Below are 288,358 nucleotides of genomic sequence, written 5' to 3'. Positions count from 1 at the left end.
TAACCATCTGAAAGCGGAGCTAGGGCATACTAATGGGATTAAAAGTGGCTTTTATTAAATCACCGGGCTACCTCCGGTTGGTGATGATTAAGGAGAAACTCACATTTAGGAAAATTAAATTGTGCATCATTTCTCATATAACTTTCTAAGCCAATTAAGAGGCGTTTGTTGAATGATGAGTAGGGTTGTAGGTTTATCTTCCATGCAGGCATTTTGTGCTGCTGCATTAACTATAACATATTGTGAAAAATGCTCATACATACGTACTATACATACTGTATTACATAAATATAATCTACCTGCTATGAGCAAACCTTTCAAAAACTTTACCCAGTGTGAAAGTAATCTGTGACCCTGAACAGTGTGAATAATACTATGGCTTACTGTACATAGATCATGATGACTTTTCCTTTATGTTTGGCACACCAGTGAATTCAGCCCTGCTGTAACACTCAGCCCAGCCAGAGCAGCAACAGGTGCCCCCTGTTGACCAGAATGAGAAGGACAACACAAAGGTGTGTAGCATGGCCTCCTATTCAGTATTCAATTACTTAGTGTTGTTGTATTTTTTTAATCAGAGTTAAGGCTTTTCAGAATCAGCCTTCAGGTTCAGACAGACTGTAAATGAGCATCTCTGGTGAAGCGAGCTGCCTTTAGTCCAAGGACAATATGTTAATAGTCATTATTAGGTGTGTAGGGACAATACACCGTATTTAAGTGCTATGTATCGTTACCTTACACGATATTTAAAATGCACACTAGTTGGTCCTATCAGCCAAAATAGCTAACGTTGCCTAGCAACAGTTAGCTACTGGGACTATTGTTAGCAGTTAGCTAGCTGAGAGAAACCTCCATAAAACATCCCTCTTGGACCATAAGCAAATTATAAATTAAACAAATACTGATTAAAGCCAGCTCATATTACACTATACATTACTGTGTGCAAGCACAATTTTCCTGGTGACCTTTCCTCTCTTGGTGTTAGCTAGAGTCGTTAACCCATTGACACGATTATGAAGCATCAGTCACTAGTTAGGGTAAAACTTCTGTGTTAGATCTGTACTGGCGTTTCAACTCTTACAATAGTTAATGCAAATAATTATACTTGAGATAACGAATAAATTTGCACGCCACTTATCTCAATTACACTTATCTGTCATATTGAGCAAACATTAAAAGTGCTCCATGTACCAGGTCTCTGAGGGCCTCCCAGGCTTTTCTTGGCCAAATCAAACACATGAGGAAATAACAAGAGGCAATGTCGACAGGATTTTATTTACACGTGTACATTTTAGTTGCTTTACCAATAAAAAGACTGTATTGCCACATTCTACCATGAACCGGGACAAACTGTTTATTCTTGATGCGCTAATCTGTAGCATGAAAATCTCTCATTTCTTGAATTCATTAAGTGACACATGAAGAACTTGAGTGTTAAAATAGGCCACAATAGTGTAAAGGAAAAAAAAATACATTTAAACCTAAACCAAAGAATGTTGAACTGCCATTTACTTAAAACAAGCAATATCAAAAAGTAAAATACTTACCTTGAAAACACAAAAAGAAAAAAATATAGATTTATCAAGGAACTAAAACAAATGGGCCAAAATTCATTGCTACATCTCTGGTATTCTATTGGTGCTTAAGTACTTGACCTTTTATTTAAAAATTTAAGGATGTATTTATTTAAAAAAAAAAAAAAAAGAAAAACACACTATCAAGTTTCCTGGGGCAAAAAAAAAAAAGCAATTTCTTCAAATGCGAGTAGAGTAAACTGTACTGCCACCAAGAATGAGTTTAAATGGGATACAGCCTCTTCACAGTATATCTGATTTTCTTACAGGACCAAACATTTATGTTTATTGGACACCTGTAGTTACAGACTTGTCACAGATTGGGGTGTACGTGGTTTCAAAAAGGGAGCATGTAATGTTTGGCAGAGGGATGGTGCCGTTGTCTTTTTTGAGGGAAATAAGACTTTTCTATGAAAATGAACAGCATACTGAAAGGATGTGGTTGTTTTCCTTGCAACACAACATGCACTTGTACTAAGGTTCCTTTTCTTGTTTTAAAGGCTGTAATAAAGTTATTTCTTTTTTGAACTGGAGCCAGAATGGGATGATCCAGAGGACTGGTCGCGGCCCCTGAAATCACACAAAGACCATGGGAAGAAGAACAAGGTCAGCAGGCTTGGCTGTTATCACTCAGTTATGTATACATGAAACAAGTACAAGGTCACAAGATTAATTTATATATTAAAAAAACAAAATCACAAGACAAAATGTGGCCATATTTCAGCAAATCTAAACTCCCATAAGCGAGGCGACAGTTGGCTAATAATAAATCAGTGCCGTGTGGTATTCCACAGAAACCCAAACCTTTCGGACGAACGTGATCTAGAACGCCTCCGCTTTCTCCCTCCAGATGAGGACCTGGAGCGACTGCGCTTCTGTCTCCTCTCAGGTGAGGAGGAGGGTGAGCGGGACCTCTTCTGGGGAGAGGAGCCCTTTCCAGACCTGGAGCTGGATCTTTCGGGGGAATAAACCAAGCACGGAGGTCAGTAAGGTCAAGAGAGTCTCACCAGCATGGGTATTTATCAAGCTTCTCTGATTAAGAGAACTTAACTATGGATTTGTGGCACTGGAGCAATTTTACCCAAGAAGTTACAAAGGCTAACTGAAAAGTGTCCTTGAAATGGTTTCAGATTAAAGAAACTGTTTAGCTTCCTGTGAAGTGAATGTTAACTGAATGGGCACAGCCAGCACCACTCCTGAGATGCTTGATAAAGACCCTAGATGTCTACTCAGACTTTTGAACCTTGGCAACATTAAAACTCAATTCAGGTGGTCAAACTGTGTACTTTTTGTTTTAATGGGTGTAATAGAAACTTGAAATAACCCCTCATCAAGTGACTGAAAACTGTTATAGAAGTTTGAGCTTGCCAAAATTACAATCTGCAGACTGAGAAAATGGACTGTAGTGGAGTAAGCACTGACCAGTCTTTGTTAAACCTAAAGCTAGGGAATAGGACTGTTCTGGAGCTTTCAGCCCCATACATACACTCTCTAAGGGAGAGAGTGCATGTCACCTCATTCACCTGGAGTGGGACCTCGAGCGAGATCCAGACCTGGAACTGGATGAGCTTCTAGAGCGGGACCTGAAAGACAAAAAAACAGAACCTTTCCAATATTTTCTGAACAAAAAACAAACTAGAGTTCACATGGCAATGCGGACATAATATTTACCTGAAATTATTCTGTCCTTGCTATATAAGTGATGAGCAAATACTCAGACTAATAAAATATGCATATGGGGGTTTGGAGAAATAATCCACACAGTAGAAAGACCATTAAAACCTATGTAGAAATACTCCTTCAGAATGAAACAGGTGAACTAGAAGAAAACAAATGCAAAAGGAGAACCGGAGTGCATTTCAAGACTACAATATGAATAATGCATTCCTTTCATCTGGAGTCATAAGCACTTCAAAACGAAACCACAAACGCTACTCTCAAAAGAGATCATTCAGTCTGCACATGGAGTCTCTTAACACCACAGGAGGGGAAGGGGTTAAGAAAAGGGAAAACAACAAATCAGCAGAGCAGGACATGTAATTGATGTTGACCAGTAAATCAGAAGGAAGATTGAGCTGATACTGACATTTTGCCCGGAGTTACCCTTGACCTGTACCCTTTTACCTGGACCTCGACCGTGAACTGGAGCTGGAGGAGCGCGAGGACGAGCGGGAGCGGGACGAACCCGAGCGGCTGCCCTTTTTCTTAGAGGGCTGGTCATCTTCATCACTGGCATCCAGGTCGTACTTTGATAGGTCTCCATCGTCATCGTCTTCATCATCCTGAAAAGAAATTGTTTTTAATATGAGTTTGTTATTGGCCTGTATTGCAGCACATGTTCTTTCGAATTTAAAGCTGCAGCCACCAATCTTACATCCAGTTTGTATTTGGAAAGGTCACCATCTTCATCATCGTCCTCTTCCTCTTCCTCATCTTCGTCTTTTGCTACTTCTTTCTTGTCAGTTTCTTTTGAGGAAGAAGTGCTGTTGGTCTTCCCACGGTACTTTTTCTTTTTCCTACCAAACTGTGACAGTAAAAAGAGACATTCCTCATCAATAAGAATTTCCCTCAATTTCCTCAGGACACACCAAGCTTCTACCAGCCCAACATATTCATGCTTAAAGTATGTCAGCTGAAATGTTTTAGTTATACAAACATGACACTTTCAGGTGGGACTTACCTCATCGTATTCACCGTCAGATTCCTCCCGTTCAATGTATTCCACATTCTCTCTTTCATTGAAGCCTCCACCATAACCTGAACGGCAAAGACGGGAAAAAAAAAAAAAGGCAATCAGTAACCTGTATGCAAAAGCACACCAGACAGTGGCAAACTGTGCATATGATGGGCTACCTGTTCTCTCCTCAAGCTTGGCATATTTTGGTGTGTTACACATGTTGCACTCTGATCTCCTAGCCCAGTTCACATTGCCGCATCTGTATGAGAACAAGAGGGAAGGAAAATAAACAGCTGTAAAATCTCAGCTTATTAAAAAACTGCATGGTTTACCTCTGTATTTCACTCATTAGGAAGATCTTTTTTTTCCTGTAGTCTCTGGTTAATCAAACATTAAACACGTACGTTTTGCATTGCCAATCATTTGCGCTGAAGAGGCCTCTACTCTTCTCTGCCAGAGTTTTCCCAATCTCTGTTCCTCCTGCTTTCATCATCTTTGCCTCTGTGGTTTTCTCTGAGGAAACAAAACAATGACCTTTAGTACGGCAGTTATTTCTCTTAAAGGGTGCATTAAGGATCTGCAAGATATATTGATTTGCAGAGAGGGAGACTCACCCCTGCCACATCTGTTACAACTAGTTCTTCTGGCAAAGTTCACATTTCCACACCTGCAAATGCATAAAAAAATACATTTATGATAGATACAGATAAGACTTGAGCTTGTTACTTAATCATTCAAGCATACGCTGAGTGTAGTATGACCAAGATGAGTAGTGTAGGTTAATTTATTTTACATGTGCTGCACCATTAGCTTGTAGTCTTTGGTTGGACACCCTGTGTCAAAGGCCAGTGCACTGACTGCAGCTGGCTTGTCTGTCACTCTGAGACGTTTTAATGCAGTCCATTTGCAACATGATATTGCTGACTACCCAAGTTACACTTTAGACTCATGAGGACTTGGCTTCTACAACATTGTTAACACCACCCACAATAGTCAGTGAGGACAGCCAACCCACAGGAGCTAACGACTGCTAGCTTGCTAGCTTACAAGTCTACGCAGGCTCATCAATGTATATAAAGACTCCCCGATACGCCAATTCAAAACGTGTCAACACCATTAAAACACGATTGATACAGCGAGTTTATTGTGCTCACGGTGTAGATAACGAGTCGGAAATAAAGCGAAAGTTTACTTAGCCAGTCAACGTCAGCGTCAACCACATCTTCCAAGGCCTAAGCTAGCTAACGCTTGCCTTGTTAGCACGACCACCAAATTAACATATGCTGCCACATTTAACCAGCTAGTCTGCAAGACGTGATTTTTTTTTACTAAGCGTGAGGTGCACTTACTTTTTATCCGGGCAAATCCAGTCCCCGTCGCTGACTCGAAAGCTCTTCCCCGACATTTTGGTGCCTGTTAACACTAGCTAGCTCTCAGGCAGGGTGTGCTCAGGGTGTTCATGCAGCCGTAGTTAGCTCGTTACTGCTGCCTTCGGGTGCTTCTCGGTATCTCTTAAAACTCACATTCCCCTGCTCGCAGTTTGGAGACATATATCATGGCATAAACTGTGCACGACGAAACCGGCCCAACCGTGTGTCAGGTATGTTTTCGGATCCTAAAACCACATTGTGCAGCATTATACGAATACATGTAGCCAATTAAACTGTATGTAACGTTTACAAACAAGATTCACACTCATCCTTTGATTTCCGTGTATTAAATGCGACAAATCTATGCAAATAGCAAATGTTAAAAAATGCTTTAGCATTAGTTACCAAATTCATTCATTCACCAAACTATTGACACCATAATATGCTTTTTTAAAGGAAGTTCGAAATTTCAGAAAACACGTGAACGCCACATTGACAAAGGACTGTTTATAGTATTTTTTTTTTAAACATCCAATTAAAGTACTATAAAAACAACATTTTTGCTGAAAATGTAAGGGTTTTCAGCTGTTTTACTCAGCCAGTGTCAGTAGTAAGTTACATGTAATGCAAAAATCACATTGAGCATTCAAGTTCTTAAGAATACCAAGATATTATACAGTACAATGTGGCCGTAACCTTGCAATTGAATAACAGGCACACGTTATATCCCTTTAAGTACAGCCTGTCATATTCTTCTTGGGTTAACCCTCCTATTTGCACGCTTGAAAAGCGGGGGGTTTATTTGAAAAGAGGGAATGGGGCTTTATGAATAGAGAGGTAAACGATTATGGGTCTAAAAGCTGAAAATCAGCATTTATTTTGATGATTTACAATGATCAGCATTTACCTCTGACTACAAAGACATGAAAGAAAGAAGAGACTGAGGGAGTGGATGCGCAGGTGACAGTAATCCATTTTAAATCATCATTCTTGCCGACTCTATTCTCAATGTCGAGTTTTTAGAAGCCCAAAATCCAGTTTTTGGAGTTCAAAATCCCGATCTTGCCAACTGTGTTTTCTTGCAAAGCCAGTCCTACCCACTAGATGGCAGTTAATGCAAACATTTACCGCTACACATGTACACAGACCCCTCTGTTTTGATGTATGTCATCTGGTCATTTTGCTTGGTCATGTAGATCAGTACAAGGTATTAAAAAAAAAATAAAAAAAAGTAACTTCAGGAGGGATTCAAGAGCTTGTATCTGCTTCTCTGAATTCCATTTACTATCTGGTACTGCATACCATAGCAGTCTACTGAATAATATCTACCCAGAGCAGATGCAAATATGATTCAAATTCATTTTGTGAGCTGTGCAGAATATGCTCTAATTTTTACTGTTGCTGTCACAATGAAACATTTATGAGATCATTACTTTATACTTGCCACGTGTAGTGATTTTTACAGATTAATCAAACGTACTAGACACACATTGTGAAGCTTTCAGGACAGTTGTTTCAGTAGAGTATCGGTGAGTTATGTTGTTGCTTTATATGTGAGTCACTGCGGTTGGGTGTGCATAAGCCAAACCTGCACTTGAACTGTTTCAGAATAACAATATTAGTTCGATTGTATGTGGCAGGTGGTAGTAAAATGAAACAAGTTGTGACATATGCAATTTTTGACAATGATTTTTCCAGCTGTATAACACTTGAATATATTGACGTAGTTGTGTGCAATTTGAAGGGTTGGTGAAGTATCCACTTATTGGAAGTGTCTGCCAGGAGCAGAGATATTAGTGGAAGTTTGTAATGCACTGATCTCTCACAGAAAAGTTCAAAACGGAGAACAGGGAGAAAGCCCTCTCATTGTGTTTCAGTGGTCTGTGCTGGAATGAAATGAGTAGTTATATAAGCAGTTTTAGTTTGTGGAGATCTGAGGACTGTGTTTCATGGTTGTGATATTCACCTGTGAAGCATTGTGATTTGTGCTACGTAATTCTACACCCATGTGAATACAGTGTATTTACAAACTAATACGACTTGTGGGACTAAAACCCCCTATCCCCTGAAGTTTAATAATAAAAACAGATAACTTTTTTTTTTACAAACCAGAACTATCAATCATATTTGACCTTGCAAGAGCAGGTCAGTCCAGTGGCAGTGACACAAAAGATTTCATGATGCCTTGTGAGATGATTTTACTGCTCTTCATTTGAGCTTAGTTGAGATGCAGGAAGTGGCTCACCATATGTTGTTGAGATGTAAATTGTATTAATGAGGACGAAGGAAAGGCTTTAAGTTGCAATCTGCAGTTATTTATGTGATAGTACTTAACTGCTACAGTTTAAGTACACACTAGAGCTTAGGCTGATCTAGAACCGTCCTTGTCCACCCAATCTGCTGTCGGTCAAAGTCAAAGACCCTTGGAGGTCGCTGTCACAGCTGGTCCGTGACCCTGAGGCCACACCAGCAGCCATTTCACTGTTTCAACTGGAGTCTATTACTTTCTTCTCTTTGCCCTCCTCCTATTTTTGCCAGGGGTGAAATGACATTCTTGAGGCATGTCCCTTATGTCTCGGACAAGATGGGTTTTTTATAATTGAGTACACTCAAGATTAAGTGAACAAGATTTTTTAATCATACATTGTTTTAATCATTATGTATCTGTTAAGGAGACATGCACTTGATTTATGAGCCCCACACAAGGGTTTTCAGGGCTAAGGGCCAGTGAAAATAAAGTATCAGAGGTGAGAGAGGCACATTTTATAATTCTGCCTCCGTCTTTGAAGGAAATGGACCTTTATCAGTATAATTCATAATCTCATACACAGAGGCCAGAAGTTTGATTTTGCATAAAAACCACAGCCTCTAGACACACCGCTTGTTATTTATTTATGGTTAGGCATCCTCTCTGTTCTGTTCTGAGCTTTCTTTATTTCATCGAAGTCATTTTTCACGAAGGAAGCCTGATATCACATGAGCCGTCTCTGCTAACAGGTTTCAGCCGAGAATATACTTTCTGCTAGCTTTCAGCATTGCAAAGAATGAGGGGAGATACGAAGCAAATGAAGCCATGAATAACTAATAAGGAGGCATTTCTTGTGCCATGGTGTGGTTGTTTGCAGTGCAGAGTTGCATGAAAGGTTCAGAGAGGAGTGAGGCAATTAAACAGCACTTAAGTAAACATCATCCAGACACATTAAAATAGCTTCATTGGTGGTAAATGCTTTCTTAACTTTACTGTGTCCTTTTCTGGTCAATGTATGGCCCACCTTTTGATTATGTCCTGGGTCAATAACACTACTAAGAGAGATTTTTCATGGGTGTCAATGAGGCTTTGGCTAGGCTGACACCGTTTTCTAGCCCAGTGGCTGGTTACGGCTGAAGGTTTATGCACAGCAGAGTCTCTGACAGGGAAAGGCAGCCATGTATGTAGGTTTGGAAAAACCTGCTGCAAGCCACCAGGGCTTTCCAATACTGGCAGATGGCAGGGAGCTGTTCCCGAGAAAAGGGGTGGGGTGAGGGTGAAGAGTTGGAGGCTGGTGAACGTTGGCACACTCCACCCACCGCTCTTATCTCAATAACATGATTCAGCATTAATCAGGGGGGTGACATGTATTTCTCACATGCCAATGCAAAAGACAACTGTGGGGCTGTTTGTTACCTGGATGTAATGTGATACTCTGCCCTTATGAGGCATGTCTGCATGTCTATTTGTTTCTGCACATTTGTCAGAGGACAGTCTAACACAGCCAGAGAGGTGGCCCTGTGTTCACACTTTAGCTGTGGTGGGTGAACTGTTAGATGCCAGCGAACCTCATCAGAATTATATAACGCAGACTACTGCACAGTGAAACAGCTCCTGCCGAGAGATGTGCCGCTGCATTGTGCCGTATCTCCTGTCCTCTCAGCCGGCCCTTATCAGTAAAGCACATTCATTTTGGGAGCCAGAGAGCATGCATTTTACAATCCAGACTCACCACTTCTTGTAAAAGCAATCTACAAAGCATGATATGATGTGTAAAATTCGGAAGTCATAAATCCACTGTTTAGCTGCAATAAAATGCAAGATGGAGCAAATTTCACCAGATCATCAGTTTTGATTGTGTGAAGCACTTTATGTTAAGCATTCATCTACTGGTGCTGATCGTTTGAAGCCATTAATGTTGGTACTAATTACTCGCCACTTCTTTTGAAATTCACTATAGATAAGGTGATGTTCGGTAAAAATTCCACATGAAGAAGAACTTTTCTAAAATCATGCTCTTTTAAAAGAAGCATGTTATGAGCAGAGACAACCCTAATGCTTTGAGCTTGCAGGTGATCTTGAGCATTCCTCACTGACAATATCAATGTGTCAAGTCAAGCAGATCTTGACAGAGCAGAGAAGTGGAGGAGTGATGTTGGCACAAAGTCTGAAACAAGACTTTGTTCTTCAAATGGAATCAGAGAATCTCACACATAGAGTGTTTACTGGGCAAGAGGTGATATCACTTGATTCCTGTGCGTCGGTATAAAATGCAATGTATAAAACGCTTCTGCTAAAGCAAGCAGGGCAGAAGCTACCATCGAGGATACTGAGGTCATGTCCGTTATAATTGTTTCTGGGACTTTGGGTGTTTTAGGAACCCCTAGGGAGTTACAAAGATGAGTATGTTATCAGCTAATTCCAGTATTTTTCTAGCTTTTAGCCCAATATATAAACAAGTTAAGGATTCATTATTACTGTATCATGATATCAAGAATAATATAATGATGGTGAAATAATGAGTTTGCTGTGTCCAATGTGTTTATTTATGGGTTGAGAAAATTGGCTTATGCCTTTGGCTGAATAATCAATTGAAAAACCGACTGGATTATCTGACCCTCATGCTGGGGAATAAAACATACAGTGGATAAAAACGTTAATGACATTTATATTGACATTTACATTGAAAATGTTCAAGAAAATCTAACAAATAAAACAATTGAGACTGTATTTATGGTTTCTGATCATTTAGTGGACTACATCCTGGCTACAGCCCTGAATGCAACACCAGCGGGACATTCTCGAATGCCATTTTTCAAATGTTTTTTTTTTTTTTTTTTCAGATCTGTTGTGCAGACTCTTGTTTAATTGCACCACAACACTTTTGGGGACCACTTGAAAAGGAGAGGAATCAATGTCCCTCCTGCTCCTGCTCCAGGCAGAATAAAATGAGCATCTCTCACGTGCATCCCTTTGCGTCTCTGTGTGACTAAAACATGAAATTGGAAATCTGTGAAATGCTGAAATCAACCGAATACTAGTTCAAACGTGGATTGTCTTTTGTTAAAGCTTAATTGAGTGTAATCAGAGATATTGTAACATGCATATTTTTGTGCCAAAGCTGGTTGCATTCATTTGATAACAATAGAACAGTGAAGATCCTTTAGACTAAATCGCGATTTTATATTTGATAGTATTTTACCATCCACAATCAATATTCTGTTTTTTGGATGTTGTATGTTCTCGTCTTAGAGGAGAGAAATTAATATGAGATGGGTAGAGTAAGGGGAAATTGACAGATGGACAGAGAGAACGGAAGAGGAGATGAGTTCACAGTAAACAATAGTCCGACTGTAATTAAGTGACCTGACTTCAATTAGAAGCATTATGTGGGGAAAATTGTTTTTGTGGTTTCACTCACTCAACCGTGCATTTGATCCCACAATTCTTCTCCTGTTATCTTTAACCCTCCTTATTCACTGCTCTTTATTCACATCAAGTTTCACGTCACCACCTCACTGCTGAGCTGACAGTTACTGAGGAGGTAATCTGATTGCCATATAACAATGGCTAATGCAGGAAAATGGGAAGCAGCTTCAGAGCAGCCTTGGCCTATGCGTCATTTGGCTCTGCTGTTGGCAGTGACATAGTCCTGGCAGTGGGGTGATTAATGTGATAGGTGGAATTTGTCTCGTTATGTTGACACCGGCTAATAAATGCCTTGTAAACAGCCAGTCACAGCTGTTAATGCATCATCATAATCCAGGATTAGGAGGTGCCAGGCATGGCCAATAAATGCAATTAGGCAGTGACAAAATTAATTCGCCCGTACTCTGACTTTCCTGCACCCTGTTCATTCTGTGGGAAACTCAAGTGTGTCGTGTGACTCCTCACAGGGTCGCAAGGGGATAAGCGCCGAAAATCTCCCTTTTAGATAAAGAATATCTAACTCAATTTGTGTTCACTAAAATGCATAATATGTGGAATATCAACTCCAAGTTAGATTGAAATGGAAACAAATATCCCTGCTTTGCTCCCCTAATCTATTTGGAATTATGGAATTATCAACAAGGGAGTCGGCTTGGAAGAGAAAAATCGAAGGAGAAAATGGTACCCCAAGTGAATATATGTGTGAAAATGTTATCAAACTAAAACTCATCATGCAAATGCTGTATTTTATTCTTACATCCAGATATCTCTCAGAGGAAAGACAAGACAGGTGACTTTTAAATGTGGCTGGTCGTCAGAGAGGTCACAGAGACAGCCATTAACTTCCTGTCACTCATCTCCGTCATGCCTCATTGGTGAAAGTTGTGACGCATTTCTTCATGTTTTTACTCAGCACGCTTAGTTTTAGCACCTGGGACTATGGGTCTGATGCTTTTCTAAAGATTTTAAAGGACACCCTCCAACCCCCCACCGCTCCACACCCAGTCAGCCCGTCCTATTACTGGAATGATGGTCAATTGAGATGATCAATTTGCATAATGGAGCATTAAATTGAGCCCATCACACCCACCTCTCAGCAGCTTGCTCCCATGGAGGGCTCACTGAGAGTGGCAATTGCTCTTGAAGGGGTGACATGTATCCTCCTTGCTGGAGTAGCCTATCACCATGCAGGCTGAAGCTGGCTGAATTTGGCTGGTGAAAATGGCAACAGTCACTGAATAGGCTCTTATTCATGAGTAATCTGTTGCTAAATTGAAAAGTCCATGGTAAAGGAATACCTGAATCCAAGAGTGTGAAAGAATACTTAAGTTAGAATTTTAAAGTTGAACCAAAACTCACTTTTTCCTTTGCCTTAGTGTCAAACCTACTTTGCTAGACAAGAAAAATATGGGGCTCTCATGAATTATTCCCCTCAGAAGAACAACTTAAATGACCCTTTTTAAAAAGGGAGCATTTTCCTCTAAGTGTCAAAAATCTTTCCACCCTCCTCATCCTACTCATCTATTTCCATTAGCTTAACTATCTGCTTAATTGCAGCACCCATTCTCATGGTGACCAGTGGTCATTTCTTGGACACAGAGCAGATCATTTTGATTAACACCCACAGAGGAAACCTAAGACTGTTATCTTAGGCAGATTAGTTGAGCTTTGTAGAAGCATGTCAGCACCTAAGGACCTGTGACAAATTGCATCCAAGGAGCTGCTTGGATCTGAGGCCGGCGGGCTGTGATTGATGTGTGTGCCGCTTGAGTGGCAAGGAGGAATGAGATAGAGCCGTCATGGCCTTCCTCTCCACCATGTTGCCTTTGTTTGGGGGGTTTTCTCTGGGGAGAGTGCTGTCCAGTGAATAATATGGCAGAAGCTCCTTGGTGTGCAGGTTTTGTTAACTGGCCATTTGTAAGTGCCCATTTGGCATGGTAAGAACTGGTGGCTGGCGGCTAAAGCAGTTTTCATGAAATTGAGTGCACCACTAAGATGGACTCAGATGTTTATACAGCCTCATACAATTTTAGATAATGTTTACATCTATTTGATGTAAAGAAAATCCTTTTACTACATTATTTTTTAACTACAATCACTCCCTGTGGTGAGGGCACTGGGCATACAAGTGATTTGCTCATGTTATGAATAGTAACTGGAAAACTTTAGTTCCCATGAGTAGGTGCTACCTTTTCCTGCCACAGGCAGCCTGCTGGGCTGCTGGCAGCCTATCAGCCGTGGTCTGACAGTTGATTGACATTAAAGAACTAAGGGATTCTGAAGTAGTTGTGAGACAGTGGTCTGATGCGTTTTTATGAGGATTTTGTCAGATATTTGTCTGACATTGCAAGCAGGCAAGTCTGTCTGGGACTCACACAGCCTGGTTGGTGGGGGGATTAATTGGCAAGGCTCTGCATGCATGAGTGCGATCTAATTTACCTCCATCAGTTGATACACGATAGTAAAGGTCCCTAAACAGGCAGTGGGGAAATACATCTGAAGGTCTCGTTCTCGTGCAGCGTCTGGTCTGCTTAGTACAAGTGCAACCTGGTGCCTCTTTTCAAGACTGTCGCTGAGGCCAGAGCAAAAACATCCCGCTATCTGACTAGAATGTAACACTTTCTTCGTTCCATTTTAAATGTCAAGCCCGAAAGACAACATGGCTGAGTATTTGCTCCTCTAGGCTCCAGATCCATACCATTAGCATAAATGGAGAATCAATTATTTCAGCACTGATGGAGCTGATTATGCAGATATAATAAAGGCAGAAGGAAGGAGTCATAATTACAAGATGACCTATGTCGCTTTTCCACCATCACCAGTGTACCAACACCATGTTGGTATTTCAAGGGTGAGCTGGTAATTACCTGATAAGAACTGCTGGAAGTGTTGGAAAGCAGACTGCCCCCTTTTGCACATCGCTTTGAATGCAGCACACTTGCACTGCAACAAGGACAAACTCAGAAACTGCTGCAACCACCACAACCACTACTACTCCATCACCACATACAAACAAGCACAACAGTCATCATATGCATCCACAGCAAAAATGTTGACTCCTCAATTCACTTTAGACGTCAAATTTAACCGATGTGTGAGACTCTTCATAGCGCTGGCCATTTGATGATAATATCCAGTTTAGCGCTCTGAAGGCTGAGGAATACAATTCAAATGGCTCTATCTCCCGAGGCAGAGGTGCTGTGATGTGCCAGCCCCTCTGCAGCAAAGCCCACAGCCAGCTAGCGCACAGAAGTGGGGTTTACCACTTCCATGTCATGTCCTGTCATAATTAGAGAGGTGGTAACAGAGAGGCAGATAGGACGAGCGGGGGCAATATGTGTGAAAGAGAAGGAATGGAGGGGGGTAAGGGTTTATGGGTCCCAGCTATAAGGTCTATCTCCAGCGTAGCTGCTGAATTAAAACCCCCCAGCTCATGAAATCATCTCTGCTGGATGCCGGGGGAAATGTCACAGAGGTAATATTAAAGAGCCACAAATGACTATTCGAGAATTGTCCCCATATCTTTTACACCGATTAGGACCAGAAGCACCCTCTGAGCCATTAACCCTTTTGCTGAAACCAGCCCACATTCGAATCCCCTGTCTATGAATCAGTGCTTCCCAACAGACCTCCAAGTACGTAAAGGAGAATTATGCTTTGACTTTAAGAGACCCACAGCCTGCTGGAGTCATAGTGGGAAAAACATGGGGTAGCCCACTGAATTAGGACTGAGTGATATTAGCAGATGCGTTGCAAGATGTTATGAATTATTTACATTGCTGGAAACACAGCAACCCCGTTTGAGGACGACTTTAAAGGCTCTCCTCTTCCTACCCTAGTAATAATGTTGACTATATTAGCGCGAGCAAGCACCATGCATGTATGTATCAATCAGAACAGGAATCAGTGTGAGATCAGACACTTCGTCATTTCTACTCTGCCGTCCCACAGCTTGCTTTGAAGGGCTTGGCTGCAAAGAATAATGAGGATGCAAGGTCATTTGAGATGACTTGGGCACCAGCCCACACACACACACACACATACACACACACACACACACACACACACTCACACACACAGAGAGAGACCTCTGATATCACCACAGAGATCTAGAGAAATAGTTAGAGGGGAGCGGCGGAGAAGAAAGTCTAAGGAGGAAGTCACACAGAGAAGTGTGTGTGTGTGTGTGTGTGTGTGTGTGTGTGTGTTGCGGAGGTAGAGAAAAAGATAGATATTATATAGAGACAAGGATGCAGAGAGCAAGCAGAGTCAAATAAAATGTGCTATATTATGACTGGTATTTGACATAGTTACTATCGCAGGCCAGATACTTGAAATTTATGAAAACATGGTGATCTGACAGCTTAGCAACTGCTTATCACTCTTAAAACAAAAGTCGAATCCAAAAGTATGAATAAAGTTACGGATTAACTGGGCATTTTGATGGTCGTCGCTGAATAAAAGACACACTGTACGAGGGAGACATAGTTGGTAATACACTATTAGATTCTTTTACAATCCAACTGATGGAGTGTGCGCAAAATGAGGGTGGCATGCTTGTTTGCTTGACGGACATAAGAATAAATATGACCTAATGGTGTACCATCCAATTGTTGGGAACTGAATTCTCTTCTTGCAAGCTCCAAATTCCTTTCAAATCGTGCCACATTGCTGCCACCTTTTGAGACAGCTGGGCACAATTGTGTCTGGCAGATGTCAAGGCATCCTGGCAAAGCAACACAAATCTGGGACAGTTGGACTCAGGCAACAAACAGACGGGACATCTTCTAAATCCATGCCACCACAAGAGGACACTGTTGACGTATCAGCCCAGAGGCTTGTTTATTAATATTGATGTCCCCACCTTTTTTATAATTTCAAACTACTTGAGTTTAACATAACACGTTTTAGATGAAAAGGTAAGTGGGAATATGTTTTCATCATCATCGGTAAATTGGGTTATTAAATAGTTGAGAGGCCTCTTATTTCATACTCTATCTGAGAGCGGGTGTGTGCGTGGAATATAGTGAGGGCTATATGGCTAGCTATTTCACTCTCTAATAACCTCTGTTGAAATGAGAGTTTTGGGGATTGAGATAACAGCCGATTATCACTCTGTGTTATTGTGATAAGCATGCACAGAAAACTAGACACAGAGACACAGGGCATAGCCAATTATGAATATGAAAACCTATTCATTGAGTCAAGCCCTATTCTTTTCAAACTGTAACAGCCTGACACAATAGATATCCTCTGCTGATTCCCAAATGACTTCCTGTCATGTTGATACAGATACAGGTTTAGTTAAGTCCATGGGTGTGTTGAATCATAAATATGGATGCCTAGTCACTGAGCAAACACAATTAGGCTACAGTGCATTATTTTCTCATTCCCATAAACATCCAGTCATATTCAAACTCATTCATGCTGCATGAAAGTCCATGAGGGTGTATAATTATCATTGAGGACACCTAGTCAATGGAAAAACAAAGTGCGGACAGAAATTTCTCCGTCAAACCTTTCTTATATATACTGACAACTTGTCTCCCTGTATTCCAGTCAAACAGATACAGATGTCAGTTTAATGTACTTCATCTGTGTCATTACTGGCATGTGATGAGTGAAAATAATGAGCAACAGCACTTTAGTCCCAACATTTCCACAAATATCCCATCAAACTGATACAAAGTAAGGTTTAGTTGATGTCTGTGGTTTTGGTGAGTTATGAGTGTGGACACTAAAATACAGTGCAGCCTCCCAACTATCCCATTACCTTACATTTATGTTAATGCAGACACGGGTTTATTGGATGATTGTGTGTAAGATGAATTGTCAGTATGGACAGTTAAATGCAGCTCTTTCTTCCTGTTTTTCTCACTTGTATTAAAACAGAAACAGCCTTGTGCAAGTGTTTTTGATTGTGGGATATCATAGCTGTTGATGCAAATCAAAAACCCCAAGTCCATACAAGATACTACCATGTATCTATAGACAGTAAACGCACTGTTACTGGTCCAAGCAGTAACTAAAGAATGCCACTAACCACTGAGTCTCAGCTGGTCGCCTGCCTTTTCTTCTTTGTACATTTGTTTTTGTGCTAATTTTATAGTATTCTCAATGATAATGAACATTGTCAAAACGACTTGTGCAAGCCTCCAAACCACTGAGCACATGTTCATTCTTTTAAACAAATTGCAAATGTTGTCGCACATCTATGCAAATGAGTAAGTGCAAATGTCTACAGTTTGCACAATTGCCAATTAAATATATCTTGCTGATCAAAACTGATTATGTTGCTTCACAGTTGAATAGTTGCACTCTTCAAAAATGTATGAATTCTTTCATTTTGTATGTCATTAAATCACAGTAGTCCACTTAATTATCATAGTCTGTCAGGCATATATATCATAAATATCATTACAGTAGTGTGGATCTTCTTTTAACGTCCACTAAATTGGTAAATTGCCTGTCAGGTCAAAGTTTACTAACAAATGGGACTTTCTCACATCTTACATCAATCTTACAAATGAGCTGATGGGTGCGATTCATGAGTATGGATTTTGATAAACACATTTATAGAGCTTGACTGCAACAGAATCACAACAATTTCTGAACATAGAACCTCGAGCCTGTCCAGGGAAATACTGAACAGGGGCAACTGCCTGCCTGAAGAGGCAGAGGAGGAAGAGTAAGTATTCGTGGTGCTGTAATGAGGGGAAGACAGCAGAAAAGAGGAAGAGGCAAAAGTGAACAAAGACAAAAAGCTGTCCCAGGTGAAAAACAGGCCACAATTGTGGACCATGTTATTAACCATGGCCGTACAATGGCAGTCGCTGCTCGCTAACAGCAGATTTCCAAATATCCTGTTTGGAAAACAGATGTGCACTCAGTCAATACTGGAATTATACATGTTACAGTATTCCTACTACAGTATAGTTATAGCATTACAGTAGAACTATAGCAAAAAATGCAGTAAAATTATGCAAAGTTAATGAAAGTCAGAATAAAGATCAGTGTGCTGTAAGAATAAGGCACACAGTACAGCAGAGGACAGCGTATTACATATAGTACAAATACATATACAATAACTTCTATTTATGAATTGCACTGTGGAGGACCGGAGGACTACCCTACTGGCGGCAGAACAGCAGTTTTTACACCTCAACAAGAGCAAAAGATTTGCAACACGATGGCAGCAAATCATGCTATTACACTGGAGAGATCCAGAATGCAACCCTAGAGGACAACAATATCGGACAATATCAACTCTGTCAGCATCAATACAATACAATAGATAGAGGGTTGAAAAGACATCAGATGACCATGAAATAACTCTACAAGGTACAATTTGACAGAATCAATGACAGGAGTGAGGCAGCGGGGTTACCGCTATGTACAGGCATTGTACACTGTTATGGGTTTTCCTTCATAATAGCCTGTGTATACTTTTAGTTTATAGGTCTGTATGTACTTACTGAAGTTGCATAGAAGAACACAAAACATTTTTTGTTTGGTGCAACTGTATGATTCTACTATGAGACTGATTTGATATTTTGTTTATTGTGTCAGAAAATAATGGAGCTGGAAGGAAGTGAAATCGCTGACACCCTTTTGTTTGTGGATGAGGTTGGTTTCAAATGACAAAAGGTGGGGAGACGTGTTATGACCCAGAGAGCCACAGTAGACTATATCGCTATGTGTGCTACAAAATCTGAAGTACGCATATTCCCAATATCGGCCCATACGACACCCAGAAACTCCTGATATTCTTGGAAAAGAATATAGAATAAGATCTTATTCTTGAGAGCGAGCGACATGACTTACCAATTTTTGTAACTGTGTGGGATAATGTAACCTTCCACCATGAAACTGTCAACAGGGAATGGTTTGCTGTCCACCGGAGGATGATGATGATATTATCTGTTCCCGAATCCAACTGAGGAATTCTCCTGTGCTCGGAGGTGGAAGGTGTATGATCATCCCTCTCAAGACCATATGTATGTCTCTGCTTGCTGCAATGGATGCTGCTTACGATGATATCACAGCAGAACATTGCAGGGGATGATTGCAGCTCGCAGGGAGATTTTTCTCCTGTTGCATCGTAAGGCAAAATATCCGGTGTGATGTCGATGAAAATCTGTGGCAGGACAGACAGGTGCGACAGGACATCCAAGATGGAAATTGTTACTGTAATAATAAAATACAGTAACAATTTCCATGGAAATGTGCGTGCAACGTGTGATGTAAAATCTTGGACTGTTGAAATCGGCATCTGAATAGGATTCAGTTTGATACAAACATTGTAGTGCAGTAAACAGTCGGTGTTGATGGAAAAAGGACAAGACTGGATGGAAGAAACATTTCCAGGGTTCACTGCCTCACTGACAGAACATCTCAACGTTTTGATCACATTTTTTTACACAATGACAAAGGACCTTTCCATTTTGAGGGCATTAGCTTCTTATATCAGACAAAAACGTTGTTTTGAAGCATGACTTAAACGTTTTAGATGAGTTATGACCTTTTAGAGGTGAGCTGTGGTGTGTGCCGCTCCAACTAGAGCTTGGAGAATGTTAACACAGTTTCAAGAGATGAGTCAAAACTATCTTTTTTTCAGTTTTATGTTAATCACATCAGCCCACGAACTGGTCCAATTTAAAGTGGAGCAGTTTATGACTGTTAATTTTGGAGCTGCTTGTGAGTAAACCAAGACTATAAGTGTAATTTGAGAATTTCACTACAAATTGAATTGTTTTTTATACAGAGTAAAACAAAGGAACTGACATACTTTGGGAGTCCCTGTATTGCTTACTGCTACACCAGAGAGTTCATTTTCAGTTGGTGTGGCCTATTTAATAACAACAAATCATACCTCTTAATAAAAAAAGATGTGTGGATAAACAGTATTAAAAGCAGAGCTAAAATCAACAAAAAGCAGTGTGGGATATGCAACAGAACTCTGTAGGTGCTTCAAAACAAGTAAAAATGGTATCATTTGTGCTGCAACAGCTTATGTAAGCAAATTGGTACTGATGTAGGGGAGGCTCCATCTCTCCACACAGTTCCTCTGCCATGGATTGCATGACACTGGAAGTTAAAGCCACTAGTCATGGGCTTACCCAATTAACCCAATCGATGCACTGTGCTTTCTCCCAGCATTACCATCAACTTCCACTGGCATTAATGCCAGTCCGGACATGAAATGCCAGGATTCACCAGGTATCTAATGCTCCTTCTACTGAGGTAGTAGTAGGTAGTAACTAGTGGAATGTGTTGCTCTCTAATCTCTGTACTCCATATGCCTCCAATCCACTTCCCGCTTGTGCTCCCAGCTTGTTTTGTTCTTTCACAGAGCAGGTTCCCATGAATGCATGCTTCTTTGGTATGCAGGAGAGTGTGTGTGTGTGTGTGTGTGTGTGTGTGTGTGTGTGTAGGAGTGTTAGGCACGGAGGTTAGGCACATAACATGTTACATATCTATCTCGCTGGTTTGTGGTTTATCAAAGACTTTCCAAAAGCTGACTCATTACAGTGATACTTTTATGCTAAAGTTGCTGATAGCTGATAGTTGTACTTGTGTTATGCTCATCTAAATTTGACATTTCACTCTTTATTTTCTTTTATCAGTCCATTTGCAAGAAAAAAATTAAATTACAATGTCACTTGAAGTGGTGGCAAACAGAATGAACACTGATGTTCTCTTCTGAGAGAGTATAACTCATGTCCCTTGTTAGTCTTTCTCTGGAGACTATAGCAATTAAAGATTATAAGTGCTTCCTCCAGACTTCTATTCTCTGGAGCAGCATTGACAGTAGACCATGATAGGACACAAGAGCTATGTCCCAAATTAGTCCCAAACGCCGATTCACTATGCCATATATCATTGGGGTCGGGACTCACTCAAGGGGTCCCAAGATAAATCTGAGAGGTCACAAGACCACTCAGTCTGTCTGTTTTTTCTTGTAAAATACTGAATTCTTTAACCTCCTCAGGCCTGTAAAAAGTCTGAGAAGGAATATTTACTTTTTGGTTGAATTTCTTACAACTTATGTCCACATTTATGCAGTAACCTATGGTGACAGAAGTGGGCTCACTAGCAAAAAAGGTTGGGAACGGCTGTCCTATATTCAGTATAGACACAGATTTAACTGATGGATGAAGTGTCACAACTGTAATCTTGCTTCTATCAATTTTCATTTATTGCTCATTGTTAAGTTGTTTGCAAAAAAAACCTACTTTTTTCATTTCACTGTCGAGATTGTGAAGGTCAGTAGGTAATGCATACATTTCATACAAAAATAAAAAAGGCTGTAAGGCCATTAAACACGTTTTTTTTTCAAGTAGCTTTTTCATCTGAGCAATAAAGATTCTCAGGGTTCAGAGTTCTCAGAGTTATAATCTCAGATTTGTGAGAGTCTCTAAAATAATGAATGTTAAGGCTGGAGAACGAGTGAGTGAGAGAGAGGGAGAATCCACTGCTCATTACGTCTGACACTTTCACAGACATGCAGCAGCCCATTACTTGCAACAATTGTAAGCTTTCCTTATTGGTGAAGTGCAGCCCTACTGTCATTCATGAGTGAATATGGTACGTAAGTGCCGATTTATCTCATTAACGTAAGAAATACTCGTTTTTAACCACAAGTCATGCATTTTTCATTGTTAATGGCTGCTGATCATGTATTCACAGCCCCACAGATTTATGATTTTATTGCTTTCATGGGAGCTCAGACCTCCTTATGGCTCTCACATAACTCAAACTCTGGGGATTCTAAATGAATATACTGTTTTCAGCCAAAGTTTTCAACTGTTTTGATCATTTCAGATAAGAGATTTCTGTATTAGTGGTTTTGTCTGTTGTCATTTTACTGGTCTGAGGTGGGCAGCCTCAGTTGGGAAAAACTTCATGAACTGCCATGCACCAGTCAGGATTTTATTTTGAATTAATATGTGATGACAGTTGTGAGGCTGTTTGCTTACGTATGCTGCCACTGCCTATCAAATCTGATCAAATCACTCTGCACAGTCCTGATGAAGCAGATTAGCTGAGTTTCTGTGTGCTAAATTCTTGATAAAAGATAACTAGGGATGTTTTTTGGATTCACATCTAATTTTTCGCAGACTCTAAAGTAAATATTGGGCAGTGTATATAGCTTTATATGAAATTATTCATGTTCTGCAGGGTGAGTTGTTGCAGCATTTATCAACCTCTGAAGCTGATGAGTAAACTCCCTTAATCGCATCCCAACCACAATCAATATTTCCCGATTTTTCATGCAGGCTAAAAGTAATGCTATCTAATGCAACAGTCCTATAATAAATCCTATCGTCATGACAGTTTTTGTTGAAACTGGTTTAGAGAGGTGTAGATGCAACTGTATAGTCATTTGGATGTGACTTGTGGTGCTGCTGAACAGTACTGTGTTATACTGGCAGGTGTATCTATTATTTTTCCACCCAATCTATATCAACGAGGGTAGACTAAATGACAGAAACACCTGTCTGTGTAGTGCAATACAGTATAACAAACTCCATCCTCTAAAATAACTAGTTGAATCTACACCTCTCAAAGACATTTTCAACAAAAACTGAACATTTCAACCTTCATGAAGGAGGATTTATTGCTGAACTGTTGTATTAGACTGCATTAGTTTTAGCTTGGTGTACCTAAACTGGCAGGTGTACGTGTGTGTGTGTGTGTGTGTGTGTGTGTGTGTGTGTGTGTGTGTGTGTGTGTGTGCTGAGCAGAGCAACTGACATGGCTGTCAACTTGGCCCCGGCCCAGGAAGCCACATCCAAACATTCACAGCTGTTGCGACTGTCCTCTGCGGCAATGCTGACACACTTTCATTCTGAAATACACACTCACAATTAATTCAGATTCCATTATGGGCTAACTCCATATTATGGTGGTTATTGGGGGAAGAGCAGGGAAACGTTAGAGAGCTGGTTCCTCACATCTCTGTCTCATTACAATGCCTTTGATGAGTTCATCACGTCAGGGTTGGCTAATGAGTTTGAAAGGCGAGTGTCTGCTTTGCTCAGGGCTTGCTGACAGCAATAAAAGCCTGTGAGCCCTCTGCAGTGATGCCTTAGATGTGGAGTGGCCTTGTCAGGGGTTGACAGCTTTGCACAATAGAGAGGCCACATCGAATACACTCTTTGTTATGAGCTAATCAATCTGAAACTAATCAATAATTTAGTTACAGTCATTTCTGCTGGTCTGATGGCTCTTTTTAACCCCTCTTCTTCTTTGTCCAGCCCAGCGAGTCTGGGGACAATAGTTATATAGACAGGCCTCTTTACTCCTGCCACTTGTATCACTTTTTCTTTCTGTTGCTTCTGTTTGGCTTTGTCATGTCTTTCTGCTTGTTGCTGTTCTCCACGAACGTCCTCCATATCCTACGTTATTATATGTACCATATTTACCATTCTGACCACACTCTCATTTGACCACAGATGGGCGATTCTCATTGCTAATCTGAAATATGTAATGGACATCAGTCTTGAATGAGAGGCTGCTTTTAGTCCAGAGAAGTGGTGATGTCACTTTTGACACATTTCAATCTGGGGCACTTGATTGCAGTATACCAAGCAATCCCTGTGGATATAATCTAGGATTATCCTGCTGCAATGCTTATCCCCCACATCTCTGAAATGGATTTCCCCAAGAAATCAACAAGCACATGGCCACAGACTGCATAGGCTGCAGTGTCTGTCATCTGTGATGCCATTTTTGCCCATATGTGAGCGTAAGATCTCAGAGGATTGGTTTATGCCAATATGGCCACCATTGATTTTCCCTGTCTTTCATGACCAGAGGCAATGGGCAGCGGCCCTGCGCCATTCACCATGGCATATCATTATGTCCATGTGTGAGACCTCAGAGGGCCGTCTGCCAAAGGGCACACACTGTGGGTAGTGGGTGTCTTAATCACAAAGCTTAAACATGAATCCATCTTCAGCCAGCTTCTCTCAGACTCTGGACCACGCCAGACTTTGCTAGTCAGTGCCAATCAGTGCCCCTGTTGCTAGGCAGGCATCTCGAGGAGTACAACACTTTCCCTTTGTGTTTTGTTGACACTGGCTTTTCATCCTCATTGTTTGGGATCCCACAGACCCCACGCCTGTATGTGTTGTAATAATAAACCTTCTTGCACATTTGATAAAGGTAACAAGCTATATGTTCTATGCATGACTACTGTTTGTCAAAAATCCAAAGCTTGCTATCCCACATAATGATAGTTCTTATCTTTGGGGTCAGTAAGACTTCAGAGAGGTCTAACTCTTAAAGTCTTTCACAATCAAACTGCTGGAAAACGTCAGTAACAGGTACAACAGGTCCATTATATCCAATCCATTATATTTAATCACGTTTTACAGCTGGGGTCTTTGAGACCCTGAGCAGAAATAATGCATTATTTTCTGTATATTTCGATGATATCTGATTGCAATACAATGTTTTACAATACAATGTTTCTTGGATCTATCAATGGACTGACAACGTCTCCAGAACCCCGAACAGAACATCTAATTTAGTAGACTGTACCTGCATGTGTATTTCTGGATAATATCCCAATAATGTTTTTGTCTTATCAACAAAGAATTACAGTGGAACAATAAAATGGAATTAAAGTAGAGAAGTTAGTGATAAATGCATATAAAGAATGTGAAAATTTGATAAAGCATAGTGCAGCGGTATGTTAAGTGTGACGTTGCTGCTGCTTGAGGGATCGTGTACCTCACACAGTGTGATTTACATGAAAAAACTCTGTGACTCTGAGCTCTGTGAAAATCACATTCAATTTATACTAGTTAAACTCCAAAGAGAATCGAAGAGTTTAAATAAGTCCTGGAAATATTTGCAGTTTTCTATTGGGCCAGTTCTTAAGAGAGGGGAACAAAACCTTTGTTCAGCAAACACAATGGCAAGAGAATTTATCTATCTATCTAGAAAATTGTCAACTTAAATCTCAAATAGAGAGTCTTAGCCTTTCTATGTGGCAGTGAAACAGACGATATTACCGTTTGTGCTGCCTCTTGAATGACAAGTCAGAGTCAAGTGACCAGTGGGAACAGATGGATCGGGTTTAGAGGGGGCCCTGATGAACTCTGGCAGTGTCTCCATCCCTCACAGTGTTATGTTGTCCTGGCAGTCATGTGGGGTTTGTTCAATGTGCGTCATTGGATCCATGCGGAGCAAAGGGGTGTCGATGTGGATCCAAGCCCACCTGATTCCCTACAGTACTAAGTGTCTGACCTGTATTGGTTCTGTCAGAGTGATTGGTGTTGTCTGCTACCTCTCACAAACCCCTTTTTCGACGGGCCTTTTACAATCATGCTGAGAGTATCAGGCCTCTCTGCCTGACATAGATGAGCTCTGGAGCCCAGCCCAGGTACAGGATGATGTAGGCTAGCCACAGGCCATCGATGAGCAGCTCTTGCTCCCAGTTCCCTCCTTCCATGCTTTCCATTTTTCCCTCCCTCCCTCTCTTGCACACTCCAAGTCTCCTAGGCATGCTGCACCTGTCCCTGCACCAAAAATACCCAGGGATGCCAGCAACCCTGCAATCTGTCACCTTCAGGGCCTCACTGACATTTTTAATCAGAAAGTGATAGGATCACTGGTATAGACGATATTTACCCCCTTAGCAAACACACTCCCTATACTCAAGGCTTACCTAGGAGTGTGATTTGTGCGGATTATTGTTGTGAGAGTAGTACATACTGGTTTTGGAGAGGAGCTGTGTTTCCTTCTGAAGGCTTTTTGTCTCTGCACAGTCGGTGGAGTAGACGCAGCTTTGTGGCTACCAAGACAGAAATACATCAAAGGATGCATGTGATGGAGTCCAATTATTGGAGTGTCAGGATTAAAAGCCAATATGTAAAACACACTTTACACTTTCCCACCCTTTCATGGTTTCTTAGTCTCACACCAAGGGGGATAATGATTTCTCCACAGCAAAGAGAAGCTGTTTATGGGTAATGCTGTGAAAGGGACACAACAAACACTGCATATTAGTGCATTTAAAAAAGATGGTAGAGTTTATACTTAATAAGGCTCCACCATTGTTCGTGCAAGTACCAAAGAGTGCCTTAGGAAGTCTGATGAGAAATGTTTTGGTCACACCTAACATACTGTATCTACCTCTGCCAAGAGTTTGTTACATCCCATTGGCAGTTTTTAAAAATGTGTGATGAAGGCAAATTTCCCTGGCCCTCACCATAAAACATTTCTTTTGCATCATGGGATGCTGCAGCCCCGGGAAAAATAACAAAGAATCTCACGAGCAAGGTATTCTAAATAAATCCCAAATGGAAAATATGTTTTGTTTTTTACCTCAGCGATTCTAATGGATAATTAATGCAAGAGTGAACAGGAGAAAAGTCCTATTGTCAAGACCCTGCTGAGGAAAAGACTCGCACAGGCAGATGTTTCCCTTAGGCGACTGATCTACAATAGGATTTCTCCCCCCTCACACATCTTACCGTGGACAATAGGAGGCAAAATTATAAAATCATCTCTGGATCTTTGAGAGGAACAGTGTGCACATTCATTAGTGCAGCTGTGGGCTGTTGAGGCAGACAGGTGAACAGGGCAAGTAATCAAATAAGAAGTTCAAAAATCCACCGACCCCACCAGAGAGATAAGCTGCGCTCCTCAGTCAAACTTAGCTGCTGTATAATTAAGGGTTATGGAGTGTCTCTCATCTTACTATTTTCTATTGCTCTTTGTCAGAGGAAGCCTATAGAGTCTGCTGTGGCTGTGTCCCATTTCCCAGATAAAAAATGCCTGGGTAAGGGAATGGCTGCCATCCCCTCTATGGTTGAATAATGGTGTGATGCCCTTGCTGTGCAGCCCCTTGGGGATTATGTTTCAACAGTAACCTGCCAGAGTAAAGGTTGTGGCAGTAATTAAAACCAAATATTTAAGAGTTGGCCAGGAGTCCAACACTGAATTTTCAGATCAATGTGGACCAAGCCCTAGGACCTTGTTGCATGCCCATGGCTCCATGTGCCCCACAGAGAAAGTCAAACAGATTGAGTCAGCTCAACTGCTGGCTAACTCACTGAGCTGTAAGGCTGCATGCCTTCTGGGACCTCTTGTTACAGAGCTGGATTCTTTTTCTCAATGTTTACTAAGGAGAAGAATGGGATGCACTGCTGACAGCTCTGCGCACTGGGAATGTTCAATGTGCTGAGTTAAAAAAACATTTTTAACATCAGCATAAGGGGCATTGTGCTTCAAACACATTCATCCCAGCAACAGCAGGAGAATTTTCTCGTAAATCTCTTGATATCCTGGCAAAAAGCACTTCTCATGTTTCACTTATCCTAGGGCTAAAGGCTAAATGCGTGCTAAAACATTTAACACTGTCCCCACATAAACCAAACACTGCAGAACTGACATTTCACATATCACATTGTGATATCAATGCATGTATGATGTAATGCAATATTTATGTTCTTCCCATATTCATGATTCATTCACACTAGACAAAACACAGTTCAGACCCAATATCCAGGTCTTTATCTGTGTATACACTTAACAACACAGCAGACAGTGCAGAGGTTAAAGTCAGTTTTATCAGACATGTCACATCATGGAAAGTTAATGCAGAAATCCACACGTTCCTAATGCAGGTTTATCTCATGTAACTGCATTGGTCTGACAGAGATGTAAAAGGCGATTTCTCAGTCCTGTGATATTATTAAGCTAAATAGTTCCAATTATCAATAGACTCATAGAGCTTAGTACCCATCAAAGCCAACATGAAAGCGCTTAATTGTCTTGTGTAATGATGAATTTAGTTAAAAACATCCCAGGGGAGCACCCCCATAGTTCAATGGTTACAGATTATGCCACATCACTGGTTTGATTCCAGCATGTGGCTTGTGTTGCATGTAAAGCTCCTATAAAGGCCCTTCACTGTTGACTGTTTAATAAAGGCAAACATGGCAAAATAATTATTAAATAAAGCAACATTCATCTTCTAACTTCAATAGCTTTAGGGACACACTAGTCCAAGTCTTGCAGTCCCTTTTGAACTGAATTGGTCTTTTGATTCACTCACCTCACAGTTAAAAATAATTCAGAATCCAAAATCAGAGGGCGACTGCCAACTCAACTCCCTGGCAGCCATCTCCTGGAGGCAGTTAGTGGGCTGGCAGATAACATCCTTTGAGGATCATCACATCCTCTCTGCTTTTTCTTCAAGACGCTTCCCTTAGGCCAGAAAATTAGGACTGCAACAATTGAAAAAAAGGTTTCAATCATTTATACCCTCTGCATTCATACACCTGACCACCTACAAGTGAGGAATAGTGCAAGTTACAGAAAACCAGCATGAACACACTTTGTACAATGTTTGTTACATTTTCAGTATGCTTACTGTACTAATTCTGCATTGTTTGTCCGCTGGCTATAAGCTGAGGTTTTTTTATGTCAGTGAAACAAATGTTGAAAATGTGTTAACAAGATTCTTGGTGAAAAAGCGCTCATTCTCATTTTTAGAGGCACGTCTGCAGTTTGTGTATGGAGTGAGCATGGCAAGTGTTGTTAGAAGAACAAATACTGTTGGTTCGAATACCATAAAAATTATAATTTAAGGCTGATGTGAAGCGTGGTGTAGGGGTGGATTTGTGGACAAAATGTAAACAATTACAACTCCTTTGTGCACAGGCTTTTGAGCCCTGCATTCAAAGTCTCCCCAACACAAGAAATCCACACACAAAAGCAGGCAGAATTAATGTAAACAGCTGTGTTACAATTATAACCTTATGACTTTGTCAAACTAGTGTTTTGATTACTTTTTTTGTTAATACGCCACAGTTACAATTACCCTTTAGTAAAACACAGATTCATATCATTGCAATTGCTGACACACTTGTGTTAGCACTAATGAAAGGTGTTATTTACATTGTATATACATGTTTAGAAGATTTTCCTCTAGTAAAGAGGTCAGATTTTGCTTCAGCTAATGAATGGCTGGCCCTGGTGTTCAATGTAATCAGCTATATCTTGCATGATTGGCTTCCATTTTCACCACATATCAAATGCAACTTTCTTGTTTTTTTTCTTTTTTTTTTACCAGAGAAGCAGAGAAAGTGCCTTAGCCACTATCGTAACTCCTGCTACTTCTGTCATCTACATTTTACAGGAGCGAGCCTGTCTAGGAGAATTGGGTTCTTCAAAAAGGTTTTTATACATCCAGTCAAGGTCAGCTGTTTTCCACCTATGCTATAGAGCCCTTTCCATTGAGTCATCTTAGTGTTTGCCAAAACTGTTTTGAGGGCAACGAAAGGGCTCTCGCTTTGGCGCCCTCCCACACTACAGCTTTTGCTTCTCCGACCATGGAGGCTGCACTTCTGGGGACTGCATGACACTCATCCCATTTATAAACGTAAAAGTGGTCAAATGCATAAGAAGACAGGCGCGCTTCATCCAAACAGCCTTCATCAAATCTTCAGCCTGAGACGCTCATTCGGCTCCTGTTGAATGGAACACAGTGGACAATTCTTAAAAAACCATTTCTCTATTACATAATTATCAAAATGCAAATCAGTGCTGGCTAATGTTGAAAGTTTACAAGTGTACATTTCCTGTTTGATCAACTTGTGTTTTACTACACTGCTTGTCTGCCATTTCACAGTAACTCCTTCCTCTGAGAGACAGAAGCTCTTGTCTGGTGAGGGCTTGGTTGCCCTCCAAAGAGTCGATGACCGTTAGCTGTGATTGGTTGTTTACATGCAGGACTGACCTGATTTGATCTGATCTAATAGTAAATAGTGGTGTGCATAGATTCTCCAAGGGACAGTGGGTGAAAAGAAAAGGGAGCATTTTTTCCACAAGTCTATGGTTAGGCCTTATTTTTGTCTTAAGGTCATACGGCAGCAGCAATAAAGCTAAGCAGAGAGATCAGGAGGGCACCTGACTGACCAGAGGGGCACTTAGGGGGGCACTTAGTGGGAAATGTGGACTGTACACAGAGACATTCGAATTGACCTAAGGCAAAAGACACACATAGTTAAATAAATGCTTTTATTAAACAGGTCACACACACAACTTAATAACTACTTAATAACAACTTAGCAAATATAATAAAACTTGGGTTAAAACAACAACACCTCCAGCAGCTTTAATGTCACAACTTAAGCGTTGTTGGGGTTTAACAAGTGGTAAGTGTAGTGAAGACAGCGTGTTTTGAGAGCACTGTGTACTGTATAAGGCTAATTTTGTTACATGACATTGTTAACACAAAATCTGGGTCACTGTCATAAATATGGGGCAATTAATTGGTTTGATTTTAGGTCTCTGAAAGCAGACCCAGATCAGAAAAAAACAGGATGTATGGGTATTCCACTGGGGCGATGCCAAATAGAAATAAAATACCCACTGTGGTTTGAGATGCGACAGGCTGCACTTGAGTCTTGAAAGAACATTAGAAAGAACAAGTGTGCATTCAAGCAGCAAGCAAACTGATAAATCAGTTACTGGAGGTCTGTTATTTTCATTTCTCCTGTTTATAAGGGAAGCAACTCACAAAAATGTAATTTTAACCTTTGATAAAGATCACTGTAAACATGATAAACAACTTTATTATTCATCACAGTTAATATACCACTCATCATTCAGTGTTTGCATCAGTGATAGCAATGTATAGGACACATGCCTGCAACCTGTGGAAATCTGCTTAGCTCACATCTTGTGCAAGTCTTTACACAGACTGTGTAAAGCTAGTCCATGTGATAGTCAAGCACAATATAAGTGTTGGGGCGAGAAGCACACAAAGTCAATTTTTTTCTAGGATAAATTTGTGCACACCTCTCTCTCTTATTAATTGTTTGCTTGTTTCAGTGCTGAAAACTTTAGAGAAATGCTTTGGGCAACATCCAATTACAAACTGGTACTGCTAAATATCCTGCCCATTGCATGCAATTTAAAGTGTGTAATTAGCACTAAAGCTTGTAATTACAATATTGATCAGCCATTGGCCGGTTGCATGTCAATATTTCTGCTGGTGATGTGATTAAAAGTAGTAGTGCTAGATCACCTGCTCTAAATATTGGCGTGTAAAGGGGCTTAAAAATGACCCTTTTTTCCAATTTTATTTACATAATTTGTCTTATTCTTAATAAATCCTTTGCAAACTATTTTTTGGCAGATTTACAGATTGGCCCATAAAGTTGGAATAATTGTTCAATTTTGTTAAAGCCTGAATACACAGTTTGCCAAGGTTAATTGTGGTTTAAGTTTCACTGTGATGTGTTTGGAAGAGTTTGATCAATATACACTTTATTTATCAAGAATAAATCACATTGTCACAATCATTTCATAAGAAGAGGTAAAAAACATTTTATTCCAACTTTATGGGCAACAGTGTATTAGTATTTATATTTAAGGGATTAACCTGATGGGCTTATCTATACATTATAGTAAAAATGTGATTACTTTTTGTACATTGGTAGATGGTATGCAAGGTATTGGCCTCTTCATGTGATATTTTTGCATGATTTATGTTCCACTACAACATTGGATATTTGTGTCGTAATTTTGCTTTTGGCTCTCTTTAAATCATGTAGCCACAGTAGTTCCTGTTCCCCAGTAGAACTTACATTGTAACATTACTGCATGAAAATTAAGTGAAAGTTTTATTGCTAATTGCTAAGTCTAGTTTGTTGATTATTTCCTCTCTCAATGAACTGATAACAGCTATCTTCTATGAGAAAAATAATAAGGGCTGTGAGTTTTGGGGAGGGGGGGTTGGTGGGGGGCAAAGAAAAGGAAGATACAGTGGCAACTGTCTTGTGAATTCAAGGCCTGCATCAAATATAAATGACACATGGATATAAGTCTAGAGAGAGTTTATCGGCAGCTTATGTCACGCATGGACGGTAATATGAAAACAGCATAATTTGAAAACTGTCTGGGACAGGAGCACAGAGTGAACGCAACAGGCCAACAGCTTACATCGAAACGAAACTTCACCCTTTCAGACTTAAAAGCTTTATATAACATTGCATGGAGATTGCAGTATTTGTATAACACACAATGTACCTCATTTTCCATAACGCAAGAGAAAACCTTTGACTTGCTTTGAATGTTTTCTTTTCTCTGGTGTGGTAAAAGTGGTACTCTACCCTAAATCTATTGTTTTAGTATCAAATACTCACCCTCTGCAGACTTGAAATGTGGCTGTTACATTTGCTCTTTCACAGAGAACAGCAGAAGAAGATCAGATCAAAATGTAGAATCAGAAAAAAAAAGAAAATGATAATAATGCTATAAAGTATGGAGCATCATGGTGGTCTAGTGGTTAAGATGGATAAATTATAAATGTTCTCAACTCAGTTCCTGCTGAGTTCCAAGTCATTCATCTCTCTCACACACTGTTCCTATTTGAATCTTTAATTCTATCCATCTAATAAAGTAAAATATATCAAAATATGAAAGAAAATAGTCTTAAAAAAGCACCATAATCACCATAGAAACTCCTGTAACTCAAGCAGCAGAATTCTCACTTTGTTCAAAATGCTCATATCTTTTCATTTTTTCCTTAATGTGTTGTTGCCCACTGTACATTACATTTACAAGGACAAACTGTATGCCTTGAGATGTTGTTGTTACTATTAACACACAGTAAACACAGTAGAAAAGCAGTTGTTGTACACAGTGTTATCACTTACTGAAGGTTAAGGTTAAATTATGCTAGTTTTTCAACCTTTTTCAACCATTATGAGGTCTGAGAGTTTGAGGCTGTGGCCAGGTGATGGCTAATCTATATTTTTGACAGATTGGAGAAAATAATAAATTGTGCTTGTGCCTTTGGTTTATGGGCATCCAAGATCAGGAAGTTTGAAAAACTCACAACAGTATGTGCAACAGTATTTCCAAAATAAAATGATTTTAAATCAATACATTTTTATAGATAAAGATACCAAATGAGAAGTCTTTGAGTATTGAAATATTGAATGCTGTGGTCTTGATTTTCTCATTGCTACAAAAAGGGTGAGGTGAATGGTGAGACAGAGGGAAGTTAGTGCTAACACATCTATGAAACAAAACTATCATGAGGCTGTACTCGAGGCACAGACCAACCTCAAGTACTGCAGCCCTCTCGTAATCATCTGACCCTAAGAAATAAACAGAAATCAAAATGCTTTTCTATACAGTACATTTGATTGTCTTGGTAAGACCCACAATTACTATCAGCCCAGGGGATCAGCACTATAGTTGCTTTCTCAGTGTTTGCTGCAGTCAGGTCACTACATGCCAACTCTGGAGGAGTGAGGAAACAAGGGCAAATCAGCACCTCAGCTGATGACTCAACAGGAGGGGGCATCATGGTCTGATGAGACACGCTCCCTGGAAAAATCATCAATTTTCTGGGCTTTGTACCCTCCAGTACTTCCATTATCCCATACTAGCAGGAAAGCATTCGGAATCCTTTTCTTCTTATTTATCCTTTTTGTTTGTGCAGTTTTTTTTTTGTGTCTGCTCAACAACAAATTTGATGGTTGATAGATTACAGACTTGAAAGGAAGGGGCAGAGCTTTGAGGCCACATGGATTTTGAATAGAAAGTATGCCAGAAGTGTGTTGTGACTCATCCCAGGAAATCTTACCGGCTTTGTGCTGGAGCTTGGCAGACTGGTGCCCCGTTGATCTTTTTTGTCTGATAATATGCATGGGTACTGGGACTAGAGGTGGAGCACAGGAATGGTCAGCTGAAATGGCTCACTTCATATGTGTAGAGGTCATTAAGAACAGTGTGATGGTTGGGCTCACACAGTGGGTTACTCTGTGCTCCAGCCAAAGATAACCTCCTCGTATCTTTCCAGTTTTATCTCCAACTTGAGACCATACATGTACCATTTCCTGTTTAGTTCAGAAACAAGGCGCAAATACTGTTGAGGTGAGAATTATGACGTCCCCCACAGATACCGAAATTATACTTTTTTATGCCGCTGCGAGATTTTTTTGGTTCCATAATGGGCTTTGAGACTTTGGATAAATTTAGAAACAAAAAGACTTCTGTGTTTGCTACTTGAGGAACTAAAAATACTGGGATGAAGCAGATATTTAGCAACATGGCTGATGAGACAAACCTGCAGTAATGGCATAAGTATGCAGATCATTTACTTAATTAACTTGAAACCTGCATTCATTTATTTTTTGGCCTCATGGGGGCATCACAGTAAGCTGGACAGACAAAATTGTTGTATTCACTATATAAAGCTCATATAATGGATGCATTAGCAAGCAGTTCCTGATTTACTCATCCAGGACTTATGGAGCAACATCATCATTAATTCTGAGTTAGATATTTGTCCACTCTTCTTTTAGCTCTATTTTTGTTTTCACCAACTCCTGAAGGAAATATGGGGCTCCATAGCTGTTAAATGTTCCCCCATGTTAACCAGTTAAACACTATGTTTGAATGTCTGTCATTTGGTGTTGAGCAGATACTGTGCAGGTGGGCTTTTATTTGCTGAAAATGGCTTCCCAGTTGCAGCTTGAAAACTATGCTAATGAGAGCAGTGAGAATGAAACAAAACAGTAAGTAAAAAGATTCCATACTGCTCTGTAGAGCTGAGCAGAGCTACAGATTTGGATGAGCAGTTCTCTCTGGGTTCATCACTACAAGTGGCCAAGTTTTACATCATGCGGAGTCATTTGTCAGTCATATGTTGCAAATATGACAGCAGAAAGGCCACAGTGCAAAATACTCTGCTACATGTAAAAGTACAGAAGTATGATCAAGAAAATGTTGTCAAAAGTACAAGTTCTCACAATACAGAAGGGCCCCTATCAGCATGTTCTATTATTATATATATTATATGATTGGATTATAACAATTATTGTTTAATTAATGTGGAAGCAGCATTTAATGTTGTAACTGGTAGAAGTAAAGCTAATTCTACTTACCTCCTAAACTTCTGAGTAGTTTAATCTGCAGTAATGCCTTCTAAAAGTTTGTGATTTTATTATGTAGCATAAAATGGAAATAGATTAAAATGACCTAAAAATTGCATTGAAGCACAGCACTTGATTAAAAAATACTCGATGTAATATAATGTCTGTGTAAGTGAAGTTACGCCTCCTGAATCAGGCCCTTAACATTATGTAAAGTTATCTACATAAAAGTGGACCACAGTTGAATCTGACCAGTATGTGTGACACTGACAGGAGACAGTAGGGGTCCTATGCTCTCGCCCTCGCTCCCTGCCACTGACGTTAGAGATAGAGGTGGGGGGCGGGGGGGGAATACAGAGGATACTGTTGCTAGGATACAGAGCATGGCTCTTAAAAGGAAGCAAGTAGAAAACACTGAAGCGAATGACTCTCCCTGCAAACAAACCTGGCTTTTCAGGCATTGCAAATATGTCACTGATCAATGACACCATGCACTTTAAAAATGCATGTCATCAGTGTTGCTGGTGGCGACGGCATTACCGGGTTCATCTAAGACAAGAGGAGCAAATGATCCATAGAAATTAAGAAATTCATTTATAATTCAAAAGGCATCAGTGGTATTGACACATAGGGCCTATCAGAGGCACAATCATTAATTCTCCATTTTGTATTCTTTCATTGGATGCATTAAAAAAGCATTAAAGCTTTGTCTCGGCGCATCAAGCAACACCCTTTCTGCTGCAACCAGGTGGTTGAAGTTCACGGCACTTTGTTAAAGTGACTTTTTCTTCCCATCAATCAACAGCACTACTGACCCTAAAACCCCACGCCGTAATTGCCTGCAGGATTAAAATGGATTGGAGCCTCTGCTGAAATCCCGCATGCATTTTCCATTAGTTTTCACGAACAGGAAGTTTGCAGATGCAGGCTGAAACGCAAGGAAAATCTTGGATTAGTTTTTCCTCCTTTTCTTCTTTATGAATATTCAAAATACTTGTCAGGGAGTGTAAATGAAGGAGTACATAAGCTGTTTACCATGCAGAGTACATAGTGCGGTTTTTTGCTTAAGAAAAAAAAAAAAAAGGCTGTCAAAACCCTATGTGATATTTCACTTGTATTTAATATCGTAATAGGCCTCCACTAAGAGATACGATCGTTTTAGGCTTTGTCTAGAGCGAGCAATAGATGTAATTATATCAAACATTAGATTACATAACATTAGATTACAGCTTGGTCCTTATTATGAATACAGAGAAGGTCAAATGACTCACTAGACTGCCTGTAATATGATTACAGTTGAGTCAATGGAGGATAAGAATCCATGAAAGAAAAATTATGTTATCAAATGCATGTCATAGGAGCAGTGAGTTGTCGTTATGTATGCTGTGAAAGCCAATTTAAGAGATGCACTGTAAAAACAAGCAGTATCAAAAGACAGCTCATTTGCATATTTATGATACAAAGAACCCAATAGAATATTGTTCACACAGTAACTGGGGCTTAGCTTACTTGGCCATAAATAGAACACACAAATTACATGCAGCAACTAAACATGTTCCACCCTTTCGTTAATGAATGTTTACTCCCCCCCGCCAAGTGCATTGTTTATTTGTTTCCTCTCTCTCACACACAGTGTTAAAGCAAGTCCTCGTGCAGCACTGGGGAGGCAATGCAACCTGCTCCCATTAGCAGACAATGATGTGCTGAGCTGTGCTCTCCTCCAGTGAACGCTGCAGTTAACCTTGTGTGTGTGTGTGCGTGTGTGTGTGTGTGTGTGTGTGTGTGTGTGTGTGCATGCGTGTGTGCGCGTGCATGTGCGTGTGTGTGTATGTGTGCGTACTCATTACAGACAAGTTTTAGCATATGCCCTCAATCTATGGTTCACTGTGTATGGACCTGCCCTGAAGGAGGGCAGCAATGTGTCTACTTCTATGCTGTCCATCTCTTTCTCTCCTCTGTCCTCTCCTAGCATCTCTTTGACTTGTCCTTTAGGTCTATGCTCTCTGTTCTTGACATCTCCATCAGCCACATGGGATCGATAGATGTATGGGAGCAAAAGGCACTGCATTTCTACCGAGACAACAGCAAAGTGCATTTCAAAAACTGCTTGTTAGTCAAATGTTCCACTCTGCTGCCCTTTCTAGCTGATTCAGTCTTGTTTTCATGTCTCCCTCTCTGTCTTACTCTTCTGTCTTGCATTAATTTCAGCATGCCGAATCAATGTTTCTTTATTTCAGAACGAGCAAAGGGGGAAAAAAAATCTCTGATGCATCAACTGATAACTGTGTGGCAGAATATCTAAACTCCACAAAGGGATATCTTGATTTCAGTATTCTCAGTGGAGTTGCGACTGATATTGAATGATATTTGTTATTGAAATCAAACAATCACTTACCATGGCATGAGGCTTTCAAATACACTGCCCTTCATAGAAAAGTGTTTACTTTAATCCCTCTCACAGAGAAGGGAAGATGTTTGATGTGGCCACAGAAGTCATATCTGTAAAAGCCGCTTGATGAATAACGTTTATGTAAAGTCTGTCTGCGGGGCTTAAAACAGCCTGGTTTAGTGACCCGAGCACCCGTGCAAACTCTCTGCACACGCTGCTTCTCGTATAATTCCCCAGTCTGATGGGAAACATGAAAATACATTTTCAGCTTGTAATCACATAGCTTGGTCTGATTGCACTTTAGTGTTATGGTGTATTTTTCCTGTTGTTTGTGCATAGCAGATGGGTGTGGTAAGGTGAAAGGAACAATCTGAAAGAAGCAATTTGATGCCACTGTCAGCTGGCTTCATGCATATTGCTCCTGTGGGAAACAACTGAAGCAATTTGTTTTTGTGTTATTGAGCGGCGGCTGTAATGCCTCCATTTTTCTGCTTGTTTGACACTCAAATTTGTGTGTGGCAGTTCAACGGCGGATTGCTGATCTAAGTTGTTTTTTATCCATAGAGCAGCACACAGGACATTTTGAACCCAAAAATGTTTCATAATCAGCATTGTTTTGTCACACTATTGACCCCTAAGTTAGACTTGCTCAACCTTTGGGTTACGACCCCAGATGGAGTCAATTAATATGAAGGAGGAGTCCGGGGAGATTTCTAAGACATATTGGCATGTCATTGATGTATTTTTAGCCAGCGACATGGCTCTAGAGATGGCAGTGTTGGTCAGTTGGTCTGTCTGGCCACCACTTCGGCCCAGACTGAAATATCGCAGCAATTCTTGGACGGATGGCCATGAAATTTTTTTATGGACATTCATGGTTCCCAGAGGATGAATTATGATAACTTTGGTGATTCTCTGACTTTTCCTCTAGCACCACCATCAAGTCAAATGTAAATTTTGTCCAATAGTTCTGACCAAATACTTGATGAACCATATCAACTGCAACTGAAACGGCTATATTTTGTGTTAAACACTAATTAGGGCCACAGCCCAGTTAGTCCTGGTAAAATGATTTGTTTGAGGTCTAAGGGATTTAATTACTGCTGAGCCTTAATGGCTGCACCAGCAACTAACAGGCCACAACGTATCTGAAACCCTTGGTTGGCAACACAAGAAGGGATGCAGACCTTATTTGAAACCCAGGTGAGCTTGGCTATCTTTCTGTCGTCGCTCCACTGATTCCATGCAGGTCGCACACTCGACTGAGCGGTCGGGCCAGCCCATTCAGGTCTGCTCCAGTCTTCTACTTGTGTTGACAGCCGTGCACGGAGCTCAACAAACAGACAGAAACGTACAAAAATATGTCTGGAATAAGGGGATACATTCTTCGTCTCAATCTCAAAAAGTTACTCTGTGCATTCATCTGCAGCACGCCCGTCTCAAGTGTCCGTATCTCCACTCTCACCCCCCTGCTTGGCATCTGCCTTGTGGCCAGCTTATATTACATAAGACCCGCCCTGCTGAGAATGGCAAACAATCAAAAGCAACAAATGACAAGCTCTGACACTGGCATCGGCTAAGACAGGTGAACATGGCAAACATTACACACCTGCTAAACATTAGCATGTCAGTATTCTCACTGTGAGCGTGTTAGCATGCTGATGTCAGCATTTAGCTTAATGCACTGCTGTGCCAAAGCACAGCCTCACAGAGCCACAGCTCAACGATTTCGAATGTTATTCTTTCATTATAATATATGTGGAGCACATGTGTTTTTAGACCTTTTTTAATCATCAAAACATATTGTAGATAAATAGATAGAAGGCAAGACTGAAAGAAACACAAAACAAATGTCTTGAATTGTTCATGCTTTGCTGTCTACATTGTACTACATTGTATTTACATTGTGGTTTTAGGTTTTGAAAAAGCTTTTAGTATACAGCCGTTCATGGTTGACTTGTCTCGTAGAGTGTAAGCGAATGTCATTATCAAGCACCTGTACATGCCAAAGAATGTCCCCAAAGTAACTCGAAGTAATGGGTTTTCCTTTCACATTCTGTGCAAACTGCAACAACAACAATGGCTGTTCTCACACCAGTCAATATATCATACAATGACACGTAGGCCTACTGTATGGGACAGTGCACCTATTAGCGTATACCTAATGTGTCTAATCTATCATGGTGGACGTTCAGTCGGTTCCTTTACTGCTGTAGACAGAACATCACCTTAGTTAGCCATCTTTCTTTCCTTTTCTCTTCCTCCAGCTTCGACAATAGTGCGTCTCACTTTTAGTCGTATTTGATGACAGTGGAGTTAATGTGGCAGGTGCCAATTCCCGCTTTCCTAGAAAACAGAAAGGCAGGCAGCCAGGCAGGCCGCAGTGATTTAATTGGAATAATGTATGAAATGAGTCAGAGTCGCAGGCAGGGAGTGTTAACTCTCAGCTGTGCCAGCTTCGACAGAGATCAATGCACCTAACCTCAATTCAAGAAAACATTCTTTAATGGATCCCCCCGGGATCTACACAGAGCCTCTTCCCTTCTCCGTGCTTATTTATTTATTTTAATCTTTTTTCTTTCTTTTTGACTGTGGCACACACTTTTTAATTATCCGCCTGAGGATTACCAGGCCAGTGGGGGAGGATGATATTTTATCCTGTCACACCAAACAATCCTGTTTTTATCAAGTGTCTTTTCATTCAGGATGCATGCCCCTCTTTTCTAAAGGGTTGTATACTCATCGTGTTTAACCCGACAGCATGTTAAGGTTACGCTTTGATCCTCTGCTGCCTTTACCTTGACATCATGTTTAGCTTAAAAGTAGCTGAAATATAACTAGGTTTTTGTGGCCAAATTCGATAGCAACCCAGCATATTCTTATGTACCTTCATGGCTGTGTCTTGGTGCATGGTGATTTTTTAACAGTTTCATAATCATTGTCTTTTTCTTGCTTTATTGTCCATTTTCCTCTCTAACAATCACACACTCATGCAAAACTGAAGCAAAGTCAGACAAAAAAAAGGCCAAAATACGCACAGCTTTTACTGACATTTCAAAATCGACGTTTGCTTCATACCACTGCGGCGGCTGTCTTTGGAAAAGATGCTGTTGGTTTAGTGCTTTTCTCGCTAAACTTGCTGCTGTTTTTCCCCAAGTTGCTGGATGCATTGGAAGGCACATAGGAAAAGGAACATCAGAAAACCACAAGAGTTGAGCGACAAAATATTTGCAGATGTGACACAATCTGATGCGCTGCTCGCTCACAGAGAAACAAATATGGGGTATGAACTGTCTTATAGCTTATATCTCCACTTTTTGTCCTCTCTGGAGTTATTAAGTATTCATTTGAGTGATGTCTTTCCCACTCTGGGAAAAGATCCCAAACAATGCCTGGATTTGTCAGAGCTCCACTACTCAGTCACATTACGTCATTTTTTTTTTTTTTTAATCTCTGGCGTCTTTGACCATCAGCACATTTTAAATGAAAAGCCACAAGCGACTGTCTATTCAGGTGCTACATCTCTTTAATGCTTTCTTTCATTACCAAAGACATCACAATGCTTTAAGGAGAGAAAAACAATTACAACACGTTTGACATTTACAACAATTAGATGCCTGTGGCTGTCAGAGATTGAATGAAACTACACAATCGTCCATCACGTTTCACACATTTCTTTGCAGATACGCATATATTATGTTACTGTGTTTAATCCATGATACTTGAAACTTTGATGATATATTTTTCAGTTGAATGTTAGTTTCAGTGTTTCTCAACAAAACACATAGTGTGCATCCATGAGGCTTGACAAATATGTTGAATGTATTTCCTTCCTCATAAAAAAACAATTTTTGGGATGTTTTGAAACTTGCAATGTTTACATGCATGTTTGTTCGCTATCACTCTTCTTCTTCCCTGCCTTTTGCAGGTTGTGTTGCTGGGTTTTTTCTTATAGACTGTGCAGTAACAGCTTCCTAGAGACATGCCATCGACTCACAACATCCATCCGTGCATGTCTCATGTTTCAAAAGTGCAGAAAAACAATAAACAAGCTTTGACGACAGTGCATCGGAAAAGGAGGAGAAATGTTTGAAACTGGCTCCAGCCTGAATTACTTCAGGTGGAACTGTGAGTATGTTGGTAAACATGGGTCAAAGTAACAGTCACATTGTGAGAATTCAGTTGGTTCGTTGGTGTTGACGCAGCCCATCTTTGGCCCCTGCAGCTTTGATTGGGCACTGAAATTTCTGCACAATACTATCTGTCTGTTAGAGTTTAATATCCCACAGTGTAAAGGGACCAATGCATCCTCATTTACCTGCATTAGATACAACCGAAATGGGGACCTGCTCATGAACATGCTGCTCCATAGCCCCACTAGTGGTCAAAAATCCCTCAGGGTACCTTTAAATGGAGTCCATTTTTCATATGATTCACCTAACATGATTTTTCATACAAGTTTTTTCAAAGATATGAGTAAAATCCAACATAATTTCCCCAGCGCACAATCTTCGCGTTCGGATGTCGTGATTGGCAGTCGGGTTAGAAGGAGCGGGGTTCTCTTGTCAATCGACTCAGTGATTGCTTGTTGAGGTGACACTGTGTCCAGCCTTTCCTCAGGAACATGTGTTTGTGACAGTGAAGGTGTCCCCTTCACACTCAGAGGAAAGTTTGTTTGTGGAGTTGTTTGATGGTGTAGCAGGACCAGCAGCATGCCCGGGCAGGAAACAGGAGGAAAAGTTGGGACTTTTACAGCCTGACAGCTGGACTCCTGTGCATGAATACATTTAACAAGACACTTGAACAAGGTCCATCACGTCTCACATCCTTTAATTTGTGAAACTATGATATTACCATGATTTATTGTTGTAAACATCATCATTTGTAAGTCAAAATGTTCACCTCACTTTTATTGTTGCCACACAGCAAGTAGATAAATATATAAATAAACAAGCTGTGATGTTTTCAATGTATTCATGCACCAGTGTACAGCCAGTGTGCATCCTGACAGGAGGACTGTGAGTAACAGATATGACAAAGCCTTTCCTCCCTGTTCCTGTATGCATGGATCTCTTCCTGTCACTCCAGTCCCACATCATCCACTGGCCACAACATGCCACACAGAGACGCATTGATCAAAAGTGCAAGCTGTCACCATAACCTGACATTCTCATTCGTGTTTCCTCCTCTCGTAGTGCCTTGTGAGCCTCCAGTCATTCACTCCTACTGCTTCCTTCCAATAACGATGGCAATAATAATGATAGGAATATCAGAAAATAGAATTTTTCCTCAAATCTTCTGTGTGTTTAAGGTTTGACTTAAACCACAAACATGTGCACATATACAGTACTACATGTTGTACACAGCTGAGAGAAGGAAGGACGACAGCACAGCAGTCTTCCTACATTAGCTCAGCTCAACATAACTTAATCTGAACTACAATACCCATAATTCTATTCAGGTAACGTCTCATTGCTTAAGTCAGATTCAACCTCTGTGGAACAAAGCATAAATGACTGCTTTGTCCTCGAAAATTGAGGAGCTGAACTTCTCTCACATCTGCTGCTACACGTGACTGATTCTATTGTTGCTCAATTGTGATTTTCTGAATACCTTGATTACACCAATCTTGCCAGCAGAGGTATCTGCCCTCTGCGTATCCATATGGGACTTTTATTGTAGTGCGACTGCACTTTCAGCTCAAATTCTGTCTTCTTCTAACATTTTAAATCATACAGCCAGGATGGGTAGGGGAGAATGGAAGTGACATCACCGGGTGCAAAAGGTGCACAATTATTGCAACAATTTGGATCATTTAAGGAGAAACAATATTTAAATCTAAAAGTTTTCCCTTGTAGCACAGTCTAGAGTCCCTTTGAATCATGTTTATACCACCTCATGATTTATTTCCAATGCCAGTGTTTTTGCAGATGCAAGAAGTAGTGTGCCCTTTGTGTAGCAAGGTGAAACGTGAGGATGTGGAGGTAATGATGGTGGATGAGTGAAGAGCATATTCAGCTATCCTGTTGGAGACCAGAATTTGCATCCCACCACAGGTCTGCAGCTAAGATCCACTTTTATAAACCTTTCGATCCATTATCTATGATCCACGGTCTAATAAATCCCCAATTAGTGTCACCAACGCAGAATCTGACCGAATCGGAAATGTGGTCACAATCCCTCCTTCTGTTTCTGCAGACCATTATGATGTCACACTGAAGTTGACTTTTAACTTCACTTCATCATTTTATCCTATTAGACATTTTTGTGAAATATTGTCATAATCAGCTTATTAATTCTTGAGTTATGGCCAAAAGCGTTTTTTGTGAGGTCGCAGTGACTTTAGGCCTTTGAACGCTGAAATCTAATCAGTTCATCCTTGAGTCAAATTTGAAGAAATTCCCTCAAGGTGTTCCTGTGATCGCATTCACGAGAATGACACGACAGTTAACCCGTAGACATTATGCTTCCAGCCGCAGGTGCTGTCACCGCGGAGACGTAATAAAAATATTCGCTGAATGTTTTGCAAAATCATCCAATATTATGGTACTTGTCTGGGGAAAGAGTTGCTGTAGCAGGGCCAAATGTGGTAACTTATTCATCACCTACCATCCCGTCTATCCCATTTAAAAAGAGTCACTGAATGCGTTGTTTTTCTGTTTAAAAGTTGGACACAAGATGTCTCCTACTTTCCTGAAAAGTCGATTCTCAGCGTGTGTGCTCTGGAGGCTTCAAGTTTCCACACGACACTTAGGTTAGTTGCACGAGACCGTAATTGGCTTCCAAACAATGTGATGTAATTCAACGTGAGCACTGAGAAACTTCTTGTGAATGAAAAAGAGCCTTCTGGTGTCAAACTCTGCACATGCATCCCTCTGCAATATGAAGGTCAAACATCCACGCGAAGAAACGGAAAGCAAAACACATTTTTGAGTGGAGGGGGACTTTATGGTCAGGAGTAGGTCAGTCCACAAAATTCACAGTTTGCTATATATACTATACTTTAGGGTCACTGTTCATTGCACTTTTGGAAAAACAAACAAAGAAATGCAGACGATAACATTTTGTTGTTTATTTTGGAAAATGTTAAACATTTAACAGAAGCCTGTTGGCTATAATTCTAAGTGTAAAGGGTTTAGCATAGTTTTCATCCATTCCAGTGCCACAGTGACTCAGTGGGAAGCCACTATGTTTCCAACACCACACACCTACTCAGATCAATTTGTGTATTGCAAGTGTGTATTGCATGGCTTTATCCTTTATACCACTTTCCCACACATACAGAGGGTCTGGGTAGTTGGTAAAAAAAAAAAAAAAAGCAGATGCAGTGTCTGTGTGTCCAAATGACACATTGTTATATACTCTACACACGATGTATCATTTCAGGGATTTCAATACCTGACACACACACAAAAAACAGTGTTATGTATTCATGCATAGAGCAGAAAGATGGACAACAGTGTGTGCACTGATACATTTCTATTTCTGTCAAACATCTATTGTACTGTATGCCTCATTCATTAGGCAGCATTGTTTTGGCTTTCCACTTATATCAATATCCACAGAGCAAACCATTATGTATGACTCATTCTGATTATTTACTGTCTGAGGCCCCACGATGAACAAATGAGCAGAGGCTTAAGAAGCACCATGGGCCGGCAGATCATTTGTTGCTGTTCATTCTCCTCTAATTGAAAAGCAATGAGAAGCATGAGTAATATACACCCAGGACACCCAGGTACCTCCTGGAATAAATTCACTTTTCAGCGTTTCATAAGTGTAAATATAGTTTGTGCTCTGTAACTGAAGACAGAGAGCGTATCATAGACCGGCTCTTCGACTTGGACAATTAGGGAGAGACACTGCTGAAATAAATAACAAAGTCATTTATGTACAATAAAATGCTCAAAACAACCAAACAAATACATGAAAGCAATCTGTTAAGTCAGTAGTGTAACAGTGAAAATGTGGGAGTGGAAGAGCGAACATGTGCTGCATTGGATGTTGTGCTAAAAACAAACAAAAGAAAATCAAAAGCCACAACAGAGAGATGTGTGGGCAGAGGAGATGAGCCTAAGGTCTGGCTCTGTCTTTATTTGCATGGGACACACTAGGCCCAGCTGTGTCCCGTGCCGCTGATTTAGATCCCCATAGAGCTGAAACCCTGGAGAAAGAAAAGCAGGCAGCAGCAGAGTGAACCAAACAGAGTGGTCGTCATAAGGGGTTGTGAATATTTTGATCGTAGCACACGAGATAAGTAAGAAGGATGATGCTACTGCTAGAGTCGACCTAAATTAAGATTGAGCACAGTGCTTGCTCTGTTTATTGTAGTGTGAGCAAGGTGAATGCATGTGGGAGGTCTAATACGATGACATGCCAAACAAATGGTTGGGCATGAAAGCATTTTAAAAAAAACAAACAAATAGATAAAATACAGAGGTGTACATAACTGTGTAGACCTTTAAAGCACCGTTAGTGTGAAGCATTTTGCTTGTTAGCAGCAGCACGCCTTTATTGCCTCTCATGAAAACATCTGGGGAACTTGTCTAGACCGTCGTGCAAGATGATGGGGCAAAAAGCCAGAGCGTCTAGTCCATTTTGTATGTGCACTGTTATTGTTTTCAATCACGCCTACATTACCCATTGTCCTCTGTGCTTTACACTGGCCACAGCTAAACCAATTATTATGGGCAACTATGAATTATGCTGTCAGTCAGCAGCTTTCTGCCAGGTTCTCCAGGTCAGAAAGAGAGTGTTGAAGTGCGATTAACTGCTTATTATGTCAAGCCGCTGTGGAGGAGCCGAGGTGAGGCCGAGAGGTCATCATTTATTTTACACATCCGCCCTGAAATCATTAGCGAGACCCTGACTCTTCAGGCTGCAAAATAACAAACATGAAAATAACACAAAGCACGAAATGGGGAGCACAATAGCATGGTCAGTGTTAACTGTCCATTTAATTATCCTGCTATCAGAGGATTCATTATGACTCTATAAAACTAAAACCCTGTTTCTGCACTGGTTCTTGTTCCTCGTGCTAATTTTCAATTTATAGAAACCTTGTCATTATGTAAGATTTTTTTGATAGATGTTCCGATCAGAATTAAATGACCTGTAAACAGATACAGAAAGTAGTAGTCACGATACAAGCTGATCCAGCAGGGAATAAAGGTGATTCATTGCTTTTTCCATTTCCTTCAGCCGAACACAACATCCTTCACTATGAAAGAAATGCAGATGTTTCCATCCCACAGTTCCTTGCTTCATCTGCTCAGTTTGTCAGAATTGACGGGCAAGGCCTTATCATACTCAAGCACTCTGTTATGACTCAATGAGGACTCTGAATGAAAGGACAAGTGACTGTTCCTTGCAGGCCTTACTGCTGCCAAAAAAGCTGTGGCCTCACAATTTTACTGTAGCACCAGACAATGGCAGACATATTTTCATGACATTGTGCTACTTGAATAGTCTACCTCCCAGATAAAGCAAAATCCTTCGCTTAGGACATGTGGTGGTGCAAATAGGGAACAAGCTTTGTGGTTCACAAAGACAGGAACATAGTTTACTTATAAATTATGATGCATATGAGTCCAGAGGAGATCCCAGGGGACGTGGGTGCAGGTATACAGTATGGTAAAACCTTTGCGTGTCTTTTTAGTAAGTTTCACTTTTGCAAATTAAGATTTATTCACAAAAATGATGATTTGTTAATGAGTTAATCGTTAATAAAACATTTATATACATACAAACATAAATACATAGTTATATAAACACAACATTATCATATTGCTTACAGTGTTTATTTGCCATTGTGTGTAAGGATTAATAATAACCATTACAGCTTATATCCATAAGCAAAGACTGAAGATGCTTGAGGAGTGATAACAAATGACCCAGTTTAAGTGGTACCAAGCTTAAATTAACTGTTGCATATAATTGTTGGCATTTTATTGTATTAAAACCCAGAAATTTGAAAAAGATCAAAGATACATATGAAATATCTTTGAGGAGAAATGTCAAAACATGAAAATAAATAAATAAACAAAGAAACTCTACTAAAAGCTGCTGTAATGGCGAGCAAGACGACCGACTGACCCTCCATTTGTATAATGATCTCCTCTGACTCTGAGCTACAGCCACTCCTGAAGATGATTTTTTGGTTTCAAACACTCTGCTAGAAATTGATCCAGGTTTAGTTCCTGATGCAGTATCATGTCAACAGCTGGCAGGAAGTAAAACCTGATGCAAGCTGTTTCCTAGCAACAGAATTTCAATGAAATGACCACCAGCAACGTTTTGACCACTTAACGGTGATTCAAAGGTCCTTTCACTATAATAGATGTAAGGTATTTCATTACATTTTCACTCACATTAAATCACTTTAAACAAATGAGTATCATAATCATATTATCATCCCATCGCCTGTCAAAGAAGTTTCTTCATGGTTGTCTGAATTCTATACTGGAACTTTAATTTCTCGCTGTCCTTGCCCCATGTGAACACCTAACAAAGTAGTTTTAATTTGATCACCCCAGCAGAACCACTTTCACTCTTTAGCACTTTGCCATTTTCCATGTGTGTATCCTCAGGGAGCATTTGTCAAGACAGCCAATTTATCAGATAATAAAATAATGATAATTAGATTAATTCTCCTGATCATGACCCGTGCACTTTGAATGCCGATTACCATGTAAACACAATCTCTGTGTGATTTTCCAGGCTGATAGCTGTGTGCCCAAATCGGAGCACCACACATGTATCCCACGGTCTAATGAAATAATAACTTTAGCTGCTCAAGCATAGTCAAGTTTTACTTCTTCTTTTCATGCCACTGCACCACTAACAACAACTCTCCTGCCTGCTACGAAACATTAGCCATCAATTATGCTGTAATTAAGAAATATCTAAGCTTTGGCACCTACGACCACATTACAAATTCTCCACAGCTGACTGACTTCAGAGTATTGAAAAGTGAATGCAAATAGGTTTTCAGTTTGGAAAAAGGATGTAGGCTAATTGAGTTGACCTTAAAATTGTCTGTTATTTAAAATTAACACCAGAATCTGAAGCAGTGATTGTTTTTTTTAAAGAGTTACATTTGCTAAATATATTTAACCACAGCACTGACTTCTGCAATCGAGTTTTAGCATAAACATTTTTTTTTTCATTTCACGGCAAATAAACCACATGAGTAGACTACAACTGACAAAATATTTGTTGCTCTGTCAGTTTTTGTTTATGTCTTGCAGAGCTGTCCTAATACTGGAAAAAACCTGAACAATTTCTGCATGCAAATATACATTTGTACAACACAGATTTCAAGTGGAGTATGTGTTATAAAAGGTGACAGCAGGTTCCCGAATGCAAAGCTAGCTTGAGGAGTTGTTTTTTCTTTTTTTTTTCACCACTGGCTGCAGAAACGTCACACCCTTGATGCCAGAGAGAGCTCTTCATCTGAGGCAAGCAGGTGCACACACGCATGGTGTCACAATGAGTTGTGCTCCAGCGTAACCACTTTAGCTCAGCTGTTTATGCATTTAATGCCAGCAACAGCTATACATGCAGCAACCCATGAATCAAACAGAGGACTTTTGGGTGGCATAAATCATTTATATTGTTAAGCTTTCACTGGACACAGTCATTTATCCTCAGTTCAAGGAGACACAGGCAGCTTAAGACACTTGTCAATGACGTGTTTGGAGAGAGCTCATAACAGGCTGTCAAGCAGAGATGAGATGTACGCCATGTGCCAAAACAGTGCTAAAACCAACATCCTCTTGCTTATCTGTACCATAAAGGGATGCACGCACACACATGTAATGGATGGAGATTGTGCCAGTAGTCTGTCCTCCGCCCTGCAGCTGCCATTGTAAATTATCACCTGTCATATCTGTGACATTTCAGCAAAGACACTTGATGTGGAGATGCTGGAGATATCAACTTTGAGGGGCGTTCGGGGGATTTCTGAACCCGCAGACCCCATGCTGGAATCTTCCATTTCAGGCGTTTCTGGCTGTTATCAGTCCATCTTAAGAAGATAGATCAAAACATGCAAATAGTGGCAGTATGCTGCCTGAACTGAGATCAGAGTTAGGATAGGTTGATCTGTAATTCACCATGCCTAATCTGCACCAGGCAAGATGTGTTTGTTGAAAACAGCTCTTGGTGTTGTGAGACATGAGTGCTGTTAACACTACATGCCACCAGTACAGCTACCCATATGTCCAGGTGGGAAGATGAAACATGAGCATATCAGAATCAGAATCAGAATTCCTTTAATAATCCCCAGGGGGAAATTGCTTTTTGTTAGACACAGCTCCAAAAGAATAAGAATAAACTTCAAACACAAAAGTAATAATAATGATAATAATAATAATGATACAAATAATACTACTACTAATAATAATAATATATAACAACATGTACACTCAGAGTGAGGAGCTGTATTATATAATTATAATAATAATAACAATAATAATAATCAGGTGAGTCCAGAGTCCAGGGTCCTCTCCTCTCTGGTGGAACAGTTCCCGTACTGGATGAAGTTTGGCAGTGCCTTTGCCATGGTGACATGGTTGAAGACAGAGATAGCAGTGAGTGCACTCAGGTGTAGAGTCTGTACCCAGGTTATGGCAGAGTGGATGACGTCACACGCCGAAGTTGGGTTGGCAGAAGGAGGAATGTAAACAGTCACCATGACAACATGTGAAAACTCCCGTGGCAGGCAACGTGGACGAAGACCAACAGCAAACAGTTCAATGTTCGGGATGCAGATGCGCTCCTTGATTGTAATATGAGCAGGATTGCACCACCTGTTGTTCACCAGAACAGCCCCCCCCCCTCCTTTCTGCTTACCACTCCTGGTGCAGTCACTGTCGGCCTGAACAGTTTGGAAGCCACCAATGGAAACATTGTCGTCGATGCGTGGCCTCACATGAAAGTCGCAAAAGTAATTAAATGATGCTTTATCTTTAAACATATGCAAGTGTCAAGAGAAAATAGCCTCAATTCAGACGGCCAATAATGAGAAACACCTGTAATTACTTGGAAATGTCAAGTTCCGTGACAAAGCGAGCAGGCATCTGTGTTGGAGATGGCGGAGAATTGTAGCTGGTATAAAAATTCTTGTCTGGAGGTAAACTGCACGGTGAGTCATTTCATATTGCGGGTTGCTTCTCTAATCGCCTTGTTTTTCCGTTGAAGTTTCTCCTGAGGGAGATCTGGCCGAGTTCTGAGATGGAAACGACAGAAGGGGAGGACACACTATTCCCACGTGGGATTGTTCTGTCTCTGTAACGTAGCAGGCAACCTTTCAGCCCACCAGCTCCACGTTTCCATTGGATCAAACATTGCCCACAAAATTCCAGTTAGCATTCTGAGAGAGAGCATTTTGTTTTAACAAAGAGAAATACAACAGAGATCATGAGGGCTCTGAGTGTTTGAGAAACACTGCGTTTCATAATTCAATGGGTTTTTTAAGGAAAAACTTTCAGGAACCTTTAAAAAAACAAAAAAAAAACAACTCTCCATACTGCGCTAAAACACTGTTGTGTACTTTGAATTGTCTGTGAAACAAGTTCTTATACTACAGTGACAAAACAATCTGATTAAGATTAGGAAACTAAAATAACTGGGTTAATGTTAGGAAACCATAGTCGTCATGGTTACAAGAAACCAGTGTTCACTGTAAGCACGAGATAAGAACTGTTAAAACCAGGCTGTGTGGAGCCAATCACCCACTCTGACCACCAGACCTTTTTTGGAGAAAACTAAACGATCATTTTGACATTTTTGAAAATGTGTGTATTTGGTTTCTGGTGGAGAGTTAAATACACAGACCGATAGTACTCTCATGTTTGTAGCTTTGGACAAAGACTGGAAACAGAGGAAATCAGCCAGCCTGAGTGTGTCCAATGGTAAAAAAAAAAAAAAAATCTGCCCGCTAGCACCTCTGAAGCTCGCTAATTAACACATTATATCTCATCTCATTACATCTTTTATGGAAAGTGTTATGTGCCGGACTATTTGTTGGCAGAAAGCATTAACTTCCTGTGAAGTAGTCTTCCTGATTATTCAAAGAGATTTAGAGGTGATAGTCGGACGGTTTAAGATAAACAGGTGCTGGTTGTAGCTTCATTCTGATTATACAGACATGAAAGCTGTATCAATAGTTTCATGCACTCTACTATCTGCAATAAAGCAACTAAGTGCATTAACCAAAATGTCTTATCAGAAAGGCAATCAGAAATTTGCTTAAGGTAACATGAGAATGAAATCCCAATTCAACTAATAATCCCACAAGGCCTGCTGTAATGGGTGTACAAAAACTAACCAGCTTATTCAATACCACTTTGGACTAGTTGTGAAAAACATACTTACTGTGAGCAGCATGCTGAGAAGATGGCTAATTTCAATATCGCAAACCTTTATATGTCTCACTTTATTCCTTCCTTTGTTTTGCTACTTTGAGCCATTATTTCCTCTTTAATAGCATGCCATTCATCTCGGTGCCATTTCCTTGTATAGAGAGGTGCCTAGTTAATAAAGGGAGAGGGGAAAAAAAAAACATTAAAATGGATGGCTTTCTAATCAACAGGAAGCTACCCAGGCACAGAGGCACAAGTTGTTCTCTGAAACAAACACAATTATCGCTCGGCCCTTGTCGTTTGTCACGTTTTTACCAACTTTCATAAATTCATTTAAAGTAGAACAGCGAAAGATAAATATAAACAAAAAGCTTTCAAGATGTGGAACAGCTCAGTTTGATCAATGATAGGATTGTCTCATATGTTTACTTGTATTTGTCTGTCTGAAATACAGTCCTGTGGTTGTTTTGTTTTTGCCATTTCACTGCTATGAAAGGAGAAAAAAAATCATGACAGAGAAACTTGTGTTATCTCAGCAGGACATCATGCAGCATGCTCCCTCTCTGTCATATTTGTTCTCAGACCAATATGCTCAGTAGATTCCACTTAGTTCAGCTTCATTTGGGAATCTGGACACTTGCTGAAGATGTAATATGTCTCTAAGCCAGCGTGAGGGTGGTGTTTTATTATTTTTAATTCTTAGGTGTTTATGAGAGAGATTGGGCATCAGTGTCAAACCAGGAATCTACAGCAGCATATAGCTGGAAGCTGTTGCCAAATGAATGCCTCCGTTTTTTCAACGTCGTCTATAAGTGTGTGGGGGGTGCTATAAAGGTGCACAACAGACTTAACGTTATCATATAGTCAACACTTTTGAGATTAAATGAAGCTCGAGCGGTGCTTTTACAATTTATGATCGTATTATATGACACATAGAGGCTGTTGCATGCAGTGCCAGGATTTGTCTAATTACTCCCTCTCATGGGCTGCCAGTTCACGGAGATGTGTGACAGTGTCGACAGTTCTGAAGCTATTCAGTGAAGTCCAACTGCTAGCTGTTGAGGACCAAAACAAGACTTGATTAGCGATGCCTCTGCAGGGATGCTGCTCTGTACAGTACAGTTGTACTGACAGCAAGGTATCAGCCAGATTCAAGCCGTCGAGAAAAAACAAGAAACTTAAGAGAGGGACGGACATAACAAGTGAACCAGCTCAGCTGCACTCTTGTGCAGGCAACAGTCCTGCAGCTCCCTTGACGGCTATATTAGTGCTAATGACAGGCTGTGTTGCTCCGTGGCACAGATGCACCTGGGCTGCAGGACAGAATAACTGCTGGACCAGCGTAGATGTCCTTCCATAGGTAAATTATATGGTGAAAAAAAAATCAATCAGCAAGAATAATTAAAAATGAACAGATTGATCTTCAGCCATTTGAAAGACCTCTCGGAGTTTTAATTATAAAGCATCATCACTACCAATAGGGAAACTGTTTTAAAGCAACACAAAGTCTTTCAAGTCATAACCCTTTCATTTACATGTAAAGAAGTCTACTTCATGACATTTTTTATGGTCAGCAATTTTCCAGTAATAGCGATTCACTGTATTGACACTTATAATCACCTCTCTCCATACTAGTTTTCATTGTCAGTGGTGGAGGCCGCCATCCAGCTATAAATTGTATGGTTTTAACAAGTCCACTGACCTCCTCAAGAGCTAAAGTATAGCTAGGCTTCACCTCTAGGGCACTGGTGATCAAGTTATGCTTGTCTTTTTATTGATAAACGTAATTTCATGTTGTCCAGATACATTTTTTTACTGTTGCCGTTTTCTTTAGCAGGGATTTAACCATTTTAATGCAAAGGCTCGCAAATGCTTCAGTCCCACTCCGCCAAGGGCACTGTCACTCCATCCTCGGCTTTCTGCTGTCCAAAATGATTTTGATTGGTTTAAAGAGATGCAAACAAGCCAGTGTTTTCTTTCCCTATACCAGAACGATAATGGGATCAGCCAGACCTTTCCCAAGCGCTGGCACAGCACTAAAACAAAGTGTGGAGACTATGAAGCATGAAATCCCGCATTACTGTCAGTATCAGTCAGTCTGTCATTGATAACAGCCTCAGTGTTTACATTTCACTCTCTGCACACAGTATCAGAGCTGTATTTAAGGTTCCCTGTGGACTTTATGACCACTAGCAACACTATTGAGCTGTTTTTTTCTATTAGAGGGTCTCTGTTTTATTTATCTCATGCAAGAACAGGAGGACATACATGCATGCATGCAGTCCTGCTGCTGGTGTAACACTATTCCACTGATCAACAGGTAGTGATGACATGGCAAGATGTGCTGCAATGCACCAGTAAAAGCAGGAAGGAAGGGGACCACTAGCTAGTAATCATCGGCGTAAAACGTTCTCAATTTAAAATACTTAATAAAATCTGCTTTGTTAATATTTTATGAGGAAAGAAATGCAGTCAATATGTTTGCTAGAGCTCAAGGATACACACAATGTGTTTTGGTGAGTAACACTGACTGTAAACATAATTTTTATTTGTTTACAGGAAAACTCCACAGGGTTCCTTTAAATTACTACTGATGCAAACCCAACATTTCCTACTAGAGCTGCTTTACATGAACAGAATTGCAATTGGGAAACACTGGGTGGCTTTTATGGTGAAGCAATCACAGGAAAATAAATGTATTTGTCACAAGGTGAGAACATTCACTGTGTCTACAAATGATCATTTTGGGCATTTTGTTACAGTGGATAGTTTTAATTGTTGACTTACTTTTTTTTATTGGAACAACATGAGTTTGTCTGGCTGTGCTATAAACAGACACAGCAGTTGCTCTTCCGCTGTATTTCTGACAAAGTAGCTGTTAAAGGAGTTTTTGCTGTAGTATCAAATGTACTGTTAACACGGCTGTCGCCAAAAATCAACTTAAATCTTAACAATCAGGTCTTTGATTTTAGGAATTAGAAGCCCCTAGAACATGGAATTCGCCTGCTGGTGAAGTTCATGTGATGTGATCGAAGGCTCCAGAACTGCTATTTAACCACGTGGTGAGATTATTTTGTCAGCTTCTGTTTTCAAGGTCAAGAAAGTTTAAGCTCAACTCTCAATAACGATTCTGTTTTCTTCTTCTGTCAAATATTAATTTTAGGTGCTGCAGTTGAAATGAACATTTGATGCTAAAAAAGTGACATTTACACTTTTGGCACCTAGATGTTACCTGTAAATGTGTGTAATTAAACTCTAAATGTCACCAACCACAGATGCAGATTATAGTCGACTTTGAATGAACATTTGGGACTAAACGCAGGCTTTATTCCCTGGATAGATTCAAGAAACACTTCTGTTGAAATCCAAAGTGTGATTTTGTTGATACCATACACAGAATCTGCGTCATGCGTAGGCTGCATACGCATGACTCAGGACAGGAAATCCCTCTATTGACGTTTTTATAGAAATAAAACAAATCCATTTAAATCCATTTTGTTCGGGGCGCAGGTTATAGAGCATTCAGAACTCATCTTGTGGCTTAAAGTATACATTTTGTTAATAGCGGAGGGGAGCACAAAAGGAACAATTTTCGTCTGCTGGGAGGTTTGAAGGAGTCTCTGTAGTCTGTTTCCAGTTCTAAAGTACTGTTGGTTTGTAATGATGGCAGGAATTTACATAGCTTTTTATTCATTTAGGCCTACTGCCATGGTGCTCAAGCATCACTGACAAGAGACATTTGGAAAAAATGAAAACATTTCTATGAGTAACACAATTTATTCCACAAATGATAGGCTGTGAAATATGGTGCATACCACTTTGGAACCATCAAAAGGAAGCTTCAGGGAGAAACTGCATGAGGAGGCATTATCAGGCTTGTCAGCACGGCCTGTCTAAAATAAATACCATTTGCATCTTTCTTCTATTTATCATCTGTTGCATTATGCCTGCTGTCCTCTCTCGTTGCTGATTAAATTTCCATTAGCCATGCTTACTAGTTGTGCTGGGGCGAGAGCTCCTGAAAAATGCTCTTTGAATGTGATTGCTCTCAGAGAGTCGAGGTTGGGTAATGACATGGTGGCATGATTTTTTCTTTTTCTCTCTTTTTTTTTTTGGGAGATTTGCACCGTGTGACAGTGTGTCTTTTTCCAGTGCATTTCTGGCTCCTGTCTTGGAGACTGGCACGAGCAGAATGGAAATGCAAAGAAGAAGATTGAAGGGGTGGAATAGAGGGAAGATGGACGTTTCAATTGGAAGCAAAACATCTTTTTCGCGTGCACCATTCTTGTATGATGATGAAAACCACTGCTTGAGGGTGTTTGGGAAAAAAATAATCTCTCAGGAAGTGTCTAAGAACTAACGCTAAGCCCTGCATCTGCATTTAAACCTGAACATTAAAATGAACTCAAAAAGACTCCGTTTAAGTCATGTTTAAACTGGGAGAATTTGCAGCATTTTCATATAAATACTGTATATTCAGCTAATAGCAAGGTTATGGAAACTCTTTCCTCTGATCACGAGGAGTTCTGTGTTTTATGCTTTTGGCTCAAACAAGGTTTGTTTGGACTAAAAGGGAGAAGAAAAAGGAAGTTAATTTTAGCTATAATAGGCCGAAATTGTGGCAGAAACTCAATTCAATCAGCAGGAAATTACAAAGCCACAGATGTGGCCAGTGAGATGTGCTGTGTAAAAACATAAAACTAGTCAAATTACAGATGACCACTTTCAGATAGCAGACAAAGGTTTATGGAGGTGTGAAGCTGCAACTTTCTCAAACTAGCTGCAGTTCTCCTTGGTTCCCTTAATGGCTAGCTGGATTGATTAGTGTAGGGAGGATGGGCGGCCGTGCGGCCTGCTGCCTCATTACTCTCAGTTTGCAGGTGTTCTCGATGCTTCGGTGCCCCCGCTGCCTTGGCACAGAGAAGACAGAGGACAGAGACCAGACCCACCTCGTTCATCTTGCGCGCTGTGATGGAGGTCATGCAGGAAAGCACTCTTGCTCAGAATAAGTCGCAGGGAGTGACAGATGGAGTTGCAGAATGGGAGGGGAATCAGCTCAGCCTCAAAGTGTTTCATTTGTTTTTCATCTCAGGAAGGCGGCTGCAGGCGCACTTTTGATGACAGCACCCACCAGGCTTACTTTATGGTTATGTAAAGCATCCTCACTCTGTGTGTTTGAATGTTACTACATCTTGATGAAATTGTGAATGTGAGCACTGATAGCGTGTTTATTGTACAGTTACAACAGCGCAAAATGCCTACACCGTGGTATGTTCATTTTGCGCGGGTGTGGTAACAGAATAGAAATGTGGGAGCCAATGGACATAAAAATAATGCACCAGTGTCATTTTATCAAGATGTACTGAAATGTAGAGGAATGCAAAATAGACTATTGTCACATGCTGGAGTCTAGCATGTGACAAAGAGCAGAACAGGTAAAAAATTGACTATTTAAGCCGAACGAGCCCATTCTCATTCCCAGGCCATCAAATACAGTCTTCGGCATCTGATACAAATGCACACATTAAGATCAGGTTATCTATCTATTATTACCTGGGCATAGACTGTACGTTTTGTGCCCGTTTCTGACCCTGTTTTTGAGCCGTTGAACCGATTTTAGAGTCAGGCATCGTTTGCTGCGTAGCGTACAGGAGGGAGGGAGGACAGATCGACTGCTCCCGACCGGCCGTCTGACCTGTGGATGAATTACTGACATGTTAGAAAAGGTTGGTTTGCCATCATTAGGCTCTTGTACAGTCGAAGCAGAGCCACGAGTCGAGTGCTAACTGCGTCTGCAGTTAGTGGCAACAAAGCATCTAAGAATGCAGTGGTGACAGCTATATAGTAATCACAGTGTAGCTTTCAAGTTAACAGTGTAAAATCTATACAATAAAACAAAGCTATCTTACCTCTGATTCTCTCTGCAAAATGACGAGCAACACTTTTCCTGTCTTCCTAGCTGCCTGCGAGTCCATATGCTCTGGTGCCTCTGTTTTTTAGAAGTTGAGGTCACAGATGATCAAGGCAGCACGTTTCTGCCTTGTTGTCTTCTATTTTCCACACGCAGTGTAACAATCAGGCACAACGCGGCTCAATGTGAGCACATAAATCATGAGATGATTTGTTTGTACAATAGGAGTTGGAATTAAACAACAACATTTCTAAAATCGAAAGCGTAACCCCAGTTTTTGGGTGTATGAATCATTTCTTAGAATGAACATCTTTGTTACCACAATGAACATCAACTGCTTTCAATTTCAGCAAGTATGCCTCCCAAGTCCTTTTGCTAATTTTGGACAATTACAAAAGATGGTCACCAATTTACCCAGAGCCTTGCTAGCACAATGAGTTAGTGACTAATGTGAAGGCCACTTGTCACTGGAGTCATGAAGTATCTTGTTTTTCAAGCCATCTTTGTTGACAGATGACTCACACCACCACAGAGGGGCCACGCAGGAGAGTTTGGATTGAGGTTATTAACATTTTGGGACTTTGCAGATACATCCATTAGCAATGTTTCCTCATTATGTGATAAAAAACCTAATTCAGGCCGCATTACATTTCTAGCAAAATGTATTAGCTATTGCAAATTATAGTATATAGTATATGTCTCCTATATATTTCTAGGAGGCAGTTTTGTTAAAGTGCCTATTTTAATGTCATCAGAGGAGATATAAATGCAAAACAACATAGATTTGTTCTTGCAAGTTGCCTCATCAAGTAACAAAATCTGGGGGCATACTGTCCACCGAATGGGCATCTAGCTTGTCACAGACGTTCTAATTGCCGTGTTAGAGCAGGGATACGTCTGAAACACAGATCTCATTATTCTGCCTTTCATTTCACAAATACTTTACAAAATCTTTCTTCATGGCTTCATCTTCCATCACCTATTGTTCCATCCCTGAGCCGAGTAGTTCTGGATCATAAACTCCATCTCCTCACATTTGCATATTCTCTCCAGAGCCACAAAGTCTGCACTTGCCTCGGCTGTCTCCTCAGCTGATAGGATAGACCAGACCACCACATATAAAAAGGCTATGTCAATCGCAGGAACACTGCAATTAAGTAACGTAACCACACCTGTTGTTTAAGTCTCCTGAATTTATGCAGCTTGTTGTTGTGCGGTGCATTATCTTGACAATCTCCGTGGGCTTTAATTATTGGAACACTTAAAGTGTGTTGTAGAGTTCATCAGTGCTCTGTAACACTCAACACACTGCTGCCAAGAAAGAAACGAGTGGGTGGGCGGGGGGCAATTAGAGTGTAGAGTAGCTTCCACTCAACTCTCGTCCCAGAGGAATTCTGTCCTCACATTTTGGTTCCAGTCAATAATTCAGCCACTGAATTTAACCATTTGTCATCATGTCAAACTCCCTGTTGCCACTATGACTGGCTTTTAGAGGAGCTGCAAAAAAGGGCTGTCAATGTGGAACGGTCCATCCACGTCTGCTTATAACCAAAGAAACCACAGAATTTCATGGCTACAATTTTGCTGAGCAATAGATCACTTAGTTAAAGTGACAATACTGAAGCTGCTTTTTCAACATGTCCTTCAAACTAAACTTCCTTTTAAAATATCATCTACACTCGACCCCTACATATGACTCTTACAAAAATGATTCATATTACAGTTTGTGCTCTGAGAGGGCTGTAGTAATGATTTGATTAGGCTTGGGTACAAAATCATCAAGGGCTGCATTACAGAAATTTCCAACCTTAAAGACTTGCGGGCAGACACCTTAGGAAGCATTTTTGGAACTGTTTTTGACGTTCAGTTGCACATCTCACTCAGATATGCTTCCATTTCATCAAATGAATCAATCCACACTGATTCTACGAGGTGCTGAATGACCCTGGTCTCACGGGAGACCCCCTGAGTTTTTTATGCTTCGAGTCTATTTTTGCTGCGGTTAGTGCACATGCAGCTTTTCAATCAAATAAATCTCCCGCTGTTTTGAACTCATTAACCGTAACTACATTGATTGATCACATTGTATGTTTCACTAACCTAACAGGCAGATTCTCCACACTCACCAGGTGGGCGGGGGAAACAAAATCAATGAATCAAGAGGTTACATGCAAACTCTTGTGATTTCCTCCCATGGAGCTGACACAAAACTATTCTGGTTCAGTAACTTTCTGCGGTGACTCAGCCTGGTGAAGGCAGGTTAGCCAGCCGCTGTTCACTCTTTCAGGAGCTGCTGCTGACAGACGCAGGATGCTGTTTACAGAAGACGGATTCAGTGTGGATTGGATGGCTGAACGCTGGCACGGCGCTAACGTCCCGCTCCCTGTGTGGATTCCAAGTTAAGTCAAGATAGGATGAGTCCAACATGGTCCCAATTTGAGTCCCAATTTGGTATTACAGAGGCAACTCCTAACTTACTTATTTTATCTAAGGTTTGAGTATCCTAACCACTCAATCCAACACCACTTTTATTATTATAATCTCACCAGGCTAAACAACTTTGTTACCATTGGTTTCTCCCGCTCAAACACACTGATAGATTGAAAATTCTTGAATCCTTAATTTTGAATTCCTGAATCGTTGGGTCTCTCTCTTAATTAAAGAGTTTGGTCTTGACCTGCTCTTAATGGAAAGCGTCTTGAGATAACTCTGTTATGAATTGGCACTATATAAATAAAGATTGAATGATTGATTGAAAAAATTTGGCAAAAACAACATATTCAGCCTACATGTGAAATAAATATAAATTATTATTAATCCCCTATCCTTTATTTTCCCTTGACAATGCAGGTCAAAATACTGTGAAGCCGTGGTGTGATGCTATTTCACTGAAGAATTTCATATTTACTCATGTACAGTCCGCAGGATGGATAAAGGTGATAAGGTTAAAGTTAGGAAGTGAGATAGTGAGGAAGGCCCTGAAATAACTGCGGCTCTTCACAGGTTAAGGAAAGACTGTGGTCATGTATTAAAAAAAGAAAAAGAAAAAAAGAAAAAAACAGAATCAGAAAAATAATAGTGGTCTCCTGTATTTGTGGTACTACGAACCTCATAACTCACATGTAAAGGTACAAGTAAAGAGGTCGTTTTAGGCATTTGAGCAAACAACAATCTATTTTTTCTAGTAGTTTCTGCCTTTTCCAGATGAAGGAAGTCGGTGCAATAACGGATGCTTTGTTGTTTATCAAAGTCGACAAATGCTTTTAATTTTTACATGAAAGACCTAAAAAAAACAAACCCAAATCAAAAATTGATAAATTTCAAATCAAATGTATCTTAAAAAGTAATAAATCAACAGTGTTTTCATGCACAAGGAGCTATTTTGCTGCTAATCATGAGCCACTTGCAGGAAATCAAAAAAATCTGCTCATTAAATGAATGACTTGGATATTTTTAGTCTGTAACATGTTGTTATGAATAAATTACCCTATTCCAGTGTGGCTACAGAGTGAGTATGTTCAGTCAAACCCTTTCCTCTTGAACTCATATAAAAGCATGAGAGCATTGTTGAGAGCACAGAGCGTCGCTGTCGTAAAGGTCACATCAGTTCAACACAAACACAATCTACAATTCCATCATCAACTGCCATTTATTAGTATCAAACCACTGCTACAAAATTACATCAAACATGATGAAAATGGACTTGCATACGTGCTATACACAATGTAAGCTGTAAAGTAATTAAAGTACATGGATTTTCTTATTTCTGGACAAATATCAATATATATTATATATATTATATATAGATATATCAATGCCACTTAAAGCCATATATATCATTCCAGTGATCTAGAGCCTATAAATGTACAACTATATCCCTGGTGGCTAAAGGACCCTCATACACATTTGAGTAAACATTTCCATTCCACTTCTTCTCATCACATTATTTTTCAGCATGATGATTTGAAGACTTAAACAAACCAGACAAAAGAGAAATTAAACTCAATATCAAAAAGAAAAAAAAAAAAAAATTGTAACAAGAATGTTCCCATCAACATTATAACACTCATTCTTGTTTTTTTGTAAAAAGGAAAAAAATGGTATGTAAATATATTCAGTTTTCAGAAACAAACAGAAGAAATGCTGCACCTCGTACCTTGAACTCTACTAGAGGCCACTCCATTTAAACCAACACAACACTGAAGACACGTATGATGAACTGGTGCTACGGGGAACTGATTTGCTGTGTGATTCAGCGAATATAAAACAATGTGTAATCGGCCTTTTGAGGCATGAAAACAAATAAAATAGGATTACATTTTCTGTCAGTCAAATTATGACATTTTCTCTATGGCAACCCTGCTCAATCCTTCATGAAAACTGACAATTGCCTGGGAGCTTCACGTGAAAACACTTTGCAGTGTGTGATTCAGTCATTGGCGTCATGGAGAGACCTGGCTTAGATAGCTTGCTTTAAAACCCAGGCATTATCTCAGGCTCTGCATCATTGCCTGGCAACTTATTTTCCAGTTCAGTGGAAATAATGAGGGACAGGTTGACAAATAGTTGATGCAACCTCTTTTTAAAATAGCACGTTCCCTCCAACATTGGCAGCTGCCATGCCATCAGAGCGAGTTCAAAGAAAATGGAGTCACACCAGTCAGAAATTACTCAGTTTTTGTACCAATTGTAATGTATGAGAGAAAAGAAAGAGGCCTATTTCGATAAAACTGAATTTTTCTTTTTCCATTAGCCCAGAGACTGGTTATACAGAGAAAAAGTTTTTTTTTTTCTTCTCTTTCTGCCTGCGTTTGACAGGAGGAATAGCTTTTGCCTGCTGTGCAACAAACATGTACCAAACTGAATGCTAGCACTCAAGAAACAGAGGTTTTTTTGATACTGACAACTCAGTATGCCGCTCAGGGACGTGGACGGTGACTGCAGGAGCCCAGGCAGCAGCTCCAGTGTGTTGTATGACACAATCTCCCAGTTAAAACTGACAAAGGCACAGGAAGGGTTTCATTAACCGCAGGGTCATGAGGAATCCCTCTCTCACAACTCCTCCACACTCCTCTCAGTTCATGCTGGCCACAGGCGCCTTTGTGAAGAGCCTAACAACACTTTGACACTATGCTAATCAGTTCCATAACCTACAGTATATGCTGCCCTAATTTTGCTGCAGGATAATGCTCTTTTACATATATTCATTTGCAGAATAAAAACTGCAAACGTCCAGTATTGAGTGGTCAAATCACAATACAGTGTACAGCATTATGTGCTGGAAACATGCGCAGACAGGTTGAACATTTGGATTAGTTGCAGTACAAAAATACCCCTTGTCAGTATTTATTCATGTTTGTCTTTTAAGACCGTAAATGCCACTTCGCAATACGTTGCCTCACCTCCCGACAAAAGCTTTTATTGGCAACACCGTATCACAGTTTGTCATCATGTTTCTTACGCTGACAACCAGAATCACTCATCATATGCAAAACAATTCTTTCTGTTCATTTGAACTCACTTTTTCATTTTCTTTTTACTGCAGCAGGAACATTTAGATAGTGTCAATCAGTATGTCAATTGCAGAAAAAGATGAATACCTTTCAAATGTGTCCTTGCCCATGATAAAGAAGTAAAAATAAACAGCAAGGATACTCTGTTTATACAGTTTCATCTGACAATATCCAGGATGAAGATGATTTGAACCCTGCCTCTGTTTCCCTGGACGATAAATAGATGAATACACATGACCACATTAAACTCTGAATTAATCACAATTATTTTAATTATGAGTTTTCTTTGCTACCTGGGGGTTACATGTGTCAGCATAACTTAATTATGTTTCATGAGACTACTTGTCTTAATACAAACGTGTAATTATATGATACCTGTCACCTATGGGGAGTGCTGTAGTTTGCTTCAGTGTTGAGATATTAAATGTGTGGTTGATGTAGTGGGCTGCTCTTAGGAAAGCATTTCATATTTTTCACTGCTAAAATACTGCGTACGGGAACGTTAGCTTGTTGTGGCATCAATGCCCTACATAAGGGTTTATCATGATTGATGAAATACTTTAAAGGCACAGTCAGTACAGTACTTCTCCCCCTTCGAGACTCAGTTTAAACAGTTGTTGTTTCATAATGTAACAAATCCAAACTTGTAATAAGTTCACTCAAACAGAACAGTGTGATTCTGATACATTGGGGTGAGAGGAGGAGGAGGATGAGGAGGAGGAGGAGGAGGAGGATGCTTTGAAATGGGCAATTTAAAAATTCAGAGTGGTGATGGTGGGGCCGTAATAATACGCGCTAGCATGAATATTTTAAATCCCCTTATCTTATATTTAAAAGTGAGGAGATTTTTTTTTTCCTCCACTGTCAGCCAGGAGCGCGAGGTGAGGCAGTGATCTCGGCAGGTGGGAGGTATGGCCTCTTTTCAGCTTGTACATCAACGTGACTTTTTCAACTGAACTTTTACGAGGTGGGTCACACCACCGCGGATGTTTGAGTCAAGAGTGTATTGGGGTCAGAGGATACTCGAAAGCCTTGCGCTGTTGGGAAAAAGTGTATGATAAAAGCATTATGGGACAGAATGGGAGTGATTTATGTTGGTAAACATCTCCAGATCACATATACTGAGCAATACACTCCAGTCAATGATGATGATGCAGTGCAAACGGTGGTTAATCCTATGTACTGTGGCATCTGGCCATCTGGGCTCAGGAGGATTTATACCATGTTTGAGGGCAGAGGGAACGGGATCAAATATGCATGATATGGCACAATTAAGATGACTCAATAAGTCAAGTTACAGTGTGCGAACAGAGTTCAAACCCAGTGGTGTTTGAATCAGGCCTGGCCAGTAGGGATTGATTGGGGGGGGGGGGCAGTAATGCTTTTGTAGAGGGGTCGATGAACTAAACTGTGACGGATGTACATCTGATACTAAACATTATTTTAGACATATACTTGTCCCTTTGTTTCACCACGGTTTAACTGTGCCACTGTCTCAATCAGTGTTTTCATCACTTCATTCAATTTCAAAGAGCACAATTCATCTGTATCCAGAAAACCAGATTAATGTCATGCATCTTAATCAGCTTATGTCTGAGAATTTAACTAAAGTTATCAATTACCGTCTAAACTGGTCAACGTTAGCTAACGTTAGCTAACTTTACAGACTGACAGAAGAAGTAGCTGCTCAGTCCTGAATTTTCATAGATTTTGATTGTAGGGATCTAAATAATAATGTGTGATATTCTTAAAAGTATAACTTCAATATCAGGTAACTTTAGCTGCTGATCAGTAACTGACTAGAAAACGTAGTGTGCAGTCAGCCAACGTAAGCTGGTCTTTTTGAACTGCATAAAGTCATACAAATTTGGGTTTTTCCTCTCCAACAAACCATCTGTGGCTGAGCGAATAAGCACCAGTTTGCGATGTACGTTTAGCCAACAGTTCATTTTTACTAACTAACTCACAAAATAAATGTTGATACAGATACAGATGAAAGTTTTATGAGGGTGCAGGAAGAATATAATGACGTAGTATTTTAAGTTTTAAGGAGGACATTGCTGTAGTGGTGCCCTTTGGCTCAAACCCTGTACCAATGATAATCACAACCCCTTTGAGTGCTCATGAACTCAGATATGGGTTAATATTGTAACATGAAGACTTTTATTGCAAATAATAGTGATTCGATAAAAGGGACTTGTTAATACCATTATTCAAAATAATAAACATCCAGTACATTTCATATGGAATACTAGCATGGTCTTAACTGCTTCGACAAGCAACCAACATAACTCCAGACTGTCACCAATGTGCCACAATAATCATTATGAATCTGAGTAGCAGTTGTTTTAGTCTATCAGCAAAGTTGATTCAGATAAGTCACAAACAAACATAGCCTGGTGGTCTGCAGGAGGTATGTATCTTTAGACCAGGTTTAAGAACCAAAGGCTTGGAAAAAACTGGTTCCATTCATAAAAAGTATGAATATCTGTAAAATGGCCACCTCAAAAACACAGGTTAACTTTGACATGCAGCACAACCATACTCTCTGCACATCGTCAAACACGCAAGTGTGTGAAAACTATGACTACACACTGGCTCTAAAGATCAAAAGGTATCCTATTTTCTCCAAATATACACACATTGATTCTGTTCTATAATACTGTTATATTGGTTCACACCCTCTCTGTTTCAAAAAGTAGGTAATTTGATTGCAAACATTGTTCTTTTTAATGTACTCGTCTGACAAAAAATCAACAACAGTTATGGCATCTAAATGAACCCGACAACATTATAAACTATGCCATACTGTGCCTCATTCAAATAAATGTCACATATCCAGTTTTACATGTTTCAAATCTATTTTTTATACATTGTTTTCATAAAGGAAGAGAATAAATATACTTCTGACCCATTTTCATTATACCTTAACATTTAAACAAGATCATATGGTGCAGTATTTTCATAATTTGTAAAACAAGCTGATAACAATTTCAGTACAAACAATAAAAGAAAAAAAGACTTTAGCAGACCTTAAAACAACCCATCACAAAATGTAAAAGTAATAACAGTGTTTGTGCTTTAAGTCTTTTCACTGCGATGGCTATTTCTCTATAGGTTTGCAGTTACAAGTTCATGTGAAAATACTGTGTGAACTCGGGCACCGTTTGTCCCTCGATCACGGGGCAAAATATAACTCAATCCAAATCCAAAGAAGACCTGCAAACATGTTAACCTGCACGACTAATACTGCATTTTTATCAGATGCGACTGGCTTATTTGAAAATACCTGCGAGTCATTAGTTGAGAAATTTATTTTTTACTTAATATAATGCCTAATTTGAAAGATAAATCAACTATTGGTCAATGAACATTCAATCATCAGTAATATGTCAAACAAATGAGTTGTATCTTATTGAGAGCTTCTGGAAGTGTCCTTCTAAAGGAGGTTCATTGAATGTCTATGGACTATTAAGGCATTACAGTACAGTATCTCTGTTTACACCATGGATTGAAGATACTAGAGGATGAATATGTCGTGAGTCTTGTCAAAAAGTAAACCCTTACAATAATGTTGTTTTTGAGCCTTGATATGTGCCATTTCAGTGAACAAAAAGCCACATTTTCTCCTATTGCACGGCCTCATTGCTTAATTTATTCTCAACGCTGCTGGTTCACTGGCCCTGTGGACACTGATCAGCTGTTTGAATAAAATGGACACTCATCTTGGAAGAGCTGTTAGCACCTTAGGCCATGTTTGTAGTCATGAGCATATTCATGAGCTTTATTTTGTGTTCTGTTGCTCACAATCACCATGAGAAGGACTCAGGTTGGAGTCATAGCAGGTTTCATTACTGTACTTTTGTTGTACCTAACCACATATGATGGCGTATATGGCCGCAAACTTAAGTTACATGGCCTTTGGCTCTCTGGATTTAACGGGTACAATGAAGAAGATATATTTACCGTAAAAGAGACTGTATTATACTTAAGTATTGAATTATCTGTTAAGATAAACAGAGGAAGTAAATACTGTGCTGCAGAATGCTGCTGTCCCACAATCCATTATCTAAGTACCATGCCAAAAGTTGAAGCCAAAAACTTCAAGCGACCTACAGTGCACAGCTGTGGGCTTGCAGCCAGTAGATGATCAGTAAGTACACAGCAAATTCAGAGACAAATCTCTCTGCTCAGACGCCCACTGGAGGTGGCATGTTTCAAAGAACTGTGTCTTTAAGAGAGAAGCTTAAAACAGTTGAACATGGGCTCCGCTTGTTCTTCCCCACTGCAGCAGTTTGTTGCAACATTCACCTATTTTTGACCCATTAAAAAAAAAAAAAAAGTATGGAGTATATACTGTAGTATTTATATTTTAAAGAGAATGTAAACATAGGGCAGCGATGTTCCTCCCTTCATACTGTACAAAGTCATGAACTGTGTTAATGTTCTTGGTCGAATGAGAAAAGCTGGTCCCACTTTAAAACAAAAGCCTACACTATATTAAAATATAAAGATACAATACAGTATACTTTGCTACTTTGACGTCTGCCTGGTCAAATCTGCTTGGCAGGCATAGTAACTGAAGGACCCATTTCAGAATACAACAAAGCACACCTTCAACACTGTTCACCCATCTATTGAGTAATCATGACAATACAGGTCCTGAAAAAGCCCTGCCTTTTTTGTTCTTTTGTTTTTTTTTTTTGTCTTTTTTCTGTATTTTTTAAGCACACTCCATAATCAGAATTTGTATTGTTAGGAATCTAAATGTCTTTCCTTTGTTCAACAACCCATAATACATTCAATACAACATTGGTATGGTAATTCTGTGTACTGAGTGACTTGGCACAATTGTGTCTTTTTAGCCATGTACAAAAACGGATGAAAATCTCAATTTTGCGCCATTGCCTCCCGGAGAAAGAGGCCTGAAAGTAACTCATTTTGCGAAGTTTTGGGGCTTTTGATATGAGCGGAGGTGGAGTGGGGCTGGGAGTGAGCACTGATTCACAAGGTGGTCAATCAATCGGAAAAGAAAAGTGGAAATAATAATAATAGTAATAATAATAATAAAAAACATCATAGTATTTACATGACAGAAATTTCACCAAAAAAGCAAAGAAAAAAAAAAATTCCCCACACAAAGTAACGCTGATTATTTTCCCCCTCGCAGCTTTTCAACAAACTGTACCAGATTGGATTCCAGCCATCAGCAATGTCAAAAAGGATTCATAAATGCTCTCGACAGTCATTGTGTCTGGGCTGGCCTCTGCTAGTACACGCTGATGAAGGAGGAGAGAGCCAGGACCAGGTATCGGCAGGCCAGTGGGACGTACGCGCTTCCTGTGCTCCCATAGGGTGCAGTGTTGGGCGCTGTGGGCAGGAAACAAGAGACACTCTGATTAGTTGTGATTGCACTTTCACTCGGCAGCACCCACCATTTGAAAGCCCGCAGTCAGCTTGGCATGATGCTTCCAAATGAGACTGTAAAAACTCCAATTACAGCGCCACTGCTGCTGTTGTGAGTTGGTAGGAACTCATTCTTCAGAACACTGCTGCTACTTTATGTTTTGAAGTGGTGGAGCAGGTTCTCGGATCCTTTACTGAAATAAAAGTACCAACACCTCAATGTAAAACTGCACCATCACATAAAAGTACAGCATTTCATATGATATATTATCATATATCACAGACATAGATTGTTAATGTATCAAAGCATAAGAAGCATACTACTGTTGTAGCCGGTTAAGGTGGAGCTAGTTTTAGAAATGAGACTGGTCACTTTTTAGTACATTTAAAAACAACACACCAAAGTGCTTCACATGTTGATGACAAATACAGCCAGATAAAAATGCAAAATAATCATAGACTCAAATAATTATGGACAACTTGTTGTGAATATATTAGTTGGGGGGGTAGAAAAACAACATTTTGCAACATTAATTTACTTTTTTTTTTTTAATTACATAATATACTCTGATAATCACAGGTGATTTTTACCTAAAGGGTCATCAAACAGTTATTTAAATGAAACAATGGGAGAAATTTAGGGGGTGAAGTTAGTCTTTGACGGAACTGCTAACAACTCAAAGACATCTGAAAATACAATTTTTTTCGTAGTGAGTCACGAGCCAAAAAGGCTGGGAAGTGCTAGATACATTTTTAACAATGCATTGTATTTTATATATTTTTTTTTTCCAAACGTGGAATGTTAAAGGACATCACATCACTGCACTTGTGGTTAACCTGAACAGAGGTCTAATTGCCTCGGCAATTGAAAACACCTGTGTGGGTGTGCAGGGCCTTTAATCTGAACTATAGTAACAGCATGAAACTACAACTGCAAAATCAAATGGAGTAACAAGCACAGCACCTCCCTCTGAAATGAAGTGGAGCAGAAGTATAAAGTAGCAATAAAGGGAAACACTATGACTAAAGTAAAGGTACCTAAAAATTGTACCCTCCGCCACAGATTTTGAAATATTCTAAAATACTTTTTTACCATCTCATCATTTTCTACTTTGGTGTCAAAACTCTTGTTCGCCCTTTCCCCTCTTCCATATTAGTGCTACAAAAAAAAGCCATCAGTGGAGAGAGGAGAATAGATGAGGGCAACACAAGGTCTTTTCTTCACATCCGAATCTAAGGCTTTGTTTTGTGCTGTTTGTGTTTCTCTGACCAGCAGACAGCCACAGTAATATGAACAGGTCTCTCTGGAGAGCTGCGTCAGGCGGGCAGAGAGGGCAGCCTTTCATATGGAGGGGCTACTCTGCCTCCTCAACACAGACACACTCTTTTAGCTTGTAGCTCAATAAAGCACACCTCACAGGTTACAAAACATGCTCTCCCTCAGCACACACACACACACACACACACACACACACACACACACACACACACACACACACACACACACACACACACACACACACACACACACACACACACACACACACACACACATACCTGCATGGCAGTGCAAACAGGCTCTGCTGTACCAGGGGAAATCATGTGGTGCACAGCCCATATCAGCAGGGTGCCTCTATTTACACGGCCATGTAATTAGTTCACATTGTAACTCCTATGATGTGGACCTCATGTTGTACAAACACACAGAGCAAAGTGAAGAACTGCACAACCGCACACAAACGCTGTACACAAGGATGCAACGATGAACATATAAAGTTCTTTTCTCCGTGCACATTTCTGAAGTAGGATCGACTCGTACTTGCACAAGGATTGTTATCCCACTGTGCTGTTTTTATTGCGGACCGTGTATTTATTCAATGGGAACCCGTGCTGGCTGTCATTAGAGTGGCATATGGCTGTTGGTGTGTTAAAATAAATACAATGGTGCGGAGATTGATCTTTTCTACCAACATAATAGCTTGTTGGTGACAGTTTTCACAGGAGATGCTAGGGAGAGAGAAAAAAAGAAGACACACGTCCCATTATCACCTGACACAGCACTGCTTTTACTTTATATTTTCAGGCATTATTTGTCCGCACTGAAGTTGTTTACCTATTAGAATGGAAACTACAGCTCTGCTGACGGACAGAAAAGGAGAAAAAAAAGGGGGAGAAGTAGTTGAAAGAGAAACACAAATGGGTGTAAATTTTGATGATGTGTGTATTAGATGAGTGGCTGGTCTCTGTGAACAGCAGCGGTCTCCCTCTTTCTCTTTTTCTCTGCCTTTCTATCTTTGTTTTCCGTTTCTACCTCGTTCTCTCTCTTTGTATCCCTCCTCTCTCCCTTTCTCTCGCTCTCCCTCTCTCTCTCTCTCCTCCTATCCAAAGTACAGGATAATGACACAGTTTTCCTGGGCTGTGAGAGCGAGCCGAGAAATGGTAACCATAGCAACAGCTCCTGTCCTGCTCAGCCGGCCCACTGTTGCCGGAGCCTGAGTGTGCTGCATTGTGCTAGCCACGCTAGCACAATCATTTGGGGGTGGGTGTGTGTGTGTGTGTGTGTGTGTGTGTGTGTGTGTGTGTGTGTGTGCTTATGGTGGTGGGTGGGGAATAGGCAGATGTCACTATTTCCCTTCAGTTTCTCATCAGATCAGTGTCAGTGTAGTTTCTAGCTTAGTAAACACTGCAGTAATTACATTAATATCTTGTACACAACTACTTTTCATGCAGCAGTTCAGGGAGCTCACAAGGTAATTACTGGATCTCTGCTATGACTAATGTTGACTGGGCTGCAGAGTGTAACAATACTTCAGGAGGAGAAGTGTTAAGTGAGGTTGGAGGATAGTCAGTGTTACTGGGTTCTTGCCTCCTCACAGTGTTTGATTTTGGGCTTGTTTAATATCTCCCTGTGCCACTGCGAAAAGCAGGGGCCTCCATTGTTTTGACTGTGTGGGTTGTAACTTGCCATTTTAATTAACTCCCCAACCAGGAACTGCATGCAACACCATTACTCTGCTTATTAACATGAAGGGAATAGAGGGGGAAAGAGGCAGAGACAGACAGAAAGCGAGAGCAAAAGAAAGATAGATACGGGGGAGAAGAAGGGGGAATCAAAGGGAGAGAGAGCTGGGAAAAAAAGACAGTGATTGAAAGGGGTGCGAGAGCGAGGCTGCAGCAGCAGCAGACAGGAGAGAGAGGAAGGGGAGGGGGGGGTTTGACTGAGCTTTACCTCTTTGGGGTTTGAATTTAATTGCCATGTACATCAGCACCAAGCTACAATGAAGTACCAGAATCCCAGACAATATATCATAGAGAAACCAACAGTGTCAAGACGCGCAAACGCTGGCAAGACAAGCAGCGCTCCAAAGAAGGAGTGGAGGAGATAAGTGGAGATGAAAGCGATACGCTTCAATTACTGTTTTGCAACTGAATTGAAATGAAAAACTAGAGCCTCCCCAGTTTTAGCCAGAGTCATATGAAAATAACAATCCCTCGTGCTCTCCTCTCATTCTGGACTGGAGCCATGAGCTTTAAATAGTGTGCTCTCATCCTTCTTCCCTCCTCCTTTCCTCCCAAATCTCCATCGACAGCAGTTTTGTCACCCACATATCATATGCACAACAAATGCTAAAGCCCTGAACCTCAGTCACTATTGGCACAGATAATGAATCATACTGAAATATGAAACAGACACTCCATGCAGGGTTTTTGTTGAGTATCATCTCGAGTGTTATGCACTGCACTGTAATTCACTGGAACATCATCATTCATTAAGTAATAGCATGAGCTCCTTCCTCTTTTCAGCCCTTTAACCATCACACACGCTGGCTTTTTAAGGGTTGTGAAAACCTGTGCTCCATTCAGAAATCCTCAATCCCGTGTTTGCTCGCCTTAGCTTTCACACGTGTTCCACAATGCATATGTGAAAATGCAAGAAGCAAGAAGAACAGAGAAAAAAACATTCCTGTGTTTTTGTGTTGGATTAAGTCTCCAATTCATTCATTTGTCGTGTAGCGGATGAGTTGGTCGTATCCTCCAAGCAGGCTGTCACGAGCGGCGCACAGACGGCAGCCAGCCAGGCAGCATCCCAATACCCCTGAGGACACTGCTTCAGAGATGGGCTCTTCTGAGAAGGGGGTGGGGGAGGGGTTCAGTGTCCTTGACCATCAATCAGTGGCCTCTGGTCCTCCCCCCACAGCTCCCCTGAGAGAGCCCACATGAGACACTCCTGAGCCAGAACTGATCCTGTACACACCATGCTGTAAATCGGTCTAAATCCCTCTACATGCAAGGTTCACAGCAACCACCAAGGGTGTCTTTAACACAGTACAACACACACTAAAAGTATTTTTTCAGGGCACTGCGCTAGTGTCAGTAGCTGTCTAAATGGAATATCATGCAACGCTCATGACATTTGATGAGGGAATGCCGTGCCTTCAGAGATGTGCTGCGCTTCATTGTCTTTTAAGTGCTTGCACACCGAGTGTGTGCAAACACTTTATAGAAGGCGATCAAGACATTTTCCATGCTTTACCTCACTTCAATCCACTGACAGTGAAATACACTCATCCCCTCCATCATTCATCTCGCACCCTCTTGCCTGTAGCAACCTGCCATATTGAGTTGGTGCACAATTGACTTGCCGACCCATCAGCTCATTCATCCAGTTCTCTGTCTCGATTCCTCCTGTTCTTGTAAATGTTCGTCATGATTGACCAGATATGATGTTCAAAACTCATCACCTTCGTCTCCCGCTATGATCATCTCACACTTCTGCTCCACAGAGCCTTCATTCACGCGGACCTTCGAGCTCATTAGCCCCACCAATCATTTGCATTAGTGCTAGTAATGAAAAGCCTCCATTAATAAGATGGCCTTCAGAGATCATTTACCCTCCTCCGCCTCCCAGTGCTGCCATATCCTCACCCCACCCCTCCTCTCTACCTTCCCTGCTTCCACATCCTGGTACCTGCCGGTTATCAATGCCCTGCAGAATGCTTTTTGGGGCTGGAGCCCGGGCTCTAATAGCTCCTCTCACCATCAGTATCTAACTGGAGAGTGAATGAGCGAGAGAGACGGGTCACCTGATAGCTTACTGAGTGAGCTGGGGGCTCTCGATTGCAGGCAGGCTTTGGCCTTCAGCTTGACTTAATCAACGCCTCAGTGGGGTATCTGGACACATAAGAGAGCTCTCGGCACAGTGTGAGCTGAAGGGAGGAATCCCGACAGAGAAGACATTTCCGCCGTTCTCCACACAGACACTGCTCCTTTTCATTATTGATCGGCTTTTCACTTTTACTGTCTCCTCCTCCTCACACAGAGTGTATGTGTTTTCCTTTTATTTGAAATGAATGGTGGATTTACGAGTCTGGCATTCCAGAGAATCCAAAATTCAGAGTGACCTACACGTATGTTTATTGCACCTATCAATTCAAGGACATGCTTTATGCAGGAAATCAATGAGCTTGCAAATGAAGTACTTTATATGCATGCCTGATGGATAAATCTCCATTTTTAAAATGTTTTATGAATTTTCCCTTGTTGGCTGTTTTTTTTTTTTTTTGTTTTTTTTCCCCTAAATTTAGAGGGTAAATCCACATCAGCACATTCTGGGACTAAACAAAAAAAGGCTAAATGTACAGTATGGATTGATACTTTAAGCAAAGGTTTTTAATCACAGCATTTCCAAAAGCGTAATTACTCCATGACTTTGGCTGCTCCCGCTAAATCTGTTTAATGTTAGAGGCTTAATAAAATGCACAGGGACGCAAACAAATGGCGTCAGCATGTATCAAGTTCATGCAGCCCCACTTTTCCTTTCTCCCCCTCTCTCTTCCTCTTACTGTCTCTATAATAATCTCCCTCTCATATTTGGGTCTCTCACTCCCACTATCTCTAATAATTCCCCATGCCCCCTGTCTCTCCCTCACTTTTTAATGCTTATCAGAGTTTTATTTCTGTGCGAGTCTTGCTGCAGGCTGAAGGATTTCGCTGAGTCAGCCACTGCTTAGCTACTGCGCCCCCGTGATGACAGCGACAATATGGCCAGTTATGAGGAATGTTGACGACAAACTGGTGCTACTTGCATCTCCATGAGCTGCTTCATCAATACCGTCCGATAACATCTGATCTCCAACCAGGAGGCAACCCTCTCTTCCTGCCCTCTGCGTTATGCCCATCTCCTTTGCCTGTAGCCTCCTAAAATAGCAATTCCCTGCTGTTATGTATGTAGGATTATGATAAGGCAGCTCTCTTTTATCAATTTCCATTATGGTACTGATAACACAGAAGGCCTGAATGTGGAGGGTTAAGTGCATTTTCTTCTTGATGGATATAAGATAACTTTATCACTGCAGACTGCCTGGTTATCACAGTTCACCTGGGGCTAGTTGAACCTGACTGGAATTTGCTCACGCGGAGCATCCCTGCACAAGCACACAAGCTGCAGCTAGAATTTGCTCAGATGATCATACTGTATGCAGAGCAATCCATATTTTTTGTTCATGTTTACCTACCCTGAGCTGTTAATTGATTTCTCTCAGATCAATTCGTTGGTTTACAGAAATTGTTGGACCAAAAAGGGCCAAATCAATTGCCAAGTGATTAGCATGTGCAGTGGATTATTTCTAGCTGAGGCGCTGCATAAGACTTCAGTCTGCGCGGAGAAGAGACACAATTCAATGGAGGCACACGCCATATGTTTACGTTAATTATTGCTAGCTCAAAGTCTGCTTTAGATAGTGTACGCCCATAGGCTGTGTGAGTGTCACACATGAAATATTCCTTTATTACACCAAGACAGAACCTGAGGCAGTGAATGCACTCCAGTCTCTACTCCCCACCTTGTTGCTGACTGCCTGCGGGAGGTTCAGATAAAAGCTATAGTGTCCTGAAGTGAGCACCATTGATTCAAAGGGGTATTTTATACAGCAGTTTGAGACAGCACAAGATGCTGCCTCTGTCACTATCTGGTCTGTGTGTGTGTGTGTGTGTGTGTGTGTGAATACTGTTCTTTCTAATTCACACACTGATGGATTTGTTAAGTAGTTAATGTTTCAATGTCTCAGAACTGGATATAAACATTCGCAACCTTCCACCATCTACTTCCACAATGTCTGCTGCAGCTTCATGGACAACAAAGCAGAAAATAGTGTGCCAATGCTACATAAATGACCACCTTGACACATGTAGCTTTGGGAGTTTGCAGGCTGGAATGAGAATGGATCCTTTTTCATACTGAGACTAGAAAACTAATTGTGGTGCTGTTAATTAATTCTTAATAGACTCCGTCTGCCATCCTGGAGATGGGCTGCACTAAAAAGTTTAAAGCCACTGTCACTGATGTCAGATGCAGTTAATCTGGAAAGTGTATTTAAGGCAAAAATCGAGAGTGAACTTGATGTCTGTCACATTGATGCTCTTCGTCTGTGGGCTCACTGCAGATGAGAGGAATAAAACACAAAGGATCCAGCTGACTGAAGTTCAGATTAGAGTGAAGGAATGTAACATAAATGCTTGGGCAGTGGAGAGGATGAAGTTTTTTGAATTAAAAAACAGTCCTTGAATTTACGTGAAACATGTTTAAAATAGAATTTTAAATTGTTACGGTTATTATTACCATTATTTAGAAACAGTGAGATCCTACACTGATTTTAACAATTTAATCTCCAGAACTGTTGTTACTGGTAGTTTTATGTATAACAATCTTTTAAACTTTAGAAGATTATCACATGTTTTATACCTAAAATATTATTCCATGATGTATCTTGTGATAATGGCTTTCAGATAACACTCACGGATGCCTGAAACTGAACCAAGCAAACAAAAGGATTAAGCCAAAACGTCTTTAACTGTCATATAAATGTAGTGGAGTAGAAGTATTCAGTAGCATAAAATGGAAATTAAAACATGGAAAACTATAAATACCTAAAAGCTATACCTAACTAACTTACTTCCCACCACTGTGTACCCTTCTAAACTGGGACTATGCTTACCTGCATCGGTTTGGCATCAGAAACTCAAAACACTTTAAGTGTAGGCAGTTCAAGGTGGCTTGATGCACCACAAAATGCTGCCAAATAAAAACAATGGGTGCATTTGAAAGTTAAGTGTGACGCACATCTACTTTGAGTGTGTTCCAGGCTTCCACAGCATTTGGACGTGCTAAGTTGTGTGCAATCTGATCAATAACAATAACTGTGGTACGACTGGGTGTCATGGCCATATGAATAAAAAGCAGACAACATCACCTCACACTGAAACGTGTCAGATCCTACATAAAACCCTTAACTCTTATCTGCCTCTCCACATATACCCCCTCCACCCCAAATCCACTTTAGCCTCTTCATTGTAGGCTTATCCTCTCTGACACACTGACAATCGATATGCAACTTTCATGGTTGCATAAATACCAGAACTGATGATGGTGACACATGCTCTTTCCCTTTGATGTGTGACTACTTGGTGACTGCAGCTCCCAAGTATGTGAGTACCACTCTCTCTGCCTTTGTGTTCGTGTTTTTCACATGAGGTCAAACATTATTGACTGGAATCACTGAGGGGAATAAGTCTGCGTTTACCGACAAATTGGACTGGTGGATTGACCCCTGGTTCAACTCTGCTGGGTACGAGGAGCAGTAAATATCAATACATTTGGTAAAACACACACATCTCCCTTTGAAAACAGAGCAGATGGATTCACATCTACATACAGTATTCATCATCAAGTTGACTCACTGGTCTTGTGACAGTGAATGTGAGCACGGGAAATGTCAGTTCAGTTATATTGTATTCATACCATTAAAGGCAATTATAGCTGAATGTAAAGGGTCACTAAGTAGCAATACAGATGGGCCTAATGCCATCTGTCTAGAAAATAATGATCAAAGTTCTGCCAGCAATTTAAAAAAAAAGTGCTATTTTATTGGTTAATAAGACCCAGAATCCAATTACTGAGATCCTCTATCAAATTTGTCCTGTATAATGTGTGAGAAAAAGAGTGAAGGCAAAAAAAAAAAAAAAAACCCACTAGACTGATTTAATTCAACAGAACAACATTGATCAAGATCTTGGATGTTTCGATCTAACAGAGATCTTTGTCAGGCATTGTCATTTAATGCCTTACGAAGATGGACAAGATTAATAGAATCTGCACTCATAAGTTGACTCGTAATGTTGAAACACTATTTGCAAGTAGGTTATCTTATCCAAGCAATGCATCCACCATACAGAAAAAAAACTTCCACAAAAGCTAAAAATATGATGTCAAAACAAACCTAACCGCAGACTTGCCCACTGCGAGGGATCAACCACGGGTTACATAAGGTAACAAATAACAATCGATTTCAACACACTCTCCTTGTGTGATTCATGACAGCTGACTCGCTTCAAAGCATCAGTGTCCAGCTATATACAGACAGTAAGTGGATGACTTTTCACCTTGAAAACAGAATTAGTCAGTCTGGAGTCCAGCATACAGCATCTCCATAAGTCTTCATACATCATTTCCCTCTATTATAACATGTCCTGATATAAAGGATACTGCTAGTGATATTGTATGTTACTGTCACTCTCAGCAAAGTCCATGAACTGATCAAAACCAACAACCTGCTGGTCCGTCTCTCATTCCTGTGGCACTCAGCCCCAAGCCCACTGGTTCCAATCAAAGATGTAAGTATATAAAAACACAAATATATGGTTTCACTTTCTAAAAAAAATATTTCCTGAAACAGCTGGGAACTGTAGTGTTTAGTAAATGTTACTCACAAAGGACTTGATACATTTGGTGCATTAGTGAGTATTTATATCATATCTACACTTCTTCCGAAAGATATAATCTGAGAGAAGTGTTTTATGGAGGCGTGTTTGTTGTTTAATTCATTCGGTGAATATGGAAATAAGACCACCAAAGTAAATTCTTGGGGGGGTTTATCAATCCACTTTTGTCTGGTTCAGACTAAATCAAGACTTGGCTTGATATGGAACAAAGAAATGGGGTTGTTAGTCATCTCAAAACCCATATCAATCAGTCAAATGTCAACAAACAAAGCAAATTACAGACTAATAAAATCTAATTCAGGGACAGACATAAAAGAGCAAGGCAAATGAGCAGTCATGAAAGTAGGGAATATAACCCTCTGACACTGATATGTGCTAGGACTGCTCACTGCTCTGGTGAACGGTACTCCTTTCCAGTCATTTTTTGCTGTTTCATGTTGGGATGAAGCTCTGTGGCTAGAAGCCCATAGGGAGCCACCCACCATCACTAAGATCTCCCCGTGCTAGATGGCATTAGGAATAACAAATGTGAAGCAAAATGGTCTAATCCGCTCGTCTCCTTTCAAATGTGCTCAGACAAAAGCGCCTGGGATTCTTCACTGCTAATTAACAGCGTCAATGGTGACAGGACTCTGGCTTGTGAGTAGCTCAGCCCATTGATTGTTTCAAACACGTTACAGTAATTCAGCAGGAAGGGGGGGCTTAGATAGAAAAAGGGGCGTTTATCACTTCAGAGGCCAATTCAGCCTTGGTGTATTGAGTCCCGAGATTATTTTGCCAAAGGCATCTTAGCATGTTCATTGACCTTTCTCCATCATTAGTGAATGTAAAGAAGGTGGATCCTTGTCAAAAGCCTTGAAATAACTCATCAGCTGCACGGCCATGGGAATACTAAAGGGTTAATGGTTTCAGTTTGGGGCCTTCGAGGCTTTACCCTTAAGCACTTGCATTTCAATTCCTCCACTGCATGAGAAGAACTGCGGAGGGGAGCAGGGAACTGAGATAGCAGTGAGCCGTGCAGGATGCATAAAAGTGTTTGTGTGTGCGCATGAGTGTGTGAATGAAGAAGTGTATCATTAACTGACAGCAGAAACCCCCCAGCCATCAACCACTAATGCACACATCCATACACACACCACCAACACTAAATGGGAACATACTCCGCGTGTGAGTGCTTATACAGTATGTGTGTTGGCATGGGTGTGTGCGAGCCTGTTCTGCACTCTTTATTAGCCTCTAGGGGGGTGCAACACACACAGGGACACCACTCCAATTTGCAGCCTTTAGTATTAGCGGAGGAGCGGCCACTCTTGAGCAATGCCAAAGACGGCAAACAGCTCAGAAATCGAGCCAACAGAACTAACCTTATTTAACGGCCAGACATCCAAGCCATTTCCCCAAAGAGAATGCCATTTCTGAATGTCATGACCTTTTCTAACCGCGTTTAAAAACCTCCAAGGTCTTCAAGGTGTGGTTTGTCAATAAAAAGATTTTGAAGACTCGTGGTAAACAGAGAGAGAGGCGATGCATATGCTCAGCTTTTAATGGGTGGTTCATTGTAGATACTGTCATCTGTTCTTGGGCTGATTGAGAGGTTTTTCCTGAGGCCCGTGACAGTGATTGAAGCGGTGTGTTTGTGTGTATAAGTGTGGGTGTAAGATGTATAAGTGTGGGTGTAAGATGAACTTTAGTGAAAGTCCACACAATTTTAATAGCATGAATGCAGGAGAAATAAAACGAGAAAATGTGCTTTAGGGGTACCTGTGTCAGCTTGATTTAGTGTGTATTTGTGCATAGACCGGAGAGCGTGCCATTTAGTGGGTGATGGGCACAGTGGACTGATTTAAGGGTAAGGGGAAATTGTCGTGAAGAGCAGCTCTCTCTGTTCAGGCGTCTCAGAGATAATTGTCTGCCAGAGTAAAACAACACTGTGCAGCAGCACTGCTGCACTGAGCACAGAGTTCATCCTGAGAGGGCGGAGAGGCGACACTGAAGACATCAAACTTGACAAAAGAAGTAAAGAAGGAATTAAAGAAAAGACAAGGGTGGTGGTACTGGTTGGGTGGTGGTGTCTGGGGTGTGATCTGAGAAAACGGTGGAGTAACAATCTTTGCTGTGCCATAAAGACAGCTCATATAGACCCATATATTCAATAACACAATGTTTTTGAGGGTGAAACAAATGTAGGAAGTATCCAGTATTCATTTAAAATATCTCTCTGTGCACAGAGATAGGAAAGCGTGGAAAACCCTATTTAAGAATAGCACTAGTGATCCCTCCTATCACGTTTCCTCCTGTGTGACACCAAATGCGGTTCAAGTTGTGCTGTTTGTGTCTGGGCTGTTGTGATTAAGACCAGATTGAATTCTGTTTCAGCCAAACCTGGTTGAAATACAACTACACTAAGTAGTCAAAACAGTCACATCTCCGATGACTGACATTTTCATTCAAGCAGGAGTTCAAGTTTAATTGATGGAGTGTGCTGGGAACACAGCAACAGACCTGTCAAGCCCAAAAGACCATTTCTCAGGCTTTTTTCATAGTGAACCCTGCATGCTGCAATTCAGGGCACGTCACTGAGCTCACTGGGCTCTGTTTGACACATTTTCTTATTACATTTGTTTATATGCATTGCCTTTACGCATATAATAACTGATCCCAATTACATTTGGTTGGACAGGTCACACTTAACACTTGAAGTTCACTTATATAGCATTTATATGCAGTCTAGAAACACACTGTACATTTTCCAATGAAGAAATCTTTCATTTTATCACCATTTTACAACTATATTTTATTATATTGTGTTTCAGTATTTGTTGATATATAAGCCTCCACTCATGGGTGCCCACAAGAATGAATTGCGGTTGATGACAAATGCATTAATTAATGCTCATATCCGCTCACAGCTACATTATTATTGTATTATTACTGTGTTATGAACCCTTTAAAATGTACTGCTTACAAATGTGTATGAACTTAAAGTAAACTGTTGCCATTGTATGGTTTGATGGATAAATTGTATTTATCGCCAAGGTGGGCAATATGGAGAAGATTATCTATCACAATGTAATTTTATGTCACTATTGTTATTCATTGCAATACATTTTATGGAAATTCCTTCACGAAACTGATCGTGGATTAAATAACCAGATAGTTTACTAGTCAGTTTAATCAATCCAGGTACAATTTTGCATAATCCTATATTGCAAATAACTGCACAATGGTCCAATGCAATTCGAGAATACCCTCTGTATAAATGGTATAGTAAGATGATTGACACTGACGAATACTGTCGTACCATCACATCACCCTCCCTCAAAAAAGCTCACACAGCACATATTAGTGGTATGGATCAAAGATTAATAGGTAATACATTTGTACATTTACATAAATTATTAAAATATGGTTAATTTATTGCATCCTTTTATGCACTGTTAATTCTTACAGTACAACTGAAAAACTGCACAAACATATTCCACCTCTGAAGTGTCACTAATCTGGTTGCAGAATTAAAAATGGAAACAAATGAGCATCAGACTTAAACAATAGAACAGCAGCTTAAATACATCTCCATATCATTATGTGTGTATGTTTGATTTATACAAGTGAAACAAATCCTGGAATAATAATTTCTGTACAAATTTGGAAGGCAAGGGTTTAGCAGAGGTTGCCTTTGGAGGCAGTGGGCACAGTATCTTTACTCCTCAGGCGTCCTCCACTGTCAGTGTCAGCCAGGGTTTGTTTAGAATGGGCAAACTAATTACTGTGTAATTCCAAACACTTATCATGGAGTGACATATAGGCACCCCATCCCTCTAAGAGTCAAATACATGGGAAGGGGACATGTCATGGGTGGGTAGAATTCCTGCGGTTTTAGTATTATCAGGATAGTTGGCAACAAAGACTCAACCCCCCAGGCACAATCACATGAAAGACTAGTAATCTGCTGGCAGCCAGCTGTCACACATGAATATATATGAAACCTCACAACAAGCTGCCCAGGCCTGACACTTCAAGTCAAAAGTGACGCTCATAGGAAATGGGTGGAAATGCACGTTGTCTGACAGAAGTTGATTAATAAATGCTCAGTGTTTAGACACCATCTTTTCCCAGAAAAAAAATAAAAGTAATTAAAAAGTACTGGAAAATTACAAATTGTTTTTCAGTTTTCATCAACAAAAAACACTGAACTATAATCTGAAAAGGGATGACTGGGCAATGGTCAAATGAACTAACTACTGTTTTAATGCAAAGTATTGTTAACTAGTATTACCTGTTCTTGAGTACTAGACTAAATTATACAAAATCACAGAGATTCTTTCTTAAGAAATGTCATCTCATTAACAGCTGCAAGTGCAGCCTAAGAATTCTTAGAGGACATGAAAATTAAAAATTCATCTATCCTTTGTCTGCACTGCTTACCCTTCAAGGGTTGTGGGGGTCTGGAACCAATCCCAGATGACATAGTGCCAAAGGCAGGGTACACCCTAGACCAGTGTTGGGGTAACATTAACTGTAAGTAATGTGTTACTACCCAAAATTTCAGAGCAAAACCTGGAGTTGGTCATGGCGCACCGCCACGGAGGAAACGGGCCCTAAGAGGGTCAGCAAGTGCTAAGGAGAGGAGTTGAATCCCCTGGGCAGATTGCATGGACCCCATCCATTTGCCTCTAAAGGGTTTCATGCCCTCTTGAAGTCTCCCAGCAAAGTTCTTTTCAACTTTCTTTTAAGATACTTAATGACTATTGGTCTTGTATCTTAGGTGGTGTTTACAGTCTGCTCTGGGCTGAACTCCTAAACAACCCCAGCATGATGAGAGCCATTACAGGCCAAACATTGTCCATGGGCTGAGCCTAAAACAGAAGCACTCTTTAGTGACACAGAGCAAGCAGTATTACGAACATCACATTTCCACGGGTCGGACTGGGATTTGGTGCTAGGTAGTGTAATCTGTGAGTCACCAATTAACCTAACCTGCATGTCTCTGGACTGTGGAAAGAAGCCAGGGAGACCCATCCAAGCACAGGGAGAACAGGCAAACTCCACACAGAGAGGCCTCAGCTGGCCAGCAGGTTTGAACCCTAAATCTTCTTGCTCTGACTCAACAGTGTCAAGCATCGTCACGCATTGTACTATCGTGCTGCCCTGAAAATTAAAAATGCATGAACAAAATGAGTTTTACTGATAAAAACGTAACTAAAATAACACAGTTTTTCGGACTAAAACTACACAGAAACTGACGATAATTAAATGGCTAAAATGTGAGTTTTTGTTAAAACACCAAGATAAAAACTGAATTCAAATCCCAATAGCACTGTTGTGAGGCTTAGTTAGATATGGCAGGCCTAAGCACCTTGAACCTGCAGGTCTGTGAATATGCAGAGTCCAGCTAATGTCTTAATGAAAGCTACTGCAGCAGCTCCTCACACCTCATGAGTTGAATACAAAATCTGAGAGTGATGCAGAGAGGAGCCTCCTAACAACTGAGTGAGGCCTGAGGAGTGTATGTACTGTATTTCCAGGGGCAATGACAACATGTCCAGTGCCTTCTCTCCATTACTACTAAAAGTGTTCTCTCTTTTACCTCAAAATTACACCCATTTAACTCTGTTGAAGAGTGCTCTCACCAGGGATGAGAGAGAGGGAAGACCTAAAGCACTGCACAGTGTGAACCCGCTGCAATCTACAAGTTGGCCAAAAAGCCATCTTTTCTGATTTACCGCGGCCTCTACTGTAAGTGTGTGGCTTTCTTCAATCATCCTCCTTAATGCACTAACCATTAGAGTCTGTCCAGAAAGAGAATATACCCTGGTGTCTCAATTATAGACCAAGACTGAATCTCTACAGCAGCCTTTCGTGGCCATAAAAGGAAATGACTATCCATTTTCTGCTCCAGCTCTCACACAGCAACTGCAGAGTCCTGTCTGTTGTTGGGAGCACCAAAACTCATCTTTCCAACTGAATCGTCTTATTAATCACCCAGACTGCTGTGGCGAGGGGGCCAATTAAAGTTTGACAAAGATTTGAATTGACAAAAAACTCTTTTCTTGTCCCTTTTAACGGTGACTTCCTTTTTGTGGTCTTTTCTTCTTATTTGCCAAACTTTCAATTCAAAAGTGAGTCTGCAAGGTTTTGAAAAATAGTTGTAAATACAACATCAAAAATAGGGAAGGATGTCATAGCCTGAAAGCTCAACAATGCATAATGTGCTTTGATCATTTGGGTACAGTCGTAGATGTGTGAGATTTGGTGATCTGCAAACTCTCAAAAGTTATACTAGAAAAAAAAAAGTGACAGCGACAGAGATAAAAGCACCGCCTGCAACAAGAGCTCAAATAAGAGGTGGGTATAAACACATAAAAGAGAGAAAATTCTTTGGCACAATTTAAAAACTGGAAAGGCTCAGACAGGTCTCAGTTTTAATACACACCACCAATATTATTCATAAATACTGAGAAATATCCATGGACAATGAACAGAGAAAAAAGAAGTGAAAAGTGTGAAATAGTTTTCTTGTTCTTCTGAAGGCAGTTATTACGGTTTTGGTGTGTGTCGCTGTGTTTCTTGTGTGTGTGCGTGGGAGTGACAGCACGACGAGGTTTGCATTTAATGGCCGACACTCCTGAGGAGATTCAAAGTGGGAGAGATAATCAGAGGGAGAGAAGAGAGCGGTACATGTGGGAGCAAGGGAACGATAGAGCTGGAAACAGAGAGGTGGAGAGACTCAGTGAGAGAAGATGTGGGGTAAGTAGAATAATCTACTGATGGGAGGGGGGGGGGGCAGCATGGCCATTTATATCAGAGACTGACAAACAGGTGAAAAGCAGCCCTGAAAATGAGGCTTCACAGGGGGGCAGAGAAGAATAGTGGAGACTAAGGCCCATGAAATATGGATACTTCACTGTTTATACAGTTAAGATTGGAGGGAATAGATGTTCGTGGGCCTTTGTGGGGGAACAAAATGTTTTCTGAGCGCTCTGGAATCAGACAAATGTTGGGATATATACTGCATTACTGCAAAAGCACACGTCCTCAGGAGAGTGCTATACCACCAGTTAAAAGTTTATCACATTAGCACAGATGACATGATTTAAGTGCACCATCTGATACTGTAAGATGTGTCCCAACATTATGTCCTGATAAGAATATCAATATTGAATGGTTCTGCAAAATCTCAAAAAGTGTTCAATTTCAAAATGTTTAAAATTCTCTCCAAGTTCAGTTCATTGGGTTTAATGAGTAAATGAATCTGTAGTTATTTTACCCTTGATGATCAGTTATGGAGCTACACCATAAACATCCCAGATCTAAGGCAGGAAGTAAGCTAGTTAACCGTGGCAGAAGTAGTCGAAAAAATAGAACAAAACTGGGAAAATAAAACAATCCACATCAATCCTCTAATTTGAGCCCTCAGAGGGCTTTATGTGGATTTGATGTTTTATGGTTTATTCTTTATTAGTAGAAGATAATTTTTGCATCATTTGTTAAATCTAATAGTTGCGGAGTAGGTGTTATTATTGCAAAGTCTAACTAGCTTAACTATGTGATGTCTGATCTGTGTAGTAACATCAAATCTATCACCTGGAGGATTGTAAGCACATTGTAAGCAGATAATACTGTCCACTGAAGAAAATTTGGATTGGCAGCTGTCTAAAAGTATATAGATTTTTTTTGTTTTCAGTTTTACTCCTCTTTCATTAAAACATGGAGCTTGGATGCTACAGTATCTCCTGACTCTTGTGTCTTTCTAAGTGAAGTTAGTTGGGTTATCTACACCTTAGACAAGCAAGGACGACAGTACGCTGTGCATAACAACTACGATCTCCTGCATGAAAGTCTGACATGCTACTTGTACCCAACCTCCACACCCTTATAATCTGCTTAGCTACATATAGAGCACACTCCTTCCTGCTTTGGCACTAAATGTTGCCATTAGACGTAAACTGAGAGGTGTAAATCACCCAACATGGACCTAATTCCTAGCAATAGTGCTTTGTCCGTCCACGTAGGCATACCGTCTTTTGTTTTGTGTACAGCATCAACTGCTTAATATCAAATCAATATCAATGTCTGTGTTTCCTTGGATTTTAAAAAAAAGGTTCCTTTTTAAAGCATATCATTAGTGTTTCATAATTAATTAACCAAAGCAAAGAAGGGTAAAGAGAAATCACTTTGTTTTAGAGCACAGAATCAATTTCAATGTCGGTGTGTCCTGCATTTAACTAATCAGTATTAACACTGAGAATGCGTTGTAGGGTACTGTAATAAAAAGTCAAGGCAGTAAACTGAAACTAACCGATAATGATTAATATCACACAAACAACTGGGTACCAATCAGCCAAATAGCAGAAATAACACTTCCCCTGATTTATACTCATTAAAAGGAATTACAGAGAGAAAACATAATATCAGAAGGCAATCACATCATGTGCTATTATAATATCAAAAATAACAACGTCCATTTCCAGAGAACATATGCTTTGCAGTCTGGTAATGCAAATGTTGTTATAAGGCATGGAAACTGTTAAGCAATTAAATGAACTCTGGAAATATGGCACACTTAAATATTTCAGGATCATGCTGTGAAGCTCAGCATTGCTATAAAATGAGGTAACTGTGGTCTTGGTATGTATGTATTCTGTTAAATGTAGTGCATTATAAAGGGTTTTATAGACATAGTCACTGGAGACTTTTGTTTTCCAATTTATTTTTCATTAGATGTAAAATATACATTTGAGCAAAGGAGGAAATGCCAGTTTTACTTGGTGAACACAGCCTCTGTGCCTTCGTACCTGTTTACTGTAACAACAGGTTTTGCACTGGTGAAGCTCATAGGCTTCCAGCTCCATAGGACAAAACCTATCATCTATTTACATTGTCCAGAGGTCTAGGGGTCAAGCATGATAGATGACATGCCATCTGCTTATCAGGCCCTTCCAGAGATGATTGGGGGAGTTAGCACTCGGTTAAAATGAAGGTCAGCATATCACCTCACAGCAAACTGTACGGGACAGGAGTTAGGGTGGCGGTGCGGTGGCGAGACGAGGGTGCTGAAGGGGCAGGGCTCTTGATCTTGCCACCATATAACTGATAAGGCTGGTAGAAAATGCACTGCCAAAAAGGATTATCTGTGGGTAGCTCAGTGTGTCTTACGCCAGGCATGCTGAGTAAAATGAGACAGGGCTGTTTAAGGTAGAGGCTCCTCCAACAGTTTAATACTGTAGTCCAGTCCACTAGGACTTACAGCACTTGTCTACCAGGACAAGGCACAAACATGAGCTTATCAGTGGGAGATGTTCCATCCTACTGAATATTTCATAAGTGCAGTGTTTTTATACTGCCATTAGCTGGGGTGACTCACAAATCGGAGAAGTCAGTTGCCATACTGGCGAGTATATTGTAATTGTCACTTGACCACTCCTGGCTTGTGTTTCTGGCTAAAGAAGTGGAGAGGACCAGTAAATGTTAGCATTGTTAAAAATGAGGTCATTATTACAGTTTCAGGAGTATTCAGGAGTCCTGCCTTGTTCACCTCATGAAGATGTTTTCCATAACATCTGAGCAAAAATGGCAGAAAACGCCTACACCTCGTTGAATGTTTTTACTATACTACAAGTTCACAAACTCAGTCGTGGTTGATTAATAGGGTTTTGAGGGTAGCACTGGGAGAGGTGATGTGCTGTGTGTGAATTTAGAGCCAAAGAATGGGAAAAAAAAACACCCATTTAAAATCTGGTACTCGCTTCTATTTGACTCTTCTGGAGTGTCAGCCTGCTTATCTGCTAAGCTGGTAATAAAAAAAAAAGACTAAAAGACAACATATGGGATGGGAACCAAGCTTGTTTTGAATAACCGTGGAACAGATGAAGATAGTGTTATGTAACTGGTGATGTAAAGTGACTGACGGTGATGTTTGTGGTTGATTGTGCCTGAGGTGAAACAAAGGACAGCCGGATCTATTCAGCTCATTCAATGACATCCAAGGAAGCCAATATCAATCTCTGGGTATCAGTGTTCTCCTGCACAATGTCAGAAATAATCCTGGTGGAAATTAAGGACATGCTGTGGAAGCAAAAATGTATTACTGCGTCTTAAAGCCAAAGATACCTCTAATCTTAAAGCCAAAGATACCTTTAATAGTCTGTCAGTTTTTGCCTCTTTGACTTTTGTAGATATTTTAGCTTTTTCCTGAGTACACCAATACTCAGAATGACCCAGTATTTAGGTTATCAATAACAATCAGCTGTGATTGACTGGCGACCTGTCCAGGATGTACTCTGCCTCTTGCACGATGCCAGCTGGGATCCAGCCCCCCATGACCCTCTAAGGATAAGCGGTATAGATAATGGATGGATGGATGGATGGATAACAATCAGTATTCCTGTAGTCCATGTGGACATGTAGCATATGTTGGAGCATATGTTTCAGAATATATTGCAATGACTTAGTATGCACTGCTGCAGGGCCTGAGAGCAGGAATGCTGCAGGTTAACTGTCAGTATTTACAATTAAAAAAAAAAAAGATATATACATGATTTTCTATTTATAGAGCAATGACCTCTGAGTTCAATATGTAAAATAATTTGCAGAGAATTAGTTAATATGGGAGCCATTTTCTCTTTTCAGCGGCTCTGATGTGGCTTTCATGTTGAAACACGACTAGAAATAGAAGTTTTGTTTGATGTGACACCATATTGACAATAACACCACAGCCAAAGTAAAGATGCTGTTTCAAACAAAAAGACTAAAGAGAGTAGGAAACATTGCAATGAAATGAGAGAAAAAACAGAAGTAAGTGCAGCAAATCTCAAAGTCACTTTGCCTTCATTACAAGCCAATAGCTGATAGCAACCAATATTGAGGCACAGCAGAGAGGCTGTTCCTCTTCCACAATGGAATGCCTCAGTTGAACTGGGTAAACATCTGAAAACTTTAATTTAAAATGGTACTTCAAACTGTTACTCTTTTATCGCCATTAATTCCCACTGAGGCCAAACATAAAAAAAACTATGATAAAAAGTCCAAAATTTATTAAATTTTAATGAGCGCAGCTAAAGATGCATTATGTATTAGGGCTAAAGTTAGAAAATGTTGCAACAGTATTTTTAAAAACAGTCAGCTGCAGATTTAATCACCAAAGTAACGCATTGCATGGTTTCAAAGACAGCCTAAATGTGCTTATGAGCTTTTTCCAGTAATAGTTAGTCTAATATTTTCAAAGTGATGGCCAAGAGAGAATATTAATTTAGATCTTAAGAGAAAAATGCCAACTTGTTTATTTATTGAGAAGGCTTCTTGCAAAATGTGCCTTAGGGTCCAACTTGTACCAACATCAGATAAAGTAAAGAATTGAAAGTGGAAAAGCATAACCTGTGTTTAAAATCATCTTCATCCAAAGAAGACATTAGCCCGTTTTCAGACATTATCCAGCTATCCTTTGATTAAAGAAGCTTTACATGCTCACTAAAATAATTTGATTAACACAGCTCCCTGAGCCTTGGGGAGCTGAGTGAGTGACTTTTGAATTTCGGAGGACTTTGGAAGAATACTTAATGAGGTAGATTATCCCTTTGATGTTGTGCTCTGGACCTCGAATAAAGACAGATATATGACCTACCCTTGCTCTAAATCAATCAGAAAATGGTCACTATTAAGCTGGTGAGATTATCAGTTTCAAAATATCTGCAGGGTGTATAAACTCATTTGACTCTTTTGTCTACTAAAATGCATACAAGAAAAATGCGGAGCACCATTGTGGATTAAGAGAGTCCTTAAAGGTTTCTCCATCATGGATCTTCTTTTGACCTACTCCATGATATTACCAAGACACATCAACCTTCATGGATTCAATGCTTTTTTCTTATCTCCTAGATGACAGCAACAGAGTTACATCCTCTGCAACTCTGATTACACCAGATACAGGGAAAAATAAAAGCCTGCACAATAATGCAGTACAGTATGAAAAACAGGGGCTAAAAACATATGAATAGAGGAGTGATCATCTTCACTTAGCTACACTCACATGGCCTGAATTCTGTTTATTTGGGATTTAACATGACACATGGGAATCCTAGAGTCACACACATTATGTATAATGCATGTAATAGTCCTTGAACCAGTAACACTGTACACTGCGCCTCGCAAAGACAAGAAATGTGGCTCAGAACAGTGTTAAGAACATTGTTTTTCTACTGTCAAGTGATTTGCAGGAATAAACAGAAGTGAAAGCCTGTGGGAGCATATGCTATTATCACAGATCTACATTTCATTGGGATGACAGGGTGGCACTGAGCCAGCTGCTTTGGAGAATTGGAGCAGTGCTTTATGTTTAGGTAAATACATACAAATCCATATGCTAAAGATAAAACAAGCTTAAGACCTCTATTGTCAAGAAAAAGTGGTATATTACCATATTTTAAAAAAGGCAGTGCAAACTTTCACGTGCAGTTGATAAAAGAATCTGTCAAATAGCAACAACAGATGGTTTCTATTTCTGTGTGTGATTCCCAGACAAGTGTGAACACATTTGCGTGCCATTTATGAGATATGATAAGTTGGATAGTTGGAAAGATAATAAAAGATAGAAGAAGATATTCATTACACCCAAAGGTGAAATTAAAGTGTCAGAGATCAAAAGTATAAAAGGCCTGCTGGTATAGAAATACCATACAAACGCTATACACACACACAACGTCCTCACCCAGCTGTTTGAAGGTATTTCTGCAAAAATCAGTTTATGCCAGTCACTGATGTCATATGTGCAAATATATGACATCTTTATATATTGTATAACTGATATATGCTTTATCTAATAAGCATGGTTTTCTAAAATGTGATATGACATAATATAGTATTATATAATATAATATAATATTATATCATATACAATACTATAGAATGGCAAATATATTAAATTGTGCCTTAAAGAAACAGTTCAACATTTTCAGACACATGCTTACTCACTTTCTTGTTGAGAGAGAGAAGGAGAGAGAGAAAAAAAAGTGACAAAATCTGCCTACCAGCGCCACAACTTGTTGATTTTACACTTTGGTTTTTACATGGATTAAACAAATGTGAAAAGTGCTAACTACTTAACTTAAGAGGTGTTTTCTGACGTAGCCAGGCGAGCTCTTTCCCCCTGCTTCCAGTCTCTTTGCTAAGCGACGCTAACTGCTGGCTGTAGCTTGACACTTGTACATATATGCATACGTGTACATACACAAGAGTGGTATTGACCTTCTAATCTTGGCATTCTTGGCAAGAAAGCAAAGTGCATTTCCTAAAATGTCAAACTATTCCTTTAATAATAGTAATAACAACAGTAGGAGTAACTATGAAAACAGCAGGTATAGCCAAGGATGCATTACTGGCGAACAGATGTAGAAAAAGTTTTTATCAGTGACCACTGAGTCTGGATGTTGGAGCACTTAGAGATGAGTGCAGTTAGTGTGACAGGTCTCGCTGAGTGGGTTTGGTGTGGGGGCGGAGGGGGGGGGCACAGCTGGCTTAGGCTGTGGTCACAGTTGCTGTTATGGCGACTGATGGGAGTGGGCATAACTGAACGCCTGAAGCGTACCGTCTTGCTCTTGGGTGGGATGAGCTGGTGGCTGAATGTGCTGCCCATCTGTCACACTTCATCATTGAGCGGGTGGGAGGGGTTATTCAGGACGGTGCTCATCATGTCCATCATCACTGCTTCCAGACTGTGCAGTTCCAGTCGAACACAGAGCTGGACATCCTCACCAAATTTACTGGCATCACCAGCCTGTTGCACGCACTGATGGATCTCAGTTTCCTTATAGGAACTTTCAGCTATGGCCTCTGCTGAGAGCCATAGAGGAAGGGGGAGGTGTTGTCTGAACAGGCCAGGTTTTTGTTGATTTGGACCCCAGTGTGCCTGTATGAGTCCACTGTCTCTACTTCTTCTCCCTTAATGATAACCAGGGCAGGGGGCTTCCTGCGTCTAAGGGTGTCGACCACCATCTGTTTAGTTTTGATGTTAAGAGCTTCAAGAACCACTTGAGACATACAACTTATTGCACTGTGGCCAATATTGCAACGGGTGAAACTCGTGTTTCTATCTGGATACAGTACGTCATGTGACATGTGACGTCATGTGTTTTGTAACAAATGGGTCTTTGGAAAACTATCATTGTGGCACAAGGAGGTCCAGAGTTGCGTACTTGAAAGACCAGCATTTACAAGCTCTGAGTCAAAACAATATAATATCTAGTATGGAAATAGGATCTAATTATCTTGCACATTATTTGGGCCATCTGACAACCTTCTTATCGGAGTAGTACTGGCACAGCAAGGTTAGATATTAAAGCAAAACGGCTGATGTTGCCTGTTAGCATTGTTTTCTCTCTGTAATTTGAATTTTTTTGTCATTTGCCCTTGATGACTGGGCTGAAGCATAGTCCTAGAAGTGCTGTGGGGGATGAACAATTTTTCCCCTTCATATTTCCTGACTTGCTTACCTTACACTCATTTTAGCAAGACATCTTCCCAAACTTGTTCACGGGGGAAATAAAAGCAGATAATAACCTGTTAAAATGAATTATTAAACGTGATTAAACAACAGACAAAGAGGCATTTGCTGGGATCTAAAATAATTCCCTTTGCCAAGATGCTTAGTGAGGGCGCCATCAAAAAATTAACTTCAAATACAACTTGGAACAAAACAGGAACAGTGGGTTGCTGAGTGAGTTTATCTCCACGATTGAAACCACTGGTGTTCCTTTGGACCATGAAATTGTCATTTGTTCTGCAAGCGTTACATCAAATGAGAGTTCAGGGCCATGCCAGGACTGTTCGTTGCTGCTGAGCTTATTTTAACTTGTTATCTGACAGAATCTCCATGGATAATTATATTTGGCTGAGATAGACAGTTAGTGAATGTAGTGAATGCACGTGCTAATTCAAGCCTGTAACTCCATAAAATGCAAGAGGAAAATGATGGCGTCTATCTACAGAGCTGGATGAAAAGTCACAAAAACACTCTCATCATGCAATATGAATCCTCACATGTACTGTAGGTGCATTTCAGCATGTTTGAATATCTCTGCATCTTCTCATTTCAGTGTCTATTGTGTGCGCGTGCCAGTGACAGATTTCTAGTGTGAGTGCGTGTCTGTGTGCGCGTGAACAGTATTAAGCAAAAATAATGTAACCAGCATGAGAGATTACATTCAGTGACTTGCTTAAAACCATTAGAGAAGGAGAAAAGAAGACCAGGCAGAGGGGATTACTCTGGGCTGGAATGTGGAAGCGGCAGAATACTGGGATTGGGGGGTGGGGGCCGCTATTGACAGTGTAGCACCAACAACAGCTCTAGTCTAGCAGGAGATGGGGTTAAAGAGGGTGGCAGAGTGCCAACTGATTGTTTTAGAAAGAGGAAAGAATAGAGAGGGAAAGAAGAGAGAAGGACATAAGAAGATTGAGACACGGAAAAAGAGAGGGAGAAAATGGACTGATAAAAGTACAAAGACAGCAGAGATTCCATCTTTGCAAATAACAAACCAAGGGCCTTTGCCACCAACAGCTTCCTGTCTTTGATGTATACTGCATTTACGTAGCACTGAGGAGCAGGAGAGTGGTGGTGTTAGTGGTGAGAAAGCCAGAAAGAGAGGAAGAAGAAGAAGAAGCCATCAGCATTATGAAAAGCATCAGACCCAGAGGCCTATGTTAGAGTCACTTTGATGACACTACTGTTTGCTCCACATGGGGGTGGTGGTGGCGGAGGCGGGGTTGTAATGAAAGGAAGGGGGGCGGGCGTGATGACACAGGCTGCAGAAGGTACATGTAGCCAGGCTGTGGAAGCCAACCCAAAATTAACAAAAAAAAAAAAAAAAAAGGAATGCAAATCAAATAAATAAAGGACATACAATGAAGCTGTACACCCAGTAGGCATTCCAGCCAGCCAATTCAAATAAATCAAGATGGAGGAAAGGATTTCTGCTCAGGTTAGTATGAGGCAGCGGACCTCTTTGCTGATTTGGTGTACAGCATGGTGACATATACTGACCTGGGCTTGAGACAGCACTAGTGGTGGTGGGTTCAATAATTGCTACAGGGGAGGAGAGGGGGGAAGAGGGAGGGGGAGGGAAAGAGGACATTCATGTATTATTAACAGAATGGAGACGTAAAATAAAAAGAAAAATGCATGCAAGGACAAAAGGGCAGGGAATGGAGACAAATCCTCTCCATGCATTAAGGACTGGTGTCTCTGTGGCAAGATGCAACCTCCACATGCTCATAAACAACATGTTTTATTCCCCTAGTTGCCTCGGATTTGCACGGGCTACTGCTAAGACAAAAAAAAAATGAGGGGAAACTGGGAGCCTGGTCTGCTTAAAAAGCCCTGAAGGGGTTTGGGTGAAAAACCTTCACCACACTTCTGGTATGCTAAACAACTGTCCGTTTCTCCATTTCATGCCCTCCTTTCAGTTTGTGCGAATGAGCGAGGAAGAGCAAAAAAAAAAAAAAAGGGAAAGTTTTGGTCTGCCTTTGATCCCTGTGAGGAGGGAACTCAGAGTCCCAATCTGATTACCTTATGAACTCATTTCAGGTTGAGCCACTGGTGGCATTTGGGAGATGGAATAATTTGACATCCGGAAATGTTCAGTCCAGTGTGTCAAACTACTAGAGCTGAGTGTGGCCACGGAAGACTGGCAGCAAACACATCGTCTTTACTTTAAATCTTTTGAAGTGTATGTGTAAAATGTCACACCAAGTAGATCTTATTCTTGGTCACATTTGTGGTAAAGATGTTTCTGCAGATATTTTTTTTTATATAGAAGGAACTAAAAGTTTAGTTACAGATTTGTTCTGTAATAAGTAATTCATCAGAGCTGCAAAGGTGCAGGAAATAAAAGGAATACATTTGGTTTATGATACATATTATAGCCAAAAATAACCATAATACATTCAAGTGTTGATAAGGTTATTGATACCAACGACTCAATGTTCCCTTTGCCATTTTCCTTGATTTCTAACTTGAAAACTCACATCTAAACCAGTGCTCTGCTGTGCAGCATAAATTATTTAATGCCAGTTTGCTATATCACTGTAAAGTCAACATTACTTCCCATTTGATCTGAAGTTTGAGACAAATAAATAAATAACACAGCTTTCTGTTTGGTAAACAAGCACTTAATTCAAGATAAGCTGCGACCAGCTTTGTGCAGTGACTCACACAGGGAGCAGAATCTGGGGTGTGTGGCGAAGCAAAGCTGTTCTTTACCATGAGAGCTCGACTCAAAGTGATGCAGTGGCTGGACTCATAGTGTGTTTTCAGACTTGCGTTTTTGGCACACGGACAGTGTGACTTAGACTTGCAGCTAAAAAAGTATTCAAACTCCAAACAAAGGTATAAAGCACGGTCTTCCAGAAGGCTTCATGGCAGAGGAGGAGTTTATCTGTCACAGGGGAAACCATGGCAGCCATTATTACACCTCACACACACACATACAAAAAAAGAATACTACGTTCTTGTTCTGCAATGAGCTGCTGAATCTAGGCCATGGAATAGTGAAGAAGTCTACTTAGGCTCTCCATCTTAATCCATTTACATGGGAACTGATTATGGCTGTTTCAACTGAGGGGCAAGAAGGTGCAGCACTGTCGTCCACGCCATGCTCTACATCTTTGGTCTCTGTGTTGCTTTACTATAAGTGGCCTAACAACTGTGTAATGACTGCTGCTGTTAGCGGGCTACTGTATGCCAACAACAATAAAAAAACATTTGCTTTCATTTGATTTCATCATTCTTTTTGAGGCATTGTGTAGGAATCAGTATTCATGTGTGAAGTGATATGCCTTTTCCCTCGATATATTGGTGGGGAAATGGTCGAATTCATCTTTTCTTCCACAAATGTTTCCACTTTAAGTACTCCTGGGGGAGCCGATATGTGAAGACAGTTTCTTTTTAGTTCTTTCTTCAAACAGGCAGGCGGGCGCTATCTGATTAATACTTGAGTATGAATTCACCAGTGAATAATTTCATGAGCTCTCAGACACTCGTCCGTTACTGTGGAACATATCTTTTGACATGCAGTCTCTCCTTCATAGCTCCACACTGACTTGGGCTCTTTCCTTCATTCAGCAAAGCAACGGATCATTTCACGCACTGTATATGGCAGTCAACCTCTCGCACAGCCTGCTCACTTGCAAGATAAAACACATTAGTTTTCACAGCTATTTCATTTCATGGATTGCTATTCACTTTGTTCTCTGCAGACAGGATAATGCAAGAGATTTAAAGGACATGATTTGTAGGAACCAGTGCTCGTGTGGGGCCCTGCTCAGAGTTCAGCTCATCACAAGCATAATTAGGAGTTAATATTAAAGCAATATTAGCGCTCTAGACTCAGCCAGCTGCTTTACAGACCTGCTGGAGAACTCCTGAACATGAGATGCATTCACAGTTATATTTTCAGAAAAGTAGGCCCATGTGAGTGAGCTAAAAAAAAACCAAAGATCCAAAAGAGACGTGCAGCAAAGAGGCAAAATTCTGATTTGTTGAGTGTTTGTGCCAAAAACACCAGGTTCTTAAAGAAACTCTTCAAAGATAAAAAATTCAGCACCTCATGAATTACATGCTGAGTAAATAATATTGATAAAAATCCTATCAAATTCCCACAGTTAGAATGTGTCCATTTCTGTGCTGTGAGCCTTTACAAATCCTACCTAGCATCACATAAAGGAAAAGGTAGGAAGAGAATCTTCCAACAAAACTCTGTGGCCTCGGCTTTTGTAGCAGTCCAATTCTTCTTCACTGCTCAATTCGAGTGCATTAAAAGGAGCAGTTGGTAAGATTATGAAGAGAGTTGACTTTGCTTGGGAATGTGAAAGAATATTCTAAAAATGCCATAAGGAGAACTGGGTGGAGTCTCATTTACTACTGTCAGGACATAGTGACAGTTTGAGCAAATATGACAAAAAGCTATTTCTATAAAAGTTACCGACTGAACCTTCAAGTTATTGTTCATGCAGGAACACATTCTTTGTGTGAAGTGTGCTGCTCCTCCTCAACATTTTCCTCACTGATCCCTCCATGATGACGGTGTTAAAGAGTATTAATTTGTGAGACAGCTGATTGGTTATTATTCATCCTATGTCATCTTAATCCTTCCCAAAGAGTTTATCATCCTGTGGGCATCCACTGGATTCAGTCATCCAGGGATGAACGTTCCTAGCGGCGTATCGGGCCTCCTACTCGATGATGGTGGGTGGGCTGTGGGTGGGTATAAAGTCCATTGCCCGCTGGGCTGCACGATGAACACTGCCACAGCACCAAACATTTCCTCATCACAGTGCGACTGGAAAATGCTAATGGCTTTTCTGATTGCTTAAAAATGGAAATGCAGGCTTTCAAATGATAGGTAAATGGTGCAACACTGTAAGGGTGCTTTTGGGGAAAATAAAGAACAATGCTACGTAACCATGGTTATTTTTTCATCCTAATGTGATATGTGAGTATTTGTAAATTAAAACTACTAATAACTATGTTGAAGACATTCTTTAGAACATTTTCTTCACCTTAAACGTTGTAACACTGAAAAACAATCAGGAAGCAGCTGAATATTTCCAGGATCCTGCTTTTATGACCAATGTAGATGAACAAAGAGTAGAAGTAGTAATTGAATACAACATAAATACAACTTGCTAAAACATAATACATGGCCTTTCAATCCCAACAAGGTTGGGATTTCCCTGCATCTTAAACTGTTATCACACACCCACATTTCAGGTTTCACCTTTAGCTCCCATTCTCCTGCATCTGTGCTTCATGACTCAGGTACAATCACACGGTGTGGGAACAAACAACATCATCAACAACAATGGCAGATGAGGAGACATGTCGAAATGACACCTACACATGCGGTGATTGATAAGCGTGACAAACGAACACGACGTTCATTAACCAACTAGCCAGCAGTGTCTCTCTTGCCAGAGGGAGGCTGAGCAGTGAAGGAGAGAGAGAGAGAGAAAGAGAGAGTAACTCTTTTTCTCCCCCATCAGTCTCTTCCGATTACTGCTCGAGGGGGGGAGGAGGGGGTGGAGGTGTGGGAGGAGGAAATGAAGGCAGAGGTATAGGCGGTGAAAATCTCCTCCAGGACTAAGCCGAGGTGGGCTGGGGGATAAGAGCTTGACCAATTAAGCTGGAGGACTCCTCAGAAAATTGGAGTGAACAGTCTCAGTCTTTTCATCGAAGTTCACTTCCATCTACCACATGAAATGGGAAGTGGAAATAGGGATTGCCAGTTCGGTGATTGTTATAGCTCAGCTGAAATCATAAGTTGTGTTTGAGTGTGTGTGTGCGTGTGTGTGTGTGTGGTGTACGTATAATATATACAGTATATGTGTGTGCACGAGAAAAGACTGTCAGAAAACCTGCAATGATGCTTTGAACTTTCATTAATGAATAAATACAGTGTCTGTTTGGCCTGACAACAGTCTACCTGAACTTGGACGTATGACTTAAAGATGACTCAGCAGTATCCCCAGTCTGTGCCTCATGGATTACCATTACAGACAAGTGACAGAGTCAAGCATTCACTTCAGTGACAAATACATGTTTAAAAGCCCGAAAGGTTAAGTAACACAAACCTAACCGTTGTTATGAGGGAAATGAGATGTGTCCTTGCTCTTATTGTAAAACACAAACAAAATATTAAAGCATTACTCTGTATGAACCTGTAAAATATTTGATAGTTTGGGGACCTCAACACAAAGCAATATAGCAGATGATATACAAACATTTATATTATCAGTTATAAAGTGTACAAATTCAGCAAGACGATATGCCTTCTGGCTACCCTCCTTGTTTGGATTATGAAAAAGATGCACAACATCAAAAATAGTTAAAATCCTCTAAATTGTGCTGTGGATGGAGGATTTTTTTTTCATCTGAACAGGTTTGAGGAGCCTTTGAGGATTCTGGAAATACCTTCAGAGCAGCAGTTAGTGTTAAACGACCTTGAGAGGAGCAAACTGGGAGTACGAGTTTTTCAAAAGATTAATCATTAACTAAAGATTGTGCTGACGAACAATCAGCACAGACTGGAACACACACATTTGTGATTCTCTGTGTGTTTGTGTCGTCGTTCACTGGCAGTGAAAAGGCTATTTTCATTAATGACTAGATTATCAAACATTATCACCACATTTTGTCACGGTGTGTTGAATCTAAGCATCCATCTGTTTTTTATCTTCTCTGTTTCTTTAATTTTGACTTCCATGCTATATTTCCCCAAACTCCAAAACAAAAAAGCTCATGTTTTAATACTGTTGAGCCTGCTGTAGCAACCCCCACACAAACATTTGCAAGGCCAGCAATAATGGGGCATAACGTGGACGTACACCATATGAACAAACCGATATTGCACATAATAACAGACATCCTGACCACAAGTCAGCTCTGGCAAATTTATGGCAACAATAATAATATGCACGGGCCCTGTCAAATAAATTAAATTAGTAAATCAACAAACAAATCAGCACATAACTTAGAATAGTTGATAACAGCCATAGCCAACTCCTGCATCTATGTGAAACTGACATCTTTCTTAGTGTCAGAACAAATGCATTGATCCAGGTCCACACTCTGCAGGTTTTGTCTTAGTCTCACTGCTCTGATTTTCTACGACTGCTAATCCAAACTGACAAAAACCTATTTAGCTATAATTTTCTCTGAAAGCTGATGCCTGATTAATTGCAATTACTTTTCTGTCGTCACAGTGAAGCTATTGACAAAATGCGTGTCTTGTGATTAAGTCTAACTGAGTGAAAATAAATCAAAGCACAAACTACACCTGTGCAAGCTCTTGTTTAGTTGTATTCAATTCAAATTAAAATATCATATCTAAAAGCATACATAAAGGCACATAAAGCCTCCCAAGTAACTTCTATGCAATCATTCATGCCTGTTATCCACTTCAACTCATTACACCTTTGTAACTTAACAATTGTTTAGAAGTACAGACAATTGTGATAAGTGCTTTTCAGCTTTATTATTTGTTCATTCACTCGTGACACTGGTTATTGTGTTACTCAAAAAACAATCAAGTGTAAAAAAGCTTTGTACACGCACAAACACACGCACACAAACACACAGAGAGAGCACTCCAACAAGTAGTGACAAAGAGCATGTATGCCGCTTTCTTTCTGCACCAAAAAGCCCAGTTTGTGTTTTACCATTGCTTTAAACACACAGCTTAAAGTGGTACTTAGCTGGAAGAGATCACAATCCCTGACTAATGGTTTAACAGCACAAAAACCCACATGGTCTAACACAACTGGCAGAACTGAATGCCCACCACCACAATAGCATTCAACGATGGCTCGACTGTCCAACTCATTTCAAAAATGCAGAAATTAGTCAGGACCTACCATGTCAACATGAGTACAAAGCCAGGATGCTAATTCTATTTTTCATCCTTGTTTTATTTGAAACAGAAAACCAGACTCCCTGTCTATCAGTGGCTGTTTTGAATGGAAGGCAAATGTGTTTACTTTCCCTGGGAGAGGGCTTTCCAGAGTCACAGTTCATCTCATCAGCGATAATGGCAAGCCTTTTCCTGGACTGATTTAAAGTGACTTTGTTAGGTTGAGACAAAAAGGATTTACATTGCTGAAGGATAAGGACCTTTAAACTTCAGACTCTTGACAGGAGACTAATGAAACTGAACCCTGAATGCTTAGTGTTTATATTTAATCTTTTTCCCCACTGGCTGGGCTTCAAGAAGGTCTTTTGAATGGGGGTGACCGTTACTTGACTTTATCAATTCAAGCACAGTTACTGAACCTCCCAGTGCAATAACCAAAGAAACTACTGTATATAAATTCCTTCACCGCAAACCACCCACATTGTGTTGCCACTTAAAATTCACCTCAGTGTATGACGCACTATCAAATATGCATGCCCCTTTACCCCTTCCCATCTTGCTCATCAATAGCTATCGACTGATTCTAAAATAGCAATCCAAAGTCACCCGTGGTGAAATCTAACCTCTGGGTTTTGTTATTTGCGTCAATGTGCCGGTGAGAGTGCGATGCAGCGATTGCTTGCCGTTTCTCATTAGGAGCGACAGAAGAATTGGCCTCTCTTCCATTAGCGGAGATCATGAGAGAGAAAGAGGGGGAAAGAAGACTCTGTGTGCGTGCGAGAAAGAGTGATAGAGAGGAAGAATGAGAGACATGGAGGGGAGAGAGGACAAAAGAGGGAGAGAGTAAGAGAGTGAGATAAGAGAATCAGAGAGACAAAGCCACGATAGAAAGACAGACAAAGAGATAAAGCAAGGGAATGGAAGAGTTGGGGGTGGCAGCACAGGAAGCTCTGACTATTCTGAGGGTTTCTTTGCCGCTCTGCCTTTGAGGCCTCGCTAGTGTCACATTAAGATCATCCATTTGAGGATCTCAGACAAGCCTTTGATGTTCTTTGTGCATACACAAACAGGAGAGTGGAGTACTCCTTTGACAATTCCCAACTCTACAGAAATATCTTTTTGTATTCTGAGTCTCTGGCCTGCTAGGGACAATGCTATCATTAGAGAGTGCAGCGCAAACTGGTGAATAATTTAATTCACCTGTTCATATTTCATCACTGAATGCATTAATTCATTCATTTTTCACCCATACTTGCTCTAAAACGTTCAGGGATATATGTTCCCCAACTCCTTGCTGTCATTGCTTTTTTTTGCTGCTTGACAGGTACAGCAGGTGGACAAAATAACTGAAATGCCTCACGGTGCCAGAATATCAAACACCAGCCAAGAAGTAATGTATAAGGCTTATTAAAAGTCGAGTGCTCTTGAACAAGTTTGTGAATGCATCAAGATGAATATTGTAACATTCTTCAAGAAGAAAAAGTGTCTTGTTCTTTCAGGAATTAAAGTGGTTGAAAGCCACTTTCCCATAGAGATTCAAAGATGTGTATAGTGAGTGGAGCAGCTGCAGGCAACAACAGACTCATCAAACCACTCAGGAGAATGTTTAAAGGGAGTAGAAATGATTTCTTGTCTTGAAGGATCAGAAAACTGCATCACATCTCTTACAACTATGGTGTTACCTTATTTGTGCAACAGGATCCAAAGACGCCTCGTTTGTTAACTGACCAGCTGACAGATTCACAACAATCGGAATCTGCTTTGGAGCATTTTAATGCATTTTTATCTTCTTTGAAAATGTACTATTATATTTTAAGAGTTAATAATTATTAGCCCTTTAACGGACTGATGAGTTCTCCAAGCTGGTGCATACCCTGAATCTTACTGGGCTACATTAAGTGGACCTTATGATAACGATAAGGTGGCTGCCTACAGTACATGGTTCAAATCAGCAGTTGGCAACATGTGTTATTGTTTGAAGGCTTTTAAGACTCAAACCCATCGACAGGGTTGATAATTTCATTACACCAATAAAACCTTCCCAGTTTTCATGGGTTAATGTTCTGCTCTCCTCTTACAAAGACATGTGCTGTTGTGTGATGACTTGTCTTATCAAGCTTTTTCTGACTGATAGGTCCCATAATTATAAGCTTTGTTATTGTACAGTTATTGTTTGGGCTGTGTCACAAATGTCTTGTGTTTGTGCGTCTCCCCTTTTTCTCGACAATGGCCAATATCAAGTTTACTCTACTGTTGGCCTGCACAGAGAGCAGGCGGCCCTGTGCCTCCAAAAATACACATGGAGTCCACCAGCCCTAATCAGGGGGTATAATGTGACCAGAGATTCATACTATTTCCTGAATGTCTTCATCCCCTCTGTGCTGACACCCTAACCAACTAGAGGAAGTTGCTACTGCAGTGGTACAATGCCGGAGGTGCCACTACCCGGGGATTTCTGCCATGGCAGGCTAGTGTTTTGTCCCTTGACCTGTTTTTTTTGTAAAGTTTTGCTTTCTTGGAGTCTTCTGTGGGGTTTAGAAAATATTCTGAATTGTGTTTTTTTAGTACTTAAATGTATGCAGAATGTTTAGCTGACAATATTAAATAATTCTGCAGCCTGTCACTGATGCATCAGCAGTTTGGCCGTTGATTATTTGGCCTCTTTGGATCTCTGTTAGATACTTAATGGGCATTTTGAAAACTACGAAAAATCTGAATCTCAGACCTCTTTAAAATCTGAGTCATACAGGATAACTACTTGGGATTCATCTTAGCACGACTGACCTGTGCAGCTGCCTTTGTAATTGTGATGCTGTTGCCTCAACATTTGATTTCATTTCAGGTGGCTGTTTTTGTCCAGTACACATGCAGATGTAGACTTTAAAAGCAGTCACACACCAACACCCACCCGCCCACACAGATGCAGACGTTGCAACCACGACAGACAATCAACATTCACAAAACTGATGACAAGGAAATAGGAAACCACCTCTACTGGTGATATGTGGGCAACCAGTTGCAGCACTGGGCTTAATTTTAGCTTTTATCCTGCATCAAGAATTCTGCAGCAGAAATGAAAACTGCTCTGAGGGCACAGATCCCGACTGACAGCCACAACATTCTTTCAGGCCTCTCACTCTTCACCACTCCAGTTAGCCACAAGCTGGTAGAATGACAACTTACGAATGAGAGGCACACTGGCATTAGCCGTCCCTAGCTTGTTGGAGGCGACACATGTGTAGTTCCCGTAACGATCCTCTGTCATGTTGGTCACTGTGAGGACTGATCTGGAGCTTAGGCTCTTGATGTCGATGCCTTGACCCTTGATAATCCTGAAAACAGACCACAATCACAACAAATGAAGTCTTTATTTCTCACTCACACACAAAGTGTCAGGGGTAGAAGTGGCATGAGTCAAGGACGGAACAAATGTTTGTCATCCTTAAGTGGATCTTCAGATTGTACAGTGCTTCATCACCCTCTTCAACAGATCTATTTATCCCTTACTGTGCCGTGTCTGCCTTGGAAAGACGCTTTGAAGGACTGAGAGGAGAGAAAAATGACCCAGAGGTGAACCAGCTGGGTGCCACTTGACATGTTGTTCATCGTTTTGTTGCAGGTGCAGGTGGATTATAATAAATCCTATTCCAGTGGTGCCTGGCATCTGTGCTGCGAAATTGACAAATGTTCAATTGTTTACTTTGGTGGTCATGATGATCTTTAACAGCCTGTAGAGATTAAAATTCACTCTGTTACAACATATGCCATGCATCCTGATTGTGAGATTATCGTAGATATTACAGTTTGTTTGCATCCTCTTTGCATCCTCTTGTGACCTCTGGTACTAATACAGTTTCACATTTGGCATTACAAACAATAAGATTCATCAGAGAGGAGACATGTCTCTTTCTTGGCCTTGCTGCGGCACCCCATGATCTTTAGCTTGGGTCGAGTTGCTCGGAGAGGCACTCTGATTTGAAACACTGTGTGTGACCTTATGTCCAGTAAATATGTGCGAATCTGTTGTTCTCTCTCCCACAGCGACCTCCTCAATCGTTAGTTGAATTTCACTGATTCGCTGATAATCTCGGTGGGTGTCTTGCCTCTTTACGAGTTCAACATCAAACTAGACAATGCTCCCCTCCATCATAGTGAAAGCGCCCCACCCCCCATCCCCCTTCTCTGCATTGACACACATAAACAAGCACCCACTTCCATTCAAGAATGAAAGCAGTGACACATCAAGAGAAGGATTTGCTTGTCAAAACTGTCACCCTACTTCCGATAGAGACAAACTGGCAGCAGCATTGCACTGATGGTATGGCTGCATCAACACAGAGCCAAAATAAAAAGTGGCCCTCGTTTCCTAGTAAATGAGCAATGGAGTAGTCACAGCCAGTGTTAATGTTGTACAGATGCTACACGTGTTCTGGTTAAGTCCTTATAGTAATGTCCTTTTCATGATGAGGAGTAAATTAAGAAATCACAATTTAGCCATGTAAGAAGTCACAGAAAGAACAAGTCCTTGAATTAAGTAAAGACTAGAATCATGCCAACTTGCCTCCTTAGCAATTTGAATAAATTGAATCCACCCCATAATTACAATTAGCACAGTGTGAGCTGATGATTGAAATTGTGCTCACCAGGAGTGGGTAATGGGGGTAATTTGGTTTTTAAATTCAAGAACTGACACTTGAATCTAGACTGATTGATGTATGTGCCGCAAATGATTTAAGCCAGTTGCCAGCAAACATTTTATTAGGATGCAAGGTGAGGACAAGTCACAAATGACTCTTGCTGGAGCGTTTATGTGGGCTCTCCCCAGAGGCCGGACAAATGAGAGAACAAACAAATTTCCTGTCTCTGGGGAAAGGCAAACAAATACCACGCCCTTCCTATCACACATTCAAGCTTACGTGTCAACAAGGATGAACTAATAATTGTTTAATGTCAGCTTGGGACGATTTTACTTTAAACAGTCTAACTTTAAACCGCCCTGTGCACTTCAGTAAAAAAAGTAAGTAAAAATGTGTTGATTGTTTATACGCTTCCATGTTCGGTGGATTAAGTTGCATCATGGCAATTCAGATTCTGTCAACCTCAAACAAATTTTTCACTTTCCAAGCATTGTTTAAATTTCATGGCATTACTAAATGACCCACTATGGCAAGACGTATCCATCTCATAATTACATAAGCTACAACAAACTCTCTCAAACACTTTCTGCTTCACCCATACAACCAAATGTGTCCAGTCATATACATACTGGTGGACTAACTACTATTGTATCACAGCTGAGCCCTGGTGAGCCATGATGCCGTTATGCACCCAAAACACGACGCAGCTACAACTAGCGGACATCCAGGTTGATGCTGTCCATACATACAATGTATATACAGTGGGGCAAAAAAGTATTTAGTCAGCCACCAATTGAGCAAGTTCTCCCACTTAAAAAGATGAGAGAGGCCTGTAATTTTCATCACAGGTACACTTCAACTATGAGAGACAGAATGGGGGGAAAGAATCCAGGAAATCACATTGTAGGATTTTTAATGAATATATTGGTAAATTCCTCGGTAAAATAAGTATTTGGTCACCTACAAACAAGCAAGATTTCTGGCTCTCACAGACCTGTAACTTCTTCTTTAAGAGGCTCCTCTGTCCTCCACTCGTTACCTGTATTAATGGCACCTGTTTGAACTCGTTATCAGTATAAAAGACACCTGTCTACAACCTCAAACAGTCACACTCCAAACACTATGGCCAAGACCAAAGAGCTGTCAACAGACACCAGAAACAAAATTGTAAACCTGCACCAGGCTGGGAAGACTGAATCTGCAATAGGTAAGCAGCTTGGTGTGAAGAAATCAACTGTGGGAGCAATTATTAGAAAATGGAAGACATACAAGACCACTGATAATCTCCCTCGATCTGGGGCTCCACGCAAGATCTCACCCCGTGGGGTCAAAATGATCACAAGAACGGTGAGCAAAAATCCCAGAACCACACGGGGGGACCTAGTGAATGACCTGCAGAGAGCTGGGACCAAAGTAACAAAGGCTACCATCAGTAACACACTACGCCACCAGGGACTCAAATCTTGCAGTGCCAGACGTGTCCCCCTGCTTAAGCCAGTACATGTCCAGGCCTGTCTGAAGTTTGCTAGAGAGCATTTGGATGATCCAGAAGAGGATTGGGAGAATGTCATATGGTCAGATGAAACCAAAATAGAATTATTTGGTAAAAACTCAACTTGTCGTGTTTGGAGGAGAAAGAATGCTGAGTTGCATCCAAAGAACACCATACCTACTGTGAAGCATGGGGGTGGAAACATTATGATTTGGGGCTGTTTTCTGCAAAGGGACCAGGACGACTGATCCGTGTAAAGGAAAGAATGAATGGGGCCATGTATCGTGAGATTTTGAGTGAAAACCTCCTTCCATCAGCAAGGGCATTGAAGATGAAACGTGGCTGGGTCTTTCAGCATGACAATGAACCCAAACACACCGCCCGGGCAACGAAGGAGTGGCTTCATAAGAAGCATTTCAAGGTCCTGGAGTGGCCTAGCCAGTCTCCAGATCTCAACCCCATAGAAAATCTTTGGAGGGAGTTGAAAATCCGTGTTGCCCAGCGACAGCCCCAAAACATCACTGCTCTAGAGGAGATCTGCATGGAGGAATGGGCCAAAATACCAGCAACAGTGTGTGAAAACCTTGTGAAGACTTACAGAAAACGTTTGACCTCTGTCATTGCCAACAAAGGGTATATAACAAAGTATTGAGATGAACTTTTGTTATTGACCAAATACTTATTTTCCACCATAATTTGCAAATAAATTCTTTAAAAATCAGACAATGTGATTTTCTGGATTTTTTTTTCTCATTCTGTCTCTCATAGTTGAGGTATACCTATGATGAAAATTACAGGCCTCTTTCATCTTTTTAAGTGGGAGAACTTGCACAATTGGTGGCTGACTAAATACTTTTTTGCCCCACTGTACATACATTTTATCAATACAACTCATACAATCAGACTGGGCTCACCTTTTCTCACCCTTGTACCACTCGAATGTCGGAGAAGGCACAGCGGCTGCCTCGCACCTTAGCAGAGCTGTGCGTCCCAGACCAACTCCATGGCTTTTCATCTCATGGATAGCTGGGGCAACTGGAGGAAACAAAGAGATAAGTAATGTTAGCAGATCATACACACCAGTCAAAGTAAACATCTGTGTTATTACCAACATGAGGACAACCTAAAGGAAAATGTTTAAGTAATAACAAGAAATGGAGCGCTGGAGAAGGAGGGTTGTTGAACTTGAAAATGACTTCTGGTCGATTCCTGGTCAGTGCACACATCACATAGTGTAAACTCAACACTCAGAGCCTACAGAGGCGGAGTCGGGGAGGGGAGAGGGCATCCATCCCCAATGTTAGGAAAATGAAATGAAGTGCAGTGCATGGTGATAAATGGCTTAATGGAAGTTCAAAGACTTGCATTCACAGACAGGTTCTGTGAATGCAAAATGAGGCTCCTTTCATGTGCTGAAATGTGGTGTAAATCTCTTTGCCACTGTCACGAAGGCAGCTTTACGTATGGACAGTTTCTAAAGCAGCACAGTCCTTTTGTACTTCAAATATTTACCCTGCTTACAGTAACACAGCCTTGAGAGAAACAAAATTAATAAATTGAAGCTATATAGACATAAAAATGTCATTTTGTTAAAAACTGTGTGGTTGGGGAAAAAACGGCCAGACAAAAAATCTATCACTCTTACCGTATGCTCAGCTTGGAATAAAAATGCTTCATTTGTTACATTTGTAATTATTGTTCATTATCTGAGTAATATTGAACTCATAAACTAAATGAAATGACCCTCTTTACGAGAATGAGGACACGCAGCGCTTGCTGTTGAATACCACTATTCCTCACAGAGCTGAATGCATACAGGAGTTCATATTATCATGGCTGGCTTCCTGCTTCTCCATTAATCAACAGAGGCAAGGAAACAGGAGAACCAATCATTATAAGGCACAGGCCTCGATCTGACAATGTGCATTGTGTGTAAACTTGGCTTGACTCCCCAAAGCCTGACAAACTGCTCTAAACACACAATCAGACACACAGCCATCTGACATGCAATACAAGGAAAATTACTTTGTGCCATTCATACAGACTCTGATTAAAACACTATGAAAGATGGAGGAAGCCCACACTCTTAAGGTCAGTCCTGTGGCTAGCAGTAAATTGCCCAGCAATGTCTGAGGGAGAAATGTGGACTATTTATATTCCTGACAATGAACCTTTAAGAGTGAGCTGTCAGTCAGAGCTGTAGCCTGTAACCAGTGGAAGGGTTTGGCCAAGCGCCTGCAAGCCTTTACTTCCAATTGGATTTGGAGATGTTCCTAACAGATGACCCCATTGTGAACTGATGCAGCTTGGACAATACAACCCAAAGGCATCAAACTCCTCAATCTGCCAAGAGTGTCAAATTAATCAATGAATCGATTGAACAGTCAAAATAGTCTAGAATGTATAGAATAAATGTGATGTGTATTCCAGGTATATGGAAAAAGCAGCATGCATCACTACAGCGCATACAAGCATTTTTGTGAGATAGAAATATTGCTAATGTCTGGGCTTTATTTCAATTAGAGAAATGCAGTATGGGCCCACTGTGTGCATGGTCTCTTTGCCAACCTGTGAGAGCCCACATAGATAGATTAGGTGGGATGCACCAGATCTGTACAAGATGAAAAAGATACATGTGGTGTATGGTCATGTAGGAGAGGCATGCTGAGATGACAGTGCGCTCTGTGATGATGGATGCCCTTCTGCCAACCTTTTTCTGCATTATAATGAGCACATTCATAAGACGAGTGTACGTAGATTTTCTGTCCTTGCATATGTGTACCAATTATACTGATATTTTCCCTCTTCCGTGGCTGGACTGAATAATCCGAAGGACTTGAGAGAGTGAATCAAGTGATGGGTTATACCGGGGCTTTTCCTGTTCATATATCATTGTATGAAATGTTGGATGCCATGGTGGGGGGTATTAGTAGACCTTGACTGGATGTCAGTGCTGGCTGTGTGTGTGTGTGTGTGTGTGCATGCTGTGGGTGGATGTACTCCTGTGTTAATAAAATACCCAAACTCAAAGTATCAACTCTTTTCTGATACACTCCCACTTTAGAAACTTCCCAGATCGCTTCAGATCTGTATCTATTTAAAAAAAAAAAGATAAAGGCCCCATCAGCATCGTTGCAGATGGATTATAGCAACCTGCAGCAAAGAATAAGAGGGCAACTAAAGTTTGTGATAAAGCAACATCAGAGTCTTTAGCATTTAACCATGTACACCAGAGAAGACCTATACAATATTTAAAGAAAAGGAAAGAGACAAGGAGAGAGAATTGTATCAGTGCTGTACAGCACAGAAATATAAGCCAATAGCAAGTATGACAAAATCAATGCACTATGCTGACCGACAGAAGCTTTGTGAATCCTTGTAATCCTCCATTGGTGTCATTGTGCGAGGCCATTGATTATCTGAAGCCTCTGAAAGCACCAGGGTGACCTGGCTGTCATGCTGTACAGTTGCTAGGACAGTGGACGTGGTGGCCCAGGCGGGTGTGTCAATATCTGAAACCTCACACATAGAGCCACTGTCTTTTATGTTAAAACTGAGAACACAAAACCATTGTCAAACAGTCTGTCTAAATTTGCTTCTTCCATGTAGCTGCTGTATTTCCTTTTTGGAAGAGGGAGCATTTTGATGTGTTCCCTTTTATTCATTACCAACTGGATCAGCCCTTTGCCAAAAAGAACAGTGTGCTTTCTTTCTTAGACTCAAAGGATTTCCTATTTATGGTTAACTTGGATTACTGTCATCTTAGTTAGAAGCAAAATTAGATTAGAATAACAAAGGAATCGAGAAATAATTCTATATATATGTATATTATCAGCATACAGTATGAACCATCCCTCCCAGTGGTGGAACTAAGGAGTGAGAAGTATGAATGTAAAGTGAAAATAAACCCAGATTTGTCTTAAAATGATCCATTGTCTGACCACGCATATGAATCATCTATCATCATCTATCACCTCTCATGAGAAATCACAAGACCATAGTTTCTACCAAATGAGCACAATTCAAAGGAGGCCCAAGTAATTGCTCCTCTTACTACTCAACTCATACAAGTGTTGTAACATTTTGGAGGAGAGAAAAATACCCCCCATAATTTTGTAGGTGGTCCAAAATGCTCTGATTTTATATGCATAATATCAAGTCTTTCACATTTAGATCCTGGCACTGAGATCTGTTAAGACATATCACACCCATAAAACTCAGTCCAATTCAATAATTCCAATTTCAACTCGCTGGCATGTCCTATATCATCATATATTGTGCAATACACCATCACGACTTGGAGAGTAATGCAAAGCAGTGCACTAAAAATCATGAAGGCCCAATAATCCAGGTAATTTAGTGTCTAGAGAATGCTGTGGTGGTGCTGTAAATCATGCCTCCAGTCATGGTGACTCCTCCAGATGGGGGTGAGGGGTTGGGTCCAGGAATAGCACAGGCACAGCAGAAAAATGGGTGCTGTAAGGCCCTGCCGGGTGACAAATGGCCAGTTGTAGGTCGATCACAAACCAACCACTACATCTGCATTATGCAGAGCTTGTCATCAAAACAAAGATGATGTCTCAAATTGTATATCTCTACAAAGTGCATGAATAGAAGCATGTTAATGCCGAATAAAACGCCTGACCTTGTCACCATCTAATATTAATGGACAAGGCTTGTTCAGAAAGCATCGCACCTTAATGTACAGGGCTTCGCTGAGTCGCGTGCCTTAAGCAATCCTCGTGTGACTATTAATGATTAATTGGTGTGCTTCAAGACTGAATATGATTTATTTAGCTACAAACTATTGTTTGCCAAGAGAACTTAGAGAAGGCAAGCTTTTTAATTAAAAGATCAATTAATAACCCTACCTCTTCAGCCAGATTTGAAAATGAGTTTTCATTGCAATTAAGAAATGGAATCATCAGTGCATGACTTATCAGCTTACACACAGAGACACTGTTCCCCACTGCCATCTGTGGGCTTCATTGTCCTGTTTTTTTTGTCGTTCAGGAATGGTTCTGCTGCCAAGATTTATTAATTAATTAAGATTTCCATTCAGAACAGCTAGGGAACATTGTGTTCCTTCTTTTCATACAATGCAAGGCATATAAATAACTGGCTTAGTGTGCAGGACTGTGTGGCTCGACAGCACCAGGGATTCAGTCCATTGTCTGTGTTTAAAGCTAAATGGTTCAAGGTACACAAATCCCCACCTATCTTACTAAATGCTTGTATGAGATGGTGAGTTTGTTCTGAAATCGACCACGCCACATCCAGGAGACATGGACACGTCATCAATGCTACAAGAGAGCTCAATAATGTATGCACACAGCTATGAATACACCCAAAACATAAAAAATTTTGACTTTTGTCAAAGATAAAAAAGTTATTTTGATCGGCCCCAAATCATTACAGCCCAAGCTAAAAGTCGTTTTGTGTCAATCTGTTGCGAAGTGGTACTAGCATGAACATTGATTCTGCAGATCAAGATTCCGCTCACTTATTCATGCCCCACATGCAGCAAGGAATCCAAATAGCAATCAAGACGAGAGCTTTGGAGAGATGTAGAGAGATGGATTTACATCCAAACAGCTCGAGGGTACTGGCTTTAACTCTACTTAGGATTGGATCAGAATCCAATTCTAGGAAGCCTTCTCTTTTGAATTGTAAGCCACAGTATTTCAATGGATACTGCAAAGTGTCGACAAATGCTCAACTGAGACTCTGTGCCTGATGTTAAAATACTTCCAATAATAGATTTCATTGAACTGTGGAATGAACATTTACTAGTTTTGATCCACTGGTGCATTCCACCACAGCACTGAGGCAGATCTGGACAGACACACATGCACACTCAGTACAGGTACTGTAACCTTACATTTCATAAAATGTAAATGTGTACAGCAAAATATTTAAATTTCAGCATATGTAAATGTGTAAAGCTACGCATATGTGACAGTGTACAATGCCTCTTAAAAATACACTATAAACTAATACAGTGCAAACATGCTCACATTCGAATAATAACTGTTTACGTTTTTGTCGTAACTTGACATTGTAATGCTGCGTGGGCATGAAGATGTGTCTCCTGACCACAAGTAAACAAGTTTAGCCTCTTATTTATTGGACATGTTCATGATTCCCCTGAACAACTCTGTCAGGGGGGGTGAGAGGAGCATGTTGTGGGTGTATTTACCAGGGCAGGGCTTGAATCCCAAACAGGCCCAGATGACGGGGGCTTTAGAGGGTAGGGCGGGGTTGGAGCAAACAAAAGACAAGGCGATGTAGGGAATTTGAAGTATTCACTGTATGACCCTGCATTTCAATTATGCCCAGAAATGTATCAATACTATTGCCGTAATTGCTTACAGCAGTTCTAATATGCATGCTCGTAATTAATTAAAAATGATCACACTTTTGTCGTCCAATTACTGTAAGCAGGAGAGAAAGTGAGGTGCTCTTCTTTTTATAAACACGACCATGGTGAATATGTGAGCAGAATTCACAGCTGCAGGGTACTGGAGGAGGAAGGAGGCGTACAAATGGCTGGCAAACTCGGAAGCACACAGGGCACAGCTTCACTCTGCAAAGCAAGTGAAACCTCGCCATGAAGGAAAACAAGCGATGTTGAAGAGGGAGAGACGCCTGCGCTGGTTTGAACCTGAACTCCACATCAAAATGGGACGGGACGAGATTGTACAGACTCTCCTAGCAAACCATATGGGAAAAAAAAAACTAAACTAAAATTGACTCTAGTGTGTCAGCGGTACCCCATTAAACTTCCAGATGTGAGCCAAAGACCATGCTATTACAGTGCTTAAAGGAGAGGGGCTAGGAGTCTGAATATTCTGCTCTGACTTTCCAAGAAATGTGTCTGTTACATAACCAGTTGCTTCATATGTAAAAAAAAAAAAAATTAAATAAATATATACATATATATATATAGAGAGAGAGAGAGAGAGAGAAAAGAGAAACCGATATTTCAAAAAACTTCCTCACCACATAAATAATTCAAACATCTGTGGCGCTAACATGGATCTGCCTTTTTTGCATATTTTTTCCCTATAAATTGACTTGTGGCAGCTTCCTGATTATTACATGGACGGAAAGAGACGAGACGGTCAGAACATCTGGTGTGGTTACGAACAGCTTTGGTTGAGGCACCTGAAACAGTGATGAGCAAATAACATGTAGCACACAAAGACAGTTTATCGTCTGTGTACTTTCCACGTGTGACTAAAGTTTGTGCAAACTGTCAAATCCCATCTTGCAACATGACGGTGTTCAAACTCTGTAGTGTCACTCATGCAATAAGAGTGAGAGCCGTCAGCTGTCTCTAGAGGGGAACAGCTTTCTTAGCTACAGAGGAAGGTCAGACACCTTTGATTTTTTGAAAAACACTTTTTTCTGTTTCTGTTGTGGTTTTATCTGTATGTAGTTAGTAATTGTTCTACAACAAGGTGGCTTCATTAATTAATCAAACACTGTCTTTTTATCTCAGGCGGTGGTTTTCCACGGTTGTTTCCTTCTCATTCATCCCTCCGAGTCAGCCACCTAGATGTGATATTTATGCCTTTGAGTCACACTGTGCAGTGAGAATTTCAGCCAATAACGGCACCCACCTGCAGTGAAGATGAATATGTAAATTTGAAAAGTAGGTCAGAGATCAAATTTCATCAGGTAAAATCACTGCTGAAATATCCTTTTGCCAAGCACGGCTTTTCAACCAATCTGATTCTGGCATGACCTTCTGGATGGCTGCCATCATTCAGGTTTCGCCAATCATTGATCACCGGAGGTATAAAGACAAGAGACACAGTAATCTAATTAATGCTGTCCGATCAAGGTATGTTTTGAGCCTTGAAGAAATTCAAGCAGAGGTTACATAAACTGGACTTAACACTTGGATGGTTGCAAAATGAAAATGCCTCTAACCGTGTGCCTGTGACTCATCATATCATTGAAAGCCAAATGGTAGGCTTAGTGTTATGGATGGCCTGGCGTTATTAAAACTCCAAACATGCTAGAGCTTAATTTTGTTTTCATTACCTTGGTTTGCTTATTTTAATTAGTGGCCTTAATCTGCAATTAGCCCAGAGGTCAACTATACTCTCAGCTTAAAAAAAGAATTGTTTTGAAAGCAGAGAGAAATTGTTTGGACATGTATTTAATTAGACTGTTAACCCACGAAATATCAGTGTCACTCATTCCTATGCTGTCTTATTAGAACGATAAAAGAGAAATAGGGCAGACATGACTGATTCATGTTTACGCCTTAATGTAATTTAACTGCTATTAACAAGAAAGACACACTGAGAAGATCAATGCTGATGCTCTGATGGGGTCCACGCACACCGTCATACATTATTTAACAAGTTCCAATGAAACCTGAATATTTGCATGAAAAACTCTTATTTTCTGTCATCATACCGTGTGGAGACTTAAAAAGGCTGTTTACCTCAAAATCGTTTAAATGGCACATTTCACATTGTTGAGTGACAGAGTAAAACTGACACCTGCAGAATCTCCCAGGAGAACCTTTACAAAGTTGAGTGGCTGATTTTGTCAGCCGAGTAAAACAGCTGTATGAACATGTGCCCATACAGTGTAATTTTTTTAATAATGTTCATTTCCTGCTTCTTGGTATGTAATTATCCTCTCTTGTTTGACTCTCAGTGTCAGCTAACGTCTTTATCTTAATTCAGGATTTGGCATACGGAGCCCTCGTCGATACCCCGTGCTCCCGGGCGCTTGGTGAATATATGTGTGACAGTAGAGCATGAATGATACAGTACATCGGGGCATGGTCCAAATGCTTCTCTTTTTCCTTCACAGAGGGAGAACTGCACCGGGGTGGAAAGGAGGCAGTGAAGAGTGGCCACCAGCTGGCTCAGGTTCTGCCTGCTGTGGCCACATCAGTCGCTTCAAAGGACAACTTTAATTCATTTATTCTGCCCCCTTATCTTTGTAAATGAGCACATGTGACACCGGTCTCCTTGTAGGACAAGGCAAGTCTTATGAAAAAATACAAGCAAGGTATCGAAGTTGTTATTTTATATAAAAAGCTACCATTTGAAGGCGTCGACAACCAAAGTGGCGTTGTGCTCCTTTAATGTCAGGGACATGTTTTGTTTATGCAGGTCTCACAGTTGCGCAGCACCTCGAATGTAAAACAGTCGCAATAAAACACAGCACCTTTCATGTGGAAGGTGCTTGTGAGGCCAGAAACGTCTGACTATATTGAGCTACATGTTGGCCATAGCTCAAAAAGGGTGTCAGAAATTATGAAATATTTATGAATTAAGTGTGAGGGTGCTGTGAGATTTACACTGTGTGGAGAAACAGGCTGCTCCATCACCTCGGCTAAACTAATAACTGCACACAAATTCTGAACAAATACTTGTCGAGAAAGACATGACATATGTATCACAGAACTGCTATTGGAGCCACCTTCCGACGCAGTCTGATAAAACACGTACAGTGTCTTCATCTTTAATGATAATGGCGTCAGAGAAATTTAAGAACTTCATGCTACTTCATGGGTTGTGATATTTCTCCTAACCCTCAGGTTCATGAAATCCAAAGAAACCCATTGGATTATTTAAAAAACTTAAAACACTTTTTGAGACAATGGTTTTCAGTGGACTTTAACTCTTACAGTCTCACTTTAGTGGATTAACTCAGAACCCTGCTGCTTTTGATAAAACTATCCAACAAATTGTCTACATTTTATATATTGTAATCCATAGCATTTCCAAGAAAAGCCTGTTATGTGTTGCAAATTAGGCTGGGTGCAATATAAAACTTCAATTTTTCAGTCCAGAGGGCAGAAGTAATGTATGAGAGTTTAAAGTCTATACAGTTACCTCCTTTGTATTAGAGACATTTTTCTATTTCTGAAGTGAAGCAGCTGAATCTCTGCTATACCTAAAGGATTATGTAAAATAGCATATTAAACAGAAATCATAAACAGTTTTCATAAACCAATTTAGAAACCATTAAAAATTATTAAAGGAGGCTACAAAAGATATCTGGACAATTCTCCTCTGTGGCAGACGGTAATAATAAAGAATGAGTAAGTGGTCAATGACAGGAACGGCTCTGTAGCTCTGTCAGCTTCAGATAACTCTGGGCACCGGGTAAATACCGCCTTAACACTTGACGAACTACAACATACTCCCACCCAAAGTATTGCTCCAGTGCTCAAGTCGTGGTGACTTTGTCTGGCAGCAAAGCAAAGTCTTCTTAATCAATTCACTCAGTTTGGATACTGAAGTCATATACCCCTGCTGTCTCACTTTAAAGTTTGGCGTCTATGACATGCCTTATCAATCATTGTGAATATCTCCTTTGTTCTGCAACATAAAGACACTGCCGGTTGTCAGAGCACTTTTCATTCTTGAACCCATGTCTCAGTAGAGCTATAAATAACTGGCCTCTAAAACTCCACTCAGACCCAGCTCATTAGAGCCAGACATTACAGAAATAATGGCCACAAGACTTTGTCTTATAACGAAGCCAGAATGAAAGCTGTCTCATCACAGAGAAGGGGAAATACAGCACATGCATTATTGGACTCGAAGTTGTCGTAAAAAATAATTACATTTTCAAAATTGTATATGAAATCACAACTTTTCTTAAAATTCAAATTAGAAAACTTGCATGATTAGCTTTCAGGATATGCCTCACTAACTGGGGCAGGAGGAGGCTTTTTTCTTCCCCCCCCCGACTCCCCGTCTCTGTGGCCGACTGCCTGATAAGCTTTGCCAAAAGTGAGATTTAGCTCAGGGCATCTACGCAGAAACCTCCCTGAATAACAGTGAAATAAAGGAGCACTTCTAAAAAAGCAAGGGAATAGCAATAATTGTCAAGCACCCATTCTTGCTCATACTTACGAGTGGCGATTTCCACGTGACCACGACAGCTAAAGCCCAGTATCATTCATTAATGCCCTGGCTCCTCATTACTGTCTCCTTACACTTTTGAAAGACTCATTACCTGCATAATGGAATAGTGCTTAGAACAGTCAGACCTTTCCTTAGTGTGAATTAATCACCTACATGCACAGACAAAAAGGGAATTCTCACATTAAATATTAAGAAACTTAAAGCTCTGACTTCCTACTTTCTCAAACTTCTAGAAGGTATATACTTTCTTAAGGTGCACCATCGCTTGCATGACGCCAGTGTCATTGAAGACTGCCCCAGTATCTTTCATGGGTCTGTAAGGCCAGTGTGGAAAAAAACGGGGAAGAAAGCAAGAAGAAAGAGATATACTTACAGTTGACTGTGACTTTTACTGTTTTGGTGTCAGGAGAGGCGATGTCATTTAAAGCGCTGCATTCGTAGTCCCCAGCCTGGTCCCTTGTGATGCCGGTGATGTTAAGATATTCGCCGCTGTCATACTTCCTGGCTGGAAATAGAAAAATGGAGGCAAAGCACTTACACTGTGTCTACAAAGAATACAAACACAGCACACAAACACACACGCACACACACATTCAGTATGTATGTATATAGCTCTAGGCTCCCTGTAGCCTATAGTTAGTGTGTGGAAAGCCCTCATTTGTAATAAATAGCTTTGAAGTTTAAGCCCGTGTAGAAGATGCAATGCGATTAGGTATTGTGCTGAACTCCTGATTACCTTCCTCACATCCTAAAATAGCAGCGGATTAGCAGTGCATTGATCCGCTCATATTGATATGGTGGCAGCAAATGAAATAATGGTGTATTCCCAGCCATCCACCCATCATTTGCTCAACTCCAAATCACCATCCAGTTAGAGCTACTTCCTGGAAGACAGACAAATTCGATGGCTCAATGCACATGTCAGTGTTTTATAGTTAGCTAACGGTGCTAAAGGCAGTGGCAGCAAAGCACCATGACTGGCATATTAGCAGGGGCGTAGCGCAGCTAAAATGCTGGAGGAAGCGTAAATCCACACAAACACGTCCACTCCAATCAACAAAGAAACATTAAAATGTGTTGTAAATGTGATGTTCGTAAGAAGTGAAAGAATGATAACTGGTAAGAAGCAATAATGAGAAACAGTGCAGTGTCAAGTATGATTAAGAGAGAACAATCAGGACGAAATATATAAGTGATGGGAATTTGAATGAAGCATTCCCAATTACTCGGTATCTGATGTGTGTATGTTAGCTCGTTACAGTCTTGTATGTGCTAATGCAAAGCACGAGTGACACAGCAATCCTGTGGCTTTGACACAATTTTATCTTGAACAAAAAGAACAAATCAAGTTTGTCTCAATCAACAGTGCCAGGGCTCTTCGAATGAGTATGGCACTAATTATATTATTCAACATTAAAGCTGCAATGAATAGCTGATTAATTCATTAGTCAATGCACAGAGAAGTAATTGGCCTCTACCTCGATAATAATTATTGTTTTAGCCCCTTTTCAAATAAAAATGCAAACATACCCTGGGGAAGGTTTACATTTTTTTTTTGCCACATATAACAGTCAGCTAAATAATTTTAAATGAATGACGTAAACAATCGTAAACAATAAGCTACATGAATATTTCACCATGGACTGAGGGAAGTTATATAACAGGCAACAGGCATTTCTCACAATGTTACTGACATTTTATAGACAAAACAATTCGTCAGTATTGGAATAATCATTAGTTGCAGCCCTACTTTACATATGAACGCTTCACTCAGTCACCTCAGATTATGACAAATATTAGGCATCTGTAGGAATCAATGGTATGTTAATTATCATACATTATATTATGATAGATAGATAGATAGATAGATAGATAGATAGATAGATAGATAGATAGATAGATAGATAGATAGATAGATAGATAGATAGATAGATAGATAGATAGATAGATAGATAGATAGATAGGCAATGAAACCAATTTCACTGGTTGTGCTTGTATACCAAATGGTTATAGGATCTCAGCAGGCAGCACTGTATTAGAGTCTGTGGACTGTGTATTAAAGAGACTGTGGACTGTGTATTAGAGAGACTGTGGACTGTGTATTAAAGAGACTGTGGACTGTGTATTAAAGAGACTGTGGACTGTGTATTAGAGAGACTGTGGACTGTGTATTAGAGAGACTGTGGACTGTGTATTAGAGAGACTGTGGACTGATTCTCCCCTGACCAGAATTAATTTCCAACCCAGTGATGCTCAGTGTGAAATCTATTTATATACAACTTTTCAGGGTGGTAATAGTGGTTTGCGATGGAAGATGTGTGAACCTGTTTGGAAGGCATGGGGATCAAACAGAGTGCACAATCGAGCAAAACTGAGCTCAACATCCTGTTCAGAGAGCCACAGAGACCCGACACTGACTCAGCAATCTCTTATAAAAGAGGAACCAGAATGAAGACAATCCATGCTTCAGGAGTGGAAATACTGCCTTTCTTTGCTGCCAATCTCCTCCTGCAAGTGAGCTGAATACTTATATAATGCCACTTCCTTATTCTGCAACCCTGGTGGCTTTTATCTGCTAGCTGCTATGTCAAAAAACTTGAAACTGAAGGCATTGTCGATAATGAGCTTTCCTGTCTCTTCTCACGCTGTTGTGGCGGCAACAATGGAGTCCAAGAGTCTTGGCAAAGATATTGGTGGCTACACAAACAACGGCAAAGGAAAGAAAAATGTTTGAAAAACGGATTCATAAACAAGCACTGGATGTGTCTGAAAAACAGAACTGTTAATATGCCAAGAGAGCACAGGGACAGAGACATAACAAAAAGGGCTCTATTTTTGTGACGGTGCACGGCTCATGGCTGGGCTTTGCACCAGTGAGAAAGCATTTTTATCATTGGGTGCACACAGTTTTGTTTTTTTTTTCAAACTTAATCCCACTGATGTGGGAGGGAATGTGCAGTACAGAGTGTCAGTATAGCGATCAAATGCTGCAGTGCAAGTTTGATGTAAGAAATAACAGGCACTTGTGCAGACTAGGTTAACATGGGTGCAATGCACAGTCATTCTCTACTTTGTATCTGTGACTTTTCCTAAGTGATGTGTACACAGACCTACACATTTTATGAAAAATAAATTATGAAATTATGAAATTCATCTTTGGTATACTCACCGTGAAGCAGGAAATAAGTACAGTGAGAGAGATACATCATACTGCTTTCAAAACCAGTCACAGTGTCAGGGAGCTCTACACAACACAGCTATTGGACAACTTTTCAGCACTAAATTAAATCCAAAATAAATTAATACATATGAATTAGATTTGAATTAAACAGTTTGGTTCATGTGTGAATTGTTCTTAGCTTCAGTGCAAATCGCTTCCTGTGCAGCAGCCCTGCCAGGACCTAAAGCCTCAGTAATATATCTAGAATTACAGTTATGGCAGATGCAGAGGGATTGGATATTATCTGTTTCACTGAATAAGTAGGTCTCCTGCTATGCTAGGCTACAGCTGAAGCCAGCATCTCCACTCCTGATAAAAGACATCACATCTCTCTAAAAACTGTGCAAAAGAACAGTGAAATAAGAGTTTTAACAGAAGAATGGACAGAGAGAAATTTGTTTATCTTACCGGCCAGCTGTCTTTCTTGCAAGAATACTGCTTAGAAAATAACACTATTTGAAAAAGGATAACTCTCTCTGTTAAGTAATACTGTGTAGTTAAATGTTTGTTTGAAATAAAGAGATACAGCATTGTTTGATTAAAATGAAATTGTGGTATCATTTTTTATCTAAACCACCAGTGCAGAACTTTTGTCTCCTCCTTCTGACAGTGAGAAAGTAATAAGACAAACATGGTCTACGCAAGCTAATGACATCTGCCGATTTTTAAGTTTTATTTATTCAATATTATATTAGTCTTAGGTTTTTCCTCCATGCTCCTAGTTGTTGATGCCTTGTTTGTCACTATGGTTACTCCCCCCTTCAGCTCTGGCAATCATTGCTGTATGACGTTAAATGAATGACTGCCAGTGCACAGACACCAGATTTAAAAACTCCAGTAAACTAAATACAAAGATTAACCTGGTGGTGATGGGCTTAATCAGCATTGTGGGAACTTGTTTGGCAAGGGCTTGAAAGTATTGGACGTTCATTTATATGTAAACGTCCCGCTCTCCAGCTTTAACTATTGGTCAGTCCTAATTTCAACACCAAGCGCTGCCCATATAATGACCAATTATAAAGCCTTGAAAATGGCACAGGGCGAGGCGCGCCATCTGTTTGCTTTCCATGTGGTATTGATAATTAATGTAATATTTATCAACATTCAAAGTGGCCTTATTTTTATCTCTACAGCACATGTCTAAAACATACTTGAATGTTAAAAGGGGACAGAGTGAAATATAAAATGGGAGTAATGACTACAGCAAGGAGGAGAAGATATCTTAATATTGGTTCACTTTTTATCAACTGGTATTGTGTAGCATTTGTCTCTTCAATGAATTAAATATATTCCTACCAAGAATCCTTTTCCCATGTGTTCACAATGAACCAGCGATTCGTAGAAGTAGAGCAGAATGTGCACATGTACAGAAGCAGGTATGTTTGTCATGTGCACTGTTTCTCGCAAAGATAAAATCATATTTATTCATTTGAATGAATATCTATTTATTTCAAACACAGCTTTTATGGATTTTTGGGAACAATTAGTGGTTGCAGCTTGTCTAAAGTGTTTCCTGCATTGATGCTGCAAAACATATAGCCTACAAGTAGGGCACATCATTTTATTTTTATTGTTTATTGTATTTTATTTCTTGTGAAGCACTATTTTGTCAACTGTGCTAGATAAATTCACTTCATTTCCCAACTTATGGATTATAAAAGAACCACAGGCTTTCACATGACTGTCTCAGTGCCCTGTATATATTTTGCCCCCACACACCCAGCAGTTACCTACCATGGTTGACCTATACCGTGCCTTTCATAAAATAGCTCCATTGTATTTCACTGTAATGGGGAATTATGCTACGCAGTACTTGGAAATCCACTGTGTCTTTAACTGGGGCAACAAATTCAAAAGCACTGACCCATGAGGCCAAGTATGCTTGATGCATCCAATACCATTTACCAAATGGCTGAACCAAATGCAATGGTTTCCACAAGAAAGCACTGCTTTTTTGTCGTATCCACAGTGATGTTGGCTGCATATGGCACGTTAGAACAATCAAATGCTAAAAACAATAGATTTTGAATAAAAATGAAACTTCTGAGTGCCTCATGAGATGGTGGTGTGGCATGGTACACACACCACCATCTCCCTTATTTTCAGGGGCAACAGGAGCTTGGATGCAACATACCACAATTCTGAAAGGCACCAATATTATTTTTAAGCCTTTACTTTTGTGTTCTACTTCTGTACTCAGTTTGACCTAAAATCAGCATGGTGTTTCCACCTGCTCAGGAGAGATGCAAGTGCAGAGGCCAATTTCCCACACACAAACCCCTCTCATGTCGAGAGTGGTTTGTATGATTCTGTTGAGTTTTCCACTTTACTTTGATATAAATTCTTTATATAGTACACATTTAAATAAACCTTATTTACATTGCAGCTTTAAATGGAGTTGAGACCGAGTCTATACTGGGTTACTGCATCATTCCTACCAATAATGTCACCCACACCTGCCTGTAGGATGTAACTTAAGTGATGCTGCTACATATGCGTCCCGTCTCTGAAACATTAAAATCCAAAAAAGCTGTTAGCTGTTAGCACCCAGTGTGCAACAGAGTCTTGCAGTGTGTTTGGCTAAGAGAGCTAACAGCTAACAGAGCTAAACACACAGGGGGACTGAGAGTTTCTGTTCAGAGAATCATGAAGTTTTAAACAGAGAACAGCATTTTGTTGTGAAATCAATAGTTCACTTAAAGTTTGGAGTCACAGGCACTTAAAATTTTACCAAACATTTGTCAGAGATGAAAGTAAGCAGATACATCAGTTGTGGACTGGACTACACTGCTGGGGTACTCGTTCTTTAATAACAAAACCCTATTTACCCATTTGTTTTTTTTCTCATTCTATTTATTTTTACAGTTTACAGATAAGTCTTCAGTTTTGTTATTTCTTTGAATGGAACAAAATGAATAGAATTATTTATTTACTCAACAACTTAGTGCTGGTTTTATTATGCCTCTAACTACTAACAACTATAAATGAAAATTACCAAAAAAGAACATTTTGATTTTGGGATGGTTAAATTTTCTTTCAGAACAGTTCCAGGGTGGTGATGAAAAAAGTTAATCTCGAGCCCTGGGACCCACTCAGATGCTCACCTGTGGGTACTGGGGACTCACTACATTGCAAACCTGTCAGCATCACTGTATATGGTCCTTTGCTTTCAGTTAATTTAACACCTCTTGACAGACAGGGAGTAATTGCATATTAAGCTAAATCTTCTAACATAGCAGCAGAATCTATTCAGCCATGTGTCTGAACTTTCTTAAATGTCTAAAAACCCAAACCAGAAATGTTCCTTCTTGCCAGCAGAGTGTAACTTCACTCTACTGGCACATATCTGTTCCACCTGATACTACCTGATTCAATTTGGTCTAAAGTTGTTTTCTTCAAAGCAGCTGATGCTGCCCTGTCTTATGTCCTGTTGGATGGCACCAGACAGTGTTTTTCCTGTGGTCTTAAGCCTTTTAGTACGAGGAATCAAGCCATTTTGAATGAAGCCTGAGACCTATTATGAAAATCATAAATTTAATTACATTTCCTGTTGAAACACAAGACAACAAGACATAAAATATGTATACTGCTGACGTTGCAAAGTGAGAAAACAGAATGCCAACTAAGGCTAAAGAATCAATAGAGGAGAATTAAAGTGAGTCCACCATTGCTAACAAGTTAAGCTTTCATGACAGGAAAATGGATGCAAAAATTAGTCACCTATGCTTGGCTGACCATATTATATGAAACAGCATCTGTGGCTGACTTTTTGGTGCCTCCAGCTGACTGGTTTGAAAATAAAAACCATGAATTTCATTCAGAATAACTGACAAAGTGAGATCTACATCACTGAACATTGAGGACGCAGATAAAAGATGAACTTAAGACACAGGGTGATGAAAATGAATGGAGGCTCATAGTATCAGTCTATATTTCAGTATAAATCCAGTTGAAATGGCAGGACAATTTAACTCACTGTGCTTTTGATTATGGAAACTGACAACAAGGATTCAAACCATCCAAAATGTTAAGATACAGCTTCATTTTTTCCATTTCTAACATGGAAAACACACCCCTCGTGGAAACACACGAACTGTACTCAGTTCATCTACATGGGCTCCTTTCATGTGGGATATTTTGACTTATCATAGCAGTAGAAGGACAGGTGCAATTAATGAAATGAATCATGGCTCTGTTCTTTTGAGGTGTCCCAGTCAGTCGGACTGTGAGCCTGCCTGTCAGTAAGCCAATATACACAATAGCAATGCCTTATGCCCTTATTTCTAAATAGACAGTAGCCACTATAAACACAATCCTTCCCCTCCCCCCATGCCGTTTTCCTGCTAGTACATGTCAAAATGTCTGCTGTAAAAAGGCAACGCTGAATGTAACTGGAACAATCATGAGGAACAGGTGTGAGTAATAATGACTCCCACATTCAACAGTACTCTTTAGTGGTATCCACAGGTGGCATGCAGGCTTCCAATTAAACTGATGGATGAATATTACAGTTTGAAAATTCTCACATGTGTGAAGGGAGTTGTATAGTCTTATAATTCAGTGTGAAAATACCTTCCAATGACATATTTCAGTCAAATACTCGTCAAGCCTTTCTTCACTAATGATAGTTCAGGTAATGTACAGTCTCACTGGTAAGTACAGAGAGATTGAGGAGGTAATGATAAACCATCACACTGGGAGACTCTGTATAAGAGGCTCTGTATAACACATAAGAAGTAAATCAGAAAAAATAACTTAAGCTACTGACATCAATGCCTGGCATCAGTATCGAGCATAAGTAAATCACAAGTAAATGCATAAATCAAGCATTTGCAGGCAGGTACGATGAGAACTTGTCTTCCTGCTGAGAAATTTTGATTATGATTGGAGAGAAAATGAAAAAGTTGTGGTTTACTCCCTGTCTCTGTGCCTTTGCTGCCAAATTAATTTAGACAGCAGACAAATGCAGTTGCTAAGCTGTAATAGAGTCATGTAAAAGATGGTCCACGTTACACAAATGTTGTGATTGGATAAATGTTTTAAAATAAGAAGCAAAGAAAATCAGGGGGAAAACAAGTTGGCTGGCAAGTGAAGATTTTTCAGAGTTAAGACTAAATATGAGTTCCAGAGGGAAGTATTTATACATCATTACAACATCTGTATTTGTCAATTGATTTCACACAGGCTACTGTGGTAGGGACTAAGCCTTAACGCACTGTATGAGGTGAGCTACTGGGCTGCACCCTCACGTCACAATTGTTTATACCGCTTGACATTTATTGAAAGACAAAAAAAATGTATTTGTTCAAATTAATTTGTAGCTGGGAACTATGGCAGTACTGTAATCTCATTTGTTAAAATATTATGAAATACTGACATTTCAAAAATACAGAAGAACAGAACAGGAAATTATTTTGTGGCCACTTCATCCACATCTAAACTGAAGTATCAAACGTGGCTTAATTATGACAAATAATGCACATATTGAGTTGAAAGTTGTATACTGTAACATGTATCTCATGAGCTGATGAAGTCTTACATTTGAACAAATAATAAATAATGGTATACAACAAATAAATAATACAGATACTTCTGAAACAAATGGACACATTTCCATTTGGAAAAAAATCTAATTAGGTAAAATCTAATTATGCTGCAGTCTTCCTTGATAAATGGAAGCCAATACATTTTTTTTTCATGGAAGATCTAGTTGCATCATCCTGTCCGGGCTCCAAATGGTATTCTTATCGATTACAGCAGGAAGGGGGCTTTGCAAAGGTCATTGAAGCCATTAAACAAGAATCGCATCCTTGATACACTTTGAAGAACATTATATGCTGAGTGCTCAACCTTGACATTACAGTAAACAATAACACACATAGAATTATGTAGCCTGAAAAAAAATATGAAGAACAAAAGATGTCAGAAAATAACCTCCACTGTTGGTGTAAGTGATGTAAAATCACCAAAGGACTTAAAATGAGTTATGTGTAAGCACACGCTGGGAGATATTTGAGAAACTGACAAAGGTCTCTATCACCTGAGGGAGATGTCACTCCAAGCAAATTAAAGAAATCATAGCAAGGTTAATTTCGCATTCAGTGCCAATGCTGGTTAAGTCCCGTTGCAGTAAGCAATTTCCCACATTGTGTAGGGGAGCTGTGAGTACGCTTCCTTCAGGGCTGCAATACACAGATAGGGCAGGCATCGCTGAAGAATCCATTATAGCATAGAGCAGCATTTTCTACATCAATTTATCCTTTTAACTCCTGAAAATGGAGAACAACCCACGCTGCTACATTGTGTGCTGCTGCCTCCTGGCCCAAACTCAAGGTGTGGGCCAGAACTAGGGGTAGAATTACACTGTGCGGGGCCTGCCTGAAAAAGACAGGCCCTGCACAGGCTGTTAGTCTGCCTTGATACATAACCCCTACCCTGTTCCCTGGCTGTCAATCTGAGGCTGCTAAAATCCAGAGGGTGGAACTGGGCCAAAGGAGCCTTAAGTCATGTCTGATTGCATGTGTTGCCACCTCAGTGACCCGTAGAATTACCTCAGTGTTACTTTCTGTGCTGACATATTTAGCCAAATGCACTGTGGGCAGGAAACACAATTTCAGGTACTGGACCTGGGTGGGCTGAGAGACCTATGTGATCTATGTTGGTGATTACTGAAATAGCTTAGACAAGGGTAGCATCCTTCATATAGCAAATAAGCATACTGAATAACATGCTTAAGAAAAAATCAGAGTGATTAGTGTGAAAATGTTTGATCAATACATTTCATTTGGTTCATTTTACAATTCATTGGTTCCAGTTAAAATATACTAGATGTCATTATTGACATTTTATCTATTAACTTAAACATTATTTTAAGGATTGGCATATTTCCAAAATAAGTGATGGGTGAGAAAAGATGTAGTTACTGAAAAATTACTAAAATATGAATTGGCAGATAAATCACTTAATCTCAGAGGATTTGATTTAAAAATATGAAACACTTTGTACTTAACAAAAACTAAATTGGAACATTGTGCAGTATGTAAAAGCTGAACAAAGAGTTGACTGCATACCACAGCTCAACTGTTCTTATTATTTAATTAACTGTCTTGGCTGCCACTGTGCGTGGAATTGAATCAATCTGTTGAGCTTGGCCAATGCATGTCTACTTAACACACTGCAATAAGGGTGTGAATATAAGAACAGAAAACAGAGCTTGGATTTAGACTTAACCATTTTACTTATGTATTCAGGGTGAGCAGCTTTTATAAGATATGATGAGCTGCAGCAATAATGGAACAAAATGGAGCCCAAACAAATGTAGATACAATATATCTGTCTATACATATCCACCCATGTAAGGTTAGTATTATAGTAATATAGGGATCCATCCAGAAGAATATCAAGGAGTCAAAACAAACACTATCACTAATCTTTTACTGCCCACTTTTCTGAGGGAAATACTTTGTAGAATTTAGATTAAATTAAATACGAACATGTAACATATGTATGAATATATGTCACAATGTTCTGCTTTGCTCTCTGGCTTTGACACAACCCTCACTTTGAATTTTAAACTGTTAGTCCAAGGAAAAAAAAAATAAAAATTGAACATCGCTTTGAGCGCCGGGCCTTTGCAATGGCTTTTATTCAAAGATCTTTATACTTTACCTTTCATTCATTCATGTACACACATCCTCACACACTGATAGCAGCGAGCTACCATACATGGTGTTGTTTGGGGTCCATCATCTTGAACAAGTGGACAGTGTGCACAGGAGGAATCGGGGATCAAACTATGATTTTTGGATGACTCTACCTATTGAGCCACAGCTGCCTACATTAATCAATAATGAAAATATGCAGTTGTAGATCTAAAATCCTCAAAAATTGTAATTCAGAGCCTAACAAACAAAATAGCTAATTCATTTTAATTTAGAAAAAAACCCTTCTGAAGTTGGATTGGTGTTGAAGAGCTAAAAAGTCCCTGCATGGAAAAAACTCATCTATGGCTGCAAAATGCCATTAAATACGTGTAGTGTGGCAGTAACTCAATATCACATTTGAATTAAAAAAAAAGGGGGCTACTATTCATCATGTTACAGACACTCCAATAAAGCATGTGCCCATTAAGCACCTCTTTAGTTTGCAACACTCAGCTCAACAGCTGAATGGGAAAGTGTTAGACATGGCTCTTGCTGTTGAAAACAGAAATTTGAAATGCAGCGCCTAACTCTTTATCGTTCACCTCCCATCGTGTTTAAAGCATGCTCAACTGTCAGTCCTTAAACTGTGTATCGGTTTATTGCCGTCAATGAGAAAAGGCGCCCGGTGGTGGATGAGAGATCCCTGGTGAACAGACCGCCAAAAACTTGCTTAGCATCTCTTAAGAGCTGCCAAATTCTAATGTGATGTGGCAGGCACAACTCAAGGTATGTAGCAGTGATATAAAGTTTGAATAATTCACTGCACCGTGCACATAGAAAGCGACTGAGCTACTGTACTAGTGCACTTGCTGTTGCCACTTAGTTCAGGACCAAGCCAGTTCTGTTGGCTCCAGCTTTAAGCACGCTACAGTACTACATGCTGTAGTGAGTTGTCAGAGTAGAGGATGCTACTGTTTGTTTCCTGGGGGTGGGTTTTGGGGAAGATATGTCTTGTGCACTTAAATGAAAAGGCAAAACAAAACATATACAGTATGTAGTTGATATATGTACTGTGGCTGCTTGGAAAGAGAGAGAAAAATGTGTCCCAGCTGAGTCCTATCACAGAAAACAATCAAATATGTATTCTAGTATTCTAGTCAGCCTTTTCAAAGGTCACACTTCCATCCCATGGATTCAAATCTCAATGGAAAAAGCTTATCAAAGCAATTTTGCCCAGCAATCCAGCCATCCAGCCAACCAAACCGGACTGAAACAGATTATGTTAAAGGCTATTTCACCCCCTCCCTATGACCTATAGAGGAGTGGTGAGAAACCACAGCACAGTACTCCAGTCGTAGGCAATACACTGAAAGGCTGACATGTCACCCAAGCTATTGTAAGCTTTAGGAGTAAAGTAAGTAGCCATGTCAAGCGCTAAACTGATACAGAGAGTGGCTTCTGGGAGTATTACCAGTGTACTTCATCTAATGAATTCAGCATATATTTAACCATGCAAGTTGATTGATAACATGTTTAAATGACAGCCAAGGCCAAGGAGACGAGGAGCTCCAAAATTATCTCATTGATAAGTCAAATTGGGCAGTTTCCCAAGAATTCTGGTGGCTGAGCTGCAGCACTGAAACAGTCGGGGGTAGACTCCTTGCTCAAGGGTAGGGAGACCATTAAACACTCTCTTCGCCCATCCAGATTTCACCAGCTGATAAGGGGACTCTAGCGGGCTTTCCAGTCATAAGCGCTCATATCACGCAGCAATCAGCCCAAACTCCTGAGGACTTCACTGTCAAGCAAATTTCTACATGGGTAATTAAACTGTTACAGAAAGCAGCAATAATTCTTTAAGCACATTAAGCTCCAGACATATGCTGGCACCATTCCCTCTCCTAGTAACATGTCAACAAAGATGATCTGTGAGTTACAAGTACTTGCTGCAGTTTGCATCTCTCTAATTGAGAAATATGCATTGACTTTATATTTACACATACTGAGCCAAATTATCGTCTCAATAAACAGTTTATGGCCACACTTCACTGGATGCACAAAGTTTATTATTTGCTGGCAGGCTGCTGGTTTGCAGGAAGGGGAGAGAAGGAAAAAATGCAAACACAAAACAGTTGGACTGGGAATAGGAACTTGACAGTCAGTCAGGGCAATTTATCATTCTGTCAAACTTCACTGACTGCTGCAGCAGAACTATCTACAGTGCAAAAAATACCAACCCCCACCCCGAAATGCCTGAGTGTTGAAGAGAGTAAGGCCAGCAAATAAAACCAGCCATGTAGACATGTTTGTCACTTAACAGCCATTTCACCTGCGTTTCACCTCAAATCAATGAAAGAGATTACTCACCAAACGTAAACAGCCAACATTTCCTGCTGGCGGTGTGACGTTACAGGTGTATTTGGTATTAGTACAAGTTGTGACACAAAACTCATGGTTTGCTACACTCACAATACAATAAGTTTGACTGAAAATGAACAATGAAAGCTGAAAATGTGTTATCCTCTTCTAGGGTTGGGCTGATGGCAGACAGCCATCGAACCTCGATGAGCCTCTACCTTCGAAACATCGTGACTTAAAAGCTGCTGCACTGGGGCGAACCCTGCCCTCCTTCACTGCATGCTCACTACATTCATCGATAACTCTGCCCCAGCTTACGGTAATGTGGGAGAGCTATCGGCGAAGTGCAGTGCTCACTGTTTGCTACCCCACTGGAGAGAAAGCAACTTAAGGGTAAGTCTCTATTCCCCTTCTTTTCCAATGGTTAACCGCTGCTATGTTTTTCCATGCACTTCCAAGTTTACTAGTGACATCATGACGACTGTGATGCAAACGAAAATACCACCCTGAAGTCTCTGAAGAGTCTGCAGCGTTGGAGAAACTAGCAAGAGTAGCTGGATTTTGAAAGTATCCAAACAAAAATATCCCACCCTCTCTGTTCAGGCTTTCCCCCAGAGCCACTCCCACACAACACATGAACACGCTACCTGACTAACGCTACTGCTGGAGGACGAGTCCACAACAATGATGAGAAGACCGACCAACACTGCCAGGTCTTAATTTTTCAGTCTAGCAAATAAACAATTCTGTTAAATGCCACGATCACATAAACACAAGCCGTCAGAAATGTAAAGTTTCCTTTTAGCCCGTAGCATCTTCCCACTGGGCTCAAAGGCTGTGCTTTGTGTGTTGATGAGCCTTAATTTAAATTTTTATTTAGTCCAAATGAAGTGATTGGATGGGTTTATGCTACAATCATTACAATCCTGTGACAGCGACATATATTTTTTTTGTTTATTGATTACTGCTGGGCTGTTATGAGAATTTCAACTAATATAACAAAAAGTGCTTCTGACATAAGTTGCAGATTCTGATTTTAACTGACAAGCGGTCGATTTTAGAGGCTCCAGAATTTGTCCATTTGCTTGTGTTTTCTGTACCACCAGTAAAATTTCCTTATTGCATGGGCGTTGTCACATTGCATAAACTGGTTAAGTGGTTTAAGTGGTTCTGTTGGTGGCTGCAGTTCCGATTTTATCAGCTGGGTCATTCGTAACTGAGATAAATATTTCCATATGTTGTGACTGCACATTCAGCCTGCCCACTGGTAGGAGCAGACTGCTCTGCATATCCAACAGATTTAATGGAATTCCATCGATAGGTAATTAGCCTATTACAACCTTTCAGTTGTACCACGTCCTTTGGACAAATCGTCCTTACTACAATAACCGACTCAAAGATCCCATGGCAAATGGCTTCTTTTCTGATGTGCTGGAAGACAGTCTGTGATTACATTTAGTCCCGGGCCCTTTCATTTGACCAGCATATCATTTCTTCCCTGGCATACTTCAAAGTGTGGATACTTCAAAGTAGAATGAGTGACTGCCACTCGGACTCTGAGGATAGCTCTTTTGATCATCTTCAGAAAACTCCCCTAACGCAATCAGGGCAAGCACCAGAGAGGAGGATTTGACAGCCATAAGATAAATGCAGTCATCCTCACAGCTATCAGATAAGCACAGCAGGCTCTAATCCATTAATATGAAAATGAGGGAGGACTAGAAGTGGCTGGGTGGGGGCTTTGCAGCAACAGTTAAATGCTTTGGAATGAGTTTTCAAAGGGAGGATTCAGAATTCAAAGGACTTAATGATGTATGTGTGCTCTAACTAGCTGCCACCTAAATAAATTAGAATAATAATAATAATAATGATACAGACATTCTTTGTTAATGCACCTCCGATGATAGTTTACAAACTGCCAAAGAAAACCAGAGATCCCCCTGCAGTGATGAGAGCTGCAATTTTTGTACTAGAAATCCTCAGTACTCATCAACATGTTTGACTTTGTGGCAGGATGTGCTTTGGTAATACATTAACTACAGCCTTCAGCAAGTAACAAAATCCATGGCTTAGTGTCCTTTGTTGTTTATTAACTGTTTGAAGAGTTGCATTTCAAAACTGAGGCACAGAGGTTTGTTTTTCCTCTTTGCTGATTTTATAACTTCAAATAACACCCAATTGTATAAGTGGGCGTGTCAGCGTTTGCATTTACATTTTTTCCTTATTATCATCATTAGTACTACCATTAGTAGATCGACTAGTAGTAGTAGTACTATAACTAGTTGATCAAGTTGATCTATATCATCTTTATGTAAGTGCATCTATGTTAAAATGTGTAAAATGTGAAAAATATGTCCGGATGGTGTTTTGTTCTTTGGTCAGTGTGCAGCAGGATTAGGCTGTGGTCGAGACTCAGTAGCTGCTTGTTATAGACTGTATGTGTGATTTACTTGTTTTGATCTTTTTTTAAAATGAGTTCATTTTAAAACTAGATCTAGACATCCCAAAAGGTTTAGCAGATTAATCGGCTCCGCTGCAACGTTTTACAAACTATCATTATCATTTCATACATACTTTCTCGTTTGGACCCTGTCTGAGCGTGGCAGGGTGTGACCCTGTGTTAGTGTGAAATAAGGGGAGCTTTTTCCTACTCCAAACTATTATTATATTAGCTTTTAAAAATCCACTATTGGTCAACCTTTAATTCTTAGACTTGTAAACAAGTAATTTCCATACCTTTTTATTGTATTGCTCAAGCTGTTTGGTGAGACTATTGGTCAGTCGAAGTATTGTTCACAGATTCACAGAAAAACACTTAATTAGCCATTGTTTCTGCCCTTATATACAAAGCTCCAGGTGGCAACTCTATTCTAGGAGCTCAATATATACTTTCTCAATGATACCGTATGTTCACTTGAATATATTACGACATCTACCCATTCCCCCTCTCTCCTTCTGTCATAAATCTATCCAACCTCATCTATCTCTTGCTGCATCCCTTCCCCCTTCCATCTTTTCATCTGCACTATAACTACCAGTCCTCTCTCGTCCTCAGTCCATCACCTATTGATCCTGTCCATGCTTTCTCATTTCCTCTCTCTATTCATCCATCCCTCCATCCATCCACCCATTTATCCATCCACCCATTCATTAGCATAGGTATGTGAGAGGTGAAGTGAACTCACCTAATGGGGTTATGTGTCTCCAGGAAATGGTTGGCTCGGGTTTCCCACTGGCTGTACAGATGAGCGACACATTGCTGCCCTCGTTTACCGTGATGTCAGAGGAAATGTCGTATATCTTGGGAGGAACTAGGAAAAACGTTAAAAGAAATACAGAAACAAGCATTAGCATTTCAAACCTGGTTCATGGTTATGGTTCATCTACCAATATCATCTATTTTTACATTAAAGAGTAAAGGAAGGTATGGTGGATACCTTAATGGAAATCCTAATCGGAGATGCCCTGTGTTACTGTTTTGTGCAAATAAAACAGTACATGTTTTACTCATATGACTCCAGACTTTAGGTAAAATCATTCTAGGTACCTTGTATACAGACGCCATGATTCAGTTTGACATTCTTGTGCCATCTTGTTAAACATTCTCCGTAGGGGGGAGGCTTTGATTTTTCCCTTGCCAATCACTAGTTTCCAGCCACTTTGATGTTTGCAGCAGACACTAACTGCTGCAATGTACAGTTTGTGTAAGTTTACAAAGGTGACATTTTTTTTGTTAGAAATGAATAACCCACAACAAGGTGTAAGCATGGCCTTTGTTTTTCTAAGGACCTAGAGGACACCCAGTTATTGCATGGATACTAAAAAACAAATAAAGGTGTGATTAACCCAAACCAAATAACCAAATATTCTGGTTAAGCTTGCAAGCTAACTAGCTATATTAGCAAACTTATCTGCAATCTAGTCCTACTTCCACCCTGAGTTGAATATTTTCTTATGTAACCATTTTTTTCATATGGAACAAACATTTTAGATCAGTCATGATAATATGAGGAAAAATACAACGACTGCAATAGAAGCAGGACTCTATCGGTTGCTGACAAATGTTAGTGAGCCAGCAAAAATCATGCATGTGCTCAGTTGCCTGTGTCTGCTTACAGTGCATGATAAATTCACCTCTCCTTTCAAACAATGAGCTCATCATGGACATAATTAATTTGTGTTTACTCAAGATTTAGACAGTCAAACATGTAAATGTATCACAAGCAGTGATGAAGCGGTTGACTGTAACTGCGTTTAATATTTCCTGACAGAGCTTGGCACAGCCAGTAAGTCCCTCCCACAAAGGCTTCTAGTGGCTCAGTTGTTTCTCAAACTGCTATTCATAAGAACAAAACCAGACCTTTTTGAGGCACTCAACAAAAATTGAGATGTGGGCAGTGATTCATAGGTCTGGAACCAGGCTATACTTTAGGTGATTTGGAAGCTGCGTATCATTAATCCAAGTAAGTCCCTAAAAGCATATAGTCAAAAAGGAAAAGTGAAGTTCTTTTCTGTTGAGGGCAGCTCATCAACAGTCCCGGCTGGACATCACTTACCGTCATAATTTACAACTTTCTGGGCACTTAAATCCTTGTGGAGCTTCAATGTTAAAAGCTTCGGTATTTAGGCTGCTCAAAACACACACAGACACACATGCTGCCACCCACAAAGGCATTTAAACGCATTCAACTAAATACACATGCAGGCACATGGGTGCGCACACACACACACATACAGGCTTATGAGTCACTATTTTAATCGGCAAGATTTGAATCTCTGCGGGAGCTTTTCTGCAGTGGACTGTGTTATACAGTAATGGCTTCTCAGTCGTCTGGGGCTTCAAACTATTCTGCCCTCTGATCCCTCCTGATGCCTGCTAAAAAACTAACAAAAGAAAAGTTGATTCAACAATTTCCCGAGTTCCTCTTTAGACCCGCCAACACTTTTTGTAGTCACATGGTCTCTTTTGTGATTGAGCTCTGTTCAGTTCTGCTGCAGTCACCCTCACTTACTCCTCTCCGCTCTGTTAATAAGCAACAATACAGAGGATGTTGCGAAGAACATACAGTATGAATAATATCCACCATATGTTTAATTTGTTTTAGATTTAATTAAATGTAACTTAATGTAACTTGCCTTTCTCAAATATTATACAATCAAGTAAAAGAAAAGACATTTAGAATGTGTGCATGTGCATTGATCATGTATCATCGGCCTTCAGCCCACACTGCGCTATTACCTGAATGCACTTAATGTATCTGCACTAATCGTATATTAAGAGCAAACAGCCAACAGACAAATACAGGGTGGTGCACCATTAAAATCATCAATATCCAAACAACTGGAACCTATATGGCTCAAAGAAAAAACATCTATGAGTCACAAGTGATGGTACCACCCCTGTCTGTGCTGACCCAACCTCACACAGGCAAAAACCCTCAATGACAAAAGGGACTGCCCGAAAACTTCTCATCACTGGCATTTTCTGTATTGTGGGGGATATGCGTCATTTTTGATCAACAGATCTGGATCTAAATGAGATGAAAGTGGCGGACCTTCAGTGGGAGAGGACCGGAGGCGATGTTGAATCTAGGTTATTGCTTGTCAGACTCCTATGTTTACTTGCTGTAGGACCCCACTGTTGACACATCTCCTCAGTGTCTGATAGCACAAAATTGAAAATGTTGGGGTTGTCTACTGATCCTATCTCTACCAGGCCGAGGCTGAGAGGTTTTCAAAGGTTCAGATGAACAGCCCTCAGTTTTTCAGCTCGGATCTACTATTACTTAGTTGCTTTACTGTATAACACTGTTTGCTCCAGCAGAGAATAACAACCAAGTCTGGGAAACAGAATAAAAGATCAATAGATAAGTCAAACTTTAGACAATAACATGTGGCAAACTTTTATGATCTATGGATGGGGATGTCTGTGAAGAACTGAAAAATTCATTCACAAAACAATAGGCCATGCTTTAGTCCTTTGTCTTTAAAAACTATTGTGGTTACTGGGGCTGGGGAATATAGCTGAAACATGTATCATGATAAAATGTTTCCGTTGACAGCAGTAATTATTGGTCATTTTTAATTACCTATTTTAATAAAGGCCAGCATAAAAACGGCTGACTTTAACCACTTTATTTTGAATTTACCTTATTTTGTGTGCTATATACATTCCACAAAGCAACATCAAAACACTCCAGCTAATTCCATCTTGTTAGAGGCATTACTGTGGACATGACACTGAAACAGTTCCTATTTGAATCTGCTCATGCTAAGCTCCAGTTTCATTTACCAGTGACTGGTGGCACGATCATTGTCTCTTTCTGCTTTTTCAGTTGTCAGTCTGTTGCACACGTTTTGTCCACCATGTACAAAATATCACTTGTTTTAACAGTAGAATCCATGTCCACCAATTACGTGTCCATGGTCCAAATCGCAAAACACGGCAGCCTGCTCCTTCATGCAGAGTCTGATGATCATGAAGGTTCAGAATTGTGTTCTGTTGCTTTATTTCTGTTGTGTAGCATGTTGATGGTGGAACCAAACAGCACACCTGTTCAACGATTGACTACTTGGGTGTCACTCATGGCACCATCCAATATCAAGGGATATGATTGGCTGTTTATGAGGCACTGTGGGAGGATGCTTGAGGTTTGTTTATGCAACTGAACTTTGGGTATTTGTTATGTGCTTTCCTGGTGGTTTACATGTAACATATTAAAGTGAAGTTATCTAACGTTCTATCACGTAATCTCCATATTATATAAATTCCATATTGCCGTATTGCTCATTGCCAAAGAGTTCAGACTGCAAGACTTTATGAGCTCAACCAAATTTAGGTAAGATGTAAGATAATGGTTGTGCCTGGATATTTACTTTCGGCAAGTCGATTTAAAACACTTTCCTTAGTTTAAATAACGTAAAGCTTGAGAAATTCAAACAGTGTTAATTGCATTGTAACTATTTTTTGATAATGTTTTTGTTGTTAGGCTATTGCTTAACACTGTTAAGCATGAAAGACCTATTATTGTGAGGGGAATAGTGACTGAATGATAGAGGGACTCCGGACACAACTAATGCACAAACAAAACATTCTGCGTGTGTGTGTGTGTGTATTTATATATATATATATATATATATATATATATATATATATATATATATATATATATATATATATATACATATATATGCATACACTTTAAAAAAAAAATTATAAAAAGCTTGCTAAATAAGATCTTGTGTAAGTGGGGGGTCTCGTTGCTAGGTTACAGTGCTGAGACACTGCATGCATTGTTACTGAGGAGCCACAGGATGGACACTCGATATTGAGGGCTGAAGGGGGTTTCCATTTGGCAAATAGAAACTTAAATCTATTTGAAATTCCACACTCACTAATGAGGAAATGTCGACTTCTCAGTGTTGCCTCGTAATGGTGAATCTGATTACTGGGTAATTTCAGACTAAATTCCAATTTTTTATGTCACACGCTAATTATTCATATATTTGTGTGTGTGTGAGTGGTGGTGTGACTAGCATCTTTCAGTTCAGTTTACATACTATCCACAATAGCAATGTTAAAAGTCAAGCAGCAGAAATGACACAGTCTTAACCTTGTAGTGAGGATAATGACAGTGAATGGGGCTTAACGTAGCTCTACTATTATCTTACTTGACAGCCTGAAAGCTGTTTCACACCCGTGTTATGCAGAAACTCAGTGTAAATATGTGCAAATTTGCATACAGAATTACAGCATTCAACCTTTGGTCACACCTGCTTCGATTTTGTCCAATTTTCTGTATTTTTGTGATGCATTTCACAACAAAAAAAAAATGTTCAATGTTCCTCTTTGAGCTAAACTGATACCTTGGATTCTTTGACTGAATGTCAATGGCAGTTTAAGGCCATTGTGGAAACACCTCAAAAGACAACACAGTAGACCTAAGTTTTTATTCGATTTATTGGCAGACTATAATATAACACAGTTGAAATGGGATAAGTAATAAAGTAGTCAAGCTCAGTGGGTTCAGTTTTTACCACAACACATAAGGATTGTTCAAATAAAACTTCTGTCCCTTCTTATCCTGTCTGAGTTGTTTAGATTTTGTTACTTTTGGGTAGAGCAAGGCCAACTTTTTCCCACCCATATCCCTTTTTGTCTGCAAGTTGTAGCTTAGTGGCATTGATCTGCTCATTTAATTCTCCACCAGAGTGCAAATAAACATGTTTGCCAAAATGTCAAACTTTCCTTTAAAATAATGTTCTTTCAAAATGCTATACCAGAAATTCCTTTACATCAGGAGTGTTTTGCAGAACCAGTGCACCCATTGGTTACCGTTTCCAAGATTGGACAAATAAACTACTACTGTACGTTAAGGTATGGGTAAAATTGTGGTCATATAAAATTAAAAGTATGGTCAATTTAAAGTAACTAAAGGCAACCACATAGTTAGAATAGGTTAGAGACAGATTGTGGTCCTACCTAGAGGCAAATTATTTGCATGGATATCCGCCCCTGCTGTGAAAAGCCTTTTAGACCTTGTTGTGGGGATCACTTGCAAATTTCTTGTTTGACACATTACCTTGAAAGCCTGCAAAGTCCATTACTATGATTTTTTTCTAGGTTGCTTCTTGCTGAGAGCCCTATATTATCCTTGTTATAGCTCCTTCACTCCTTAAAACATCATGTGCTGCCCCTTCAACAGCAGAACATTATAATCCATCCCTCAATATCTACACACACAGCTTGTTGTTTTCTTTAGGTGCTAATTCAGTAACGATGCTATGATTGTCATGTTTGCCCATTCCTCTCTAATTTCCCCTTCTCCAGCTCTGCAGGAGGTGTTGAGAGTGAGCTGCCACAGCTGATCTGGGCGGCGTCATCTCCCTCCTAGCAGACGCCTCTGGTGAATAAATAAGCCTCTAATGACGCCACCTTGAATTACGGAAATGCTTACAGCTGCACTATTAAAATGGAGGGATTTTCTTCTAGAGCTGCAAAGTGGGATGCACACAACTGGGCTCTTCTACAAATTCTGGCAGGTCTCTCCAGGATGACTTCTGCTTCTAAATTGCAGGACCCCATTACTGGCTAAACCTACTGCCATCCAGCTTCCCAATTAGAGTCCAGAGGGGAAGCCCAGCCACTTGTTGTAATGGACAGCAGTATGGGCACTCTAAACATAGAGGAGCCCAGGTGGGGGGAGAAATTCCTGCTTCATTTTCTGTAATTCAAGTCCTTCACTTATCCACCATCATCCTTCACACACCGCAGAAATGGACAAAGGTGCTACAACTGCCCAGAGCATATTTCCTGTCCAAACATAATACGATGTAAAGGTCTTATTAAAACGCAGATGCTTTCTGATCTGCGAATGGATCATCCTTAATCAACGACAGGAAGAATTTGGAAATTGGATTAGGGGCAGATTTGAGTTTTACCTTTCAGCTTTGCTTGATACTGTGAGGAAATCCTGAGGAGGTCTTTGAATAGCTCTTTGCAATCCTAAAATTACCTACACCGCAGCTTCCCCAAACTGCAGATTAGAGATGATATAGATACAGATGGATTATAATATACCTGTAATATATACCAGTGTTTGTAGGGCGTAATATACACCTCAGTAATTAGGCAGTTCCCACACAGCTATCCCTAAAGGTTTTCAACTCCCTTTCCTCACTGCAGCCAGCTTAAAAAAACAACTTCCAGTCCGTTAATGAGGTGTCAGACACGGAAACTAAACATAAACAGTGACAGATTATATTACTCAAAGGGATTACCTCCATTTGCGGTGTCATAAAGCAGGCACAGATAATTTGTAGTACTTATCTTTGGTAAAAGTTTACCCAAGTAGAAAGAGAAATCTGTCATTATTGGCAAGGTTTTTTAACTGCTTGTGACAAAAACACAAAATCCTTGGCCCTCCAGTTTAGCAACTTGTATTTTTTACTGTAAAGATGGCTAACTTTGACGATTATGCCATCATTTCAGACAGCTCACTTATAATGTACTGTAGAACAATCTTTCAGACATATGTGTAACAAAAAGGTGACTTTTGGGATGTAAAATACGTTGCAGAGACAGCATGGTGTGTGTTTGTGTCGTCATATGTACATGGCTCATGTGCTTGCACTGTGCGCTTTCAAACCTTTGACATACAGCACTTGACTCCCAATCCATAAATCTTGAAAGTCACAGTGGCTTTACCTGCAATATCACCTGCTGCTTTCTCATGGTGTCTCCTAAATATATCAATATCAATAATTTTCAACAAAAAAAAAACAACACACAACTATACACCAATAATAAAAAGCAATAAAAATGTTCAGAAAAAAGGGAGGTTTTCTTTTTCTTTCCATTTATTTGAGCCCAGCAGCAATAGAGGAGGTGGACCATGTGCTGGGATGGTAGGGGCAAGACATAAAACCTCATCAGCCCTTATTGCTTGTCTGTTTTTGGCATCTCTTCATATTCTGAGATCTCCTTATGGCTTAGATGTTGGGTAGGTTAATAAAGAACTGAGATGTGAGGAGCTGTTGCAGACAGCAAACGTCTAAAGACACAAATAGATTACCGGCAAGTGCACATTAGCTGATGAACATTATTCCATAATGGTATCATTACGTATGATGAATCCAGTGATTTACCCTTTTAATGTACTGCAGGAATTCACCCAAGGGTCCACAGATAGTATGCAATAGTGTGGGAATGGTACAGTATGATGATATACTGTATGTCTGCTGCACAAGCTTCAACTGCAACAGATCAGAGATCAGTGGAAATACAGAGGAAATTGTTGTCTTTGACATGGGGTTTTTCTGTAGTAGCTTTTTTTAGTTTTGTATGCGTGACCTAGTTGTTATTTTTGTTGCTATGCCTTAATAAGCACATACACCTCACTGTATTACTGTAAATGCACATGGCAGAAATTCTACAGTATGTCCATTACTTTATTTCCTACCCTGAAGTTATATTCTTCTCTCAATTTATTTCTGCGGCCCATTGGTAGCATTCCTGTCTCTGACTGAAACAGAAAAGACCCCAATAATGTAGTAACAATAATGTACTGGTGAGGTGATAATAGCCTTGGAGAAAGAGAAAACATTGGACAATTCCAGCTTGAGTATCCAAAATGTCCCCGCTAGGTACAGATGTTGCCAGACTCTATATTGAAACAGTCCAAGTTCTTGGTTATTTGGTGTGACAGCCTCTGTTGTCAGGAGACAGCTTCAACATTTTAAGTGTGCAGGTTTAGGTTTTTCAGTGCAGTATGTGTACTTGGTCATACTCAGTGTCTGTAAGTTATTATACTGGCAGAGAATGATAGGATCAGATAAAAAGATGAAAAGAATAAAATGTTTCACTATTGAACTTGCTGGGAAACAGGTTTTGCTCCTTACAGAAATATGAGGAAACTATGAACTGATATTGTGAACATTTTTGTTCAACTTGTAATTAACCATTAGTTTATGATAATATTCCTGTCATGACCTAATGGTGCAAAAATAACATGCTTCCGCAAATGTCAAAACCGATACATATGATGAGTAATTGCCAATGAGGTTAACGATGCAGAAAGCGTGATTATGGAGAGCTTGTTACCAATTTCATGCACTTCTGGGGAATTCATGAATTAAGGGAAATCAATTGATGAAAATGAACTTTTCGAAATACCTTGTGAGAGGCAATTAATCTTCAATGGGAGAGCTGCACTGGGCATGTAATTCAAAGATAAGCTATCACCCACTTATTGAAATAGTTTCTAATTTATTCATGCTAATCAGTGTCTTTCAGCCTCAGCATCTTGCTTATGATAAACAAAATTCCTCTGCATGGGACACTCTGCTTTCTCTCCAAAGGGAGATCACTGGCTTTTCAATTAGCTGCGAGGCAACAGAGTGTCTCTGATAGGCACAAATAGTTTATTGTCAAAATGAAACACTGAAACTGTCAGAGGGCACACGGCTTAACGAAATATCAGCCGGTGACCAAACGGCCGTTGCTATGGGTGATCCTCTGTGCATCTCAGCTCTCAGCCCATGTGTGAGGAGAGTGTTTCCGTGTGTGTGTGTGTGTGTGTGTGTGTGTGTGTGTGTGTGTGTGTGAAATGGATGATCTGATGTGAGGACACAAAGCTCTGTCTCCATCTGTCACTGGGCCTTGATGCAGCGCTAAAGGTCAAAGTTCAAACTTGAGAACCCAGGTCGTGATTAACGTGGAGAGAGTTGGCAGCTTGCAGACACACACACACACTACACCCAGTCACAGGGAAGGAGCTCGGCTCAGCGGGTGGTTGGATCTGCTCCTCACTGGCTCTTTGCTCGTCATTTTGTCATCCTCCGAAAATGAACTGAGTCAAGACAGACGAGAACGCTTTTGGTGTCACTGTTATCGTCGTCAGGTTCGCATGTTATCTATAAAAATTAAGGGTCAAAAGTCAAGGTCCAAAAAACACGACTAATTATTTAATGTTGATACATTTAATCATAGTCTGGCTCCATTAGCCATCAGAACAAGGCAGTGCACATGGACCATTTTATCTATAGCCCAGTTTTTGTATAAAACACTGCCTTGCACCTATGTTTTCGGTCATGCCGCTTTATTGGATCTACACAGTTGCTGCTGGGAAATAAATTCTTAGAGATGTGGAAAGTCTTTTTGGGAACAGAAACTGTCAGCTGTCATACTTCTCAAAGTGGCCTTCACAGCTGTAATGACGGTCTTTTAAAATATCTGAGTTTGGGCTTCTCGAGGGCCCATCATCATCAGAGCAATGTGCAAAGCCCCGGCTTCGTTCATTCATTTGTAATGACATTAAGCTATTACCTTGAAATATTAATATGTATCTCTGATTAGGTCATCGGGTAGAACCAAAGCCTGAATTTTCAGCCGTGAACTGTCTATGAATGAAAAGAGTTTTGTTGAATTGAGCATCTAAACACATTCATGCATTGTTTGTCAAACTCTCTCTGCCTCTGCCTCTGTCCTGATTTATTTCTCTCATTGGTGAGTCATATAAGTCCATGATAAATAGCACTAGCTGCCAAACAATTCAAGGTTCAAGTGCTGAAGAGGATTTGTGATTATTCTCAAACTGTGAGTGTGTGTTTGCATGTGCATGTGTGTGGTATGTGCACCTGTGCACACCCACAAACACTGAAGCTGTGAGCATACAGCATGTGTACTGTTGTTTTCGTGTGTCAGCTGCCACATTCTCTGCTGGTGCCCGGTATCGACTGCTTTCCTTCACGATCCACCCCGCAGGCTGGTAGGAGAAGATTTGGACTAAACAACACGTAGGTAATACAGGGCAATTTGTACCCACTGAGGGCTTTGCAAAGGCCAAAGTCATGACTATTCAATAAATTGCTCATTATTAAAAACCCTGAGCTTGTACTTGAATTCAGATGTCAGTTTTTGCTGTTTGCTTGCGGTGTTAGTCTAGAGTGTTGCTCGTTAAAATAATGATGTTCATACCGAACATCAGTGACTCTGATCATTTAAAATAAGAAAGTGTCCCTTCTCTGATGTGCCTGGTTTTTGTGCCTTTGATGATACATCCTCTGCCACACCGTTCTATAAATAAAGATGACCACTGGATTCTCTAACAAAGCAGGAGGGCTTCGCAACAAGACCCTCATACAGCTACATGTCAAGGAAGCAGACTGATGGAGGAAATCTCTCACTGCTCTTTAATTGCACTTTGGGCACTGAATGAATTTCAGGGAAGAGACAGGCGGGCAGCACCCCACTGCTGGTGGTCAGTCTGCATTCAGGGTGATGTATGCAACAGTGCTGTGGGGCCAGGGAGCGCAGCCTGTGATATTTATCTGCCCAATTAAGGCCAGTGTATCTCCGAGACGCCTGCCAATGCTTCACCCCCAGCAAATCTGTTTCACAGCTATCCCACTGTTGATGAAGGTTGTATTGTATGATAAACACTGCCTAGAGGAGAAGTGAGAGAAGCCATGTCTCTGTTGTGATTTACACCTCTGAGAACCAACTGTTTAGCACCACAAAAGCCATGGCCTAACACCACTGGTCGACGAAAACTCTGAATTTAGATTGTTCTCACACTCAGTTTGACTGTCTTGTCTTGCGTGGTTTTTCCAGACTGGCCCTGCATGTCCAGAATTCAACAAAAATCATAATTTTAGAATTTTTTTTTTTTTCTCTCCATAACATGACCAAGTTTATGAGTTTCACTGTGAAGATCACATAAAATGAGGGTGGGGGTTGGAATTAAAGGTCTAATAGTAATCTGTTTCAAATACACACCAGGCTCCCTCTTTAACTGAGGTAAATAAAGCTACTGCTTCATAAATCACAATAATCCATGATTTATACCACTGATATGGTCTTATAGCAAGATGTCTCATTTTATTTTCCATTATGTTATTAGACATCTATGCAAGCATTCGTGTGCAGGATGACAGCTTGCTGTGTTTCCCGAAATATTTACCACAATCAGCAACAGTGAGTGACAGAGAGATGAATTTGTCCTTCCAGCTAATCTAATGTTATCCATAAGTGCAGCCATGTACAGAATATGGTGGAAAAGGGAGCATAATTGAAGTGGGACAGTGTCCAAGAAATTTCTCAGGGAGTAAGTCTACAAGTCAAACCCATTATTATAATCTGAAGCTTATTTTGATGTACAATTGTAAACATGCATTTCAAAGTACAAAGACAGCAAAATCATCGCTCTGGTATTCGCTGTGAATGAAAATAGGTCCAGAATCGCCTTGCAGAGAGCAATCAAGCTTTCCATAATGGATCACTCTAAATCTGAGATTAAGAAAACTATGACATTTTTAGCTATGCTGGTTAAAGAAAAATGTGGTAAAGTAAATGTGAAGCACTGACAGTATGTGGTCTACCTTTATGCTCAGCTGTTTTACCTGTGAGACCATTCCAAATGCTCGAATAAAAATGCCTAAGTTACTCTCCTCTTGTGTTGTATCTATTCCCTCTCTAGAGAAGAGAGACGTGAGAGCTGAGTGGCTGACCTTTGTCCTTACTCGTTTTAATTAACCATAGCTAATATCAGCCATTTCCGTGATGAGGACTCACATTAGTGCGCAAACACACAATCACCTGCACACACGTGCATGAGGACACACGTATAATGATACATGCGCATGCAAACACATAACAGAGGACAGAGATTTACAGGGGCTAAGATGGGGATTCTAAAACTCGCACACACACACACACACACACAAAAGCACACAGACACATACAAATGACAATGATTAGTGGCTAACTAAATGTCAGGGGCCATAAAGGCAAATCTGCTCCTTTAGACACACTCATATTCTCTCTACACTTTCTCTGCAATATCAATGGCAGGTCGTGTTGTTTTAATGCATTATTATTCCACCGAGGGTCTTGATACACAGTTATTCCAGCCAGGGACAGAAACACAGACTCACTATCCTCTTCTTACAGCACTCAAAGATCTCATCACATGTACACTTATGAGGAACTATTGCATTAATGTTCTTGCAGTGCATCTTTATTGAATTCAAAACCAGGAAAAGCTCCATAACTTCAACATCACAATCTCTACTGACTTATATTCACATTTACATTGAAAACTAACAAATTGAAAATGATTTTAATAAAATTTTAGCACATAGCTTAATCAAATGTTTCTGCAAATGTAACTGGAATTATGTCATGTGCACTTTATCATGATCATACCTGCTGGGAATACAATGAATGATGAATAAATTTCAGCTTTGGTATACAATTGGTATTAAATATTGATTAAGGTCTTCAGTCTTTCAAAGAACTATCAAAAGACTATGACATTTCTGCCATCCTGTTCACACTGCTTTCCATATTTCTCTCCACCTATTATAAAGCCATGTAAGCCTTTTGTGAGAGGAGATCAACCACAGGGGTCAGTCATTACTGCACTCAGCTCTCGTTAACTCTTAATATGCACGAACTGCAGAAAAGTTATGTAAGAATTAAGTTTTGGGTCGATTTCCAACTACAGCAACCACTTTACATCTGCGGTAAGACATAGAGTCAGCACACCTATGGGTGGCACCCTAATTTACTGAAATGGCTACTCAGGTAGGAGAATTAGTTCTTCAGTTGTTCCATTTAGAGGCTATTATAGTACATTGCCAGCCTAAAAGCGGCATTCAATTTCATCTTTGGGTGAGTCACACAGAATATTGACAAAATGTCACGCCATGATTCAGATTCATGAAATATGGAGAACTTAACAATAAGCTGTTAAAGCCACTCGACATAAAGTTTAAATAGGGAATTGTTTAACCAATATTTTCACATAGAGCAATCTATTTTTAATTGAATAATGACAAAGGTATAGCTAGGTTGCAATTAATGCTTAAACTTCATAGTATTGATATAGCTAATCCTCAAGAGGAATCCACCACATTAATGGGGGAGAAATGTCATTGGAAAGGTGTTCATTATTTCAGAGGGTTGTGTTAAAGTGTAGTTGACAGGACTATATTTACAGGCTCATGTGAAAATGAAATCTGTTTGTTTGCTGGGGCTTTGTGAATATACTCTATCTCTGTCCTGACATCAAAGAGAGGAGCGTCGACCTGGAGATTTAACCCTCCATTTTACTTCTTACTGAGAATCACTCTGCACGGACTGACTCACTCCATGGGCTTGGGTGATGAGTATTCACTGTAGATCCGCTCTGATCCATATTAATGTCCAAAGCATTTTCATCACATGCAGGATTATGCCTCACATTTCTGAAAATGTTAACCCTGTGAAGTACTGCATCGCATAAAAGTCTTACATAAAGCCCAGTAAAGATACACTGCGTCACATCTGCTGTATGCTGTTCATTTCTATAGTGCGTGGTCCTGTGAGAGTTTGGTATTAGACGCATGCTGGAAACAGACACATTGTACTGATTCACGCTACTAATCGTCAGACTCCACTGAATGGATTTTTAAGCACCTTTAAACACCCCGTCCCAGCGCACATGTTAACAGTTACTAGTGAGGGAAAGTATGCCTCTTTCCCCCTCATCGCTGTGACAAGATATTCTTAGATGAGAGGTGCTGTGCATATTTAATACATTATCACATCTACAATCTTAATTAACAGAGAGGGAGGAAAAAGAATGGCGGTTAGTCATGTGATGTGTAGAAGAGCGGGTTGAGCCTGATATCAATCTCTGTATCCTACATTAGATAATAGTCGGGGTATACTGTAAATAGGTCAGCATATGTGCGGTTGAGATGAGGTTGAAAACAGTAGGGTAGTAAAACAAGGACAATGGAGCGGGGCTGGTGTGGACGAGGAGTCCGTAATTGTCGTAGTTCACAGGGTTGTTAATGATGTCACCGATACTGCGGTGTTGCTCAATAACCAGTGCGCAGCCACAAGGCAGAACCCATTCAGTTTAATCTTGTTAAGTCAAGTATTTAAAAGAAGGGTTTGACTGCTCGGCAGTTACCTGTGCCAAATGTACCTGGCGGAAAAAACCATGGACCCTTTTAAGTAATTCAGCAGACCCTGATGGCCCTGACGAGTATAGCTTTTGGATGAGATTATGAAAAAGAAAGCAATCAACTTAGGCACAGGTAGATCTGTAGTTGTGAGAAACATTTTTTTTTTTTTTAACTCTACAGAACATAAATACTCTCACAGGTTTCTCTGTATCTGCTGGTGTATTATACTGACGGTGCTCTCGCCAACCGCATTGCACTAACTTATTTTTTTTTAACCATCGGCATATGTGGAGCTTCAGATTCCTTTCATCTGCAACAAGAACGAGGCGCAAAAATACAGTTTTCAGTGTGCCCCTTATTTCATGTGACTCTGAGCTGTAATGTCAGTGCAATAGTGGGTTTGGAGTTCCAGAGTTTTCTCAGCTCTCGCTGGTGCGCTGGTTAATGGCAATAAAGCTATGGGGGAGAGGCACAGATGCAAACGTCTAATTTGTTGAGGTGACACAAGGTCTCCGAGGGGGATAAATGTCACGCAGAGATTAAATGATTCTGAGAGATGAGTGAGCAGTCACAGACAAATCTAACCTCCTCCCTACTAATGCAGCGACATATGATTAATGTGTGAAGATGTGCATTGATAACTTGAGATTCATGTTGTTGTAAGACTGCTGTAATGTTCAGGCAAAGGGAAATCCCATGGGTTAGGGTTAGAAAGTAATAAAAATCTTCTTTCAGCTCAGCACCTGTCCTCTGTGGTGTGGATGTGCGTGCCTACTCTTTTTTTGCCTGAATAAGTTAGTCATCACTGATCAGAAATTTATGAATTTAGAATTTATGAAGCAAAGCACTAGAATATTTCCATCTCCACCATCTGTTGAAGAAATGAAGGCTTTCCCTAAAAAAAAAACTCCAGTTTTGAGGCACATTTCCAAGTATTTTAGCATTTTTTCTATTCCGACTCTGCCCCAAACACTGGCAAAAGTATTGAGATATGTGTGTTGACAGAACTGTAATGACCAAATAAAGGAAAGCCACACGGCACTCCTGACATAGATATACATTTCAGATAAGCATAATTGCTTGGAGGATCAGCTGGTCAAGGACCCTGCTATGCACCTGAAATGAGCTGAGACCATTGCATATTTCCCTTCATAAACGGTAATCCCTTGGTGCTCCCATTTTGTGCGTTACTCCTGCATGGTGCACTGTCTAGCAAAGCAAAAGTGACAAAAAATCCAATGCCATGAAATCCTTTTACTTCAACTGTAACATTTGTGTTGCAGCATTAATAAATGTTGTATGCTTGGACTGAAAAGCCCAGATTAAAGTGTGTTTTTTTTCTTAGCAAGTCTTCCCTTTCCTTTCAGCAGATAAAAAGAACAGCATGCTCCCAGAAGCCTCTGCAACATGACAGAGCTGCTCCCCTGCTACATCTCATCTGTAAAGAAATCCCTCTGTTCTCCATGAGTGGGCTTAAGCGTGTGTACACAAGCATCGCACAGTGACAGGTAATGATTCACAACACACAGAGTTTTTGACGAAGCAAATAAATAAAAGAACAATATGGTGTGAGGTTATGGAGGTGCCATAACAGCACAGATGTGTTGTAGCTGTACATTAAAAAAAAAGAAATGACTGGCAATATAATGAACCAAACTTTTAACTACCTTGACTACCCTGTCAGAGACGTGACCGCAGGCATTTATCAGCTGGAGTGAGTCATCTATGCTTCCTGCCTGCAGCTCACACTCACATACACAGCTCTGTCTCCACGGCTGGCGACCCATTTGTCACTAGCAGATTTAGATAACACAATTAGCAATGCTAATAATCAACCATTTAATCATTAGCTGACAATAAGAATGCTGACCAATAATGCAGTTCAGTTAAACGCTTAAAAAACATTAATGCTGCTTATACAAGCGCTTGTAAGACAAACCTATACAAACAATAAAAAGCAGCAAAGTGCAGTGCTAGTTAGCACAAGTTAAATTAACACATGACATAGGCCACAATGTGGCCCTCTGAATGGTGCACACGCTCACGGCCCATAGAGGCAGCACAGCACGTTAGTATGGGACTGCTGATGAGCCACTGCAGCCAGAGAGCGCTATGTGTTCCACTTTTATCTTACAGTCAAAGAGATACTGACCACATGTCTCTCGGTTGTTGTCCATTTATAATATTTTTGTTGCCCAATGGTTCCTCTGGCTTCAAGACTCTTGTAAGTAAATGTGTTATGGGGTATTTCAAACTGTTGGCCAGGTGTTACAAACCAAAGTGTTATTTCTGAACTTTATTAAACCAAATTAAGCTTGTTTCTGGGAAATATAAACACCAGTCTCACAGAATTAGTGATAGACACATCTGACTGAAATTAACAACATGTTATAATTGTGAACTGTAGAACAACAATTGGTATTTGTATGTCAAACTGTGCCAAATCTTAGCCACTAGGTCACATCCATCAGGAATTCTGGGCATAGCAAAACATATTATGGAGCTGACAGCTGGCACATTAGCTTCGGTTTGATTGTGGCCATATGGCCAGTGGTGAGGAGCTGCCATGACCTGAAACACCCCTGGTAGGATTCCCATTACAGAATGTTCTTCAGAAAACCAACATCTACAAAAACATGATGGTCCTGGAGTGACTATTACTGCCTGCCAAGCAGCTGACTGTGGTTTATCACACGTATATTTAGAGGCACGGTGCACCTGTGAAATGTAGCTGAAGCAGAGGCAAAGTGACTGTTTAAGCCAAAGCAGCTCTGCTACTTGTCAGTGTGAATGTCATTAATTGTAACTCAGCCACTCTCAGGACTGTACATCAGTCCCATTGTTTCAACAGAGGGACAATGAGGCAATTTTGACAGCTGTGCACAATAAGTCACGATAAAGAAACAACTGGACATTGATGGAGCCATTACTGAGTAATCCATCCTTGGACTTCTTACATAACCCCTGGACTTATAGTTAGACCTCATTTTAACCATCTTAAGGTGTTTCATGAGGAGCACGGCACTGGCAATTGGCCCTAACTTGTGGGGAAACACCAATATGTCTTTTTCTCTCCCGATCTCTAAACATGAGAGAATCTAAAGTTTCTTTAGTGTTATATATAGTTATACAGAAAAAATATATAGCTCATCATAGCTAATTTTTAATGGCACTGTCAATGCCTCGGGTAAGGGTTTCACAGCCTACAGTGTTTGCATTAAAATGCATTTACTGACAAGCATATGCTGGGCGTGATGAAAAAGTAGCCCCCCACCCCCCCACAGCAAATATTATAGTAATATTTAAGTACATTTATGCAAATATTTACTCTGGATTAGTCACATCTGGCCGATATCCAATCCACAGAATAAAGTCGGTATCAAGGCCACTGCTGATTGGACGGATCAGTTCAAGTTGGATAGGTTGGTTTTGAGAGAGTGACTTGACTATTCACAAGGGGAAAGTAGGAGGGGGGGTGTGATGGTTGCTTGCTTGCTTGAGGGGTCTTTAACAAGAAGCAAGGATGTTGATGGACACACTGGTGGTGACATAGTTGCCCCTGTGACCTTTTGGCTGAGGGACAGTTGCTGTAACTGCAAAGCAGCGTGGCGCTCCGACAAGCTGACAAGTGCTGATAAAGCAGTGCGTCTATATTTAAGGCACTGAGCTAATGTGTGTCTACACCAACAAACAATAAGTGAGCCCGTAGATGTTCAGTGTCATAATAAAGGTTACTTTCAAATTACAGAAGGTTTTAATTCTGTGACCCTCTGAAAATGGGTCAGGCTTGTAAGCGAGGTGAGTTGCATCCTTATCATCAGCCGTGTGCGTGCCAGTTTAACATACTGACAAATAACCACAAGAATTCAAAAGGCACTCTGGACATGTTCAAACCAACCACAGCACCAACCAACACCCACTCAGTTTTATAAGTGTAGAGATGGATGTTGACATGTAATAGCCAGCAGCTTAGAAAATCTAGAATAACAAAATGAGCTGAGGGCAAGCTGCTTTCTGGGTTATTGCTCATGGTGTGCTACGTGTTGATGTTGATGACAGGTACGAACACTTGAGAAGCTAAATGCTGATTTGTTTTGTTTGTTTTGATCCTGTTCATTCCTGTTTCTTTTTGCACAGGCTCTAGTGTTATTGTAGCAGGGCAGTGTAAAGACAAAACAAATTTTCTTGGTTTAGAACAAACTAAGCCAAATGCAGGTATGATCACACCCTTAAAATAATTCTCTTCTAATCTCACTCCATATGTCATAACAGCATTGCCAGCTGGAGAGCTGTTTCCACTTCCACATTTCACATATCACAGCTCGCACTTCTACAAGCAGTGTGTCTGACCCTTAACTCTTCTATTAATACTATGCTGCCTGTGTGGAAATATACATATTCCAACGATATCTTCCTTTGAAATTAATCCTAACCATGGCTTCAAAATAGAATAATAATGAGGATAATTTGGTATGCACTTGTAATACATCTGGTTCTTGCTCAGGGATACAACAAAGGTGTGGGCAATGAATGCAGGCCATTGCACTGTTGTGCAATAAACACTGATATTAAAAACAGAGTGTTCATTTGACGAGTTTTATAACATCACATCCTAATCAATATTCAAACATAAACCTAAGCGGATCCCAGTGGACCGTACGTGCTGTAAATATTTGTATCTGCCCATTAAAGAAATACAACATGGCATTTGGTAGATGGATTTTCAGTGGGGTCGTTTGACTGTTGCTAATCCTCAGTCTGGGGTGTCAGAATACAAACTCAGTCACCAACCTTTCACTCCAACTACTAGCTATGAAGATACTGTCGTCAATTAGTTCTCTGCGCTCCCAACAGCTCACTAAATGTTGCAAAAATCACTAACGCACCTATAAATAAACGCTGTTAGACATGTACCTCCACAGGATGAAGGCTCTAAAGAGATCAATGGCTGCTTTAGTATGTAAGGGACTGAAAGGCAATGACATTCTGAGTCCTAAGAGTGACGTCTTATTTTGTTACCTGTGACAAAATTCAGGGAGGTTTGATTAAAGCTATATAGCTCATCCTGCCTCCAGTCATTTGAACCAACAAGCGTCTTCTCGATGCTACAGAGCCTACAGGCATAAAACGTACACCACAATGTCAGTTTTCCACAGGGAAAACTTCTCTGCTGAAAAGATTTGGTTGTACTATTTTACACATAGCAGAATGACTCAAGCACAGGTGGTGCCAGATAGACCTGTGACCATTAGGTACATGGAAAACGCAAGAAGGCACATGGATTCGCTTTGGAACTGATGTCGGCTAAATGATCCGTGTAATAAGTAACAAACAAGATTTTAAAAAAAGGCAGAGGAGGACAGAAATTAGAAATAAAAGTACGAAGCAAGTATCATTCAAAGTATCGGACCTGAATATCAGACGGCATGCAACATGCAGGCGCAGACAACTGAGCCCATCAGTAGCTATTAATAGAAGTGGAGTAAATCATTCAATCAATAATTATTTTATACTAATTGATACATACACACACACACACACACACAAAGAAAACGACACCTACACATGGACAAGTGCCTATACAGCATTACAGCAAGGACTATATGTATATATATATATACACACCTTTTACAATAAGGTTGAGGAGCTTTGGCCGCGGGTTGCGTTCACTCTGAATGGAGCATGTGTACTGGCCGTCGTCAGTTACATCCACTTTCTGTATCTGAAGGCTGTACTCATGTTTGTCTCCAACGCTCGACACAATTGACACACGTGGGTCCACAGACCACTTGTCGTTCCCTGCGAAAATGATGCTTGAGCGGTTCAGCCAGGCTCCTTTAGAGATCCCATCCAATAGGTAGCACCTACAGTGAAAAGAGACACTTCAGTTAGAGCTGGAGAAATGCTTGTTGTCTGAATCTGATAAAAACAACTGAATTATGTAGATGTTTTTGAAGTCATCTTGTTTGCTGACTGAATGCTATCCCTTACAGTCATTGCCATTATGTCTATTGCTAATAAATAATCCTCTCCTCTCTGGCAGGCAATTTCATCAGGATTGTGTGTGTTTGTAAGTTCTCCAAAAAACAAGTTCTGAGGTTTAACGTATACAAACAGCCATCCTGAAAATATTTTTTTATGCAAAGACCAAAAGCTTGGAGGGTATAACATTTTAGTTATAGGTCTGAATGGGTAATGTGCCAGAAACTGAGCCATAAAAGACAGAAATCCCAGCTCAGTGTGACTCAAACTGTTATAGCTGCTTTAAGATCCATGAGTAACAGTTAGGGATAAAGATTGCTGCTTCCTAAACAGGCAGAGACATTTGGTGAAAGTGCACTCCTTTGTAAGTCTTTTTAATTGACCAGCCAAAGTTCTGGTTTAGCAGACATAGATATTTATATTCAAGCAGTTGATTAGGGCTGTGTACATTTATTGCTTTACAACGTTTAAGATTTAGCCTACATTAAGAACATGTCTTCGTCTTAAACATAACATTCTTGCATTTGACCCTGATCACTGCAATGTTGGCAACAAGTGTGGAGAAAATTCACTTTCACAAGTTCAATGCTATCACGATAGAGATCACTATTACAGAGCCTTGAAACGCTTGGTTCATAAGATTTAACTGAATACGAAGACCTTTAACCTACAACTTACAGTATAGAAAGTCTATTGAAAGGTGTATAGTAAAGCAGTGAGTACAGTAGCCTCTCAGAAATGTTCGTGCAGTATACAGGGCAGACAGAAAAATGGCACAAAAGACAGAATAAATCAGACCAAAGGAGAAAGAAATAAAATGCAGTACAGAGTATGTAGAGTATAGAGTGTAGAGTGACAACATGGTTCAAACAGTAGAATGTGTTTTTCTTTCCTCACAATTCCAACTCCTGGCTGCTTTGCATGAATATGGTCAATGGAAAACCAAAGACAAAGTGAACAAAGTATAGGCCTTCAGTCCAGCCACAAATACTCAAACATCCCTGGCTCTGAATAGGCTGTATTCTAGGACCATACTCTGATTCCTGTGTGACCATTACCGAGGCCAACGCAATTTACTTTTGAAAGCTAATTGTACAGAGACAAAGGGTCAGTAAACTGTTCAACATGATAAGGCTGGGGTCACCATTGTCAGAAAGCACTCACTTTCACTCATTCCAGCGCTGTTTGGATTTAGAAAATCACATCATATTCTGTGACAAATACTGTAATAATTAGTAGCAAAAGAGGCAATCAAGTTTGGCTCTTTAGTTGTTGTCAACATGCCATGCAGACTGCCAGCACCAGTGGTAAAGCCACCGAGGAAATCAGTTTGGCGCTAACCACAAAGCTCTTTACCCTCTGTGCCAAGAAAGTGTCTGTCAGGAAAGCAGGTAGAGGACAATGGTCTAGTCCAGGCTGCTCTCCCCTTAGAGAGGCCACTGCCCTAAAGGCATTGTGACAAATAAGTGGCAAGCAATGGAGAATGGTTAGTAATAAAAACAACACAAGAAAGAGGTCCATGTCATTTGGAAAGTCCACACGGGCCTGCCAGTTAGTTAGCCCATTGACCACCTGAGCCGTGCCGTTCCTGGCCCTTAGGCAAGATTTACTAAAGGAGCCTTAAGGCAAGTTTCACCCCTTTTCTCTGTTTTTTGTCAACAAGACAGGAATGCACCAGATTATATTGTTCTGCTAAATGTAAATTATCAATAAAGGTGAACTGCAAAATACATTTTATAAAATGTTATCGACTTATGGGATGGCTACATTAAACACTTAACATATATGACAATCCGCAAAGCAGATGTGATGCAGAATGTATCTCTTGACTGGCTCCGTGTGCAGCGCACATATGGTCCAGGGTTGTGTGAGTCACAGGCAAAGCAAGACGGCGAGCTTTTGTTTTGAGACCCAGAAAAGTGCTGTTTGTAATATGGGTAGGCTGACATCTACTGTAGTTTAATTAAAAAAAAACAGAGAAACTCATTTCTGTGTTAAAGGGCTCCACACACCTCCAAAAATAGAAATAGAGGGCTGGCTTGTTTTTATATTGTAGAGTACATCTCTGTGATACATGCGCACCACTGACACACCACTTTTACACCTGGTGTAGCCAGTTCCATTGATAGTGTAATGGATGATAAATTTCATTTTAATGTATATGTATGAGTATAAACATGAATATCATACATCTCAAAGCTTAAATTCGTTGGGGCTAGTATGCCGTTTCTGCACTTTTGTTTCACAGAACTATGTCAGATGTTATCTCGGATTCGGAGCCTGTTATTATGAGCATTTATGTAGGTCTTTAATTCATCCATGATGAGATAAATTGTCATGAGCTATTATCATGTCACAAATGTGCTCAGATAAGATAATGTTCAACCGAACAACCCTCAGGATTACACACACGTGTAAATCACACCAAACTGCTTGGGAAATTTTTCTATATATAAAAAAGAAAAATGCAAACAACAATTCTGTAGAATGGCAGAAATCTAAAATTTTAAAATCCTGTCTTAAAGAATCAAATATACGCTGTTGATTAGCTCTCAGGACTGTGAAACATCAGGACCATGACCTATATAGTATGTATCAAAATTAAATAAATAAAGCTATTTTTAAATGCATTTTCTGCCTTTGAGAGAAACAGCTTTTGAATTGCACCAGGGCTACCAACCACAATGACAGCAGGCCTTCAGTGACTAATAATTTAACACACTTTTGTGAGACAGCTGAAAGTGCCAGCTTAAGGCCTGAACATTAGTGCACAATGCACCTGTGTCCAACCCACGACCACTGATGTTGACAACATGTCAACAACTTGCTACGCTTTCACCATTAAAACAGGGTAACCACAAAAATGTTTTATCCAGAGTAGTTGCTATTGATTTCTCTGTTCTCCTACCCATTGTCCTCTCAGAATCAGATATTCACTTCAGGCTTTAAAGGGGGCTGTTGAAAAAGTTTACTCCATCAAAAGAGATCAGAAGCTGTATTTAGCCTGAATACATGTCAGTTACAATGTCCTTCGATGGTGACATTTTTGTATTTGTATTTGTCTCTTGCGACCACTCCTGCAGCATAACCTGCTTCTCTGCTGGACAATTCGACAATGTTCAAAACACTCATAGTTTTGTTACAATTTAACAATAAAATCTGACATATAAACTTTTGACCACAGCTGCTGCTTTTAGTGGAGAAGGAAACAACAAACTTTTAACAGCCACCTGTCAAGAATAGATTTGGGATGAAGTATCACTTTAACGAAGCCGAAGTGCCAGAAGTATGGCTGGAGGACACTTCACCTGGCAGGATCTCTACTTGGACTCTTGACATTTTTCTTCATCTTGATAAACCAGTTCTTGATGTTTTTTCACTGTTTTTGCAGTTTGCCTCTCACTGTTGGCCGTCTTTCCACTCTCCCTCCAGAAATGATTATTGTTATCTCAATGTCTTTGTAATCTCACACCAAGAAGTCATACAGATGCCTGTATCTTTACTCCTCCTCTTGTAGTGTTACATTGGCATATTGTCTCAGGTTCTGTTGTTTACTTGTGACTGTTTCCTTTTTTTTAGTGCGAACCAGTGATAAAAAGCAACGGATAGAGATGACATACATGTATAACAGTATTGTAATGAAACTGTACTGGTAATTGTCAGGGACTTAATCTGCCTAAAACATTAACAAACTCCATGAAATCAGTGCCAACATGATATGTCTGCAATCACCACAGAGTCAATACTGGTTTACTTGAGTTATGTTCCTTGCATATATTACAAAATAACCTTTGTTCCACTTTAATTTATTTCTCTTCCTGCCTGCATTACTAGATAGAGAGGTGTGTCATTACCAAGATAATTTAGCTGGACTGTTTACCTGCTTGTCATCCCTACAGATAAACATAAGCCGGAGCGGATCCTGCTTGATGTCAGTGTAAAGCAAGGATATTAGTGATTATAACTGCATTTAACATATTTCAAGTACTTTGTATTTGCCTTGTCTGTATTTCTCAATTTCTATGAGAGGAAAAAAATGTTTTTGTCCAAAGTCAATTTGGAATAAACCATGAAATGTCGTGATATTACAACCAACAAGCTACATCATGTTACAAAGTCATGAATGTTAACTGGAAATCACAGCAGCTCCATGTTATCAGTTAGGTCTCTCTGCCACATTTCCCTTGTTCATTCCCTCAATCAGGCATAGGGAGCCAAAACTGCACCTTGCAGCCTTTTTCTCTTGGAGCCCACCAGGATACAGATTTCCCATGATATATACAAAGTTCAGGTAATTATTCTACAGACCTCAGAGCATCCACTCTGAAGCAGCATTGACACCTAAACATGCACTAATTGATACTTATATTTATCCCTGCTTCTGACAAGTGACTGCAGAGGAACCAGGCTCATTACAAGCTTTTTTCACCCTTATTTTGGCTCACAAATAACAGAGTTCAATCTAAACTGCAGTGATTATGCACAATTTGCAAAAAAAGGAAAGTGATAGGCTGGTGTTTGAGCACCTCACATGAATGGAGAGTGATGACAAACCATTAATTACAGTATGGCAGCTGGTAAGAGAAGCAGATCGTGATCCATTTAGCCAAACTAATTCAAGCTCTTTGATCGAATGCCATAATTAGCACTGGGGCATCATTCTGACCCAGATTCTTATTTGCTTTATAAAATTGTTTTCTAGGTTTCTCAACTGTGAATATTCTTCCTGGCACCAAATCCACAGATCTCATCTTACAAACATATTTCAGTGTCTCACGGACTAGTAGTTCACATTCAGCAATTTTTTTTCTTTACATTTGACAGAAGAAATGAACACACTTCTGGATGTGTGCCTCTGTAGTCTGAGATTTGCTGTTATGTAACAGTTATATAATAAACACAGAGGACATTTTAAATTTAAGCCACGCGGGCCCCATGTAAGCTCACTATTCTCTATGTTTTTCCTGACACAAATTAAAAGGTAGACAGCTCTACCTATTTTATTTCAATAGATACAAGATGAATTGATTTCTATTTTTGTCATATGTGAAACGTTGAATAAGGCCCATTGGGTTTGTTGTTACTACTTCCTTATAATGTGGTTTTGGTGAACATGCTGCAGTAGATAACAGCTACTTATTTACAAGTCCTGCAGACATGGAGGAACGTAAGTGTTGTGACACTGAACCAAAACGATTAAGTTGCAGGCAGGAAAAACCTGAAGCTGAAAAATGCTAAAACTTTCACACTACACAGTCATTTGATCCATTGTTATAATAATATGATAGAAAGATACTGATCAGTGCAACTTTACCTTCAGGATATAATTTGGTCACTTAAAAAAAAACAGATTGCAACATGTAATTAACATATTAAGCATTGTTACCCAACCCCAACCCCAAAAAAGGTTTCTGCAAAAAAAAAATGAAATAACTTCTCACATTTAACTGAAACCTTGCATAATTTGAAGGATTGGAAATATTATGCTTTGTTAATAAAGGAGAGAGCACAACAAGGTGGTTGGTACATGTCCTTACTGTAGCAATGGATACAAAAACCAAAAGCAAAAAGCTTGTCAAAGACATATAATCACATCTGTGATCATTAAAAAGAAAAGCAACACTCAAATCTATCAAAACAATCAGCCCAGTATCATTTCTGTCCTGCGGCATGTTACAAATCACTCAAGTATAAATTAAGATTCAACCACTGAGAAGACCACCTGGCATATCTCACTTTCCGGTCTATGTTAAACTATGAGGAAGTCGAAAAATAAGTGGTGCACGGTATCAGTGGAAGTGGAACATCTGCTTTAAGACAATGCTTTTATGCCTCTGTTAATAGCGGCACCCACTTAACCGGCTTGAATGAATAAGTGTTTTGAAGAGTATAATGAGAGAGTGTGATACAACCGTAAAAATGTATGAGGAAAAGCCTTTAATCGTGAAGTCAGGGGCAGATGTTTCATTCCATTTTAGCCGTTTCACACATAAAGAGAGAGATGCTGTGATGACTGTACCAGCGCTTAACGCTCTACAACCTTTACAACGACTCACTGCCCTCAACAGAGCTCAACTGTCCAATGAATCCTCAAATGAGAAAATGCATTTCACACTGACTGACTGGATGTTGAAGCACTAGTGAAAAGAGGTTTAGTGTGATCAGTCTGTGAAAATCCAAGGTCTTTTCTGCTCTGAAGTCAGAGTTATATTTTCTTTTAAGATTGCTAGGGTACTTTGGCTTTTATTAGTTACATTAAAGAATAACACGAGTAGAGAGAATAAGAAAGGTGTGACATGTTCAAAAGGTAATATGCAGGGCTGCAATTGAAAATTTTGCATTATCAATTAAGCCAGTTGAATCGAATCGATTTATTGTTAACCCATCACAATTTCCCAAAGCCCAAGCTCACATATTCAAATTGCTTGTTTTAGCCATCAGTCCGAAATCCATCCATTGTTTTTCTATCAGCATTGCATTACTAAATAACAGTAAAGAAAAAAAAAAAGATTTGATTTGATTTACCAGATGTGTGATCTTTTGTGATCACATCATGCCACTGTGAACCGTTCAGACAATAACATGATTCCCTGATTGTTTAGTCTGTTAAACTTCTTTTATCAAGAATCTCTGTGATTGGCTCAGTTGTTTCAGAGTGATGGGAACGACGATCACCAGTCACCTTCCCCCGGCCCTTTTGCACAGACTTGAACTAAACTATCAGGTGCATTTGAAGACGCCCACACTGTCGGTGCACCCAAAACCTACAGCTTTGTGTTTGTTGTTCCCCGTGCACTATTCGAATAGAGCGCTAAATACATTTTGTAATAAGGGAAAGTAAAAATCTTTCTTAGCATGTGCCACTTAATTATGTATCCGCTATGTGGATAGAAAATAAACACTTGTAAAATTCAAAAGCACATTATTTTTGAAAAAAATCACAACATGAATAACACATTCACCGCCCTAAATGTTTAAACACCATTTAGGAGCTCTAGCACATTTTGGAGCTGATTAATTGTTAAATTCACTGGTCAACTAACAGAAAATTAAATGGCAGCTACTTTTTTTTCAGACAAAAATGCCAAGCAAGGTCTAGTTTGAGCTTCTTAATTGAGGATTTTCTGTTTGGTTTCTGACAGTAAAGTGAATGTCTAAGCGAATGTATCTGAAGTCAATGAGTAAAAGACATCAACCTCAACTGGGGAATTATGATTGTTAAAAGTTAAATTTTTCAGCAATTTTTCGATAAAATACATGGCAGATTAGTCGATATTTAAGACAAGTGTTAGTTGCAGCACAATATAGAAAATGTACAGCTCATCCACACTAATTTTTTTTTGTAGTGGTGGCGCTCTCCTGTCCCTTCAGCATAGGTGGAGGTTTGTTTGTTTGCTGTAGTGGCTGGAGGTATTTTAGGGGTGGGGTGTTGAGATGCAGCAGTGAATGAGGGAGAATGAGGACATACTGTAGTGCTGTGCAACCAAGGTACAGAGCACCAGGCTCTTAATCCCTAAAATAATCCTGTCGACTGTGGCCGTCGGGACACATCTGAAGCCTTCCAGCTATAATCCACACAGACCCAATGCTGAAACCAACACCTAACATCACAGACACAGAGAACAGAGTATAAAAACTGTCCAATAGCCCTTAGAAACTCCAAAATCTCACTTCAAGTGTGGAGACTTTGAAGTTGATCTGTTTTTTTTTCATTATAGTATCAATTCTGTCTGGACTGGCACCGAGTTTTTGACTGAGGGAGCAGCAAAAATTGTCCCCTGACTACATATAAAATCAATGCCCCGACTCTGTTGCTACCAGAGCAGTTATTACAAAAAACCCTGTACAACATAGCCTTGTCCCCTCCAGCTTTGGGTCCCCTTAAGGTGTGCCTGCACTCCTCCCTGCCACTGTATACAAAAGAAGTGACCCGTGCTTGAGTGGCTTTGGTTGAATGGTTTTGTCTTGTTTCACATGCGTGGAAGCAGCTGAGTCGAAGCCATTTATAATATGTAACCAGGAAAAAAAGTCATCTCTCAAGTGCGAACAATAGCAAAAGCCTGTGTTTGTACTGCTGTTTCTCTTGTTTCCACACCTCACAAGTACAAGATTTCACAAGCTGTTTATTTCAATTTGAGTCTAAGTCAACACTACTCTTTCCACTAGAACTAATTCATGTACAGAAAATCATTCAAAGCTCTACAAGAGTAATCTCTGGATTAATTCACATTATTGATTCTTTTTTCAAAAACTGGCATTGACTGAATTAATTCACTTTTTGAATAAGAATGAATGGGGCTTACAAATTAGTGGTTGAATAAAAGTTGAGAGATGGAATTCTGAGAGGATAATACTGAGGCGTAATGGGTGAGCATTTTTCCGTCCCAGACAATTCCTCTTTATAAATATGTGAATGTGTTCCGCATCATACATCCACATCAAAACTGAGTCAACTGCACACCCAGACACTGTTAAATGTCACATTGAAAACCCAGCTAAACAAAGCATGATCAAACATTTAGCGGTCTACTGCGTCATTATCTGTTAAACAAACAGCATATTGTCAGGGAATCTATTTCCTAAGGCAGACTCTACAGATATTCAATATCACTGTCAGATTCTGCACATCAGTGAAAACTCTATTGGTCCACAAAGTCACTACCATTGAATCACAACAGTACACGTAGATTGCCATTTAGTGTTTATTACCACAAGTTCCATCATTCCAGCATCTACAGAATGATTAAACAGCATTTATTTTTCCCACATTCAGCCATCTCAGAAAATATCCAAACAAAAGCCAGAAGCACACAGATTTGCTCATAAACATTTCTCATGTGAACTTCCAGCAGCAATGACTCACTAGTGATAAACACTTAGGAGATGAATGAGTCGGAATTTCTTTCATGAAGCCGAGGCATGCTGCGGGCTTAAGACACATTTTAAATTACTTCAGTTATTTTAGTTTGCTCTGGGCCTCCTGCAGTGCAAAGAACGCGCTATTTGTCTTATAGGACAAAACAATACACTTCATTGTGCCAAGCATTTTTCTAATTTTCAGAAAGACACTTAGAAATATTTCAGAAGTAATCTGATCTGCTGCAGTTCTGCCCCCAAGTGAAAGCGAGCTAAGTAATGTCATTCAGTATGCACTCAATGCCTTAGGAGCTAGGAGGGAGTAACAGTGGCCTTCACCAGTGTCTTTTCAGATCATCCTTCATTTAGCCTAACAATATGTTAAAGTGTGAAATGCAAAGCAGAGCTTTTATTAACGTTTGAAAGAACTTCAACCTCGTTTTCTTAAGTTTAACACAACCTTAAAGGGAAATTTGCCACATTTTATGAGGATGTCCAGTCAGTGCTGATGGTAAATGTAGAGAGCTGAGTTATCCTGCTCGTGGAGCTATGCTAGCCTACATGTGCCTACATGTGCCAGGATGTATTCCGCGCAAGCTTCTGATGCTCTCTTCAGCGTTGGCGATAGCGCCCAACAAAAAACTCTCTCCTTGAAATTCACGGCAGCAGAATGATTCAGTTTCTATTGGCACGGAGGGCAATTTGAACAAAGCCACTCCCAGCTGCAGGTTGCTCTCAGCAGCTCAGGTCCAGGAAGGCCCCCGCCGGCCAGATCCTTCTGCACGGTTAATGCAGCTTCAGCTTCAGCTTCAGCCACTCTACACTGCATTTCTTCTGCCCTACTCTCTGGCTCAAATAAACATGGCTGAATAGCCAATATGCTATGAAATGTATCGTCAGCCAAAACATCCTCTACACTCGTATCACAATCTACCTACTTTTCAGCAAAAATAGCATCCCAAAATATAAGTGAGGAGAACAAGGGTGTTTTGTTTTGGAGCGGTATCTAGACCAAGCTCCCTGGCGACCCAGACACAGAGACTAGAGGCCCACTGGTGCAGGAGGAGTAACAGATATTGCAACAGGAGAACTGAGCTTTCTCAGTCAATACGGCACAAGTTGAGGTATTTATTGTTTCAATTGACTGGTGGAGTGCTATGTTGTTATAGCCTGTATGTATCAGAAAAGTGAGAGAGGGCTAGAGACTAGCTAACTAAAATGCACACTGCTTTGTCCTTTTAGGTACGTTTCAGGTGACTGTAATTACTTACGGATGCTGAGACGACCAGCAAAGTATCTCCCTGATTAAATTACTCTGTCCTTCAACACCAGTGGTTCAAGACTGCAGGTTATGGTTCTAGCATGAGAAGGAACCGACAATTTAGCCAGTATTTTCCAAGAAAGTCATAAAAATGTCTCACAAAGAGGCACATTTGAGTCAGCCTTGAAACTCAACTGCTGTCCACCAAAAAACAGTGAGACGCATTCACAGCTGCAAGTTCTCGCAGTTTTCTTATTAATGCACCAATTGTGAGCTTGTAATGACTGACTGGCATTTGACATTCACCATGAATACATGTCTGTGTAATTCCTCCCCTATGGATAGAAGGGAGGAAGATAATATGCAATAGCTTGGATGGAGACGAGAATATAAATGAGGCAGATAACTGCATTTCTGCTATGTATTAACGACCTAGAGATCAAACTGAGGCAAGCAATGGGTGGTTGACAAACCCCAGACAGGCACACATGGGGTTCAGGGTGCTATAATATTGCCTGGGCCCTGGGAGCCTTTTAATTATGCTCCATTTCATTTCAAATATGCTATAATGTGTGGGCAGAAAACAGTACACCAAACAACTTATTATAGTTTTCTTCCATGACTGTGGCTATTCATCTAGGACTCCAACCAAATGTCAGAAAATAGTAAAAAAAAAAAACAACAAAAGAAAACTTATTTTCTAAAGCCAATTTCCTACAGCCCAAAATGGCTTCTTCGGCCTTCTTTGATCTGCCCAACCAGCTGTCCATTATTCAGTCCCCCTATAATATCACATAAAATATCATTAAAACAAGAAAAGTGCCCTCAATAGAGTCCAGATCTCCACTGGGCAATCTTTGCAGCGTATCACTATATCTCGACTTAAACCTATAAAAACTGTAAGCTTTATGAGATATTTACCTTTTTATTTTTTAATCTTTTCATAGCAAACATGAGAGGTTATTCAGCAAACAGGCATGCATGCACAATATTTATAAGGTTAATACATCCAGTATTTTTTTTTGATTAGCCGCAAACAGATTTCCCCACCAATCTGACTCTTTTGTCTACCTGTTTTTCAGATACCTGGTGAGTGGGGCAGGGGATCATTGGTGCCAAAAGGGAACACTTGGGCCCAGTGTTCCCAGTCTATAAAGCCCTGGATGCTATTAAGAGTCTCTTTCCTTCCATGCAGATACCCCTTTGGAAGAAAACCCTCCAACCCCTTTCCAGACAAGATCTATTCAGAACAGAAGCCGAGGGAAAGCATTAGGTAAAAAATGCCTTCACCAAGTTTGTTAAGAAATGAGGACATCTGAAGGGAAGGAAGAATCAGCCTGCAATGCACAGCAGCCAGTAATCTATAGCCAGAAGGAGTAGACCACATAACCAGCAACAGCAGCATAACAACCAGACGTGAGAGTGAAAGCTTGTCAGATTATAAAGGCCGCCTCGTTGTGTTGACTGAATATGACTGATTGCTGATTATACAAGAGAGCTGATATAGACCAGCTGGCCACATGCACGTCTTTAGTGCCCTGCCACAACTAACGAAATGTGCAATGTTCTGCTGAAATGATTTCAGAAGGCACAAGGGCTGGATTTTCAACAGAAATGTTTAATTGCTCGAAAGACAAAAAAAAAAAAAAAAAAAAAAAACTTGAGATCATTGCATCCAAAATGTTTTGTTTTTCTTTTTTGAGAATTTTATCGTTAATTCCAAACTTTATGACAATTATTGGGAGGGTTGCTTTTTTCCCGCATTGTTATGGTTCTAGTGACATTTCGGAGCATGAAACACATTTTTTAGCATCTGCTTTCCCAAATCTAGCCACCCGTTCTGAGGTAGCCTATTTGCTCTGCGTACTTCTGTTACCGTTTCTGAGCTGGCAGGGACTACCCTGAACAGCTCAGCAGGGACATCTGCCTCCCAGAGCCATCTGTGCCCAGGTCCTCCTAATCCCCCTCTCTCCGTCAACCTTTCTCTCTCTCCTTCCTCAATCTTCTCTCTCTAACTTGCACATTTACTACTTCTAACGTGTACATGCGCGTAAAACATATGTGTGGTATATAAACACACATTACACAGACTCATCATAGTCCTCAAGCTATGGTGACATGTTTTGCATCAGTTATAAATGACAGCTGTAATCATATCGGAGAAAGTGGGTCATGCTGAGGCTTTTTAAGAGTGTGATGGTTTATTGAAGTGAGAACGAGACATGCACTTGGTTAACTGCAAGAAAATTAACCCTGTAAAAACAAAAAGACCAAAAAAGATTTTGTGAGATAAAAAAACAATGTTTGAATATCTCTGAGTAATGTCACACTTAAAAATACATTGTTGTTTTAATGGACTGATCCTTATTCCGCTCCATTTCTCTACTTCATTTGTTGCACTTTGAAGTGCGTATGTGTGAGGTGATTCCTTTCATCAGTATGTGCCTGGTAGCGTATTCTGCTCTGAACAGTTTACCCACACCACTCACCGCCCAAGTGACAGGTCAGGCTTGGCAGTGCGCCAGGGAGAGCAAGGGAAGTGGAGTCAGACGGATAGGTCAAGGCTGGATGTGGGGTAGAGTCACTCACCGCCTGTTTGCCTGGTACTGCTAGGGTTTACAGATTAGTTTACAGTGGTTAATAACAGATCTTAAACCCTAAGTTAAATCAGACAAATTCCAAACAAGCGTGTTTGAGTAATGTCTAGACTGTGTGATGACTCTTGAGATGACAAGGAGGACTATGCTTGCTGTGTTTTTAAATGTCACAGCAAATGACTGCAGTAGAGGGGGGGTGGCATGCTGAGTCTTCTTTTGGCTGACAAATTTTGCAGTTCAAAACTTTAAAATGACCTTAGATTTCATGGGTAACTTCACGGCAGATGAAACAGTATTAGAAAAATCTGGATTTGTGTTTCTCATAATTGTCATGCAATAATATTATTTCGCAACAGGATAGAGAGAAAAGTATTTTGAAACTTTAAACATCAATTCAGTTCCTGAAAGGAAACAAAAAAGGAAAAAACTGGTCATGCACTAGATGAATGTATACTAAGTAGTAGTGTAGCATGAGCATTGATGAATTCCTGTAACTCTATTTCAAAAGTGATGGTGGCTCTACCGCAAAGGAATGAAAATGGACTTGAACTAAATATAATAAATTCTTCTCTCCACATTTCTGACATCCTTACTTCCTCCGTTGTCCATGTGCACTGCTGAACGGCACCAATCGCAAAAGAAGAAATGTGCAGTTCAGAAAAGAGGATGTGAGGAAATGTGACTGATGCGTTTTGTAGCGGCCAGGACAGATATGTCTCAATCGTCTGACACCAGCTGATGAGGCTACACTCTGAATGTTACCTGCATGCAATATTGTAAAATCTGTGGCCTGTTTCATTCAACTGAGTGCACTATAAAGTGGATAAATTTACACACTTAAAATTTGGACACTCAAATAAAATGGCGGAGGGTAAATATGGTGCACTATACAGCAAATGAGGAGCGACGTCGGACACAGCCACTATCATAGTGAAGTTGATGTGAATACTGATGTGTCCATTTGGCACTATTCACATCGTAGTGGATCATAGTGGGTGTGCAGTTTTCTAGAGAGTCAAATCAATGGCACTGCATACACTCGCTAAGCCAGCACTGGCATATTTACAGGCAATAACAGCTGAGGTGAAACACTGTCTAAGCCTTTTCAACACACAAGCAAACATCAACATTTGCCATAATTTGAATGCCAAAGAGCCTACCACTGGCAAAAGGCTTAACTGATATTTTACAGTTCAAAAGTCTGCTGGAAAGGAGGGAGAAAAGAAGGAAATACATTTTTTGGAGTAATACAAAAGGAAGCATGGCAATGTCATGGCAATGCCTCATGAGGCATACGTGTTTTTCTTTTTCTCTCTTGGCCTGATACTGAGGAGGTCACCCACAATTATTGTAATTCAGGGTTGAGCCAAAAAACTCATGCCTTCAGGTGGTACAAAAGGCAGCTGCTCAGCTTCTAACAAATATATGAAGACAAAGATTGTATCAGCTCTGTTTTAGCCTCTCTTCATTGGTTAGCAGTCAGTTTTAAAATTGATTTTAAGATTTCACTGATCACCTTTAAAGCACCTCATAGTCCAGCTCCCAGCTACACTGCTGAATTGCCAAAGCTCAGCCTCAGATCCTCAGGCAGGGCTCTGCTGGCTATAACAACAATATATGAACATACAGACCAGTACAGTTTATTTTCTAAATGCTGCACCTTAATGTGTATTTATTTTATCATGATTTTTATCCATTTAATGCAATATTTATTTTTGTTTTTATTTGTAGGTTGCAGCAGGTTTAGCAGAATTGAGAGACAAAAAGTTTGGAAAACCAAAAAAAAAAGTTTCATTTCTTTTTTCCCACTATACCAAAATATGACTTCAAAACCGAGGTACATACAAAACCATGATTTTCATGCATCTTTGCACGCCCAGTTTACACTGACATCAGTTATTTTCTGCACCCCTTGTAGTGAATAAGTGAACATTGGTAGATAAAAGATATTTGTGTGCCTATCGGGACAAATGTCAGGTGATGTCAGGTCTTTAGTGTATACATATGACAAGGAGAATGCCATGCTTTAAAATCCCTGTCATAAACAATGACAGTAACAAGAGAGTGTTTGTTATTGCTTTCCTGCAGGGCTTTATCCACCCTTTTTGATGTGCTCTGTCCATGGCACAAATGGACAATCCTTCATTGTCAGAGGACATTGGAACCCCTGCACAGTGTGATAGGTGCAACCACATTCATCATCCTGACAAAGGGAAATAAGCAATTGCCACAGCACTTAACTGCTTTCAGTCATCTGCAAATATTGGAATAAATACATTGAGCAGAAGAGAGGCCCCTCTGGGCATAGTGATATTTTACATGCCCTATTTGTGCTTACCAGCTTGCTTTAGGGACAGTCCTTTTTCTATCCGTCTCTTGGTGTTACACGCACACATGCAGTACAAGTGCAGTTCCCTTTCCTAGTTTAGAGTGTGGGTGAAAGAACTGGGTTGTACGGCATGAACAGTTGCAGCATCCTGCTTTCAGAATGAAGCATTAGGAAACCCTTCATCCAAAACCCCTACTAACATCAGAGCTATGGAGCATAGACATGAGGTATTTGAGGGAATGCCTGAAGCCTATAGCGTTAGCCTGTCCCATGTTAATCATCATGACAGAATTTAGCAGATTTCTTAATGCCAGGCAAGAGAACTGGATTCTGTCGGAAAAAGCAGTCTTGGGAATACTGAAAAATTTTGCAAAATTTTCATCTTTTTCTTTGTGCATGTATATGTATGCATGTTAGCCTGTTTGTATGAGAGGAGGCGGCAGAAGGTTGGATGAATACAGAAATTCAATGAATGCCCCTCTGCTTAAAATGCAGAGCCTGTGTGTTGGCAGGGACCAAAAAGTCCTTAGTTAAGCTAATCGCCAGTGCATTTGGCAAGGATTATGCTCAGTTTAGGGTTCGTCCCACGAACAGGGTCTCTGATTCATAACAGTGATTTCAGTAAGTAATTTTATTGATAGAGCAAATACTCCATTCTGAGATTGTCTTAATCACTGTAAGGTCTCCACAGGAATACATCAGTAAGAGTAAAATACTATTACAGTAATTAAAGACATAAATATACCTCTGTGTGAGTGTGTGTGGGTTCTGGCGAGGTTGACTTAAGGACACAGTGAAAGGAATAAAGAAAGGAAGGGAGTCAGCAAACCAAGAGTGTAAACATTACTTCCTGATGACAACCAACAGGGGGCACAACATGGGCTGGAGAGGCACTTGTTTACCTCAGTCCACCTAGGCTCAGAGCCTGTTACACTTAACTCACTGAAGTGGTGGTCAGCAGGGTGAAAAACAATCCAATTCCTCCAGGAGTGTCAACACTGGTATACTGTTTTAAAGAGGCAGTGAAACCATCCAAAGCTCTTGCTGGTGCGTGCAAGGTAAGGTAAACCAAACAATATCATTTAACAACACGAGTTAAATGATGAACAGAAGACAGTTGTTAAGTTCCCTGTTCCCTCGTGGCGTTTTTCTTCTTGTTTACTTACCAACTAAATTAACTTTTCTGTTTAACCCCTCCATGAAATCACTGGATCTTTACTTTGGCTTTCCTGCATATTGTATCTAGTTGGTCCTGATCAAATCAACATTTAAACTGTGACCCGTGTCTTTGCATTTGGAAACCTGTTATATTAATGTATGTCTGCTGAAGAAACTGACTCAGTGATGCTGCCCAGTGCAAAATGTAGCCAGCAAAAATAATTACATGAATTTACAATTTTTTTACAATTACAATTTTTGTGTTTACATACTAAGATATAAACAGAATTTACATGAACATTACATGTGAGTGTCATGAAATACTTTTATAACTTAGTCTTTAGTATTTTTTTTTTTATGATGACATTGATTAAGTGCAAAATTTGACATGAGCATCTCAATACTACATTAATTATTTTATCTCAGCCACATTGTTGATGTAGCAGCACGGTGGTTAGCACTGTTGCCTCACAGCAAGAAAATTACAGCTTTGAATCCAAGTTTGAACCTGAGATCTGTGGAGTTTTCTTCTGTGTGGGTTTTCTCTGGCTTCCTCCCACAGTCCAAAGACACGCAGGTTAGGTTAATTGGTGACTGTAAATTGTTCGTAGGTGTGAGCGTGAGTGGCTGTCTGTCTCTATGTCTGTCTCAGCCCTGTGACTGACTGGCAACCAGTCCAAGGTGTAACCCGCCTCTAGCCCAAAGTCAGATTTAACTTAATACATTCATCGCGGATAAAAACAAATCCTCACAGAAGCTTGTCAAACTTCTAAAGAAAGAAAAAAAACACATACAAAACCGCATAGCTGACGAGAACTCTGATACGACTCAACTGGCAGACATTATAAAGATATAGAAAGGTTTATAGATAAAGCACTTTTACTTTCAGTAGCACAATTACTTACTGGCACGTTGGTAATGCTGACAATTGATTGACAGACATTAAAAAAAGAATATTGAAAGAAAAGCAAAGTTATAAACTGTAAGTCTAAATGACACAATTTATTGTATTTTGCACAAGGGCATGAGCTTTACCCAAAGCCTCCATTGTCATTTGTGTGGCAGTTGCCTGCTACCAAATGACCTTGTTAAGTATAATTAGTTGAAGCTGAATGGGGCTACTGTTGTGTTGAACAAGAGATTGCACTTATTGACTGGAAATCTTCTCCAGACATGCTCCAGTGTCTGGATTGAGAAATAAAAAATTTATTGGCAGTAAGCAGGAAACCAAATTATACAATAAGTTTTGCATTAGTGACAATAATCCTCCAAGTTATTCAAACAGAAAAAGTCATCCAAGTGCAGCACACACACATCATGACTTGGTTTAATTCAATAACCTACCAGAGCCCTGATCAATTGTTATTCTTCCCCTTAATCTCCTTAATGACGAAACCAATCAAAAATCCTGGAGAAAATTGTTCCTCTTGCATAGCACATCCAATCAATTGCATAAAGTCATTGAAAAATGTGCACAGGCAACGGCACAGCTCCAAAAGCACCACCAGATTGGCACAAAAACATATTAACCATCATGATGTTGTTATCTAAAGCCTATTAAATGATGGATTTGGGCCTGACTCTTCTCCACCCATGCGCCAATAGTAAAGGGGAATAGCAGGAGGATGCATGTCAAAGCGAACAGGTTCATTAAGAAGATGTAAATTGCTGCGGCATCCGGGACTTAAGCATTTTGGCAACCAGGACAATAATGGTAAAAGAGAAACACCCAGCAGAGAATCCATCTCATCCGTTCCTTGGGCATTATTATGCCTCACCAGCTCTGGCTGCTCATTACCGACATCGCACACATTCAAATGAGCCAATAGCAAATGAGCAAGCACACAAAAACACAATACTGTACTCCGCAGGATTTGAAAGAATGGGCTGATGATTCTGCACAAGACACAACAAACTCACCTCATCAAACACTGACAAGAAACACAAAACTAAACTGATTTCTGTGATTCAAACTCATTCCTTTTCATCATGCAAATGTGTGGGATCACAGCACTGGATGACTCTTGCTTTCAGTTTATAAAGTGTGTAATTTCAGCTGAAGGTAAAAATGGCTGATAAGAAGTAAAGTCAGCTAAGCTCCTAAATTGGATGGTTACAGAAGTGCAGGAATCTAAATAAGATGTATGGGCTGCAGCCTGTAACCTGTGTGATTTTTCCTTATCAGTTTATGAAACATGCAATTAGTTGAAGATGGCCGCAAGGTTTACTGAATAACCCCATTAAAGAGAGGAGTGTTAAATAGGAAAGTGCCTAAAGGCAAATGTAATGGGTTTTTCCATTGACATGCTTTCCATTTGATGGGAGAGAATGTTTTCCTTGCTCTTAATTTGAGCCTTGGACACCTTGAGATGGATGGGAGGTATTTACTTCATAATTTATGAATATGATACTCACAACATAAATGCTAAAACACAATACAAGTACAGTGCCGTGCATTATTCATTTAACTATAAAAATCTGGCAGCTAGTGTGTCTTAAGAGCCCGGGGGGCAATCTTTCCAGCCTCATTTTTAGGGTATGACTGGAGAAAATATTTCTCAAGAATTATTGCAGGCACTCACCCTATACATTGGGAAGCAAATCATATCAACACTGTGAAAATCAAGGCTTAATGGAATCTATTTTTACACACAGCTTAGCATAGCATGGCTGAACAGAGCTCTGGTTGCTTTTTGCTTCCATCATCCGGGGGTTTGGTTACGTTGTGAGCACGCCAAGTCCTTCACAGCAGTCTTTCCGGTGACAGTTTAAGGGATGCACTGACTGTTCACTCAGTTGATATGGGGCAGAACATGTATGAAAACAATTCCATCTCATGTCTAGCCTCCACACGTTATTTTGATCCTCCGCAGTTTAATTACGCAATGCATCCTGTCAACATGCATGTAGTCAAAACGTAGCCTGCTCATCAGCAAGGAAAGCCATTGATACTTACTGTGTGGTTGAGCGCATTACTGCTTTTTTCTCTTTTCTCAAGCAAGCGTTAACAATTTTCTAGAACAGGCAACATAAATGATAGCAAACTCAGTGTTTTCCTTTTCATTTGGAGCTTCAGTTCAATTGTTGTTCACCAAGTCAAGATTTCCACTTATTGTTTTTTTTATGTTTTTTGTCAGAACATAACTTTTAAATATTGTAGAAAGAAAGAAAGAAAAAGGAAAACATTTTAGCATGTAAATGGTGGTTAACTGCATTACCACTGGGGTGGGTGCATTAAGAGAGCTGAATATGGTACACCCAGTCATCCTTGCTGCCAATTTGCTCTGATGGCCAACAATGGTACTGCATCAAAAATCAAATGTGCAGTGGGCCACACCAAGCAGACATAAACCAGAAAGCAAGAAAATGTATTGGCTTATGTGCTCAATGAACAATTAGTATTCAGATTAATGGATGCATGAATACCAGAGTCTGATATTCAGATCCTTTAATAATGCACTATCTATGGGTGCGCTGTCATGCCAACATGGTTAATGGAAAAACAATACCACCACATCCTGCATACACACATCCACACATTCCTGATGTACACTTCAATTCTGGGTCGTAGAATTGTCTTAGTGCCTTCTATCCGTTTTAATGTACAAAGGTGAGGCTATGGCAATGTAGGGCGCACAGGTGTAGGTAGGGTGACCTAAAAAATGTTTCTTTTAATTTCCTGGCAATTAAACACAAAGACAGAGATAAAAATATACATGTGAGTAAGGTTGCTCTGGGCACACAGCAGGGCCTTCACTTGTAGGACGGTCTGAAAGTGAAAACAATGGAAACTGCTGAATTATGGACAGTAATCTTAGTGGCCCATGAGATTCAAAGAAGCTGTAGCTGCTCCTCCGGAAGGCAATCAACTAGAATTGTAATCAGCAGGTTAGCTGGGAAAATTCTAACTTTGCAAAACTGAGTAAAAAAATTAGTCTGTGAGAACAAGCCCACAGAGGTATTAAAAAAAGCAAAGTAGGGCAAAATACTTCCAGATTACTTTTAAGCACTTTTTACAGGTCCAAACTCTTTGCTAACTGCCAGTGGTAGTGTTTGTTTTTGTTTAACTTCATATGTATCACAGACACATTTTGTCCTAAAACCTTGAGCAAGTTCAGAGAAAATACCATCATTTTACGTTTTACATTATCTTTACCGCTTATCCTTAGGGGTACACCCCTAAGAACGCCAGTCGGTCACAGGGCTGACACATAGAGACCATTCACTCCTTACTTAGAGTCATCAATTAAACCTGCATGTCTTAAGACTGTAGGAGGAAACCTGAGCTCCCAGGAAGAAGCAAGCATGGGGAAAAACACCAGGCCGCCATGCCACATTATGTTTCTTATTGTGCAACTAAATGCAGGGTAATGTCTTGAAGCTGCTTTTGATCTCACAACTAAGGGATTACTCTGTTCATAATGTTGCAATGGATTGATTTTGCAGCCGAAGCGATGGTATGCGCTCATTTCTGGTAAGGCTATTTTTGAATTAAAGCCTGCAATCTGTTATCAACTCCCCGTGGACTAATGGGAGAAGCTAATTCCCAGGCTCAACATTAGTCCCAATCAAGCCGTAACCAAGCTGCCGTTTGACTGGCACACACACACACATGCCTGTCTTCTGGAATGAACCGCCCCCCACACACACACACACACACACACACACACACAGACACACAAACAGGGGGCTGCATTATTTCTGAATAAATAAACAAATCTATTCATCATCATCATAGCATTCAGCGAATGTTGGCCACAAATAGTCCCATGCTTCTGTTCAATTGGTGGCTTGCTCATGGGTCTGGTCTAAGACAGCTGATGTTTTGATGTTCTGTTATGTATATGGTAAGAGGTGCCACCCTTCCTGACCACCATCTGCAAGATAAGGCCTGTGTGTGGTGCTTTTAACTCAAAATGTTGACAGTCTCCATCTGGGAGAGGCCTTTTTGGCCACCCCTATGAAAAATTTCTCTGGCATCACTACATATGGTGTATTTCAGCAAGCTCACTAGGTTGTCATTCAGTTATAGGCCTAGTAACTATTGACCTTGACAGCAAGATAGGACAGACCCCATCCTGAAGGCGAGGTTCTGATAACCATGTCATCCATCATAGTGGCAGTGAACCAAACACGCAGGTCAGAAACCTCAAGTTGGTAGTGAATTCTCACCTACACATAGTGTATTGTGGTCACACACACACACACAGACACACACCAAGAGGCTTACAATAGGAAAAGCCGGCAATATGGTGTTTTAGCCCTCAAAGGGTACAGCAGAATGTTCATTTTTGTCAGCGATTAATGATGTATGGAGCTCCATAGTGTTGTGGGAGATAGGGCTGTCAGTCAACCCCTCCCATTATCTCTCTCACTTGTACACATACACACACATTCAAGCGCTGATGCACACATATACACAGACAAACACGCAACATTCAAGTACACACTTGCTCACAAACAACACCACACCATCATACAGACACACACACGAGCTGGATATCGTGTGGCTGCTTCTCACAGAGCTTGCTCTCTCTATTTCTCTCTTTTTTTTTTTTTTCCTTGGGCTTTGCTGAGATAGTCTGCAGCTTCAACGTATCACCTCCTGACAGAAAAGACCTCAATTCCCCACCAGCACACACTAACAAGAGAGCGAGAATCCTCCTTACAGCATGTAGGTCAGCCCTGCCTTTCATGACTGTCGGTTAAAAGAAGAGGTTATTACGAGTAGATCCGAGCGCTACTCTCCCACTGACGCTTTTTGTCTAAAACAGCATGCTTCTCCCACCTGAGTATGATAGTTTATGAAGAGCACACTGCTATGAAGTCATACTCTCTGAACACAGCCAAAGAAACTGAACTCTGACCTCAAAGGCTTAAAAAACCTGGCTAGCCTCAGTGATATCACGGTGTCATATCATTTGCTTTTTCCTAATTAAGAGAAACTCCACTGGTGCAATAACATTTTATACCCCTGCTAGTGAGAGTGGTACAGTCATCACGGATGCCATATGGACATTAACATCAAGATAATGTTGTTGAGGATAATTTGTGAGTGATGAAATATTGCTCTAATGGAGGGACAAAAACTTAATTACACAATTCAGCTAATGCTGATGGCTGTTTTATGAAGGGTGGATGTCAGACAGTTGGACAGTAAGCCACAGGCCATATCATGTTCGCAAACCTGGCCCTGATATCATGGTCCAAAATGACCAATTTGAGCATGCAGATATTTTGAAAGGTTGAATTAAGCCATAACTGCAAATGTATTATCATCTCGCCAAATTCTCTCTATCACTGCTCTTGTCTAACTGCTGCATGTGAGGGCAGCTTCTGTTATATCCTGTATTATATTACTGTACACCTCCCCAAGGAGAGATTATCTTAAAGCATTTTCCACATGGACATTTTCTGTTATAGAGCAGAGGGCATAAAATGAACAAAAGGACTCACACCAGGAAATGTAACAGTAATTTCATTTTGAAAATATGGCGCTTTAAGAAGTTTCGCACATGATAAAATGCCTCAAAGATAATATTCAGAGGAGATTTTTTTTAAGCTTTCATTAACGGGTACTGACAGTGTCAAGACTGTGACAAAGCAGTGAGAAGACTCGCTGAATGAGAGGCATTTTAAATGATGATGAACTGCCATTATCATTATACCCTCTATACAGAGCTAAGTACCCATTTTTGGAAACATTACAAATCTGTGAGCCCGTGTCACACATTATGTCAGTGTTAAAGCCAATAAACCAAGGAGGAACAGTTGGTTTAGGCTATACATAGCTGACATAAGGCAGGCAGCATAAATATTTGACAGGTTGAATGTACAATATTTGTCAAAGGTCATGATGCATGATGTTGCACACTGGCAGTGTTTGGTGATGGCAATCAATGACTACACACACACACACACACAAAGACAAACATACACGAACACACACACAAATACGTGCCTTGTATAATTCCTTTTCAACCCCAGTTTAACAGCTTTGGTAGTCGTAAAAACACAGATTATAACAATGATCCACTATTATTGTAAACAGGTGAATTTTTAAACCTTATGTATATTTATGTATAACTTGAAGAATATGGCAGACATTATTGTATATTTTTTTTTGGTTATTGTCAACAAATCCTATTAAAAGATCAAAACCAACAACGCGTTGCTCTGTCTTTTAATTTCCAGCTTCCCCAGCCTGTTTGCAGATCTTGGCCCCCAGCCCCTTCATTCCCATTCAAGAATTAATCTTTAAAATGGGAAACGAAAATACGCTTTCATCTTTCATCAAACTAACACGGCCTGCATTCATGTGACTTTTATATCTGTCTCTCAGTCCCCCATTCACATGCACATAGATGGCAGTAACCTACCTCATACGGCATGTCATAAACATTGGGAGCCATTGATAAAGCAAACTTCGACATGGGCGGAGATCGAACCATCAACTCTGCATTTAGTGGACCACAGACTCTACCTCCTGATCCACACCTGTCACTGTCAAGGTGAAACAACTTCCTAAAACAGCTGGGCACTGTAACTGTGCACTTTAAGGAAACGATACTCAAACAGAAGTAAATGTATGGAGTATATTTTCAGCAACAAATTTGGTGAGCCAGTGAGTATTTACAACAGTATGATAGTGAATGCGGGATTGAACATATCACCCAATGCAGTGATGTTAGTGAGAGGTTTCTTAATGGAGGTTTATGGCCCAGATGAATAAGCTATGTCCGGCTTTGACTTAACAGGCAGCTTTTGAGTTAGAGATCAGTTCATTGCTGGTTTTACTCTTAAGATACATGAAAATACAGAGTGTCATCAGACTTATCCTTTCATTACTGTAAATGCATATTTTATGGATCTCCTCTTTGTATCTATCTCTGATTAAATAAAGCAATTAAAAAAGCTGATCAAAAGAAGTAATTGCCCTTTACTGATGATGTGGAGTTTAGCGTAGTCAGTTCCTCTGCAGTCTGTTGTCATTCCTCGAATTGGCTGGCCACTGTCACTCTCTCCTCTCCTTCTTTCTCCTTCTGCCAGATAGGGAAAAGGGTTGGAACAAGCCTGGAGCTGGAGTGATGATTGATGACACGCCTCCTCTGGTGCACCCTTCCCTGCTGACGCACTGCTACACTTTTCAGCACTAATTGGGCAACCCTGCAAACTCCCCCTCACAGTATATGTGGGTTCCGGGTCTAAGCAAACCACCCACTCAGAGAAGTGTGTGCACTATACTGTTCTGATTAAGCACTGCCCACAAAGCCCCTTGTATGTCAGCAACACACCATGGTCCTGTTTACTGTGTAGTGCACATTTGCCAGACACTAAGGTGGCATACATTTTGACAGATGCACCTATGGACATTCCTTTAGAACAGTGGAACTATTTATATCTTTCTGCAAAGAAGCGCCTCTATGCACATACAGAATATATTATGATATGAACTCCAAACAATGACAAAGCAATGCAATCTAGACAACAGCCTCCTGATATTCCCCAGGACTGTGTTGTGGGCCAAGGTGCTGGGGCTCGTATTGTTTGTTTCTCCTGACTTCATAGAGGGTGACTTACATAACCTATGATATGTGTATAATGTCTTTATGAAGATGGATATTAACTGACACAATTTAGATTAAGTGCCTCACCCAAGGACACATCAGCAGTATCCTCCGTATGAACTGACAACCTTAGGATCATTAATCCATTTAGGGCTCTGAGGGCTACAGCAGAGTAAACAGAGGGCCAATGTCCTTTAAAGTGGTTTGCTAAATAGCACAGCATGTTCACATCGTGAATTCATCCACAATGGTCTGTAATGCAGGCCCAGGCAATTACTAATCCTGCAAACATATGGTTTGGAAGACATCTGACAGTCTGGTGTATGTTCTCTGGTTTTCAATGAAGGACAAAGGTTCAGCTTTGAGAAATTGTTGGTGTGCACTGAGGCATGACTGATCTGTGCAATTGGTGAGTACAAAGAGCATTATGTAAAAAACCTTCCCGAATAAATATACATGATGTGCCTCTAAATCTGATTACGATGTCGAAACAAGACGAAAGAACCATTACTGTCATTTTGCTCTCCACAAACTCAATCTCTTGTCTGCTTTATCAGCAAACCCTACAAACTGATGCTTGAATCCCTTTTCTGTTTCATTTTCTAGCTTGCCCTCTTTTTGTTATTCTCCTCCTTTAATCTGCCGCTTTTATCCCTACGTAACTGTTAATGTTTAAGTGTCCCTCGGCCCCAGACGCTATAATGAGGACCTGTCATGTCCTCAGTGATAGAGTAAACCAGGAGAGGCTGCAGTGTCACATCTGGGAGAGAATCATAAGAATTTCGATTGAGGATGTGGTGCAGATGATATGAACAGAAGCCTTTGAATTTATTCTCTGGCTGGCTCTCATCTGAGCTTAAGCAGGTACTTCTAAGGACGAACTCAGAACTTTAGGTAGGTGCCTCGCCTTACACAGACTTGCTAGTTGATTAGCGGTTTCTAAAACCATTTATGTAAGCTTACAGCGTGAATTATTCTTATTCCGTTTTTAATCTCTACAAAGGGATGCCTGCATGAATTATTCATGCAGCTGTATACAGTACCCTCCCTATTATTATCTGTGAGATAAAAAAATATATCTTTCTGTGGAATAATTTAGTCTGCAAAGCAGCAGCTAAGTTGACACACAAGAAGTAATCATTCAAGCCGATCACGGAAAATAAAAATCAATTTGGAGGAACTGGCAAGTGTTCATATGAAGTGCTCTGAACATTCGCTCATAGTGAAGCTTTCCTTGCTGCCAGTACAGTGAAATGTCTACTTCAGCTATGCCTCCAGCATGTCACTATATCCCTACTGTGAAAAACAATACAACTATACCGTATAAACAAAAACACACACCAGTGTGTGGTGACATATCAGTAAGACAGTTGCAGTATTCAAGGTGTTAAGACTAACATATACTATTTGTCAGTCACTCAAGGCTGTTTTACACTGTTACGTAATGTATGAAGTATTTTTGTAAAAGCTTTCATTTTATTTGTCTATAGCATGGCAGCTGGAAAACCTGATCTGACACAGCATGTAAATAAATGGTTCCTGCAGCAAATAAAAGCATCCTGTCAACCCAAATTCTATGTTAAGTGTCAGAGCTTAGGTCGAAATTAAACCTTATGGATTGTAAAAGACATGTATTGGTTAGTTTGCTGCACACTCCTTAGATAAGTAAGAAAAAATGTATTGATCTTTTTTTTAAAAAGTCTGTTTAACTACACGGATTGCTATTTACATAAGCAGGTCTTCGTTTCTAAAAAGATCCATCAGAGCATGTTGTATTCCTACACAAAACAAGGTTCTTGTAGATATACGAATATTACCTAGGCAAAGCGTAACCACTTCAGTGAGTAAGGGAAATTGCTTCCTTACCGACTGAGTGTAACATCATGGCCACTTATGTAACTCTCAACATATTGTCAGTCAGATTCTTAAATATATCATCTCAGCATATAAACTACAGCTTGAATTCAGTAGGAATCTGTTCGTATCCACAACAAATTCCTTGGCTGTTAGCCAGTTGTTTATTTCCCTCTCTTTCTGTACATATTTAATGTTTTACCTTAGAAATATGGACAGCTGAAGGTCTGGATTTGGTGTTTCTTCTAAAAGAATTACATGTTATAACAAACAAAATAATGCATATCTTTAAAGTGCAGTGTATAGCAGGGACAGAATATAATGGTCATTATTATGTTTTACAGGAGTATATTAGCACTTGAAACTAAGAATTGCTGTGCTTTGGTTAACTTAGAATGAGCCCTTTATATTAGGGATGTTAATAATTGGTTAAACAGTTAAAAAATATCAATAATGCCTACACGCGTGCATGTACATTGCAGCATCAGATGGAGATCACACCCTGAGTGGAGCACTTCATTTTGGGACTGGTAACTGACAACTGCAGCAAGCTCACGCCCTTGGTGGCAGCAGTGGCGGCTTTGCCAGCACACACACTTCCTGTGGACACACAGCAAGACTTGAGGCGGTTAGTAGGCTTGAGATCATGAAACAAGTGGAGGAGAGCTGGGTTCGTCTTCACATGAAAACAGAAGCCCCGGTAACATTGTGAGTGAGGAGCTCCAACTTAACATCAAGGGTACTGCACATGTAAAAAGAAACCTTTCAGTTTGAAAAAAACTTTACTTTTGGTATTTTCTTAAATGGGTCACAGAGATTCTTCCATTCTTGTTGGTTAACGGTTAACAATCAGCATTACGGCCATAATCCAACTAGTGTGCTGCCCAGGCATGGATAGCATGGGAGTCAGGCGGTTTGCTGGAGGATTTATGGAGTGGAGGATGAAGTTGTTTGAGTGTAAAACTTCAATTGACGGACTTCTGGCTGGTTGCCAGGGGTCAGCAAGCTTGGCTATCATTGAAGGCTCTTTTCCTCTCTCCATGCAAAACAGTGGTGTTCTGTCTACTAACTATAATACACAATTTATTCCCAACGTTTTGTTTACAACTCTTGCACAGTGTCTTTGCAGGGTGTATTTTTTCATCATCATCAAATTAATTTACATCCTTGAAATCAATGGGTTCATTACGTATTCAGTTTTCCTAAAACATGTATTTCATTATGACCATGCAGAAACCTGGCTCACTTAACTTGTATCCCAGTTTATTCTGCATTGTAATAACGATGCACAAATAAGAGCAACCTTTTGTGTGTCGTCTTGATATCACCTTTTCTCAGACCTTCAAGTTTCATGACAAACCATGACAGCCTTGGTTTTGTTTTGCTGTAAACACTTGTGATACTAGAGCTTCTTTGTGACAATGATCTGTACAACATGACCTGAAAATATTTTCTCATCACGGAAAATGCATAAAATACTCTATAGTCCTGCAATCAAATCAAACATTGCTGCTCCCTCAAGGTGAATCATTTTGTTCCCAAGAAAGAAATACTCGGCCAATACTGTTGAGTCAAAAATTCAGTGGCATCCACAGAGACCGTAAACTTAATCATCTTTGAATAGCCACATTGGCCTGTCAGGAAGAATATGGTTGTTTATCAGGTGGTTGTTTAACATGTCAACACATCTGATGGAAAAATTTGAAAACAAGCCAAAATTCTTTGTGAAAGCAGTAATTTCCCAGATACCAACTGTTTCAAGAACCACCTCTCACCCCTGCACTTTTGTGTTGTGGTACACTGGCATCAGCATTAACACAACATAATAAAGCATCTGGCTCAGATATTCCCTTAAGTGAGCCAATACATGCCACTGAAGTCATTCAGCACAGCACCTGTTTCCACATGTAGGTTTGCCTGTGATGGCAGATATGGAACACAATAGCGAGAATGAACCTCACAAACACGGTGCTGCAGATTTTTTTTCTTTTGAACTTGTTGAATGGCCCTGGGGTGGCCATGAAAACAAAGATGACAGGATTATCCTCACTGGGCTTTGAAAAGACTACCTATTAGCAACTGCTCTGGCAAAAACGAGGGTGAAATATTCTGAAATGAAAGTGACACTCGCACAGTGCAGAGAGGAAGGAAGCGGGGGTATTGTGTTGGAATCAAAGCCAGTGCCTGGATTGAGGTTTGCAGAAAAAAAGATATGGCCCACACACTTCCACTGAAGACAACTGGCTGTATTAGAGATTGCTGAATGTACTGTAGAAGCTGGAAACTGATTGCATGCCTCAGGGAAGTTCTATTGTGGCACCTGATTGTGCCTCTCAAAATACAGAAAGATGAAACAGTGTGCATTAAATCCAACAATTGGCATGCACATTTTAACATGACAGAGGTATGGTAGCTACATGCATTGCATTATCTACAAATACATTTCATTTGTAGCTCCTAGAGCTGGATGCTAATTAGCTCGGAGCTGTAATCCCCCTTTTCATAATGTTAACTGGGTATAATAAAGAGGAGAAAGAGACCCCGACAACACTACAGAGAACCAAGCTGAGGTTAAATCCATGTTGTTCTGTAAAGCTTGCATGTAAGTCTGACAGAGTCAAAGAGGATAGTTAAAATATCTCTTGAGAAAATTCTATGCCTTTTCCTGATCCAAAAGCCTCTGAATTAGTAGCATAGCTGTTAATGCTGCCAAGCCTATACTCTGTGGGTTTGAGACACCAGTAGCGGAGCAACGTGGACCATTCTGCTGCTGAGAAACTGGGCTACAACCTTGAACAAACCGGGCTGCAAGAAACAAAATTACTTTCATCATCGATTAATCTGCAGATTTTATTCTTGATTAATCGTTTAACGTGCAAAATGGGGGGAAAATGGGAAAAAAATGCCCATAACCATTCCACATAGCTGAAGATAACGTCTCCCCAATTACTTGTTTTGTCTGACAAACTGTCAACAACCCAAAGATATTCAGTTAACAAAGAAGAGCAGCAAATCATCACAATAGAAGCAGAAACAAGTGAATGTTTAGCATTTTTGCTTGGCTGAAATGATTAATCAACTATCAAAATAGTTGCAGAGTAATTAATTTAATCAGTTAATTAAATTTCTGTTGATCCACTGATCAATCAATTAACAAATCATTTCAGATGTAGACATTTTAGCACACTAAACGACTATGTTCAAATATTCCGTTTTTTGGACTTATTCAAAAAAAGACAGCATTCCTCTTAAACTGTTTATAAGACTAATGCAAATGAAAATTTCACTGATATTCCCATTTACATGCAGACGTCAGAACACAGCCCCTGTCTTTCATTCCTTCAAAAAACCTCCTTTGAAAAAGGCATATCCAAAAGTAGGTGTGTTTCTCTTTCTGACAGAAATGCTGCTTTTTTTCGTTTGGACATGCACATGTTTACAACGCACAGAGCTGACCATGAAAAGGTAAGTGGCCATGTGTCGGAATATCCCACGAATTAGGCCTAATTCAGAATATCCAAACAGAATACACTATTTACATAACCTATGTCAAATTCGGAATATTGTCATATTTGGAATAACAGTGGAATGCTAATGTGCATGAAAACATACTCATTGTTCATCAAACATAATCTGACCATAAATGATGATGCAGGCCACAACTCCTCCTCACCAGCACAACTATGAATAGTTTCAGAATAGTTTCACGTGAAGAGATGTGTGCAACAGGCGCTAATTCAATTTGGGCGAACATCAAACCATTTTACCAAAAAGCATTTTGTCTAGATTTTCTGCAGTGAATACTATACACTAATACTACATTTAACAGAGTAACAAGACAAAAACATTGCTTAAAAAAGCTTTTGTCAGTTGCATTTTGCCAAGAGGCTCTGGTTTTAGACCATAAAAGATAATGAGAAAGTACCTCTATGGTACCACTGGCCAACGTTGCTATTAAACAAATAAATGTCTTCAGGTACAGTGAAGAGGTTAACTTTTTGACTGCTACACAGCTAATAAAAATGAAATGATTGCTAAATGTGCTGTGCCAAGTAGCAAAGATGGAGGTTTTATTTGTGAATCTCTATGGTAATGGTGATATATGATGAGGTTGTCTAAAAGCCTCCAGCCCTCCAGATATGTGCCCTGATTTATTGTGACTCCTTTGATTAAGCACAATGAGTTGGCTGCTGAATATCATACAGATCAGAACAAGGCTAAGCTAACATGATATATACGAGCAGACCAAATACTAAAGACATAACGAACTCTGGAGTGTTTGCTGAGAATACCACCTCATCTATTGCTTGCTGGTAACTGATCACGACTATATTTGCCTTGGCTGCTTAGATGCAATTAGGGAACATAGAGTTGCAAAGAGAAAGAGTGAGATAGGTAGAGATAAGGTGGAACTGAGATAGGGAGGGAGAGACAGAGAGAGAGAAGCGTCCCATTCTGAATAGCGAAAAGACCCCCCGCACTCCCCCCCACACGAGTCTAAAATTAGAATGCTAATGAGTGGCGGGCTCACGGATCAGTTGATGAATTCGCTGTTTAACATTAGCACAGATTGAGTCAATCTCCACGCCATGGTGTGGTGAGGACGAAGCTAAAGCCCATTAATGTCAGTTTTTCCTCTGTGTTTAGATAAAATCCTCTACCATTTTTCAGGAGCTTCATGGTTTGTTGTGGCCAAAATTAAAACATTATTTATTTATTATTTCATTACTAAACATACTAATACACAGTGGAGGTTGGAGGCCTTCCCAGTAACTCAGCGCCAACCTTTGCAACCATGCTAAGTCAAGTGCTGTGGGGACTGTTTGAAATTACACTTGAGCAACACCAGATTTTGTTCTGTTTAATTGGATCACTCGACAGTAACAAACCATTTCTGCCATCTGTGCAAAATAGCAAAGAGTTAATGCACTGTCCTGAATCCACAATTAAGCAGTAAGTATCGAATAGGAGCATTTGTCATGGCTACCTTTTATCATCCACAGAGTTAAATTAAAGCTTTTTAGTGAAATATACTTCAGTATTTCATCAGTCCTGCAACACCATATAGAATATTAGGTCTAGACTTACTATGCGTAAGTCTGAACCATATTAATCAAACAGTAGTCTCGCAAATTAGGCTTCTACTAATCTCTCTGCAGCATGACACTTCAGTTACCTTAACTCCTGACCGCGCTGGAAACAAAAGGTAGCACTATTCTCAGTGATATTGATTTGCTCTACTGCTTCTTTCTCCATTTACTAATAATTACCAATGCAGACTCTCCAATTACTCGGCTCCAACAAACATTTACAGCAGTCTGAAATCCACACACTCATTATGCAGATGACAGAGAGCACGAGAGAGGAAAAAAACAAAACCCAAAACCTGCTCAGAGCAACTCCAATTAAAATTCTTTAGCCATGCCATCATAGAGCCAAATGAATTATGACAATACATACTTCTTTTAGCTGCTGCAGTTTCTAATCAAGAGAGACCAACCATTGTGAACATATGAGAGAGCTAACTGAAGTGTTAAAACAAAGATTACAGTCAATATGTCTTTCTTAATTTAGAGAATTTCCTTGACTGACAGTTGAAAACACAGACAAGGTAATTATAAAGATTTCTTAGAAAATCTCAGTGGTGGAATATGTGTGACTTACAACAGACAATGTTGTATTTTTCATGAGAGAAACTATAACATCCAAAATAGAATCCAATTGAATACTCCATCTGCTACATTAAAAGCTTTCACAGTTAAACTCGGTGAGTGTTTGTTTGACAATGATGTGAGGTCACACATGTCATGTTCACCACAGGGCTGCTTGATTATGGCAAAAGTCAGTATCATTTTATCTCTATTATGGTAAATGATCTGTACTTGTACAGCAGCTTTCACATTCAACTAACTCCAACCACTGATGCCATCGGCCAACCTGCCATCAGCACAGAGTGCAGCTTCACAAAGTTCAGTGTCTTGCCCGAGGACCCTTCAACATCACAGCAGGGGAATCAAACCACCAATCATCTGATTGGTGGACAACCTGCTTTACCTCTGAGATGCCGAATTATCTTGTTTTCATAATCAGTGGAACCCAAACTCATTGATGAAAATAAAACTTGATTTACAGCCCAGCCCTAGAAAATAAAAAATCACGGTTTGGTGTGTATCTCGGATTTGAAGTCATGGTTCAGTATGTTTTCGGCACAGTGGGGAAAAAAGATTTTTATTGAACAGTGGAACAAACTATCGCTCTTTTTTGTTAAACAAAAACATTGCCTGTCAATACTGCTGCAACCTACACAAACAATAACTTATATTTATTCGTATTTACTTTTACGTAACTGAATAATTAATAAATAAAATATCAAAATATTGTAAAAAATATAATCAAATATGCATTAAGGTTCAGCATTTAGAAACTAAACTGGACTTGAACTGTACTGGAGTCATGGACAACTGGGGCTTGTGCTTGTTTAAATGTCATGGGGAGTTTCTTCCTTTTGCCAGTGATGTTCAAGTGATGCTATCTCAAATGAGTGAGCAAGTTCAGCATACAGCCAGCAGCACATATGCCGCCATAGAGCTTTCGTCCAATCCAAAACATTGTCCATTATCAACGCAGTTAACTGAGAAACTATAATTCTCCCAAACAGGAGACTTAAATAATACTGGAGGATCTTCAAGCTCTGGTTTACTTGTGCTCACCATGACTACAAGGCTGGGCTATGTGATACAAGACTAATGTTGATTTTCATTGAAGGACAAGAAGAGCTGAAGAGCTGGAATCCCTCTGGATTGTTTTAACTCACAGAAGGGCATCGCTAAGATAACCATGTGTCAACACTTTTGGTTTATTATTCCCATGGGAGAAAACTAATGTTTACTCGAAGCTCCTCCAGCCTCAAACCATGCTCACACATAAAGATCCTGCACTGAAGATAATGACAACAACCACTCTGTCCCAAGCGTATGCTCCCATTATGATGTTTGAGGCTCACTTCTGCAAGCAACCTTTCTTGGAAATAGGCTTAAAACACTCAGAAAGAAAGATCATTACATAACAGTTTCACGTTCTGACTTGAACTCAACAGAGCTGAATTCAGGGATATATGATTATGCCTACTGCAGAGATTTCCGAGCAGGAAATTTTTTCGTTTCCCAGAAGCTTTCTAAAGGTTGAGGTGTTTTCCATGCTCAGCATACCAAGCAAAGTGTACCACCCCTACGCCTGCACTCTTTGTTTCAAAGCCTCACCATCACTCAGGCTTCAAACTCTGATGTCAGCGAGTTTTGTCTATAACCCGCTGACATGAGAGGCATACCAAGGCTTGTAACTAGACTCAACTGAGGAGGCACAGATGAGATTACGCAATGTTGTCACAGTAGCACAACAAATTATCATGAAACACAAGAGATGCTAACTGATTGATTAAGGATTTTAATTGAAGGGGCTCTGAGGAATCATTTCAGCTCTCTGTGATGAAAGACTGGAAGTGTTGGCATATGATTTAGAGCAGAAAAGGCTGTACACTGCTCAACAAAAGAGCTGGTAAAAAGAAATTTACTCTGGAATAGCTGTCAGAGAAAATAGCTTAATCTTCTACACAAAAAGACTATATATATCCACAAGAACATACACAGAAACAGCCATATTTCTAATAAGGCCTATTGAAAATCAATGCCTGTGTCGTCTGTGTGCTCATACAGTCTATAAAAACTCTCAACACTTGACTGAAAGTAATCCCACTCATGTAATGAATACACTTGTAAATAGCAAATGGGCAAATCACAGATCACACAATTTAAGTAGTAAACTGTTTCTACACCAAAGTTTTAGCTACGCAAAAAACACAGAGAAAAAAAAAATTCACCCAGCACAGCACAGGGTTTAAAGCAAGAAAAGATTTGTGATCCTGGAAAGTTGTCCAGGGGGAAATATGTACAATGTTTTGAATTAAGTATTGTTTGAATTTAGAACTGCTCGATGCCTGAAATCAGGCATGGTGCCTGAACTTCAGTTCCAGGTAACTTAATTTTAAAATTGCCTAAAAGATAACCTGTTATTGCCACTCCAGTCACTGTCTGTCGAGTTTAATTTTGAAGCTTATAGCTCTCTCACAAAACAAAAACACTCCTCTGAGATTTCCTGAAGAATTATTGCAATTATGTGGATGCTCACAGCTGGGATTGGGTAAAAGCTCCATTTTCCACCCTAAATCATTTTCCCTATCCTTTATAATTGTAGTGATTATAAGAATATTAGAAAGATGCTTTAAAACCTCGCATAGCATCTATTTCCCTCGGAGGATTTACCTTGAGAAAGCATTTCTATTTAGGCTTTAATTCACCGGGGCACTCAATCATTTTAGTGCTAATTGAAATATATTAGAAATAGAAATGCTTAATTTTTAGAAAAGTACAATGGATTGACTTGCCTGACAAATGACGACTATAAATGTAATCCATTTGGAAATGGTTTACAGTGTGGAAATTAATTTCAATGTATGTTAGCCTTACTACATAGATACATCATGAGGCCATACACCGTAGCATTCAACAAAAATGCTCAGGGATAGATTATTGTACAGAAAACCAGAAAAAGTGACTCTTGTTTTTGTATATCTTATTTAAAAAGAGATGAGTGCACTTCAACATATGCATCTAAATGGATAACCTACGCTAAATTGTACGTATAAAGAGCATTTTGTTTATCTTGTGAGTAGTGTGCCTTCTTATATCACTTGTGTGTCATCATGTGAGATGATTTCACGCAACTGTATAAGAAATTATTATCAACGTTTATTTCAATAAGCCTTGATATTAAAATTGGCTCTGGGTTGTTTTGGATAATATTTATTTTCATAGATAGCTTTGCAACTTTATAAATTATCATCTAAAAGAGATTACGCTGCTTTCAGCAACAAGATGAATATCAATACAAAACAAGTCATGACAGGCTCTTAGTTTCAAGTGGATGCAATGAGGAGGTTAACTGGAGGTCTTAAAGAAGGCAGCTGCTAAGCAAGCCTTCTTACCACCGATCTTGCAAGTCACCTTGTGGGCTGATTTCTACTGAAGCTCATCTATTGCAAATGAATTCCAGAGTAAGGAATCTGATGAATGCTTTAGTATAGCCAGTTTGCCTTGGGCAGCAGGAGAAAGACTGCAATGACAGCAATATGCCTGCTTTCTGTTTCAAAAAGAACAGATCAGATTTTTCTCCTTAAGACAATACGAGCCTCTCACCGTTACAAATATCTGTGCCTGGCGGCACCATCTGGGAGCTCCCACCTAACAACAGCCCCTCCCCCACGGACATTGTTTTGCATCATGAGAGTCGATTCACTCACCAAAAAATGAGGTCAAATGGCTTCCCTAACACTTGATCCTTATCATGTAGTAACGAGATGTTGACCCATGGTGGATTTTTAAAGGCTGATATAATAGCAATAGTCTGGAGTAGGGAAAAGCTGATAGCCCTCCACACCAACACCGGGGCACAGCCTGCCACACACACACTTCCACACACAGACAGTGCACAAAATATAACATTCATTAACACAAGAAAGAACATTAAAGAAAATTCATAGTACCTTTATATGAATAGCCAAACATACTCAGTTTCATACAAAATCAACATCTGGACCACGAAAACAAAACCAAGTGACACATGTTGCAACTAATAACAAGATTAGCAAAGTTCTGCAGTTGCATAATCTGGTTGATGTGCTGCAGTTGCCTCCCAGAGTGGAGGATGACGTTGTTGGAGGGTAAAACAACAAATGACTTTTTGGCTGCTTACCGGAGTTAGCAAACAAAGCTATCATGGACTGTGTCTGTTCCTCTTCATGCAAAGTGGCTGGTGCAGCTATGGGGCCGCTATTGAAACCAAAGTCCATCGATAACGATAGTTTGTTAAAACGTCCTACTGGTGCCAATTAATCGACCAAACGCTTTAATTGGTCGACCTCTAGTAGAGGCCATAATGAGCATAAGGACTGTGAAAGGGAGCGACATTGTGCTGACAGCAACACTGATCGCATTAAACATGTGGTGCAGCAAATACGCATGAGGGTTTTGGCGTTTAATTAACAGTGACAGATTCAGGTGTGCCCACAGATGTGTCGTAAGAGGTAAACCAGGTTTTCCCCCAAATGAGTGCATGAAACTGCAGATATTTGGCAGCTAACTGATGTGTTCACACTCACAGCACACTATATCTGCTATATCTCTGACCCAGCTGTTAGAGATGCAGTAGCCTTGGCTTATTCTTCTTAGAAGAAGTGGCTGTGGCCTAATTAAAAAAGTGATGAAATGCAGAAAGTGGAGAGGGAGCTTCTCAGCCATGGTTGGGGTCTGTGTTAAGGAGACAGTCAACAAACTCCTCCTTAAATTGTGTCCTGTGGAGTTTGAACAGTCACTTAATATTCTTGTATTGCATCTTACCAGCATCTGCGCCAGGGTGGGTACACCAGGCCATTTAAACTAGATGTTGTCTCTGGCACAAGTGCTTATAGTAAATGTCAAGACCTTTCAGAGCCATAATAATGACACAGTTGAGGAAAATGATACATGACACCGTTTTTGTCCTGGATAAGGCTAGAAAACACAGCTCCAGTACAATCATGTACAGCCAGAAAAGATTTTCATCAACTGGTCTGTTGACATGAGGCAATGATTTTAGATTTTTACGAATACCAGACTTTCAAACCAGTGACAGGTCAATTTTGCACCATTACAGAGACTAAGGCCTGTGGTGCAGGCCTTATTTGTGGCTGAGGGCCAGCTGTCAAACTGAATAACAAAAGTAAGCTAGGATCATTGTCTTATTCTTGGTGTGTACAGCCTTGCTCCTGTTTTTTGCCTTGTTCCTATTTTCTGACTTTGAAGAATTCAAAATGTAGCTTTTAATGCTCAATCAATGCACTATTTATCTAACTCTCACGTTATCATACATATTTCATTGGGAAAACAGAAATTCAGCCATTGATGAACAAACAGAGCACCAAGATAGAAAGACAGACTTACTTAGAGAACAGTACTGCAAATTGTAACTGTGTGGACGCAGCCTATGTTTAAAATTTCAGTCTGCTCGGACCAAATTTACAGACACTTGCTCTTTGCTGTTCATTACAGCTGCTTATCCATGTGGAAGACACTGCCACTGATACCGCGTGTTTCCTGACAGCATAGGGAACTGTCTTTTCATCTGGCTGTCCCCCTCAAATTCATAGCCAGATGAGTCATTTACTGGAAAGAGTCAAGGTTTATTCAACTGAATCCAAATAACATGAAACCAGTCAAAGGGTGGGGGAGAAGGTGGAGAAAGGGGATGAGCAGCTCATATAAACAATGTACTCTGTAGAAGCCCATAGACTTATAGTATGTAAAAAAAAAATGCAGCATATGAGCATAACTTGAATGCACTCATGTATGACACTGTAGGAGCTGAAGCACGACTCCCTTCAAATAGTAGGGCCTTTGTTACGGTCTGAGAATGGCTGAGCCCTTAGGTAATCAAAAAAGATTAAAAGGGTGACGATACACATGTGGACCCTTCCTCATCTTCGAGAGGCTCAAATAATTTAATTGATGTGGACCCACTGCCCGACATGAATCGGGCCAGCAGTAATGCAGCGCTAAGAATTGAAGAGGTGGGGGAAATGAACATGTGACAGCGGACGCACCTCTCGGGAGCTACTCCATAATCCAGAGGCAGTGACTAATTGCGCGCTTCTGGGTTTGTCAGTATGTGAGAATGTTCACATTTCATAGCCAGCAATCAGCTTTAGGGCACAGGAAAATTGCCCTCGAATAGTCAGGGGTCTTGACAATGGAGAGCCTCAACAAACAGGCACTGTTTTCTGAACTGAGTCACTAAAAGAAGTGGTTCATGCTTTGATGCTGGCTCTCAAGACCAGTGAAAACAAAGAAATGAGGAAAAAGACAGAGCCATGGTTCATTGTGCTTTGAGAAAATTGATGTGCCAAAACAGTGTAGGCCTTTGTCATCACTATGGTGACAACCATGTTTTGCAATGACATGCAATCCAGAGAGGCATGTAGTGCAGTATGATGATAGGTTTAAAATCTCTGTTAGGTCAACAGGTGCAAGCAAGCAAAGGGATAACTTCACAGTGCTACCAGCGGCATTCACGTGACCAAAAGAAAAAAAAAGCCAATGAATGGGACCAGCAAGTGTTAGATAACCCATTAATTAATTGTAAGAGCCTGCTTGGAAATATTTCCTGTATCCATCTCTGAGATTTCTAGATGACATTTACTGAGGCTATGACCCACTTGTGAAGAGTGTTCCCTTATTGAGGAGGTGGGAGGCAACTTGTTTATTGAGCTTATTCATAGCACAGGGCTAATCTCTGGTCCAATAAACCATCAGGATTGCGGCGAAGCTTCTGCCAGTGATCACAGCCAAACCAGATTGACACCGGGGAATTAAACGCCCTCTCTAAAGAGACAGTCAGAGGTGTAAGTCTCTTTGACGGGACAGCCCTTGGGCACGGAGGGAACACAGTAAAAATAGTGTGTTCCCCTTTAGCTGTTGCCAAGGCAATTCTGTGACGAGCACCAACACCTTTCAAACACCGTCACGGGACCACACTCATCTCCGTAGAGCCTCTGATGACGGCCTTGTGCCATGAGAGCATTCAGCTCTTCAGAAATGAAGTATGACACAACAATGACTAAGTGGAACATAAGACATTAGCTGCTCTGTATTCAAAGCTGCACTAACCATCTCTCTGAGTCAACATTCCCAGAATTCATATTGAAATGTGGCTCCAGCCCTCTCAGCCTCTCCTCAGAGCCATCAAAGCGGATATTTGATATTGGTACAACAAGATATTATCACAGCCCTCCAAAGATTTTGCTTTTTTGTGCGCACGTGAACCAGAGTTTTTTTTTTTTAATTTTCTGACGAAATGAAATGTACCACACAGAGATTTTTCTAATTACAGCCCAAAGAAAACTGCAAGGGTGACATATTGAAACTTGCGCGCTGAATGATCTTTTGAAAAGTGGGTGTTATCGCTTGATTATGTGCTGAAATATGGAATACTTTGCCATCACAAACTGCTTTGTGTCCCAACCACGCCCATGCCAGTTAATTTGGTCCTTAATGGGCAGCTACCTGTGCAGCTGGCACCGTAACGTACGTGACGGAGGGAGGACGGATGGATGGATGGAGGAGGGAGGAGGGAGGAGGAGGATGGATGGATGGAGGATGGAGGAGATAGCACGTCATTACCATAACTCGATCCTGACCAACAGCGACCACAAACACACTCTTCAGCCTCGTTTTGAAACTGCGACATCACACTGTACATTCTTTAATGGGGGGGAATAAAGAGAGCAACACTCAACGGAGCACGTTTGGCTCCGTTTTTGCGTCTTTTTGCGCGCACACTGAGGGAATCAACGAGCGTAATGTTATCAGATAACACAGGCGACAAGCAGCGACGGGCTATTTTTGGTCATTCGGGCGATGCAGAGCAGCTGTGAAATCAAACACAACGCGAAATGACACACGGTCTCTGCAGGCTGGTGTGCACAAACGGAAAGTGTGTTAGAAAACTTTGGTGTCGGTAACCAGCCGAGCTGCACTTATCCTGCGTAGCGGCCGCTTGCACTGACCGCCCCCCCCCCCACCCCCCATCCATCCCCTTCCCTCCTGTCAGGCGAAAACAGGGACGGGATGGAGGGAAAATGGCCTATTGTGTGTTACAGCCCCGTGTTTAAAAGTAGTTAAAAACGTGTTAAAGCAACGAACCGGCGCTAAAGAGCGAGTGGCGGTCGAGGCTCTGGCTTCGCAGAACTCCGACCGACAGAGAGTGAATAGGAGCGGGAGAAAGTGAAGTTGTGTGGGCTTGTTTTACCTCAGTAGAGCCGTGTCGCCTTGTCTGCTGACCACACTTTCAACCGAGGAATAGTCCACAGTTTGTCCAGCGGGCAAACAGGACGGCAGAAAGCAGCACAGGCTGAGAATTATCGCAGTAAGCCACTGACCAGAGACACAAGCATCCTGCACCGCGATCATTATGTCCATCACAGCTGTATTTTGTTACAGCTTTTCCCAAGTCTTCTTGTTGCAAAAAGCGAGCTACTGGCTTCTGTTTTTAAAAAAAAAACGGAAAACCTTTAGCGAGAACGATGCTTTATGTCCACACTTTTCCTCCTCGGAGCCCCGTATGGAAATGGTCCGCCGTATAGTTTCCCTGGTTTGTTTTGCTGGATGTAGAGCCCTCTGTGCGGGGAAGTGTACTCTCCAGTGGCTTGCACACCATCTAGTGAGGAAATGCGATGTAAAATGGGAGCAGACCTAGAAGCAGACAACCCCCAGGCTCTGATCCTGTTGCCATGCGGCCGTTTCCCGGGCAACCCGTTCCCAGTGGCTCGTGATGGAGCAGTAAAACCGGTATGTATTGATACAGCCCGGGAGCAATTAAAGATATCGACTGGAGAGCCACCCTCTATTTATTCCCCATAAGGAAATGAACAATGTGGGCTTTTGGTAATGGAGCTTACAGATGGTGACGCAGGTGTATCCCACAGGAAAAGTCTGGAAAAGACTCACAGACAACTGCTGGGCTTTTCAAAAGGGGCACAATGCTATGCCATCATTTATATAAGTGTGTAGAAACGTGTGATTTTGCATGAAATATTAAAAGAAATTTACAATTAAGGCTAATAAAAGTCCCTTTTGGGGTATCTTGGGAATATTCGAGTGATTTTCATTTCACTGCAAGCATGTTTGAGCTCAAACATAAAGTGACACACACACACACACACACACACACACACACACACACACACACACACACACACACACACACACACAGGGGACTTAGAAAGTTTGTTTTAGAGCAGTAGCCCCCTGCATTATGCTGCTCTAAGCCTTCTGACTTAGCCTACATAATACTTCACAGACTCTACAGCCGTAACCATGGAAATGACATACATTTCCAAGAGGTGACATGTTGGCACGGTGCCACTGCATCATTGCAGATGACATATGCCTTGTAATGAACATAACACCAGCAAAACTGCCCCTTTGGATCTTTTTGTAAAACAGCAACAGGAGACACTAAATCAACCTCAGTGGGTTTTTCAGAGAGCGTGTGCTTGAAACTGACTCAGTTTTATTCCACTCTTATTCTACCGAATTATTCCAGCAGACTAACTGTGGGCTCTGACTAACCAGTATTCAAGTAAAATCTTCAGGCTCCAGCAGTGATGTCCATATTGTTGTCTATCCACCATGCAACAACTACATAGTGTTTCAGTGTTTTTATTTGTTGTTTATCGCTAATTTTATTTAGCAGTTTTCACTTTATATCCTACATAGAAAGCATCCTGTTCTTTCCCTGTGAATTCTATATAGCACCTTTTCCCTTCACTTTTTTTTTTTTTTCATTTCCCCAAGAGGATCAATATAGTTTCATGATATCTTATCTTAAAATCTTATCCCACAGACCACAGAGCCAAGATTGCAGTCTGTGATGTTATCAAGATGCACTGTCTGGAGCTGCTCCATTGAAATTAAATGGGGTGAGTGGCTGTGAACTCCTGAATGGTTTGCTTCAGTTTTTACACAGAAACAAGCTTTAGACTATTGCCTCGCCTTTGGTTTAAAATCGGAAAAGGAGCCCAGAGCCTCCATAAAATCATTTTGGGCGCTGTGAGAGTTGCCTTCCCATCTTTGGCTATTATTTATCTGAAGAGAGAAATTGTTTATTGCTGTGGTCTGAGAGAGTAGGAGTTTGGACACATTTCTGTTTGCAGGCCCATGTGACAGAGAGCCAGGAAGCTGGTTTCCAGAGGTTATAAGGGACGTTTCACTGCGTTGCAAATGAGTCAACAACCAATGTTCCATGACAAGCAGCATTAAAAGAGGGGGAGTGAAAAGTTCATCTTGTCACAAACACAATTCTAATTTGCATAACTGAAGCTCCCTCTACTGTTAATAGCGGTGATAGTACCACCAATACCAGTATTTAAGCTCTGGTTTTGTAACAAAGGTGTTTTGGGCTGAAACAGTAAGATGTTTTCCATCCTTCTCTTATCACTCACAATGCTGATATTTTTCCATTTCTTTGAGTGCTTCTCGTTACCTCAGAAAATGAACCTTCCCATGCATGAAAGCTATAATTACAGTGACTCCATTTAGTGTTAGTGCACTGTGTAGAGGGGAGAGAAGAGTGGCAGCCTCTAATATTCAACTCATAATAACCTCAGGAATTATGAACAAGATGAAAGAGATCAGGCACTGGACTATCACAACGTCTGAGCTGTTTTCAGTAATGGATACCTCCGACGTTTCTTCAGAGTCTCCATAACCAGTCTTTTCAAAGCCGGTGTGAAATCAATGCATGCAATTTGCTTTAATTGGGAGTGAATGAAGTGACACATGAAATAATTGACCATTTTTTTTCTCAGAGGGACATGTTTCCATGGAAGGTTTAAGTGTATACTATCTCACAGTGTGATCAGCATCTTTAAAAGTGAACTATAAACCGAAGAAGAATGGCATTGTTTGTGTGTCTGTTGTTGTGGTTATCGAGACTATCTGCAGGATTAAAACCGCAGTTATTGTCTTAATTGTAAGCCAACGATGTGGCAAAAGCCACTGAAGCATCTGCTACCTTAATTTGACTGTTCTGAATGAATGATGATCAGCTTGAACCAAAAAGCCTTTTATTGCTTTTTTGCAATCGTATTGCATGTTGTCACAGCGTCTGTTTGGCTATTTTTAGCTTTACCAGCCTTAGTTTATGTGACTAATTTTACATGAATAATGCAGCACATTGAAAGCTATTGTTTCTTGAAGTAGGTAAGTGCGCAGTAAGTTCTCTATAAAAGTGATTTAGTTGGCTGTTATGATAATGGACGACATTCTGCATGGATGTGTACCAATCAATCATGACACGCACCAAAATAGGAATGCCGAGCAGATCTATGAAATGCATTTGTGGGACCTAAGAAAGATCCATGAGGAAAAATTTAAGGATAATTGATCTCTTCAAAGGGTCTGTGCTTTAGTTACTAAAATACAAAGACTGAATGTTAATCAATGAAATAATAACAAAGCTTTAAAAAGAGCAGCCTCTCCATCTCCATTTGGTCTTATTTATTTTCATGGGCTGATCTAATGCATTACTATACTACATAAGGTCTCAGTAAGTTGACGACCCATCTGAATTATTTATTCAGATTTTCTATGACTCTGGTCCTCTGGTTCCAAACAGCAAATCAGCATTTTTAGGTAGACAACTTCTCCTTTTCTATGCTTCAACCAAATACATATGACAACTAATATCAACGTTTCCTCACCAGACAGCAGTGAACTCGGCAGCAACTCCTCATCAGCAACTACCCCTGGTCATGAGGTTGTCGAGCAGGGGCTCCCTTTCTGCACTCATGCCTCCGAAAATAAAGGTGATGAGAATGGGGTGGGGCCTGCATTCATTTAAAAGAAAAAAATAAACCACTAGACAATGTCATAGACCAATGAGGAATGAAATATATTTCACTGATATCTCAATAAACTAGAATAAAATAAAGCATAAGAATGTACCCGTAACAAGATGGTGGCTTAAAATCTATCACAAAAAGTCTGCATGATGTGTGAGAGATTTTAAGCTTACTGAAAGCTGTTATACCCGTTGTTAACAGACATATGATGACAGAGAATTACAGCAAAAAGTAGATGAAGAAATGACACCATGTCAGCTGTGACATTCAGCTTTCAAAAAAAGGCTGACCTGACTTTCTAGGAAATAGAAAAACAAGTAAGCCTTAATGCCTTTGCTTTTGCCCTTAGTTCTTCACATAAGAAATTCCATTATGGTATAGTTCAACAACTGCCACTTGTTTTAGTACAGAGTAATGTATTACATTTCTCAAATTGTACCTTACTGTCAAGGTCCAAATGCACAATAGATAGACTGGACAAAACATATTTTAAATGACCTATAGAGTTTGATGTATGTAGCCCTCCAGCAACGATTTATTTTGAGCCTTCCCTTTCTTTGCTTTCCCTGCACTGCCCATGTGGGACAAAACCTACAGCACTCATGAGTCATAACTGATTTGTACTTCCAGGCAGCACATACCACATTTTATACATTGGTGGAAAGTTCAAAAAGCTCTCCTAAGTCATTAAATATAGCAAGAAACTGATCTTCGAGCCCCAAGAGTGGCGTTTGCTATGAACCTTGTCCAGGACGTGCAGAACAGCCAGACAAGTAAAATTAAAAGAAGGAGGGAGTGAAAAGTTCATCTTGTCACATAATATGTTGAGAACAGTTAACGCTGAGACGTTACTGACGTCTTTATAGGACATAGTGTGGTTTCTTGTTAATACACATCGCTTAAATCTGGAGCAGCTGTCTCAAACAGTTGAGTGCCCAGTTGACTGGATGCAGAGTGGTCCATGGTGTATTAAGAATGCTTTAGGCTACATAATAATGAGACTCTGGGAACCGACATTGGAGGAAGCCACAGATGAAACTATCATTAAACTAAGCTGATAATATACTGATCATAAGCAGCAGAATGTGTTATGTCTAAGAATACAGTACAACGACCTGTACTTGTAAAAAAGTACCCGTAAAAAAACAAGAATCACATACAACTGTAATGCAGATGAATATTGAAGACGAGGACAGATAGACAGGCAGTATATAAATGTGTCAGAATGTGCCCCCTAATGTGAAACTTTGCCAAAGGGCTCTGTCATTTATTTATTTCAAGATGACACTTGCATGTACTTGTCAAGCAACCTTGAGGGACAGGATCAGCATGATGATTGATTGTCCCAGAGATTTCAAGCAAAGCCACTGAATCAAACCACAAACTGTGTGTGAGTGTTAAGTCATCACTTGCTGTTGCTGCAATTCTAAGTTTTTTTGGCCATGTGATGGGGCAGTAGAACAAGCTGAAAGCACAGTATTGACCAATTGTCACCATATGAAGTTGTTAAGGCAAACATCTTAGCAGGCACTTGCCCATTCACTCATCCATAGACCATGGAGCAAAATTACAGCAGCAGTGAGTCTTTGTTTTTGGCCACCTGGCAAATGTCGGATATGTCCTAAGGCCAATATTCACCCCCCTTTTTACATCTGTTTTTGGGCTCCGTAAACTCCTGAGAAAAATATCAGAATTTTCTGCTTCTAAATGCACCTTTATGCTCACCAGCTATTCTGTAACATCAACTGGAAACAAGGCTGATCAGAGTGGACTTGAGACAGAAAGTCTCCATAGAGCTGAGAGGTGCTGCAAAACTGGGTGGTAATTCTGATGGTTTGTCACTATATACACAACTCCTTTGACCTAATACTGAAATATTATATTATATTATGATAAAAATCACAAGTGCAGCTTTGAAAATTGGGCATATGGCTCTGACTTGATGACCAACAGGTAGAGTCCAGACCAGTTTTTAATTTTAAAAAATCATTTTAAAAAAATCACCTTTAGAAATATCTCTGTTTAATTATTCTGTCTGTGTTTCTATATTCTAATGAACAAAGTTCTTTGTTTGCATAGGAGTGTAAACCATCTAAGAACCTCACTCTGTGGCAAAGAAAGTGTAACGCTGTCTTCCTGCTCCCCAGGTTTCCTTTTTCAGAGTTCTGCTCAAACACCAGCCACAGGCAAAGCAGCAGCTCCTGTTTGTTTTCTTTGATTATGTGAGCAAGCATGGCAAAGCCCCCCTCTGTATGTACCATAAAGTTTTTGTTACATGGGTAAATGTTGAGGGTAATGTTCTGTGCCGAGATTAAACACTGAATTGCTGTTTCTTCAAAGAACCCGTCTTAAATACAAGCCATAATAAAATCTGTTGCAATAATTCTTGTGTTGAATAAAAAGGTGTTCACAACAAAAACCTTGTGTTGAATACAAGGTGTTCAGCACAAGGTTGATACCAATTTGATTCCAAATAACTTACTTAACGGGACTCTTAAGGGACTGCAATCTAGAAAAACTGTTCTGCTGTGTTTGATTTATTTCATTGTGGAAACAAAAAAAATAAAAAAATCTTTTAATCACTCATTAAACTGTTTTGAGCAGAATGAGTAGACAGAAAAGCCACTCATACAGAGGTAAGTTTTAGCTGAGCAGTCTCCGAAAGTACTGGAGAGTACTCTTAGTTAGATGTGCTTTATTGGTTGCTGTTCTGCAGTATCTCTGAATAGGTGTCGATGAACTTTAGAGATCCCTTCTCAAACAATGTCGATGACTGTTGTATTAAAGGTATAATAACTTGAATACTCTTTGCTATTACCATGTTGCCAGAGCCCTTGTATCAGGTCTTTTATGCTACTATCTTAGGCATAATCACAGGAAAGAAGGTCTTTTCAGATTTAATGACTAGCATTAAGCATCTAGGCTGGAAGCATGCTTCATCTTGTGAATAATCAGCGTTTTTTTTAATATATAATCTTTCATTGAATTACTCTTTCTGTAGTCACTTTGAAACAGAAAATACATTTTTTTTTTTATCTGATGGGTGATGGTGCCCAACGGAGTGCCTGCAAGACGTTAGATCTTGAGTGTCAACTAAACACTTAGCAATGATGAGCATACTGTAAGCCCCATTTGATACCAAACTTTACTTTTGTAATGCATCGTTTGAATGCATTATTCCTTTAAGCAGCAGCTAAAAAGGGCATGCAAGGGTTATCTGTGTGGTGGCAGGGACTGCACGCTGGAGCTGATTTGATCGTCGCTCACCAGGTTTTAATCTTCATTCTTCATTATCGCCTCTGTTTCTGCTACGTTCCTGCACTTATCTGCGAGCGTAGCATACAACATCACAATCATCTTCATCGATGCTTTCGACTGCAGCAAAGGTTTCCTTGACTAGAGCCTGTAGAGCCTCGAGGCAGTGTTAATATTACATGTAGCAAACCTAGCAGAAGTTGATCCTTTTATGAAAAGTATTTTATCGAAACAGTTTTCTTCTCTTCATCGTTGCCTTGATAGTTGTACTTGTGTTTTTTTTTGTTTTTCTTTTTTAAAACTTCACTCAAACTTCTTGTTGCAGTGGTGAAAAATTGGAGCCTTAAGTTAAATGAGAATATCACGCGGTTAATACGGGTCTCAGAGACTGAAATTGTTGCCTGTTGATTGAAATTATTGCAAGAAGAGGGACTGTGCATTTCATGTGTGCTTATTTCACCCTCCTTGGTGGCAAGGCTGCCAATTTCTTCTAAACGTTCCTGTCAAAATAAATGTAGGTTTTATCAAATAACTGTAGACGTACACTGTGAAGCCCTTATATGCATATAGCCGTTTTCTCCCATTAATCAAAAATGATGCAGTTTTGTTGTCTTTCTGATTAAATATCGCAAAATCACACCTTGAGTTTATGCATTGTAAATAACATCATCTAGCTTAAATGTCACCAAGAAATTTAATTTGTTAGGAATTAATCTTAACGGTAGACAGATGTGACCTTTTAAGATATTCCAAACAGCAGCTGAGGTCATTAAAGATAATCACTTAATATTGGGCCATTTTTAAAAGGTGGTATCGAGTTTTAGGTGGAATCACTGACCAGCTGAGGTCGGAACGGTTGTCTTAAGATTTTGAATATCATTATTTCACGGATTATTTTGTTACAGTGAACCATCAGGACAAAATGATATTGATAGTGCTAATAATGTCAATCAAACTTAGTTTTATCTGTGATTATTCCAATGAAAAATGATAGTGACAAGAGGGGCTAAGTTTAAACACAGCATGTGCATGTGAGTGAAATGAGAATGAAATCTCCAAAGAATGATCTTTTAAAAGGTGTCTTTCATAACAGAGCTCAGGGTGAATCTGGTAATGTAGGGTATATGCTACTCAAATTTGTATTTTCAAAAAATGTGTAATATTCTGTTAGATTGAAGGGTGACCATAACTCTAATTTTTTCCAGTAGCTTGAATTAGATCTGGTCCTTGATGATTGTGACATTCAAATGTCCACTTCATGAAAAGAAGTGCCTGTTGACTGGTCTCACAGTTCACTGAGCCTTTTTTTCGCTTCAATCTCACCCATTTGAATGTGGACCACGAAAACATGCATTGGTTACAACGAGGGAACGTCGAGCGGCTGTTCTTTTTGGTACAAAAGCATGACCTTCACACCAGAAGACGGGAAGTTAATTTTACATCTCATTGAGAGTTCAGTTTTAGAGCTGTGCGGCTCCCCTGCAGACAGCTGTCATAGAAAACTGGAATCCTCATAGCAGGGTTTAATCTGTCTGACCTTCTGGCACAGAGAAATAGATTACCTACCACACCTCCAGAGCCTCCACTCTAACTACCTGCGTTGCCTTATGCATACCAAAAAGGACATCAGACTGGCTGCTCGTAAGTAGCTTTGTGTACATCATTAGATGTATTTTGTATTTTATCAATATGAGAAACAATGAGGTCCATCTGTGTTCTTCAAAAACAAGTCCATTTGATTATTGGATGAGCTTGTGTGCATCTGAACAATTGCTCATCATATCAAAATAAGCTGTTTACTGTGTTGGCTTCATATGCTTTTTCACATTTTTTTCATAAATAGAGAGTTTTCCTCTCAAAAATTCACTTTTTTTATTTTTTTATTTGTTAATAATATATCAAACTAATATCTATTCAGGCACCGAATAACATTTCAGTGTATTACTTTATAACGAACAGCTTCTAAAAACAGATGTGACTAAACAACCAAATATGCTGTTTAATGTGATAAAAAAAAAAACCAACAACTCTTTAATTGAATGAAAAGCCATCACCTTGTGTACTCAGAATGACAAAGGACTAACAGCTTCCTGCTCATTAACAGATGAATGAATGTTGAGGGGAATAAGGCAAGAACAAATGATGTGAATAAATAGCGCAGAAAACGACACCTAATGCTTCGACTACTTCTTTCTTCTTCTCCTGCGCAGTGTACCTCGCAAATTCAAGCTCGGGAGAACAACAGATGTCGTATTTTGCTCCGAATTGGCTCGATTGGAAGATTCAGGAAGAAATAATGAGAAGTGATATGCCAAAGCTTTGCCGGAGATGAAAAGCCTGAGGGTATCATGAATGCTCTAAAAAGTGCAGAGTAGTCTCCAGATTGGATGAGCCTTATATTCACGGCAAGCATATAAAATCCAATTTATTTGACTGCTCCCAGCCCCCATGTGTGCTTTATTGGAAGGCTGACCCTGACTTGACCAAAGACAAACAAACCTACAGTATATTGTTCACCCCTAGGATCTAAATACAAGGGGGAATGAAACAAGCCATTGCAGTTTTATTCCTCCTATATAGTATAACTTGTCTTTTTATACCCCCTGTGTTTACCCTTTACTTGAGGGTGATATAATTCCTCGGGCTATTTTGTTGCAAAACTGAGCAAGAGATAGAACAGGGACATTGAAATACAACAACATGAATAAGTTTCCCAACTGGAGAGATCCAAGCGATTTTGCTACCAGCTTTGCTCAGTGGTCACAAATGTAGTTTTCACGTTGTTTTGACTCTGGCAAAAGCTTGAGTTCCTTTTTCATTTCCCCACGGTTGACAACCCCAGCAACCCTCAGCGGGATGTGAGGATAGAGGTGAACGTGTCAGTGTGAAATGAAATGCTCTCTATCTCCTGAGGGAGGTCCCTGCTCTATGCGGCCCGCCACTCAAGGAGAAATAACATTGTGGTGTACAAGGATTTGCGAGGCAACCTGTGTGAAAACACGGACATTTGACTGTGAAGCGAAATCATGTCAGTGCAGCGGGAAAAGATTGGTGAAAACCGGTTCAAGTGTAGTTAACTAATCGTTCCATCTGTCTTTGTTTGCGATTGAACACCAGATTAGATCGCTAATCCCTGATCACTGATAGTGGATGAGGCCTAATCCATGAAGAACGTGATTGAGGCATCCTGTGTGAACATATTTGCTGGATACAATGCTTGACAGGCTCCTAAAATGAATGTCAAGCTCCATGAGGGGAGACGGTGAGATTTAATGTGGTTGTCAAATGATTGAAATCATTGCTCCCGGTGAAACAAACTTTAATAGGTTTCTTTTTCATCAGATATGCTGAAGCTTTTCCCCACCTGATACTCAGAGTATTCAAGCTTACAGTTTACAGATATTTTTATTCGATGATTCATACATGCTTCAAAAATTTACCTGTCATGTGATCCTGTAGTTCAGTGGGTGTAGCTTGACACTGATAATGTAAGGAGAGGGGTAACTGGTGTTGCTGCTGCAATGCACATCCAACTTTCCGTTCGCACGTAATTTACCGCTCAAAATGCCTAATAATTTTTGAAACCATAGGTCCTCGATTTCAGACAAAGGCAGACAAAAGCACGCTTCAAATTTCTAGTCTATGTCTATCAAATTTGCTGGCTGATTTCACTGACAGACTTTGTTAGCTGTCGTTGGCTAGCTACAGTAATGTCGAATCCATGAGTTGGTTGAAAACACAGACTTTGGCGATGTGATTCTTGATGGCTACATCACCAACAACATAACCTGTAACCACACAAACTATTGGAATTAGTTAATGAGGTGCCTCTTGGTCTTAGAAGTAATCCTCACTAATGGAAGATGTGAGCTAGTTAGCCTTACATGCTGCTTACGTTATAGCAAATAAACACACCATTTAATCCAGTTCTGAGCATCACTCACACACCTCCTCAGCATGTGGCAAATTTTAAAGCTCCCACCCAGTTAAGATTGCCAAGCTTTGATTGGACAATTGGTGTTTGAAGCAAGTAATTATGTTCGGGAACACCCATGTTAAAAGCTTAGGTGCTTTTACTTGTTTGGGATGAAAACATCCACTCAAATGACCAAAGTCTGAGTTATTTCCTAATTTGTAATGATACAAAGACCAAGTAGTGGTGATGATGATATTTTGTGAATGCAATACTAATTATATAATCACTCTCCGCTGAGAGGAGATCAGTATTCACATGCACAACTTTCACAGCGGCACACATTTGCCATTTCACACAAACCTTTTTAAGAGACCATTTCCAAAGCCGTGTCTATGCCTATTCCTATCAATCATTACCTGAAATTAACCTTTTAGTTAATCTGAAACACAACACTCCCATTAATACTAATTTTTTTCTGACTTAGTTACTGCTTACATTTAATTAAAATGCTTTTAATCTGTCCTATAAATAAGTCTGTAAGAGAAGATACCATTTTTTTCTACAAATTGTTCCACATTTTACAACATACGGTAACTCTTAATTTGTGTGCTGTGTTAAAGGTCTCACACTGAACATGGTTACTCTGCATTAGTCTGGAAATAGTCAAGAGCCTTAGTTTTCCTCCACAACTGGACAGTTATAGTTTGCAGTCTGACTGCACACAATACTGCTGAAATGAGGAGCTTCCTTATCTGAGTGCCCACGCTGCTTCTTTGTACCATTATTTTAAGTCTTTCTCTCCTTACTGTCAGCTTTTTTTGTTGCCTAAGGCAATTATATCTTTAATTGAACCTGTTCAGTGTTTAATTGGACACATTTTCCTCATCATATAACCTTGTTTGCAATTTAATAAATATTTTTGAACTTTTTCCAGGCACAGGCAAGACACCCTCAAAATTACCTGAGCACCTGCCTGAAAATGTGGCAGGAGCATAATTGTTGCATAACTGTTCTGATGGGTTTGAGCTTTAAGGTTACGACATCTAATGTCCATCGATTTGAACTAGTTCTTTCTGCTAAAAAGCACTTCAAGTGTTGAAGAGTTTGGCTAAAAGGAGTGGAATCTAAAAAGCCTTTCAGACAACTTTACACCAAAAGACTGCTCCATTCATTAGTCAGGATCACTTGATATGCAGAAATAATATGGAAAAACCTGGTCCATCAAATTATGTAGAGATTATTGATTTCTGGTACTGAAATGCTTGTTCTTTTCACTTGTTCCAGTTCACAGAAAGGTCAGAGGGCAGCTCAGCTACAGACTAGCACCTACAGAGCTGGTAGGGATTCAGCGTCTTTAACCTGGAGCTTTTATCGTCTCACTCACCACAGCGCCCTTTTCCCCCCGAGGTATGTGCCATTTATTACTGAAATGATGAGTTTAAATCTCACTTTGACCTTTGCAGTATCCCCTCACTTTATCCCCTCTCTGTTTCTTTCTTCCGTGTCCTATCTATAAATAACATAGGCCGAACACATCTTGTATGTTAAAAAAGCAAAAAATATGTCTGAGCCTCAGCTGGATTTGTGTGCTGACTGCAAATTACAATTCAGAAGTGTGGGAACACACACACACACACACGTAAATAATTTTCTTTTCATTAGCCACAGTGCTGTTGCTAACCAAATTAGTGTTTAGTTAATTTACTTTTATGATCAAAGCAAAGGAAAGCATAGGCAGCTTTGTTCCAAGGAAAAGAAACACTTTAATTTGATTGTCAGTAAAAATCAATGGTCTAACAATATTAAATTAAAGAAAGTAGAAGTAAAACATATACACATGAAAAATAGATTGCCAAAGCCACCACTGCACTGTACTGTACACAACAGTAGCAACAGCATACATATCTTACTGTGCGTATTCATGTCAGTTTCTCCTTCTGGTCAAACTATAACATGTTGTATTTATATTCCGAGCTGAAAATCTATGAACTGTATAAAAACTATTTTTATCTTCGCTATATAGGCCAAATATGGTTGCTTAGGATGAATTATTCAAAGATTTCTTCTTCAAGATCAAGTTATGCTTCACTGTAATTGCCTCAAAAGGAAAATCTTTCTCTGAGTCATGCCAAGACAGTTTATGAATTCAAAGTAGTCTGTCATCAAATTCCTACATCTCTATTGCTATTTGGCAGTTCACACAGTTAAGATTTTGATGATTGTCACATCAGTAAACACAAAATCTATACCGTACACGTTGACAGACAGACAAATAGACTCTTACATGAAAAATACACCCTGCAAAACCCCCAAAACATTCATATCCAGACACCTTCAAACCTTTTATCTTGCTGTGACAGGTGGAAATGCCAAAGTGAATGCTGAGATTTTAGATTCTAATAAAGTCAGCATTAAAGTATTTGGAGAAAAGGAATAGTGATACAGTGGCCTCATGACGTTCAAATCAATTGTAAAGGCATTAAAGACTTGTAAGACAGCTCCAAAAATATTGGCACCTGATCTTGATACATTTAAATGTCAAAAGTCCTCATTGTTACTTTCTCTTCAGGAGATAGCTAAGAAATATAATGTACTCACACAGGACGGCTCACTTTGATGCTTTTGATTTAAATGTATTAATTTGTACATAAAACCCAAGATACATAAAGGCTACAGCTGAAACATCAAAGAGGATCAGAGCTACTTATTGTTTATTCTGGGCAAAAAGCAATTTGAACCAAGTACGCATCTAATAAATAATTGCAGAGTGGCCTGTGCTGGGGCTATATCCCAATGATATGAAGGCAATTTGTAGTGGAGGGATTCAAGACAATGTGAGGCCAGAGGAAATCAATAAAAAAGCAGAGCATAATGATAGAGCTCCTAAAAACTCTTACATTACACTGCCGTCTCTCCTGAGTGTGTGAGACTCTGACACGTAAAATGAAAATCCCCATTTGTATTCTGCACAGCAGTCGTGTGATACAGTGAGGACAATGGTTTGTCCTCTCACCTTTTCCAAATCAGGGTGGATTCTTCTAATGATTAATGTCATATCTGGACACGACATACTTATTTTAGTTCTACCCCCAAAAAAATGACAAATTGCAGGTTTTTCTGTTTTGGGGTGTGTGGGTGCGTGTGTGTTAGTGTGTGTGTTAGTGTGTGTATGCATGGTTTCATCTGGGTTATGTATCCAGGGCAGCTCTGACCGATGTTCCCTTGTAAACCAGGGAGTAGGTGCAATTTATCCCCTCTGTATGATCCTCACAACTGCTATTTTTTTGCTCTGAGGTGATTTGGCAGCAGGGGGAGCTTAGAGTGTTAAGACAAAAATGGGACCAGAATGGTACATACCAGCTTACATGTAACTTACTGTTATCTGGCTGTCGGATCGACCGGCGGCAGCTTTAAATTCCACTCAGAGTGACACGAGAAAGAGGCAAAGCACAACACACCAACAACCAGCTAAAAGCATCTAGCTGCCTTATATACCCTGCAGGTAATTAGGCAGGCAAAACCACTTAGGTGGGGCGACAACCACATGCCACATTAAATATATACATAACATAACATAACATAACATAACATAGAAATAGAATATAAAGAATAAACACTGAATATTGACATAAATAGACATCCCTACCACAACCAATAACACCTTTAAGCTTTATAATTACACTCAAATAATTCTACCCCCTCCCCCTCATTGTAATGGTTTGCTCCTGGAGCTCTTAAACAGGTGCTTGGACACACCTCAACCTTCTGCGTCCGCCCCCTGCTGAACAGACAACCAGGAAGAGGTGAGTACTTGTTACTTGACTGCCAGTTTGAGCCTAGCTTGGTATCAACCAAACATCACTGAATTGCCATGAACCACATAAGGTAATGGAGCAACTGGTCTCCATTACACTGACCAATAGTGTTTAATGTGTTTTGATTAAAGTAGCTTATAGCTGATGTTTTGGAAGCGATGCTTTTTCACATTTCATGTCTAAACGTTGCATATACTGGAGAGAAAAGGTCCTCCAAACATTGCTCGGTGTTTCTGGGTTACATTATACTGCACCTTTTTTAATTAAATTAGTTAGTTGAATTAAATCAATAAATATATTGTGCAAAGGAAATAAAACAAGGCAAAATATGAATGTATTAAAACAAATACATTAATCAAATCTAATTAATTAGGGATGTAGGAAGTCAAGAGAACTTTATTTATATATTTATGTTAATTAAAGAAAACTTGCCCCAAAGACCATCAGAGGGCTTCTTCTACGACCGGCAGATATGCAATAGATAGTCATGTGTACAAGACAGAGTAGACGGGAATAAAAACAGTGAAATTACATATTCAGGTAGAGAGGTCGTCATATCAGAGGTGGGTGACATTTGCAAGCAATGATCTCATATGTAATAAAAAAAAAACCAATATAATGCCATTCTAGAAATAATAGGAATTCTGCATTTTTACATTGCTTCCTCATTTTCACCCCACGTCCATGAACCTCTAGTTGTGAAAACCATGTGTGACAAAAAAAAAACCTCCACCCAGAGCAATGTTATCTACACATGCAGCTAGCAAGCGGAGGGGAGCGCAGGGAGGAGAAGATGGAGTATGGCTCCTCCCTCACTGTCTCATGGTGACAAGGCTTCTTCTCCACACCTCCACATTCGTCTAATGAGGTGATAAAGTGAATGAATGAGGCATGAAAGGAGACATGCTGCTGAGGCCAGTGTGTTCCCAAGATGCCACTCCCCACCTCGCAACCTTTTGCTTTTCTGTATTTTGCGGTTTGAGGACAGTAGGAGAAAAAGCTCACAGGAGGATGAGGCAATTTCTGCAATATATCTGCAACGTATTTATCAGTCCTGGGGTGGCATGCGTGCGGCCTGTATGCTTGTTACAACTAGGCTGAGGAAAAGGAGTGGGGATTGTAGAGGAGATTTTTGAAATCTCTACCTCAATCCAATTCTTCACTCAGGTTGTTAAGCCAGTTTGAGTCGGATCACTTCAAACGGCAATTACTTACAGTGCTAACAAAAACAGTTTTGTTCACCCGATTTAACTCAGTGCAAATTTATACAGTGAACGTGACGAATAATGCCAAGAAACAAAAGACTCCCTTTCACTTTGACTGTTCAGCCATGTAAATGTTTCAGATTTTGCCAATTCTTTGTCATGCAAAGGAACACACTCAAAGCCTTTTTCTGGAGGAGCATGTGCAATCAGTCTGAGATACCGGCGGAGTGTGCCAAGCAGATTTATTAGGTGAAATTTAATTCAGATGAGTTAGTCGAGGAAACACACAGAGCCAAAATGACTTCTCACAAAAGAAAGACAGGAGAAACACTGGATATTTTCAACCTCTGGATATTTTTCTGATTTGCTGTACAATACTGTAGGTCATTGTTAAGTTCCAGACAGCTTATCTTGTCGAGACAGAGAAAATTTCAAAGTGAAAACATCTATAATGTTTTCGCATTCAAGATAAAAACAGGGCTGTGTTTTTAATTAACAGTGTTGGATTCTAATAAACTCAGCCTTTAGGTATTTTAGGAAACAGTAATTGTGATTCAGTCCGATGACCAGTTGTTAAAGCATCAAAAATCAAATGTAGCCCCTGGCTCATCAGCCCTCTCCGAGGAAAAGCCAGGAGGTATTAATGACACAATAGAGTTACCTGAGTCATGCTCTGAGATGCGTTTCAGATATTGATGTCATTTCAGTCACATTTGTTGGTTTCATTCAGAATATGAATTCTGAAACAATATCTTGGCTGGAGGGTAAGTAAAGGTCTCTCTTTCGGACAGCTACTGCAGATTAGTGTGCTGTCTGGAAATAATGACTTTCTGCTAACAGTCTAATCTGTCAGTCCAAACACTGGGAAAAGCTCTGTTTCACATCCCAGTGAACAGATTGGCGGATTGTCTGTAGCCAACACAGACAGTTGATCATGTCCTTGTGTTGCCACCAGGGAGCTACAGCGGCGCTCAGGCATATTAACCAAATCCTCATATTAACGCAAACTAACCACGAATCATCAGACGCAAGACAATCTCAAACACAAGAATCGGGTTCAGAGTTTGTTCCACTCTGAGTTGAAACTAAAGAACGGATGAACCTGCAGCGTATGCGCAGTGTCTGCTTAAGTGGCAAATGAATAACACCCACCAAACCTCAGCTTGAAGATAACACTGTAACGGAGGAAGCAGAAGTGCAAGTGCTTAGCCCGGGAGGCAGGCCTTGGAGCAGGACGGCAGGAGAGCTCAATTGGTATTCCTGCTTGAGTTGCATCCCAGAAGGCCAGCCCTCATAAATAATATGATAATGCTGTATTTCCACTGCTGCTGAGGTTAGCTGTATGGCAGGGGACGAACAAAGCACAGTGCTATGAGAGTGACCCGAGGTGAGTGGCAGGGATCAGCAGCCGCGGGTGTATCCTGGGGTGATTGCGTTCGCCGCCAGACGGAAGCGGAGGAGAGGAGAAGTGTTGACAAGTTTAATCAAACTGTGTCAAACTTGACAAGTGCAAGATTGGGACTGTAAGAATGGCTGACAGGGGCCCGTGTTTATGCAGAAAGCACAGTGCTTCTGGTACAGATCATTTACTCAGGGCTTGGGATCTGTCTGAAGACCGCCTTGGCCCCTTGTTTAAGAAGAGGGCATCTAAAGCTGCTCCTGTCTTGACCTAATCTTTCAAAACAAACCCCGCTTCTGCCAGATGGGGTATAAGAGTGGAAACATTGAATTTAACACTGCCAAGGGGTGCATAGATGGGAAAATATAGGTTCAGTCTCCTCTTGCAGCTGCAGCATAAAGAGGTGACTGCTCCCTGAAATCAACAGACACAGAGGCTTTTGAGGAGGGTGTAACTGCTCAACCCACTGTTTCTGCTGAGAACAGCTACAGCAGCATATTCTGACACCCGTATATTTATGCAGAACAGATTTCTACCGTAATGGCATTTTATCTTTTTGGGTTCACTGTAAGGATGATGGATGTTAACATCGTTTGTACAGTTATTATGCAAGTTGGAGTTTTTTTTTTTTTTTTTTTTTTTTAAAATCTCCCTGTCTTCCTGTGTTTGTCCTTCTCTCTCCCTCTCCTCCTCATATCTGCCTCTCTTCTCCTCATATGTCACACTCTGTATTTGGGATATTTTTAGCACAGTGGTTTGCATCTGCTGTTAAGGCACACTATAGTGGAGCCACTTAAAAGTAAGCAATATTTGCAAACAAAGATGGGATGTGTAAACTGTAATTTGATATGGTGCAGAGTGTTCCTTAGTGTGCGTGTTTCATACTCCACTGCAATGAATATGCTGTGTGTGGAGACCATCTTTTTACTTACATTTGGCTGCATAACATTTTACATTAATGCGCCTGGAGGATAGAGCTCGGATATGAGCACTGTGGTGCACTCCAAGAGGCGTATTTTTCCCAAACAAGCCCAACACATTTTCATGATAGCTGAGACAGCATTATCTGCATCACCCCATGATCACTCAGACTATTTTCAGGTCCTCAGAGGCTTATTTTGAACAACATTTCAAAGCTGCCAAGGTACATCTCAACATTGACAATATCCATTTTTTTTTTTTTTTAAGGATATTGAATTGTTTATGTTTATGCTCCCGCAAGAGCATTAAAGAAATCCTGCCACAAACACAAGATGTCTCATGAAATGTTTTACCACATTTTCACTATATAATATTCAACAGTGATTCATATAATAGACTATATGGTTGGTTTATGTGACAGTTCTGTTCATTTTAACACAAGTCTTTCATTGTTTTTGTTTTGAGATTGTTGGAACACATCATACCATCACGTCAGTTTTGTCAACTGAAACACAATGTCAATTGCCCTTGCAGAGTTCTGTTTTGGTAAGTCAGACTTGAAAACAACTACATCTAGTTTTTTTAGAGCTGAAAATGCATCTGACCATCCGCTTCTTGAATTACAACGTCCTGATTTTTCTCTACACTGTAGGCCTGTTTCTAATCATGTCTCCTAATGGTAATCCTTTCACAGCAAGAAAATGTATTCCCATCACTCTTTATACAAGGAGCATATATTTTTGTGTTAAAACCTGGTGCTCATTTTGGAAAAAAATCAAGAGGCCATCCATCCTTCCAGTCATACATTTTGTTGTTGCCTCATTTAAAAATGGGGATGCACATATTAAAGAAATCAGTGTATACTGGAGATTGCTATCATGTTAATCATAAACTCAAAACTACCGTAAGGATGTAATGATTTGTAAAAGATGTTAAAACAAAACTGTCTTTCTAGTAAACATTTTTACATGTACACAGATTTATATGATTATTTTTCATCTAAAAGAGTGCATGTGTTCTGCTCATTAAAGTAACGTCATGCCATGCAGTTTGCCTTTGTGCCACGAGGAAGCATCAAAACTTTATCATCCCACCACATTACACTGAAATACTGCTATGGTGCTGATGTTTCAACAAACAAGCATTCCATTCATGTCAGAAAGCTTAATACTTGATTTAAGTTTATTCGGGACTTTGACATCTTTTCTGTAATTTACAGTTAGTTCATTAAACTATAAATATTGTCGTGAACCGGTGAATTTCCATAAATCAGCTGTTGGTCCCAGCCCTCGTCGTAACACTACATCTTGCAGCAGTACAGTAAAAGTGTTGGCTTGTCACTACACAGGCCAACAGTGTCTTTTTCTATAATGTGATGGCCCAGTTCTCCAAAAGCATCTGCCACAAACATTTGTGCAGAGCAGAGCCAGCGCTGGAGCAAGAGTGTGTCAGAGTTGATTTCTGCCTGCAGTGAGAGCAACACTCAGACCGCTCGATTGACAAAGGCTGCCTGGAGGCTCCATTTTGAGAATTCCCCAAAAGGGGAGGACTTTATCTCAGTGAGGACATGATGGAGAATTTTACCTTTGCAGTTCGTAAACCTCCATGAAATTCATGTTGCAGTTAATATTGATCTGCTACAAAAGTCATTCTTTTCTCGCCCTTGGAGTCAGAAAAAAAGAAGTGTTTCCCACCCACACAGATATATCTATCTGTCTATCTGTCTATCTGTCTTACGATCCCACTCCAGAAAATGATCATAATAAGCAGTATTTCTGTAGGGGGTTTAATAATGCTGTGATTCATCACAGATGCTAAGATGTCTGCTTGTTGAAACTCACATTATGACCTTTTGCTCTTTTTCATGGATGAAAGTAGGCAATCCTGCAAAGGCCAATGCAGTACTACAACAGAACAAATGACAATATTATCTAAGTATTTCCACTTTTAATAAATGACTTTATTTCTTTTAGTAAGTTACCGTTCTTCTCCTTTATGTGGATGATGTGACTTTATTAATTATATGACTGGTCAGCAGGATGTATTGATCCACAGGCCCATTGATGATGCTGAAGTTTCTTGGTACATGTTAGAAGGTTTTTCTCATGTAACATGATTCTGTAGGAACTTGTGTCTTACATGGTGTTTATGTTACTCTCAAGTCAGCATACTACTCTTCCGACTCCGCTTTGTCTGGACAGCTGGTTGTTCTAAGGAAAGATCAAGTCCATCTTGATACATGCTCTCATGTATCTGAAACCAGATATAGTTTGTAGAATCCTATATATGTGGTAGCTTTACTCTGTATTCCTTAGTCTCATCTATGCCTGTGATGTTGGACTCCGAGCTCGTACACCTACATAAACTTCTTGAATGAATCTTGGACTCCTCTCTTCATTGCTACAACCACAGAAAAGCATCCCTACAGTACAGAAAGAATCAAGTTATCCCTGCCTCCTAGAAATTATGTTTATACAATTATTTTGCAATATATGTATTAATTTTCCCAAAACATATGTTGTGTGATAAATGTAATGCCACCTGGATTACAGATTTCATCAACACAATAATGTAACACTTTGAATGTATATCCTAATAGTCACAACAACTTCCTACTGATTTTACCTGTATGGGTTTTTATTGTTTTGTTGTGGCAACATATAGCATAAACCGGCGTCTTGGTTAAATGTTGAAAAAGTCAATGAACAGTGTGTTTAATTTGGAAACTTTAACTATGAACATGAGTCTTTACTTACCTTAAACAACCTAACTTGGGCAATGTGGGAACATACCTCAGGGCCCCATAAGTCCAGGTGCTCTGTGGCCTGCTGTGTCAGCTTGTGCTAATTTAATTGAAGGTTTGTTATGTACCTAAGAACGTTTTAACTGGAGTCTGATTATCTGATTGTTATCTTGTTATCCTGTCTTGACGGGGTCATTGTGTCAAAATATAGACCATCATGATTGTGCTTACGTGTTGCGTATTCCTACACTCATTTGTAATTGATCAAATCAACATATAGAAATATAAACCTGGAGCCTTTCTAGTATCCCTACATAGAAACATTATACGCACTGCACAGACAGTGGAGTTGCAGGAGTCAATAAAGGCCCTGCAGTTATTGTTTTTTGTTTTTGCCCTGGAGGCTTTCTAGCATGAATCCAGCCATGCACTCTTGCAGGACAAGAACTTAACACTTTCTGGCCAGGAGAAAAATGTTGAGTAGACATAATCCATGCATAAATTATGTCTCCACCAAAACACATTAGGCAAAAACCAGGTAGCATATAGGAGACGGGGTTGGTCAAATCAGTTACTTTATGTCCCTTTAACTGCTGTGCTGTAAAATGTAATCATTTACAAAGTAGCGATTGGGTTCCTTTGAGGATTTCATGTGGCTGTAGAGCATGACAAGGCTATGATGTGCTGAATTGTGACAGTATTGGTCACATTGCCAGGTGCTCTTCTCTCAATTCAGGTCAGTGCCAATGTGGGACGCTGTGGAGGCATTGGTGCGAGAACACTTGTCCATCAATATGCTTCACTCACTTGAGAGACGTGTCGAAAACCCCTGTAGAACCAGAGAAAAAGGGAGAATGAAGTGTGTTATCGCAGGGAAAAAACAGCCCACTGTGTGAATGACAAGCCTCAGAAAGGCACGAGGACATTGCACTGCCATGCTGACATTCACTCTCTGGTAGGGAGCTTTCTGCCAAAGATATGGCAACCCCTGTGGTGCTTTCACAGGGAGCAGCAAACACACACAAGCATTGGTGGACTTTAGGGCTCTTGTCAAGCTATTTTAACCTCACCCTCTCTGCACATAACCCTTAATCCCCACCTTTGTTTTGCTCCCAGAGTTTTCAAACATCCTGTGGCAAATCAGGTATTTCTAATTTGCCCCTGTGCCCTTTGGGCTCAAGGAGCTGCAGTGCGCTGGCTGTGAACCATAGGTGTGACATGGCAGATGGAAGGAGCGGTGGGAGACTAGGTGAATCTTTCAGTCCTACAGCGAGTCCCCAGGGCTGCAAGTGGAAAGTGACCGCAGTAATTAATCCATTTTCACCACTTTTTTATCCTGCAAATATTGAGCCTCACGGGAAGAGTGTTCACTGAAGGACACAAGTACACCAAATTTCATTTCAGCCTTTCTTTTTTTTTTTTTTACTCTCTTGAAGTGGTGGAGGGAGGAGAGAGTGAGGTTGCATAAGGGCTGGAAGGTAATGTGCAGTAACTACATAGAGCCGCTTTAAATGGAGGTCATGGTTGTAACGTTCCAGTGGAATAAACTGAGAGAAACATTTTAATGCATGGCTCAATTTTATGTAGATGTTCGTCATGTATCAATCAGGTTACACTGTAATGCTGAAAAGATTCCAAGAAGCTGGAAAGGATAATCTTCTTAGAGACAGTATTTGAATATTGGACGTATTTGATAGATGTAGCCTTATGCATCTTTCCTCAACTAGGCTCCAACCCTTTTTGCAATAACTGTCATGCGATTAAAATGTGTAAATCAAGCTTTCTGCCCACAGTTAGAGCACACTCGTTTTTGAGCACTTCTATATACCATCACAGAGAAACCCAGACATTGGTTGAAATAATCAGGTTTTTCTCCCCCTCCTGGCGATTCCCCTCATGAAATCTGTTAAGATCTCAGAGGTTGCACAGAAATTTCCATGTTGCATCATGATGAAAACATTAGATCAAAGGAAGGAACTCTTTAAAATCTGTCTCCATAGATTACCTTCGCAACAGCAAGTATTAATTCGCAGAGAACAAAGGGGTGGCGTGCTGTACAAGTATGTACAAGACACAGAATTAAGCTTGTAAAGGCCAGGTGCAAAAAAACACAGGAAGATATACAAGGAAAATAGATTCAAATTATTCCAATCTCCAGCAGCAGTTAAGAAATAATCAAATGCGATTCAGCACTTGGCTGTGATTAGAGTTCCCTTCATCCCTTGAAGGGAGGTGGAACCTGGTCGACAGGAGCCAATGGTGCAAAGGTTAAGACAGTAAACAAGAAATGCCTGAGGTAGGGGTGACTGTGAAATATTTTACTTAACAGATGAATAGTCTTCATGGAATTTCTCTTAAGGTTAAGGTTTGTCTTTTTATTGCCTTATGAAGAAGTTGACCTGAATATGAAAACACATTGAACTCTCTCTTTATCAAGGATGCACCTTATCATGTTCCTCTGAGCTTAGTGGTTAGCTCTAGTGGAAAACACGTTTTATGAGGACATTTCTATTAAGTACATTTAGACTGAAAACCTTTTAGAAAATTAACTGTGTGCACTAAATTATCTGTCTCTGTCTGTCTGTCTGTCTGTCTGTCTGTCTGTCTGTCTGTCTGTCTGTCTAGTTAATGTATCACTCATCAGTTCACTTATTTTAGATCCAGGTGTTTTGGGGTAATTTATCTCTTTATAAGAAACACCTTTTGAAAAAAAAAAAGTAGCATCAAAACAAACACGCAGCTTTTCTGAATCACAAAACAATGTACAAGGTCTGCAGGTAAGCATGCAGGTAAGGAGGAGAATGATGAAATAATGTATAAAATCCTAAAAATCAAGAGTTTATTACTATCTCCTACATGAAATTCCATTGGATCAATATAAATTCAGCTGATTCACAGGGTCAAAGCCTATTGACTAAACAAACCTGACTCGTTTTTGCTGAGCTTTTTGTAGTCATTGGTTTATCTGTTTTTTAACTTTGACCATTTTGCAGAGTTTTTACACTTTCTATCCTTTTATACCACTTACAGTGCTAAATTTGACCAAATTTCTAAAAAATAATAAATAAAATTATCAAATCTGGGACACAACACCATGACAAACTCAGATCATACTTGTCACATACAGGGTGTTTACTGCATGGATACAAGGTGCAATGCTCCGCAAGGTTTCAGAGGGAGTGCTTTAATTCCAGCGCCCCAGGATGTCCTATATACTTTATACTTTCGGAAGCATGGCAAAGAAAAAAACGCAATGAACTGTGAACGTAAAAATTAAAGTGAAAGATATATTCTACTTCTAGTGATGAAAAATACTTCAAAAGTGAGCTTTGGTGGTAAGTACAATAAGCAGCTTTAAAGGAAAACCAACCCCTGGATAAATTTCCTAAATATCTTCCATGGTTAACAGCAAATCAAAGATTAAGTTTCCTCATCACTAAAAACAAGTTTGAACCGTACAGCAGCTTATGGAGCCTTAAAAGCTGCTTCGAGGGTTCTGAAGACATCAGCATCATTAGCAGCACCAAATAACTGCATCATCAGTTTATTATCAAAGATTAACATTTGACATATTTTGACATAGATAAACAATATAAATGGTTAAAGTAAGAGATCCAAGCACAGAGCCCTAGAGCTCTTTTGATGACACTTAGAAATCTATGAAGCAAAAACATCACACTGAGTCTGTCATCATTTACAAACCACAGCTTGAGCTCAGGACTCAGTGCCAAAGGAATCTCTGTCAAAGAAAAGTGCGATCAACTGCAAAAGCCTCGGAAAGATCTATAAATAGGCAGCAATAATTACCTGTGAATTCAGACAGGTAGACTTTGTCATATACTTGCAGCAGTGACATTAGACACAGTGTGGACACGTCACTACAGACAGGGACAACATATCAGTGGAACTGTTACATGTGTGGGTTGTATGTAACAATATCTTCTCTTAAATTGATTTCTTATTATGATCTATGTGGGGTCAGCTCTGTGCAATTACACCCGGAGTGATTTTTGTATTTATATTATCTTTATGTCTGACAGAAACCCACACTCTGTGCCTCCAAAGGACATTTCGTATTTTGCCTTGAAAGGAAAAAATTGTTTGATTGCAAAGCTTCAGCACCTGACAGAAGTTTTTCTTTAAAATAAGTTTGAGGAGAATTTTTGATAAATATATCAATAAATCAAGGACTTTGCTGGTGCAAGGAGTGCTGGTGCCACTGTGTTGTTCACTAATCAAACACAAAATATGCATACCTTTGACTGATTGCTGCTAATTTATTCTGACATTATATTTAGTAAATATATTTGAGGTATTGTGTATATTTTGCTGAAAAATCCAAGTCAAATAACTCCCATTTCTTGCACCTACTGACTCAATTCTGACACTAACAGAATTTACTGCATTACATACTGCAGCAAATTAATGCAGAATGGGTACAGGATTTAGGGGCGCACATTTGATGGCACATTTCACTCAAAAACATAAACCTCATGGTGACAAAGTCAGTAGTATTCATCCACTGGGGATCATGAATGTTTTTGCTTACTTTTGTGCTAATCCACTCATGTAATGTTTGCCTGTTTCATAAGGTAGGTGAACATTTTGAGCTTTTAGTGCCTGAGGAAAAACATCTGAGGATTGGTTACGTCACATTCATCATCTGGGGACCAAGAATTTCTGTCCATAAATGCATGGCAATCCATCCAGTCTGGACAAAAGCGGTGGACAGATTGACCAATGTTGCCATTCACACAGATAGACCCACATTGCCAGAATGGATAGTAACTAAAAATTCAAGTGTTTCTTGATGCCGCCCACCTCTGAGCCTGGTTCTGTTCAAGGTTTCTTCCTGTTAAAGGGGAGTTTTTCCTGCCACTGTTGCCTAATATATCTGATGCTTGCGGAGATGCGTGGAGATTGCATGGAGATTTTTGAATCCTTAATTTTGAATTCCTGAATTGTTGGGTCTCTCTCTTAATTAAAGAGTTTAGTTTAGACCTGCTCAAAAGCAAAAGCGTCTTGAGATAACACTGTTATGAATTGGTACTATATAAATATGGATGGATGGATGGATGGATGGATGGAACACCAAAGCAGGTGACTGGAAGTGGGATGATTCGTCATGCTCATTTCAACATTTCAGTGTTTATTTTCATCCTGCCACTGGGAAAAAAAATTTACTGAAGAATCTGCGAACACAACAGATCCATCTACGTGCCACTTCAGGAGCAGGTGCCTTAAATTATAATGACAGTAACACAAGTGCTAAAAGCTTGAAACCAAACACACAATGGATGTAGTGCATGAATTGCGTGGATTCGAATAGTGGATTAGAGGGTAAACATTTAATTATTCAGTTAAAGCCTGCATATACACATTACTTGCGAGATCTTACAGGATTCAGTGCATGCATCTTATGTTTGCCTTAAGGCATTATGAATGAAGACAAGCAGAGAGGAGGCTTCTCCGCCAAGGCTATTAGTAACAAGGCCATTAATCCTGAATATGAATGTATCACATAATTATAGCAATTCAGTGACTTTTACGTCTTATTGTCGTGTACTATTTGTGCAAGCAATACACCATATTGTACTGTAGGTTTTGACTATTTGTGGTAATTGGACACCTTAAACCAGCCAGGTGAACGTTTTGTGAGAAGGATTCGGCAAGTTAGTCCCATTACTGAGATTTGGTTTGTTGGTACGATTTTCTCAGTCCTTTGCCAACAAATGAATCCATTGTAATCCAACCAAATGTCATTGTTTGTCTGTTTACTTGTTTTGCAAAGCTCTGAGATGCTCTTTGACACCAGTGACTTGAATTGTTGCATTTTCAATGCTACTTTCGGCAGCCAATTTCTGTGACCAAGTTTGCAAAAGTGAATGCAGCTCAAATTACATGCTCAAATTAAATGACAATGATATAATGCTGATGTTCAGCAAGTATAATGTTTACAGTGATCATCTTAGTTTAGCATTCTTACATTAGCTAACTAGCACAAAATAAAGAACAGCTGAGGATGATGGGAATACCATTAGCTTTGTAGGTATGTGTTCATAAACCAAAGCATTGTAAAATTTGACCACATGATGGGGCTTGTAGGAATTAACCAACGTTAATACACTTTATACAGTTAGGTGTTGCAGAGACATTTCAAAACCACAAATATCAACCTCATGGTGGCACTAAAGGAAAAGTCAGGGAATCACAAAAGTCATTGGGAACAGGAGCACGAATGAAAGAAAACTGCAAATCTATTGAGATAATTCAATATTTATAATAATATACGACTAAATAAACTTAGTTATTATCCAGATAGATCACTGAGTTTGCTAAAGTTAGTTAATGTGTTTTGTATTTCCTGTTTTATTGCGGCGTTCAACCCCTCCCTCTCGTTTCAGACCTATTGACTTCCTGCCCTTGTGTGTTTCCTGCTCCTGTGATTGTCTGCCCCACCCTGACTGTTTCTACCTGTGCTCCCTTCCCTGGTGTATATATTGTCTGCATCTTCCAATGTCCTGCGTCAGATCGTCTTGTGTGTTTGTGTCTAGTCAGGTAGTATTTGTAGTAAGTATTTTTGATCTGGCGTGTTTGTTGGTGCCTTGTCTTTGTTGTTCTTGTACAACAATAAACTGCACCTTTTTACTATCTGTTTGCCTCGAGCATTTCAGTCCGTCTTCTTGGGTGTGCTTCTGGTTCTAACAGATAGATATTCGTCCATAGAGCCACATCACTAGCATAGTTAAAATGCTACACCTGGTTAGATTTCCAGGCCTACAGTTTATTAATACAGGAATACACATATAGATTACTCTCCAAATTGTGTCGTTTCAATAACAGGTGTAGCTGATAGGTGCTATCTGAATCCATGACAGTCATATAAAACACATTTGATGCAGTCTGCTTGGCTTTCTCACTCCAGAGATGAGAACCTGGGTGTAATATGTGTAAGGTGAGAAAAGCAGCCTTCGACAGGAACCAGCGGAGGAGTGCTCTCTGTACCACAATAAATTGTCTCTGGCTCCAGATATTGGCGCGTTTTACCTCTTTCTTTAGAAAGTTTGGCAGATTATGATATTTGTGTGTGTGTGTGTAATAGAGTGCTCATGTGTGTGTCTTGTGTTTCGACAGATATCCCGGTGTGTGTTTTCAGATTATACCTATTTATATCTGAAGCAGTTCAGCCACAGTCAACTTGTCAAGTTGCTGTGTTAAGTTGTTACTTTGCAGCTACTTTAATCAGTCTACTTTGCTGAGAGCAGACATGGCAGCAGACCTGCGGTGAAATGCCAAGCATAGTGCAGATTAGGCACATCTTTCATGGTGTCTAAAAATGTTTGGTAGTTGCAAAATTGAAATTCTCTCATTTATTTCACACGGTGACACAATAATTTATTATGCTACTTCTCATTAACAGTGTGTCAAATGAAGTTGACTGGTAGAGCAAATTTGTGTCTTCATCATATCGCAATATTATGTCTGTCTTGTCACGACGTGTAAATGGCAAACGCATTGTGTCGTGCCTGCTCTGTCAATTTGCATTTGAAATATTTATTGAAAGTAGTAATGTGATGTACAATTTGTAGACAGTCAACATTAGCCATCAACATGCATGCCTGCAAAAGGGGTGTTACCCATCAATGACTATTAACTCTGACAAAAAATACAATAGCTTATATTACCACGGAGACAGCAGCAAAACAAGTTTTAAGCATTTTTAGATCCTCTAATGGGCCTAAAAAACACTGTAATTTTTGGCCATTATCTCAAATTGAACATGCCGTTCCGTGGATGTGATGAGATCAAACGCAAGAGTGCAGTCCTTCAACAAAGACCACTTTAGCTCAGTTTCCTATTATTAGCACTTGATGCAGGACTGCGTAACAAAGAAGGAAAAATCCATTTGGTCTGAAAACCTTTTTAGGAAATAATTTCACTACTTCACAGAGGTTTCAAAATACATTCCTGAGTGTGTTTTCTGAGCTAAAACCTCACCAAATCAGTGAGCTGTGCTACTCAATTACTGAAAGATGAACTCCAGTGTCGCTGCGAGTGTACCTGTTATGTGTGTCTGTTGTGTGGGACAGGGAGAGAGAGGGATGCAGTGCAGGAGCCCCGTCTGACTCGAGTTTTAAAATAGCACGATCGTAAAGGCAACGTCTGCTGGGACCCCGTGCAAAAAGTGGAAGCTAGTTAGCTAAGCCTGCTAGCTGTCACTTTCCAAGAGGTTTTGTTCTCGTTTTGTAAAATGTAAAAATCTGCACTACAGCTGCTGTAATGGTATAGTTTATATTTCCTCCCACAAAAACCGAGGAGAAGTCAAAGAGAGCTACTGTAGCCTGTTCAAAGTTAATAGCTCGCTGATTAACACTTTGTATCTTCTTGATTTAATCTGAACACAGAAAGGTTTTAGGGGTAATTACATTTTGCGACTGTCTATTCTGTATTCTCTAGGAATAGTTGCAGCTTGAGGCCCCCTGTTTCTTAGTATATGTATTATTGAGTATGGATCAACAAACAAAATACATGACCAACCACATGCCTCTGGATTGCCTCCTAACTGGGAAAAACTTCCCAACCTACTCCCAGCCGCTGCAACACCCTCTCTCTCCGTGCAGGTGGCTGCATCTGTAAGTAGGTTGGTAGGCTTTTTAAAATTAGTTTTAGCTTTGCATAGAGACAGGCTAGTTCCTTCTGGTTTCAGCAAAGAAGATAATCGCTTCCTGGCTCCATCTCTATACTTAACACACAGACAATAGATTGGTATCATCTTCTCATCTAACTCTCTGCAAATGAGCATATTTTTGCAAAGTAAATGAGTATATTAATAGTGTAAGCCTAAAATTATTTTTACATACATTTCCCCTCACTAAATTCACAATTCTGAGCCCAAATATCAAGACGTACCACGCTGTGAGATTTCTCAGCTACATCCCAGATATGTATACATAAAACATTTGGTTCTGAGGGGTTGAAAATTAGTGTTGAAAGAAACTCTTCATTGCATCTTGTTATGTTGTTGTTGAATGAGCCGCAGCATCAGTGTATTACACAGTGTAAATTCTGGTCTTTGAAGGGATCAAACCTGCAAGCCTCCAGTCATGCAGCTAATCTCTAATCACCCTGTCGCCCTGCCATATGCTCACCTCAGTATGTATGTTTTCACTAACAATATAACCTGCATGCTAGAATTATTCATACAGCTTGAGCATATGTACATGTGTTCACTTGACATCTGAGACAGTTCAAGGAAAGAACTGTTTCAAAAGAGGAGACCAACCAGACTCATCACACTTCTTAATTTGTTTGCGTGTTCTCTAACAATGCATCTGTGTGTGTGTTTTTGTGCATGCCATCGCAAATTGCATGTGTGTGTGTGTGCGCGCAACATCAGTGGACTCTCCATCTCTCCATCGCCTAGAACCTTGATAAACTGTGCGGTTGCCATGGCGACCAGTCTTCACGGGCGGGAGGATCAGTGGCCTTCTTTTGCGATAGATACAGGGCCTGTAAGACTGCACATGAAGAATTACTGTTCTCGGCTGCTTAATGTTTAAAGCGACTTCACCGCTGCTCTTTCACAGTGCAATTTCTGCTGCTCAATTATCAAGGATCTTTTGGCAGAATCACAGAGTTTCAGAGGAGGGAGATGGAATTGAGTTTGCTACGCTGGCAGTGGAGCAGATTTCAACTTTGCTTTCTTTGTCCTTTACATGAAGTTTAAGAAAGACATTGTGTAAAATGTTAGCAAGGGCATTGTTGACAACTCTTTGATAGGCTACTTTGTCGGTTACAAAATATGTTTTAAATACAAAGAACAGATACCGGCATGCATGGGATGACTCTTTTTGCTTTGAAATTGCAACCATATGCCGTGCTCTGTAAAACATGATTTAACATTTACATCACTCTGTGACATGACACTCATTTTGTTGTGTATATCTGAATTTCTGGGTCAAACGGGCGGAACAGGAGAATAGCGCTGATCTGTACAGGAAGACATAAAATTTTCACAAGAAGTAAAAATAGAAGAGAAGGCTCCACAAGTACAGGCGCCACACGTCACTGGTAAGATCAACAGTGCCCCCTCCTGGTTGTGCATGATATCTCCTCAGTAAAAACTACTCAGAAATGGTTGCTGAGGAAATGGAATTGCATCTACATGTTACATTGTGTTAGTCTGTAAAAAATAGTGATTATGTCTGATCAGACAATGCCGATGCCAACCACAGTAATGGATTTTTAAAGCTTTGATGTGTTGCCTGCTGTGCTATTAGACACAATTACGGTGTAGGAGGATCAAAAGATTATGTATTGCCTACCAAGTTAATGTTTATCCAATCAGCCCTGAATGGGAAGAAAATTGCTCCAGTTGTTCCCATGAAAACATTTTACACAGCATGGCACCATAACCAAAGAAGGCACATTTAGGAAACCTCTTAACTCGTGAATACTTGGCTCAGTGACTCCAGTGTGCCAATGAACAGTTAGATGGGCAGGGGCAGCCTTTCAGTCCACTTTAATCGGGAAGAAAGACAATAAAAATGAACAAACATCCAAAATAAGCTGCCTAATGTGTGGAAGATGTGTGTAAAGACAAAAAAAAAACAAACATGTGATGCGTTAGGGATGCTTGAGTCAGACATTTTAGCATTTATTTTTATTTTCTGAGAGTGAAAAGATAAAACTATCAAAACTGCTGACTGGCCAGAAACAACAATGAACCAAACCAGATGCATTTTGTAAACAATCCTGTTGTAAATACGTTGATGCAATCAGCCTAGTTGAATGGAGATACTGATGTCAGCAGTGGGGACATGCTGTAAAAACTACACTGACATCATCTTTAAGTTGATACGGTGAACTTGTCAGCTAACATTTGCCTATTTTCACTTTTACATTCTCATCTGAGGTCAGTTACTGTCCACTTGGTTCATTTATATTATATTCAGTATCCTTTTACCTCTAATTCGTCCTCTATCATCTAGAAAATAAAATCTAGGTCTTGTCACTGACTTTGTTTGTCTGCTGTTTGGTGCTAGGTGCAGGTAGTAGACAATGGTGTTTTAGAGCTTCCCCATTAAAAACAGCTGCCTGAAAGCCGTGAGCGTGAACCAAAAAGCAAAGCTGAGTGCTGGAAAATATTATTTTCTGTGCTCTCTACCCTTTCACATACAAGTAGTCATGTAATCCATTTGAAATAAAAAAAACATTTATTATAGCGGCTTAAAATAAACTGTTTTTATTCAACATCTGACTGTACATGTACTGTACACTTGATGACTCCCAGCCGGAGGTGTAGGTGCAGCCGGTGCTCCCGAGGTCAACATTTGAGCAGAGAGAGTGTGTGTGCTCATGTGTGCATGTGTGTTCATGTGTGTGAGACGCCCATCCCGTCGGAGGCTGACCTCAGCAGACAAGCTCACCTGGGCCCTTGGACTATATAAAGTGGCCATGTGTTGACTCCCCTTCCTACAGCTGACATCCACCGTGCAGCAGTTTCCTTTTGGTTTCACACTTTTGTAGCACATCAGCCACACATCCCTGCTCTGCTTAATTGCTGACCTTGCTGATCTACACACCCTGCTGTTTATTTGTCTTAACCTAAGCTCCAATAAAGGACCTCTCGTATGGACCCCCATTCCTGTCACATTCCCTAAGCCAGTGACCATGTATGGTTGTCCTCTGAATGCCGGGTTTTCGGCTGGTCAGTCGTTTCAGCATATAAAGCTGCCAGCCTCACCCACCCTCCCTTAGGGAGCACGCTCCTCGTAGATCGTTATTCTTAAGGTTGAGGTTAGGGTGAGCTTATTCCAGTTGGTTGCAAGGAGCTCTCACTGCAACGACGGGCCACTGGCAGGGTTTATGGATTTGTGATCTAGTTTCTAGATAGCTGAGAATAATCCCAAAAAATATTACAGAAGCAAAAGCTGCCTCAGTCAAGCTGCCTTGGTATTTCGCGCTTGTAGATAGGATTCAGTAGACATTCACACAATAATACGTACAGACTTTTCCTTTAACAACAGGTGAAAACATAGTCATAGAAACACGGTCACAGAGCTGATCTGATGACATCCCTCCAAATAGTTAGACTTGGATAACTTAATCGATTTGAAGAAGACAATTTACAGCTCACCTCCAACCCCGTGCTAATGAAAAAAATGTCACAGACCTTCAGTTTGACAGACTCAGACTAGGATGTCCAGTGTAAGCACCTCCCGTTGCCTCTCATAGGCAGAATGGAGCCTACAGAAATGACAGTCCTCAAAATCAACTGTCTTTACTGCAGCCCAAACAGTAACCCCGTCTAAGTGAGTCAATTGTCTACTATAATGAGAAAATAACAATGTTGAAAGAAAAACCCCAAATAAGATTCACACCCCTGCAGTCAAACAGATATCATAGAAGTCTGGAGGCTTCAAACTCTTATAATTACTTTTTGGATATAAGCGCATAGTTTTTTGGATAACGAAAGCTTTATTTGACGGTTCCACCGGAACACAGCTTGAAAAACAATAGTAATATTCCCATCTACGGTCGACCATTCATCAGCATTCATCAACTGTAAAGGGTTTGCGCGGGGCCCCAAGTCTGTTCTAGCATGCAATTAAAAAGGATCCTCCCTTAAAAAACAGTACGGCTGTTGCAAATGGCAGCTTGGAGCAAACCACAGGGAAAAAAAAATCCCTAATTTCACACAGACTCTAAGGAACACTCCTGATTTTTAAACCGCAGAGCTTAATTAATTGAAAAAAAAAAGAACTCTTTACAACTTCATCAGAACATCTCTTTTCTAAACTTGGTACAAAACTACACAGTGCATTCTCATTTCTTGTGCATAGAATCTAAATAACGATAAAGAAACACTGTACACCACTCTGCAGAGAACATTTAGACAGTATATTCTGTTCATCGTTACGCCTTTCAGTACGCAGTTATGTAGATTACTTGCCAAGTACAATGTATAAGCTTTTAATCTCTGTGGAATTCTGTAACTGGCATCAGACTTGTACTGAGCATGAACATTATTATTGAATATTCTATGTGGAATGACATTTCTGTAGCCTTCAGGCTGTTAACATATCCTTTATTAGCTCACAGCTCCTCAAATGATCAGTCTGCGATGGCTCAATAGAAACTCAGCCTCTGTGTTTGAGACAAGAAGCTGCAGCTCTTAGAGCCTGTGGCAGGAAAATGTCACTTCAGCCATCTGACCTCAGTTGGCAGTTCTGTTTATACAAAAGGCCCAAAGAGGCTGCTGTCACTGCTGCTATTCAAAATAATAGCAATAACACACATTTAATTACTATAATATTGACAAATTAGCCTAAAATATGTCATTATCCCGACTATGAACATGTTCCTAAGATGGCAGTTATGTGTCAAATCAATGGTCGTGCTGTACTCAGCTTCTGGGCACATGGCAACGTCTCATTTGGTGAGAGTGGTGGTGAAATTAGTGGCTGAAGTGATGTGAGCTCAGTGGAAATGTAACAGGAGATGTGATGTCAGACTTTGAGCCCTCTGGAGGTGTCATGAAGTGCCTGTGACAAGGTGTGCCCACTTGATAATGTCAGTGATAATGTCCACAGATATCACCAGTCCTGCCCACTCACATTTCATGCTCCGTACGAGCCGAGTCTCTGTGTACCTTAAATTAGAAGGGGAGGCAGATTATGTCAGATCATGTGTGCTGGTGAAAAGCAATCCACTTGATGGCTTGTCCAAATTACCCAATTGATCATTCACTAATGCTCCTCTGTACCTGACACTGAACCAGCACCCCTTGCTAATAAGAAATCTGTTTGAGCTACGATATGACAGGTATGACTGTGTGTCTGCTAAGTAAAGCTCTCCATGCTTAGTTTAGTACAAATATTGCAAATCCCCTGATTTTAAACCATAATTATGTATTTATTACTAAAAAAAAAAAAAAGTATCAAGACGAGTGGTAAGCACAGTTTGCAGTTGCCTTAATAAGCAGGCAAATAACATTGACAGTTTGTAAGTATTTAAGTATTTATTCTTATAGAATGAAATGTGTCCTCTCTTTGCAAGCCACAGCTTTGGGAGCACTTTGACCGTGCCAAGACATATGTTTATTTATCCTGAAAATGTCAACATCCACTGCATAGCCCTCTCTGTGAGCTGAACAAATACTGGTGCCAGGCTTTAAGCACTGTGCCAGGAATATTTTAATGTCTGGTAAACACTGTCCTCTAGTGCTCACACTCTAACACACACACACACACATGCCTACCACTGGATTATGCTTCAAGGAAGTTTTTGCAACATATTGTTTGATGTTTTAAATTTCTGGCAGATTTCCAAAACCGTGATATATTTGTCACAAATGGTGTTAATTCTTTTTAACACCGTTACCGCCCTCAATCATTTTTCTGTAAGGAAGTGTCACGTGTTGAATTGGTGGGTTTTATAATAAAACTCATCAGCTGCGTTGACTTTTTGTGCCTCTAACGGTGCTCTATATTCTGCACAAAACTTGGTGTAATAGCTACAATTGGACTAAAATGTCTATAGCCATGGTTTTATTATCAGCTTCCATCAGATGGCTTTTAGCGGGGCTGGTATAGTCTGCCTAATGAGGCAAGTCACAATCACAGAACGAGCAGCAGTAAAAAGGAAGGGATGGTCTATCCCTCCTCCTCCAAATTACCTGATCAATCATTCACTAATGCTTTCTAACCAGCTGATTTCACCTGCCAACACAAGGTCAGGGTGTCCCGATCTTCTAGATGACAGGAGGTGATGTGGATCTTGACATAGGCACAACAGATTTGCTATCAACCTGTCAACTGGCACTTGAAAGCTCGCAGGATATTATAGATGTAAATGGAACATAATGGTGCCATTATAATTGCGCTCATCCTGTTCAGCCTTTGATGGTGAAGTCTTTTCTCTGCAATTCAACACCATCTGGCTAAATCAGCGTAGGCATGAGAAGCAGAGCCAGGAGTAGCTAGGACAACCAGTCTTTGGTGAGGATGCAGTCATTAACTTTGGCTACTGACACATCCCATTTGTTACGACTCAAAGTTAAAATTTGGACGGAACCCAGTTCAGGAGCACCAATTAATGTTCATTAAATCTTTCATCTATTTACAAAGCGCCACTTTTAGTTTGAGTTCTCTGAATATTTTATCATATAGTCCAGACATCCAATAAGCATTGGACATGTTTTACCAAAGGGTGCAGAGTGCTTTGTGTACTTTAAGGGACATGCATGATGACATTGTGTGCTGATACACTGCAAACAATACTGTTGGGCCAGTTGACCAAATATACAGAGCAGGTCACACAGACCTTGTAAACATCCATCTCTTTTAGCAGAAACCCCCAAAAAGGATAAAACTCACCCACAACGTTCAGTATTTTGACAACCAAGTGAGATATTTAGAGTATATTAGGACAAAGAGTGTTTATTTGCCAAATTGGCTGATAGAGTAGACAGCCCCGCCAGCCCTTTGGATTGTGTTTTTTGCTTCACCAGTTTCCACTCCGTCTCTTACATATTGTAAGAAAGATTAGATTTGGCAAATAAAATGTCGTGCAAATTGCTTTCTTTTTTTAACAAAAAGCGAAGAGCTCTGCAAAGTTTGCATCACACAAAGTTGGCAGCCTTAATTTCAAACAAGATATTTTATAACTTGATCTCAATCATGTTTTTCAGGATTTCCAGTGATTTCATCAGTACTGCTGATCATTGTCTTACTGTGTGATATTTATTAATGAGCTCAGATTGTACATCAGTTAGTGAAATACCTTGTATCAGTAATTTGGTCCTAAATTATATATCATGAAAACTACAATCGAGCTAGTTTTTAATCTTACTGCATTAACAAGCATTATAGCATCATTAAATGTTGTTATGGTAAAGTAGGAGGAAAAAAACAGGTTGCTCTGCATTATGATCATGGGATGCACAGATTTAACACACTGTCTGGATGAACAAAGGATTTATACTGACAGAATCAGAGCAAAAAACAAAACTTGGGGAACAGTTTTTGGTAAATCCAGTATTGTAAAAATAAAACAGTTTGGAACAAAAGCATGAATTTACACAATGTTTCTTCAAAAGATGGTGTTCAAATATTAACATGCTTTCAAATGAATAAATCAGGACCTTTACAGGTTATTTCCAAACTGGTGACATCTGACGGATTGCTAATGCATCTTTTATGATGCTCACTTTCATCACAGTGGTGTGATTTTGGTTGCAGTGTTATCGTTGTGAAAAGAGGCATCTGGATCCCATCTGGGCTTTGTTGTCTTTCTGCAGCACAAAACATATTTTTAAAATGGGCAAAAATGGCACATCTCTTTGCTTGTTTTTGCTCATCTGCTTTGCGTCGAAATCTGTCATAACAATCCTCTGCCACACACACAAGACACACCCACATACACACACACTCAAAAAGACACCGAAAATTAGTTTGAACATTCAATTAAGCTTAATCAAACTGGTTTATGTAGCTCACGTGTTTTTATGCTTGTCCAACGCTGTCTATTGTTGTGTTTCTGATGTCCTGTTGAATCCCCAGAAAACTGGCAGGTGGCACTGGAACTGGTAAAGACTGGCCGTAGACTGTGTACTAATGACAAGACAGAAAAAACGTTACACCCGTGTAAGTACAGCAGTCAAGTAGTGCACAATGCAAGGATTTAGATGTCTTGCATAAAAATGTAGGTAGGGAATGTTTCCTCCAACACCTCTGGGAATTTAATCTTCACATCAACGCTGTCTGCTGAGGCGGCAACAACTGATACAGAAACCTCCTGCTTGGCATTTCTCTCATGTTGCTGGGAGAAGCCGAGGAGGAAAGCCATGCCTGGGACGTAGTTTTCAATTCTGGGAAAGAAAAAAAAACTCCTTTAACAACACAATACGAATCAAAGTCACATCTCACCCTCTTTTTTAGCACACTCTTCTCTTCCTCCTCACATTTTGTCTTCCCTGATACAAACTGCATCTTTATACCACTGAGGCTCACCTTCTGCCTATCTCTGCCATGGTTTCAGGGATCCTGGTCCAGTGTACTTTGGCCTTGAGGGTTGGCTTGGAACCAGGCAGATGTACAGTTGCACCTCTCATTGACATTTCATAGGATTGACATTCAGCTCCCCATCTAATGTGTGCCTAGGCCAAACACAGACGAGATCAATCATGAAGGGAGTCTCTACAAACAAAAGACTTGGCTTCGGCCTTGGTATGCAATGTGCAATGTAATAAAATTCTTGAAACAGATCGTATTTCTGGCCACCTGGCACATCTAAGTGCGGTGTCTTCTTTTATCTCTGCTTTTGGTCTCTACCATCTCCTGAGGGAAACATCTGGCCCCATAGCTGCTAAACATAGCTGCCACTTCTGTTCACTAGCTGATCACTAACTGTGCCTTTCGCCATTTGTTTCCAAGCAGGTAGTTCACAATTGATTTTAGAGATTTTTGCTGAAAGCAGCTGCATGCTGTGAGTTGAGGGGAACTGCAGAATCTGAGCAACCTCTTTCCCATAAAAGTAGTTGTGTGATTTGTTGTTAAAATAAAAATACTGATTAAAACATCTTTAGATGCCAAATCTATGATGAAAATATAAACAGGTGGCAATAACACTAAAAAGACAGACACTTAGCAGTTGCTTACAGTTATGCCATGAGAATTACATAGTGCATAGAGAGACTCATCATTCATTTGTCAGCATAAATGTACCTACATGTCACGGAGTTAAGAGAAACCTTCACATACATGAAGAAGAGAAGTTTCACACATCATACATGAGAGATGTGACGACGTCCGTGAAGGAGCCTATTCGTCCACTTTGAGAAAGGGAAGATTATAGTAATGGTGGCTGTTTTCTATGTACCTTTGCATCGGCATGGCCATCCACAATGGTGTCCACGCACATCTTCCAGTTAGTGTCTTCCCCAACCTGGGACACAATCAGTTGCGCGTTCTCAATGTTTGCCTCAGGCGTGTAGTAGATGGCTGCATCGTAGCCCTCTGGCTTCTGGTTGCCACTCATGGCAAAAGCTTTGATATTGAACACAGCTTCAGGTGTTTGGTCCCAGCCCTATTGAATGAGACAGAAAGTTGGCCATTAGACTGTGAAAGGTTTACGTGTATCATGTGCAATACATCTTATGTCATGTGTTGGTGGGTAAAATCTAGCGGGCTTAGTGGACAATTCGGCAAGGGACTGTGATGGTGTGATCATAAATCATGAGCACAGCTAAGACATTTTACATAATGACACAATTGTCTATTTCTGCTAGTAAACATATTTTGGGTCACTCTAAGGAGCGTGTTTAGCAAACCTCCATTATGCTGTCATGATGGCTGCTATGAGATCCACTGACACTTGAGGCTGAATCAGAGGACAGGCGTACCCGCTGGGTGGCTTCCTGTAAACACAATTAAGCAACAGGAGAATGTGAACGGATAAAACACCAGAGCAGGTGCAGAGATAATAACATTGCAATGTTAGCCAAATACCTTGGAAAGCCTCCTCAGAGTCTCAAGCAGTTGGCGTGCACTCAGTGGATGTCTGCTTGGGCCAGCATTAACCTCAAAGTGGATTTTGTCAACAGCTTTGATTGCCTGTGCTAATAGAAGTCCACAGGCTGTGTTAGCAAAAGGTTAAGAAAGAAATGTATAGAGGCAGACAGAATAGCATTAACACCCATACAATTTAATGCAATCCAACCCCTGCTTTGCCGAGTCCAGCATTCAATTATTGTCCTTTTTTAAAGCCAAAAACATTAATTCATTAGAATAATTACACAATAATAACAACAATTGAAGAGTAACTTAACACCCCTGGAAAATCTTGATTTTGTGACATCACTGTTTGGTGTGGTTGCAGGTGCAGGGGGGGGCAGTAACACACTGCTTGTTAGCTTGGTGTTATCTCACTGCAAGGAATAAAATCAGCAGCATAATTTTGAGGAAGTAAACTTGCATGTTTTCCCTTTTTCGTTGCAGCTTTGTCAAGTCAGAATGTTCAAGCCAACGGGAATTCATAGAGACAGTGAAAGTTCATACAGATAATGATCCACACCAGCAGACCATTTTTAAAGGCAAGGCCTTGAATTGACCATTCATAACCAACAGTTCAATATAAGGAGCTGATGATGAGGAATAATCATGTCAAAATTGCAGCAGTGGTTTCAATGGAGCAAAGCTATTTCCTCAATAAATGCCTGGCCTGCTAATAAAAATGCTGCAGTACTTGGTGGCAGCAGCAAGTACTGTTATTGTGTCTCATGCAAGTTTAGCAGTGTGACTGGAGTTCAGTCTGCTTGAACCGCTAAATATTTCTTATGTTCTCAAGGCTATATGTTAGTTTGTGATGTGGACTTGGATTGCACAGTCCCGTAGGGTGTAGACTTGTTCTGCATACCTGGGACTACTGTGAGAGCCATGTGGCTGTATCCCAGGAAATAGTACAGAGGGTATTCCTCATGATAATACTCTCTCCTTAACTCGGACTCCACACAGACACCAGTTCCATAAATGTTACTCTCTGCACACATTTTAGATCTTGGGTGCCAGGTGTTTGGTGTCAGCATCTGTTGGATTGAAAAAACATATATTAAGATATTAATCTGCTTTCAGTTCTGTAAATCATATTAAAGTAGTTTACCTCTAACAGCGAACCTGTACCTGATCTGACTCAGGCCTCACAATTGTCGGGTCCATGCGGACAACTTCATTGTTAGAGTCAGCGTTGGGCATTATTGGAGTCATTTTAGCCAAAGCTGGATCTTCAATGTTCCTGCTGACTGCATACACATTGGACCTAGTGGTTGAAAAAGAAAGAATTCATAGACGTGGCACATTGGCTGCATTGTGGATGACGTGTATAAAACGTAAAGTAGAACTATATAGCGTAAACACTATACATCTACAGACCTACAGTGTCATGATTTGATTCAGAATTGATTTTTGATTCTTCATCGATTTCTCGAGTCAAGTAAAGGGCACTTTTTCAGGCTCTTACACCAGTGCAGTGCATGGCAAATCATTCATTTATGTTTTCACTACGCTGAGGTGCCATACGAAAAACAACTGGCAGTGAAGCTAAAGCTGGAGAAAACTGATTGTGGACTTCAGTTCTGGATGAATGTAAATTCATGAAACATTCAAAAGCATTCCTAATCAAATCCATTTTTTCAACAAAGCCCTAAAACATACCTGACTGAGGAGAGTTCAAACTCTTTCTTGCATGGAGGAAAGTCAAGTTCAAACTTCTTTTCTCTGACATTAATATTGGCAGTAAACTTCCATGGGATGGCAAGAGGCATTTTGCTCTTCAACTCAGAACCGCACTGGAATAGCTCCGTGTTGATCCCATGGAAAACCCAAAAATCCTTTGTGAAACTAAAACAAAAGAGATTAATTCAGTAATTGTAACTCTACAGTATAAATATAAATAGTATCCATATAAATTCTTCTAATAAACATGCTGGTAGTGTACCTTCATTGAATTAAATGTACTTTAAAATTTTTACCCAATAAAACCATCAGTCTCCAGTGAAATTTCAGAAGTCAACAGTTGTCCAAGATATTCAGTCAGTGGTGGGTTTACTGCAGCTTTGGCTGCACAAGAAAAACTAACTTAAATGATGGTTTACATCAAATAAAAAACTGGTTTAGTCATGGATCAAATTTGATTTGTAAGGTGGTCGTATGCTGTGGGATTTGACTCCTCACCATTGACAGTGATCCCATTGATGCTTTCATAATATTTGCTGATCTCAAGTGGGAGACCCAGAGTGGTAGCTTGGAAGTAGCGAACCTCGAATATTAAGAATGGTTTTGTCCGATGCCATGATACTCCCTTCTGTAAATTTTCAAACGCAGCCCACAGGGGGCTTTCCTTCCCTGCAGAGGGACTGACAGCCTGCGAGTAGGATCAGATGAGAGCAGCATTAACAGGCTTCGTACACTGCATGAAACACTTCCCTTCTTGCTCGACCATTTTCTCACCTTGATGATGTTGTGAATGAAATCTTTGTTAAAATCAGCAAAGAACCACTCTTGTCCAGAGGCGCGTAAGTGTGCAGAGAGGACAGGCCTGTCGTGGGGAAGAATTTCCCAGTTTTGAAGCTGAAAATGAAACAACATAATGGTCACCCAGACAAATAAGCGGACACACCAAAGTACAGTTATGATACCTTTAAGTCTCAACTCACCACACTGAAAATAGCCTGAATGTCATTTAAACCAAGATCTCCTTTAAATCCTGGGATGCTGCCGCTAAATAGCTCCTTAAGTCCTTCAGCACTGATACCCAACTTTAGCATGAAAAGAAAAGCAGATAATTACGATTCATGATTTGAAAGACATGCTCTTCAATGAAAGTTTGGTTGTTACTGTGTCGTGCTGTACCTCCAGTAGCTGCAGAATTCTACCAATGAAATAAAATTTCCCTTTCATCATGATTTCAGTGGGAAAGATGTTTGTTGCACTTCTTAGCATGAAGACTTCTGAGGCTGTACCAATAAGGAAATCATCTGTATTGGGGAAAATAGCAAATTATCATCCAACAGTTTCATAGAAATTCAAGAATCCAAGAATCTAGTTTTTTGAGCATACCATTAAACCAGTCCATGCGCATTGCTTTGCTGTAGTGATAGCTGAGTCGACCAAATTTAGGGGCCAGGATTTTTACAGCTACATTGCAGGCAGTTGAGCTGTTGTAGAGCACACAAGAAAAAAACAATGCTGAAATCTGGAGAACACTGGAAATTATATGATATAAACAACAATACAGCTGCGTTGTTTTGCTCACAGGAAGTGATTGTCCGGAGTATGGGATCTGGCAAAGCTTCTCAAGTAGGTGTACGCAAAGCTAACAACATGGAGGTCTTTTTCCTCGTGTAGATGTGCAGTCACTGTGGACACCAGAGCCAACGGTGGCTTAGTGTCAAACAGGATCATGAAGGCCAGCATGCGTAACTCAGTGGGAAGGCTCTTTTGTAGGAAGAGACTCATTGTGATGTCTTGGACCTGAAAACACAATTAATATAATGATTAAGACCTCTACTGAGGGAAAAACCTGTTCTGTTCCAACACAGTCTCTATTGTTTTCTGAGCTGATGATGAGCTTTGAAAAGCAAATAACAGTAAATGTTGTTGATAGAAATTCAAAGATGACTATGTGTGTCTCCACAATGGAAAGATAGCATGACAATAGCATCATTTAGCCTCGCCATTTTCACATAAACTGTTGAGAATTATTCATACCTGCCACAATAAAGAAAATGATATATGCTTTTCAAGATTACAAAAGGCCAATGTTTTGTGTAGATACAGTTTAACATGGAACACAGATGTGATTACCATAAACGTGTTTCATATGAAAACCTATCATAAAGCTGCCATAAAGCAGCATCTAAAAAGTCTCGTTTGTCCCATATAGCCGTGTCCTTACGCTGTGAGGGTCTCTGGCAGCTATGAGTCTCATTGACTGCACAGCAGCACTCAGCACGCGAGGTGGCAGATCCACTGGGTTGGCAGCAACTCCGGGAAGGAAGCGCATGATGGTTTTAATGCTGCCTGGATGACCTGCATTCCCCAGAGCTTTCAGAGCGATGATCATGTCTGCCTCATTGCGATTCTTCAGACTTTCCAAGGCCATGTCCAGCAGAGGCTGATACAGGTGTTAAACAAGCACACAGTCAGTTTTTACAAATAGTTATTGACTACATTGTAATTTTACATTATACATGAGTTAAGTTCTCAAGATATACCAAATGAACATATCGCACTGTTACATGTTTCTGTTTGGAATGGCTTTCTCAAATATTATTCAAAGGAAAGTGATGTATTCTTCTGTTTGATTACCTGAACAGCAGATATTGGACATGGTGTATAGTAGGCACAGTGCTTGTACACCAGAGAACCATAGGAAAGCACCACCGTGTGCCACAGGAAGGTATTGGATTTACTAAAGGGCATGTTGAGGAACATCTGAGAAAGAGCGACACTGACATTTTGACATGATCTGGAGAGAAGTTTTGGTTGAAAGTCTGCAAGATACAATATCTCTGTCTTCAGCATGAACTCACTTTAGCCATCTCAACCAGCTCAGGAATAGCCTGGAGATGGTTAATCGCCAGTGTAAGGGCTTGCAGAGCTTCACTCGCAGACACATCTCCAGCCTGGAATCTGCTTTCCATGAATTTCAGGATTCTGGCATCGTTGACCTCAACAACCATGTCCAAAAACCAACGTCTAATCAGTGGAAGAGGAGGCAATTGATAAATTGGGTAGTACTTAAGATAAGGATTAGTGTTCAAATCAGTTAAGAGAGCAAAAATGAGAAGATAAAAGTTTGAAGAACAAGTTCAGATGTCATCTTTAATTTCTCTTTTGCAGGATAAAATACAAGGCGTCAGTGACTTCCTCAATCTTAATGAGCAAAGAAAGCAGTCTTTCAGTCATCACCTTTCTGCCACCATGCCTCATATGATTATAAATGATTCATAAATGGTAATGTGCCAGACTAAATCCTTCCTGAACTAAGTAGGAGGATACTCTAGTTAGCTTCAATTAGCTATTCAGTTAAGTGGATCAGTATCAGATCTGACAGATGGCCTTGGACTATTTTGTTAAGAATCTTTGTTAAGACTTCAATGAAAGGCTTGGTTAAAGGATATCTATGAAGGATTTTCATTGTCAATTTTTACTGCAGTGTTCTCACTGGGTCCCAAGACATGCTGAGGAAATGCACTAATAGCCTTATAATGAATAACTTTCTGGTTATAATCCAGTTTAAGCAAGCAAATAATGTTGTTGAGGATAGTGTAAGATTGTGTCTGAGGCAGCACACACACCCATGTGCCCCTAAAAACATGGTGTGACTTTAAATATCTTTCATATACTTTTATAATTTCTATTTGAAATATATCTGAAATGTTTCTTATATTCCTTAAAGAACTTACTTGTATTGAAAACCGAGTGCTCACCTGTGCTCTTCATTTCCTGCAAATTGCTTCCACATAGCATCTAATCCCTCGTAAGGGATCACCCTCAGAAGTTGATACAGCTTAATTGCATCCTCAGTTGTTGCGCTGTCTATTTGGTATTTATTAGCTTCAGCCAGTTGCTTGATCAGCTCAACAGCCTGCAAAGAGGAACAGAGTACGGCATCTTAAAATGACAACAAATAAAAGACAGAAACATGAAACATTTGACATTTGACACAGAACTCATTAGTGTGGACCACCCCTGCCCTGGGAGCACATAATAATTAGATTTCCCTTGATTTAGTCCACTTTATAAGAGATAGTGGATGCTTTTATTTTTTTAGAAAAGAATACTAATTTTACTTTTCTCATAACAAATGGGAATATAGTTGATTTCATTTTATTTTTTCCTGCTGTTTCTATATTTTAATGTAACCTATTATATCTTTTACAGTGCGTCCTGCTGCTTTTCGGAAAGTATTTGATAAAACTAGGAGCTTTATGCAACAGTAGTACAGTACACCATCATTACCTTGGGTACAGGGTCCTGCAGGTTCTGCATTATAATGGGCATATTAACCTCTGCATTGACAAACTTGTAAACAAGGTTGCCCTTGCTTTCCATTGGCCCAAACGTGACGGCTCTTGCTGTGTCACTCACACTGAGCAGCACCATTTCCTTCCTGCAGAGGAAGTTATTTAAAGCAGCCGATTTGTAATGCAGACAGGAACTGTGGATGAGCAGGCATAATGTGCAGATGTTTTCTTGTCTTACGTCGCTTGCATCTTGAAACTGCCGCCCTTCACATTGAAGGGACTGAAGTGCTGTCGCTCCAGGCCATGAGCCCTGGTAATGAGACCTCCCTCTGCTGTGGGTTTGACTGTGTAAACATATCTCACTGTTGAAATGACAGATTCCCCTCTCTAGATTGGGGGGCACACAGACAAAAATAGCACTGAGTTTGGTCTATTTAATTTATAATTGTAGAATCAGATGCATCAGCTGTGAGACAAACAGACCTGTTTGGCGACTTCGTCGAGCACTGCGGTGGCCATTCCCCTGTAGATGGCTGCTCTCTCCTTGCAGTTAGTGACATCCACAACTTGAGTGATGGTCATGTCCTTTGTTTCCACGTTTTCTTCAGTGGCATAGTTACTCTGACATTTGCCATGGATGCCAACCTACAAACAAAATTAAACTTTAAAATCAGTTTCATTTTTACTGATACTGTGTATAATAAACTGAGACAGTGCAGGGAATAGTTCATTTGTCAGCAGTGACTTGACCTCTTCAAGCTCATAGATCCTCTGTGTTGTCTTGACAGTGACTTGGAAGAAGCCCAGTATCCCTCTTATGATGTTGACAACAGTGTCAGAAATCTCAGCAGCGGAGCGGATGTCACTTATGTGTCCACCGGCGTAGTCAAACATGAAGGGCTTGACAAGCTGCGTAGAAATACGCTGGGAGAGCTTTGGGGAGGCATTAAAGCCATTTTTTCCTGGGAAGCCATTGAACTCCTCAAAGACCAAGTCTGAAACCTTTAAACCAGAGATGGAAATCAGAGGTTTTATTGCCCATGTACCACATTCACAAATATTTGTAGAAACTCAACAGTCTCAAAACGGTGTCATTGTCAAATTCAAATTTATATCGCATGTCAAATTTGTAGCCCATCAGAAAGGGACCGTCTGTACTATTTTACTTGTTTAGGTTTACTTTATTATAATTGCAATATTTCCAACAAATTTTGAATGCAGCATGCGTTTATGACCAGAAGTTGAAAAGGTGTACTGAAGGTTGATTATAGGAGATAGACACACGGTGTTGTACAACTGTTGGTACGCATGCATTTGTAACTACAACAACAGTGATTTTCACCACTTTCATAAAGAATCTTTAAAGTTTAATCTTATAACATGTTGAACAAAGTTGTTCTGGGAGGAGTAGAGGCTTCAAAAGCCTGTCCAACCTCTCAACAGATGTTTATTGAATTTATGATAATTGGAATGCGCTGCCATTACTTTATTTGATTCATGAAGCAAAGATTAAATTAGTTGAAAGTGATGTGCATGTTAATATTTCTAATATGTTTAAACAACATATTCTGAGAAAGTTTGTGTTGTCCTCTATTGTCACTCTTACCTGAAGGAGGAACGTTTGTGCAGACACACCAGCAATCTTGACCTTGCATGTTATTCTCACACCAGACTCCGCAAGGTTTGGCATGCCAAGTCCAAAATTCACCACTCCCTCATACTTGTACTCGTAGGTTTTCTTTGGGTTAAGGCTGAGGTCTGTTTGAACATGAAATGTTATTCCACTTCTCTATGGAAAGCTTTTGAAAAAGATTATTTTTAATTTGTATACTGATGATAAAAAAAAGACTCACCATAACGAACACTCTGGCTGGCTGAGAGTGTAAAAGACACACATTGTGTCAGCATACAGCATTTTTTTGAGGATGTCAGCACATTTTTGAGTTGGTTTGATTCATTTGTGATCTATAAAACTCACATGTCTAAGGGAAGACACTCATCTCCAACATGATCCTTAGTCATGTACCAAAAAATTATAATTAGCAGAATCTTAAAAAACAAAATGTCATCAGTGTAAACTAAACCAAAAACTAAACATCCAAGTGAATTTGCCTAAATACAACAAAAACAGATCAGGTAAAGTAAAACCCACCTTACTCCATAAATAACCAGACTCACTATTAAAAGTAACTCTTGTTTTTGTTGTTCAGGCCCAAATTGATTATTCATGAATGATCACTCTGTATACTGCCATTCTAAATATGCATTTCAAAAACATTTTCTTGTTGAGTAGCGGAACAATTAAAGTTTTAAACATGCACCAGAAAAAAAGGAGAAAAAAAAATCAACCACACTCACAACTGAGTCATTGTGAGTAATATCCTTCCACAAAAGAATACTATGATTGATATGAATGGATCAATGTGTAAACTTACTGGCCAGGGCCACAAGGCAGCAGAGGAGGAGTCCCCGCATGCTGTATCTGAGGAGGTTGAGCCAATATTTCAGTTTTGTCCTTATATATATGTGCTGATGTGAGTTTTGATTGGTGGAACTGGCTGCATTGGACAACTGCCTGATTTAGAGTAAACAGAAGCTGTCTGCACTAGATCCACGTTGACCTGTGACATTGTCAGTTTGACACGATTAATATGTGAAAGGCAACCGCCTTGACATTTATGAAAAATAAATGAGCGTTTGTGACAGTTCTGCAAAATGTCTAACCGAAAACAAAGAAAAGAAAAGAAAAGAAAGACACTGTGGCCTATTACTTTTTGATTGTGCTTAAAAAATAGATTACACCGCTGAAATAAACATCATAGCTTTTATATCTATTAGTCAAGGGAGAGCTTTTTCTTACATAAACACAGCACTCAAAACATGGCGTGTTTTGTATAAATATCGGAGTTAAAACCTCATTTTTAATCACTCAGAAAATGATGTAAACAAGTTTTTCACAGCTGAATGAAGGAATAAACCCAGTGGGATACACATCTATTCCCTCAGTGAAACCCAGCCATGTGGAGCAAAGGAAGAGACGATGCAGGCTCATTTTGCTCTTTTATTTCTTGAATATCAGTGCAGCTCCTGGCCTTAAAATTTAAACACTGTCCCCTGACATCACAAAGCTCTCCTCCTGGATACAACAAAGTCAAACAGTGTGGTTAATCACTGCTCTTCATGCCAATTTTAAAATCTGCCTCAGCCTGAAGGGCTCCACATACAGAACCTCTTTATATGCGCAGTTTGAGGGTGATGACATCAAGTAGCAATCAGCCTAAGTGTCTATTCTTGCTGTCTTTTAGGGTTATGTTCAGATTGCTCAACACAGGAGTCCCCTGTGTTATCGCACTTAAAGATTATCACATCTCTTTCATTCCCAGCATTCAATTCACCTGACCATCTACCTCTCCCGTTTGTCATTTCAGCACCAGCCAGTAGAGGGCACCATCACAATACTGGATTGAGAAATTTGGATTTTTTTTGAAAGTTGCAGGTTATTTGGGTTCGCCTTTGTCAGCCAAACCTTATTCTTGTTTATAATAAAGTCTGAATTTCTCTCCATTGATGAAACTGATCTTTTTGTGGAACTTAAGTTATAAGTCTAGGTGTGGCAGGGCCGCTTGCGGGCTTGTTGAGTCATACTCACTTCTAGCTGTAAATCTGCTTGGGTTTAAGGCGACACCAGGATTTAATTTTTCACATAATACACTAAACTGTGAACAAAACAGAGAACATTTATTTTTTACAAACATCTTCGTGTGTGTGTGTGTGTGTGTGTGTGTAAAACACAATGTTTCTCACAGACCAACAGAGATGTAGATCTATAGTATCTGCATCATTCCCCAAAAGTCAGACTAAATCAGTGCAGATATAACATTCCTCTGTGCACAGGTATGTGAGATGTCACATTAGTTCACAAAAAGGCAGAGACACAACCATGAAAAAACATACTTACCATAGTGGTAAGTAAGCTAATTCAATAATATGATTATTGTTGGATTTGACTGCTTTGTCTTATTCATTCAGTCATATTTTGAAACACATGAATAAATAATTAATCAACACACTGTGTGATATTTCCTGTATTGTGTTGGCTAACCTCTCAGTATGATTAGACAGAGATTCTGGACTGGATTTGAGCTGGTTTTGGTTGGTTTCAGTTCTCATTTAAAACAGTCATTGGTTGTTACACTGCAGTTTTGCTTGGTTTAACTATTTAGGATTCAGACTATTTATTAATTGAAAGTCACAATATAAGCAAATGTACAGTAGATGGGAAGAGGCTCCTAATGACAGCAATCATATAAATACATTTGGTTTATTGACCAACCCAAGGCAGATACATTTAAAACTCATTATAGTACCCTGCAGTACCCTGTTAAGAATTGCTGTGGCAATAAGGCAAGAACTTTGGAGGAACACACAGCACTTACTTGTGTACAGCACAGTATCATGTAGCCTTAAAGGATAAAACAAAATATGCTACCGCACATCTAACGTGGCCCAATAAGCTATAAAGAAGTACGTTTGTCTGTGAGTTTGTGTGTCCAGCGTTGGGGGTTATGGTGGAGAAAATGTTCCCCATTATGTCCAGTAGATGGGGCCATTGGGCTACCAAACTGTCATCAGTGTGTGTGAGAACGGAGAGGGTCCTCACAGCAATTCATATTTAATCTACTGTACACTTAAGTGTGTGTGTGATGAAAGGGGGGGGGTGAAGAATGCATTAAACAAGACCATTGATTTTGAACATAAAAGAAGTGAGCAGCAGAGATATGTGTTCGTTTGCCACAATCATTTTAATAATTTACAAAATCAATTTCAAACACCAGAATGGAACAAAGACAATAGACGGTGTAGGTTATTAGGAGTGTAATGCTGATAACTGCAAAGGCATTAAATTAAACTGAAAATATACAAAAAAATTTGGATTCCTGTATTACTTTCCGAAGAACGCATTATGTGAAAATGTTGATAGAGTTGTGTGTTCGTGAAAGACCCTGAACATAAAACGAAAAAATTACAATGAAGTTTAGATTGTGTCAGTCCTTTAAAAGGGAAACGAGACATTTAAAACATACAATTGCTACATGTTCATTTATTTGACGCCTGTACTAAACAATTCCTCCCACATCGTTTTTCACCAGTGAAAGCATGAGTCACGGGATATTGCAGAGCTGTAGTGTCGACAATTATTGTATAGTGCAGATAGTTGTATTAATTCATCTCAGGCATTCAAAACAACATGGCACGTTTTTGAAAAGCCTGTAGTACTCCTCCTGAATCTGGAATGACATATTCAAAAGGGTGGGATTTAGATAAAAACACATCACTGTTATAATATAATATAATATAATATAATATAATATAATATAATATAATATAATACAATATAATACAATATAATACAATATAATACAATATAATATAATATAATAGTTATTAGTTGCAACTTTTCCAATCAAAATAAGAATGCTGCTTACTGGTAATACTTTAGTGTATTTTTACTGTAAGTAAGATTTTGAACGCAGGACTTTTACTTGTGATGCATTTTTTCCCTTTTCGTTGTGGTATTGGTACGTTAACATGAGTGCAAAAAACCCCAAATCAAAAGAAGCTGAACCAAAATGAGAATGTTACCTTTCTGGACAGGACGCAGAGGAAGATGAAGATGAACATCCCCTGGAAGGCGTTGGTGATGGTGAATAGATAGGCAGTGAGGGTGGTCTCCTTGAGGATGTGCAGCACACCAAAGGTCCAGGTGGCTCCCAGCACGAACAGCAGAGCCAAGGCACCTCGAGCGCAGGACCTGCGGACGATAACGCTGATTTTAACAAAGTGTGGGTGAACCAGAAAACTAATTGTAATTCAATACCGCAAGGACGCCACCTGATACCATATTAATGGACCAGATAAGGAACTTACAGCTTCATTTTCAACATTCTTTTGACCTTCTCAACAAGTGTACGAATAATCCTACCTGATGTTTTCATAGTGGCTGATTTCAGGCTTTTTCACAGCAGTATGCCGGTACACTTTGTAGATGATTACTCCGAAAGCCAAGAGATTAACCTTTAGTGGAGACCGACCAAAACAACTATGATAAGCAAACGCATTCATATGAATATTTAACTTTAAAACAGTATTTGTTTATTTCACCTGACACTTCAGTCAGTTCACATTAGTCACTTCTGTCAGTTTCAGGATGTTACAAAGACATCCGATCTCACCAGAATGATCAAACACGCAGGCCCAATGAAACTCCATATGAAGTGGTTCTCTGTGCTCAGCCAGCACCTACAATACAGAAAGTACAGAAAGAACACATTTAACACCTTTATCAACTGATTGTGCGTTTTAAGATCCCTTTGTTGCAATAATCCCCCCTCCTGCAGAAGCAATACTCTATCATTTTACCTTTCTAATCTGTTCTAATCTTAATAATGACAATATCGTATGGGCGAGTACATTCCCACCTTATCTTAGAGAAAAGATACCTCTGCTCTGCTCTGAGCAATCAGCATGTTTTGCAAAACCTTTTAATTACCAATCTTTTAATTATATTTTGCATTAATAAACAACAGGCTTACTTTTATTCATGGATTTCTATTCAAACTCTCCGTAACCAAACCCTTTCAGAATATCTTGTACACTAATTCAGTTATTACCTTGATCTCTACAAGGCAAGGCAGTCAACTTCTTTTACGTTACCTCAGGCCAAATTTAATCTCTGTCCCCTTGTATTTATAATTGATGCAATTTGTTTATCTTTCCTCCCTGAAAAATGTAGAATTTAGTTTAATAACAGGTCTTTGTAAAAGCCTTTGTCTTCCCACCTCTCTGAGCAAAAAAAAAAAAAAAAAAAAAAAGCTCAAACATTTTCCACTTACACTTTATCAGTGCCGTAATACTTGGAGCCGAGGGTCGCTGAGATGGCCACCACCACTGCCGGGCTTCCATAGCCGAAGATGTAAAAGTTACGGTGCAGGAAGCCTTTGTTGTAGATGACACCAACCACTATTAAGTACAGATGGATGCCCTCGATGCACATCCAGGCAAAGGCCGCGAGGAAGAAATAGTGCAGCAGCCCTGCAATAACAGAGCAGAAAAGCTGCCAAGAAACAGACAAAAGAAAACAGAGAGAGAGAGAAAGAAGTTAATGATGTATAAAAATACAGTTATAACAAGCAAGAGTTAAAGAATAAGTGAGTGAAATAAAAGCATTCCATGTCCTCACGCTCCCTAACAGCTCAAATCATTGGGGGTTTCAATCAATGGCATGGCAGGATAGCGGGTCAGGTGTACACACACAGAGCTCACCTTGTGCGTGTTCATGTTGATCCCCACCAAGAAGATGAACTCGGCCATGAAGAGGCTGCAGCACAGGTTCTTGTGGATGGTCGTTCTGGTGCTCTGGATCTCACTGAAGAACCAGAAGGTGAAGATGCACATGGACAGACAGATGAGGGAGATGATCATCCCCAGCTGGGTGATCCGTGTCAGGATGGTATAGTGGGCCACCAGCTGATAAATAAATGGAAAGAGAGGTGTTTCATTCACAGTTTCACGGTATGCTGAATTTGTAATTTGTTGTTGTTTTCTGCTGGGAAATCGTTTGTTGGTTACAGCCTGGGGTTGCACCAATATGTTGGGCTCCAGACACACCGAGCCACTTCTGCCTCTGCTTTCTCACACATCAGTCAGTTTTCGCTTCATGAAAAAGGTCAGAAAAATGTGGTCTTTTTATTCGTTTAGCATAATACATCTTAATTATCGGAATTGTTTTTTTTTTTGTTTTTTTTATTAATACTTTATTTTTAATTACACTCTCTGGTTTTGTTGAAGCAGTGCTCCCAAATCTCAAATTCCCCACAACATGTGGGCTGAAAGTGAGTGAATTTGAGGGCACTGTTATAAATTTAAAAAAAAAATCATAACTGTATTTTTAAAAGCTGCAAGTGAAGATCTCCTAGAGCCTGTTAACTTGTCAATATGTATGTATGTATGTATGTATGTATGTATATGTACAGTGAGTTACTCTGCCTTTAGGGGCTCAGCATAACAGAGTTTCAATGTTTTTGTTCACTGGAGACTCTTTGTGTTGCATCAACTTATCAAGAATGTTTCCTGGGTGAAACTTAATACTTGGAAGTCTTAAAAAGAGGAATAAATGTGACTATATTGTGACTATATTGTATGAGGCACAATGTCTTAGAGTAGGTAAGCTCATTCATTCTATTTAAGACATTACTGTGTTTTTATAACAAAGGCTTTTATTTTTCCAAACGGAAGATTACTAGTTTCTTAAAATGAACAAACCATTTAAAAACCATTTAAAAAAATTGGATTGTCTCACAATGCATCATCACAAAGCTGAGATGTCTCTTCATGAGATGTGTTTTTTCACAGTATGCCAACAATATAGTCTATATTGTAAGCATAAAAAGAATATATCACTTGTTAAGAAGATAAAATATACCATATGGGATCATATGTACGTTAATCATTAGTTGAAAACCCCTTACTGTAGGCATTAAATAATTATGGGAGCATTAGAATAGGTTCACTTTATTAGAAAAAATATTGTCTCTCACATAAAACAAATAAATAGATTATTTTCTTAAGATGAAATTTAGAACAATCAAGGTCACCAAATCGTACAGATCTGAGGTTCACTGAAAATAAAGGTGTTCACCATGATCAGCCTTTTCCTTAAGATCGTCCTAATAAATAATTTAAAGCCCTGGTGGGAAAATGAACAGAAGGAAATACCTTTGCATTGCTACAGTTGTATTTTTAATGTATGATCACTCACGTTGGCTCGGCCGGACGACATGAGGACTGCAAAGTGTGTAAGGTGGTTGCAGGAGCAAGTGGTTGCGTTGCTGTCTATGTGGACGATCTTGCAGCCATGAGTGGCCCAGTGGCCCTGCAGGCTGTCCGGCTTGTACTCCCAGAAGGCGCATTTGGTCACATCAGCTTTAGTGTCGATGGGCTTTAGAGAATAGAGAGGAACAATGATGCCGTTAGCTGTGGACGTTGCTGTTTTCATTAGCTTTTGTACTGCACTGCTTTGCGATACTACACCACCAGGGGGTTAAAACATCAAAACAGCACTTAAAATGACTATACCTCCAGAGTCTGAGTGCATCAGGAAAAACATTTAACATCTTTTCATTCAAATGTATAAACTTAGTGTTGCTTTAGCATTTTCAGTCAGATTGTCAGTCATTGCTGTGTTTTGCATTGGCTCTTCTTATTATTCCTATCGTCTCAGAATTTTATGACTTCTTAAAAAACGAAATATCAAATAATTATCATACATGACTTTGTGCCAAAATGAACGGCACACGGTATAAAGGGCAGCCATGTGTGCTGCACACAGCACACCACGGGAGTGGCAGCTCACTGTCGGCATTTTTCTGGGAAAGGAATCTCATTGGGGTGTACAAATAAACAGCAGCCTGAATCCACTGACATGGCCAATTTTTATCATTAAAATTCACATGAACATATTCAAAACAGAGGTCAGATGTATTTTCTGTAAATTATTATGCGCAATTTTACACTAATAACGATGATTCACAAAACCACATTTGCGGTAAAATATTAACATTGTCATAAATAAAAGCCTTTAATATGTTTGCAGTCAGTTAGATTTGTATTTAGCCCAGTTGGTGTAACATTTATGATCTTTTTTGAGTCCAAATTTGCAATTTGTACCCCTGAATCACTAAATTTGTGTGTCTAAAAGGAACTGAACAGGTGCGAGCAAGAGAGGGAAAAAAAAGAGCAATGTGTCATGAGAAAATACCACTCTGCTAGCACAAAGTGGCTGCACGGAAATTGTAGCCCAAATTATTGATTGTTGCTCTTTAAAGGCAATTTACAGAGGATTTTCACTGCTCGACATAAATCAACACCTCCTTTGTTAGGCATAGGCCTCAAGGGTCCAACAAAAATAATGATTTCACTTTCTCATACATTTTAATTATCTTAAAAGAAAATACCAGTACATTAACTTTTAGGGTTATTTCCCTTATAACACGCTTTCTTCCATCATTTATTCACCTTTCCTCTTCCATTTCCCTTTAACTGAGAGGTCATTGCAGAAATACATAGAGCCAAATCTTAAAATTTCATAAAAATCTTACACAAGGCACTAACTTCTCCTCCCATGTGAGTTTGTTTAAATTTGACTTTAATGGAAACTCTGTCATTTATCGAGTTACTGCCAGAGTCAGTCTGGATAATAAAGAAGCCATTCCTCACAGCAAAAGAGACACAATGATGGTTCCAGTCTGATAAGGATATAGATGATAGGATATTGACGTTTCAAACCGAACAAGATCCTATTGGACGCTAATGTTGATAAATGAATCATTTATGACACCGAAAATGTAGCAGTGACTTCAAGGTAGCGGGGAAGTGAAGAAAACCTTCACCCAGTTTAAATTCAGTTAGTTTACAACAGAAAAAAAGACAATAACAAAGAGGACGCATCTCATGATCAAATCAATAAGATATTGAATAAGGAAGAATGACAAAAGCCAACTGGGTATAACCAAGCTACTACCCTCTAAAAGAATACCCCAAAAAACTCATAGTTAGACTGTTTTTTCTACACAGAAACACTGAATACATTTTGAAGGTATATATGAGGAGTGCCGGAGTGAAAAACTATGTAGCCAGCCTCAGCACTCTGTATAGTCTTTACCTCGTTGTGTCTCAGAGTGAAGGTGACATGGTCAACTTGGTAAACGTCAGCAGGTTTGACGGCTGCTGCTATGACTTGGGAGTTGACAGTGATTTCCCCTGTTCCTGCATACCGCGAGTAGTCGGTGACACCTGGGTCGCTGCTCGGCTTCAGGATGTCACTGACGCTGTCATATCGCACAAACACCACTGACACACTTCCTGATAGACATTAAAAAAAGTTGAACAAAGAGAGGAGGGAGTCAAACTTTTTAATCAAACTTTGGATTAAGTTAAGCCAGTAAATGAACACTTACTCTTAAGATTAATGTAGCGCAAAAAAGCCATTTGTCAAATATTAAATGTGCAGTCAGTGTGGCCCTATTTGACACTATCAATGTGCATATTTACCAATTTACCACCTTGACGGTAACTTCAGTGTCCAATAATATCATCTAACATCATAAATTCTGCATGTAACAGGGTATGAAGACAGGCTTTAATGTTAGATTCGATTTGTAAATAAACAGGAGTTTATACACCCAAATAGTTGCTGCTGCTTCTTTAATAGTTTCCACAAGGACAAGGTAGACTTGAAGATTTTAGGTTTCTCCGATTATATTGAAGCAAATTTCAATAATACACTCCCAAAGGCATCAGCAAGAAACAGACATGGGGGGAAAAAAAAAAGAAAATACGAATGCTTACTTTTTCTTTGGCGTACAAAATATGTGGCATATGGCAACACATAGCAAAACCGTACTCCCTGATCACCCAAGCATGCAGATGGTAACAACTTTGAAAAGGAATTTTTCATTTTACCGTCTCTTACACGTTTGAACTGGGCTACTTTACCATTTCTGTCCTCCTCTGGTCTCAGTTTTGGAGTGAGATTTATATGATCTCCTGCCATGGAAGCAGACAGTTTGGCTTTTGTGTGACGAGCATCAAATGAGAAGAGTTTCAATTCTGTTGTTGAGGGAAAAGAAAGTCAGGGATGTCAAGGAATTAAAAGTATGAAAATGACAATTATCCAAAACCTAATTTTTTCTGAACACCGGTGGGAATAAATGGCAGGACAATTTAATATAATTTGAGAGTCTGTGAGAGCGCTCTGTGTTAATAATTATCTTACCCATCTCGGTGGCTTTGATTTCGAGCTCTGTCGGAGTTTTGTAGCTGTTGGCCAGTGTCAGGGCACTTTCCTCCACAGTGTGTAGCAGCTTGGTGATGGTGTGTTCTCGATGCTCTTCTTTCATTCTGCTCCAAGCAACAAGTTCATCCTTCTCTACCAAGTTGCTTACTGCTGTCACTAATTTCTGTTAAAAAAAAATTTGTGACGTGTATAATATAGTCAAGCATGTAACAGCGTGCCTGTGCTGCAATATGGTTTTAATTAGGTATGGTTGGAATATTATGTAAAATGAAAAGATAAAATGAAAGATTTTATATATATTATATGGCAAAAGATAACATCTGCATGCAGCTTCATTGCAAAAGTGCTGAGGTCTCTAAATTGCCCTTTCCAGAACTGCACAGTATATGATAAGAAGGAACTGGATTTTATTCAATGCCGTTTTTTTCCAAAACCAGTTCAAAGCATAACTGCAGTTCAGGCAGAACACCAACTGGTGAATGAGATACAAGAATGGTAAACAGAGATTACTGTAAGAGTTGAGTTGATGACGGATGGTTTGACAGTGTGATCCTTTTCCCCGGCAGCCAGTTTTAATGCGGATCGAGACAAGGCCTCAACATATGCGATCACTTCCACTGAGGTGAGTTCGCCGGACGTCTGCTTGGCAATTTCCTTCAGGAGACTCTGGGGCTCCGTGAGGTTGCTCATCTAGGATGGGAGAAACAATTTTGTGGAGTGATATCACATTTCTGCAATGCTGTCATATTACATCCAATTCACGATTTCTTAAAAAAATGTTGATGTTCAGTTTTTCTCTTTGTGTTTTTTTTTTTTTTTTACAGCTGCTGTTTTTTGTTGGAGTGCATGTTTTTGCTAAAGAAAACAGGAATGGAATATCATTTTCACACACTATACTTATCTGGAAATTGCTATTCTAGACATGCATTCTGAGGCCTTGAAGCAAAAAATATTAGCTTTGATGATTTGTCAAAGATGACTTCAATAAATGTCTGCCTTTCTGAGCTCAACGTTCAGTTTAAGGCTAGTAAGCCTTAAATATTGATTTTCTGTATAAATGGTCATCTAACCAGAGTTAAATATTTTAATCTCCTTCTTTCTTTCTTTCTTCTCTACTATCCAGGAGGACAATCCTGCATGGTGACTCTCTCTACAGTGCCAACGCAGCACTTCTCCTAGTATTCTGTATTAAACATTATTTGACATAGTTGAAGAAAAACAGCCCTGAAATACACACCACCATGACACACTCACACAGCAGATATTAAAAAAGAAACAAGCCTGGAGGAAGTTTTTGAGTCAAAGTATAGCAAAAATTATTATTTTCTTTGTCTGTACATGGTGTTGTGTTGAATTGTTTCCTGCCTGTAGGTGGCGCTATAGAAGGTCCACAAATGCAGGTTGTGTTGTATTGACCTTGTGACTCAGGTTTGTCTTATTTCTCACCAACAGGGGGCAGTATCATCACATCTATATTTACCCCGTTTGGCTGAACTCCTGAGGTGTACTCACATATTGAAGTGTTTTGTTGACAGTCCTTGTGACGCACCCGATATTGTCATGGCAGTATTTTTGGGGATGCTCTGAAAAAAAAAACAAAAAAAAAAACAACCAATTACCAAAAGTTTGTCTCTGGCTGCTTAATTTATATCCATAGTTTCACTAGGATAAAGCTTGTCACATTAAAGTCTGAATTTCATAAAACTTGCACAAGCATAACATCACATGGCTCTCTTTGTGATCAACATTGCTTAAAACATCAGAAAATGTAAGATTGCACCCTTTACTTGATGTATTGCATAATAGATTCTCCACAAAAATGTTGAAAACGGCTAGTTCTGTGCTGTGTGTGGATGTGAGAGAAAGAAAGTAAAAAAAAAAAAAAAAAAAGATGAAGAAAGATGTACATCCCTGGATGTAAGTACTAGTGCATGAGTAGTGCGTATGTGTTGTGTGTGTGCATGTGCATGTCCATGTGTGCCCTTCCATCCTCGTACCGACCTTTACATCTTACACCTTTCTCCGGATGAAAGTGCTTGGTGCCTGAAGTTGGGATGTAATCACGCTGACAGGTGCAATAGAAAGATCCATTTGTATTATGGCAGTGTGAGTTCGGTCCACAGATCTGTCCTGACTTGCATTCATCAATATCTGAAAGATGCAAATGAGGAGTTCAGCTCCAATTAAAGAGAAAGAAAATGTGATTCAGGTGACACTCTGACAGGAAAAACAAAGAACCACTAAATACAGATGTTAACAGACACACATCCATACAGTATTTCTACCTGAAAATGGAGTGAAGATAATGATTTATCTAAAAGACTGTGGTGTAAGTAGTCCTACTCATAACATTCTTGCACATTTGGATATTCATAAATCAGCTCCTAAAATCGGCTACATGCCTCTCACTGTATTAAATGGTGTGTGCAACCCAGTTGGAAATCTGCAGAAATATTTTATGCTACAAGGAATAACGGTGCTGTTCTTCTATTGCGAACGGAGCAAAAGATCTCAGGTGGTTACACAGAATAGCAAATGGAGAGAAAGTGAAAGGTCGAGGGAAAAATCACCTCCAACATGTCTATCCTCCTTAGTACAGTGAAAGAGAATACAGTTCACACACTCGCAGCCCTGCCGCCTTCACAGCTGTGTGGTAACTGCTTTCACACTTACTCATATGAATGGTATCTTGCACAGTTGCATGTGAGGGCCTCTGTCAGTACAGTTTATAATATGTAACTGATCATTACAGCATGTGGCCAGAACAAATTGGTACACATTTATAATACTGAGTCAGTCAAGTGGACATTACCGGTACATCCAGTGCCGTCGTTGGGCTGGAACTTGGCCAGTCCTGTCGATGTGTATCCAGAGACGCACGTACAGTAGTAGCTACCCGCTGTGTTGGTGCAGTTCCCCCTCTCCCCGCAGATATTAGTAACATTCTGGCACTCATTGTCATCTGTGGTGAAAAGATGAGGATAAAAAGTAAACGGGGTTAGTAATTTTTGGCCTTTTTACAAAAACTAATTGGAGGGGCAAAGAAAATACAACAGATTTCACTGTCTGCTTTCATGTTGCTGTGATTTGCAGTGGATGATACCTACTGACCAGCAGGCCAGAAAAGCAGTTCAGGACTACAAAGACATACTTCTCATTTCTGCTATAAAAAAATCATTAAACAGAATTCATATTTCGAAAAAAAAAAAAATCTAACAAAGTAAAACTTTTGTTTATCTAATCTTTTATTTGAACAAGGATATATTTTTTATATTCTTGGACACTATCAAAGTTATTTCATCGATTGATGCTGTTTAATGCGTAGTATTCTCTGTGATGAAGTGCACTGCAATAGATTTGTTCTTACTTTTCTTCTGTCTACAATGTCTCAGCCCTCCTTTATGCTTAACTTCCTACATTTCCCACAAGGCCTTTCAATATGCCCTTGAACATATAGTAAGTAAGTAAAAAGCTTGTTCCATAATTTTCTTTTATTTGGAGATAATTGTAGTTGAGTAATGTTAATACGTCCAGGTGTTTCTTTATCAAAAAGTTGAAAGTCATCTGGATGAATTTCAGTCTGTAGTAGGTAAACAAATTTAAATCTTTGCTCCTGAATACATTTATTCTTCCACTAAATGGTTGGACTATCAGAAAGTGCTTCCTTTTTGACAGCAAAAACTGATCCTAATCCTTTATGTTTAACTTAAAATAGAACAGTAAGTTATCTCTGCTTGAGTAAAAGGATAACACCACAAGACGCCAAGATTACCACAAAGTGATTCTGCCATGGCGGCAGCATTTCTTATCACGAACATCTGATTTCCAAGAACAGAAACCAGAGCTAGTATTTACCCATCAGCTCAGTGGCGATGATTTGGTAGGATTATTTCTGGAGAAACGATGTTTATCTCTTATATTAATCCACATATTAACGTCCAGACATCTAACCCCATACAATCACCATGGAAGCATATTTCCAGATTCCCTCTATCAAACAGGGAATTTTTTTTTGGGGGGGGGGTCGCCTTGAGTGCATGTTCACACAAATATTGACTTGAACTGTCCTCCAGATATTAGATTACTATTTACAGTGGCTAAATTTGATCCTGATCCTGGTGTTGATTTGAGCTTGCTGAAGCTCAGTTGTGGCCTCTACTAGTTAGTCCAGTCTTGATTAAAGTTGTGGCTTGCTCCTTATGTGCAGTTTCTGTTGTTCACATTTGTGATTGCTGAGCAGTTGTTTGCCTGTGGTTGCTTCTGAGAATCTCAAATTACTTAAAATATTTTTCACTTTGTTGCTTTGTTGTTGGTTTAGAAAGCACCACATATAGAGCTGTTTGCTGCGGATGCTGCTGTGGCCCACAGGCTATAAAAAGGTGCTGTTTCAGCTTAATTTTCAAACACATCTTCCGTCTGTGGTCTCTTTGTTTGTTGGAAATGACCTGGTAAGACTTTCCACTGTTGTTTTCTCTTGTCTAGGTATGATGGACACTGTGTTCTTCCTCTCCTCTGTACCTTTTGCACAAAAGCTGTCCGGGAGGGGAAATCCTCTGCTCTGATGAGGGAGGTGACTGTATCCAAAGGGAAAACGCCTCCATAACACACGGGACCCTTGAACCGTCATTGTTGCACAAACATTGAACCCACATATTTCAAGATTCACTTTGATGTCTTGGTTTTATGTTAGAGTAAACAGTAGATACTGTGTACTTCCATGCTTTTGTCACTTTGCTGTTGAAAGAAGTGTTAAAAACGCGGAAAAGATCAGTGTAACAATTCTATGAATTAAATGCACCTTTTAATAGCAGCCTTTAACAACAAAAAACGGTAATGTGGCACGAACTAATTAATGGCAAAATCTGTGAAATTTGAGTAATAACCTAATTTCATTAACATTCGCTTAAAATTAACTCCAATTAACCAAATGAAGGTAAATTATTTTTGGTAAATTATTTTTTGAATCAGCTACTGCATAGTGTAGGGACTAAAAATTACCTTGAACTTCATTGTTCCATTTTGTTTTAAATGATTGTTTTAATAATTTGCGACTGTGTTTGTACTTCTCACATTTAGTTTCACTTTTGGCCCTTGAAAGGAGTAAGCGGTACTGTGATTGTGATCAGGATTGTTCAGGCAACAAAAAGGGTTCCAGGTATTCAAACAGCCCAGAAACTTAACTGGCCATTAAAAATGTTACAAGTAAAGCTGCCTTGTGGAGGTTTTTTCAATGTAATTGATTGCCAACTAGGTGCTCTGTTCCAAGCCACCACAGCTGGTCCAACAAATACAAACTGTGTCTCAAAGAGGGTATGGTGGACAAGAACACTTAAAGGTTGTTCCAAATACTCACTCAGGTTTTGCTTGAGCTCCCCCACATCGTGCCTTAATGTTTTGGAATGGCCAAATTAATTATTACAAGGGCAGTCACAATAATTAAAAGCAAACTTAGATGAAAAAAAAAAGAAATTCCTCTTAATGAAAGAATCACTGAGGTTGTTTAGTCCCTTCTGCGTTTGAGGACTAAGAAATTCAACAAGCTGGCTTTAAAATTGTCTTGCACGTGTTGTTTTTGTTAAGGCAAACCATCTCAAAGGTGTGAAATAATATCAGATAAACAGTTGCAGGAGAGCAATACTGAAGCAAGTATGCTGATGCTGTGTTAATCAAATGACTGCAGATAGTGTTTTATTGCCATTTATGTGTATCCCTGTTAAATTTTTTTCTAAAAACTGAATGGGCTGTTGTCATGAACAGGCATCTCAAGAAACGTCAACACATCAAGTGCTGAAAGATATTTTTACTTCCTGTTCTTAAACTGTTATTTTGCACTGCACAGTCAACCACCATGCTCTAGAAATGTTAAATTCACCCACATGTGTAAAAATGTCGGCCCGATGCTTCTGTCTGCTCATGAAGAGCAGTCACAAACAACAAAGGCTTCCAAAAATAGTCACGGCTTCCATGACAGACATGAGGCTGGCTGCACTCTTGCATCATTGTAAATTCTCAGTAGCATACAAGTTGCTTTGTATGTGTATATTCACCATTGCAAAATGTTGTTCCATCTCCAGTATATCCATGGTTGCAGAAACAGGCATGGTTTGATCCATTCAGGGCCTTGCACGTTGCAAGTTCGTGACAAGAATGACAAATGTCAGAGAGGCTGCATGGGTCCATCAGACTGGAGAGCCATGCTGTGTAGACACAAGTATCAGACACATGAGTGTGGAAGTTTAAGTTATACCATGAAAGTTTTTCTCAAAACCATTTTGTGATGCCACTACTGTGTTTTTTTTTAGCATGTGTGGTTCCAGTAAAAATTGTATCTTTATCTCTGTCTGCTACTCATGTCACCACATGGGATCCTTTGAACGAATCTATTGAACCGCAGTAAAGATATGTTTAGAATACAGCCTACGTTACAAAAATTCTGTTTTAAATGGAAAAAAAAAAACACATCAATTATATTTGTGTTTAAAAATTGTTGACAAATCTTTCATCAAGCTCAACCGCAGCCCCATCACATAGGACAAAGCCATCATTGTTAATCTGGAGACTGCATAAGTACACGTACATGTACTACTGTCTCCCTTTAAAACACCTGCCATGCTAGAGAATAGATAAGCTCACGTACCTGTCAAAACTACAAGTTTCATTGGTGACTTGAGTAAAGACTCCATACTTGCGCTGGGTCTGGATTTTACTTTTAGCACAGACTGTGGTGGGCTGGCTGGTGACGTAGTCCATTTCCTTGCATCAGTTTTCCTGTTTCCCTGAGCCGGGCCCTTCCTGTCTTGATCTTTAATCTGCTTTCAAAAACATGGAGCCTGTTTGCTTCACCAACAACACCAGACCAAAGCGCCTGACGTACTCTTGCCATTTGGTTCCACTACATATTTAAGATAAAAGAAGTTTTAACAGCATTCAGTCACATTTTTTTGTGCCATTGTTGACACTGTGACTTATGGCGCCATTTTGGAAGCATCCATGCCATTGTTCTCACTTGAACATGTACAGTAGACTATGTAAACACAGGCCATAACAACACCGGCGAACTTCACGGAAGGACGACCTCCTCCCTTCCGCAGAGGACTGTACACAAAATAACACACACACAAATTCCAGTGCTGCGTGTCTTCCAGTGACCATCTCCGTCTTCCTCAAACAGAGGCCTAAATCCTGTAATTCTTCCAGGCTTTTGCTGCTGGAACAAACTGGGGATACAAGCCTTTGAATTTGAGTTTCTATACCAACTAATGTAAAGCAGATTCTTGTTGGATGTTTATAGGGTTACTCACTGCCAAAATCCCCCCCAAAACTTCCTTCCTTATTGGGTCATATACAGCATCTATGAGTCAGACTTTGTTTAAAAGAAACGAAAGTGACAAAAAAATATTTCAAAGAAGAGTCACAACAATGGCTACATTTTCTAACTGCCTGATCACACACATTCAATGTGAAAGTGATCTATCGAAGTTACAGTGTGCCATTTACAAAGTTGAAATATTGAGCAGTTTACTATTATTCACTTTTCTATGCAGTGCCTTAAAAAGTGTTTTTCAATCAGCACGTTAGAAATATTACTGGTGTTGTACAAAAGCGGCTGTGTAAAAAGAATTCGAGGAGCCCTTTACATACTCAGTGTGCCTGTGAAGATAAGCCATAAAAACAATGCATTTTATAATTGTTTCTTTGACACCTGTCATGGACTAATGACCCCATTCTCTGTGCAGGAAATGAGCAGGGCTGTTTAGTTTTTGTTCCTGGGTTACTGACCCACACAAAGCAAAACTGTAAGAAGCAACTTACCTACAGTAACAGCACGTCAGTTTTAAGATTTTCCTCTTCCTTCAAAGCCTCAGAACTATCCATTTCAAGTCCAGACGTTTATAATTTTGCTAATTCGCCACGCCCAGGACTGTCAATACTCTGTACAATAATTGTTGTTTCAAAGTAGAATTTAACAGGCAGTGGCACTTTGGAAATAGGTGAATTCAAATGTGTAACACTGACAAAAGTCCAAAAAGAGAAGTAGCCATTCAGGTGTAACTGAGGTCTTTTCAAACCACATTCTACTTTTTGGCACACAAACACATTCATTGATGAATAGTTTCACTTGGAAGATAAGTTCTTTGTTGACTGTATTGCAATCTGTGGAGGCGGTTTGAATTGCTTAGGCAAGGCGTTTAGTTTATTGCTGAGAAAGGCAGCTGCTTTGAATGACACCATTAGAAATGCACTGCATTACTGTCCTGGGAAAGTGCTTGGTGAAAACCACATCTGAATGTCTCGCTCTGACACTCTCCTAATAGTAAGGAAGGAAGTGATGTTGTCTCGAACAAACCTGGACTGATTGCACCCTTCCTCCTCCGCTTTTTTTGTCTCAGGAAATCTCTCATTTAGCGAGAAATTCGTAAAGCTCTCGCAGGAGCTTGCTTGCTCCACAATGACATTGTAAAAAGACACCTAAGAGAAAAGATCTCTTCAACTGTGTGGAGGCAGTCTTGTGTAAATGTTTCCTCTATTCCTTTCCTCTCTCATGGATATGGAAATTTTGACTCTGCACCAGCAGAATTTTGCGTGGGTTTCCGTGTGTGTGTGTGAGCAAACGAAGAGTGTTGTTTATGCTATTCAGGCGATATTGAGATTTGCAATACAGAGTACACTGGAGAATCTATTTTGACACTTCTCACACATATCTGCTCTGATGTTGGCCTTATGTTCAGCCATGATGGGAGTGCTGAACGCTGGAGCACAGATGGCAGCAACTGTCTCATAAACTTGGAGCTCCTGAATATTTCAGTACACAAGGTTGAAGAGACAAAGCACGCTCCCTGCTTGGGTTGAGAGATGCCAGCTGCTGTGCGAGTGGAGCAACCTACGACATTTACATTACACTTAAGTATAGGTGGCACTGCTTTAACAACAGTCTGCACTTCACTCAGAGTAAATATCCATCCTAAAACTCCTGTCACACATTACAAGTGTAAAAAGCAGTAACTTCAATTTTGGTTGAAAATGAGATTTTGTCAATTTTGTTTGTCAGCTTTTGGTCGAGGGAAGATAAGAGGATCAAGAATATCCTCTTATAAAGTCAACAAATCACCGCATTTTCAGAAGTCTTTTACACGCTATTTGGCTGACCAGTAAAAAAAAAAAAAAACGAAACCCTAAAAGCAATTTTTTGTCAGCTTAGATCTTTTGAACTGAACAGGAGACCAAAACTGCTCTCTTACACACACATATAAAAGCAGATCTTATGTTGCAAGACAATACTCAGGCCCACTGCATTTATAAATCATATAAGTGACACACAGCTAACATCATAGTTGAAAAAGCTAGGTGAAGAGTAGTGCTAGATGTATTTAGCAAAGCTTTTAACTCCATCATCTCGTACAAAAGCTACAATATAACAGGGTTATTCAAATTTCAAAACCACTTGGTTTTCACTTTTCCTACCAAAATAGCAAAACAAGGCCTGCTGAGTGAGGTGGATAAAAACTCTCCTTCTATGTAAGACATCTATATTTATGTGACTTGTTATTTAGTATTGTATGAAAATGCATATTGGCTGATAGCTAGCTTTGTAGATCTTCATGAATACTGCGGGTAAATTGTGGCCCAGTCACACAAGCATTTAATATGGTGAAATTCAATGGTTAGATAAAATAAATTGAACGGGAGCAGAAGATTGTGAGGGAAGTAAATGTTTTTTGCATTGTGTCCAACTTTGACAGCAACTTTACGACCAAAAGCAAGACACCTTGACAGTAATTATTATGACCCATAAGATGAGGACTGAGGAGGCGATCAAAGTCTGGCTCCTCTGTCGTTCAGTCCACTTCTATTTAACCCTCATCTCCTTGTTAAAGTAGAAACGGCCTCGCCAAAGACGAATGATCTGGAGACTGGAGTAGATGGTGAGAGTTTGACTGAACAACAAAACGTGAACTTACTTTCAGGTTAGCAACCAAGCTAGCGAGCCCCCCCCGCTAGCTAGCTTCTTTTTTTTACTCGATTAAATATGTGTACAATAACTAGAACAAAAGGCCAGCGGGAAATAATAGGCAGACAAATAAGCTTGGAGACCTTCAGAGACCGTCTGGAGCTAACTAGCATGTTCTTAGCTTGCTAGCGTGTTAGCCGCTAGCTTCAGCAGCTCGCTAGCTAGTTATCTCATAGCAGTATGTGACCTTTGACACCGTCTGCTTCGGTAAAACACATGGTTGAACTTCGCCGTGCCTTAAAAAAAAATGGTACTTATAAGGAAGAGATGTGTGGTTGTGTGTAGTCGATCTGTTTGTAGGTCAACGAGTTTTGACTTGATGTCTAACTCCAGTCAGTTCCAACCCGAGGCGGCGTCAAGTGATCCCAGTTTTCTGCTTGTTTTAACAACAAGTGCAAAGCATCGGTGGACTTTTACAGCAGAAACGGATCGGACAGGGTTGTTGGCAACTAACCAGCGACATGCTAGAAGTTGGTGAGTGTAACACACAAGTTGAAAAGCTAATATGACTATTTTTGTGTGTGTAGATCTTGACAGTAGAGGTTGTTATTGACCTAATTAGACTAAAACAAGCTGAGGGAAAAGTTACTTGGCTAAAGTCCACTGGTTAAAGATGATTCTCTTTGTGATGGTAAAAATGGAATTTGTAAGACCTGTAAACTACAGACAGTCATGTTTGTGGCAATTAACACAAACATGACTTAAAGTTACTTGATTTGCCCTTTTGTTTTATTGCATGTCCACTGAAAACTGACTGGCTGGCAGGTGTCCTTTCATTCCTGTTAATGGTTTAAACCAAACACAACAAATAGGGCTGTTTGTTTGTTGGCCACTAAAATGAATGTCTCAGTGTTAAACTTTGTGGATGTAATGGTGAGGCTTAGCCAAAGAACTTGGAGGCATGTAACCATGAGAGTCAACTGGCTGCAGTGAGGAGTGTAACAAATGAAATTTTAAATGTGTTTGACATCTGGATGTCCAAATCAACTAACGATGTGAGGAGGAAAGAGGACTTTTGACATACGTTAGCTACCATGAAGCTGGTAGCCTGCGGGGCCAGAGGACAGCTACAGGGCAAAAGCGAATGGAAATGCAAACGAAAATAAAGATGTGGTGAAGTTGCAGGTAAAAGAGTGAGAAAGAAAAAGAGACGGTGATGGAGAAGGAGCTAACACGTGTGACAGAGGCAGAGGGAAAGTGCTGTAGGTTTCAGTCACATCGGCCAGTGTGATGCAGCGCTTTTCTCTATTCATGTAGGTTTAATGTGATTAAGAGCAATCGGTGACATTTGTCCTTATGAGTGTGATGCAATCCAACTGCAAAATTTGCCAGGATTTAAAAAAAAAAAGCTTTACTTCTGCTTGTTAGCTAGATGTTGTCTATCAATGGAAGTGGCATAAATTCTATGTACAGGAATTGTGGTTGAATATGGCTCTGATTCCACCTAATTTCTAGCAAACTTTTGAAATGCTTCAAAAAAAGAAAATGCAAATGAAGTTTGTTTCCATCAGTTTGTTTGGAGCGAGTTAACCAGGCTTGGCTCTGGGGGGGGGGGTTGAAAATGGACTCAGCACCCACTCATGTGCATCCCACATGATGCTGGTGAACAGACAGACAGGGGTGGATGGCCGCTAAAAATTGTATGTGTTTTTTGACAGTTCACCAGCCCACTGATGCGGCAGCCCACTGGGATTTGTCTCGGCCGATTAATCAGCTATTGGCTTTTTCCTACTGTAAACTATGGTTATTATAGCAGCCTTTTAAAATCCACTGTTGGTCGACCTCTTATTCTAATGCACGGGCCAGTGGCCAAGATGCCACCAGAGGAAGCAGCTGATTAGTTGTGTGACTTAAATGTTACATCAGAACTTATTTGACAAAGGAGATAGGAGAGATTCTTTTTGGGGGAAAAAAAGCTAAAACTACCTGAGTTGAGTGTTTTACTTCCCAGATTTTTCCATTTCCATCAAACTTGTGTAGCGCCATACTTTAAACTTTAATAACTTTAAAATATGTTGACGGAAACACATCCTATTTACTGTATAGTGAATTATATTCACTGTCTTTTTTTATTTTGGTGTCCAAATTATGTGGGTGCAATGTATTGCCTTTATAGTCCCCTCAAAAAATACCAATAAAAGCCCTTTTCCACATAAAACATTTTAGCCTTTCACAGTAAGTTTGAAGTCTTTATTTGTCATGGGCACAACAATTGCAGACAAGTAAAGCAGACATTGGCAATGAAATTCTTAAATCTCAGGCTCCCTCCAGACACGGCATAGTGCAGAAAGGAATAGAATATAGTGATATATGATGACAAACTCTGATATAAATAAAATATAAAACTGAGGTAGGCAGGTACACAGTAATGATAAAATAAATAAACTGCACTGTAGACAAGTTGCAGATTTTTTTCTAATTCCATCATGTAACATGAAACAACACTCTTTCCAACATGACATAGTAGCACCTTTACAGTTTGACGTTACGTTTAGTTTCGCCTGTTTACTGTCACTGGTGCAGATTTGACTGCAGACAGGAACTCTAGCGCAACTCGTGATGTTTAAATGTTGTTTGCAGTGAGTGTGTTTTCACCACCCACACACTGCATGTTCCTGCAGATCTACAGATGCAGTGGAAAAAGGAATTTGGCTCTGGGCTCAAGCAGCTTCCTGGTGGTCAGGTGTCAGGTTAGGGTCCGCTTCCTCTCGCATCTGGACAATAGGAACAGAGCAGCTTTCAACATTGTCCCCCTCAGCCTGCAGTGTGAAGTCTTTGACTGTCAGTTTAACCATTTTGTTGTCCTTGATGAATTCTTGCTACAAATTTAAGTGTAAAATCTCGATTCAAATAAAGTTCAGCAAAACGTGACTACATTTATAATTAAGTAAAAAGTGTGTGAGTTTTGCCTTTTCCCAGACATTACCACCAAGGACTGCTGCACTATGCAGCACTTAGGGACTAATTTGATAAATTAAATATTCAGCAGCTCTGAAATATACCGCAGTGGTGTATGGATGATTTTGAAGTTGATGTAGCTGGACACTCAAAATTGTATCCACAGCTTTTGATACACAAGTGGCCAAAAGTCTTCATGCTTTTTACAGACTAATATGACGGCCAAAGACCCAGCATACAGGCAGTGTTTCCTCAACCAAGTTAGGCTTAAGAAATGCAAGGTTTTCAAGGCCAGACATTTCCATTAGTTACATGGGCATGAGCATTCAAGGCCAGTGAAGCTAGTATTTGCTAAATTGTTTCTAAGGTCAAAGTGGATGTCCCTGGAAATACCTGTCAGGTTTTGATAACACGCTTGAAACCACTTGTTATAATTGTAAAAGTAATTGGATGGGTCGTCAGATCAAAGTTGTCATGTGTGATTGCGATGGAGTGGAATGGGGTCTGTTGTCTTGACCTGCAGTTCGGACATGTTGTACGGCGCAACGGACTAACACAAAGTCTTTAATGAAAAGTTCCTTTCTTCACTCAGTCAAGAGGAAGACTGCGGTTCATTCAAAATAAAAAAGCAAGTGCCTTGATATTAGTTTTTGTTACCCTCCTTGATGCACCCTAACTTTAGTCTGACAGTGTCAGATTGTAGCCAATATAGAGGGAGTAACCCTGGTTTGCTCTGCAAGTACAAAGTTAACTTTTAGCCTTCGTATTCACTGTCCTGTAGTATAAGGCTAGCTCATCCACATAGAAAACTCACCTTCTCAGTGCAGCTGTGTGGGGGTGTGTATCGGGAAGGGGACGTGGGCACACTGCCTCCTGACATACCAGTAGTATTTCGTCTGAATGCCAAATGGTGTACTACAGTTAAATGTACTTGAGGTGAAATGCTGCTATTTGTAGTCAGGTGTGGAATTCTCATGATAATAATAACTTTAATTTTAGAGCCCTTTTTTTTTTTCAATGTTTACAAAGTACTGATGTAAATATATAGAAATACGGGTATAAAGAAGTACGACAAGGCTGAACTGAGGTAAACATTCAGATAAAAATATATGAAAAAAACGTACATTTAGGTACAGTGGATGTCAAGAGTTGCAAGTTTATATTATTTGCACGGGGATTGTTCCTGTTCCTGACACTGTAGAAGTGATTTTTCAAGTGGTCATCAGAGTGATGGCCTCTGGGAAGAAGCTGTTCCTGGGTCTAGGTGTTTTGGTGTACAATGCTCTGCAGTGCCTACCAGAGGGAAGAAGGTGGAACAGGTTATGTCCCGGGTGTGATGGGTCTGCAGTGATGTTTCCTGCCCGTTTCCTGACTCTGGACATATATATGTCCCAGATGGAGGTCAGTCTGTTCCTTTCCTGTTTGGTGGCCTCTCCAAACTAGACAGTGATGGATGTGCAGAGAACAGACTAAATTATTTCAGATTAGAACTGGATCCGCAGCTCCTGAGTCAGGTTGAACTTCCTGAGCTAGCGTAGAGAGTACATCCATCCTCTGCTGGGTGTTATGGTAAAGTTTTAGGTTGTGCTGGAAGTAGGCGTGCTTTAGGCAGGCTGAAGGAAGCTTGGTCAGTACTGATGTCACACTCTGGGGTGGTGGCTCTGACTCATTAGCTTTCAGAAGAGAGGCACCCAGGGAGGGAAGTGTTAAGTCCATGAGTAGGATGGGACATGCTGGAGGCAGAACAGAAAGAGATAATGAAGTTTGTCTCACGTCCCCACAAACTGTTAAGCACCTTTTTTAAAATGAACAACCTGGCTGGCATACTGGACTGATGGAACAGTCTCTGAGACTTCATGGGAAGTAATGTCAAGCACATGCGCACCCCAGCTATAAAGGTTGCATTTTCCTTGGTAAGTTTAGGTCATATTTTCATGCCTGATACAATGTATGTATGTAGGAGTTCCTCAGTCCTCATCCAACATGTTACTGTTACTGGTTCTTCCATTTTCATGCTGTGGTGACCTCGGCTCTCCTTTCACGATCACTTATATCCTCCTGAAGTCCTGCTGCTCGTCCCTGCCGGCTACAGCTGTCAAGCTGCTGCAGCCAAGCACCAGTTCTCGCTGCAGGGGCCAGTCAGTGCGCACATCTGTAGCACCAGTCCCATATTAAAGCGCTGCGCAGCCACCGAAGGGCCGTTCTCGTCAGCATGCACATTAGTAGTAGCGGTACAGTATTTGAAAGAACATACTGTGACATGTCGCAAACTCAGGCCTGAGATGGGATGTAACCAACTACCAGAATAAATTAGAACTCCTGTGGAGAATGAAATGGTCTTTGCTCAGTGAAAATGGTTTCTAAGTAAGGATTGCATGATTCCTCTCATTCTACCTCGTTTATATAGAAGCAGATTTTCCCTCCGCAAATTTTCCCTGATAGCTTTGATGCAGGGGTCCGCTTTGGGAAGTTGGGAGGCCAGCAGATGGAGTGTGCAGTCTAGGATGTGCTCACCATGTCAAGTTTCAGTGAAGCACAGGACATCGGATATGCAAAAGTCCACGTTTGCTCTGCCGAGGAGCAGCAGTTCATCTATCAGAGAGTGGATATTTATCTTCCTCATAGATGACTTTGGCACATCCCATAGAGAGCTGCTGCTCCTCCATGTAAAAGCTCTGTAAAACTTTCTGGTTCAATGGAAATGTTTGACCAGTGGATAATCAGAAGTTTAAAAGTGACACAAAACATATTTTGTCTTAAGCTTAAAAAGGGAGTGAAAAACTGATACTACCCAATACTGCTAAAGTGAAAAGTTACTCTTAGAACAGTTGAATTTTGTGTTCATCGCACTAATGGAAAATACTGAAATATACTTTACTCAGATGAAATCCCTGTGTAGTTGTATGCATGAAACAGACTTTGTTCTGTGTCCATTCTGCATCCGGACTTGAATTTGAAAAAAGGAGCAATTTCTTCAAAGATCGGGTGCAATTTACAAATGAATTTCCTTCACGCTCGACTGCTTCATAAAAGAATTTGTTCTGACTCAGATTGAACACAGTTGAATGATCCTATCCATATTCCCGACTTCTTTACAAGACAATGTTTTCCATTTTCTCAAACACAGAAGTCTAAAATTTCCATGTTCTCAGGTGCAACAAGTGTTACTGATTGGGCCTTTTTTTCTGCCACCAACCTCTTGTTAGGTCACCGACTGGAACAAAATGACACTGGAAAGAGCTTGTGCTCTTTCAAGGATAAAGGAGATCCTTTTGAGGTGACAAAGCTTTACACTGCCACTTTTCACAACTGCACAAAATAAAATGATCAGCATTGCTTTTGTATTAAGTTTTTCAACTGTATTAAAGTGGAAACAACTATGGAAAGAAGCCCAGTTAGTATCATATAATCAAAACCGAGTATGGCAAATGCATTTATTCCTTTTCTAATTCTTCGTTAATTGATTATACATTTGATCTAAAGATTTTTGTGTACTAGTGAAAAAGAGCCATTGAAAATTCAGAAAGTCCATTTTAATGTCTTCAAAGAGCTTGTGTTGTCTGACTAACATTCAAAACCAAAGATATTTAGTTTACGGTTGTGTAAAATGTAAGAAAAGCAGCAAATCCTCACATTTTAGAAGCTGAGAATGTTTAGTAATTTTTACTTACTAAAATTACTGACTGAGTTATCAACATTGTTGCCTATTAATTGTTGGTTGACTAATAGTTTCAGCTCTACTTAATTAAGTTCTTTGCATTTTTTTTTACAAGTCTTTATAAGACACACAGTCACGCAAACCTTCTCACATATGACCCTATACACCTGCCATTCACACTTCCAAAATTACTACGTGTTACGATGTTAAAAACTGTATTGATACATCCTGGCATGATGTGTTCTAACCTTTGGCGCGATTGATTTATGCAAAACTAAAGGTGAAGCCATTAGCTTCTGGTATGAGATCCCTCTGTGAGGCCGATTCTGAATTTATAAAATTTCAAGGAGCTCTGATAATTTGATTTGGAGTGCCCTTTTATAGGTTAGGTCACCTGCAGCGCGCCCTGCAAATTGAATAAAGAACAGTAATAGAAAACAGGATGTCAGGTGGGCTCCCTGCTTATAAAATCATTAACAACAGTGTGTCTTTTCTCATAAAGGAGCCCATTTATACTGAGGAGGAAATGTTATGAAAGTGTAGGGAGCAACTCAATTTATTTTTCATTAGGAATTAACTCAGGAGAACCACTGAGAGGGTTAACAGCTGTATGTGTACATCAGCAGTGTGAACTAATAGGTTTGAGAAAAGCCTGTTCAAAAGACTGTTGTGCATCACTTTAAATAATGCTCTCAATTTGTGTGCCTTTTACGTCCCCATGTGTAATCGTAATGATACTGCATTAGTCAGACCGCATAAAATACTTTATTAATACTGTGTTTTTTGGTCACATAGCACTATAATTTCATTGTGATTCTGAAATGATTTCTTCTTAACATTTCAGAGATCTTCGTCATCTTTTCCTCTAAGTTCTATATCTAGGCCGTATTCATCTTCATTGTAGAGGAAGTGTAGGGGTTGTAGATAGAAATAGACTGTACCCCCCACACTGGTCTCATGCTGATGGCTTTGTTTGGGTCATATCAGAATAATGCAGCAGCTAGGTCAAATCCTCTCCATCCTTAACAGACTTCCACAGAGCTCCTGGTGCTCCCAGCATGACTCAGGCCATGTACAGCAGGAGGTAGAAAACCCTGCCTAATCCCTTCAGTGCTTTTACAAATATCTATATTTCCTCGCTGAGTAGATCTGAAGATTACTGCTACAGCCCATGTATCTGTGGACAATGAGTTATTATTGTACCCACATGGTGGTTTTTTCTTCGGCCCAGCGATCTATTTTATTGCCCAAACTGCTTTTTTGCTATGGATCTTGGGAATGGAGTACAGTGTGTGTTACAGCAGCTGCAAGTGTTTCTTGTTTTTGGTCTTGTTTTTAGTTTACGGGTAAATATTACCTGTTGTTTGCCTTTTGTTTGGTGTATTTTGAACAATACTTTTTTTAAATGAAACTGTAAAAAAAAAAAAAAAAAAAAGTGGTTTTGGAACGATTCTCTGTCAGTAGAGCAAGTATATTTTGGGAATAAAGTTTTGACAAAATTATGACTTTTACAAATCTGTTGTGAGCTGCAAGTTGACGCTGAGTGAGAGCAGCTATGCGCTCCTGATCTGAACAGTTTGGACCCTCAGGCACAATATTTGGTTTGTATGGAAAGCAGACCACCCGTTGCTGGGTACTGCTGCCTTCTTTTTACCAAATATTGCCAGTGTTGGGTGAAATCCCAAAATGATACCCCAACAAATACTAGATTTATGTGGCAGATAATGATAGCAATATTTGACAGTTAAAACATTTATGTTATAAGGACAGATATTTATAGACAATTTTTTTTTTTTTTTTTTTTTTTTAAAAAGGATCCCTTAAATCTGATAGATGTGACATTTCACAGTTGGAAAAACAAACTCTGTTGGATAAGCAAAACATGTCTGTTCATTAGACAGTGATGCAGAATTCCACAGGACGTCAAGTTCTATGATCAATATACAGTAGAGATCCATGTATATTTCCATCCATCCTTTATCTATACCGCTTATCGTTCAGGGTCGCAGGGGGGCAGAGCCATTCCCAGCTGACTTTAGGCGTGAGGTAACGGCAGCACCACCATGATGTCCCACCACGTATATTTCAATATAAGGAATCTAGATTAGTCAGTTATTGCATCAACAGAAAATAGATTGGTTACTATCTTGAGTTGATTAATTGATTCGCTGTTTTGGTCACAGATCAAGCAAAAATACCAGATATTTGCTGGTTCTGGCTTCTCAAAATGGATGCTTTTCTGATTGTGTTTGGAGTGATGGTAAAGTAAAACAAGCACATTTTCGAAATGTTTTAGACGAAATGAATAAACTAAAAAATAATTATCAGATCAATCGATAAAAAATATGTGAGAGAAATACTGTAATTAGGACTACTGTTAAAAATAATGAAAGATATTGAGAATTAAGTCATAATATTATGAAAAAAAGGTCAGCTGTCTTTCATATGCATGCTTTAGTATTTCCTGACAGTCCTGTACTGCAAAAAGTTTGGATCTGTGGATTGGTGGTGGCTCTGTGTCCACAGTTCCACAGTAAGGCTTCCCAGATTTCTTTGAGCAAGTCAAATGCTATATTGTACTAGTAAATCTGGCAACTCATAGGAAAATAAACATGACCTAAGAATAAAATCAGATTTTTTTTTTTTTCACACCAAATCCAGTTTAATGGATTTCATTTTATTTTTTATAGGTGCTTTTTAAAAACAAAACAAAAAACAAACTCGGATGCTTGTCTCTGTTTTGAGATGCTGGAGTGATTTAGTCCTGCTGCTGCTTTTAGTTGTCATAGACGTCAGACAAACTCAGTGGGCAGTGGTCAGATGCTACATAATGGAACCCCTTCCTGGTGACTGTGGAGAAAAGTGCCTTTTCAGGAACAAACTCCTCACTTTTGTTAGCACGTGCTGCCACGTTGATGTGGAGGAGAACTCTTGCGAAACCATGAACTGTAGGTAGCTCAGGGAAGCGTTGGTGGTTCCTTATTGAAATTACCCACGGTAAACTGATTTTAATTTTTAAACTCAGTCCTAAACCATGAATTCCTTGTCCTTGTTCTGCTTTGTTTCCATAAATAAAGATTAAATCTTAAATCTTTACTGTTTTTGCTGATTACAGTTAGTAGATAAAGCACATTGTATATGAACATTGACTTTGGGTTAGCAGCTTTCTGACCCACTGAATCAACTGGTCAGGTGAAAAACCACATTAACTTTGAACCCTGGTGTCACATGTCATCTGCCTCTCCCTTGCTTGTTGGCCCCTTTGCCTTGTTTGAGCAGCTTATTTAAAGCTCATAGTCAGATAAGGTACTTATTGGTGAAACCTGTAACTTCAGGTCATCAACATCAGCCATCTTACACAAAAAAGACAGATTGCTTCCATCTGTTTGCTCTAACACTATTATATTGAAATCACTTCTTTTCTTGAAATATTACAACTCCATTCTCATTAAATTATGACTTTATCCTTGTAATGCTACAACTCTTTTTCTTAAAGTGACTTTTTTTTTTTTTCTCCCACTTGATGTTGCCTCAGGAGCATGAACAAACATTTCACACAATGCCTCAATAATAATTGACCTTCCCACCCCTCACCTCTAAGGCCTCAGCAGCAAAGCCGTTTCAGGCAGAGCACGCACCACAACACATGACCCCAGGCTCCCCCTCTACCCATTCTTCACACTGCTCCCATCTGGGCACTGATACAGATCTCCGGTCTATAAACAGGCATGCTCCGGCAGGAGTTTTGTCCCCTCTGCCATAGCATCACTCAACAAAATACCCTGGTACCTGTCATGTGTATCTGTGCATTTGTGCTATTTACATAAGTATGTGTGTGGGCATGCTGTAGATGCTAACTGTGTCTACTCATGTGAGGCTCTGTTCAGTCTATGGCAACACATTTCCTGAAAAGGACGATAAAGAAAAACCCCTAATTAGACTTAGAAGCTTTTCACGTGAACGCAGTCATTCAGCAATGCAGTCTTGGCCACTCACTTTATTTACCCTAGTAGCACGTTGGAACTGAAGGGCTCATACATAATGCCCGGCTTTATTTATCTGCAGATGCGGTCTACATTTGAAGAAAACTGCATAAAAACAAACCGATGTTTTACAAACTGTCATCTGCATACGTCGTGATATTGAGCGCAGTTGAAACCGCAATTCTCCCGAGTTTCTGCACGTTCCTTAGTGTTCAAGCTTACATTATAATCATATCTTACACTGCAGATTACACAGAGTTTACACGTATGGGTTATTTATGCAGGTTGTGTATTAATTAGTATAGTGCCTCTCTCGTGTGTTTCATTAGGGGCTGGGCGTTTGAAGTGTTTCTTTACCAACAGAGGATGCTCATGGCATTACAGCCAAATCTGAAGAAGAAGAAGAGGCTCTCTTCCTTTTTCCCTGGAAGTTCACCCACCAGGGAGGCTCTGCTAATAAGTTCCCTGGGCTACACCCAACCTGTTTTCAGCCTCATTCCCTGCAATATGGAGAGAACTAAAGATGCATTTGCCCTTGTAGACATTTCACTAGAGCTCCTAACAGTTGTACAAAATATTCCGCTGCATAGTTTTGGACTTTAATAAAGGAGTGTTTGTATCGTGAAATATGAAAAGAATGTATGAAGCAGAGTTCAACACTTGCTTCTTTCAGTCTCTGTCCTCACTTTCCTTTCCGCTTCACAGTAGTGAATAAGGATTAAATAAATTGCCTCGGTGAGGGCAGGGCCATTACTGGTCATATTTTCACAGCTTAAATCTGAAATGGAAATGAGAGGCAATTATAACAGTTTTTAATGTAACCATTATTCCATGGTGACCGTTCATTTCACACGGTTTAGGCACCTTGGTTAAAACAGGCATGTTGAAAGTCACACAGGCTTTTGTTTTTCTTTCTGTCTGAAAGGAGGACTTGTCTTCACTTTGACCTCTCAGAGGAGTGCTTTGTGTGCTCACTTTGCTATGTTTTTTTTTTTTTTTCCCCTTTTCAGCTGTGTCAGGGTGTCTGGCTGTCCAGGAACAGTCACCCAAGCTGCCCAGTTGACACAGAAGAGGGCTTTTACAGGCTTCTATGATTTCTTGGAGGGAGTCACAATCTGAAGTGTCCACTGCAGCCACTGAAAAGCTGCTGATAACTGTCATTAATATGACCTCTGAAAAAAAAGAAATTTCTTCAAATAGTAATAGTATTACTTCAGGGTGTCATTCCTCTCCACTCATCCTCTTTATACTATTTTTTAAAGAAATCATTTACAAAATGAATCTGCAACAATTTTGATGGCCAGCATTTAGGGACAAATGTGAAAAAATCATGTTCTGGCTTCTCATGTGATTACCTGCTTTGTTCTTAGTCCCCTATGATTGTAAAATGAATACTTTTGGGTTCTGATGGATGGGAAATAATCTACATAGAACGCAGAGGTCCCATTCTCAAATCACCATTGTAATTTCTTCATTCTGATTCTTAGTTTCTGACATGCGAACATGTTTTTCTTTCCACTGGCATTGTAAAACCTTGGTCCATCTTGTGCTCTCCCTTTGTTCTCTTTTTCCTCTTCAGTACATCTGTGTGAGAGTGATGCTTGTTGACACATATTTGGACAGGGCAGAGCCTCTTCTATCAGTAGAAGGTGTCCGCATGCTTGTGAAGTTATCACCTCCAACAGATCAAAGACATTTGGCACATTATTTATGCATTGCTGAAAGGTGAGGTATTCAGTTGAAGTCGGGCAGCAAAGCATAGCTGCCCCTTATTCTGGAGTAATGACTTGCTCTTGATTGAGTGCTCCCAGTCAAATTCAGAGGTTCTGCTTTGTGTCCTTTTGCTTTGTTCTGTGTAAAAAGGCCACAATATGGGACACAAGACCCAGAGAAAAAGTATTCATACGCAGAATTGTGCATTCATTTTTCAAAATTAAATATTTTCGCAGAGTAGAGTCATTAAATTTCAGACATTTTGTCAGACTCAAATACACTGAGGAGAGCAAAGTTTGCGCTATATTCCTCCTAATAAATTGTTTAGTAGGATTGGACTAATATATATCATAGCCAGAAAGTCAAACAGGCTTGAATAAATAACTCTCCCACACTGTGTTGATTTCACAGGACTTTAGATGAAGTGAATACTGACACAAATACCCTGGCCTACCTTCAAAGTTGTGTCCCCCAGACTGTGATGATCCTCAAAGAACATTGTTTTATACAGGCAACACGGGCCTGAGCCTGAGGCTACTCTTTTGCTCCTTTTTACTCTAAGGCAGCAACCATTACATTTCAACAGCTTTCACTTTCAGATTGGGGATGTATGTACTTTATACCTGTATTCCGTATGTTTTGGATTATTCTCACCGTTGCATTGTAAGCTCTCCAAGTCATGGCTAATGCTCGTGTCGTACTTGACTCATGTACTGCCGGAATTAAGAGAACAAGTGATCTCGTTTAACGTTTTGTTTATCTCAGCAATTCAAGCTGATAACGAACCAGCATTAAAGGATCTGTGCCACTTTAAACAAATGTTTCTGACGACCAGTGGAAGCAGATTTAAGCAACTCGCTCACTAAGGACTATTTTCACTCAAAGGTCATCCAGGATAAGTGGAGAGAAGGAGGTACACCTCGTCACTTTTTGAAGGACTAAGTGTTCTGCACTGAAATAGACCATTGGGAGACTCAAATGACTCAAAAGGCTATATCAGCGAGCACTTGTGGTTGACGTTATTTATTTATTAATTTGAGGCCTGTCTACTGACACATCTGAGTGGTCTAATTGCTGCGAATTGACACCGGTTACTGTCCATAATGGGAGCTTGGGAGTCTTTCCTAACCGCGGTTCATTCAGCCGCCCCTTGCTGCAACTTAACTGCCCTTAAAATGTCTGATTGCAACACGGGAGCTGTGGGGCGAGACAGGATTATCAGTCTTTGTTGTGTGACTGTGTCTATTATCCTGACCTCTATTCACAGTGGGCCCTTAGGAGTGTCGCTTCCAGCCACACAGCAAACTACCCCATCCCCGACAAACAACAAGTGAACCAGAGATCTCCCCCTGTCCCAATGCACTAGACACTTACAGCTCCAACACTGGGCAAAGAACTCCACTGCAGGTAAGGTTATCAAATCCCTATTGATTTAATAAAGATAAATTGGAGGCTCTTCCTCTCAATGTTATTGCAGCAGACGCGATTGATTGTTTGTGTTGACTGGTGATATTGTCACCAGGCTGGGTGACTGCTGTTAGTGTAGCCAGTTCATTACTAGTGAGGAGGTGCTGGCAGTGCATTTAATAGGGAGATAAAATACAGCCAGGACATTTTGGGCTGCTCTTACTGTACTATGCTGTTAAATGTGACAGTGGTGAACTGTGTAAGCTCTGGGGCTGTGTGTATACATGCATGTGATTTTGGTAGAGGGATGGGCACCTTGGCATCACAGTATTTTTTTGCAAAAGAAAAAGGCTAGCATTTGTGTCACTTATCCAGTATTACATTTATTTCTTTTATTGTATATTTTCTGATCAAGCCAATTAAGATAATTGTGCATTCTCAAAACAGAAGCTGCTTTGTTGGAGAATTAAAAATTCCTCATTTTTATTTGATTTATTGTTGTTACATTTAAGGTTGTAATTGTAATGAATAAATTTTTAAAATATTTCCCTTTTACAAAAACAGATTTAAGGAAATACATTTGCAGTCACTGGATATTTGTGTTAGAATAATAGACTGTATTTTGAGTAATCCTTGATTTTAAAAAAAAAAAAAAAAAAAGAAAAAAAAATGAATACATTGAATTATTATTATAGATTGATATTGATAATGTGCTGGTGACCAATATTTAATTTGACATCTGAGGACAAGGTTTGATATTGATGGTAAAAAAAAAATAATTATGTTGAGAGCGTGCGTCAGCTGGAGGGTAAAATACATCTATGAAAAAAGCCTGCATCAGGAAATTAAACTTTCAACATTCATCTCTTTTAGAATTTCATAAAATAAATATTTTGTGTGGTCACCTTTGTAGTAACATTTGATATAGTTATTTTCCTAGAGGAAAATTAGGTTGCTATGCAGAGAAAGATCCAATCTTTTCTCTTTGTGCTACTGACATACGGTAAGAATAGTGATGAACAATGCCAGAGGACACAAATAAGGATCCTCGTCGCTGCTCCCAGAGGTTTGTGGATTGAGGTCTGGCACGGCACAGCACACAGACGTAGTAAGCTTTGGAATCCAGTTCCATAAATACGAACCCATTAAAGCACAACTGATTAATTCATCATGTTTATTTTCATGGTGGATGCCATATGTCCTATATATAAACTCCCTGTAATCATAAAGATGTCAAAGCAAAAAAAAGTTTTGTGGCATATTTTCAGTATTAAATTTGACCTAAAACCTAAATACGCACATGATGAATGTAGGATGAAGAGAGACAATGGAGTTTTTTCCCTCTTTTGCTTATAGTATTCGCATAGTCGATTGAAATGTCTATGCTGTCATGGCAGGTTAAAAAGAGGAAAGGGCATTGAAGTTAACATCATCATTCATTAAGCCTTGTCTAAAACCAAATATGGTAGTGCTTTGGTTTCCCTGAGCCTATTCTTTCAGAAAAACAGTGCAGGCATATTCTTCTCCATCTGTCTTGAGAACTTTCAACCACAGCAAGTGTGAATTCAATTTATTTCTGTGTGCCCTGATTCACCGCAAATTGCTTAATGGTTTGAAACTCACTCCTGACAGCACCATTAGAGACTTGTACAGAGATAATTTCTAGTGAGGGCCATTAGAGATGTTTTGTACTTTATGCATTTTTTTTTGCTGAAGAGTATTGAAATGGGGTCACCCTATGAATGTGCTCTGTTGGACAAAAGTGAAAAGGAAAATATAAACCAACAGAATACTAATTACGGGAACCACAAATTGTAAAAACCCAAAGAAAAAAACAAATGTAGGTTTTAAGATAAAAGCTAAATGAGTTGACCAAATGAGTGCACTTTTCTACCTCCATAACTGCATTGCATAATTAGACACAGTTTTAGACAGCTGAGAACAAAGTGGCAATAATTTGGCTCCTGGTGGTTACAGCAAATATCAAACTCACTTGGTAGATTATTATTACTGAAGTTATCTCAAACCTGTCCCACTGACAAACAGGGCTGGTCCACAGACTGTGGAGCCTCAGTTATCCTCCCTCAGCCCACTACATCAGATGGAGATGATTGCAGCCTTGAAATCAATCAATGAAACCACAAACCTCCCTGATAATATTCCCTCTTGGGGAGCAGTGGCGGATACAGTCGGGCCACTATTTACCCATCCACTGGAGTCTATACTGGAGACATATGTACGCCCAATTTGTGAACCGTACTCAATGATTTGATACCTAAATCTGCATAATTACCACAAGTGTATGAGCGCAACATCATTTTATTGAGAAAAAACTATTTTATGATTGGGAAATAGATAATAAGTCAATGTTTAATTGATTGAGTCATTCATACGTGATACATCAACAGTGAGAGAAACGGTGAGGAACAGTTTTTGTACTTCTTGTTCTTTAGTGTTGAGAGGAAACACTCAGGAACAATTGCACACGATGACACTTTGTTGTTTGGATTTATGAGATCATACCCCCTGGAGAAACATCCACGGATCTCTAAATGGACCGATTTGACAATATAAAAGTCTCTCAAGCCCTCCGATCAATCATTGCTTTCTACTGCATTATTCCCCAAACAATAAAAAGACAATATCAGATTAATATATAGTCTGTTCTTGGCCGGGATTTGTCGTTGTGGGGCGGGCCACGTCTCCTTGTCTGAAGTCACCAAGCAGTAAGAAGGATTTGGTTGATGGAGCACAGCGGGACCAGAGATGTCTCTGCATTTGAGGTCACTGGTGGATAGCAAAGTTATCTAAAGCCCCAGTTTGCGTCGATTTCCCCCCCATCCCAGAGTGAGTGTCAGAGATTAGTGGTGCATCCATCCTCTGTGACCTCTAGGAGCTAAAGAGATACTGCATTGCCATCTTGTGACGTGTCAAACAATACAAAGGCAAGACTGCCATTTCAATGCCATGCTAAGCCACTGGATGGCCCTTTTGTTAAATGCTTCAGAATTGTGGCCTTGCATATCATTTCAGTCAGCACCATCGTGTGCACCTCCCCCCCACATCCCCTGAACTGGCTTTTAGCGACTGCAAGGTTGTTCTGCAGAGGCATGTGCTGTAGTGGCATCACTAAGAGAAGCAAAACACTTAAGTTATGTGGAAATGTTAAGAAGAATTTGCAGTTGTATGACTCCTGTATGTATGTATGTATGCATCTCTTCATCAAAGGGATCATGTTAGGAGACTGTTTCTGACACTTCAGTTTAGAGCTGCAACAATCAATTAATAGACAGTTGTCAAGCATTAAACTATTCTGATTGACGATTAATCTGTATAATCTGTAAGAGAAACTTGTTTCTCTTAAGAAGTCTGATTCCAGCTTCTTAAATCTGAATATTTCCCAGTTGCTTTACTCCTCTATGACAGCAAATTTAATGGGTTTTGGGCAAAACAAGACATTTCGGGACTTTGTATTTTACTTTTTGACATTTTTTTAGGACTCCAAACAACTTATCAATTAATTGAGAAACTAATTGACAGATTAATCAACAATGAAAATGATCATTAGTTGTGAGCCAGACTTCAGTTCTTTTAGATATTGTGACAGGGATATTTTGTTGTAATGTCAGAGCTTGGAAAAAAGAAGCCTCTCCTTTGCCTCTTACTGGCTTACTTCCTATTTCTTACTTATCTGAAACTGTTTACTCAAACCTAAATGTCAATTCTAATCATACAGAACATGGTTATTGTGTAAAAATCATTCATTTGGGTCTTGCATTTTTTAGTATAATTGGTTATTTGATAAAGGTCCATAGTCCGATGATAGCTGACGGACATTCACGCATGATTAATCAACCACTATTAGATATTCAGACACGAGATTCCAGTGTCTCTCTCCTGTTGACTGACAAGCCAGTGGTAGAAATAGACTAAACTAATAGAAGTGGTGTCAAAATGTCAAACGGACCATCTCTGAGAACATCAACAAAATGTCTGTATTGAATCTCTCCAAGGCCTCAGTATTCCCCGGCCCAAACCACAGAACTCAATATGAGAAAACTGGCTTAAAAATCTCAGTCATATATCTGACATTCCCATTTCTGAGGCTGTCAGGTCTTCTCCTGGTTCTGGAATTGTGTGATGTACAAATCGTTCCCCTAAGGAAGTGGAGTTACTCAAAACCTCCATCCACCATGGTAGACAGGAGCATGTCAGGCAGTACCAAAGGCATATTTTACAATATCTTATGAAAAGATCTGCTGAAGTGCATCGAGGTGGGTATTGTCATGGTTAAAGCATTATCTCAGTATAACTAATCATCTATTCTGAATATTAAGTGATAGTAAAATCCTCGAAAGCGAGACACTTTCAGTGATAAATATGAAAACATTTGCAACAAAAAATGAAGAGCAGTGGAATCTCACCCATTTTATGAACACCATTCTCCAAAATACTGAATACTACAAAATATACTCCAAAATAGTATAAAAAGTACACTGTTAGCATATTCAGACAGTTCCCTGATTTTGACAATATAATTTTACTGTATTCTCATGTCATATATAGTTTGAATAGCATATAGTGTTATTCATTATTAATGCTTTGGCCAGATATGTATGGCCCGAAGTAAAACTCATAAACCCTTCTCTGTAGGGACTTGCAGAGCATACAGAAGGGGGCAAGTGCTTCAATAAGAAACAGGAAATCTCTTCACCTCCAGCATTTTTTGGGGTTTTCCACATTTTAAGCAACAGTGTGCATTTGTATAGATGGATACTTTTATTCTCTGTATGCATCTGATAAACTGTTCTTTGTCTTTATCTAGATCTAGATCTGAATAATGAAAAGAAGGTTTTTATGTTCCTTATTGTCTGTATCAACTTTGGCACTAAGAGAAAGAAAAGAAAAATCATAACCTCACGTCAACTCACGCAAGAGTCGCAACTCGCTTCAGTAAGTAATCTATTGTCTTTTTTTAAAAGAAGACTTATTTTCCTGAAGGAGCGATTGACCGTTTTTTATATATTTAATAATTGCACAGCACCATATTTCAAAGAGCGATTGTCAGTTTACGACTGTAGAGGACTATTCAGTTTAAGAGGTGAACTTCAGGTTATAAGGAGTTTGTATAATCAAGATGTTGAGTTGTAGACATTGTTCGGGAACAGTTCCTCACTGTTTGTGGGTGCTTTGTGGAAGAAAATAATTTCATTTGGAAGGAAGAAATAAATGTGCTCCATGATGCTGCATTATGCTAACCAGCAATGTTTGAATTGACCCGGCTAATAGTGTGAGACATGGCCCTTCAGGTCATCAATTACTATAAATTAATGATTTTAAAAACTGCAATTACACCTGGGTTTGTGAATTATTTAGTGGGCACAAGCGCGGATTAGAGGGATACTGTCCACTCTATGCCAATGTTTTCAAGCACAGTGGGTTACTGGGAATTTATTGTCTTATTTTCAATCTCCTACATGGGCATTCAAGCACATAGCGAGAATACATACTGTATCATGTGAGACCCATTTGTTTTTTACTCCGACAAGCTGTCAGATGGGGTTCATTAGATGTATTTGAACAATCGCTAAAAGCGTTTGATGGAAAGCTATGAATAAAGATGCAAACTAAAATTGCCTGTGCTTGTGCTCTCTGAATATTATATTATTTTGGGCACTCCTGTGAGTGGTTTACCAGTCAGGACAGTCTGTAGCCAGATGCTTGCTTTACGTTTTAAGTTCATTTGCTTGGCTTGTCCAGTTGATTTCAATGCAAATGGCACAAGAGTTTCCTATGTGCATAGTCACAGCAAAAGAGATCATGAATTACACTGGCATGGAGAAGCAATTGTGTGTTAGTTTGTTGATTACAATGGCGGGAAAAGAAGCCAACTTATCCGTACTGACTAATTTAGACATATTGTAACCTGACATTTCTCAAGTCTAAACAATATGCCACTCTTGCAATGGCGCTGCGATTTGTTTATCTGAATCTTGAGGATGTGGAAGAAAGAACAGGCTTGAGAGCATGCCTTACCTACAGTAGATACTCAGGGTAAAGTAAAAGAGCAGTTGCTTTTGACTGGCAAAAAGGTTTGTGTGTGATGGGTCATGTTTATTGTGCAGGTGTCGGCAGGGCCATACAGCCAGACAGGACTGGTGTAATAACCATATAATTCGAGTTGTCAGTCCCTTTCCACATTGCAACATAGAGAAGAAGCTGTCCATCAAGTGCTGCAGCTTTCCTTTTAAATGGCCCTTTTCAAGTGATAGTAGCCGTTTGGGCACTTGCATTCCAGTTTCATGCATGGCGCTTTCATTACATTACAATTTTAAGAGCACTTTGAGGGCTGTTTAAGTAGTGTTTAAAAGGAAACTATTCGTATTACTCTTAACTGAGTGGAACAGGCGGTCAGGACCTGAGTCATACTACCAATGATGTGGCCTTGCCTCAATAAGGGCTTTAACAATATGCCTGGCAGTCAGGAGTTAATGATGAGTATTGGATGGAATGACATTATCTGCTTAGTGTTCATCTCCAAGAGCACTGCCACATAATGTGCTACCTGGGCCCAAGGCAGAATCTGTGTTAGTACCTAGATAGGACCCCAGCTGCGTGTTCCACAGAGATAGCAAACCACAAAAGTAGCCATGACCAAAATGCTGATAATGGAATCAGTGACATTTGATGTGTTAGTTTAATCCCCCCACTTTGAGACTCCCTCACTTTATTTATCAATTCATTTTGTGGATTTGCTCCACCTTGGCTGAGAGAGGTTTGGATTTGTGGCTGCAGGAGGACTTTCAGTTGATATGTTATTCATATAAAACATGTCCTGATTCACTCTTTATAACTTCTTCTGCCCCCAATAGAAGGGTTGGACCGTTATTTTAAATTTATGTGGAACTTCAACTTTTATGTGTTCGATTTTTGATATGTGTCACAAAATTAAATGACCAACCCTCTCTGAGTTGCCATGGGATTTCTTTTTTTTCCATTAGTTCATTTGACGGGGCCAAAGCTCATTGATTAACAGAAAAGGGAAAGAAAATGTAAAAAGTAAACGAGCCGGGGATTTATTGTCTAAGGCCAGATATTAAAAGCCACTGTAAAAATAGAATAAAATGATACCTCATATAAAATTCATACCCACAACCTGATAATTTTGCGTAAAAATAGTACAGTACACATCCACCAGCTGGGTATGGCATTCTGTTTTTTTCAGGAACATTGAGGAGCTCAAGTTAAACATTTAAAACAAAAATCTTTTGAATGCTTTTTGATTTATTTTTCTGTAGTTCATAAGAATCTCTCCACCTGCAAATCAAATGACCCCTTGTGGTGGGTCAACCTCAAGGCTGAGAAACTCACTCAGGTCTTAACTAAGAAGTCATGCTGAGGGAAACTCTCCACTAGCATCTGTGACTAGCCAGCTGTTTTCTAATAGCTATCTTATATACATGGTGATTTTGCAGAATAGGTCAAAGCTTACCGTTTACTGTAATTTACAGTGGCATTATTTTATCAATGTAAAGTAATGCCATGAAAAAAATAGTACAACCACATTACAACCAAATCCTCCACTAATGAGAGAAGCAGCCGCAACACTGAAATAGAAGATGCTGGATATGAAAAATCAATGAATGAGCTGCAAGCGAGAGCCCAGATATCATAGGCTGCTACTGTACGAGCTCTGTGGGCTTATTTGAGCTGCATGGGATTACTATGCTATTACTATGCTTTCTTCCTTGAATCGACTTCAGAGCAGACTGTTTTCAGATGCCTCTCCAAGTTCTACCACATGCCATGATTAATTCAGCCGTAATGTATGTTAATGTATGTTAATCTGTGTCACTGATATGCTAATGAACACCTTACTCCCACAATCCAACTTGTCTGTGGTGGCAACACACACCCGTTGAAAGAGGTGCCATGTTGAAATTCTGAGAATGGATCGTCTGTACGAACTGTATTTATACAGTAGGCCTGTGCTGCTTTATGAGTTGTTTGTGGCAAACAAACACGGGGCTTGCTTTTATTGTTGTCCAGCATTTCTACAAAATTATAAAATGGAAACTCATCAAGCGTATGGTAATACAAATCATATTAATGTAAATTAAGTAAGCATCAGAGTCTTGTAGTCCTTTTCTCTTTGTTTAGTTTTGTTAAAGTTAATCATGCAGTTATGCAAAACGGCAGATTTTTCCTTTTTAATAAAATGCTGTCATCCCCAGTGTCAGACATTTGTTTTGGACCACTGTAAATAAACACAAAACAAAGGAAGGGAAATGGAAAATACATTAAGATGTTATTTAAAATATGAGCTGCCCTTTTCTGAGTTCTTTTTCAAATGCATAACATCCCCAAGCAATATGATCTGTACAGTATATTAACAGTAGATGGCACCAAGTCATCGTGATGTAAAGGGTGAGCTTTTACTCAGCTATTATTTTGAATCCAGTTCCACCATGAATAATTGGGTTATTGGGGAAAAGAGAACTGGCCATCCAAATCCATGGGATGGAATAAATTTCCTGTATTTTTGTATTTTAAATGTCCACATTTAGAAATGAAGACATGAAATACCAGTGCAGTTGAGCTCATTTTAAAAAGAAAAAAAAAAAAAGTCTGTAATCTGATCAGCCTGATACAGTTTGGAAGCAGCCGTGCTGATATTGTTATTATGCAGGTGACGTTCATTGGAGATAAAAGCTCATTGTTTGTGTGAGACGCTCACTGGAACGGTTGCAGAGGCTTTTCTAACTGCAACATAAATACAACCACTGTGAAACATGTTGCAGCACAAACCAGAAGAAATGTCAGGGACGGAGTGAAGGTTTGTGTTTGTGGGAGATAAATCCTTCTGAACCTTGATCTGAGGACTTCTTGGCCACTGTCACTTGCTGTACTTTAAGCAGCCTGAATGCCCTGATGGTATCAGGTCAACATTTTTCAGTTGTGATGCATGTTGTAAGAGACAAACAAACAAAAAAAACAAACCACATGACGCATTTTTTTTTTTTTTTTTTTTTTCCAGCACACCTATTATTTGTTGCTGTCTTACCTCAGAGTTCATGGTCAAGTTATCTTGTCTGGACGAGGACACCTGCATCCATGTAAAAATGACTTTGGAATGAATAATTTTCAGACCAACACTCGAGTGAATATTTTATGATTCTATTCCACTCTATTTGTCTTGCTTTGTGACAATCAAGCCATTGGAAAACAGTTATCAATTATTCACATTTGCTCAACAGGCTCATCAAAATTTATCACAGTGGTCAAATGACGAGACACCTAGTAATACAGGAAAAAAGCTGTTAAACATTTTTGTTTTCATAATTAAGTTTTTGAAGACAATGTGAAAACATGAGAATTAATGAGGGCAAGATACAAGATGTTTGATAATGGTATTGTCGGATCAGGGCCGCTATGATTGAGGAAGAAATTATGAGGGAGGAGAATGTTCAAGGTGACGGTTGGTCACCTGTCTAGTTAACTTTCTAGCATGTACGATACATCATTTTCTTGGTATTTTTACATCCGACATGCAGAGTCTTTGTCATCGCACTGGTGATCATTTTTGTTCTTTTAATTGCTTCGTAATCTTTTACTTTCTCGTAGTAAGAGCTCCTGTGTTTAAATCCTACTTGTTTATTTTTTACATCTTTTTAAAAAGCTAATAATTACACTCCACGTGACTTGGTGCAGTTAGTTCTTGGTCAGCATAAGATATTATCAGGGTTCACAGATTTCATGGTAAGTTTTGTGATACATCATTTTCTTATATCAATGCACAGGTTTAATTTTTGCAAAATGAAATTCAACTTTATCGCACGTGTGTGTGTGATGCTTTTTCAATTTCTCTCCAACTTTTTTTTTTTTTTGCAAACTATTAATGATCAGGAAAACTCAGCATACATTTGTACTCATAAACACTGTCTGGCCATTTGCTTAGTCAATGTTGTAAAAGATAATGACATGTTGAAAATAAATGAGCCCACTCATAATCATGCCTAATCTGCCATTGCAGACCTTCTTGTGACAGACATTAATCACGTCGGAATCCATTGGGATATTTTATTTGCAATGCCTCCGGATAGGTAAGTGAGTGCAGACACTTCAGCCAGATTTGAGTTGCACTGACTGTAATACAATGACCACTAATTGCTAATTATGAAATTCTCTGATGGGTAGAAGCACAGTGGGTTCATCCCATTATTGTTTATTCCTCATTACTTTGGGCTTTGTACTTATGATTCCATTTTATTCACAGCACATACACTGAAGAGTTTACCTTCTGTCTTGTGCAATATATATGCTGTGCTGGATATAGTCATTGCACATAGGTCAAGACTGCACAAAAACAAAGCTTTAAAAAGACTGTTTTCTGCTATGCCATTTTCATAGTCTTAATTGAATTTAAACGATTGTTTGCTTAGAGGGCCATAAAGTCCTTCAGCAAAATGTCTCTAGAATGGAGCCATAACATCAAATGAAGTCTTTAAAACAGTCAAGGAAACATAACAACAAATCTCTGAACAGCTCAACTGTAAAAACTAATTGTTATTGTTTGTGGAAAACTCTTCCACAAAGCAATTCGGCTTTAGATCAAGACAAGATCTAAGCAAATATGGATTGTAATTTTACAGCTAAGCTGTGTTCTTGCAATTCTAAAATGGTCACCCTCCGGATAGACTAAAGATTGCACGGCAGCAGGGCCACTTAATGACTCTAATAGTTTTTGCGTTGTGAAAATAATGCTCAGCAACCAGCACTGATCATACTATCTGAGCTTTTGAACATGCAGCGCAGACAATCACTGCATATCAGTGCCTTGATACGTAGAGTTTCACAGTAGCTCGCTGCCACATGTTCTTTCCAGGAAGCTCAGAGGCAGCCAGCATAGCAGATCGCCCTCACAGGGCCACTCTTCAGCACTTTTGCTGCCAGAAAGTATCATAACTAATGACTCCTAAACCTGCCATCAATTTCCATCAGACCATCTGCTTGCTTCCCTTTAAATATTACAGGTTCACGTTAAAGTCATTAACTCTGTTTAGATATAGAGAAGCTTGAGTCAATAACATCAATTTGGTAGACAGTTACGTCTCACTCAGTCCCTCTTTGAAGTCCAAGTTAATTTCCCTGAATTTGTACTTTTGTTGAGAATAATTTGCGTGGGCAAAATAATGTCAGTAACACCTGAAGGCAATCTCAAGGTACCTATGAGTGTATGTGCAGTAAATATGATGGAATTTCAGACATTCTGCTTCATAAAAGCAGTCATTCTGCCACCTTTAACCTTCTAATGTGTCTCAAAAATACTTTGTCACAACATTATGTAGTTACATAAGGGCATTTGCTGTTCTGACGCTCTGGAGCAAGTGATTTCTTTGCAAGCATATGAGCTTCAGCTCATTTATTAAAGTAGGACACCCCTGCGCAGCCCTCCACTCTGCTCTGCAGTGTTATTGTACAGTACAAGAAGCGTGACGTGACAAGAATAGCAATTTGTTCAAGGAGGCATTTTTCCCTGTGATTGGCAGTAACTTCTTATTAGGTATATTGCTTCATGCTTGCTCGTGTACCCTGCTTGCAGGGCATTAACTAAGTTCTCATGGGAAACTCCTTCAGGTCATGTTTTGTTTGTTTTTGTGGCTTTTAGAAAAGTCACATACTAATATAAGCTCAAGCTAAGTGAAGAACAACACACCAACAAATACTGATCAGCATCCCCCAAATCTTAAGCATTCAATGTTAATGACTCATATGTTATAGTCCAGAAAAAAAACATCCCTAGTTATCACCTATCAGTGGTTAACTGCTTAAAATATCAGCTAATCTCCTTCAGTAGGTCAGTGGTGTGTTTTTTTTTTTTTTTTTTTTCCCAGATTTGATCGACAGCCCACCACCTGTCATCAGATTGGGATTCATATCTTACTAATTCCTGACTGGTGCACAGCAGTATGTGACATCACATATTTTCAACTGATCCCCGCCCACTTCACACCAAGCGGGAAAGCACAGAGGGGGAAAAAAATGAAATACAGAAATCTCTTATATGAATGCACCAAAACTGTTTGGCTTGAAACTTTGACAGACAGGAGTGTCTTGTACAAGCACATCACTCACAGTAAGCAGCAGATTGAGCTACAGAATAGGTTTTCAGGGCGTTCAGAGGTTGGAATGTGTAGAAATTGGGGTGAAGGTGCTTGTTTGCCCATTTGATTTCTTCACTCAGTTCAGTCCTGTAGCTTTAGAACATGCTG

At 39.9% G+C, this 288,358-nt stretch overlaps 4 protein-coding genes across 5 annotated transcripts; all 4 read right to left on the bottom strand.

The window, feature by feature from the left end:
- Positions 1 to 1,256: 1,256 nt before the first annotated feature.
- On the bottom strand, positions 1,257 to 5,723 carry zranb2 (zinc finger, RAN-binding domain containing 2). The gene is made up of 10 exons (XM_070832629.1): positions 5,601 to 5,723; positions 4,866 to 4,918; positions 4,656 to 4,764; positions 4,428 to 4,510; positions 4,255 to 4,331; positions 3,949 to 4,098; positions 3,699 to 3,856; positions 3,098 to 3,157; positions 2,379 to 2,528; positions 1,257 to 2,144 (listed from the first exon to the last, which is right to left on the bottom strand). The coding sequence occupies exons 1-10, from the start codon at positions 5,654 to 5,656 to the stop codon at positions 2,087 to 2,089; spliced, it is 954 nt and encodes a 317-aa protein (XP_070688730.1). The 5' UTR covers positions 5,657 to 5,723; the 3' UTR covers positions 1,257 to 2,086.
- Positions 5,724 to 68,452: 62,729 nt separating this feature from the next.
- Positions 68,453 to 195,365, bottom strand: negr1 (neuronal growth regulator 1). 2 transcript variants are annotated; one of them, XM_070832129.1, is made up of 8 exons: positions 195,187 to 195,365; positions 154,312 to 154,550; positions 134,415 to 134,540; positions 118,382 to 118,513; positions 108,013 to 108,133; positions 104,153 to 104,301; positions 94,606 to 94,647; positions 68,453 to 68,762 (listed from the first exon to the last, which is right to left on the bottom strand). In XM_070832129.1, the coding sequence occupies exons 1-8, from the start codon at positions 195,354 to 195,356 to the stop codon at positions 68,662 to 68,664; spliced, it is 1,080 nt and encodes a 359-aa protein (XP_070688230.1). In that variant the 5' UTR covers positions 195,357 to 195,365; the 3' UTR covers positions 68,453 to 68,661. The 2 variants fall into 2 exon arrangements, with proteins under 2 accessions (XP_070688230.1, XP_070688231.1); XM_070832130.1 differs by lacking the exon at positions 94,606 to 94,647.
- A 37,178-nt stretch (positions 195,366 to 232,543) lies between these two features.
- Positions 232,544 to 243,039, bottom strand: vtg3 (vitellogenin 3, phosvitinless). The gene is made up of 27 exons (XM_070831768.1): positions 243,000 to 243,039; positions 242,418 to 242,438; positions 242,171 to 242,322; positions 241,315 to 241,566; positions 241,048 to 241,209; positions 240,803 to 240,951; positions 240,560 to 240,710; positions 240,028 to 240,185; positions 239,128 to 239,293; positions 238,904 to 239,029; positions 238,491 to 238,709; positions 237,849 to 238,066; positions 237,653 to 237,750; positions 237,446 to 237,570; positions 237,250 to 237,351; positions 237,044 to 237,163; positions 236,768 to 236,957; positions 236,566 to 236,653; positions 236,249 to 236,434; positions 235,718 to 235,853; positions 235,455 to 235,623; positions 234,548 to 234,657; positions 234,370 to 234,456; positions 233,919 to 234,125; positions 233,051 to 233,196; positions 232,770 to 232,908; positions 232,544 to 232,651 (listed from the first exon to the last, which is right to left on the bottom strand). The coding sequence occupies exons 1-27, from the start codon at positions 243,037 to 243,039 to the stop codon at positions 232,544 to 232,546; spliced, it is 3,825 nt and encodes a 1,274-aa protein (XP_070687869.1).
- A 2,322-nt stretch (positions 243,040 to 245,361) lies between these two features.
- On the bottom strand, positions 245,362 to 259,128 carry adgrl4 (adhesion G protein-coupled receptor L4). The gene is made up of 16 exons (XM_070832141.1): positions 259,056 to 259,128; positions 258,466 to 258,615; positions 255,231 to 255,380; positions 254,420 to 254,569; positions 253,931 to 254,001; positions 252,929 to 253,108; positions 252,398 to 252,581; positions 252,118 to 252,231; positions 251,285 to 251,484; positions 249,383 to 249,562; positions 247,888 to 248,091; positions 247,458 to 247,678; positions 246,798 to 246,864; positions 246,548 to 246,639; positions 246,208 to 246,376; positions 245,362 to 245,852 (listed from the first exon to the last, which is right to left on the bottom strand). The coding sequence occupies exons 1-16, from the start codon at positions 259,099 to 259,101 to the stop codon at positions 245,790 to 245,792; spliced, it is 2,241 nt and encodes a 746-aa protein (XP_070688242.1). The 5' UTR covers positions 259,102 to 259,128; the 3' UTR covers positions 245,362 to 245,789.
- Between the last annotated feature and the right edge of the window lie 29,230 nt (positions 259,129 to 288,358).

Source organism: Pempheris klunzingeri, chromosome 6 (genome assembly GCF_042242105.1).
Source record: "Pempheris klunzingeri isolate RE-2024b chromosome 6, fPemKlu1.hap1, whole genome shotgun sequence".
Lineage (NCBI taxonomy): Eukaryota > Metazoa > Chordata > Actinopteri > Acropomatiformes > Pempheridae > Pempheris > Pempheris klunzingeri.
The sequence above is the reverse complement of the archived record's forward strand: the minus strand, read 5'-3'. Positions and strand labels throughout refer to the sequence as shown.

Excerpts from the sequence above, each read along its gene's own strand:
- zranb2 (XM_070832629.1), bottom strand. The coding sequence starts at position 5,656 with ATGTCGGGGAAGAGCTTTCGAGTCAGCGACGGGGACTGGATTTGCCCG. Across the intron at positions 4,332-4,427 it reads CAAGCTTGAGGAGAGAACAG|GTTATGGTGGAGGCTTCAAT; the intron begins GTAGCCCATCAT and ends TTTGCCGTTCAG. Across the intron at positions 2,529-3,097 it reads CGCTCGAGGTCCCACTCCAG|ATCCAGCTCCAGGTCTGGAA; the intron begins GTGAATGAGGTG and ends TTCCCCCGAAAG.
- negr1 (XM_070832129.1), bottom strand. The coding sequence starts at position 195,356 with ATGGACATAATGATCGCGGTGCAGGATGCTTGTGTCTCTGGTCAGTGG. Across the intron at positions 154,551-195,186 it reads GGCGACACGGCTCTACTGAG|GTGCTACCTATTGGATGGGA; the intron begins GTAAAACAAGCC and ends TTTTCACTGTAG. Across the intron at positions 134,541-154,311 it reads CCTCAACCTTATTGTAAAAG|TTCCTCCCAAGATATACGAC; the intron begins GTGTGTATATAT and ends CGTTTTTCCTAG.
- vtg3 (XM_070831768.1), bottom strand. The coding sequence starts at position 243,039 with ATGCGGGGACTCCTCCTCTGCTGCCTTGTGGCCCTGGCCA. Across the intron at positions 239,294-240,027 it reads GCAGGAAATGAAGAGCACAG|ACGTTGGTTTTTGGACATGG; the intron begins GTGAGCACTCGG and ends TCCACTGATTAG. Across the intron at positions 237,571-237,652 it reads GCGCATGGACTGGTTTAATG|ATGATTTCCTTATTGGTACA; the intron begins GTATGCTCAAAA and ends TCCCCAATACAG.
- adgrl4 (XM_070832141.1), bottom strand. The coding sequence starts at position 259,101 with ATGGAGTCTTTACTCAAGTCACCAATGAAACTTGTAGTTTTGACAG. Across the intron at positions 258,616-259,055 it reads GAAACTTGTAGTTTTGACAG|CATGGCTCTCCAGTCTGATG; the intron begins GTACGTGAGCTT and ends GTGTCTACACAG. Across the intron at positions 254,002-254,419 it reads GAAAGGTGTAAGATGTAAAG|AGCATCCCCAAAAATACTGC; the intron begins GTCGGTACGAGG and ends TTTTTTTTTCAG.